At 40.4% G+C, this 288358-nt stretch overlaps 3 protein-coding genes across 6 annotated transcripts; 1 reads left to right on the forward strand and 2 right to left on the reverse strand.

Annotated features, from left to right (window-relative positions):
• Positions 1-5944: 5944 nt before the first annotated feature.
• Positions 5945-26125, reverse strand: GDAP2 (ganglioside induced differentiation associated protein 2). Of its 4 annotated transcripts, XR_014319407.1 has the most exons (15): positions 26029-26091; positions 24208-24457; positions 22943-23082; positions 18794-18947; positions 17148-17236; positions 15544-15620; positions 13294-13453; positions 11795-11945; positions 10840-10916; positions 10289-10365; positions 9597-9736; positions 8954-9008; positions 7587-7730; positions 6424-6712; positions 5945-6186 (listed from the first exon to the last, which is right to left on the reverse strand). XR_014319407.1 is itself a non-coding variant. In XM_082784091.1 (14 exons), the coding sequence occupies exons 2-14, from the start codon at positions 24381-24383 to the stop codon at positions 6665-6667; spliced, it is 1488 nt and encodes a 495-aa protein (XP_082640217.1). In that variant the 5' UTR covers positions 24384-24537; positions 26029-26125; the 3' UTR covers positions 5946-6664. The 4 variants fall into 4 exon arrangements, 3 of the variants coding, with proteins under 3 accessions (XP_082640218.1, XP_082640217.1, XP_082640216.1); XM_082784091.1 differs by having other exon boundaries at positions 5946-6712; positions 24208-24537; positions 26029-26125; XM_082784090.1 differs by having other exon boundaries at positions 5946-6712.
• On the forward strand, positions 26113-46419 carry WDR3 (WD repeat domain 3). The gene is made up of 26 exons (XM_082784071.1): positions 26113-26378; positions 26915-27124; positions 27847-27965; positions 29069-29147; positions 29505-29603; positions 30040-30150; positions 31007-31108; positions 31227-31324; positions 32259-32357; positions 32669-32899; positions 33052-33145; positions 33779-33880; positions 35798-35883; positions 36314-36449; positions 36992-37048; positions 37601-37701; positions 38001-38112; positions 38217-38351; positions 39511-39561; positions 40147-40212; positions 40887-40979; positions 41551-41598; positions 43322-43365; positions 43855-43983; positions 44946-45039; positions 45662-46419. Exons 1-26 carry the CDS (start codon positions 26208-26210, stop codon positions 45815-45817), a joined length of 2823 nt encoding a protein of 940 aa, XP_082640197.1. The 5' UTR covers positions 26113-26207; the 3' UTR covers positions 45818-46419.
• A 2465-nt stretch (positions 46420-48884) lies between these two features.
• SPAG17 (sperm associated antigen 17) lies at positions 48885-159192 on the reverse strand (the record flags this gene model as incomplete). Its single annotated transcript, XM_082751974.1, has 48 exons — positions 48885-49013; positions 51238-51366; positions 52461-52614; positions 53890-53950; positions 57484-57653; positions 58121-58272; positions 59075-59173; positions 60485-60581; positions 61215-61317; positions 62432-62485; positions 62890-62992; positions 65296-65341; positions 67766-67879; positions 70523-70705; positions 71100-71227; positions 72879-73009; positions 74043-74170; positions 75369-75545; positions 75954-76108; positions 79091-79235; positions 80147-80367; positions 83446-83575; positions 85268-85686; positions 87959-88079; positions 92568-92776; positions 96779-96892; positions 98810-98938; positions 99500-99611; positions 101177-101413; positions 102257-102351; positions 103339-103523; positions 108277-108431; positions 109907-110023; positions 110691-110779; positions 112866-113096; positions 114739-114889; positions 115499-115609; positions 115692-115829; positions 116758-116876; positions 117245-117326; positions 118007-118162; positions 121596-121777; positions 126798-126992; positions 128688-128889; positions 133604-133735; positions 151160-151219; positions 151550-151690; positions 159088-159192. The coding sequence occupies 47 exons, from the start codon at positions 159190-159192 to the stop codon at positions 51239-51241; spliced, it is 6666 nt and encodes a 2221-aa protein (XP_082608100.1). The 3' UTR covers positions 48885-49013; position 51238.
• Positions 159193-288358: the final 129166 nt, after the last annotated feature.

A 288358-nucleotide genomic window follows, 5' to 3' on the forward strand; every position in this document is an offset into this window, starting at 1 on the left:
AATCCTGCTGATGGCTTTAGCCAGACTGCAGAATGTTTCTACATATTTTGCTTTGGGGCTGTCAATTGTTGGGTTGTAAGTTTTCATTTTATTTGTGTTTAAATTCCCGGATCAGTCTGTTGAAAGCGCCTCATTGTACCGCTATAACAAAGTTAAGTTCAAAGAGATTCTCCAGTGCAAACAAACTGTTTCTGAAACAGGACAAGCAGCGTTTCCCTCTAATGTAACTATTTGATTTGGCTCTGCCCATACAGCTGTCCTACCATTACAGCACAACATGTTTGCGTTTTGGAGATCTACAATGCTCTTGTCTGTTCTCCTAGCAGAGCAGCTCCTCTGCTTAGCGGTCCTTCTTATCTCTCTGCACTCCTAAAACTTCTGAACTTCTGTAACGTTACCATCCTGCCCGTGCTGCTAACCACCAGCTGGTCTTTGCTCAGTAACTTTTTCCAGGTTCACCTTTCGTACCATGTGCAAGGCCTTCCGGAGGCATTTTGATAAGGAACCAGAGAGGCTTTCTCCTGCGAGCTCTGAATGACACCGAAAGGCATTTTTAGAAGTTACTGCTGGCTGCTGAAGAGAAAATAGGTCCATTTGCTATGAACCCACCTGCCCCAAATGGTTCCTTTGCCATTTCCCATGTTCAACCCAGCGGGCACATGGTAGCCAGCAGTCAGAGCAGCTCACTGCTCCAGTAGAAACCCACCTCAGCAAGATCCAGTGAAGAGTTTGCCATTGGATCAGCGAGCTGGAGAATCAGCAGAGCCACCAAATGCCAGGCCGGCATTTCCTTTTCTCGCAGTACGAATTCAGTCAAGGGGCCACGATGCACCTCCCCTGTTCTTGTGACAGCATTTGTTAGCCTTCAGCGAGCACAGACACCTTTGAAATGCCCTTCCTGGGCAGACAGGGTAACATCTTGCCTGTGAATAAGCAAACCTATTCAGATCATGTAAATACAGCTCCTTCTGCCAAAGTATTAGCAATGGCTAAAGCGTGTCCAAGTCGCTATGTGAGCCAACTGCTGCTATTAACCTTTTACACCGCGTAAGTTACGAGCTCCTTGTTGTGCAGACATTCTGGTGAGGATGAGAAATAGAGCTTGCGACTACTTCTTTCTAGGAAATAAACACGGTAAACCCAATGGACAACACTTAGTGTGCTCTGCAGGACGTGCACCCGGCCCCAGAACAGGACACCAGCCTCCTGATACATCTGTGCGTGCACAACCCTGTGATGGGCCACACAGCTGGTCCCAGCTGAGATGCTGAGTCCATCACCCCAGGTCTTTATTAAAGGGTCAATGATTAAATCAGTCGTTTTCCTTACTGACTACTCAACAACTGTTGTTCATTGCTTTCTGGAAAAAAAAAAAATCACCGCAAAGCCAGCAAGAGCGAAATAATCGTGCTGACAATTTCTCTTGAGCATTTGGTGTTGGTGTTCTCAGAGAGTTACAGAATGTTTCCAACGGACTGAGATTAAGCTCTTCTCTTTGTATTTTCCCACAGCTCCCTTGATGATGGGTGATCTGAAAATGATACATGCAGATAGCAGCTCAACTGCAAGCAGCAGGCAGAGATGAGTCAGGGCCACACTGACTAACGTGGCAGACACACTGCACATTCGGTGAGGATGCTGGCTTGTGTGTCTAATCCAGGTACAGCCCCTTCTCCTCTCAAACCCAGGCAGACGGTTTCTCCAAGGCCTGGCCCAGGCTACTTGTGCCACTGCTGACTTCCAGATCTCATTCCTCCAAGTGCCTCCACCCAGAAACACCAGTATTAGAGGATGCTAAACTGAGGCTTGACGCCTCAGATGGTCCTCCCTTCACAACACAGGGATAGACCTTTATTTATCTTCCTTTTCCTCCCCAACCCCAAAAAGCATAGGACAGACTCATCTGATAGACCAAGGGAACGAAGAAGAGACTCTTGCTTGCTACGTCTCTGCTAGAGTAAGATGTTCCCATGAAATGTTGGTGAAAGTGTTGAGCACACAATACGTTTCGAGTCTTGCTGCTCTTGTTCCAACCGCACTGTAATCGCAAACAGTCCTGCCTCATCTGGACGAGGAATCTGGTTTTCAAGGGAAGCACAGCTGAGAAAGGCTTCAAACAGGATCTGATTAGCCAATTAAAAACAGATGCTGTGCTGGCAGACAGGCTGCTGTGGATCATCTGATACAATCCCCTTCCCCTCGTTTTTGTACATAATGTCCTTCCAAGCACAGCCACCTCCCCCATAGCTATGTCTAAATTGCATTAGGAATCTTGGCACTTCTTCCAGTTATACATATTGTGAATGGTTTTGTCATTTAAAATATTTTACAGGGATTGTACAGTCAAGTAGCTGAATGCTCATCAGAAAGCCACCTGGTATCCAAAGGAGTCAGACTCCATCCTGTGAAAGGCCCGGGGCTGTAGCATTTTCATCTCTGCCACCCTTAACCTTTACGGAGCACTTCCACCCTTCTTCCAGAGGCAAGGACTCTGCCACCTCTGGGGCTGGAGGTGGGACACCCTCCCACCAACCCACACCCTTTGCTTCTGTTTTAAGCGTACCAGCTAGGAGGGCTCTGTATCCCAATACAGAGGCAGAAAACACCTCTCTCTCATTCGGCTTTGGAAGGAAGTATCACCTTGTAGCATGCTTGCATCTCACTGCTCCAGCTCAGAGCTGCTTTAGCTCACCCACATCCTCAGCTTAGCGCAGAGGCTGTTGGTCAGTCATTCATCCCTTTAGCTCGGGATGGATTCCTTTTCTGTGGACAACTGAAGAAAATGCAGCAGGCCAGTTGCTGTAGGAGCACAGGCTAGGATGAGTGTTTGTCTTCCTTGGCACGAGGGAATCACACATTGAGCTGTTTCAGGTAGAGAGCTTCATACCCTACTCCCCCAAGTGCAGTTGAACCACATCCCTTCTCCCAAGACCGTACGTGCTAACAGAAGCCACTAGGATCAGTTCTTCTTCAGCCAGAATCAACATATTCAGGAATGTCTGTAATATACTTAGAGGTGCAAACAAGTTTCAGATTGGGACTCTTACTTCTATTGCTTGGTCACGGATGTAATAGGAGATTCATCCCAGAGAGGCCAAGGAAAGGGGATCGCTCCTTTTGCTCTTGTTTTTCACTTTGACAAAGGAGAAGGGCTGATATCAGCTCGCTGAATAGCAGAGCCATCTAAATTAATTTCACATGGAGTGTCTGATCTCAGCAGTTGGATGCTAATCCTTCGCTGCACTGCAGCCACATAAGTGCTCAGGGACAGACTAGGGAGAAGGCCTAATTCAGCAAAAAGATGAGGTAGAGGCATATATGACAGAAAAAAACAAGGTATTAGGCTACTGGAGTGGAAGAAAAGATGCCAGAAAGACTCAGAAGCTCTGTTTTCTCTCTAAGATCTTGAAAGGAGAACGCCGGAAGAGAAGAGCTCAGCTTCAAGCATACGTGGCAAATTCACGCTGGCTCAATTGCCTGTACAAAGCTGACGTTCTTGACTTTGTCCACAGCTTTTTGCCACTTCCTACTCCCAACAGGATCTGGTTAATAAGCAAGCACAAAACACAACAGGAAGAGGAGAAGCAGCCACCAAATACTTCACCTCTCACTGCCTCGATCATTGCCTCACACTCTGGCTTGGCCAACTGACAACAGGTAAGCAGAATGACCTGTCCACGGCGAGATATCAGCATGGCAGGACCTGGCCCTGAAGACCTCGAATCACAGCATCAGCAATGATGTTTTCAGAAGAGGTGTAGCTAATAATAAATGAGTGGCCGAAGTGCTGCGTATGAGCTTTAGTGACAAGAACTGTGTCAGTCTAATGTTAGCATCACACAGGGAGTTACAGCGACCCTCACGTAATTACTCTAATACACTTCCCTGTGGAGACTCCCTTTCTGAGCCTGCAGGTGGTGTGAAATGGTTTAAGCAAGGCATAAAGCTTTCAGCAGAAGTTTTAATTCTGCAGTGACCACACGGGGTAAGGTTTTTAGAACAGACTCACTGTTAAGACATACTGAAACTGCTTCCCTGGGCCTCTCTAGGATGCATACATTGGATCCACCCTTAATTATGGGATGACAGCGTTTATCTCAGCCTAAAACAAAAACAATTCTGTTGGTTTATGCAAATTTTTGCATATAAAAATAAAATACCTTGCTACAAATGGATATACTGACCACTTCCGTGATTTGATCTTTTTTTCCCCCCATGACAATGTTACTTCTAACAGTCTGCAGCAGAAAGAAATTGGTAGGTTGCCACAACTCAAGACTCCCTGGAAAAATGCAGGATCTTTGCAGCACAATGCAGGTCTGTCTTGCCACTCAGATTTGCAAGACTGCGGTAAAAAAAAATAAAATAATTAAAGCAAGGTCTTTCAAGGGAAAAATATACACAGTAAGATGCACAGTGCCAAGATCATCTTTTTTTTTTTTTTCTTTGCAAACACTCTGGAGGCAGATTTGCACTTCATTGTGCCAAATAATTTCTTAAAATGACTGGACTCGGGTCTGAAAAACGTGCAGACTGAGTCCTAAGAAAAACGGTTCAGGTTTTATGACTCTGAGCCATCTGTGAGCTATAGGGACAGGCACCAGCTCAAAGCCGATGAAGCCGAGTTCTGTTTTCACAATATGCTCCAAATCACCTTTAATCTGCCAATTAAGTGGGCACTAGCTATTTTGCAACAGCCCTGGTGAAAATGCCATGGGTGTGAAAAACAGCAGATGGTTAATGGGGGCGGAAAGCTACACAAATCGTTAGAGGAGCATGGAAAATTCATTGCTGCCTATAAAACAGTCCGTAGACAGGGGCAGCTGTAAACAGCTAGGTGAAAAGAGGAGGTAGGAACACATAGTAGCTGCTCCATGTAGACTGCTGCTATTTCCTTGTCTTAAAAAACACCAGAAAAGTGCTGAAGGAAGCAGATGTGAACCGACCACAAGGTGCAAGGCTCCTAAGCATTAACACCAAAGTGGTTTTCCATTGTGCTAGAGTTTCCAGCTTTTAGCAGCACACCTTGGATCTGATAGTGGAATCACATAAAGACCCTGGAGGCCACTTAAAGAGCAATACCACTTTTAAAGTTGTATATGCATGATTGTTCGACCCCAGCCAAGATATCTTCATCTGTAACCGACATACCAACATGCTGAGGATATGTGCAGTACAAACACGACATGAAGCCAAAAGGAGGCCAAGGTAGGAGAGAAAGGAAACTCGGTATGGGCCATCTTTCACCATACTAACAAAAGAAAGCCATAACCCTGAGTTTCAGTCATGAATTGTGACATGCGATTAGATGATCAAGGAGGATTTTGCCCTGTTTATCCTAACAGTTTACAGTGGTTTTAAGTAGGAGAGAGACCTGCTTCCAGTCAATGTGGTGGGCATGAGTAACCGCCTTCTATGATCTCATGATGACTTTCACTCACCCTTAAAAAAGTAGTTACTGCAAAGGTGGCAGAAAAAAAGGAAGATTGAGGGTTGGTAAAGAGAGAGTATCAGAGATGTGTCAGGATAGAAGAGCAGCTAGAATGAAAACATGAAAAACAAAATATCATTTTCATACTCAGTACTTTTGTGATGTCCTTCCTACCAGGGATGCCATCATCCCTGATGACGTTTTACAAGGGAGCTTTCTCCCTCTTCTCTCAGTATTCTGTTGTCAGGCTGAAAGATTGAACCTCCACGTCTGTAAGTATCACTGTTGAGCTCTTGCATGTACACTTCCTGTCAAAAACAACAGGTGCCATACAGAATATTGTGCCATACAGCACACCAGGAAATAAAAGGGACACCGAGATGCCTAAAACACCTTTGGTTGCCACCCTTGGTTGGGGCTGGAGCCACTTCAACCTCCCCACCACTTCTGACAGACAACATTTGCTTATCATAGAAACATGTCTGTCCATTTCAAAGCGTAACAACTACAGAAAAGGATAAAGAAACTTTAAATGCTTTTCAACTTTATTCTTACTGGGAGGGTAGTGGCATCCTGACATGTCACATCATCCAATGAAAACTGGCAGGGACTGTATCAGGCTCCTGTATCACCCAGCATTTATCATATTAAGTGTTGCAGTAATCTTTGCTTGGCTGTAGTGCTTTCTTCAGCCTGCAGACGTGGTATTCCCAATTCCAGGTACTTTTGCTGGGGCAAGACCAGAGTAATCAGCGCTAACAGAAAGGGAAAGTAACCAGATGTGAAGCACTGTGACCATATGGTGAGCAACATGTCAGGCTGGTACTGCACAGCGTTTGTACAACCCAGTCAAAAACAGGTATTGCAAATGGATGTGGAAAATTATAATAGTTAAAAATATGATCAAGTGCTTTGGGTACACTTCCCTGAAAAGAGAACATCTGTTCAGGAATAAACGTAACTGCTTCAAAAAAGAAGAAAATAAAATGTACCTAGTGATCCTGAACTCAACTTCTCCATTGGATAAATATATTTGAAATAGTTGTACAGTTCACAGTGGCATAAAGTTCTCTGATTGCTTGAGTGCTTGAAAATATCTCATCAGTAAAAAAATACCAGAGCTGGGGGAGGAAAACCCTCTCTCTGAATTCTGTACATGGGCAAATGCACAGGTTTTGGCAGACATCAGGTCAGTGGATCCATGGGAAACCAGCAGCATTGCAGGACTGCAGATCACAAGTCAGGGGATGGAGGATAAGAGGAATAGTAAGGCCCATTTTCCTGCAATGAGAACAGAATAAATAGTTGAACGAAAGCCTCCTCCAACACACCTTGGTAGAATGGATGATAATACAGATGTAAACAGGTGCTCCTAACTGCTTTTTCCATGAATACAGTGACCACCACAATTCAACCAGAACAGGATTGTACTGGTAATCAGTTTTAAACTGGTTTTAAACACAAAATACAGGTTAAAATTCATACAAAACTGCAATGCAAGGAAACTGCAAATGCTAGGATAGCCAGTCATTCCCTTCAAGACAAAGTTATCTATGCAGCCCTGCAGCTGTGCCTGCTATTTTGTAGTTAAGAGGACATCCTCATTAGGTTGATTTGAATGGTGCAAGCCATATGCATTCCACCATTTGTACAGAGACCTGAGAGGAGGATGAACCCACACAATGAATGGCAAGGCATCCTACTACAGTTCCATTTTCCATTGTTTATTTTTTATTTTATTTTTTTTTTCCCTTGACACATGGGACAGGAAAACAGAAGACAGCTTTTTTTGCAGTAGGTGTAAAGTATACAGCACATATATGACATGAATTTTATCTTCTGCACAGGCTCTTAGCATGTTATGTTACAGTTCTTGGCTGAAGAAAGCTAGTCTGCCTCCTACACACGTAGGAGGCTGCACTATTGAGAATAGAGTCTACTTCTTGACCCTTCCTAGGACAAATAGTGAAAAAAAAAATCTAAGAAAATCGTTAATCACTGAAGAAAATAGGCTTTCCAGGAACCCTCTCTTTATTCTACACATTCTTAATATAGAGAGGTCAACCCCTTTGCAGGTTTTGCAGAGCAGAACGGGAGATACACAGTAACTACACTTGGGAACACAGACAGACAGGTGCCACATGAAATCACTTACCCTGGCGTCATACTCAAGGACAAAAGGGGGAAGATCAATCTGTTCTGGGGGTATGGCTGTGAATAACTGCTGAAGGCTTTCCACATAGTGGATTTTGTCCTTTAGCCCTGAGACTGTAAAGGTTGTGAAAAACCATGCCGAGACCTGAAAATAAACCCCAACAAAAACTAATTGAGATGGTGCTGTTTCAAAACCTTCAGGTTGAACAAAATATTCCAAATCTGGCTTGAATTACACTTGAAGCATTGATACCATTGCAATAACACAAGGTGGTCAGGAAGTATACACCAATGAGGGCTAGCAAGCTTTAGAGCTTTAAAGCTAATGCTATCTGACTCCATGCTAGCTCCTTCTCCTCCCCAGCTGCCAGCTTAAGGTCCTCTCTTTCTACTGTAGAATAGTGACAGCTATTCTACTTTTGTCTTAAAAAAAATACAATCTATGTAGCAACATGTTTTCACTTCAGGTTCGGGTTTAGCATTTTCAGAATATGATCTATCTGACTCTATATCTGACAGAAGCAATTTCAACTTATTCTACAAGATTTTACTGGAAGTATGTGTACCTCTGTGTCTGGATGTAAATGGGATAAGGATTTTTTTTTTTTTGCAAAGGCCAGTAAAACACCGTCTTCTGAAAGTTGTTAAATACTGCTGTTTAGATTGACGCTGCAAACTTTTGCTTTTAAACCTGCATTGTCCAAACTTGAGCACTATATTACTTATTCTATCAGCCTAGATAAGAAATGAAGGGAAAAGGAAAAAAAAAACAAAAAACTCCAGGAAGCAGAGGCTGCTGTTCTGCAGGTCACAAATGCTCATACTGAGGGGAGAGGAGAGGGGTCAAGGGCCTATGGTAGGTGGCATGCAGGTCACTGAATTTTTCCAAACTTCAGGTAAAATTCAGTTGGGTTTCTGCTAATAGAAGCTGAACTTCTGGAAAATAAAAATCAAGTAAAATACCTTTTGCTAACAATCTATATATTAACATGGTAGCTAGGAGGGAAAGAATTAATTTTATTTCCAGCTTCAGATATTAATATCGTTGCACAGAAGTTATTGAATGCACACAGAAACCTGGCTGAAAAGTTGTTGCTACTGGATGAAGAAATTCTTGAGACATTCCAAGCTGGGAGACCATACAGAAGAGTAACAGTGGTCAGGAAAAGAGCATCAATCTCAACTCCATATAATCAGAGACAAGGACAACTTAGTCATCCTCCAGAGGAGGAGACTGAGTCCGATGCAGTATTGCTCTGAAAGTTCTGGAAAGTAAAGCTCTGGATGAGCATGGCAGTGAGAAAGAAAGACTAAATGTTTATCTGCCAACACCCAAAGTATTTTTTTCTTTTCTACTATATACCTCACCTTCGAACGAAATGTTGGGTGGACAAAATACAGTGCCTTCAAATTCCTCTTGTACCTGATTTAAAGAAAGAAAAAAACGTCTTAAAATTGACTTCTAATCAAGCTTACCTAGACAACAGAACTGTCAAAATATAGATCATTTTGTTTAAGTGCCTGCGATGCAATTTTACAAAGCTAGATCTCATAAGGGGGCCTTTGGGAAAGCTGGGAAAGGACTATCAGGGAGTGTAGTAATAGGACAAGGGGGAATTGTTTTAAACTAAAACAGGACACATTTAGATTAGATATTTGGAAGAAATTATTTCCTATGAGGGTGGTGAGGCACTGGAACAGGTTGCCCAGAGAAGCTTCCATCCCTGGACATTTTCAAAGGCCAGGTTGGATGGAGCTTGGAGCAACCTGAACTAGTGCTAGGTGTCCCTGTCCATGGCAGGGGGGATGGAACTGGATGAGATTTAAGGTCCCTTCCAACCCAAACCATTCTATGATTCTGTGAGTAGGAAAGATGACAGATATCCCTTCTTTTTGCCTTTGTTACTTACTTAGGTCTTTGTCCTAGTACAATGAATAAATGGAAAACTGGATAAAAGGAATGACAAACACTTGCACAGCACACAGGGGTTCTTCCCCTATTGACACTCACTTGGCATCAACAACATCATAGAGTTTCTTCAAGAAATTAGAGTCTAGTTGATTGTAATCATTTGTGAGCGTATGGAAATACACTAGGACATATTCCTTCACTGCAATATGATCCATAACGTGGATGAAATACAGAAGAGCCTGAGATGGAAAGAAGTGAAATTTATATACGCAAGGAACTCTTTCACAGTTGCATTATATTTTAATATGCTTTCTTTAATTCATTCAAATATCAGGAATCATGAAGCTGGGTGGCATTCCGTTTCAGCTACAAAAGCAAGGTGAACACTCCAACTCTTGAACTTGACTGTAATCACTTGGATGTCTTTTTTTGTCTAACTGACTTCACAGAGAAAGGTTTGCTGTTTGCATGAAAAACTCATTTAACTTGCTACATTTCACTTTCCATATCTTCTAGTTACAGAAGCAGAGCAAGTCTTACTTTCTGAGAAGAAAACCAACAATTTTCTCTGAAAACAGTCCACTTCCTCCTCCAGAAAAGCCACCCCAAGACATACAAAGCATGCGGGGGAATATGTTTTGATCTGTCTATGAAAATATTTTTTATTTAGTCTCTTAAGTCTTCTACAGATAATACTTTTAGAATTAACAGTGACGTACTCTTATAATTGGGCTTTCACAACCTGAACATTCACATTCAACCTACACAACTCTAGTATTGCAAAGTCTTACCTTTTCCATGTCTATCAATGTTACAGGGATATTCCTTCCAACCACTACCATCACTGTGCGACCAAAGTTATCCACACCTACAAGAGAAAGAAAAATAAGACTCAGAACAGTCATGCCAGGTTTCAGAGCTGGTCCTTTTTAAACCAGGGAGAACCAGCCACAACTCAGAACCTCCCTACTGCTGTTGCTAAACTAACCACAGAACATTACTTTTTCTTTGTTTAAACTGCCATTCACACTAAGTTCATTCTTCCTCTGAGGCTACTACTGGTTGCATTCTACAGGCAAATTCAGAATATGTATATATCCTCAGACTGTTAAAGAGGAGCTGTTGGGGAGCTTACCACACAGTCTTTCAAAGTCAGTCAAGAAAGAACCTGAAAATACCAGATTTACTACAGAGGTGCTGCCTAGTTCCTGGCCAGGTTTCTAACTAGATGACATGATGTATTGTACTCAAATTCCACAGAAAATATCGTATTTTTATTTTGTATTTTTACTTTAAGACGGGGTCATCGCCATAGCGAGAGTCATCAGTGCCCTAAACTTACCTGTCTGGTACAAGGCTTTAAGGGAAGCAATATCAGAGAGGTCTTCAGCTCTTGCTTGACATAGCCAGCGATTATAACTAGAAAGTGAAAAACATCTGGTCAGATCTAATCCCCTTTGGGCATTAGAAGCCTAAAGAAGGATAAAACTAGCACTTTGTCACTGATCTCTCTTTAATGTGGGTTTCTGATCAACAGAGCTACTTTCAAATTGATGAAGAAGTATTAAAATAAACATTCAAGCGACTTCCCTAGTGATTTTTACTGGGGCACTGAATATGCACCACCTAGTAACTATCGGTGGCATTGCATTTGGGCTGAAAACATCTCAAAGATTTTTCCACTGAAACACCTCCATGTCAGCATTTAAAAAACAAGAGATTTCTTAAAAAAGTCCATAGGTTGAACCTTACTACTCAGCAACCAGCATCACATACGTATTTTATTTCTTAAATGGTGAAGAATTGAGTGCCTCATCTGAGTAAAGAGGGCAAATAACACATCTTAAAGATTCCCTAGCATCAGATTGGCTTCTTGCAAAGTGGTTATGCACATTAAGGCTAATGGCAAAAAAGAAAGAAAAAAAAAGAGGGAAGAAGCGTCACCATCCTTTTTTTTTTTTTTTTTTTTAAATCTTTCTAAAAAACTACCTGCTAGTTGCCCAGAGCCTCAGGAGCAAGCAGGCAGTACTAAAAGCCAGTGTGATCCCACCACAGAAAGTGATGATTAAACAGTGACACCTTGTGGCAAAGGCATAAACCAGCTGGCCCGATGCACTGGGCGTGCTAGAGGATTCATCAATTGCTTCCCTTCTATTGCTCATTCCCTTCAGGCTAGAGAAGCCACCACTGAGATTCAGGGGGACATCAGACCTTATGGATAACTAAGTCATCGTGAGAGCCGGTCCTCTGAACAGCTAGCTAACCCAAAACATTCACACAGGCAAGGAAATTCTCACTTCCTCTGATGCTGTTTTTGCAGTGCTGCCTCTGACAACTGTCCCTGAAGGATGAGGCGTCTCTGTTTGTCAACGTCTCCCTCCATGCGGGCAAAAGCATGGGAACCAATGAAAGACAAGTCTGCCTCCAACCCCTCTTCATCTGAAGCATCTGCAGTAGAAACAAAGGTAGCATAAAACGTTCAAGCTGCGTACGAAACAGCAGTGCTGCTGCTGAACTGCTAAATATCTCTGTGAGCCAACTCATTCATCACGCTACACACACAAAAACCACAGTGTACCATGATTATAGCATGCAACTGAGAAATACACACTCTCTTAAAGCATTGTTTTGTCTGGAAAATAACTGGGTAAGTCCTAGTTATCACCTTGTAACACACAGAAAATGGTTAATTCTCCCAGGGGGATTGCACAATAAGGTCTAGAGAGAGTGACTTGGGGCTTCCAGTTGTCCTAGTTGTTTTAAGAGGAAAAGTTAGCATGCGGAGGGACACGTGCTGCAGTTTTATTCAGCTTAGAGGCTGTGCTGTAGAAAGGGCTCACTTCTTCCTTTTACATTGACTCTGCTGAAACAGATGCTGTAGAAGAGTGATAACCTGAGTTTGGGTATCTACTACACGGCTGTGCAATGGGGTATGAGAGCACAGGCTTACTTGCTGGCAACCATAACAGAATGCTTCACTGAACTTTATATCATAAAGGAATATTGTTAGGGCTTCTAGTACTGCCTCCCTGGGCAATTTGGATGATAGGAACTGAATTTTCCAACTTCAGTATGACATGCTATAGCAACAATGGAACAGGAGTGCAGGATTCCACTCTACCCATTTGCTCCTATCTATGCCCATTTACACGCTGTATTGTTTTGCCATCCACCTCTCACCATTTCAACCCTGAAATTTAGGCAACCTCTTTATAATCTGTCTTCTTTCACTGAGCTTTTGACAGCCATTTCCCAAACGCTGACCTCTGGATTGATCTAGCTCCTCTACTTTTTAGGGGAGTTTCTGCTAATTTTCATTAAGCACCTACCAGTTTGATGCATGTACTGGATCAACAGAATCTGGCCTGGCTAGAAACAGCATTTTAATATGTCACCTAAAACAGTCCAGTAACAATAATGACTTTTTCAGCCAAGGGCTGGTATGATTCTGAACGGGAAAAGAAGCTCCTAACCAGCTCAGGAGAAAATTTGCAAAGGGAAAGGACTCCATCACCCCTCCCCCCCAAAAAATAAAAAGACAGAACGACAGCTTTACCACATCCTCTAACCACTCTCCACTTCGAGACAGAAAGCAGAAGTTACTGCTGTCGAACACACAAAGCTAATGAGGCAACTTGACAATTCTTTTCATTACAGCCTGCCTTCCCCCACCACCTCACCCCAGATACCTCTTTGTTCACCGTGTATTTTTTTTCTGTTTTTTTTTTTTTTTTTTTTTTTTTTTTGCTTACTTTCACAAAGAGAGCCTTATTCCAAAATTGAGTTAAGAACTCACCATCTGGAACACCTGGCTTCTCAGTAATTCTGATCTGCCGCTCGGGTACTACAGGCTCCCCTTCCGCATTACCAATATCTGCAGGGAGGTAAGGCAAGGATTGTATCTCTTCTTCCAATGATCTTGGAAAATACAGAGGCAGCAACTTCTGGTAAGTGGCCTATAAATAAGAAAAATGCGTGAAGGTCTATCACGCATCCTTGCTCTTCAGATACGTAACACCTACCCTTGTAGCAGGTATCTTCTCTGAGGTTTGGAGGCAACGTGCTACTTTCCTTGATGGCTTACATTGGGCTGCTATTTGGCAATAAATGCAGATAGCCTTTATCAAGGTCAATTTTTTTATTTTGGTGCCACATTGGCAAGTAACCCAGAGAAGATTCTGCTTTAAATTTCATGAACTCAGGTGGACTGAAGATGCTTCAGCATCATGATGAAGTTACAATACATGTAGATGACAGACTTCAGCAAAGGTTGCTTAGATGAAAATGGATCACTACACAGATCACCTCGAGTGATCTGACTGGAAAAAAGAATAAACAAGAAACAACCAAGAGAAACCCTCCTCACATGTAGGAAAACAGTGAAACTCTTTACTAAACATTGTAATACTTCACCACTTGTTCCCTCCAGCAGACGAGTAGTTTTAGAAACCCTATTAAGTGATTTCGTTTTGTCATCCAGATGTGACAGAATCTGAACAGTGTGGGTATTCTGCACAGGAGCAGCTATTATTAAGTCCAACATCTAAGAGATGTTGTCCTAGTTTTGGCTAGGATAAAATAATTTTTCTTCCTAGCAGCTGGTATGGTGCCATGTTTCGGATTTAGGATGAGAACAGCGTTGATACCACACTGATGTTTTAATTGTTGCAGAACAGTGCTTGCACTGAGTCGAGGACTTTTCAGCTCCTCCTACTGCCCTGCCAGTGAGGAGGCTGGGGGTGCACAAGGGGCTGGGAGGGGGCAGAACCAGGACAGCTGACCCCAAATGGCCAAAGGGATATCCCTTAGCACGGGGCATTGTGCTCAACAATAAAACTGAGAGGAGTTGGCTGGGGGAGTAGGGCTGCTGCTCGGGGTCTGGCTGGGCATTGATCAGCTAGTGTTGAGCAACTGCGTTGTGCATTGCTTGGCTTTGGGTATTTTTATCATCATTTTCTCTTCCTTTTCTGTAAGCTGTCCGCATCTCAACCCATGAGATTTTACCTTTCTCCCCTCCATCCCTCCTATGACCCCATGCCACTGGTGGCAGGGGAGGAGTGAGTGAATGGCTGTGTGGCACTTAGTTGCCTGCTGGATTAAGCCACAACAGTCCTTTACATGGGTCATGTGTACACCTTGAGCACAGTGTTCAGTGCCATTAATCAGCAACTGTTAAACTGGTACAGTGTTCATAACAATTGTGTTTTAACATGCTCTGGGCAGATCTGTCATTATCTCAACCCTCTGTGCCCCATATTGGGTGCCAAAAGGACTGTTGTGCTTTTACCTGACAGGCAGTTAAGCACCACACAGATGTCTGCTCACTCCCCCTCAGTGGAACAGGGGAGAGAATCAGGAAAAAAATAATAATAAAAGAAGTGAAAAATCAAGGGTTGAGATAAAGACAGTGCAACTGAAAAGTCCTTGACTCAGTGCAAGCACTGCTCTGCGACAACTAGAATACAGGTGCATTATCAGCATTATTCCCACCCTAAATCCAAAACACAGAAACCATAACAGCTACTAGGAAGAAAAATAACTCTATTCCAGCCAAAACCAGGACTGAAACTGTTAGCACTTATCTGAAAACAGATCATTAAACATCAAGCTTGTTACTTCAGCAATGTTTAAGGTCTTTATATGTGAATGGAAATCAGGGCAATCTTTTAAAAGCAGAAGACCAAACCTTGTATAAAGAGCAAGTCTTGCGTGAAAAAGTCCTGTCTATCTGGTAGAATGCATCCAGCACAACTGCATGCTCTAACCTCTAATACTGACTCCTGTTTACGGCTCAGGAACATGGAAGCCAGAAATGGAAAGGCTGTAAACAAATCTGTGGTGACTGCTCAAAGCGTGCTGGGAAAAAGCACTGGAAAAGATACTGTGCTGATAAGAGACAGAAATAAGCTGTGCAACTGAAAGTCTAAGTGAGACAGGATGATTTGTTAGGGAGAATGTGAGTCCCAGTCTACAGTGCAGGGGTTAATACTGCTGCTGAGATCAAACATGTCCATGAATTTTGATGGAAGAAACATCAAAGAGATACCTCTTCGAGCTCAGAGACTGCAAACACAACCTTCTCCAGAGTCTCCCCGTGAATCTCCAGGAACCTTCGAACTGTGCCTGCAAGAAAGAAGAGTAAATGTAAGTTAGCAAAATAGGAGAAGAAATTTACACATGGCTACAAGCACAGAAATCAACTGAGTGCAGAACAGAGAAAGACATCTCTCTCCTTGCACCAAACAGCTCCACAGGCAGTACACAAGCATGGATTAAGTGGTGGTTTAACATGATATGGGTTTTTGGGCATATTGGAAATTCCATCTCCATTCTCTCCTGCTTCTCTCTTTACAGATGGGTAAAAAATGAAAAAGTCTCTCTGGGATTTTAGCTTACTAGGCACACCTCAATTTATAGAATGTGATCTTAGTGCCCTGTGAAAAAAAATCAAGCCAAAGCCCTCCTTTACCAAGTCTCTGCAAGTTGTCAAAAATGGACTATTCCTAGAACAAGTCGCAAGCCACACAAAAACTCAGGGGTCAGCTATGCAAAAGCAGCATATAGAAATCATAAATGTAAGTAATGAGAGAATTTATTCCCTCTACTAATTCTTGGACTTACATTGCAGCTAAAGGCCCTCATCTGTAATCTTGACAGATGCCAGGATCTTCAAGTGCTTTTCTATCAACATTACTAAGGGAGAAAATGTCCTAACAAATACATTGGCCTAGCAACATTTTTATCAGGTAGCATATAGCCCTACACAGACAACAACAAAGCAATAAAGGAAAGAAGTAACAACGGGTCGGTAGAAAAAAATCTCTTCAAAAACTTCCTGTACAGAAATTCACGTGTAACCGGGTTGATCCACAACACTACTTTACAGGACAAACACAGTTCTGCAGTTCCACAGCAAGCATTTTTCTGAACCTGTGTAAGCAGATATTTTCACAAGTCTTAACTCAGGCAGATGGCAGAGAAACCAGAGAAACAGACAAATCGGTTTCTTCAAGTGCCAGCACCTCTGCTAAGCAAAGGGTGAGATTTCTTTAGTCAGCTTGCACAGCAAGAGGAAAAGCCTGCAACAACATCCCTATTGTGTGGGAGTACCATACAGGGAAGTCCAGGGAATGGATGGTGGTGGAAAGCAGACACAAAGAACAGGACAATGGGAATGAAAAGTTAAAAGAGGAAAAGGAAAAAAAAACAAACAAGGCAAATACACTTTACGTTTGGCTATGCTGACAACACTGAAATAGCAGCTGAAATTCACCCTGTTGCTTGAGGTCCATCTACAGTCATTCACAATTAAGGCCTCATCCTTGTTATTCTGAACACTTTTCTAATATCAGCAAACTCTCACCTCACTCTTCAGCATCTTTTTCCAGGTCATTAAAAAAAGTATCAAACACTAGGTTCCAACACAGCATCCAACCCATGGATGCTTCCTGATGACCTCTTGGAGAAAGGTCTTTTGTTTTTATCCTCCATTTCACATTTATCCATGCAAAGCCTGCTTCTTTATGGCCTCCTGCAACACATTACAGCCCCCTAAAAAAAACTTTCCCCGTATCAATAGCAGTCTGCCAGAGGTAAGCAATCTGTTGCATATTGCCATCCAGTTTACTTCACTTTCCAACATAAACTTACGCAGTGCTATGTGGGTTGCATCCTCCAAGGGGTAGCATCTTTTCAGAGAGTTAATGACACAAAATCCTACAGAGCACATTGCCTGTTCCCTGAAATCCAGAAACAGAGAAGTAAATGAACACAAACATAACTTGAAATCAGGTGGGAGCAAACTTTTGCCAGTACAGTAGGTAACACCAGTACTTTTCTCCTGTTTCTGTGGAGCAGCAATCCTCTTTCAGGTTTGTGCAGAAGGATGCTTTCCTGGCAAGATGCATTAATAAGCAGGGAACGAAAGAACCAGTCATGATTCCATGTTGTTTTTCTTTCTTGTGTTTGTTCTCAGGTTTCTCTTTCTACCTCAACTACCTCATTTCTGCAATTTCTCATATCCTGAATGAAGTTCTTACCTCCAGCTCCCTGTAATCCTTTCAAAATACTTTTCTTCCTGTATAGGAATGACAACAAGGGAAAGGAGGGGAAGAAAAGGTGCTCTTTATTGTAAGTATTATGTTCCTTCACTTGTTCTGCCATTTGTTTTGTCAGTGGTCCAGACACGGACTGAAATGGCTTACTTGATCCTACATACGATTAGACAACCACTGGCAAGGAATGATATATAGCTAAACAGCAAGAAGAGAAGCATGCCACATTATTAGAAAAGTAAAGTAAAGGTGGTGCCAATAGTCAGAGGAGTTTGAACAAGCTCAGAGCTTGTAATTTCAGACAGTCATTCCACAGGTGTCAAAAATCACTCTAGAGAGCAGGAGGACTAAAAGCCACTCAGAAATCAGCAAGCAGAATTATCAACATTTTTTTCATTATTAGAGGTTTCAAACCAGACCTGGCTTTGCTTGCTACATCTGAGGCAGAAAAAACAAACAAACAAAAAACCACCCAAGAACTGGTATATACTAGAAGACTTAACTATAACCTGGATTGTGAAACAGTTACTACTGCACTACACCACAGAAATCAGACTTGAAAGAATTATCTTCCCTACCCTGTGTACTTGTGAAGTAAATTTTCTGACATTGTTCTGGTTCAACTATTTTTTGCCAACTACTATTACAACAGCCCTCATGGGAGAACAGAATTCAGGAAAGAACACAGAAAAACAGAAACCATAAAGATAAAAAAAAATGTTAGCTAAGAGGAAGTAGAAGACACTACGGATGAAAGAGGAAAAACTACAGACCCATCTGCAGTAACTGTTGATTTAGAAATAACCTTGCACCCTGACTCAGAATTGTGGCTACTGTATGAGGGCTGAGAGGTCAAATACATGAACTGATGCAGCAGTCTGATCTGACTGGGTATGTCCACGTGGCTGCACAGAGACACCTGAAACTGCTGCTTGACCAAGCTCTTTTAAAGATTTTTGCAGCATGGAGTCTGGCAGAATTATTAACGATGCTTCTGAGCATGTCTGAATGCTGCACAGCTCTAGCTACGCTGTTCCAGGACTTGAACCCGCTCAGCTCTCTCACCATATTTTATTTAAACTGCAACACAGGTCAGAAGATGTGAGGTATACCGTAAACACAGCACCACTCTTATGTTCTGATCCAAATCCAATAGATGTGAGATGATATTCACGGCCATTTGGCCTCCTGTAGGAGAAGGGATGTGCCATGCAAGCCTTACGTAAGGCGCTGGCTGCTTACTTTGCGAGCTGCAGGACGTTGCGGTAACAGCTGTACAGAGAACTCTCAGCTGCTGTGCGATACCGGCTCTTGTATTTGGGTCCCACTGTGTGAATGATGAAGCGTGCAGCCAAATTAAATCCTTTGGTGAGTTTAGCCTCCCCTGTCCTGCACCCTGGAAAAAAAACAACACAATAAACACCAGGATTTGCACAAATGCCATAGGGTCAAAAGTATTCAAGCCCTCGACTTCCTCCTGAGTCAGGTAATTTGGCTTCATCCGTAAAAGTCAGCATTTTGGGTATCAAATATTAAGGATAGCACCTTCTCTCTCACAGCAACTGCTTAATACCACCTAGTCATGTTGAAGAGGTGAAGGCCGTGCTAATTCCTCTCAGTTTTAAAAGCTACACGTATGAAGGCAAACCACAAATTGTTAGAAATGCTGCCTTAATTGCAGTGCTTACTATGTTACAGACAGAGCCAAAGGGAGAAACGTGTTAACAACATGCAGAACACCGATACACCAATATGCTATACAACCACCAATAAAAAGTCCTTCTGAATTTATCAGCTTGGCTTTGGGAAACTGCTTTTTGGATAAAAGGTCTGCAAAGCTCCTTATCAAACTCACCAATTGCTGGCAAACGTATATGAAATGGGAAGACCGAGCACATGTTTCATCTACACTCCCTGAGCCAAGTAACATTCATTGCTTTGCAAATTTCTTGGTGTCCATAAGGCGTAAGGATGATTTTCAAGGAGATCATACCTTTCTTGACAGACCAGATGTCTAGTCCGAAGGCAATGAAGTTTGCACACCACATTTAATTGTTCCATTCCCAGCACCCTCCAGTTACATACTCTAGGATTATTTACTGCATAGTCTTTAACTCGCTTTGATTAGCACTGCTCTTTGGCTATCCCCTGCAAGTTCCTCCTGTTTAATTTCTGCGTTTCTTTGCAAGTTTTTTGCATTCTGTTAGAACCCTCTGTGACATCTGTAAGCTCTCTACTGCCTGCCCTTTTTCAATATATTTTGGATTTAAAAAAAGAAATATCCAGCAACAGCTGTTGTATTTGAAGTCTGTTTCCTCCAGGTACCTTTCCTGGAGGAAAAAAGTCTGCTAACTCTCCCCTTCTTCACCTAAATCACTTCACAAGAAATGAACTCCACTGCAGTTCTGAACAGCTGAAGAAGTACTTTCAGTCTCTCTCTTTCCCAGCCCTCAAGGAGGAATATTTCTCATCTTCTTCCCTCTGCTTATGCAGCTGCAGAGAGCCACCTAAGCTTTCTAATCTAGCTGAAAACTAATCTTTTCACCAGATCAGCTTGCAACCTGATCTTATAGGTTGCTAATGCCCATGAAAAGAAATTCTGCGTGAACAAGTGGCTGGGCCCACCCTGCTGGCAGCAGCACTGCTGCAGCTTGGTTCAAGTCGATTATGAAGCTTCACACTGAATAGAAATGTTCACTTTCTCTCCTACTCCACTGAATTTGTTGTGGTGCTCAGACAGGCTGCTTCACAGCATACATGAAAGCATGTGTTAAGGCAGGAAATATTCCAGGTTGAGAATCTTACTCAAGACTTCAGGCATGCCTTTTTAACGGCGTCAACATATTGCCTTTAAGCCAACACCTTGTAAACTTCTTGATCCCATAAATCACGTTATTTTCTATAGAAGTCGACCTTCTTTATTCTGAAATAAGCAGAAAGAACACAACGGCATACTAAAACTGAGCATAGACTTTGAACTATTGCACATCCTCTAAAATGCCTCAACTGCAAAGAACATATCTAGGTAAGCTGAAGATAGGAAAATCAGAAGCTAAAGCCCAAACATTTAATATATCAGATATCAAGCTATTATTTTCTCCTATGAAGACAGGCTGAGAGCTGGGCTTGTTCACCCCAGAGAAGAGAAGGCTCCCTGGAGACTTTATGGCAGCCTTCCAGTACCTAAAGCGGGCCTACAGGAATGCTGGAAAGGGACTCCTTGTCAGGGGGTGTAGTGATAGGACAATGGGGAATGGCTTTAAACTAGAAGAGGGTAGATTTAGATTAGATATAAGGAAGAAATTCTTTACGGTGAGTTTGATGAGGCCCTGGAACCAGTTGCCCAGAGAAGCTGTGGATGCCCCATCCCTGGAGGTGTTCAAGGCTGGGTTGGATGGGGCTTGGAGCAACCTGGATTAGAGGAAAGTTTCCCTGCTCATGGCAGGGGGGTTGGAACTGGATGAGCTTTAATGTTTCTTACAAGTCAAACCATTCTGTGATTCTGTGATTTGAATGGATCAAGGAGGAAGACTAAAGTCACACAAACTCAGAAGAGCAAGCAAAGGCCTGTAACAAAAATTGTCCGAAGTATTTTCTCTTGTGGAAAAGAATTAAGAGAGTTTGACTGAGGTATAACTGTGAGCTCTGTAGGGAAACTAATACATTCAGACAACCAGATGCAGAATCAGTAATTTCTAACCACACGTGCATCACACTTTGTACTTCCCAATGCTTTCTGTGTACAGATCTCTACAAAATTTGCTAAACTAAATTAAGCAGTAAGAATTATTCCCATTTTAAGACACAGAGTCAGGTGGTCTAGTACAGTGACTTGTACAAGGTCAAGGTCTGTGGCAGAAATGGAACTGAAGTTGAGGTCTTATTATTTTAATCTGGTGATAAAAAATCCCTCCCTTTACTCCCTGTAGTATTTCTGTGTTAATCAAAACTACACTGTTCCCAGGAGCACAGACGTTAGCTGAGCCTTAAAGAAAGCACAATTCTTCTAAAGATCAGCATGTCACATGCTTTAGGATCATGTTTTTTCTTTCAGTCTATGAAACACGGAAATATATGGAGCAGTAGAAGTAACTTGACTGAAAAATCAGCACTCCACACGATCTACAGGTTTAGACCCAAGATCATACATTTTTAATTCTCACCAAGAACTTTCTCCCACATGAAGAAAAATTAAAAATTAAATTGGAAAGAGCACAAAAAGGGGGCTGAGGTGACAGAAGTACGATAAACCAGTTTCTTAACTAGGCTTTGTTTCTGCTACTGTGAAACTCATTAATAGTGCACAAAAGCTGAAGCTGTAACCCAGTTTCTTCCCCCACACAACATGCCACTAGAGCATCAGAGAAGTATTGATTTCTGACAGGGTCTTGTCACAAGACTAAAGGGAAACTATCACAAGGAGTCACGCATCTGCAGATTACATCAAAGACATCAGTGTCACCACAGGGGTGGAGGATGTAAACTGCACATAGCTCAGGATGGCAAAAGAGAATTTAAGAAGCTCAGCCCAACTTTTACAGAGAACTTCCTACAGAGCTGACAGATCTTGAACGTTAAGGATTCAAAATGTCCCTCTTCCCACCCCACAATGCACTGAAAGAACTCCTCGGTTTATTTTTAGAGAAGTGAGTATACGTACCAGGGTCCTAACTATTCCATAACATCTGCTGTATTTTAACAGTTGTTTCTATTCTAAGGATGCACATGGACTTTTCCCTCTACTACGCAATGGTTAGCCTTCCTCCTGTCTTACTTCCAGCTTACTCACAAAAGGCAAGCTGAATGAGTTGAATAGGATTTCGTAAAACTAAGCATGCCTATTCTACTGCAGTTCAAGCTACTGAAAGCCTGCATTGGAAATATAATGCTCCTTCTATCAATTTTGTTACAGCATGATACAGGAGATAGAGCTGTTACCAAAGAGGGTGATTAGTACTACTCAGGAATCAGTTCTCAAAATTCAGCTTCAGGGTGATCAGGTCTCAAAATTCAGCTCAGTACCATGTGGGAAATCTTAATTTTAACTGCAAGCTGTATCAGACTTTTGTATGACCTTGGATAACTATAAACTCGTGCTTCCTCACACAAAATAAAAAAGACACTTATTTTCATCTAACAGGCATTAAGAATAAAGCTGAATGTTTAGAAGTCTCGTTATCAGCAATATAACAGGCTAACAAAGAATCCAGCTAATGCAAACCTCACCAAAAGCGGAGGAAATGTACGTCAATCTAGCCTCCCCTCTTTATTTCACCTTAACACCAGACATGGGAGAGAAAAAAAGAAAAAGCTACATCTTGATTTTGGCTCATGCTTTGTACTATGCAAGGACAGCAGATTTCAATATGAAAAATGTCTCCAGCTACTTACCCTTGAGCTTCTGGAGTTCATCCCTCAGGTCAGGCCCAGCATGCATGAAAACACTTTCAGATACTGGATTCTTATCGGTGAGAGACTCATTACTGGTATTTACTATGGCTGTGCAGTTCAGTAATGCTACGTCTCCTTTCCTGAGGAAACAAGGAAAGTTTATTGCAGGTTAAACATCAGATTAAGCAGGATATTCTCAAATAAATGCTGACAAGTGAGGAAATGATGGATTAAAGCATTAACAATATCCCAGTTCCCACATAGTGTAGTGTACCCTGACGTGCTCACCGTGCAGAATCATCCTATGTCTCCAACTGATAGAGACAGATTGCTTGCAGCCCCTCATTTCCTTGAAAACTCTCAGCCTCAAGTCATTTAGAGGTGCACGTAGATAATGCAGTGTTTTCATTTTATATAGGGTGGTTTAGTTAGCAGAACATGTGAAGCAGCACAGTATAACACATTAAAAAAATATGTATTCTCTCATATCTTAGTGATAAGATGATACTGCAGGCATACCATCCAGGGCACCTTACTGCTGCTGCTGCTATTCCTCAGACCATCAAAGATCTCAAGCAACACTGTGGCCAGTCAAATTTTCATTACTTTTGTTCTGGAATTGTGAACCCACAATTTGATCGTGTTCAGTCTGCTGCTCGAGGATCAGACACGCAGCAGATAAACACAGCAGAGATACATGCGAGAAGATGGAACAGCAGAACTCTGACCTGCTTTTTGTCACAGCAGCTGTCATTAGGGATTTTGGAATCAAACAGCATAGGAAGGGAAATAACAATTCCCAAGCACAGGGAGAGATTCAAGTGACAGTTCAAATCACTCACATTTATTTTACCCAAACACAGCTCACAGGAGATGTTTAACCTTTTACTTTTCTTTTTTTTTTTCATCATGTTCAGCAAAACCATGAACAATCCTATTTCCCACACATATGAACCAGGAAAGATGTTCAGGCTGATCCCTTAATTAGCCCTCCCAGTAAATCTGTTGATTCTAGGACTCTATAACAGCATTTCATCATTCTAAATCCTCCTCTCTTCATACTGATTAACAGAGTTACTCACCTAGAGAGTAGGTTTGAGTATCTGAGATACAGGCAAGAAAAACTGATGGAGTAAGTTCACCTCAGCACACTGTACTTATCAATAGATTTTGGTAGAAAAACATGGAGTGGTTGTTTGAGGCAGTCAGATCCTGCAGGAAATGGAGAGGTGATGACAAAGGCACTGGAACCACGTTGAACTTACCATAATATTATTTTTTCGTTGATGTCCTTCCTGTATGGAAAGGGTGATCTAACATCGACTTGAGCTTTTTCAACCGGGTTTGGGTGAGAATCCAGCTGCTTAGCCTCATAGACATCAGTCCAGCCTGGCAGAGTATCGATATCCACAAATTTGGAAGGTGCACCCAAGGGATCCATGGAATGGAAAGAACGGCTTCTTTTTTTCCTTGTTAACTTGTCACACTCCAGTTCTCAATGGAGTCTTCTGGGTGCTTTAAAGGAAGAAAATCAAACCAGGTCACAGCTGTTTACAGAACGTAATTCCCATGGAGCCATCAGACCTTTCACAAGGCTACAATGCAATCACAGGCAACAGAAAAACAGATTTATTTCCAACTCAACCTCTTTCTCCAGTTTTGTCATCTCTATGACAAAGGACAATGAAAATGCTCATAGAATAGTGGTAGTAGGACAAGTTTTCTCCTATAGTGCAAGAAAAAAACACCTTCCCTATTAACTTGGTCCAACTGACTTGTGGGCTTTTATTTTGAAAGTGCTGAAAGCAAGCTCCCAAGCGCAGAAAGGACCTTAGCCTTTCTGAAAAGCAGTATTTCTTTCCATAAAGGAAAAGCAAGTTTGCAGTAGGGTGCCTACGATCTATTCCTTCAGATATTTTGACCTAGCCCTGGGTCATGCTTAAAAACAAACAATGCAAAAGAAAACAAGCGTCTGTTCTCCCCCCAAAAAAAGCCCCTATCCCAGTGGTACAACTTCGTTGTACACCTGTATCGCAGCACCATGCACTGAACTGCAAGTCCAATGAGTTCTGTAGCACTGCAAATAAGGCCCTGTTTTTACAGTCGTGCACTTCCAAAACCTTTTCTCCCAAATGGATTTAGGCGGAAAAAACAAGCAGAGGTAAACCTGAATGCTTGCCAACGAACTTCAAACCCTGAAGAAGCGGACTGAACTCTGACATCCAAGCTGTTTTATCAAAAGGCCAAAATAGCACTGGTGTTCGATCAAAATTTGAGCTTCCCAAAGCGTGCATTTCACTTGCCAGTACAGACCAGCACGTAGGCTACATTTTCACCCCCTAACACTGAACCATGCTGGGGAATTAAACTGGCACCAATAGGCTCACATACATAACTTCGTTTTGCTACATGCACGCTTATTTTAACCTTTTTTACAGCTTTGTCAATAACGGTTTTGACAAAACAATATTACACAAATGGTAATTTCAAAACCTGAGGTATATTTGCTAGCTAGGAAACAAACCAACCCCGCCAAAAACCCCAGCTGATGGTCAATCAAGGCAGACGCTATGACAACGCTGGCCATAAGAGCATATAAATAAGATTTTTGGCCTGATGACTGGGAAAAAGGAGATGAACAAAAACCGGTAGGATTCGTTAGGCCGGCTAATGATTCTGCACTAGATCAGAGCCCACCCCGTGAGGTGCAGACAAAGGTAGGGGCCTCGGCAGGGCGGCGAGAAGAAGAGGCAGCAGGGAAGGAGGCGCACCACAGCTCCTCCTGGAATATTTCCACCCAAATTTTGTAGCCTGGGGACGGAGGCGGCGTTCCGGCACGGCTCAGAGGGCTGACATACTGCAGAGCCAGCCGAGGAGCCCAGCATGGGGGCGGACATTTTACACAGCCCCGTGTCCCCCCCCACAGGGGCTGCAGCCCCGCACCCCCGGGACGCGGGCACAGCACCCCACAGGGGCGGCTCTCCCTCCCTCCCTCCCTGGACACGTTTCAGCACACTTCTGGCCGCAAGAAGCCATCCACCACCCCTACACACATCCAAAACCCCTCTCCCCACGCCCCCACTCACAGGCCCGAGGGTCCCGCTGGGCGCCGCTGCGGCGGCATCACCCCGGAACGGGGCGGGCATCACCACCACCCCTTTCACCACCCTTTCCGTTTCCTTCAGCTCCGCCCCGGCGGCTTCCCGGCCCTCCGTGACGAGCCTCCGCTTCCCTCGGCAACGTGCCGGTGCGGTGTAGGGTCGCCATGGGGCTGAGCCGGCAGTACCTGCGCTATGTGCCCGCCGCCCTCTTCGGGCTGCTGGGCAGCGCCGGCGGCAACGCCGCCATGGTGGCGCTGGGCGGCGAGCGGGGCCGCGGCGTGGCGGTGGCCGCCTGCGAGCATGTTTTCGTGTGGGACCTGAGGAAAGGGGAGAAGGTGAGGTGGAAAAGCTCTTCTGGGATGCTTCCAGCCGAAGAAGTTTGGGTTAGGGTGCCTGCAGGCAGCCCCGCAGCTCTGGGGTAAAGCCCCTCGCTCTGTGGGGGTTAAAACGCAGGGGTTAGGAATTGGGGTTTTTGGGCGCCGGTGCCTGTTTGATTGGGAGGAATTACTACTTGTTACCTTGTGCCTTGTAAAATAGGGTTAATTATACTCTATTCAGCACAGAAAGCTGAAAAATGAACTTCAGAACGTGCACAAACGCTTAGTTGGAAGTGCAGTAGGAGCGCAAAATACGCTCAGGTTTCCAGGCCCTGTTCCTGTTTGATTGTGAGGGATTACTTCCAGCTCCTGCATGCCTTGTAAAATGGGGTTAATTACGCTCCATTCAGCACAGAAACATGAAAAATGAATTTATAAAGATGCAGAAGCACTTTGTTGGAAGATCAGTAGGCACACAAAATACATTCTGCTAAGTGCGTGGCTCTGGCATATCATTTACCATCACTTTTTGTTTTCTGTCCTAAAAATTGCAGGTTCTTATCTTGAAGGGTCTCAAGCAGGAGGCCAGGTACCTCTGCCCCTCTCCAGACGGGTTGCACCTGGCTGTTGGCTATGAGGACGGCTCGATCCGTATTTTCAACCTCCTGAATGGGGAAGCAAACGTCACTTTCAATGGACACAAGGCTGCGGTTACGGCCATGCAGTACGACCAGCTTGGTGGCCGGCTGGTATCTGGCTCAAAGGTGAGGCTTGAACATCTGGGGGGCTTTCCTTTCACAGTAGGGAGAAGGAGAGACTCTGTGGAGAAGGTTGACCTGAGCTAAAATGTTTGGTATTTTAGGTGGGTTGTGTGCCCTGAGGAGTTTGAGGAGATAGGGCTGCAAGACGGTAATAGGGTTGGGGAGCCCAGGGCTGGGAGAATGCTGAGGGGCAGCAGAGAGGTAGTAGCAGAACTGTTGAAGGTGAAGAAGTTTGTGAGGTCCAAAAATAACAAAAGTGACTCAAGCCAGGAGAGAGGTGTGTTTATTGGTCTGAATGCACATCATTTGCATCAATCATCCTTAACATTCAGGGTGAGAAAGTGTGCTCTTGGGTAGTCCTTTCAGTCATAGAATGGTTTGGGTTGGAAGGGACCTTAAGCTCATTCAGTTCAAAACCCCCTGCAATGGGCAGGGACACCTCCATCTAGACCAGGTTGCCCAAAGCCTCAGCCACCCTGGCCTTGAACACTTCCAGGAATGAGGCATCCACAGCTTCTCTGGGCAACCTGTTCCAGTGCCTCACCACCCCCACAGTAACAAATTTCTTCCTTATACCTAATCTAAATCTGCCCTTTTTTAGTTTAAAGCCATTACTTCTTGTCCTAACGCTACGCTCCCTAATAAAGACGTAGACAGATCATAGAAGAGGTAGACGTTTTGCAGAGACAAATGCTGGTCCCTTGGAGACACTCTCTCTGTTCCAGGATACAGATGTCATTGTGTGGGATGTCATCAACGAGAGCGGTCTGTACCGGCTGAAAGGACACAAGGACGCTGTCACTCAAGTCCTTTTCTTGAAGGAGAAGAACCTGCTGGTCACCAGGTGAGTCCCATCCATACATACGAGACCTATAGGATGTTGTGATGGAGTAATGAGGTCTCAAACCTGCTAGCATCTTAAAATATGGTTTTGTCATGTCCACACATTTTTTATAAATCTGTTGTCTGAATTCCAAATGTGGTAAGCAGAAGGGAAATAGCTCTTCTGAAAAGTAACATTCGTGAAAGGCTTTAACTTACAGGTAAATAAAGCAACTTACATTTATTGTAACAATGAGTAGTAATATGTTTATTATGTACGTAACTATTTTTGCTACTTATCTTGAGGAATTAAGTAGACTTACCTTCTGTATGTGTAATTCATGCAGCAGTGTGACAGAAAGATTGCTTCCTAGTAGGTAGTAATGAAATGAATTAATTAAAAGATGATAGAGGGCTTGTTTCTTAGTTATTTAACACCTGCATGTTGACTGTATCCCTTCAATAATAATTGTTTTACAGAAGATACTCTCACTATAATGTTTTTCTTTACTAATGTCATCTAATAGGTTAATAGAAAAGGGCACTCAAATCAGTTCAGTATGAAATTGTAACAAGTTTCTCTTTTTTTTTTTTTTCCTATTTCAAGTAGAAAATAATATATTTTGTTAGTTTGGTAGATGATGCCTCTTTCCTAGTGCAATTTCACGTCTTTGCAGGTCAGTTTTAGAAATGCTTCTTAATTCTCTCAGTAGCTACATTGATACAGAGAATCTCTCATATTTTTGGTTTGAAAGGCACATTTAGAATTTGATCAGCACTTTGCACTTATTGGTCTCACCCTAAAGAATATTGTTCTTGCCCTAAATAAGCTAAAAAATGGGCTGCATGACACTGGGGCTTGCAGCTGAATCTGGAGAAGGAAATACTTTCATGAATTCCTAGGTACCTTTTTGCAGCATCTTTGTGTTGCTGCACTCTTGTCCTTGCATAGCTTGTGAAATTCAGTGTGTTCCTACTCTGAGCAGCTGATCTGTGACACGTTGCAGCACGTTTTAGATTTTATGATGTCGTATTAGATCTAGATTGTATTTCTTCAGCTTTCATGGTATTACATGAGCTCTAGCAATCTTTCCTCACGTGTTGAGGTTTTCTGTTTTGTTCTAGTGGCAAAGACACGTTGGTGAAATGGTGGGACCTGGACACCCAGCACTGCTTCAAAACTCTGGTTGGACACCGCACTGAGGTAAAGAAAATGAATGTGCAGAGAGACGTAGAGATGGAGGGGCTTTGGATTGGTTTTGGATTGGGTTTTGGATTGGCTCGCCTTATGCTTTTTCTGTTTTCAGGGGTTGTAAACTAGAACTCTGATGTATTCTTGGTTGTTATTAAGCTTTAGGGATGAGCAAATGAGAGGCTTTCAAACTTTCTAGGAACTGACATCAACATACAGTGGGTGACAATTCCAATACCTGGAGGAAATTCCAGTTAGCTCCAATTTCTTCTTGGTTCCCATTTAAATAAATCAATTAAAGATGCTCTGCTATTGCTATGATACTCAAAGGAGTCATAAACCAATTCCTCAATTTGTGCCTTTGGACAGGTTTGGGGGATGGCTTTGATATCAGAAGAGAAACGTCTGATCACTGGGACTGCTGACAGTGAGCTGAGAGTGTGGGATATCAGTTACATCCAAGAAGAGGTAAGATATTCCCTTGGTAACCCCCCAGTCTTGCCCATCCATCTGCTTGTCTTTGGACTAAAATGGGTCTAGAACATATTAAATCCAACTGCTGTTCTGGGAAACAGAGCCAAAGCAGCATCTTTGCTGTCTGAGGGGTCCAGAAGCTGCTCTTGGGACAGACTTTTTGATGTTTTCTGTATTTTGAGCTTGCACATGAAGCTGCAGAACATTCAGAACAAACTTCCTAGAGCATGCCAGATCTTCTAGCTGGAGAAGACAATTTTGTGGGATAAGCAGGGGAGGACATGGTGCCTACAGGCATGCTGTAGTTTGTTATTGTTGCTGTGTACACTAACTGTTCCTTCAGGGACGTGAAGTGCAAGTGAAACAGGAACCAGAACACCTTAGGTCTTGTGGTTGAAGTTATTCCTTATGGATTTTTGTCCACGAACAGGTAAAAGACCCCGATGAGCCAGAATCCAAGAAAAGCAAAGGGTCTTCACCTGTAGCAGAAAAAAACACTGAAGAGGACGAGACCCTAGAGTTAGATGAGAGCCCTGAAGAGGTAAGCTCACTTTTCCATGCTGGCTGTGGGATGGTGTTCATCAGCAGAAGTGTTTGTGCCAGAGCATGCACATGTTGCTTCTCTCTCTGTTTGGGAGAAAAGGGGGGTCAGGAAGTGTTTAATGTTTGGCAGAGCTCTTTCATTAAGCGACACGGGGATGATGTAGTTACTAGCTGTTTGGCAGCTGGGGAGTTCAGTGCTGATGCTCACTGTTGCAGGTCAGCAAAGAAGCACGGGGGTCAGGGTGGCACCGTGTGGTGTGAGACTGGATTGTGCAAAGCCATTCCCACTTGTGTTGCTGGTGGAGGCTTCACCCAGTCTGTTTTTTCTGGGAAAAGTTTCTGGGATCTTTTTCTGACTTCAGACTGTAGTTATGGTAGATAACTGACCTTGTTCAAGATCTTTCCCAACTTCCTTTCAGAGGATTTCCCTCCCTTTAATCATTGGTTTTAGAGTCTCTGTTCTCTATCTGCTCTGCCTCTTGTGACAGAGGAGCTGAACTCTCCTGCCTTTACAGCATAGAAATTCAGCTTTTTTTCTTAAATGGCTACGATTTGCCAAGGGAATTAAGTTATTTTTCCACTGGGACTGTCAGTGGTATGTTTCTTGCATTTTAGATGTAAAGAAAGGAGATAAGCAGCTGTGTAAGCTATATATTGTTTTGTTCCTAGATTATCCTTGCTATTTGTTCTACCAGGACCCTGTAGGTTCATTTTCCCCCTCTTCTCCTGAATTCCCTTCTGAGAAGGTTTCTCAGTTTGCTTGAGAAGATCACTTGACCTTCCAGACCCAAGTTTCTTTTTTTTTTTTTTTTTTTTTTTTTTTTTTTTTTTTTTTTTTTTTTTTTTTCCTGTAGCGCCTCCTGAAGTGCAGTAAAGTTGGATCCATCATGCGGGAAGGGAGGGACCGAGTAGTTACTCTTGCCACAGACAGAACGGGCAAGATTTTGGCCTGCCATGTAAGTAATGGGGGGGCTCTGCTGTTGAGTTGCAGAAGAGGCTCATGGAGACCTTGGATAACATTTGTAAGTGCCAGCCAAGGCTTTGCATGCCTCTGACTGCTTGCTCTGTCTCTAGGGAACTGATTCTGTTCTGGAAGTGTTCTCCATCCTTTCTCAAGAGGAAGTCCAAAAGAAACTGGAAAAGAAAATGAAGAAGGCGAAGAAAAAAGCCAAGTAAGAACTTATGAGGATGCTCTCTGTGTCCAGAAAACTGTTAGCCCCTCAAGCAGCATGACACAGGGGTTGAACCCCAAGCTGCTGGTCGTTCTGACCATGCTAGCTGCGGTATTTTGCAGGCACTGTTCTCGTGAATCCTTGGCACATGTCTAAGCAGCTTACTTGCTCCCGGAGACTAAGGAATTTCCTTAGAACATGAGAAACATTCCTTCTGAGTACTTTGCCTGCAGAAAGAGCTAATGTGTAGAAGGGAATGGGCAGAAAATGTTTTGTTTTTTTCCCCGGAGCTTCTCACTTCTACCTGACGTTCACATTTACACTGCTGTATCAAATAAAGTCTCTGGTAGGACATACTGGAATGAGAGTTTCATCTGACAAGTCAGAGTGACTCTAATACCTCATCTCCTGTTTTACAGCAGGCAGAGATAGAGGTCAGAGCTTTATTAATGGGTACTTTGTGTTAAATGGCTCTCTGGGTACCCTGGTACTTAATGGATGCCTCACAATAGCCCACAGGGAGAGGTCTGGCTCCAGGGTAGAAACTGAAGCATAGGGCAGATAAATCTGGAGTCACTTTGGCAATGAATGAGGACTTCTGGCGAGTGGTAGGAGATGAGCAGAAGCTGATCTTCCCATCAGGCACAATGCTGTCGTCTGTTTTGTATCCACCATTCTAATGTGCCTTGTTCCAATGCTTTGGCTCCTCCTTCCAGAGGAGGTTGCCTTCCTTGAGATAATTTGTTTCTGCAGTAGCTTGTCTACCAGCATGAACTTAACCATCTAACCTTATTCATAAAAAGGGTTAGCACCGTTGGGTAACAAGGCAGTTGTTTTCAGCAGGCTACATGGTTTCCTTATTCTCTGACCCTGTCTTAATTTGTGTTGGCTGTGCTGAGTTATTTGCCTCCCCTCCGTTATCTGACATTCGCAGGAAAAAGTCTGAGGAAGAGGAGCCTGAAGGGGATGTGGAGCTGAGCCTGCAGGAGGAGATCCAGCGGGTCACTAACATCAAAGCTTCTGCTAAAATCAAGTAAGTGGAAATCCTGTTGTGCAGGCTGAGCTCTGGTTATGCAGCTGCTTGGGAAGAGCTCTGCACAGCTCATTATGGGGGAGGTGGAAGAAGTTCCCCCCTCGATGTCTGCTCAACTTGGAGCTGAGCAGAAGCTTACCATGATCTGCCAGTCTATTCTTGTTGACCTCTGTGGCTTAACATGCCCTTGCTTGTAGCATGCACTCTGCCTATGCTCCCCTTTTTCAGTTGTTCTTAACACTTGATCCCTACTACATTTTGTCTTATGGCCCCTGTGCACAGTTCTGATTTTTTTTTGTCTGATCAAACAGGTCGTTTGACATGATTCTCTCTCCAAAAGGAGAGCTGAAGGTTGTGTTGCTGCTCCAGAACAACATCATTGAGTCATACCTGCTGAACCTGTCGGCGCAAGTCCCGCAGGCTGTCCGTGCATCCAAGATAAGCATTGGAGGCCACCGCAGCGACGTTAGGACGTTGGCTTTCAGCTCTGACAACATTGCCATTCTCTCAGCATCTGCAGAGTCCGTAAAGATTTGGAACAGGTATGCCCTGCAGTTGGGTCAGCCCCCTCTGCCCTGTGCACGTCAGTCTCTCAGAACTCAGAGATGCTGTGTTCAAGGAGTCTCTTGAGCGTGTCTCCCTTGGGCCAGATTTTGTGTGATAAGAGGTTTTTGGACTCTGCTTTTGTCCACAGGTCAACCTTGCAGTGCATCCGGACGATGGACTGTGAGTACGCGCTCTGCTCGTTCTTTGTCCCCGGAGATCGGCAGGTCATCGTTGGCACCAAGGTAACTAGTGTCCCTTCTGCGCTCCTGACTGCCCAGGCCCAGGAGTATGTTCTGAAAACGTCATTAAGGCAGCCTTACCGAAAATGCATTGCATTTCCTGACCTGGAACGCTCCCTTTTAGGTGCAAAATCCTCAGTGCCAGTGCCTGTTCTATTCCCAGAGTCTTTATCTAGCTCCTATGACTTGAGCTGGACATGGACAGCTGGGGAGGGCTTTGGGAAGTCCCAGATGGGGACGAGGAGTTTGACCATCTGTGTGTGGCAGCCATCTAATGAAGCTGGCTGTTCAGGAGACAGATGACAGGTGTGCTCTCCTCTGAGGAGTTACTGAAACCTTAACAGCTGAGCCCACAAATGGAGCAAGAGCTCCTTTGCTGTCAGCAGGGCCCTGCCCTGGCTCCTCACATGGATTGCATAACCAGGGAGTGTTTCCTCTGAGCTCTCCTCTACCTTTGGAGCTTTCTTTCTCCATTAATGCGTGGCTGCTTTGTCACTGCTGGAGTCTCACCCATTTTTGCCATTTCTGGGAGACCACTCTAGCACCTAAGGCTCAGGTCTGTTTGCAGATCTGTTTAGTGCTCCATAAGCTGTTCCTGGGGCTGTTTTGTCCTTTTCATTGTCTCTTTCTCCCCAGACAGGGAAGCTGCAGCTGTATGACCTGGCTTCTGGGAGTCTGATGGAGACACTTAATGCTCACGATGGGGCTGTGTGGTCCATTGCCCTTTCACCAGACCAGGTATCTCAGCCACTCTTCGAAGCATCATATGTTGCACATGTTTTTGTGTAGCTCCTTCCTACAGTGCTGTGTTTGTGCTACTGGTGGGAGCGTGGGACCCCCCCTAATCATGGGAGGTGGAGGATGCAGCTGGTAGCATCAAGGAACTCAGGCTGTGGAGATGTGCACAATGTGATGAAATATCTCTCTGTGCTCGCGTGGCACATCACAGGGAGTCTTTGGGCTGGCTGGGGCCATCCTCCTTGTCTCATCTGGCTTCTTCACTGTTGGGAACTCACACTTCCCCACACGTTGTGAGTGCAGCAGTGTGTGTCTTGTGGGTGCGTTCCAGCTATGGAGAACTTCAGCCACCTGTAAGCTGCTGCAGTGGCCGATTATCCTCCTTGTTAAATTTTCTGCTGCTTTGTAATTCCATCTTGCTGAGCTTTAACTCCCAGCTGCTGGACTTGCTGCTACCTTTGCTGTATTAAAGATCCTGTGTTGTACTTCTGCTGAGTGACCATATCACCTCCCCATCTATCTGATGTTGCTTAGGCCAGACTTCTGCTTTCCATTCCTGCAGGCTGTGTTTTCCAGGCTCTTATAATCATTCTCGTGGTACCTTTTACATTACTGCAGTCTTTTTTTTTGCTGGTGGCAGGGGGGTTGGACCAGATGGCCTCCAGAGGGCTCTGCCAACCTCAACCATGCTGTGATTCTGTGAACTACAGCTGTAATCTTAAGGAAAAAAGGATGATTTTCATCACACTAATTTTCCCTAAGATTGTTTTAATTGAGACTCGGTTTACTTTGGTTGATGAAACTACAATCACCTACCTGTCACTTTTATTGCCCATGCTCACAATTAATAGGCCTGCCTGTTTCTCTGCCTGAATTCTGGTGTTATAGTAGTTTCTTCCTGGATCTCCCATCATATTTCCAAAGTTATTGAGAATGTACATTGACAGTCTAGACAGTACCTAATTCTGCTCTGTAAAAGCCTTAGATTTGGGGAATCTGAAACTGTTGATTTATAAATATCTGACGTGGGTAGCTGCTTTTTGACAGTCTTGTAAATTTTTGGAGCAGTGTTTCATCAGTCTTGTGATGTGATTATGGTACATGGCTTTTCGCTAAGTATAACAGATGAGAATTGTTTGCTGAACCCATACACTTTCTGAGCCGTGATGCATAATAGTTATTGTAGCCCTCTCTAGAAATGGTCAGTGCTCCTGAAATTACACGTTTATGTTCCCATTTTACATTCACACGCTCACTCAGTTTGTCCTAGCTATCCTGGCTTAAGAAATCTGCTTGTCTCTCTTCATTCCTTGTACTGTTCTTCCTCTCTTGTCAGAATTCGAGTTCATGTTGGTTTCTGTCAGCTTTCTTCATTTTCTGAAGTGGTTGTGTTGTGCTAGAAGCTATGGTGTTGCTTTCAGTGGAATCAAAACCATAGCAAGTAACATGCCTGGGATTCATTTACTCTGCAGATTAAAACATACGGGGCAGTTTTTACCCTTGTTCTTCACATAGAAGTGTTCATTCAACCCTTTAGAAGGATGTACTTGTGGTTTGATGGTGAGGTGTTTGTGATCCAGAAACAACGAGAGCATCAGCTTGCCCACACATAAAATGTGCACTTCATTACCTACAGCTGAGATGACTACTACAGTCTCAACGTTTCAGTCCACGTCCAGATTTACATTTGCAGCCTTAGACCTGCCTGCCAGAGCTTTTGAAATTGTTGTTGCTGAGCCAATAAGTAACGTTAGCTCCAACCAGAGCAAATGTTCCTCATGGTGTCCTCTTAATCATTAATGCTGTGGGAATGTGGGGCATTTCACAAACCTCCTTGTGCTTTGACAGCTCCTTGTCTGAAGAATTCCTGTGTTATGGTGGAACTGATTTCACATTGCCTTTGCTCTTCCCCTGCAGCGTGGCTTTGTGACAGGAGGCGCTGATAAATGCGTCAAGTTCTGGGAGTTTGAGCTTGTGAAGGACGAGAGCAGTGTTCAGAAAAGGTGAGAAAAGAAACCGTTCTGGGCTGCATTCAGCTGCAGTACTCATTCTTACTGATGGATGCTTCGGCTTTTGCTTTGCACCACAGAAGTTGCCGCTGACATGTGCATGGAATGCAGGGAGAAGAGCTCAGAGCGGTTTTGTGGAGGTCTGAGCCTTGCTGAGGAAGGGAACTTGTTATGTCATTGGTCCCTTGCTTGTGTGCGATTTAGCCTCTTATCACAGGATGGGTCTGCAGCTCGTGGTAAATTTAGCAGTGGAACCTGTCACCCTGCGGTGCTGTACTCATTTCCAATCCTGTCTTCCTCAAGTCCCGATGAGAAACAAGATGCTGCATGTTAGGATTAACTTCTGTGGAGGTTGTATTCATGCCTCTCCTCGGTTTGTTCCTTTGGGATAACAACTCTGTTTTTTCTCTCTCCGTGTTGCCAGGCTGTCCATGAAGCAGGTGCGCATCTTGCAGCTGGACGAAGATGTTCTGTGTGTGCGTTACAGCCCCAACCAGAAACTGCTGGCTGTCTCCTTGCTGGACTGCACCGTGAAGATTTTCTACACTGACACGCTCAAGGTGCATGGCCATATGGGCTGGGAGGCTGTGCAGGGCGGGGATGTGTTGGAAGAGAGCCCGTTTATTGCAGGGTGCTAGTAAAAATCAGAGAGAGACCACGTGTCCCACTTCAGGCACTTGCTTGCCAAGAAAACTGACAGAGCCTTGGCTTTTGCCCACACTGGGGAGAAAATAAGTTTGATCTGGAAAAGGTTGTGAACCTGCAGGTGGCAAGATTGACTCTAACCCAGCAGGCGTGATGGCACTGGAAGGGTGGAGATGGAGCAGTGTCACACGTGGCACTTAAGTAGCACAGGCAAATCCTGGGGGAGGAGAATCTTCCTCTGCAGTTTGAGGCAGCATGTGGTGGTTTTGTGATCTGTGTATTAGCACACGAATGTTAGGGAAATGGCAAAAGAAAGAGCAACAGTGACAGCTATGCGAAGGCAGGGTGGTGCTAGGAAGACTGGCATCCTGAGGCAGAGCAGAGCTAGCCAGGAGCTTGACATTTTCACGCAGCTGTTCCCAGCAGCTCTAACTAAGACATCCTCCTTCTCCTTCAGTTTTTCCTCTCTCTGTACGGACACAAGCTGCCAGTGCTGTGCATGGACATCTCCTACGTAAGTATCATTAGGGGTGTGCAGGTGGGACTGTGGTGATGCCGATGACTGTGAGAACCTCTGCTGGCAGCAGGGCTGCCGGGATAACGCTCTCACCACCTTGCTCCTGACCTAGCCAGCAGTTTCTTGATGGGGCACAGCAAGCTCCTCCTGATCTCTGCTCGCTCTCTGCTGAAGTTATGAACTTGAGTGGAGTCTGAATTCTTTGTTAGCGGGAGCACAGAGCGGGTGCTGAGGTGGAGCAGCCTCTTCGTGCCTGTTCCTTCTCGGGCTGTGTCCCGCTCTGGGATGGCCTTGAAATGAGGCCCACTGGAAGCCAAAAACGTCAAGAGTTAGCTCAGGTCTTAAATGCCAGCAGAGGTTGAGAAAAGTCTGGGTGCTGCCTGTGGGCTGTGCCAGTACCTCAAGGATGTGCCACGCTAAGGGGAGAGGAGGTGGAGGGATGGGGAGGGGATGTTTCAGGAGCCAGTGCCTTGGCACTGCTTAGTCACTGGTTCCTCACAGGGCTGCCAGCCAGCTGCCCACACCTTTCTTCCCTGCATTTCCCTGTAGGACGGGACTCTGATTGCCACCGGCTCTGCTGATAGGAATGTGAAGATTTGGGGCTTGGATTTTGGGGACTGTCACCGCTCTCTCTTTGCCCATGACGACAGGTCAGTCAAATCCCACAGCATCTCTGGGTTGTGGGCTGCTTTCTCTTCGGGGGGTTGTGATCCAGCAGTGACCTTTTGGTCCAGCATAGTGGGGAGAAGCCATCGATGGTGTTCCCCAAATGGGTGAATTTGAGCCTTTGGCTATCTTTTCCACAAGGTCTCTTGTATCAGCACCAAGCCCATGAGCTGGGATTTCCACGGGTAGTCCCAGGCAGTGGGCTAAGCACAAGGTTTGGAATACTCTGCTGTATACACATGTATTTTGAGATTCCTTTCTCCCCTATTTTTTCCCCTCCCAGTGTGATGTACCTCCAGTTTGTGGCCAAGTCTCACCTCTTCTTCACAGCTGGGAAGGATGGCAAGATTAAACAGTGGGATGCAGATAAATTTGAGCATATCCAGACGCTGGAGGTAGGAAGCTTTGGAGGCTGTTGAAGTGTTTGTTTGGGCAGCACTTTCCTCAGGGGTGGGAGCTGTGTGGTGCTCATGTCTTGCCTCCTTTCTCTGCTCTGCAGGGGCATCACCAGGAGGTGTGGTGTTTGGCCCTCAGTCCCAACGGAGACTACGTGGTGTCAGCATCCCACGACAAATCCCTGCGCCTCTGGGAAAGGACGAGGGAGCCACTTGTTTTGGAAGAGGAGAGGGAGATGGTGAGAGTTGTCTTTTTCCTGCCAAAAATGACTTCCAGACCCGTTTTCTCCCCAGCAGGCAGATTCCTCGCTTTTCACTGCGGAAGGGTCCGGCACCATGTTTGGCAGACTTGCTTCTCGCTCACCACAGCCTGGCGCTGAGGTGCCGAGGTTGATTGCCATCTTCTGCACGCTTGGACTGGTGCCTTGAGCTGTCTGGAGACAGCACTGCAAATATTGCTGCTGCTCTCCTGTCTGTGCTGCATTGCAGATGCCCGGCTGACTTGCTCTCTGCTTTGCTTCCGTCCTGCTTCCCGTGTTCTCCTCTGTAGTTGCAGTTTTCTGCAGTTCTGTAGCTCAGGGATGCTCCAAGAAGCCCCTTCTCCTCCTTTTGAAGCATTTTTTCACACCTCCCTTGGGAAACTACTCTGGGACAAACTGTAACTCTGGTGTTTTGTTTTTACCCTCAGAGGAGCCTGGCTCTGTCTCCTGTTCTTAAAGCAGTTCCCAAACCACAGTGGGGGGAGGATGTAGCAGCGTGTGCAGAAGCAGGAGTGGTCGAGAAACCCCCAGGAAATGTTTTTTATCCCAGCCTGTTTTCAGAGAGCTGAGGTGACCCCTAGGCAGCGTCCCGATGCCCAGCAGCTGGTGTGCTGGGAAAGCTGATGGTAACAGGAGAGACAGAGTTCCTTTTCCAGATGGGAGAGGTGTCTTTTGGGGCAAATTTGAGTAACAAGGTGGCTGTGAATACACCAATAATGTATTACACACTGATGGAGCCCTATAAATGTTGGAGATGGTGGGCAGGAGACTTCTTGCAGGCTAGGACAGTCCTGGAACATGCCTAGGATTATTTCTTCTGTGCTTCATGCCACGTGCCGTTCAGTCTGGTGCTGAATTGCTGTTGTCTTTGTCTCGGCCTGATGGGGCTGTCTGGGCTGCTTGTTCCAGCACCCAGATTGCAGAGCCTGATTTCTTTCTGCCTGGGAGATGCCAGAGCTCTCTGTGGGGAGGGGACCGGTGACAAGTGGGTGTTTTGCTCTGGTGTTGTTGATCTCTGCTGATGAGTTTCTGCACTGGGCTGCGAGAAGCTGCAGGCTCTGTTGCTCCACCAGCCTGGAGGGGACTCGTTCCCTTGCGTGCTGCCTGTGTTAATGCATCATGTCCTCCTTCCCTGCAGCAACGAGAAGCTGAGTATGAAGAAAGCGTGGCAAAGGAAGATCAGCCTGTGGTGAGTCGTGCCATCTGAGCGTGTGTCAGTCTGACTGCGCAGAGCTCCTTCTTAAGTCTGTATTTCTGTAAGAGACACACAAGAGGTGTCAGAGAAGACTGGTGATTTTATGGCTTCAAGGAGGTGTGTGGGAGAAGGCGCTGCTGAAGCTGTGGTGTTAGAATTGACTCTGGTGCTTGCTACAGACAACTTCAGGAGCGTGCGTGGAGCTCGCCAAACTGGATGTGAAATATCTTCACTGTTCACATCTCCAGAAGCTCCTTAGCAAGATTATGCTGCCTTCTGGCAGCTGCTTCCAGGTCCAGGATGGACGGGGAAGCCTGATCCCTCCTGCGCAGGTTCTGGGGTTGTGTTGCTGGTGGTTTTGACGCTGGGCGGGTCACTTGGCCTCGTTTAGTGAGCTCACTGTTAACTCAATGCCTCTGTTCCTGTGCAAGAGCTGTGCACTTGGGAAGTTTGTAGACTTGGGAAATCCTCAGACAAATGACAAGGTTAGGGAATGGCCCTGATTAGACGCAGGGGGTGTCTGTGTGTATCATCTGCCCGGCTGCCGCAGGAGGGAACTGCAAACTCCGTGTTTTGTAGGTGGCTGGAGAGACACAAGGAGAGACGGGGCTAGCAGGGAAGAAGACCATCGAAACCATCAAAGCGGTAAGATTGCGCGGATCCCCCAGCAGTGCCTCGTGCCTTATCGATCTCCCAAAGAACAGGGCTGTCACGGGGGCAGGACACGAGTTTGAAGAGGAGAAATCTCTGCTGTTGTGTAACTGCAGCAGCTCAGGAGCTGATCTGTGAGATACAAAGGTGCAGGTGCAGAATTGCTTCTGCCTGCAAGAGCAGTCTGTCTTGCTCTGTGGCCCACAGAGAGGGATGTGACCTCTTCAAGACTCTGGAGGGGTCACCCATGAGGAATGAGGTGTACCAGGAGGCGTGGGGGTGGGTGATTTCATGGCCACAGATTTGAACACTCTGATGCTCTTGTAAAGACAGAGAAAATCCTTAGTCTGAATAGTCAAAATGGCCCGACCCTGGCTTGTCCCTCAACGGGGTAGCGTTTGCTGGGTCTCTCCAACACTGAACTACACAGTTTGACATCAAGGCAGTAATCGAGGCTGCACCCTGGGGGAATGTGGATGGTGTTTGACTCCTTCAGGACACGACTGCTGTGCTCAGAGTAGCAGCGTGGTCTGGAACAGGCGTTCCCTTTCTGAGAAAGATGTCCTCCAAGTCAGCCCCACTGCATCCCCCTGTGTTTGTCCCCTTGGACGTGAGCTTTGCTTTGCCTCGTGTGCTGTGACTGACGGTGCCGTTCCCGTGCTGCGCAGGCTGAGCGGATCATGGAGGCTATCGAGCTGTACAGAGAAGAGATGGTGAAACTGAAGGAGCACAAGGCCATATGCAAAGCTGCAGGAAAAGAGGTAAAAGGCAGAGGGAAGTCCCAGTCCCAGGGTGTGTGGGTGTAACTTTCCAGCTTTGGCATCTCGGTGGAAAGGCTCAGCATGCAGATAAAATCAGGACAGCTGGGAACAGGAGAGATTTGCTGAAGTCTTTCAGGGAAGAGGGTGGCATTGTGCCCTGGAGCACAGGTAGTGGTGTGTTCTTTCCAAGGATTTTTGTATTTAAAGTCATATTAGGCTGTAGGTTTTGTCTCTGGGAGGCTATGCTGCTGCAAATCCATCCCATCACTTAGCTTGTTCTTTGCCTTCATCTCAACGCTTCCTGCTAAATAAATGGCTGCCATGTAAGTGGGTAAAAGTGAAGCAGCAATAAGCAGTGGAAGAAAATTCGTATCTATTTGAGTTTGTAATGCATGTCTGAGAATAGGTTGTCTTCCAGCTACAAATGAGGCCTTCAGTGAGGAGGGTGGAAGTGTGGGAATTGCACAAAGACATTTGAGAAAAGCTGTATTCTACTGTGGGCTAGTTTTCTCTGGGAATATGCATTTGTAGACACACACCTGCCTCATTCTAACCCGTTCTGTGTCTCCAGGTTCCCTATCCTGTCAATCCCATTCTCCGTGCCTACGGAAACATTACAGTAAGTGGAGCGCCCGGGCCACAGGCTGCGTGCCATCCTCAACGGGAACGAGGCTGTTTGGTTTTCTGTCTGAGCCAAAGCACTGGGTTGCTGTGGGGTGGGAAGACTTTTTTGGTTCAACTTGAAATGAAAACGCAGCACTTCTGCTTTGTGTGCAAAGTAAACAGATTATTATTTTTTTGGTATGTATATAATAAAAGTAAAGCACCCGAGCATAACCCTGATGGTAGCCTTGACCTTACCATGCACAGGTTGAGCCAGTCATTATAATACTCTCCAAGATGCGTTTTCTCTGCTATTTCAAATCTTTCCTGAGCCAGCACATCTTCCTGCTGGCAGGAGGGTGCAGTTGCTGTGCTATAGCACGTTCTGGTGGAGCTGTGCTGTCTGATATAAAATACCTGAGCATCCCCTGGAATTGGTAATTGAAAACCTGTGCCACTGTGCTGCCCTGGCCACGTGTCATCTGCAAGCACTTCACCAGAACCATTCTCCCCCTTACTCTGTAAATACAGGCACTTTTAAGTGCGAGTTAAATAGGTTGAATAGGGGTGAATGAAATCCCGTGGCTTAGTAAGTAGCAATTGATTTGATTCACCTTCATGGTACAGAAAAGGTCCTGGAAGAGTGCCTGAGTGCTAGGTTGCTGGGTAAAAACATTGTCAAGTTAGGACCTGTCTTGTTATGTGGCGAGCTGACCATGATGAGCATTTACTGTGTCAAACCATGAACAAAAATACCTTCTGTGTTGACAGTCTGTTATCCTCTTTCCTGGGAGAGACTTTGATTGTGGAACACCTGTCCCAGCATCTCTGCTGTGTTGCTCTGACTTGAGAAGCAGGAGCTAGAAGCACGTGGATGCTTTCTGACCTAAATCAGCTGGGCAGGGCAGCACCTAGCAAGGCAGGGCTGTGTTTTAGCCACCCAGGTTTATTTTTACAGTATTGGTGCAGCTTTTACTGATTCCGTTTCTTTTTGTAAAGAATTTACATTGAGAGAATTTCATGTGGTAGTTAAGTGCTCAGGTAATGCAGGGCTAGAGGTGGTGCCTTTACCTGCTTTTTAAATACCCTTGTGAAGATCCTTGTTTTCTCATTCTCCCCTTTTTTGAAGTGTGCCATGTCGAGTGAAACTGCCTTTTGTCTTTCTTCTAAACCACCTTATCAGAGCCATTCTGTTCCTTCCTCTGTGATCATAGCTGTAGTTAATCTTAAGGTTCATAGACTGAACAGAAGTGAATTCAACCCTATGACTTGGTATGTAGGCACTTCTCTTGGGCACTTGGCAGCTCTGCTCTGCGTGTGCCAAACCTAAAGCAGATAAACAGGAGTAGCAGGAATCACTAAGTCTTTGGGAGATGAGTTTGCGTAAGGTTTTGTATGTGTAATTTGTCTGTTTCACCAAGCCTTTATTTAGCTAGTTGATAGCTGGTTTTACTTAGCTGGCAGATAGTTTAGCTACTGGAATATAAATTAGTTTTCTTAAAGTATTCTTCACCAGGTTAATGTATCCTGAGAAGGTTGGGTTTATGTTTTGTGGAGGGAGAACTTCTAGACTGGCAGCTGACTGGTGCTGCAGGGGCGTTCTTTGTTATATTCATAGTGATTTGTTCATCTCACAAGATGTGACTGCATTTTTTTTAACTGGGTGAAATGGACCGTAAGGCACGTTTGTGTCAGAATGTTTCTTGATGTGCAGAGCTGGTGTCTTTCCTCTGTTACAGCCTTCCGAGTACGTGCTTGAAGTTTTCAAGAAGGTCAAGTCAAGGTGAGTTGTGAGTCTTATTGCTGAACACGTTTGAGTTCGATTGGGTTTCTGGGTCCAGGGTTGTTTGTGTCTTGGGATGGACCTTGTGGGCTAGAGTGGGCAGCGCTGTAAAGCAGGGAGGTTACTGTCTCTGACAGTCTTTTTTGAGCATGTGTGGAACTGGGAAATGGAAGTTGTTCTTCCGTGGGGAGTGTTGGATGAAGCTTGTGCATGTGGGTGGGCTGCCAGGAGATGCACGTGTACGTGAAGAGCAGCCTGGGGATGCTGAGGAGGGAAGGCTGCGTGCCTGCTCTATGCCAGAAGGTGTCTGCTAGCCCTGGATCTGGTCTGTGCAGATGCACTGTGCTTTGTGGGCAGGCATGGACCAGCAGTGGGGAACACTTCGTACAGCTCTTGTGCCAGAACCTTCCTGTATGGAAGTGTTTCTTGCTTGTTTGTAGCAGTGCAGTGGCTGAGACTACTCTTTCCATCCCTTTGCTTCTTCCTCAGTGAGCTGGAGGAGTCTCTCCTGGTGCTGCCCTTCTCCTACGTCCCTGACCTGCTCAGGCTCTTCAATGAATACATTCGCTTGGGTGCGGAAGTTGAACTCCTGTGCCGTGCTCTCCTCTTCCTGCTCAAGTGAGTCTTGCATCTGCCCAGACAGGTCTGCTGGTCTTAGTCCAGCTGCCATTGCTGTCCAAATCTGGAACCCCAGGAAGCCCTAACAAGGCTTTGGTCATGGTCCTTTGGGCTCCTCTTGACCTCACTTTGTGCCAGTTCATGTGAACAGAGAGGTGCTCCTTGCTCCTGTGCTGTGAGCCAGCACAGAAATACGCCCTTTCTGGAGCACCTCTCCTGCAAAGAAAGGCTGAGAGAGCTGGGGATGCTCAGCCTGACAAGAGAAGGCTCCAGGAAGGCCTCATTGTGACCTTTCAATACGTAAAGGGGCCTTACAAAAGAGATGGAGGAGGACTCTCTACTTGGATAGATAATGATAGGACAAGGGGGAATGGTCTTAAACTAAAGAGGATAGATTTAGGCTAGGCATTAGGAGATTCTTCACTGTAAGTGTAGTGAGGCACTGGCACAGGCTGCCCAGAGAAGCTGTGGATGCCCCATTCCTGGAGGTGTTCAAGGCCAGGCTGGATGGGACCTTGGCCAACCTGGTCTAGTGGGTGGCATCCCTGCCTATGGATTCAGATGCCTATGGATGCGGAGTGCTGACGTGCCCACGTTGATGTGGGTTGCTGATCCTGCCTCAGGGGTATGGAAGAGTCTACATCAAGGTTGAAATGGCACCCACCAGCTGCTGGCACAGAGTCGTTGTCCACATGTGCACCCATGTCCTCAGGTGGTGCCCCAGAGACCTTTCCCTTGAACCATTCATATGTTGAAAAGAAGCTTCAGAAAGCAGCTTCTTCCAGATAAATCTGTCCATGACTATTACACAAATATGGTCTAGGGAAGCATAAATAATAATAATAATAAAAAAAATTCCTATATCCAGAAAATATATAGAGGTTTGGGAGGGGGCCTAAATGATCTTTTTAAGACCAATGCTGCATCTGCACATCAGATCTCTCTGCCTGCTTTATTCCCAGGATACATTTTGGTCAGATAACGAGCAACCAGATGCTGGTGACAGTGATAGAAAACCTGAAGAAAACCACCATCTCCAGAGTCAGTGAGGCCCGGGTGAGTGTTGCAGCCTCTCCTTTTCCAGGATCTGGAATAAGAGGGTTGGCTGATGGCTGGGAGCATGTGGTATCTGGTGGGAAAGCTGGTTGGAGGTGTTGAGCCCATTTGATACTCTTCCTGTGCAAATTTGCTGGATTTTCTTTATGTTCTAACTGGTGGGAGAATATCCAGTGATGTGTGTGCTCTCCCTTTCCCCTCCCCTTCACTTATTCTGGGTTTGCTTTGATACATGTATTTGGGGTTTGGCTCTCTACTAGAGGTAAATGAACTCTTAACTTCACTTTGGCTTTCTGTGGGCTACTAATCTCAAATACAGACTGCTGGTGTCTTTCCAAAGACAACTTCAGATGATTGTCAACAACTTGTCTTCCAGAGAATAGTGGGTTATAGCTCTTATTAACAAATAATGGGGAACGAAGTGTAGGTCTGATTGTTCTCCTGTTCAGTTGAAATTTAGATGTAAATAATGCTGCCTTATTTACATCTGGGGGATTGTCTTGCTTTAATCAGCTCTCAGTCAAGGGTGGCCAGAGTGTCATCTGTTCCAGGAAGCAGGACCCTCTGCCCCCTAACAAGCTTGAGATATGCTGAGCAGCGCGTTTCTTGTCTGTCTCCGCAGGATGTGCTGGGATTTAACATGGCAGGGCTCCAGCATCTGAAGAGGGAGATTGAGGCCAAGGATGAGGTCATGTTTTTTGCTGATGCTACTGACCGTTTTGAGGAGAAGAAGAGGAAGAGGAAGAAGAAAGAAAAGATGATTCTTGCAGTGGTTTAGCACTTGCTGCCTGAGATCCAGAACACATCGATGGGGCTGTGTAACCTCAGTGCTGGCCATGGAACTTTCTTGCGGCTGAACATCTCTGATGTCCAGTGACTGGGATGAAGTCTGTCCCCTCTGGGGACAATGCCAACACAGAAAGGTTGTCTCTGCCTAGTGAGATGAACTCTCTGTGTTTGTTTGAACCACTTCTGGGGTGGCTGTGACAGGTGCATGCCTTTCCTCTTGCAGAATGCCAGTTAGAAATGGAGTTGATTTCTTCCGCAGAAGAGATCAGCTCACTGGCAGTATGTTACTGGATGTGGTGAGTCAGCACCTGGACTAACAGCGAGACCACGCCCCATCCTTGGAAGGCAGCTGGCAAGATTTTGTGCTGTTTTGACACCTGCTGGTGACTTGTGGAAGTGCTCAACAGCTGTGTGCAAGGCTCTGAGACTTCAGGGGTGTGACAACTTGGTCTGCAGCCACTCACTTTTTAGTGGAACGGGGAGAAAACTGTGCTCTGTTCAAGACATGGTTATATATGCTTTATAAGACAACTTTGTTCATGGAGTTCTGTCCTGATATTTTTATAGTAAAGCCTCAACTGCTTCACCATGTTTTATCAATTCTCAAAGGATTTATTTTTTTCCACAGAATAAAATCTGTGGGAGCAAACGGAAGGGCTGCCGTCAAGTATTGTGCTCTTCTACAGAGCTGGCAGATGGAGGATGAGAAGTGTGTGTTGTTTATATTGTTCTTGCTCCCAGTTGTTAGAAATTGCACAGAATTGTTGCAGTGTTGTACTTGTCCTGTATCAGATAAAATAATTTATTTTCACAGCGGGGGGCAGAGTAAAGTGGGCAGGTCTCTTAGTGGGCTGTTGGTCAGTTACTAGTTTTTAGCATATATTATTATTATTTTTTTCCCCAGTAATCATGGGTTTTGTTAATGTGGTGGGAGCTGGTTCTGGATCCTTCACTGAAAGGATCTGTTTGGCTTACAGGTCTGACTCAGGCACTCAGACTTCTTTTTAACTTGAACTTCATCTGAATTTCTAATTGCATCCCAGTTGTTGCTGACTCTGCTATCTTTGACTTATGTACAATTGCTAGTAACAGAACATAAGGTAAACAGCTCTGTGAGTTAATCTTTTAGCAGCACTTCAGGTGCTCAGAGAATAACTGCTGTTAGTAAGTAACTCTCTTGGGGGGGGGCTGATGGTTCACTTGTTTCTTCAGAGCAGGTAATTTAAATTTAGAGCACAGCTTCCTACTCCAGTTCCAGGAGAGAGGTCTCAGACTCTGTGGAAATAGCAATCTTCATACAGCTCTGCCAGGTGTTTCTGAGAGCCTCTATAATTTTATATTTATGTAGGTCTACGTGAAACACGAGATCAAACAGCTCCGTTCAAACATCTCCATCCTGCCTGTTCTATTCCTTTACTTTTAAAGGAGACCTTTAAGAGAGAGGGAGAGGAAGCTCTGTGCAACAGTAGGATGATGAACTCTGTTGGTTATAATATTTGAAGTCTTGTATCCTTGTCAACTGCTGCTGAAAAAGGCTGGTGCAGCAGGAAAACAAAGGATGAGAAGTGTTACGAATGGAGGGGTGGCTTGTGACACTACAGTGCACCTTCAGCAGTGATGACTGAGGAGAGAGGTACCAGAAGGGGGAGGCTGACTCTGTGCTTCAGTGTGATGTGCTCTGTCTTTAACCTTTATGCCAGGGAGATAAATATTTGGGAGCCTCAGCAATGAGCTGCTGTTTGATGGTCCTCTGGGAGCCCTGTGAGAGGAGTCCTGGCTACAGGTGATGAGAAGCATGTACGTCATGGTGCAGAAGAGTGATGTGGGATGCACTCTGATCTTGTCATGGTGGTGACAGGTGACTCCTTTGAGGTAAGTTGGAGGAGGTGGAATTCCTTCACCTTCATCTCTGTTTGCTGTCACTGGGATTCAGGAAGAATCCTGGAAGAAAAGGTGTTTGAGGTGCTGGGAAGTCCCCTCCATAGATCCTAATATGGGATTCCCCTTGAACTTTCCCTCCATTTTTTTGATTTGTATCTTGTGACCGGTCTGTACCTGCAAGTGGTCTACCAGAGGTCTGGTAGACTGGGATACCTCAGCTACCTGTTCCTTTGGTGAAATCCCCTGGAATTACAAACTTGAGCAGGAAATCACTTGCAAATGCAGGGTCAAATTATAATTGGAATACGTATGCCACAAACTCTTGTGGATGGGTGAGTTTGAAACTGACACTTAATGTTTCATGCTGGTGAAAGGTCTTGTTCAATCCCCAGTTGTGAGATTCTCAGTCACTGTGAAGTGTTGAGAGAACAAGTCATCTGTGTTATCAAGGAAAATTCCCCATCTGTCAGTCTCATAGTGAAAAAGGATGAAGCACAGGAAAACAATTCATTGGAAATAAATTCATAAAAAGAAAGCAGAACTGCACTGGGATGTGTGAATAAGGTATCTCTTAAAGACACTAAGATGTCTCTTTTAGTCACTACTACGTAAGTAGGAACAAAAATGGGAAAATGCTACCTCTGTGTTTTCATCTTCCATGATGGGAAAAAATGAACATTTGAAGATAATCATGGCTGACAGTGAACAAGAGGATATGGAGAGAATTCCTCTGTCAAGTGCGCAACTTTGTGTACTTGTAAACCCCACCTGTTGTCTGAAGCTAATTAAAGGTAGGTGAATGGTCTGTGCACAGAAAGCTAAGCTCTGATTGTGAAAGCAAGGAGAAATGTTGGAATTAGAAGACCAGAGCAGATCAGCAGCTCCTGCTACAGCTTCTTTCTCAGAGTCACTGTTTACTTCAGTGAAACCTGCTGCTCAGTACTTAAAAAATGTCAGGTGCTTCAGCATGGGCTGTAGAAACATAATTGCTTTTAAAAACAAAATAAACCTTTTAAAAACAAAATAAACCTGTCAGGATGCACTCAGCACTCTTCTGAAGTGCAGATTATGAAGTATTGGGACTGAAATGTAAGAATCATTCTACTGTTCACATTTCAGACAGAAGGCAGTGCAACTTTCAGACTACCCTTCCATTAATAGGGGACTGAAAAAAATTTTATTTGTGTTATTTTTTAATTAAATAAACGAAAAAGTCTACATTGGGAATATTTCCATAACATTAGACTAAAATTCAGGTAACACACTATTGCCGATTTTTTACATCATTCTTCCAGGGCTCTGACCTGTAGTGAAAGAGGAGAGAAAGTTAACATGAGAAGAAGTAAAAGAAAAACAAAAAACCCTACTTTTGTACAGTTATTGAAACACAGTAATAACGTCAGACTGCCTTCAGTAGAACTGGTCTATGCTGTTGCTGTTGGAGGGCAATAACTTGAAAAAGTGTTCTTGCGTAGGCTTAAGCTGGATTAAGGATTTGTTTTTTATTCCATAAATTGCGTGGAATAAAAATGACCAGGGATTCAGGCTGGCAGTCTACTTGGAAATACTGAAGGCATTCACCGGCAGCTTCCTATGCAGTATTTCATATTGAGTATATTAAAAGAATCCTCGTGAAATCCTTTAAATATGAGAAATAACTAAGAAAATATAATAAATTACTAAATTTGAGCAGCTTATGCTGCTTCAGTGATTTTTGCTTCTTGGCCTCTGCTAGGAGGTATGGCTAATTCGTGATCAGTTCTAGTATTGCTGGGAAGTTTTGAGGTCTCATAGGAGAGAATCATATTGGCTCTGGTGATAATCACCTGGGAAATATGATGGAAATTAAAAAAGTTATGTGCCTCTGCAAAGAAAGACTTAACTACATCTATTCTGGGTGACTGAATAGGACTATTTAACGGAGTACAAGACTTAACCTAGGAGTGTCAGTGTTCTGTGACTCCAACCAATCAATTTTTTGACATGTTATAGCTGGACATGGTTTTGAGTTCAGTTTTTTTTGGGGGGGGAAGAATGTTCAAAGAGGCATTTGGTTCAGTTGCTTGGGTACCATGGTGTAGCAAATAATTGATAATTCAGTAGGAATTATCAATCAACTCACACAAAGACTTTCTTAGAACAGGAAGGAGATCTGGCTATGGCAACAGAGGTTACTGTGATGTTAATTTCTCTCCACCTGGAAATTTTAATGGGAGATGGCACTGATCAGAATTTTCAGGGCTTAGGCTTGGCAGGAAAAGGTGTATACCTGGTGTACAGAGATGATCCAACAGCTGTATTTTAGTGCAGGACTGCAGTGGGCTGAGTTGGGACAGGGAGGTGTCTCGCTGAAATATGAACTGACTGGGTTGAGTGTTCTCTTCCATTTCAAAGCAGAGTGAGAGAGGTTTGTCTAAATTGCCTTCGCTGATGAACTACAGCTTGTAAGCTGCTAAGATGGAAGACATTACATTCACTGCTTTTCCTAGACTACAGCGGTCTGTTACTCTGGGAGTAAAATTCCACACTGAAAGGATAAGAAGATACTTAAACAGGAAAGAAAGCTATGTTTGAAGTACTTTGGGCAGTCTTAGAGCAGATGCAGCAGTCAGAGGTGCATGTCTCTGAAGTTTCTTTTGAGAACTGACCGATGCGGTCTTTCTTTCCTCTAGAGAGGAAATGAGATACAGCTGGGATTTCTTTCCTGACTTGTTAGATAACATGACAGACTTACAGATGTTGAAGTTGAAAGAAAAAGTTGATGTCAGTGTTAAAGATATGAGACAAATGGGAACTCTAAGCAAAGCAGAGAAGAAACATCCATAGAAATCCTGTTTATGAACCGTCACCAGTGGTTGTATTGTAGAGCACCTGAGTTGATGTGGGTTAGATGAAACACCAGCCTAATGTTAAACATGTTGGTTGGTGGTTTGAGGAGAAATTCCCCAATAAGGCTGTGTTGTTGGCAGGGAAGACGTCTGCTCTCTGTATACTGAGTCTGATTCTTTAAGGGTACAGAAACACGCTGTATGAAATGTGTGCAGAGGGTTGTGTGTGCTGGAGGATGTCACATTATGTCTGTGTAGAGCTGCTGTCCCTTATTAGGCTTGCTGTCAGTGTCAAAGGGTCAGCAGTAAGACTTGGTTTTAGAAAGCGAAGGGTTTTAAAAAGAGGCTGATTTATTAGGGCTTAACTGCAATAAATCTAGCCTCCTGCTGCCAGGAGGCTCAATGAGTTGTTTAATGTGGAGGCAGTTAAGTGAAGGACACAACTAGGGAGGCTCTGCTGTGAGTAGTACCTCCACTGAGCAGAACAGCTGCATTAATCCGTAAATCTCTTGCAGAGAGTTTTTTTGTTAATGATGCCATCCAGTGCTTCCCTTTTCTCATGTCATGTCGTGTGTGGTGTGTGCATGACAGCTTTGCTGTCAGTACCACGAGGTTTGTTGATGATGTGGCTAAGAAGCCCAGAGGAGGTACAACTGCTGTGATTTAATTCACAGCTGGGACCACTGCATGCAGTACTTACGTTAGCTAGAAAGTTTTCTGGGTAGTGTGATCCGGAACCGCGGCTTAGGCTTTGTAGAAACTGGCCGGACTGCTGCTGCCATCCCACCCTGGGGGTATCCTTGTGGGCGGCACTCATAGATGTCAGTGGCTAACACAGGTGGGATATTGCATTAAGGATCTGTATGTTTCTGTAAATTTCTGTACGATTATATAACTGAAAGAATATGGGTGGAGGCTGGAAGGAATTCTGGAAATGAGGCTGTGAAACAAGTTGAATCTGAACTACTGACCTCAGCTCAGAGATCAAAGGGCAAGTAAAATAGTGGGGAAGGGTGCTTGTTTTGGAGGTCTGTAAGTGTGTGACAGTTTCTGCTCCACTCCCACTCACCCAGTCCTGTTTTTGCTGCTGTGCCACCAATCCTGTCTAGCTCAGTTCCACAATAATGGACAAAGAAGACGTCTTCGTATCACAACAAAGTAAATTTGCAGAGTTTCAGTGTAACTTCCAGAGCATATAAAGCCTCAGTGCAGTTGCCATTACCCTAGTACTCTGGTCAGCCTCAAAGGATCCTGAATTCTTCCTTTCTTTGGTAAGGGTGTCCCTTACTAAGACTGAAAGTTTCTGTCATGATGACTGTTTGGGTGCATCTTACCTTACTATTTATTTTAAAGCTTTCAAGAAGACCTCTCCTCTCAGGAGAGGTCTGGAGCACAAGGGAAAGAAAAATAATAGTTCTTGACTTCGTTACTTTTTTTTTTTTACTCTACCTCTGTCCTCAAACAACTAAAAGTCTATTGAGCACCCACTGGGCTCTTTTCAGGCAGCATTCATGCAGTTCTGTGCTCCTGTATTTGCTGACATGGGTATTGTCTCGTTTATCTGTTTAGTATGTGAGACTGTACCATCAGATGCTTCCATACATTCAAAACTGTTGTAAAAAATCTCTATCAGTGAGAGGTGAGAGAGTTCTTACGCTTTATGTTTATTACTTAAAAGCCTCATCTTTCTGGTCATACTATTTTTCCTTTCTCTGCTTTTCAAAACCTTGTTCCTTTATCTAAATTGCTTTTTGGGCCAGAATCCTAAATTCTTCACTTGTTATGCTTTGGAAAATACCCATCTGGTGTTTCCAAAAAGGACACTACAGCTTGCACTGGAAATGATGCTTAAAGCTCTTGGCAGGTGGACAGTCCTCAAGGTGGATGCTAGTTGTTCATGCGGAGGGTGAGAGGTAAGACAACAAAGGATATTTGCTCTCACGGGCAGGAGAATGGTCTCTGTTTCTGTTAATATTTCAATATCATGGGAAATTTCTTCACAACCGTCAGTACCTTCCCCTCCAATTACCATGGCGAAAATTTCTATCTCCAGTTCAACCTGCAGTCCTGCTGCCACCTAGGAGAGACAGAGGATTGCTCACAGGTAAGGTGCATGTTTCATTCATAGCCCCCTCCAGCAATGCTTACAGTTGGTTCATGTTCTGTGTTTTCTGATGAAATCAAAGACTTCTGTGTCTTTGAGTCATCTTCAGTTGTGCCCAGCACAAATGCTTGTGCTTGCCAGTTACTGAGTATCTGCTTCACTAAAAAGGTCTGCACAAAACAGTGGTTCTTCACATTGCAGATTGAAAGGAAATTGTCATGTGTTCTTTTTACCTCTTTGCATTTTTTTCCCCTTAAATCTTCTTTTAGATTTCAGAGGGAAAAGGGGAATTGAGGGCAGCTGAGAGAGAATGAAAAAGCGCATAGAGATGAGGGAGAAAGGGGAGATGACAAATGAATGGATGTGTGGAGGGGAAAAGAGAATGGAAATTCTTTTAGCCCTCTTAAGTGTCAGATTGTGGCAGGGGCTCCGGACTAGAAAATTTAACTTGTATTCTAGCACTGACTCCTTGCAAAAGGTGTTGCTTCTTTATTCCATGCCTGTAAAAGCATGGACAAGGATATTGATGGGTATTTACCAGGGTGCTGTTTGGATACTGGCCCAAGTATCTGAACAGGATTTGTTCACATATAACATGCAAGTGAAGAGAGAGACTAAAGTAAAGCAGAAAGTAAGAAAGCTTTTTACTTAATGGGACAATTCCACATGCTGCGGGTGCTCTGCTAGATAAAAAGAGGATAGGTGGAAGATAAGGCAGAGGGTGGTTGAATAAAAATAGATGGATAAAAAGGGGATAAGGTGGAGGATAGTTGCAAGCAAAAGAATAGCTAAGGCAACAGCTCACTAGGTTGAACTCTTACAGGTATAAGGGTGGGCATAAAGGTGCAGGCATAAGACAGAGCAGCTATAACAAATACCTTAAGCCATGAAAAAACTTGGAGGTAGAGGCAGAGTATCCAGTCTGCATCAAAAAATCCCTCTTTAACCTTGGTGCTTGACCTTCTGCTTTCCACCGAATTAAGCATGTTTATTTCTCTGCATTCTGGGGCAGGCTTTGAGACTTGGAGTCTCAGGGCAAAATAGGGCCCTTGGTAGAAGGCAACGGAGACAGCAGAAGGTAGCATCACTTCAAATAATTTTCAAGTTATTTGAATATATAACCATATGTATAACTATAACAAAATAACTGCCTGCTCTATTCCCAGACAGCTGATATGGGAGGATCTCTAGATGGCCTGAGGGCCATGTGAGTCTAGCCTAAAACAAAAGATCTTTTGTGTAACCTACAGGTCCTGGTGTGTACATCACGCTCAGTCCGGTGTGCGGAGGTGGTTGCTTCACCCGAAACCTGTCAGAATAGGAAGAGAATCAGTTTTGCTAGAATCTCTTTCAAGAAAGCAGAGTGCACAGCTGGGAAGCAGGCCATCTGCTTTTCCTGTGCTTGTGTAAATGACAGCAGAATTTTTTAGATCATCCTTCCCATCACAATGTACAACTTTGGTTACAGCAATATTCCTGGGCTTCTAGCCAAGGCTCAGGCTTCTACCAAAAAACCAAAGCAGCAGTTTAATGGGCCAAAGCAAGTCTCCAAAGAGCTCATTACTCTGCCTTGTCCTTAAAACAGGACGTGAAACATCTGCAGCCTAAGCCTGGATACACACAGGAAGCTGAACTTACATCTTTTTCACAAACACCTGTGTATTGCACACCCAGAAGTCCTTACTGATCTTTGTTTGATGTGGTTTGATGTGATTCTATTGTAAAGCACGATCCTGGTATATATTTCACGTAAATGAGCCTCTTTAATTTCATGGTACCCACTAAGGCAGTAGTTTTGTTTCATTTCTCATTGATTGTTTCATATCTGTGCAGTCCTTTTGCCACGTGCGTGCAACTTCCCTTGCTCCAGATCATTGTGATGGGACATTCCCTTGTCCCTTTGCTTAATCAACACTATGCAGATAGTTATGTTCTGTTGTGGCTCTGGCTTGTAAAAACCTAACAAACAAACTTTTTAACTTTACCCTGTGATTTTCATTTCCACCTGAACAAGTTACCAGTTCTTACAGAAGAAGGTGATAAAGCAAAGGTAGTAGAAGAGGCATGCTCAGTACATGGCTCCAATTTAAGGAAAGCTCTGGCAGAATTATAAACTGGCTGTTGTAATTCATGGAGTGCTGGCTGTTAAGAGAAACTGGACTTATCTAAAGGCAACAGTGTAGACAGTTTGTAAGACATGTAAACTACAGACTCTGTCCTGGAAAATGCTTCAGCACATGGTGGCCATGGGCCATAATAGCCAACCCATCAGTGTGTACTGCTGTCATGCAGCACCTACTCACTTAGTTCACTTCTCCAAGTAGCTAGTAAAAGACTTAAAGGTTAAGCTGGATTTATCAGAATGAGGGTGGTATTTTCCATGACTGTCTCCATATAGTGCTCTTGCATGTATCTAAAGAACATAACATGCACATCTTGAGCCACATGATGTTGATATATGACCTACTGATTTATTATCAGCATGCACCATGATGCTGAAATGTGCATTAAAGAAGAAATGTCCCTTTGATACCACATCTAATTCGGTTTATTTTATTTTAGCCTCCTCCATTCTGATGGAAGGAGTTGTATAAGAGTCTCTCAGCTGGTCTTGAACAGTTTTCTAAAGTGCTCAGTTGACTGACTTAGTTGACAAGAGACCAGGAGGATTCCAGCTGGGTGTATCTCCCTTGAGTTTCTGTTTTGATGATAGTTTGCAATTCAAAGAGGAAGAACAAATATAAGAGGTAAATGCTCTATGTTTATGTTACTCTGGCTCTGTGGCACCATAGTAAAGAGATGCTGTGACTGCTAAGATAGTGTCACTGTGACACTTAATCTTGATTGTCTTTTCAAAGACATCAGACTGCATGCAGAAAAGCAAAGTTTGACAGGTGCTTGCTCATGTGAAGAATGCTCCGAAGAAATTACATACAATATTAGAAGGTACAGCCATCAGGGATGTGACACTTGCACACCCAAGACTAAGGCTATTTAATGCTTTCCTTTCTATTTTCCTTAATCAGTGCTAATGTTGAATTGAAAGCTATATCATGAATGCTAAAAAGACAAATCAGGTTTTGAATGACCCAGGCTAACGTGATGGTAGGAAGTTTATTTCCCTGCCTCCAGTTAGCCTCCCTCTCCTGTGATCTGTTGGTCTAGTACAAAAAAAGGCCCATACAACAGGAATGGTCCAAGTCTGGCTTACTCCGTGATTCAGAGAGAGTAGTCTATAACTGTCCATTAGGACAACTGGCTGAGATAGGCCTGAGTCATGGAATCATTAAGGTTGGAAAAGACCTCCATGATCCTCTGGCCCAACCATAAACAGCAGCAGCCTTCAGTTAACTGCTGAATCATAGAATTGCTTGGGTTGGAAAGGACTTCGAAGATCACCTGGCTCCAACCCCTCTGCCACGGGCAGGGACACCTTCCACTAGGCCAGGTTGCTCCAAGCCCCATCCAACATGGCCTTGACCACTTCAAGGGATGGGGCATACACAGCTTCCCTGGGGAACCTGTTCCAGTCCCTCATCACCCTCTGAGTAAATAATTTCTTCCTTACATCTAATCTAAATCTACCCTCTTTTAGATTAAAGCTATTACCCCTTGTCCCATCATTACACTCCCTGATAGAGAGTATAAACGGAATACTGCCAGTTTCAGGGTGTAATGGAGGATAGGTGGGATTAAGAAAGTGACATTGGCATACTTTGGCAAGAACAGCTATCTCAGAACAGATGAATTTATAAAGAAAATAGTCTCAGGTTTTAGCTTTGGGGATTTGGAGCCATCTGAAATGGAAAAAAAAATCTCACTACTGCGATTCTTGAAACTAGCCAGTGGGATTCTACCCATTCAACTGAAGCTATGCTGATGTGACAAATCCTAGCTGGAAGCTCAAAAACTGTAGTACTCAAAGACAATTATTGCAGGCTCTTCCTTGTGCTAAAAAGCAAGGTGCATATAGCACAGCTAAGACAAGTACAGTTGAGCGAGCTGAGGGGAAGGAACATGGTTGGCCCTCTTTTCTGTCACGTGTGTGGCAGCTGGGAGGACAGGGGTTATAAGCACACTTGCCTGAATGCTGATCAAGTAAAAACTCTGGAACAGTGCTTATGCAAGAGTGATTAAATTAAACATATGTGCAGTCACCCCAAGGGGGAAGTCTATCACAGTAAGAAAGCAGTCATAAGCATTTTCTTACTGTATTTGTATATCTTCTAAACCGCAGCTGGGTAAATCTGATAACTTCCTGTACTTTGTCAGGCAGTGCTGACTGCACTGCTGGACTGCAGACCTAGAAATGGATTTATCCTCACCATGCTGGAACATAATGCAGTGCTATCTTCTCTCACTCACTGATAGGGGCGATACTGAGTGAAGGAAACGTGCACAAATAAATGCTTTATATCATCCTTATCCGCTGAATCTGTTTCTCAATGCAGCTCAAGACATGGCTGCCTGAATACAAATCAGACCATTTAGATTGTCAGACAGGCAGCATTCAGCAGCAACTCCAGCAAAGCCAAACATAATACCAGTCCCTAAACCTCAGAACTTCAGTAAGAACCAGTATATCATCTGCTATGGGCTAGGCCTATGCATATAGGACCTGCTGTTCATTACTGATTTGCACCTTCCTAATAACAATAATATGCAAATAACGCTGAAGTATTTCTAATATTACCTTGTCTCAACCCACTCAGTCATTATCAATGATTCTAAATATAAAAATAATATTTGTTGTTTTATATTTCTCATATGAAAAGGTTGACAGTTAACAAGTGGTGCAAATTATGACAGTTGTAAAACAAGTTACTAAGAATTTGAACTAACCTTGAAAAGTTTATACCAACGTTCTTCAGAATCACAGTGGTTGCATAGGTGCAGCCTTCCTTTAGTACTCCAAACGTCACTCTTGGTGGAATGAGATGGAAGCCACAATGATTCCATTTTGTTGTTGCAAGAGAAGATATGTTGACCTTTCCTGCGGCAGGATCTTCTATCTTTGTAAACAGAATTAAAGTATTAGACAACAGAGAAAGTTGGTGGCCAACAACTTGGGTTCAGAGCTACTAAACCTAACTTAACCTACATTTAACCTCTGCCCGCTCATGCTGAAAAATTACAAAAAGGCACCCTAACTGAAGAAGCAAAGCTAAGTACTTCTAATAGTGTCTGCAAATTTATAGTGCTTTGAGTTTTTGGACGTACCAGGAAGCCACTGAGCTATCTCAGGGGAACTGAGCATACTCTTTTGGCAACCAGTGCTTTCATGTGGGTGCCTGTGGTCCCTAGTAGCTGAGGAGAAAGCTACTTTTAGAATGGCTAGTAAATTTATGTGTAAAATGTAAGCTCTATTGTTTCAGTAGACAGATTCAAAACATTGTCCAGTATTGCTCCAGAATGAAGATTTTATGCAAAACACATGACTGAGAGAATATTAGTATTAACAAAAAAGATGCTATTTTACCTTTTTATGTGGTATGGAGTTTGGTTTTCTTCCCTGGAGTGATGATGGTAATTTCACTTTCTCTTTTCTTGGCTGTCCTGCAACATTCACCAGCAGACTCTGAACTTTAAGTTGAAAGGGTATCTCTTGTGACCCTTCAGCCTTGCTTAGATCTAGAAAGAAAATATTTCCAAAAGCACAAAAAACTAAGCACCAAATTCCAAGTACATTTAAAAAAATGCTAGCAAGTAATTAAAATTTAATAATAGTTTGGAAGCATCACAGTGGAAACATGCAGTGAAAATACAAACACCTATGGAAGTGATTAAAAACAGAAGAGGAAGTACAAAAACCCCAAGCACTGAAACTGAATTTGAGGACATTACTATTCCAAAGGCATGCCTAGACTGCACAATGAACACCCAGGTTGGTCAAGCCAAATCTGTATGTCCACATAGCAACAAATTCTAGTCTAGGTCCCAAAGCAGTACAAGTCTGTAAGCACAACTAGCTAGTAATCCCTGTCTCTTAGCAGGATTTATTATCTTGAATACAACAATTCATTCATGTGTGTTACCTGTATACTTCTGATTCCGGAGCTAAGATGGTCTACCACGTCATCAGCCAAGCCCCTGCCCTGTCATCTTTGAACTGTGCTCCGTTGTATAACACAGACAGAGTGAGCACAGCAATGGCCAATGGAAATGTTTTAGGGGAGGAATTATAGCTTGCTTGTGTCTGCAGTTCTGCCATCCCCACCATACCCATATTATTATAGCAGTCTGCTAGGATAACGGAGGGAGTTTCTCCCATTATTTTTGTAGTGTTCTTCCTTTCTGCCAGTTGTGTTCAAATGCACTTTCAGAATGCTGAACAGAAATAGTTGTATTTAAATTTCTACTGTACATACTTTGTCAAGTTATAAGACAACAGAAATTAACCTACTCCAAACACCACTCTGGAAGGCAGCCTTACCTGTTGTGCTGCTGGAACCTTTTCTATGCTTTGAAGGAGTCTTCAGCAGAAGACCAGGAGAAGGTGAAGAATCACTTGTGCTGTTAAGACACTCAGATACTGAAGGAAAAAATAATGGGATACTGTGACAAGTGTTTTTCACAATCATCATTGTTTTAATAAACACGTGAAAAAAAATCCCAATGTATTTGGCACTTTAATTTAGACAATCTTTGAAAACTGTTTACATGACCGTGAGGGGGCTACAAAAATTCTGCATGTAACATTTTGCTCCACAAGGCAACAAAGATCATTTAAAAATGTGTATCTTATGATACTTTATTTCTTGTTCTCTGGCTAACTGAGAAATAAGTCAGGAAAGTCTAATGAACAATCCAGCACAGGCCTTCTGGTAACTGCAAAAGGAGGAAATACGGGAACTAGCAGGGGTCTGATAAAACTCCATGGAGGACTGCTTTCCTAACATGATTCTTTCCTGTGTACAACTTTTTATCTCACTACATCATCTTAGTACTTGCTAGAGATGCCTTTCAAACAGAACTGAAGTATTCTTCTCAATGCTGTGAAGCTTAAACCTCAGATGATCTACTCTTATACTGCTTACCCTCAGTCACTGCTTCCTCTGCCTTCATGTGCTTCCCCCTGTATTTTTCTAAACTATACTACCCTGCATGTTTCCTATTGCACATCCTTTCTGCTCCAGTCCCCAAGTTTCTGCTCTTCCCCTTTAATTTCACTATTTGTACCATTGCTCAGCTTTTTCCTGCACTCATACTAGTCTGTTTCCAAACTTGGCCACCCATTTCTTGCTCATCCACTTCTGACTATTGTTTATTTCACTTAAGGTTTTCGTGAGCAATTTTTATCCATCAACCCCCACATTCATAGCACAATTCTTCAACTTTGCATCCAAAGCCTATGGTACTTTTATATTCAGTGGTGCCTGTCTGTAAAGGCTTCTTCAATGCATGAAACATTGAAGTCTCAGACTGCATCAGTATCAGTGGATCAAACAGGAACATTCCCAGATATTTAAACGTGTTAATCTATATGGTTAAATTGCTGAACACTAGAATGATATTGACTGTGCTATTGAGCAGTCCCCCCAGAAATACTGTTGGGTAAATGAGTTTTGGCTAAGGAAAAGATCATCTTTTTTGAGGAGACTGAATTTACTAGCATAGACAGCTTTGTCCATACTGATGTATCTCAGTGTCAGGGAATGCTGCTGTGTTTCATGTATAAGAATAGATATGGTTATTGTGGTCCAAGCACTTCATGTATCAAAATGCCGGAATACATATGGGCAGATAATTTATTCTTAAATTTAACTGCAGTATGGAATGAGACAACTGAATAATACAAGAAAGAAGATATTAAAATGTTACCAGACAGTAGAGCTCAAATTACCTGTCCTGGGGTTTTTGATTGTCTCTAAAAGGAGATTTTCACTTTCTACTTTTGGAACTGGAGGAAGCTCCTTAGACAGTGCTTCCACATCAGGAAACTAGAGAAAAGGAAGAAAGGGAGCTTAGGTATTCTAACCAGAAACACTAAAAAACAAAACAACAAAAATAGCATCCTTCTCCTCTCCCCCTACTCCCCCCCCCCCAAAAAAAAAAAAAAAAAAAAAAAAAAAAAAAGCAATGGAAATAAATAAGGAGAACCTAAGTAGTAAGAATAGTACTTATAAGTATACCATGGATTCCAAAGTATGTTTTTGAAGATACTTTATACTCAGAGCATTGATCAGGTGAGAATACAACAGGAAAGTTCCCAAGGCCACCTCCAGTTAACATGGGTGGTTTAATCTTACTGATTTCTTTTCCAGTTAACAGAGAGAGGTTTCAAGGGGTGAATGAAAAGACCCAAGGTTCAGCATCTGTTCTGAATCAGACTGTCTCCAGACTTTAAATAAGGAATCTACATAGTTTGGACTCAGTAAATATACACCATCTCCAAGATATGTTTCCTTTGACAAGGGCATATAATTCCCAGTATTAATTCTGCCACAACTGTCCTCTGTAACAGTTTATTGAGATAATTTGAGGCTGAGATGTAAAACCGTAACTGTCTTTGTGGGATGATGACAGAAGCTACCTGGCCTCACATAAACATATCTAGTCTTCAGTTCCTTTACCTGTTTTGAGAGAAATGCCTTGCCCCATTCTGATTCAAAATATGGAGGAATTATTTTGTTTCTTATTGCCATTAAGGTTTCCTTTTCTTCATCAAGTTCTTTCCTAAGAAATTTTTGTCATTGTTAGTAATGAAAAGAAAGAAAAAAGCATTATAACCGAGTTCACCCTGTTTTTCAGTATTATGTCTGAAACACTGTGAAATAGAAGAGTGGCAAGTGGCATTTTGTTTTCTGGTTAATCACATTGAACAATATTCTTGCAGTTTTCTCAGTAGTAACTGAGAAGAGGCTAGTCTGGCATGCAGAGACAAAGTCCTCTGCAGATACTGATTTATGGAGGGGCTGATCAAAATGCGTATAAATTGTGGGTTCACTGCTCCAAAGAGTTCCTCCTCCAAACATGCTCCAGTTCTCTAAATCTTGTGGAACGTGTCCAAGACTGCCAGTATATTGCCTTTTGAACCTTCCAACAAATATCTAAACCTGAGGATTGGTGTTTCGAATGCATTATGATTGCAAAAAAAAATTTAAATTTATAAAACAAAATTAATCAAATTTCCTCATTTTATAACAGAAAAACTTGATGTCTCTGTGGATACTCAGAAAAAGCTGTTCAAACCTCTGAAGGTAAAACTCACATGAATAAAGACCACTTATGTTTTCAGCTTGAGTTAGTCCACTATTACACAACTATTGTTTCAATGACTTGCAGAAATCCTCACCCTTTTAATCTTATTGAGAGTTTTGACGCTGATTTTAGAGCCAGAACTGCACATGATATTCTTCAGTGCTGGCTATACAGATATATATATATATATATTCTTTAAATTGTATGCAAAATAGTGGAAAATGTTATATTAAAGTATAAATTTGAAATTATATACATTAAAAAAAATTTATCTCATGCAAGTCAGTTAGAAAGTAATTAAGAAATAATAGGGAAGAACGTTGTTTTCAATTGCTATTTAACCTCTCACAAAATCAAGAAAGATCATAATCCTAGTTCATCACCATTTCAGGTTGTTCTGTATAATCTGAGATACAGTGAATGACCTAAATAGCTGTCAAAATATTTTAAGTTCATTGTGAATGAATGTGTGAAAACATTGCTGTGTTTCTCATTGTGAATGAATGGTGAAAACAATAACAATCTTTCCAAATGTAGACATAAGTTGGCTCTTAAAACAATTAACTTTCTGTCCTACTAATACTCATACCTGTACTCCTGTAGTTTGCTTTGCCATTTGGATGCTGATGTTTGTCCATTTTTGCTGAATGATCAGCAAGGAAAAAAAGAAGTGAAAATGAGAAAACTAGCATAATGTTTTATAAGCACAAACACATTTATAAGATAACCCTGGAAAGAAATGCTCTTTATGAAGTATATTAATTTTAACTAAGGACTCATGACTTAGATTTGTATATTTTGCAGCAAAATTGTTTGCACAACTCCTAATTTTTATTGTATTATTCAACCGAAGTAACCCACAAAATCCTTTTCCGACAAACTTTCAAACATTTTTCAGATAAAGAAAAAGAGGCATAGAGGGACAAAATAATCATAGGAAAAGCTATTGTGATATGTATCTAGAGATCTAGGTCCTGGTTCTTAATGACAGTCAGCTTGGTTCCATCCTTCATGTTATTTACATCAGCTTTTACTGGTCTGTCCTACCTGAAACTCTGCTCCTGTTCCTCTGTTTGCTTAGTGACTGTCTTCTCTGTGTGATGCTGGTATTGGGAAGCGACTGCATGTTCATATAGCTCAGTTATGTTAGCTGCAGAGTATAGAATATTACTTAATATAAGTGTTATCCTAAACATTTGTAACTGTTATGAATAACATGTAAAAGGATATATTTTTAATGCTTCTTTCTAACATTTAATGAAAACCTATGGTTTAAAAGCAGTGAAGATAAAATTAGTCCTTATTATTTACATCCCTGTACTTTTAATCAAATTAAAGATTTATTGCCAGGATAATACTGCAGAGCCAGTTGAAGAGAAACCTGGATTCTTCTGTCTTATACAGTCAATAAGCAATTTTATGAGAAAGGCCAATTACAGATTCTTTATTAGTGTGGAATAAGAGGCAAAATTCAGTTCAATGTAGAAAAAAAACAGAAGCATATTAAGCTCAAACCTCCACACTGTATTTCCTGAAATATATTTATGTTCTTTCAAGACACAAATCAAATACCTGTGAATAGGAAAAGTTGCTCGCATTCAGTCACTTTGAGTGGAAACCAACATGCCAGGTCTCTGTCTCCAGGTGAAGAAAATAATGTGGGCTTTCAGGTACCTTTATTATTTTCAGCAGTCTTACGTTGTACTTAATTGTATCTGCCTTCACAGTCACAAGCAATATTCTCACGGAAGGAACTACTGCTTCAACATGTACAACGCAGAAAAGCCAAACTTTCCATATTTAAGACTCAGAAAAATTTGGGGGCTTTAACAAAGAATTTCCCTGTCTACTTACATCTTCTATAAAATGTGCTGCTTACTTCAAGCTTTGCACCTAGACTGTGAATTCAAAGAAATTTTATTGGTTCAAACAAAATTTTTGTGGCAAAACTTAGGATATATGAGTATTTGAGAGATATGATCCTATTTGATCACGACAACATCTGTTAGTGTTTTAGGAATTATGTAATAGCAATTTAAAAAAGAAAAAAAAGGTCACCTTTTTAACAATAAAATAACTTGTATTTTCCTTCTATTTTTTTCTTTCTATTTTTGCCTCTTTTAAAGATCTTCTCTTTATCTTCCTTGTTAATAATGGTATATTAGAAGCATGTTTTGATTATATTTTTAAAATCAGAAAACTGTAGCAAGCCTTTGCAGCAGTTTCCATTTACATTGCATATTGTGCTTTGATATTTTTTTAACAAACAGAAATACTCTTAGCAAGGCAGTGTGCCCTGGCAGCCAAAAAAGCCAACTGTACCCTGAGGTGCATCAAGCACAGCACTGCTAGCCAACTGAGGGAAGGGACTGTCCTGCTATACTCTGTGCTGGTGCAGCCTCACCTTCAGTACTTAGGGCAGTTTTGGTGTCACAGTATAAGAATTATATAAAGCTATGAGAGAGTGTCCAAAGGAGGTCAACAGACATGGTGAACGGTCTAGAGGGGAAGATGTATGAGGAGTGGCTGAAATCACTTTGTTCAGCCCAGAGAAGAGCAGACTGAGGGGAGACCTCATGGCAGTCTACAGCTTCCTCATGAAGGGCAGTGGAGGGCCAGGCGCTGAGATCTGCTCTCTGGGGACAGTACCAGGACCAGAGGGAATGGCATGACACCGCGACAAGGATTGGATATTAGGAAAGTACCCAATCAATATTAGGAAAAGGCTCCTCACTGACATGAGGGTACTAGAGCAGGCTCCTCAGGGCAGTGGTCATGGCACCAAGACTACTGGAGTTCAAGAAGTGCTTGGTCAATGCTCTTAGTCATATGTTTAATTTTTAGGTAGTCCATTGTGGAGTCAAGAATTGGACTCAATAATCTTGTGGGCCCCTTCTAACTCAGAAAATTCAGGATATTCTATGATTCTAGTACATTTGCCCTTCTTTTCCCTCAGACAAGGCTGACGGAACCAAAACATGACTGTTTGAGACATGATTTTCAAATGTAATTAACAACCAGGATGTACCCAGTTGCTTTGAAAAACATATCTGAAATATTGATATATGTATAAAGTTAACCAAGTAGAGCTGTGTCATAGTTCTTATACCTGAGAAAACGGCGTACACACAGAAATGTGGATCAAAGTGACACATGCACATACCTAAACACAGGAAGTGTTTTTTTTAGAGGTACTGAATCATCGATGCTAACAAGCTCTAACCACCTGTGAATATCACAGAATCATAGAATGGCTTGGGTTGGAAGGGACCTTAAAGATCATCTAGTTCCAACCCCTAAGCAAATCATGCTCAAAATGAAAGAGATGGAAGCATGTACGTAGCATACAGATTAATTCACTTTTGTGTTACTTCTTTCAAAATACTACTACTGTACTTTAATATTTACTATGGCATTCAATGGTTTTAAAAGATTCAATTCAATTGTTATTACCTCTGGCACTGAGATCTTCAGATGACTTCTCCCATATAGGGAAGGACTGAAATGAAGAACAAATAACTGTGACAAGGCGAGAAACAGATCTCACAATAGCATCCTCTTCAAAGGATTTCTAATCCAAACAAGTGTTACTCTGTTACCTGAGAATGTGACTACAGGAATGAAGGTATTTCAGTGTGTTAGAAAACAAGAGCTGGGACAAAATGAAACGAGGAACTACTTCCCTGGTCTAAACAGGTACTTTTTTCTTTCTTAATGATGCACTTGACAGGTGGCTTCATATTTTACATGGTTGCTGTTTATTAAACCAATTAAGCCAGTTCATATTCAAACTCAAAATCTTCTGCAAAGGATTTGAACCAGATTTAAAACTCATGGACACAAGAAATCAAATCAATAGGAATTGTATTCAGAAATTTGCAGGTTTCATTAATGAGGAACTCTCCTGAGGTTGGTTGATAGTAAAGTGTTTGAGCGGTGCGAGATACTTTTACTCAGACATTTCCTTTATTTTCATACTGGCCCTGAAACAGTTAAGTGGAAGCCAGGGTTCTTATGACCATGCTATCTAGGTTGTAACAGCGAAGGAACAGTGGAGACTTGGGAGGAGGGACTCTAAGCCTAAAACAATGTTCATTTGCTAGAATATATTTGCTTTTGAAAGGTGGATACATCATTTGGTAGTGAATATTTACAATAAAATGACTAAATCAAATGCCAGTATTTTAAATTCAGTATGTTTGAAGTCACTATATGCTTATTATTTGACTAAATGGAAATAAAAAACATTTCCTAAATGAGACTAAAAAAGAAAACACTTTAGTAACTATTAAAAATAGCATATGAGTTAACACAGAATAACAAATTTTAAAGAAAGCTGTAGGAAATAAATGATTTAAAGAACTGAAATAGAACAAACTGACCACTACATCTATGATCATTCTTAACATAAGATGTAAACAGTGTCTCTTTTATTCATTCTAATGCCCACCCACTTCTGCTGCGTGAACTTTTCTAGTTTATTTTCACCACACATCTCCCACTCACCTCACCATTTCCTGACTCCTACTCCAAGTCCCTCTTCTCCTTTTTCCCACCTTTCCTATTCCTCTCCCTTTTCTTCTCACAGTCTAATTTGCTGTGCAAAGTAACAGAGCATATGTGCCCAAAATACAGGCAGAGGCAAGTAATAATCACAGAATCACACAGAATCACAGAATTTTCTAGGTTGGAAGAGACCTCAAGGTCATCGAGTCCAACCTCTGACCTAACGCTAACAGTCCCCACTAAACCATATCCCTAACCTCTACATCTAAACGTCTTTTGAAGACTTCCAGGGATGGTGACTCCACCACTTCCCTGGGCAGCCTGTTCCAGTGCCTCACAACCCTTTCAGTGAAGAAGTTCTTCCTAACATCTAACCTAAAACTCCCCTGGCTCAACTTAAGCCCATTCCCCCTCGTCCTGTCACCAGGCACGTGGGAGAACAGGCCAACCCCCACCTCGCTACAGCCTCCCTTGAGGTACCCATAGAGAGCGATAAGGTCGCCCCTGAGCCTCCTCTTCTCCAGGCTGAACAAGCCCAGCTCCCTCAGCCGCTCCTCGTAGGACTTCTTCTCCAGGCCCCTCACCAGCTTCGTCGCCCTTCTCTGAACCCGCTCAAGCATCTCCATGTCCTTCTTGTAGTGAGGGGCCCAAAACTGAACACAGTACTCGAGGTGCGGCCTCACCAGAGCTGAGTACAGGGGGACGATCACCTCCCTAGCCCTGCTGGTCACACTGTTCCTGATACAAGCCAGGATGCTGTTGGCCTTCTTGGCCACCTGAGCACACTGCTGGCTCATATTCAGCCGACTATCCACCATCACTCCCAGGTCCTTCTCTGCCTGGCAGCTCTCCAACCATTCCTCTCCCAGCCTGTAGCTCTGCTTGGGGTTATTGCGCCCCAGGTGCAGGACCCGGCACTTGGCCTTGTTGAACTTCATGCAGTTGACCTCAGCCCATCGGTGCAGCCTATCCAGATAATGATCCAGTTTGTTTTTGGATTACCCCAAAAGCAGGTTTTAACTCTTGGTATGGAGGTTGCAGTGACTGAAAAGGCAAGTTTCTTAGCTGGAGTGACAACAGCCTGGAAACATTCTCATCCTAAATCTGGGAGACACAAGTACTTCAGTCATTTTTGGCCTTTGTGTTTGGGAATGTATCATTCTGAAGAGGCTAAACTCATAAGCTGTTTTCGGCATTGCTTAACCAGAATGGCAGTAGTGATGTTCAGTAGTCCAGATGAATGCTCAGTGTGGCCTGCTTCACCATTAAACTACAGCAGAGGTGGCATTGTGCTATCCAAACATTTGCTATTCTATTAATAGATTAAGATGTGTTTTAAGGATGACACTTGCAACACAATACAACATATTTGTTGGAAAGAAGCACTTTAAAATTATATATACATATTTTTTCTCACCGTAACCAGATCAAGGAGATTTGCAGCATTCTCTTTTTCATCTTCTGTTCTTGGTTCTTTTACATTCATCTCTTCCAGCTCACTTTCCTGTTTTAAAATGTTTTCTATGTATTCCTTGTGGAACAATGGAAAAAGAACAAGAAAGAGGCAGATGTATGCTTTGCAGAAGTAGACTTAATGGACACATATATAGAGAAAAAGGTTTGTAGAAGCAATGGATGCATGTGCTTCTCAGTGTCATAAAGACCCTTTCTGTGTCAGTGTGTGACTGGTTATCTAGAGAAATAGTTATGGAGAAATAGTTACAAAAACCTAAGAGGTCTAAGAGAGGTGTATGTGCCAAGAAGGCAATAGGTAACATCTTGCCAAAGTCTAATCAACGCTCATGACTAGCAATACTGTTGAATCTGCAAGAACTGATAAACTGATGGCACCATGCATCTGCTGAATCTCTAGCAGGCCACAAGCACACATTAGCATCCACAATAAGTTGTGTGACTTGGAGCATATCCAAGAGGGTGGTGATGAGCTACCTAGAATCCTCTGGTGCAGTACTGTGACCCCTTGCTTCTCAGTATGCAGTCAGGGATGGCCTCCCAGCTGCTGTACCAGCAAGGAAATTATGAATGAGCACGCAGGTGTCTGAGTAAACTATTACAGAATCACAGAATCACAGAATTTCTAGGTTGGAAGAGACCTCAAGATCATCGAGTCCAACCTCTGACCTAACGCTAACAGTTCCCACTAAACCATATCCTTAAGCTCTACATCTAAACGCCTTTTAAAGACTTCCAGGGATGGTGACTCCACCACTTCCCTGGGCAGCCTGTTCCAATGCCTCACAACCCTTTCGGTAAAGAAGTTCTTCCTAAGATCCAACCTAAAACTCCCCTGGCGCAACTTTAGCCCATTCCCCCTCGTCCTGTCACCAGGCATGTGGGAGAACAGACCAACCCCCACCTCATTACAGCCTCCTTTGAGAAAATATCTGCTATTAATAATAATGATTTGATTATATTATTAAGATCTGCTTAATGAATAAAAGGTGATCTAACAAACACTGGTTGTGGTCTCTCTCCTTTCCATTTGTTCTCTATTAGGGAAAAGGAAATGTACAACATCATGGTTGAAAAATTAGCTTCAGAAAATGTTTGAAACTCTGCTTTTACAGACAAGTTTACTTTGTCAAAATCACAGAATGCTAAAGAAAAGGACATTTCTTTGTCCACATTTCTTTATGCTTTAGAGGATTAGTTGGAGGGAAAAAAGGGTCCTTACAGAGGGTGGTGCTAACACACCACCCTGCTAGAAAGCTACATGCAATACTGAGTTTTATGAATGGAGAAGTTTGGCAGAAGTAATCTGGTTCCAGTTCATTTTCATTCCTTCATGCCTCTCCAAGTGGATGGTGGAAGGAAGAGTAACTTGTTCTTTAGATACTGACTTGGTTCTGCTAAAGTGAGTATTTGGCTAAAAATTTAAGATACTTGTTTCTGGAGAAATATATTAATTAGACATTGATATATAAGCAATGAGGATTTTTCCTTTTCAGATTAATACAGTTATTTACAAATGTCACCTCAGTGCCAATAATTGCAGTTCTTCCTTCCTGACATAACACAGTGTTCTTTCTCTAAAAGCCAAAACAGATCTGGTTGATCGAGAGACTTAAGTTAGGATTTTGGTCTGGAACTTTTTTCTTTAGAGTGTTTCCATTGAAAAATCAGCATGCAAATTAAAGAATCATTTTACTGTATGAATAGACTGTAAAAGGATAAAATTTAATTCTGATAGATTGGTATGTTTCAAACCATGCCAGGGCTGAACAGCTGTCAATGATATTCTATTATTTTATAATGTGAAAAAACAGTCTGACAAGTTACAATGTGCTACTACCTTCACAGATTTTACATGCCAATAATTTTGAAATTCAGTCTGCAAATCCATCACCAAAATATGTTAAATAATTAAGTAATGGAACATGTGTAAATTTGTTACTCTTTACTTGGCAAACAATGTGTTTTTAACTCCAAAATCTGTTTTAAGAGCATTTTCACAGTGTGAATTAAATAAATCAGTGGTTTATACCACAACAGAGAAGTGAAGTATGGAACTGCCGGTAAGGATCAACAGTGGAATTTTCAGATCCTATCTCAGAATGCTTAAACAGGAGGTGCAACCTTTACCTTTTTATGAACCCACCACTAATGAGAGATGGACAGGCACTTTATCAAAAGGCTACACAGCTATTTGCTAGACATGAACCGTGATGGAATTCAGACTTGAACTTAAGAAATATTCTGTACTGATCCATGAAAACTAACTGATAACAAAGACTACTGTTTCAGTGACTTACTTAGTCACTAAGCTAACTAGATTTATGGTGGGTTAGAAATATTTGTACAACATTATAGATATACATTTTCAAGACTTTGTGCAGGAAAATAAACCCTAAGCAAAGTAAAAGTAACAGATATCAATACTGACAGAAAAGACACTATTTGTTAGTCTACTGTCTATGATGTGCACTGGACTGAACCCCATGTGTTTGCACAGAAGTCGGTTCCAAAAGGGATGGGAGAGGAGAGTTGAGCTGCTTCAGAAATACATTCTTCTTAGAGTACCTGTCTATGTATGAAATGCTGGATGTTTTTCAAAATTATTAGAACTCGTCTCAGATGTGTATAAATTCATGTCACCTGATTTATCTGTTCTCTGTTGCTCATCGTAAGAATGAAGCAAATATGACTGTACTACCTTGAGAGAAAGCTGTAGCTTTTCTCTTAGTTCATCACTGAGTGGCTGATACTGGAACAGCTGACGGATTTGCAGTTTATTAGGACATTTTCGCACAGGTACTGGCAAGCATGTCTGCTTTTTGGATCCAATGTCGAGACCCTTCCAAACATACGTTCTGACTGGAGGATCTGTGATCTTCGTCTGAACATAGGCAAGATCAAGGAAAAAGAGCAAGAGGCTATTTATATTACTGGCTAAATACAGATATTAGTAATGCCTATCTTGGCTGAAAAGCACATACTCTGTTTATAACATCATAGATCCAGATATTCAAGTCTGTAGATCATTAGGCACAAGTTATCTATCCTATGACCTCTTCATCTGGAAAAATGAACTCTCCTTAAAACTGCTGTAGTACTTCATTGAGTATAAAAGAAACACAAGTTGACTAGATTTTCCCTGACACTGCCTACCTTTTGCTTTGTTTGCTTAATAAACTGAACTTAATGTCACATTGTTTAGAGTTCCACTTCCCCCTCTGTACCAAACATCTGATATTGCTTAAATAGCAAAAGGCAGTTTTGAAAAATTATACCTCATGAGGAGAAAATGTATTCCAAGTACTTGTCTGAAGATTTGGAGGAACAATACTCTCTGGTTCTTTCTTCATTACCCAGGGGGAGGCTTCAAGCAAAGGGCGGAGGACAGTAATACTTAAAACACCTGGTTCAAAGGCATATTTTGGTAAGAATCAATTTGAATCCAAAAATGATGGACAAATGTTTCAGACCTCCAGAAAAAATATACTTTCATAAGCATAAAGAAACTTATTATCAGGTGTAAAACTCAATGTGAAAATATGATACACATGGCTATAGATAATATTGGATCGCTTGAGGTGATTGTAGAATAGCTGACAGCTTTGGATTACTCAGACCATCTTTAACAACTGACTGCCTACACTACTTGCTTTGAGTCTTGGGTAACAGCTCAGTAGTACAGTGTGTACAATATCCCAAACAAAGAAGAACAGACCATTCTCCAGGTTTACTGAATACTAATCTCAAAAGATGTACATCATATTCAGAATAAACATAATTTTTTACTGTGATTTATACGTAACAATCTGGTCACTGGATGGATTCCATCAGAGATAAATTAACATCTCTTTTTAGTGTTCTGATTAATTTTGAAGTTTTTCAAAATATTTTTTCTTACCCAAACCCAAAGTCTACTTAATCTAATCTTATCTACCCCATTGTTGGACTTCTGATATTGCCACTGAGGTACTTTGTTACAATGATTCAAAATTGTAAAGCTTCATTATCAGTTCAAATGGTGTGGGAATCAGTTCAAATGGTGGAAAGGCAGAGTATGAAGTCTGGAAGAGCATCCTATAACAGCTGGATCCAAAGAAAACCTCGAACCTGGAACTCTTCCTCTATCTTTCTCTTAACCTGTGATTGGAATACTTTCATGAAAGTCATTTTCCTTGGAGGTAATATTGAACTGCCACCATTACAAATGACTGCTGGTTGCAAGCAGGTTTTCTTGGCTGGGATTTTCACTGGTATGCATCTTCTCCATCTTCCTGAGATTTCCACTTCCCCTGTCTTTTTTTGGGCCTCTCAGTGCCCTTTCTCTTTTCTTTTTCCCATGACAAAATTATTCCAGTCAGTTTATACAGTGGGGAGGAACTGGTCATTACTATCATCACCAACATCTAGGGGAACCATATATTTCTGTCTTTTTCAAGATATGTTTAATATAAGAATCTACCTGTTATGCCCTGGTATATTTATAGAAACACAGTATCTCTAACTAACTTCACAATAACAAACAGACATTTCAGGTTGTAAATTCTTGCGTTGCTGTAATGGGATGGTTGGTACCACATACCAACCCTGTATTGGCTTCTCCTATTTCAGTCATATTTTTCCAGTTTCTCAATAACATATATTTATTCTTTCCAACAGCTAGACTAATGGTCAACAACAGAACATCACTGTCTTCATAGATAAACCAACTATATCATTAAATGAAAATTGCAATATATTTAATATTTTTGATGGAAACACACAGAGAATTATGCATTTGGTAAATGCTTTTGTGTGCTTATCTGAGAGTGGAAAAAGATATGCCAGCTGTTCCTCCACTGATCCCTTCAAAATGTCATTCATTTAATTCTGTTTCCCAGAGTTTTTGCACAAGCTCCTTCCCTTTGCTTCACTGCCAGAAGTTTGGATGCCTGTCTATGTGGGGAAAAACTTTTTCAAATTTCCTCTCCAAATAAGAATTTTGACACTTCTGATACCACCTTTGTATTTTTTTTTTCTGTTACTAGATTATCAGAAAAGAAATTAAGTTTTCCTACCTGGATGTTCTTGCACAGGTTCCCTCAAGACTACAGCAGCTGGATCACTGGAAGCCTCAGCGAGATACTCTTCTACATCCTTGCGCCGCAGGAGTTCAGTTCCAGAACCATCCGTGTGGATGACAAAGAACCTGGAGAGCCAGCCACACAACTCCGATTGTATTGAGCATAGGAGGCAAAGTATTGGCACTGGGGGAGGTTGCAGGGGTGGCCTCTGTGAGGAGAGGCTGGGGCTGCCCCATGCTGGACACAGATGGTTCCATCTGGCTGCAACGGCCCCAGCTTCCAGGCACATCTGAGCCCAGAAGCCAACCTGGACCCTCTTCTGGGAAAGCATATTTAAGACAGGGTCGAATGCTGTGCAGGTAGTGAGGAGTCAGGAAAAAAGTGTGGGAAACAACCTTGCAGACACTAGTGTCAGAGAAGGAGAGAGAGAAGGTGCTGCAGGTGACAGAGCAGAAGTTCCCCCGTAGCCCATGGAGGAGACCATGGTGGAGCAGGTGGATATTCCCTTAAGGAACTGCAGCCTGTGGACAGCCCACACTGGAGCAGACTTGTCCTGAAAGACTGCAGCATATGGAGAGGACCCACACTGTAGCAGGGGAGAAGTGTGAGGAAGAAGAAGAGGCAGAGAGGAACTGTTATGGACTGACCACCACCCTCCATTCCCCATACACCTGTACCACTCATGGTGCGTGAAGGAGTGGAAGTGGAGGAGTCATGTTGAGCTGGGGAAAAATAAGGGGTTGGGTTGGAAAGTGTTTTAGTTTGTCTTTGTTTCTCACCATCCAGTTCTATTTTAACTGGCAATAAATGATGTTATTCTTCCCTAAGCTGAATCTGTTTTGCCCATGACAGTAACTGTTACGCAATTTGTATTTATCCCACATGCTTTTCCATTTTATTTTCAGCCCTTGTCCTGTCAAGCAGGGAAAACGAGCAAGCAGCTGAGTGGGTGTCTGTCAGCTAGCCAATGCCAACGCACCACGCCAATCAAATCCAATGGCTTTCAGACTGCATTCTTTTCAAGATGGCAAAAATTAAAAAGCACTGTGATGACAAAACAAGAAAATGGAACTTCAAGAAGTTGACATCAAATGTGTAGATACACAGTACTGAACAAAGAAAATGCCAGTCTACAAAACCTGAACTCATGCTGTTTACCTGGGGACATGCTCATCATAAATGACAGGTTTCTTATCTTCTGGGAGTACTGATACCGAACTCCTGTTCTCCTTATTGTCAGAGCCAATGCTAGGAACAACCACAGATGTGCTGCCATCAGCCATGACCTATAATTGAAATTATATAAAATTACTTGCGTTTCATGATTTATTTAAAACAGTAACTTGCTGATGGACTGTAATATGATCTATCCCAGTGAAAGAGACAAAAAAAAATATATTTCAGGTTAAGAAACCTGAAATTCACAGGAAAAAAAAAAAGTGTAAAAAGAGAAACATATTTATAAGTATTGTGTAGGTTGTGAACCTGTAGTACTCAGCCAGTGAGGAAACCTAGCAAGAAATCAAGCATCAGGTAGCAAGGGACATAGGACTATGACACACTTCTTCTGCATGCTCCTACTTGCAGGATGCATGCCATTGCAATTGTGCATAAATTAGTTAAAAAGAGACCTTGTCTTACAAAATTTTGGGGATATTTCTCACATAATGTATAATATATAATGTATATATATGTATATATATATGTAATGTATATATATGTATATATAATATATATATATATATAATGTATAATGTATAATGTATAATGCCAATGTATATCCAAGGAAGTCTCAGTGCCAAACTATGTAAGTTCAAAACCCCTCTATATCCTCTTTAGTGTACTTTATATCAGATTTATCAGAGCATGTGGTTATAAACAACACATAATTCAGAGAAATGGTAATGATTTCAATCGGATGTCACATTTAGAACCTTTAAGTAGAACCTTTAATGGGAAAACAGTATGTGGATCACAGACACTTAAATGAACTCAAAGATAAGTACTAACCTAGCTCAAAAGCATGTCTTAGGTGTGCAAGGATCACAGCACAAACAGTGTGAATTTAAAGACTGAATTTTACAACAATATTTGCCTTACCAGGCAGATTAGTGTGTTTCTATGGATCTTCTGAAAAGCCAATGCTCTCTCTCATTTTTAATCCTTGTTTGCAGAGCTTTTTTTTTTTTTTTTTTTTTTTTGATATGAGTTGATAATTAAGATAGCTTTACAGCTAGGTGAAGTAAACTGTAGACCATGTGTTTTATTTCAACCTCTCTAGAGTGGGGAAATACCAAAAAAGTGAAACCTGAGAACTGTCACGTTCTCAAGAACATTTCAGAGATCTGATTCAGGAACTGTTCCTTCTGGCTAGCTAGGCTACTTTAAAAATTAGTACTAGAAGGCTACAAACTAACTTTGAAAAATGTTTATGAGATAAAATTACCTAAAATGCAGAAACTCATTTCCTTCCATGTATTTTACCTTGAAAAGATTTCCTTCAGGATCCATCATCTCACAAATAGTGCTGGAAGTGTGTTTCATAACATATCTCCCTGTTTGTTTTCCTTCCTTCTTGCTGATAAAATTGTAAACTTCATGGGTATAAACTGCTGTGCAATCTTCATCAATGAAAAGGGAACCTGTCTTGATGGGTAAAACCTATCACAGGAAAAAAGTGATGAGTTTCAGTCCTCAAAGGTGAAATGTTCAGCTTAGATATAGCATAAAAATAAAGAACAGGTGCAAATCAAGAAGAGAGCTCTCAGATCATTACTACTGAATTATACAGTTTTGAGGGAATGGAGGGAGAGGAAGAAGGAAGATGAAAGAGTAAGCTGATGCTAGTCTTTGTAAAATCTTTAACTTTGGAAAATAATTTAAGATTGTGAAATAAATCTACAGCTGTGAGTAACTATCTAAACATTGGCAGAGTATAAAATAGAGAGATTCATACAATTCATGAAGGCTACAGAGAAGGGAGTTAAAATAGTCAAGGTGAGAAAAGCTGATGGTGGGGAACTCTGGACACAGATAAATATCACTGTCACGAAGTATAACAACTCCCACCTGATATGTTCCCTGTGGCCTTGCTGTAACAGATGTCCCATCTCCAAAGATGGTACAACAAGAACCGTCCTCACAATTTGTTGTAACAGTAGCAAACTTGGGATTTTCTACTCGTACATGTTTCACTTTCTTTGTAATGGCTTCTGAGAGTTCATCTAAGAATTAATACAGAACAACTAGACTGGAGTAAATGAACCATAGGACAGTGTCAGGATTCAATTTGCATTTTCTCTCAAAAGGCTGATCAGTAAAAGACCGTCAAACTTTTGATAACATCCTTTATCATATAATTTTGTTGTGTAAACATTATGCAACCTTTGAATTTTTGAACTCTCTACTGAATATAGGAAGATTCATAGAATCATAGAATGGTAGGGGTTGGAAGGGACATTAAAGATCATCCAATTCTAACTTCCCCGCCATCAGCAGGGACATCTTTCACTAGACGAGGTTGCTCCAAGCCCCATCCAGCCTGGTCTTAAACATTTCCACAGAAGGGGCATCCACAACTTCTCTGGGCAACCTGTTCCAGTGCCTCATGACATTCACAATAAAGAATTTCTAACCTAATGTCTAATCTAAATCTGCCCTCTTTTAATTTAAAGCCACGACTCCTTGTCCCATCATTATACTCCCTGACAAAAAGTCCCTCCTCAGATTTCTTGTAGGCCCTCTTTTAGGTACTGGAAGACTACTATAATGTCTCACTGGAGCCTTCTCTTCTTGAGGCTGAACAACCCCAACTCCCTCAGCCTGTCTTCATCGGAGAGGGACTCCAGCCCTTTCATCATCCTCATGGCCCTACTCTGGCCATGTCCTAAGAGGTCCATGTCCTTGTTCTGTAGGCCCCAGAGCTGAACATGGTAGTCTGGGTAGTCATCACTCCAGCTGCTCATTCACTTGGAGGGTAGTAACCAAACCCCTGTTTGTGGCACCAGTCCTGTAACCATCTTTTTATTTGCCAGATTTAACCGGCTTTTTCAATCCCCTTCCCTTTAACTGGCAGAACTGCTGAAAAAACCTACCTCTGCTCCTGAGTCCTTTACTGCTGCTCCCAGTGCTCTGTAATCCCTTTTGATACTTCACAGGCTGCTCCTGGCTGCATCAGTGGCATCCAGTTTAACACCATCACTGGTGTTAAACAGCAGCAGCAAACAGTCCTTAGGCTTGACATTCTCTTGGTGATATCCCTGATATGAGCACCTGGTAAGCAGCAGACTACTCTCAAGAGCGGATCAGGTCAGCAGATGGGTGCCTCTGTACCACTCAGAAGAGAGTCTCCTGCTACTATCACTTGTCACCTTTTCCTAGTTGGACTAATTGATATGAAGGGAGCAAACCAATCTGTCTTACTCAGCTCCACCCTCCCTGCAATGGGTCTTTTCTTTTCAGTCAGCAGAGGGGTGAAGCAGTTCCGTAAGGGCACCTCAGGCTTTGGGGGAAGACTCTCCTGTTGGTCCCTGTTGTTGCCAACTTCCACTCTGCTGTGTTATTGCCCCCCCTCCCTTCTGTGAGTGGCAGTGAGGGAATTTCAGGCTGTTTGGTTCTTTGCAGTCTACGCTAGGATCCAGCTGTCTAACTCCTCCTCAGCCTCCTAGATGCTACACAGCCTTGTCATTGCCTCCTGCAGCTCAGCCACCTGGTGCAGGTCATCCTCCTAGGCACAACTTTTGCAGGCAGGTCTGCCACCTGTCCCTGCCCCAAGGAAAGATCCAGGCACTTCAGTAGTCAGAGGTCTGCACTGCTGTCTCACCCCTCAGTAGCTCTGTCTGGGTAGAGGCACTAGCCACCACTGGGGTAGATGGTGCAGCCAGTGCCACAGCCTTTGCCCACCGTTCTGCGTTGAGAATCAGGTAGGGTGAGTGCCCGTGGACTGTGCAGATCCAGGTGCAGGGTTAAGGTGTACTTGTCACCTCCCTCTTTGGCCAGTGGGATGGCCCTTCCTCAAAGGGATGCCCTCCCACCCAAACTGCCATGCCAACTGCCACACCATGCCCTTTTTGCCCACCCTGTTTGCCGTGCTCCCTAGGGGCTGCTTATGTGGTGGCTGCCATTACTACTGGTTGTGCCCACACCTCGTCAGCTGCTTGTGTGAGTTGCTGGCCCCTGGTGGGTCTCTGTGCTCCCCTGGGGCTTCCCCAGCTCAGGAGACCCCCCTGTACACCACCATCCCTGACTCTGCTGTGAAACCCACCCGCACCAGAGCTGATCACCTCAGCGAGTCCATTCATCTAAGGATGGCCAGGTGACTACATTCTAATTTATCAGGTATGTAACTAAACATAATGATCTGGATATTTGTAACAAACAAGTTGGATCACTGAAGTACTTAACGCCTGTGATACATGCTCTAGGATGCGAAGGAATTCCTGTTCAGCAGCACAAGTGATAGAAAGCAAATCGACCTGGTGTGTTAATTTGGCCACTGCTTTCCCATTGAATAGACAGGTCACTGTTTTAATTTTTAAAATTCCACACTGTTAACTGAATAATTATCTTTCCCTGTGCAACCAGAACTTCCTACTTTGTTTGAACAGTTTGTCGGCTTGAGACCAACACAGTCAATATACACTTCATATTAATTACAGAAGACAGAACTTGTCCAGCAACTGAAGGAAGCATACAGAATACACTGCCAGCCAGAAGAAACATGGATGACCATTAGCCTCATTTGTTTCAGGCAAATGTATCTACATGGGGCATTTTCCAAGGCCATATTCAATGAAATTTTGAATATCTCCAAGGTTGTGAAGTCCACGGTTTGTCTGAGGATTGTAAGGATGCCCCAGTCCTTATACATATATTCAGTTAAGATTCAAATCAACTTACATGCTATATCAGGATAGGTGTAGGGAGGGCAATGAAAATAACAGAACTCTCAGGCACTGTGTTCACATGGTGAGGTGGGTCACACAAATATGTAAGTGGAAAGAAGGAAATTTACTTCTTTGCTGCAGTGTAAATTTTACAATGAATGCTGATGGAAAAAAAAAAAAAAAAAGACCAGAAAGGCAAACCTAGCCTACACTGCATCATTGGATTTGTTATCTAAGCTACTAGCATGAGCCTTCATAAGTATATTTTGACAATTATGAAACAAGATAAAGCAGAGATAAGTGCACCCCTTTTGATTTTACCTGTTTCCTCACTATCCTCAGGCACAAAAAGTTCTTTGCAGTCTTGATAAAAAGTTGTGATCCTAGTACCATCGGCATGATCTACTACTCTGCTACCATCCAGCTTCTCAACGATTATCACTTCATCATCTCGTACAGTCATAACCTGAAAGAATGAAGGAATATGGACATATATTAGCACTGAGATACCTCTAACAGCAACAACAGTAATACAAGATGATATGTATTGAAACTCTGAACAAGCTGGACTAATACAACTTTATCTAGTTCAGACACCGAGGATTTACATTTCCTTCAAAATCTGCAGCTTTTGTATTAGTAACAGTGTAATAAAATCTTTATGATGTATTGAAAGAACAGTCAAATCAAGCAAATCAATAGATGGTTAAGGACTGGTGCTACAGACAGGGGCTTAATTACTACTCTCTATGTCAATGAGCAGCTGGACTGATGACTACCTGAAGTACGGTGTTCATCTCTGGGGCTCCCAGCACAAGAAGGACGTATTAGAACATGACCAGAGGATGGCCATGAGGATGACGAAAGGGCTGGAGCCCCTCTTCTATGAAGACAGGCTGAGGGAGTTGGGGTTGTTCAGCCTCAAGAAGACAAGGCTCCAGTGAGACATTATAGCGGCCTTCCAGTACCTATGGATGGCCTACAAGAAAGCTTAGGTGGGACTTTTTGTCAGGGAGTGATGGGACAAGAAGTCATGGCTTTAAACTAAAAGAGGGCTGACTTAGATTAGATATTAGGTTAGAAATTCTTTACTGTGAGTGTCGTGAGGCACTGGAACAGTTTGCCCAGAGAAGATATGGATGTCCCCTCCGTGGAAGTGTTCAAAGCCAGGTTGGATGGGACATGGAGCAACCTGGCCTAGTGGAGGTGTCCCTGCCCAAAGCAGGGGGGTTGGGACTAGATGATCTTTGATGTCCCTTCCAACCCAAACCGTTCTATGGTTCTATGATTCCATGATTCTATGAACATATGCTACAACAGATGATGGCATCCCTGTCTCTTAAGAGTGCTATAATAACACACAAAAAATAGTAGTACTGTTCCATCAGCTGGGTCAGTTGCCTGATAGACTAAGATTGGCTCCAGATCCATTCGTTTTGCTCCTTCAGTGCCCACTTGAATGCCTAATGGGGTTGTTGTTATCCAGGTTCCTGCCTGATTCTCCTTAGGTTGGTCAGAATCAACTAGACCCTGAACGGTATTTTCAGATACTTCATCCTTGTTTGGGTGTGATGCACCATTTCTGTCACTTCCTTTTCCTGCAGAAACAAAAATGTCTGTATTAGACTTTGCGTTCTCTAAGGCAAAAGACAAAATCTATCAACTGAAGAATTTCTGTGAGTATTGTCTTTGACAGAATTGAAAGAATGATTTACCAGACTAGACAGAAATTACAAGAGCTGTTACTCAAAGTAATGCTCTTTAATATATTCATTAATGACATATAAAAACAAATAGCATGCTAATGATATCTGATTATGACATGACTTTGGAATGCACTATCAAAGCAGAACAGAATCTGAATGGCTTATAGGAGAAAAAAACATGCCAAACTATCCGATGAGCTTGAGGACTCAAGTAGTATAAATTTGTTAAACCTAATAGAAAGAAGTTTATGAAAAAAGGACTAATAAAAATGATTTCTGCTTCAGACAAGTTTGCAGCAGTTAAGTAAGATAAAGTCCTGGATATACCATCCATATAGAATGAGTGTAAGTTATCACTGTGAAAGAAGAGTGACAAAAAAGGCAAATTCAAACCTACGGCACATCAGAAGAAAAGAGATGCAGATTACATTGTGAAAGGTAATGGAGAAATCAAGAATATTACAGAGAATTCTGGTCTCCCATATACAAGAAAAGGAACTAGACAAAGTGTAGGCAAAACACAACAGCATGGTCTGGACAGGACTCTAGAAGTTTACAGCATACAAATCCTAGCAAACAAAATGCAAAAAAGATACAAATATTCACTGTAAGTTTGGCAAGACTAAGTAGTAGAGAGGAAAGGTGGGGGGGGGAAAGTGATTATAAAAAAGGGATAAGTAATAAAATATATACACTGGCCACAGATACTGAGACCAAAAATTAGGAGATGATTTGTCAGAGTAGTTCTCTGACAAATCTCTATCCTTGCAGATATCCTAAGGAATATTCTAAGAACAGGTAACTGGACATGATGAATCAGAAAATCTCTTTTTGAAAGACTTTAGCAGCAATTTTTATTCACATGCTTCCAATAAATTATAAGTAAATGTTATGACAGTTCATAATTATTCTTTGTACTATGTAGCACTGACAGTGATCTGGGACCACACTGAGGTATGAAGCAAGTTGAGGGAGTTTGCAGAAGCACTCACCAAGCAACTTTCCATCATTCATCATCAGTCCTAGCTATCAGGGGATGTCCCAGTTGACTGGTGGCTAGCAAATGTGATGTCTGTCTACAAGAAAGGTGGGAAGGAGGATCTGAGAATCTACAGATCTGTCAGTCTGGATTCGGTGCCAGGGAAGTTCATGGAGCAGATTATCTTGAGTTCCATCACAAGGCACTTACAGGGCAACCAGGTGATCAGGCCCAGTCAGCATGGATTTATGGAAGTCAGGTCCTATTTGACAAGCCTGATCTTCTCTGACAAGGTGATGCACTCAGTGGGTGAGGGAAAGGCTGTGGATGTGGTCTACCTAGACTTCTGTAAGGCTTTTGACACCATTTCCTACAGCTTTCTCCTGGAGAAACTGGCTGCTCATGGCCTGGATGGGTGTACTCTTCGTTGGGTTAAAAAGTGGATGGGTGGCTGTGCCCAAAGAGTCATAGTGAATGGAGTTAAATCCAGCTGAAGGCTTGTCACTAGTGGTGTCCCTCGGACCTCAGTAATGAGGCCTGTTCTCTTCAATATCTTTATCAATGATCTGGATGAGGGGATCAAGTGCACCCTCAGTAAGTCTGCAGACAACACCAGGTTAGGTGTGAGTGTCGATCTGCTTGAGGGCAGAAAGGCTCTACAAACAGATCTGGATAGGCTGGACTGATGGGCCGGGGCCAACTGTATGAAGTTCAACAAGGCCAAGTGCTGGGTCCTGCACGTGGGGTGCAACAACCCCAAGCAGCGCTACAGGCTGGGAGATGAGTGGCTGGAAAGCTGCCTGGCAGAAAGGGCCCTGGGGGTATTGGTTAATAGCTGTCTGAATATAAGCCAGCAGTGTGCTCAAGTGTCCATGAAGGCCAACAGCATCCTGGCTTGTATCAGAAATAGTATGGACAGCAGGACTAGGAAAATGATTGTCCCTCTGTACTTGACTCTGGTGAGGCCGCACCTCGAACGCTCTGTTCAGTTTTGGGCCCCTCACTACAAGAAGGACACTGAGGTGCTTGAGGGTGTCCAAAGAAGGGCAGTGGAGCTGGTGAAGGGTTTAGAGCATAAGCTGTATGAAGAGTGTCTGAGGGAGCTGGGGTTGTTTAGAATGGAGAAAAGGAAGCTCAGGGGAGATCTTATCATGCTCTACAATTACTTTAAAGGAGGCTATAGCAAAGTGGGGATTGGTCTCTTCTCCCACACACCGAGTGATAAGAAAAGAAGACCTCAAGTTGTGCAAGGAGAGGTTTAGGTTGGATATTATGAAAAAAATCTTCACTGAAAGGGTTGCAAAGTATTTGAACAGGCTGCTCAGGGAACTAGTTGAGTCACCATGCCTGCAGGTCTTCAAAAAAAACATAGATGTATAACAGTGATGTGGTTTAATGGTAGACTTTTAAGTACTAGGTTAAAGGTTGGACTAGATGATCTTAGAGGTCTTTTCCAGCCTAAATGATTCTATGATTCTATGATAAGCAAACATTTATTTGTTTCTTTCTCTGCCAAACACAGTAACATGAGAATACCGTAGCAGACCACAAATCCATACAATCAGTTGATTATGACCAAGATTAGGTGCCTTGAAATACATGCAATGAGAAAGAAAAATGTTGTAAGTCCTCTGTGAAAAGAACATTTCTCAACACCAGGACTAAAAAGCGTGTAATACGTACGTAAGGATTTGACACTACTGTAGTTGCAAGGATTTCTTTGAAATGACTGTTAAGTCACTCTTCTAGCTAGGTAGTTCTTATATACCCTTTAACTTCTTAGAGTTCTTGCAGTTTAGAAGAAAAAGAAAACTGGAGCAGGAGAGAAATGATCTGCTGTGAAGATAACAAATTAGCAGTGTACAGCAGCTGAGTACAGATAAAAATTCATTTTTACACTGGCAGAATTTTCAGACTAAAGAAAAATGCCCTTTATTTAGTATTATCAGCCCTGCTATCTTTAAATCTGTCTGAAACACTCAAAATGTTACCTTTCTTAGTGCTAGTCTCTGGTAAAGGCTCTGATTCTGGTAACAGTTCCGTGTTATCTGGAATTGCAGGTGGTGGAAGGACAGGGCCAGAATCAGGACTCCTACTCACTGTGCCATCAGCAAACAGAATCTACAAAAACCAAAGACATATTAGAAGCTAAAATAATTTCAAACAGTAATAAAGAATCTCAAAAGTATGTGTCACTAATATAATAGTCACTAGAATAGAGACTAGAATATTGGGTTACTATAATAGTGGGTGATAGAACTAAAAAAGTAAGACTGCCAGAATAAATACAAAAAATAAAGAAGCTATCTTAAAAAGAAAGGACTACTAATTACTATAACTCACATATATAATCAATGGGGATTATATTTAGAAACAAATAGGCATTATAAAAGCAAAGGTTATCCTTTGACTGCTTAAGTGGTCAAAGGTTGATGTTTTATGAATACCACTCTTTCTAGAAATGGTAATGCATCTGTATCACCACACTGATCTGGGATTCAGTTATTCCACATGTCTAGGATTGCTGTTATTTTTTTTATCCATCAAGGCAGCTAATAAAAAGTAGTCACAGTTATGTATCTTATAGCTGGTTTCTGAGTAACCATAGCTTGGTTATCTTATCATAGTTGGTTACTGTCCAAAATGCTTAACTCTTGATATGCATATTCCTTGTGTGGCAGATCAAGCCTAGAATTACCCATATAATCTCTGAATTAATTTACAAATACAGCACAGATATTTGGGGGAGAAGATGGTACAATGTGGAAAACAAATGGACAACATATAGTCACATCTCTAGAGTCACAGTTACTGTAAGACAATTAAATATTTTTTCATTTTTGAGTGCTTGTCTATATGCATTCCATTTTTGATGACTCATGGATATTAAGTTAATGTAAAGAAGGTGGCAATTAATCTGCATATACAGGTGTTATGTTACAATCTTGCTAGGCACATGACCTATTTTCTTCTGTCAGGAGATTGTATCTTGAGAATAAACAAACAGCAGCCATCTCCTTGTATATTTCTGAAATGCATATGTTTCTCAGAAATGCTGGGTTAATGGTTTAAGATCTAATGTAATGAATGAATCTAATGCATTTGTACTAGGATTTGTTGTCTACTTAGACTGTAAAAAAATTGAGGAAATAATAAGGAATAATTTTGATAGTTTCTGAGTACAATCAGACAACTCTTTTCATCTGATTGCTTACTATACAGAATTTTAGACTTTGAAAAGATAATTGTTTGTAGATTGATTACAGTATTTGCAAAAGTGGTATCTAACTTACAGCACCTAAAAATTTGGTCCAAACTACTATGTGTAAACAAACAAGGAATATAGAAATATAGGAACATAGAGTCTTTTTGATGAGAATTTAGGATACCTGAAGGTGTCTGCAGGACTGAAGATCAGGTCTTTTTTGGATCCTGTATCACCATTAAGATTACTTAAAAAACATATGGATGTTTTTGTGTTGCCAAAATACCCAAAGACTAACTAACTAATCCACACTTTAGATGTTTAATTCAAGGAATGCAGTTCTCAAAACTTTATCCAGCTGTTTTCTAAACTCAAAGTTGTCTAAATGTTCATGTGCCTAAAATTTTCATTGTTAAAGCTCCACATGCACCCTAAGTTCTGATTCTGAACAAAGCCAAGAACATTTTAATCTTGACATAGCTGCAAAGCTCAGTTGTTACTTAACTCCTGCATCTATAAACTGAATACTTCTCTATGTCAGCTGACAAGCACAAGTTCAACAGTAATCACATACACAGGCTGCTTCCAATTAATTCAACTGAACATACCCAGGTAGATCCATCCATCATGTACTTTACGACAGTTCCTTGTCTAGTGATGACTCTTGACACCTCTTGTTCTATATGACTTGCCACTGTTGTATATAGTTGAGAGTTCTTTATCTTTTGGGGATAACTTTGCCTAACAAGAATTTCCAGAGCAGGCTGTTTCACCTTTTTTCTTTCGGTGTCTTCTTGCTTTACTTCACCTTCTGTAACCTCATGTTCCTTCTCTCCACTTTCCATAACCTCCTCCTCCACTGCTTCATTTGCTTCGTTTACAGCTTTCTCAACCTCCTCTTCCTTGGCTTCATCTGATTTAGTTTCACCTTTCTCAGGCTCTTCTTCCTTGGTTTCATCTGCTTTGGTCTCACCTTTCTCAGGCTCCTCTTCCTTGGCTTCATCTGCTTTGGTCTCACCTTTCAAATCTGAAAGCATATTCACAGTTACTTAATACTGTGCAACACGCACTCAAACAGTGTAAAAACCCCAGCACCATGTTGTCTACAGGAGGTATTCAACTTAAGCTATTAAAAGTAACTCTCCTCAGTTTCCTCTGCAATCCATGGAGTTAGGGACAGTTTCTATCAGAGAACAATTTAAAGCAGTTATCTAATTAGAAATTCCTGTGGAGGTGTCTGTCTTTTCCACATGAAAACAAGAGAAATTTGAAGAAGGATTTACTACGGATGCTGAACTTTTAGAAGACTGACATTTGGTGAGAGGAATCTTCTAACTTCCCCTAGCAGAGAAAAAGTAACTGAGTTTCACCAAATTTAAGACTAAATGGAAATGAACTTAGATATTTTGTCTACTTGAACAAATAAAGTTTTTAGATTAAATTATGGCAGTGTGTTCACTGTGCTAATGAGTATAATAGGCAGTTGTGTCAAGATACTACATGTATGTGTCCATAACTGTTCTGTTCACCTTAACTATTTAGTATTTGAACTTATGTTCCTTGCCAAATTGTATGTGTGAAAACCATCTGCATCCTCTTTACTGTACTTTATATCAGATTGATCAGAGCACATTTACCCTAAACTGCCAAAATATTTTGATATGAAGAGGGAAGGGATATCTGATAAGAAAAATGAGGGAATATTTTACTATTAATTCAGGCTTGTATGGCAAAAAAATAAAAATAAAAAATCAAGGTATTTCTCAACCATGTGATTATAAACCTGTGCTGTATCTTGGTGGACAATATAGCATTTCTAATGCTATTTAATAAAAACAACTTTTTTTTTTCTTCTTAATTTATATACACTGGACTTGCTACTTGGCTAGTTTCTAAGAGGTATGGATGATATTTACTGTTGTTTTATTGGTTGCCAGGAAAATGAACGATTCTGCTGTTTTTTATGCAATAGCTCACATACAGGATATGTTGGAATTACTGATAGCAAGATTTGGCATGTGTGATAAATCCTGGATATATAGGAACCTCTGAAATTGTTCTGGTCTATTTTCACCTACTCAGTTGCTCTAACACATCCTGGGCTGCATGGATCTATTCTACATAGGCATTAAATGACATCTGGATGTGGCCATTTTAAAAACTGACCAGGTGACAAAAGAAAACTAAAACGCATATGTCTGCTTCAAAACCCAAAACTTAAAAAAAAAAAGAGAATTACAACAGTTTATGGTATGCAGAGATGAACCTCATGCTGATTTTCAAAAATGCAAGGAAATTGAAGCATTGCAGAAGAATATGTCTGGCACAAAAACTTACAGGCATATCTATATACCTGATCATTCTTTGAAAGGAAATTCAAAGATAAGTGCACAAAGGGTTGTTACAAACACCCTGTCTGTACATTCTGGGTGACATAAAGCAAAGGACTTACTTGAAGTGGTTCCTTTTTCAACATGATTATATCTTTTAGAAAAGCAACTAAACCCAATTATAAAATATCCAGTAGAAGACAGTATATCACAGCATGGGTTAGTTTTGTTAGTCACTCTTAGCATTAAAAAATAAGTGTATCTTAAATCTAGTATAAAAGCGCTATTCTTGAGTTTCAAGTCTCTAAAATTTGTAATACATTTCTATACTGTGTTTACAAGCTCTGTATTGCTGTCACCAAAATTCTGATTTCTTTGTACTTCCACACTGGCACCAGTCACTCATTTAATCTTTATTTTGGTAATCAAATAAAGTTCTCTTGACATGAGCTCACAGTAAGATAAACCTTCTGATCCATTAATCATTCTTGTTACTCTGTCCTGAATATTCCAAACTATGAAAAACTTGCCTTGTAGACTTAACAACAATACATAATATTCCAAAGAAACACAGATATAGGTAACTTAATCTAACCGTTATCACTTAAGATTCCTCTGTATATATGTATTCAGGAATTGAAATTGCTCCTTTTCGCCTGTATTCCTATACATATGCATATTCAACAGATTATTCAACATGACTCCCACAGTATTTTTAGGGTTCCTGCTTCTCTTCCCCCCAGTCTAAATCCTTGCACTTTTAGTGCAAATAATGAAAAATAGTGCAAATAGTGAAACACATTATTTATGTTACAATTGCTATTAAATAGCCATTATGAAAGAATCAGGAATCTGAGACGTTAATACTTCGTATTGCTACATCTACACCCATCAAGGCAGAAATAATTTCCTTCTGCAATTTAAACTTCTTTAAAAACTCCTTATTCTACAGTGGCTGAAAAAACTAACCTTCAAAAATTTCACCAAGGAAAGTTAATACTAGTCCATTGGGACAGGAGACATTCAAGCTTCGGAAAGTAAGAGCATCTGAAATGACTTGTGTTTGGGAAGCTGGTTCTTCTATTTCCACCTACAGAGTGAAACATGAATTAGTTTTATTCCATTTGAAAAGACTTCAGAAAAAATTATATTATATATACATATATCAGATTTATCAAAACATTTCAAAAAAGTACTTTCTATCAGCCATTTATAACACGTTGAGAATGTATGGATTCTGAAGGGGAAACCTTACCTGATTTTTTTTTGATTATGCTATCTTATTTCATTCCTCTTCATTAACCCTTTAAGAAAACTTTTCATAACTTTATTAATTTTGCTGAGTCATTATGCTACCTTGTGCATGGTGTCAGGAAGATATGACAATACATGGATAACATGAAGTGGAAGACCATAACAGAACAGCACTGTATAATTGTGAACAGCACCTATAATTACTAAAAGAGCATGAAAGATAAGTAGAGCAGTACTTCCAGTCTGCTGGAAATATGGTAGATGAGAAGAGGACAAGAGGAACACTTGACAATCAAAAGGTGTAATTCTCTTTGTACTGCTTTGTAGTGGAAACCATCCTGATAAACAGAAAAGATGAGGATGACTTAAGGAATGTCTGAAGACACTACAACATTTGGGAAATATACAGCAGTGGATCCTTTGATGATATCTCCTCAGAAACGTATGTGACAATGAGCTACTCTATGCCAGTCCTAAGATGAAATTATTTTTTTTGCAGACAGGTAACAGAGAGAACTAGTCCTGGTATTATCCCGTATTCTTGATTTATAGGAAAAGAAATATAGAGGAAAAATAGAAAAAAATGGCAGATATTTTGCCCTATCATTTTAGATAAAGGATACTGTATATTTTATAGCTACTTTACATATTACTGGGTAATTAAGGCTATCCTCATTACCCTAAGATCACAGGCACAGGAGTCATAAGGAAGACAATGAAGAAAAAGGTAGAAGTAAACCTCAGTTGTCATCTACTTCTCCTTTTCTAATAGTAAACAAACAAACAAACAAAAAACTCAAGTATAACTATATCAAAATATCAAGTATAACTATACAGTTTGAGAAAACCTACCTATTGTAAAAATTTCCAGGGCTAGACATTTCCTCGTTTCCCTGGGCAATCTATTCCAAGTGCTTTACCTTGTTTAGCCTTACTGAGACTTTCCTCTTGGTTAGCCTGAATCTCTCTTGCAAAAAATTAAGTTTATTTCTGATAATTCGTATAACCATTTCTGGTTATATGGGCTAACATAAGAGATGATGTTGTCCATTTAGCTCTTTAGAGCAGGCTGTTCTGTCTCTAAGCTCTGGATCAAAGAAACCCAAACCAAGTCTTTTAACCGTTCCTCACTGGTCAAGTTTTCTAGACCTCTTACTGTTCCTGGTGCTTTCCTTAGAATTCTGCAGCATGGCCAGTATTTTTCTTGCAGTGCATTATCCATAACTGGAAACAGCACTGCAACTGAGGCTTTACCAGCCCCGAATGGAAGAATAATTTCACATATTTAGCAGGCTATTCTCCTGTTTATTCTCCTCAATATGGTGTTTGCCCTTCTCACAGCAAGATGGCATTGTTGACTTACGTATAGCTTGTGATCCTTTTCAACTCCCAGATCTTTTTCTGCATAACTGTTATTGATGGAACGGTCATCCATTCTGTTGATATATTATTTATGCGCAATTGTAGAACCTAATACATTTTCTTACTGAACTGCATCCTATTTTCTGGATGATGTCCATGTGAATTTGTCAACTTCACCTCAGATCTTGTCCTCTAAAATACCTGCAGACTCACATAGCTGGTGCTGTATGCACTAGCAAATGAATATTGATTTTTTTTTAGTTTTTATTAAAACACAAAAAATTACTGAAGACATTCTAAATGAAATCATAAATAGCCTCTTGGAAGAAGAGGAGGACCTTCAAGATGTCCTCATGACAGAATTTTAATGATAAAGGAATTTATGCAGGTTTTTTTTGGTACCATACAATTGCTGTATGTTATGCTGAGTGCTGTTTGGCAAATCCCTGCACCACTTTCAATGCACATGCTTTATAAATACCTAGATAAACTTGTGAAAATTGGCTCAGTAGCATTTTTTGTGGATATGGACAGAACCCATGTTGAAACAAGAGACACAGCATCACCTCATTCACTGGGTACCACAGAGCAGCATAGCTATGTCATGTCAGAGAGTCTTCCAAGGACATTCTCAGTACCTGTCCATTCTTATCTTTATTACTACCTTTTCCTCTCATTTTCTGTTCACTGGAAGCTATTTCCTGTTTCAAATGTATCTATTGCAGTTAACCCTTCATTTCCACGTTGCCTATTCCACCACTTTGAACAGCTTTGCCTAGCTCAGTTAACATAACTATGATAAGCTGGCAACTCTTTAAGGATGTTTTTCTTAGCGTATACGAACTGTCCATCTGCCTGTGTAAGAAAGCGATCAGGGAGGGCAGAAAACCAGGATGGCTGTGCAAGGACCTGCTGGTCAAACTGAGGAGCAAGAAGGAAATGCACAGGCAGTGGAAGCAGGGACATATGGCCTGGGAAGAGTACAGGGATGCTGTTCGGATGTGCAGGGATGGGATCATGAAAGCCAAGGCACAGATGGAACTGAGCTTGGTAAGTGACGCAAAGAATAACAAGAAGGGATTCTGTAGGTATGTTGGCCAGAAAGAAAAGGCTGAGGAGAGTGTGCCCCCTCTGATAAACAAGAAGGGAGTTCTCACAGAACTCTATGAAAGATGTTCAAGATCAAATGTTATGCTCTTCTAATGCACATGGCCATGTAATTTCTGTATTACTCTGTGATAAGTATTCCATAACAGAAATTCAGAATCTGTTTTTGAAATGCCATCCATCCTTTCCAAAGGCCTGTCCTGTGACAGAAATAACTTCAGCCATAGACAAAAACAGCTTCCTCAAGTTGCTGGTCCCTGGCTAATGATCAGCTGGAAAGACCAAATTGCAAAGAAGGCTTTTGCAAAACTCTCCACTAATTAGGCTAACTGCTGGGTGTTGTGCTTGGGTCATAACAACCCCATGGAGCTGAACATGCTTGTGGAAGAGCAGCTATAAAGGTGCCCAGCAGAAAAGAACCTGAGGTTTTGGCAGACAATTAGCTGAAAATGAGACAGCAGTGTACCCACGTGGCCCAGAAAGCCAATAGTATCCTGGCCTAAATCAGAAATATTGTGAACAGTGGGACTAGGGAAGTAATTGCTCCTCTGTACTTGGCACTGGTGAGACCGCACCTTGAGTAGTACTATGTTCAGTTTTGGACCCCTTACTACAAGAATGGTACTGAGTTGCTGAAATGCATTCAGAGAAAAGCAAAAAAGCTGGTGAAGGTGTTGCAGGAAGCACGGCCGAAAGCATGACAGACACCAGTAGAGTCAGATCATGCTCCATTTTATTGCCCGAATAGCCTAACTTTTATAGAGAACTTAACAGGGGTGGACAGTGTTTCACACAAGATTATTGGTCAAAAGCACTCAGACAAACAGCTACAAGAAAACAACCCCACCTGCAAGAAAACAACCCCCTTGTGATTAGCAGTCACATAGACCTTGTCCTTGAGGCCAGCTACTGGTAACAATATTTTCCTGAATTCCTCAATTGGGCGATGTGGGAACACTGTCATGGGAACTTCTCATAGTTGCCCTGGTAGCTTGGTTTGCTCAGCTACAGCAAGCCATGGGATTTTTGCTGTTTCAAGAAATCCCTCAACAGTGAAGGGACTAGAAAACAAGACATATGAGGAATGGCCAAGGGAACCAGGGTTGTTTAGAGAAAGGGAGGCTCAGGGGAGACCTCGTTGTTTTCTGACAACTACATGAAAGGAGGTTGTCGTGGGGTGGGTATCAGTCTCTTTTCTTAGATGACAAGTAATAGGATATGAGAAAATAGTCTCAAGTTGCCTGAGGGGAGGGTTAGATTGGGTATCAGGAAGAATTTATTCACTGAAAGAGTGGTTAGGCATTGGAACAGGCTGCTTAGGGAAGTGGTGGAGTCACCATTAAGACATGTGTGAACACGGTGTTTGGGGACACGGTTTAGCGGTAGACTTGGTAACGTTATGTTGATGGTTGGACTTGATGATATTAAGGGTCTAAATGATTCTATGACTCCAATTTGGTTCGGTAAAGACTTTCCAGTACAGGTTGTGGAAAGCACAGAGAAGCTTTCTTATTTGGTTAAACTAAAAATTAATTTCTAGAGCAGTTCTAGTCAGTGAGAATGTAACAGGCTTAACTGTAAAGCCAAAGTCAATAAAACGTGGATTATGGAAGACTCACTGTTCTACATCATGGAGTCTTAAAGGATACCTTCATTAACGACTGCCAATATTTATACCCAGGAGCAATTGGAAGAGTAAAACATATCCTTAAAAGCACCATAAATTATTAGGAATTTGTTAAGGCACATCGCAAAGCCCTCTGAGACGAATATATTTGTCTATTACATAAGCTTCTGTATTTAAATTTTGGTTCATTTCTTTTCTGTGTTAGTTGGATAATGTCTGCTCTCTCACCTTTCCTTCTTCTTGTTTTACGTGGGTGTCTGGTGGTGGAGAGCTTACTCTGCTATGGTTTGCTTTTGTAGATGGCAGAGATTTTCCTGGTTTTTGTTTGACTGACTTATCTTTTTTTCCTGAAGCTGATGTAGTAGAAGGAAGAACAGTCGGAGTATGAACAGAAGGGATGTTCAGAACTGTTGCTAAGACAGGATCTGTTTCATCATCTAAAAAAGGGAAAAGAAATATGTTAATGCAATTAAGTTTCATAAATGTAGTTTATTACATTCTATTTTTGATATTTTGCACACTAAATTTTACCTTTGAAATAATAAACTCAGTGGAATAAGACAGAAGGACTGAATATATGAAATTATTTGGAAAATCTCTCCACAGATGGAATATTGTCAATCTAAAAGAAATCTTGAAACTTGTTTCCAATAGCTTGTCATTGGTCTCAAAAATAGAAAATACAGCTTTGTTTTTCTCTTTTACCTCCAGAATACTTATATATGTGGAGACATTTTGAGTCTAGCATCTAGGATAAGGTCACTGTTATTATGCTTTATCACAGGCTGATGGAGCATGGACTGACTCCAGCAGTTTTGGACTCCATAGCTCTATTTTGCTAAAATGATTCAGAAAGATTCTGTTGCTGAGTCTTTCTCAATTCTTAAGTCAGTCATTAGGGCAGCCTGCTAAGCATGCTGACAGGAAGTACTCATGTTGCCTTCCAAAACACTGACTTGAAAATAATATTAATATAAAATAAGATTTTCTGTAACACATTTTTTGTTTCAATGAACAAATATTTCTCCTTAATCTGAAAAACCCAGTCAGATGTAACCCTAATCCTTTTTTTTTTTTTGACACATTTTTTTAATCACCTCCTCTTGCGTGAGAAGGCAGCTTAAGTCCCAAGACTACAATTCATGGAATAGCACCTTGTTTTCCATCCAGATAATTCAGGCAATTGAATTCCTGTCTGTTTTGGAAAATTTGTTACCCCAGATGGAGCTATTTATTATCCATATCTTAACCACATTCATAGAGATAAAGGACTGAAAATGCCAATAAGCAAAACATGATCCTCAGAAAACAGCTTTTTTTTTTTTTTTTTTTTTAAATAAATAAATAAATAAATAAATACAGCAAGCTTGATTTGCTTAGTAGTTTCTGAAAGTATGAAGTTTAATGACAAGTCAGTGAAGTTTAATGACAAGTCAGTCATTGCAAGAGTGTCTTTAGGAAGACTTTCAAAAATCCATTTTATAAACTCCTTTTGATTAAATTACTTTTTAATTTTGCTTCTTCCAATGTTTTCTAATTTGAAAACTAATAAATTAGGCAAAGAAAAGTTAACTAACTCATTGACAAACTGCAAGCCAAATTGCATTCAGACAAAGGGGAAAGAAATGCTTACAGAAGTGTGCTAATAAAACCATTCCAGTATGAACTCACTGCATTTTCTGTAATGCAAATGAAGTGTTAATATATCTTCAGCTGAAGAACATAAAATTTAGGCTCAACTGCTACCGTATTTATGGTTTCCAGAAAGGTTTTGGCTTAGATGCTTTTTGCATCTAAGATAAGAAAATGCAGAGCCCACATCAAAAATAAAATTCTAAACTACTAGAAAGGCTGTCTGTGTGTTCTGGAACATCTGTCTTATAAATGATTCTGGATTTATGGGAACAGCAAAGGTGACACAAAAATTAACAATCATCTAGAAACTATTATCAGGTGATAAAGTCATAATTAGAAGCCCTTGGAAAACAAGCCTTCCACCTCAGGTTTTAAGCTAAGCCTCAGTTTTTGTGATGGTGCCAGCATTAGGGAAATGCACCAGTATCTCAATACATTCATGACCTTTAGCTGATAGGAAAATTTAGATCAGCATAAGGATTTTTGAAGTCCTCATTTTCATTAGCTGATACGTGGCTGACACACACATCTGATGCTTTGTTAGGTGGCTCTGTTTTCAGGTGCTGAAATTTATGCTGTGTGACTTTTATGGTTCACTGGAAGTCTGAGGAAAGACGAACAAATCTGTTTTATTTGTAACATGCCAGAAATAAGTTCTCAAATAATTATATGAAATTGGAAAGTTTAAAATTCTCCATGGCAGCCATTGTGATGCACATTTATTAGACAGCATGACCGTTTAATAAAAAAGCAGTAGTACTGACCTACAGATGGCTAATGAGCAGAAACAGCTGACCAATAAGCTTTGGACAAAAGTAATTCTCTACCAAGAAGCAGGATAGGTGACATGAAGGACTCAGGCAACTGACCTTTAAAATCATCTGTGAACATGATATATCCTTTCAGGTTTGTCTAAATACCCATGTGAACACCGCAAATTAGGTATAAGCAAGCTCTTACATTTAGTGAGGGCACTGTCAAGCATGATAGGTGGAGCATGATCAATTTCAGATGACACTTTCCAGAGTGCTGAATTTAGGAATAAAAGCTGTTATAGGCTCTCAGCCCCTAAGGAAATTTCACCTACTCTTTTACTATGGTTGCCCTGAAAAATACGAATGCATTGTCTGAGGGTAACAAAGACAGAATAGGTTGTTGTAACTGAGGGAAAGTGTCTTTAGAAGTCTTGAGAATGATGGGAAATTCCAGAAGACTGTCAGAGCAAGGAAGGTTTCTTTCCTGCTGAAAACAAAATCAGATCTCCAGCACTCGGAGATGTGCTCTCAGGATTTCATCCAGGCACAAAGACAGATGCAAAGGTTATATAATATCCTGATGTGAAAGTCCCACAAGTGCTCAAGCAGTACATCACAAAGTGATGAGAAGCTTACTCCTAAGTCAAAAGTTAGATTTTGCTCATGCTAGAGAAAACAATTCAGAACTTAAAAGTTTGTTTAACTTAAACATCATTAAAATTCAACCAAGAAATAAAAAAGATGCATAAAGCTGACAAACAATCTGGGGATTTTTGACATCTTAACTTCAAAAAAGGAATATGGTAGATATAAAATGAGAAAAACAAGAAGAACAGAGAGAATTATAGAGGTTCCAGAAAATGATTCAGTAACGCAATTTAACCAATCCATGGGGAGAAACTATAGATTATGTGGCATACCATTCTACATTAGGGATGGATAGTGTATATGAATAGCCTAAGCCAGAGTTTTTCTGGTTAGAATTTTTTTGAGCACTTATAATACAAATGCCCACAGGGGAACGTAGGCATAAGCAAATGATTGTAGAAAAACTGCAAACCGTCATAGCATACCAGCCAGTCAGAAGTGATGCAGTAAAGCTCAACATGGCAAGGATTATTCTAGTGTAGAACAGGTTGCTTATGGTATATGTGAAAAAAAACTGAACATCACCAGCTGACAAGTAGGTGTTTAGACACATCTCATGCCAAAATACATGAGTTTTCATAGTCAACTACATTGTGGATGCTATCTTTGCTCAAGTTTAAGAATTTCTTTTTTAGTAATTAATTTCAAAAATGTATTTGAATAATCAAAACTGAGTGTATAGTTGAATGGTTTACTATGGTACACACAAAGATGCATTCAATTAAATGTTTTGATATTTTAAGAGCTGAAAAATGCTGGGATCATTTTCTGATCAGAGGAGGGTTTCACTTTTATTCATATGATGGTTTCAGTGGCCTTTCAAATGTAATGGAAACAAAAAGCTCTTGGTAAAAGCAGACGCTATTTTCACTGTGGTTTTTTGAAGCAATTGCTTCCAGTTGGTGAATGTGTTTATTGAAAGGCTGAGAGAAATCCCTCATTATGACTGCACAACTGTAGCCTAGAGTCCAACTCCTAACATAAAATGAAAGTTCCATAATCACCTATATGAGTTAACAAAAATATTATTTCTTGGAAAACCAAGAAGACTCCTCAGCAAATCACATTTTCTTTGGCTCAAATTAACTGGCTGATTTTGCTGGACTACTTAATAACAATACTTTCAAGTTTCTCATTGCACTGCTCTATTTTCACAGTAAGTAAAAAATGCATGGAGACCTCCCTCCATTTTGAAATCTGAATCACAGAATATTCTTGACAATGTAATCTCATCTCAAGCCTTGCTGAAAATTCCCCACCATGTAGTAACAGCTGCTAAGAAAGGCAAAATTGCATGCAACAAATTATTGAATAAGGGGTGTATGGAAAGAAAAAAAAAAAAAGAAGAAAAATAATTCCCCCTATGGTTCTCAAATATCCTCTTCTATTTGCTTACTTTACCTGCTGTCTTCCCTGTAGGTCCATAACAGCTCAGGGACAGCTGGATTCCATTTTCTAAGGTGGCTGAAAAAGATCCAAACTTGTTCACAGCTTTCTTTTGATTCTTCATTTTTCCTTTAAAAAAAAATAATTTTACAGATAGCAACACATACAAGAACCACCTGACCTGCAAACCAATGACTGGTGCGAACAGTGGCACCTTAAGGTGGATGACTAACCCATAAAATAAATAAATACAGGATGGAAAATGCTTTATAAGGGTGATACCTGTGGTGCATTGCCTGTCATTCCACTCATACAGTAGTGTATGAAAGTCAGTTTTGTATAATGTACCTGTGGCCTTCCATTTACAAATAGCATTCTAATTAGCTATGTCTGTAAGAACAGGTTTAATAGCAACATGGAGTGAAAAGTCTTTTTTAATTTAAACAGCGGAAGAACCAAGTTCTAGAGTCAGGTTTCCTGTTTCTCTCCCGTACTGGCTGACAAGAATGTTAAACTGCTCATTTCTATCACATGGGGGACTGCTGTTTACACAGAAATGAAGCCTCCCACTGGTGCCAAATGACTACAAGTTGCTTCAGATGTTAACACATTGTGATTGAAAGTACCATCTGACAGACCCCGGAATGACACAGGACCACTTTCAGAAGGGCAGACAAGAAATATCTCATCTGTGGAAGGGATGCAAATTTTCTATTCATCCAACCTACTACTTTGTCAATGGTGGCAGCTGCTGCCAAATAGAGGAGCAGGAACAGGATGCTTTCTAACACTGAAGGATAAAAGAACTAACACATCTACTGAAAGTTATACTTTTCCAACACTCTTCAGCTCTGCATGAGCAATCCCACAGTGCTTTTAGCAAATATATACACATATTGTTACAAAACACTTTCCTTCCTGGAACCACCCTCGGCTGGGTTCAGAAAGGATTTGGATTCAATACTCGTATCAGTTAGCAACATGGCAACCAGCAACAGATACTGCTGAACTGCAGAAAGGATGTTTCCACACCAAACGTTTTGAGGAGGCAATAATTCTACAGCCATATGATCTGCAAAAGGAGATCCAGTTCAAAGGGGAAACTCTTCCCTTTCCAGGGAAATTTATTCTGGGCATAGTATACAAAATTCAGTTTGCATTCTCTTAGGCTTTCCCACGCCACATTAAGATCAGGAGTCTACTACTAAAGAAGAGAATTCTTCTCTTACGGAATAGTGGATCTGTTCAGTGATTTCCCTGCCTCAGAGAGTGCTTTGCACCTGTTGTCCTGCACTGTGCTTACTTCTATACCATTATAAGTTCTCTACATGATGCTTAAGTCAGAAAACTGCATTATTATTTAGTCCTGTTTTTTTTTTTTTTTAATGACTGGGTCCTCCTCCGATCTCAGATACAAAGAGCTGTCTCCCCACGTAAGTTAATATTCCACACAACACAGTCCACAAGGGTGAGGACAGAGGCAGAAGTGCCCAGTCTTTGCCATCTCCTGACTCAGAGGGTACAAAGACCAAAGACTCTTTCAACTCCAACTTGTTGGAGCTGTTCTTGATCTGCAAGTTTCCAAGATTCCCCAACAGATTATTTCAATTGTCTGTCTACTGAAAAAAATATTTCTACATCTTCTTTGGACTTCTGATCTGGACAGTGAATTGTAAAAGAGATGGTACTGGCCAGAAAAATGCACATTCACTCTTTTTTTCTTTCTTTTTTTTTTTTTTTTTTTTTTTTTTTTTTTTTTTTTATGAATGTTACTAATAGCTAAGCATTTCACTTACACCTTATGGCGGAAAACAAACCCTTACATTCACAGAGATTCTGATGTATTTGTAATTTTGAATGATGCCTAATAACATAAATTCCTGCCCACGTTCTTCATTTGAAATTATGCATCTATTTGGAGCAACACTGATCTTATTCACCCTCTGTAATTAGGAATTTATTTCATGTTAGCTGATAAGGTTTGCATCCAACTACTAAATACGTCAAACTATTAATTCTTTATATCAGTGATGTCAAACCACTAACCTGATGTAATTTTATGTTCATCATTATTTTCTTGCACTTCAATTTCTGTTAAGTTTTTCTTGGGATCTGTGATATGAATGAAGAAATTGTGGTTGTCCTTTATCACTTTCAACTTCACCAAGGTTAGACCTGCAAAGCAACGGAATACTATTATTTCTCCCACCAGGCTTCAGAACTGACCTCTGTTCCCAAAAAGCTTGCACATGCAACTACAAGGTACACGAAAAAGAAAATTGCTCAGAACTGGATTCAATTGCTTACTATTGGCAAAGATGACAAAATTAAAGTTATCTGAGTTTAGATTGTCTGACTAAAAATTCAGAAGACTTCCTGACAATGAGATCTGAAAGGCTGCAAAATAAACCTGTTACTTAGAAATGCTGCATTTGACTGCACAAATTATTGGGACACACATTCTTGGAATATCTTGCACTGGTTGCCATTGAAGATATAAATATGAACAGATTTTTCATTTCTAATTTTTGATACTTTATCTATCAATTGCTAACCTACTATAGCAAAATGTAAACTTTAGCAGTAATAGAGTCTAATATGGAATTATATGGTATGCTCACTATGTCTTTAACAGAATTTCTACCGCTGAGATGTCAAAAAGCATGTATGGATAAAGAAACTATGTCATCAGTTATTAACAGAGTTAAAGGAAAGCATAAAGAGCAGAAGACTCACCTTTTACAAACTCTATCTTCTCTACTTGAATCTGTCCTCCATCAGATGGGAAAAGATAGTGATTGATTCCCGATACTTGAATGAGACTCTCCCCCATGTTGTAGCCAAGAAACTGGAAAAACAAATTTTAGACTATGGGTAAATGAGAAAGGCAGAAGTTGTGAAAGAGGTAAATGAAGGACAGATCATTACAACAGTATTTTTCTGAACATTTTTTTTTAGGCATTTAACTACTGTTATTATTACTTTAGCAAAAATATTGCATGTTATTTGTATATCCAAATAGTACCTTGGTTACTAACTGAAGTAACTTGTTCTACAAGAGTGCAGAATCTGGTCATTCAGTGGTATGGAGCCACCAGTGGAAATGAAGAGCAGCAGTCTGGTGGCTTAACATTTAATGAGAGGGAAAGAAAAATTCTGGACAAGTGCAAAGAGACAAAGTCCAATGCCATGAGATTTGTACATCATGAACAGGACAGGTAAAGATTCAGATTTTCAGCTTCTAAGATTTTGGATTTCAGACACTGTAAACCTGATTCTTAGATTGCTCTGCCTTCTAACCAACCACAAATTGGCAAAACGTAGTTAAGCATGCTCAGGCAAGTTCAGACTAGGAAGTTACATATCTCTGAGTTTGAAGCTCATACTCAAGCAAGTTTAGACTAAAATATATTGACACAAGCAAGTCACTTCATTTGCAGTGCACAACCATTGTCTACATCTGTAAAATGGGATTTTGTGTCACAAAGGAACTCTATTGTACCTTATTTACATTCCTTAATTTGAAAGAGATGTGGATAATGAAAGTAGAAGCTGGGTACAGAAGTACTTCCATGAATATGGATCTCCTGTTTTCATAGCTTTATCCCCAGAAAACTTCAAGGAGAAGTAGGATATTATCCATAACTGTCATTTCCTGGTACTGAAATAATGAATAGCTTTTGGGACATCTAGTCTAGTATCTATGAAGATTTGCTTTGCAAGTCTATAGTTTCATGGTGTGTAGTGAGAAGGAAATGACAGGATGATGGTCTTGGATGCAAGTCTTAATGTAAAAAAGCAAATATAAATCAGTGCAAACTGCCTAAAAATTGTTTGGATACAATAGTGAAGAGTTCCCCTGGTAAGGAATATCCCTCTGTTAGTGTAACAGGCAGAACATCTTGCATTAACTCACTCCAAGAACATGAAATTCGAAAGAGGAAATGGAAGAAACAGTGAATTCCTTTCACTTGATTTCCAATGTGGACAGCCAAAACTTCAGTTAGGTCTAGCAATGCCCAAGTAAGTGAATCGTAACAGGTCTCTATTGTTCCTTTTTTCTACCCTCTCCCATGAAAGCCACATCTTCAGGCAAAATTCATTCCATGAATATATTGTCCATGGTCACAAAACCATGATCAACTTATCTTTGTGTTACCTTTTGCCATATATATTAAAAAACATCCAAGTTAATTAAATAGTCTTGTGTAGGATAGTCATAAATGTCAGAAACTGCTTTTCAAAACTTTTAGGAAATGATCCGCTGCTAAAATGATGGAATTAAACAGGATGTCATTAGGCTTAATTTGCGCCGAACTCTAGTTTCACAACAGATAATAGCTTTACTGTAATCTTGACTATATATAAATAGCTGACACTCTCCTAATGTGGTGCAACAATATGATTCCTTACCTTATACACTTTCTCAGGATGTGTTTCTGGGATGCTGGGATCCTCCTCAGGTTCAGGGGCTTTTGCTGTCTCATCTTCAAGTTTCTCTTTGGAAGATTTCTTATTGGAACCTTCACTTTCTACACATATTGCTGTCTCCTGTCTTTTCTTTTTACCACTCAAATTTTCTTTTTTTGCTTTTTTTTCTTCCTTAATTCGTTCTTCCTCTTGTAATCGATTCTGTTCCTCCTTCCAAGCCTAAATTAAATTTTAGAGTTCAAATTACTGTGGTTCTCTTTCTATTTCACAGTATTTCATACATGCATGCTGAAAAGAGTATCGGTAAACAAACTCAAAAGAACATTGGTTCTTTTGGTCTTCTAAATTACTCACATTTTTCAAACTTGTCTATAGTTTTACAATATTACATACTCTATTTTGCATAAAATAACTGACTCATTCAAGTCACAGGATCAGTCATTCTTGACATTAGGAGACATATAGAACTACTATTTGTATCTTACACATTCAGTCATAAGTGAATTATTTGTTTTGTTGTTCACTTGTCCACAATGCTTATGACCACATCAGAACACATCACTGCATTAATTTATTCCCAAAGTGTAACTGTGAGATAAACTGATCTCATTCTTTTACAGAAAGAAGAATGAGGTATCAAGACCAGAATTACCAATTTGTATCAGAAAGACAACATGAGATATCTGACATTTTCCAGTATACTAAAGCACTGAAATCACTGTGGAAGAAACAGTAAGCATTCACAAGTATAAGATAGGCATTAGCCTAACTTGAGCTATACCTGCTCAAGTTGTGTATCCAGGAATTGGCTAACACCATTTCATATCTACATTCCAGTGTTAGTACTTGAAGTGCAGAGCACTACACATTGTAAGAAAGATGAGATATAGTAAAATAAAAATAAAAAAAATCAGGGGAGTACATTAGTTAAGCTAGATCTGTGTAGTGTAATGGATAGGGCCAAGTCTATATAAGTCTAAAGCTTATAAGAACAAAAGCTTATCTTTCTGGCAAATCAGTGTTATGTAACCCATTTCAGAAACATACATATTTTTGCCTCACCTTAAGAGAGCCTTCTCTAATAAAAGGATTTTTTTCATTGCTGGATTGAGATTCTGGAATAGTCTCCATTATGCTCTCAGGTCTTGATGTGCTGTCTGTGAGACAAGAAAGGGGAATAAGTACAGTCATAAATATGTAAAAATTGAATAATTAAAAAAAAAAGAATGGAAAAATAAATAAAAAGTAGTGTGAGTACATAAATATACATATTAGTAAATAGTAAAATACGTATGTATAAAAGTAGACTAAAGCAAATGTTAAATTATTTAACTATGAAAAAAATTAACTCTATCCTAGCCAAAAGCAGGACACATAGCTAGATGGGTACAAGTTATGATATAAAAGTTGAAAGCGTCCTTTTGGTTTCCAAACTATTTACAGAAGCATTAAGTAGGTTAAGAAATTACAATCCTATTTTTGGAAATGGTAATTTTTAGTTCTAGAAGGTTTCAAGTATATTCTCAAAGCAGGTGAATAAAGCAAAGACTAAATAACAAATCATTGTTAATTCAATTTAAATACACAAATAGAGAATTTGGACAAGAGTTCTCTTTTGTGAAAATGTATTTTCAGATTCTGTTGCCTGCTCAAAATTTATTGTATAAATGGCTTACAATTTTCACTATCCAAAATGTTGCTTGTAACTAAAGTTTGCTCTCCAGGCTAGTAAATTCCAGTTTCCAGTTTTAGCTTCTAGTTCACAGCTTCTCACATGCTGCCCTTTTAAAAATGATTTTTTCTGAACAGTGATGCCAACTTCAACTACTGATCATCTTTACATATGGTCAGTCATCTAAACAGAGATTCATATTTGTTTGTAATCCTTAGAGTAACTCTATTAAATAACTACAAGTACTGTAAATGTATATTTACATTAAGAGCCTCAGTTTGCAGAATGAAGGATGATGCAGAATATTTAAACACGTGAATTTAATTAATTTTGAAACATGTTTTTGTCTATATAGATGACAAGACAAGGTTAACTTATGAAAAATATATGGGATTCTACTCTGAATAGCTTTGAGTCTCAATACTTAATTTTGAAGAATAAATTTTCTACAATAAAACAGAAAGATACCCACTTGTGGCGCTCTTAGGGAAGCCATTTTTTTTGACAGCACATTCAGAAAATTCAGAAGGTCCTTCTGCAGTGCCTTCTGCCAGTTTAAGAGCCTCTACTTCCCTAGCTATCTTCTCTTCTTGGTATTTGACTTCTTCTTCTTTCACCCAGTCTTCAATCGAGTTGGCTACCAGCTCAAGATAGTTCCTGAAAAGCACAATATTTATCTATTTCCACTCATATGATTTCAGGTCAAACAAAATCACTTGGCTTCTCAGTTTCTTATACAAATATTATTCAGTAACTGTTGAGAGAAGGATTGTGTTTGACAGGGTTTCTTTCATTTTTCTTTTTTCTTTTTAAAAGAAGGTATTTTTGCTTGGATGATATTAATCTCTTTTATGTTTGGGATTTTGTTTCTCTTTTCTGCAAAGAGATACTAGAAACTTGTTTTCTAAAGAATGCCTGCCATCAGTGAAAACCCATAAATCGGAAAACATGTAGACATTCAGTTTAAGAAATGTTGAGACCAATTCTGCTCTTCACTATTCAGTCAATATTGAACAGTCACTTGGATGACTTATTTTCTTAGTAGCTCTTGATTTATATTGTCTTTTAGCATACACTTCATTTGTTTTTTTCATCAACTAAGGAGGTGCTATTCTATTTAATTTATAGCTCTTCTCTATCAGTATGACTGGAAAGGCATTTGGAAATTGTCACCTAAAACCAGATTAGTGAATCAATGCACTGTAGCCTGGCATAAATTAAGAATATTGATAATTAACAGCTGAAGTCAGCACTGAATGATAAACTGATCCAGAGTTTGCAGCTGGCATCTGTATTTGCATTATCTCATCTTCCAGTGGTATCTGAAACAACTACTAAAATAGTTCATTGTGGACAACTGCTTAGAAGGTAGGATGAAGGCTGAAAGTCATATATGCAGTTGCCACTCTTTATTTGGAGGGTTACCATAATTCTTCAATGTAAGACTCTTCACCTGTGCAAAAGTAAAAGGGGCTAGTATAGAGTGCATGAGATTCAGTTGTTGCACCTTCATGTTTTTCATTTATAAATTCAATATGATTCAACTGTGTTCAAATGCTCTGTATGCATCTTCAGTTTTTGTTTGTGAACATGTAGGCAGCACAAGCAATTCTTGACCTCATGACAGTTTCAAATTTCTTACTGTAGCATTACACTTTAAGGTCACAAGATTTAATAAGTATGCTATCTACATAGGCTGGAGATGTACACAGTTTGTATACACCTTAAAGATACCCTAGCCTCTCCTACCTCCTGCAACGTGTGTGGAGCCTGCTTTGAGGTACTTGCATGGAGAAACTGTTTATCAAGTATTCAGTAAGGACAAGACAACTCTGTATATGAAGAAAAGTGAATGAGGTAGAAAAACAAAGATGTTGAAAACAAAAGGCAAAAGTAGTCTGGATCTACAGTTGCCAGTACTGGAATAACTTGAAGATGAATATATGTTATAAATAAAAATGAGATTATTCGCATGGAAAATATTCTAGGGCAATGAAACAGTCATTCAAAGTCAAAAATACACATTCTATTAATATGTATTCTGATGTCACTACTGCCAATGTCTGAGTCAGAATCATTTCTCAGAAAGGATTATTTTTTCCAGTAACTTGTGTAATGTGTTTACTATGAAACAGTAAACAAGTGTCATTAAGATTGAATTTGAGAAAAAGAATAGTTATGATAATGTTGGAAGTCAATTGGCTTCCTGATAGAGTGGTCAGTTCTATCCAAAATCAAAATGTCTTGTACATATGTACCATTGTAGGCATACGCACCTATGCCTTTGGACCCTGTTTGTAAGTAGCATCCACTGGATTTCACAGGTAGCCTCCTACTGCCTACCCTTTGAAAGGCACAATTCCTACACTTTTGGATGTTCTACATGATGAACTACAGGACTTGATGTCCATAGAGAAGAAGGAAACATTAACTGGAATCTCCAGGAGCAAAACCAACTCTAAATCAAGTTGCTGCAACATAAGAAGTTTAATTTCTGTCTTGCAAGAGAATTTTCCGTAACAGGACCCACTTGTATCAAACTTGTAGTCATTTCTCAAGTAAGCAGGTAACAGGAGTATATTCTGGACAGCAGCTATGAAAAAAAACCCTATGAAGTGGGAATCTGGTCTGTAAGACGTCACAATAAAAAAGCATCAAGTAAACAAACACCATAACAAAGAGATAGTCAAGTACCCTTCCTGTGGTGAAAGCGTGACTCTTAAATATAACCCCAAATTTAGAATAATAGTAATTTTAATAAAATGTAAATTTATGAATAGTTATTAAACTCATCAGGAGCCAACAGTTAAGTCTAAGTATAATGCATAATTATTAATATAATTATTAACACAAGCAGTACATTCATATAAATTATAGAATATAAATTAATATAATATTAATATAATTAATATAATGTAATACTTAGTATAATTAAATTATAAATATAAATTAAAAATACTTTTATAATATAAGCATAAAGGTAAAATATCACTATCACCGAAACTACATTAATAAGTAGGGTTTATGTACGTGTGTGTGGCAACTCAAGATCTGAAAGCTAATGCAGGCAACAGCATGAAGCACTTCAGGTATTTAAAGGCTGTCTTTCACAGAAGTGTTATGTTGCTTGGATACATACACTAACAAATATTTATGATACTTTGTCTAGAAATCTGAAATGATCTTTAGAAAAAAGTTGAATAAGGTCAGAAAACGTGCTCATTATTTTGCAGAGAAAAGGCAGGTATAGATGCCACATAACTGGATCAAATGAGAGCCTATAGCTCCTCACAGATACTAAGTAAGATAGAGAGCACTCATGGTGAATATTTCTCCAAAAGAACAGTAAAACCAAACCTTCTGGTTAGCTCTTACGCCAGTTTCTTTAGAAATGCCTTTCTGCTTTGAAACAGAATGCTGTGAAGTGTCAGTGAACAAAGCTGGCATGCCCCATGGAGAAGCTATATTTAATGTCTAAGCCTTGTTTTCAGTATATCTGGAAGAATAATAATAAGAAAATATATAGCTAGAAAAGCCTCAACAGAATTATAATTCATCTGCCAGAGAGCATGCGTCATTCCTTCTTTGGATGCAAAATCATTTAATTTTTGTTTTGCAGGATTCAAGAGCTCTTCCCATCTTGCAACTAGCCTTGAATTGACTATTTCAATGCCCTTTCAACATGAGCTGCCAAATTGTTTTAGGACCCCACAGATGAAGAGTTATTTTTTCAAGGATAATTGCTTCCTGAGGAGGTCTTGGTCATCATTATCTGCTTCTACGGATAACACAACAGTAGGTCATTAGGATGAGGTTATTCATGTAAACACCAAGTAACGTTAGATATATTAGGGAATGTAACCTGGTCTCCAGTGTCATTTCAGAAAAGCATGGGTCTCTGATGGTCTCAGATCTGCTCACCCTGTGCAGACATCTCAGACACAGGCAGCTAAACTGGCATCAGGTGTTTATGTTTAGGAACTTGAACCAGAGCATAGGGTATAGGAAAGATATCTAAAGAAGGGTAGGAATAGTTGGTAAAGTAAACAGGTCAAGGATCCACCAATATTATTTTGTGCAATGGACTTCATTTGGCACTACTGACTATCTGTCTGTGTCTATCTGAATGTAGGACCTGCATTTACTTTAACATACGATCTTTCATTATCTTTGGGGTACATTGCAACTGTTAAATACATGGGAGAAAAAAAAAAAAAAAAAAAAAAAAAAAAAGACTGTCCAGACAGACCAGACATTTACTGGATTTAATGGAACAACCACAAAACAGCCATCATTTTCTCCAAGAAAATTCCAGTTTCTGCTGGTAAATCTCTCCTGACTCGGGTCTCAGTCACTGCTAATCACTACAGCCTCATTTCATAGCAAATAATTTAAGTGCAAATGACTAGAAAGCTGAGACTGACACACAGAGTTCCTTGACTGAGAGCAAATATATGAAACATGATACAAAATATGTTTTGAGGAAGACATATTTTGCCTATTTAGCATTCAAGCCTATTAAAATATATAGGTATGCACAAAAATTTATGTTAAGATTCCAGTATTCTGGTAAATAGGACACCTCACTCAGAAAGCGATGCTTGCTGACAGATTTGTGAAAAAAAGCTTGTCCACTGGATAAGTTGCTTGTAACTCTAGTTGCTAAATCAAATCTAATTAAATCACAATGTACCACTGTGATGAAGTTAAAGCTAGCTCAGATAACTCTCCATGACATCATTGCCTTTATACAAATCAGTACATGGACACATGTGGACACATACTCTACCTGTGATCAATAAGTTGGAATAGCAGTTGGATATACATCATCGTGTATCCTGCTGCTTCAGTGCAAAAATGCATTCCAAAATAAACAAGTCCACTGGCAAAAGCTCAAATAATAGCACACCAAGCACTTTCATAATTCTTACTGGTGAGCAGATAGTGGCAAAAAATTAAGAAGAATGTGATATTATTAGAAAAAAAAATCTAATATTGACAAAGGGCCTCTAGCTTTTCTTGAAAGTTTTTCCATGACAATACATAATTTATGTAAACATAGTTGAAAAAAAAAAGATAAATATTTAGACAGTTTCCTTTTTGACATCCTCCACCTCAGCATCATTTTCTTGATGTGCATATCCACAATATGACTTTGTGTGTATGTATTATCATATTTTTATAGTATGTGATAAGCCGTTACATACGCAGTTACTGCATGGTTCTCCTCTGAATAGCTTTGTCTCATCAGAATTACTTTGATATAGTACTGCTCTCCACCTGCATGACTTGCTTTATTATAAATATAGTTACATCATGGTATCTTTTCATTACAAAGCTTTGTTCCAAGTATGGCCATGCAGACTTTAATTGAAAATGACTGTGAATGAGATAAGAATAATAAAATTACCTGAATCCAACATTAGAGTGTAATGCAACATCCCAAGTCTCTTGGCACGAACGATACTGATTCATAGGATTGTGAAGAACCATTAGTAAAGAGTTATCTTGGGTATGATAAAAGCAATCAATACATCTGTACTCTTGGGTTGCAGTATACAGAACCTGAAAAGCAAAGAAACAAAGGTACATCCTCCCTATATACAGTAGTATGTGCAGATGGTACACAGCAAAGCTTTTAGCTGGTACTTCTGAGGTACACTGGAACTTCTCTCTTCCTTCAGGATGTACACAAAGCATTTGGATTCTAGCAATTTGAAGTGTTCGGGTATGTGGAAACTGAACTCCTTTACTATCCGTATTGAGAATAGGTACTCGGTATCCTCCACTTCTGAGACTGACCATGAATGAAAAATATCAGCTAAAGAATAAAATTATTGTTTATATCTATTTAAGATTTAAAAACAAGTGTTTAGATAGATAATGAATAACAGCAGAACAATTGTGTAGCAGGTAGAGAAAAACAAACTAACTTCTGTTAAGTTAGTTTGGTATCCAATTTGCTAAGTTATGACCTGTACATTTTTGAGATTTACTGTGTCCTTTATTATTCCACTCTGTTCTGGACAGTCCATCACTTTCAGTGTTTACATTGTCTGCAGGCTGTAACTTATTTTTTAGTTACAGCCAGAAGAAAGTTTTCTTTCAAACCATCATTTTTACAGAAATATTGAACTGAAGTAAAACTGAAGTAATACTATAACAAGAAGTATGATTTAAATATGAAAATCTCATTACCAGCTGGTTGTAAGAATTGTGCTTAGATGTGACATTTAGTATAGGAAATAAAGAAATATTATTAACAAAATATTGTTGTTTTCTGTTGCAGTTATTTTGTATCAGTATATTTTGGCTAGATTCATTAATTATTGACAGTTCAGTTAGTATTAGCTATTTACCTTGCATAAGAAGGAATTCCTGAAATCTGTGACCAGACATGCAGTGATGCCAAAGTGGTGCTGAAACAGCAGCCTTTCCTCAACGCTTGTATAGCATGTGTGAGGATCAAAAACGAATTGAAGGATGTGAAGCTCAAGGCAGCTCAGAGCTTACATCTCTCCCAAGAGAATGCCTATCACCTTATGCCATCTATACCTGAACTTATCTTTCATATTTGTTTTTCTGTCTCACCGCAAGAAGAATTTTGGCCTTTAGCTTGCAAGATTTCTATAAATGAACCTTGTAGCCCTGAGATGGTGAAGCATGATTATGACAAAATTTTCTATTTGCCCATAAAACATATGCTGAATATGTACTTGCAAAGTATGCTGCTACATACAGTGGACTAATGAATCCCATAACTGTCATGGAGGAACCCCTCTAAGGGTAAGATCATTTTTTTTTCCATCATGCATTGAGTTAAAAGACTCATATGAAAAAGAACAGCTGCAGTGCCGCCAAACCACAAAATAAAAAACAAGTACAAACTTCAGTTTCTTGTTTGAAATTTAAAGCAGCTGAAGAACAATTTGTTTTGGTGAAAATGTATCAGGGATAAAACCGAACCAATTCCACTACTAATTCTTTGTGAAGCATTCTGAGGCATGACTGTATCTATAATGCTGTCAGTTCACAGATACCTGAAGAAGAACACGGGGTTGAAAATACTCGGCAAAACTCCAGTCTGTCAGACAACGCTTCTGAATCTTTTTTATTTCTTCTAAGTTTGCTTCTAGGCCATTATTTTCCAGACTCACCTCAAAATACAGCAAAACAAAATAATGAATATCAACATTTCAGTGTCAATTGTATCAAGTTAACTGTGATCTGTTGTCTTAGTAGACAGCATCCCATGTTGCATCACAGTTAATTGCATAATGCTGCACATGTGTAGAGCCGTATGGCAATATTTAATAAAAAACACAATTGCTCCCAAAGGTTTGTGCTTTTGTTTTTTCTTTATGGCAAACATAAGTCAACTATTTTTATTATTAGGTTATATGTTTTTGAGTGCTGTAAGTAATTATGAATATTTAGACAGGTCCTATGAAGTAATCTTAAAATTGCTATATTTATCCAGGGCTGTATGGCAGGCAGGTGTTTTTAAAGAAGCCAAACTACACAGTCTATTAGTTTGACAGTTTGGCAATTTCTCTCAAACTCTCATCCAAGTATTTGACCCCTGGTATTCAATGAAACCAGTGTTGCCATTAGTAGCTTCACCAAGCCCCATCACCTTAGAATTCAAAGAAAGTGATTGCACAGTACTTAAAAGTTATGTCACTATTTTCTAAACATCACAAAATTGACATTCTCATGCAGCATTGCAAAGGAATCTACATCAACATTTCCCAGCATTGAACAACATTTTCTGTTGTTTCATACTATAGAGCACAGTTTAGTCCGCTCATCAATCACACTTGCCAGATCAGAAGAAAAAAAATCCATTTCTTTGTTCAAAACAGGATCAGCCAGACAATCTCTTCCATCCTTATCATCTGTTTCTGCATGTCCTGAAAATTGAAAGCAGAATTTTAAAATTGCTCCAGAAATTCCAGCCCTTAACACTAAGATCAGAGTTCTGCAATTTCTTTCAGCCTCCTCAATGAGACTGTCATCAAGTTGAAGCTTTCTTTTCTGACACTAGTAAGCTAAATATATGATACACCTCTCCCACACTTTGAAATCCATGTACAACAAGTGGCAAACTGTTCAGTGAAAAAAAAAAAAAGAACTCTTTGTAAGTTCCACTCAAATTTTCCTCTTGATCTGTCCTGTGATGGCCTTGCATGGTCAAAAAGATTAAAAATACTCTAAGTGTCCTCAAGATTCTAACAAGAAGAACCATTTTTCTGCTTACTACCTGAGAAACTATAGGTATTCCTTTGCACAGATTAAATAAATAAGAGGTAAAATACATTACTTTGATATTACAATTTTTGAAAAATGTGTTTTTTAAACTTTTCAGAATCATTGGATTTACAGAGTTCTATTAGCTACTGACAGATTACATCTGTCAAGGATCTAACTAGTAATTCTGATGACTGATAAACTATCAGTATTACAATGGGCACCTGATATGAATAGATATTTTTAAGGAGATTTTTACTTCTATATTCTCATTCTGTCTCTTTCTGAAATAATTTCATTTCAATAGAATTCTTTATGCCCTGGGTTAGGGCACAAGTCACTAATATTTGATCGAAATTCATACATACAAGAAAAAATCTATTCCTGAGAGAAAATACTCCTGGAAGTATTTGTTCATAAATGGTTCATGAACAGCTCAGCTTCCAGACTGGTTCTCTACATTTATCTAAATGTATCTTTAGGCTATGATTCTCTGGGAAATTACATCTGTTTACTGACTGCCTTTAGAAGACTAAAGAAATCCAAGAGCAATTTTCTCTTCTTGGTATCTGTCTTTGTGCAGCAGAAGTGTTGAAATGTTGACAGCTGTGTTTGCAACTACAATATTTAGTGTTGTGTTTAGCAAAAAAAGAAAATAAACACCAAAAAATGTTCTCAAACTTCAGAAAAGAGGCAGATAAGAAGGATTCATTTTGTCTGCTCCAACATTGTAAGGAAAGGATCCCATCTAAGCTGATTGCTTAAATAACCTTTCTCTTTCCCCTGGTCACGAAAAGGGCCTAGATAATTAGCCTTGGCTAGATGCTTACTTTTACACAGATTAAGTTAGGCTAGGTATAACATTCATTCTGTATATACAGTTTTTGTAAAATTTCTCTTTTGCAGAACTCTCAGGTTCATTTTTTCCTGTATCTTTGCTGCAAAAGGAAGTTTTAACAAAAACCTGAACATACACTTCATTTTAAATAAGTTGCAAGCTCTACTAGCTTGGAACTTGGAACTGTCAGTTCTCCCATATGTTAGCCTTATTTGCTGGTCTTACTTTCTTTGACACAAAATAAATATGGTTCTTCTTCTAAATTGGGCCTAAAATTTTGAATATAAAAACTCCATGCTGAATTTACTTGCATGTGAAAGAAGAGGAACTCCTGGAAGATAAAAATGCAGTAAAAGATATGTATATGTGTAATTACCAAGAATAACACTTTTTTTTTTTTTTTACCTTTCAGCTTTTTATATCATCTTCTAGAGTAAGGTATATATATTTTCCACTCCTCTTACTTGTTCACTGGTAATCATCTAATTAACCTTATATATCATTTTGATTTTACTTTGTTGATGCTACTAAGGTAGTAAAAATTCAGCTGCCATTATAACTTATAAGAACTTGCATTCAGAGAGGTATTAAAGCATGTTTTCAGTTATTTTGTCTCTAAAATGTATTTGATGTCACAAGCAATTAAACAGTTTTACAGTACATATTTTTCTACACATACCATTTCAAAGAGTTGCTTAAATCATCTGTTTAATGTTGTCATACAAAAATATCTAGTTTTTGTCTTTATGCAGTATTCCTATGTCGATAGTCAATGTGCACACTATGCAATATTTAATATTTGGTGATTTGTACAAGGAAGAAAAATCACTGCCTTGTAACAGCAAACGATATGGTAAAATAAATAGCAGATTTAAATTCTTCAGGAGTAACATAAATAGAGAGGTTTTTACCAGAGCCTCTTGGTGATTTCTCATTAAGCTTCGTTTCCATAAGGAAGAGTTGTCTCAGCTGTCTTGCAAACCTGGCTGGGTTATCCCAGGGGATATAAGACACTTCAGAATCACCTCCAACCATAGATCCAGAGCTCTCCAGGAGACCAGAGTCACTCAGCCCAGTCAGCCTCAGGCTTTCAAAAGTAAACACTCTGAAGGCTCTTTCTACTTCAGCCCAACTCAGAAGTTCTATAAAAGAATTACAATCATTAACTGAAAATGTTCTTATGGCTCAGCAGAAGATAAATAGAAGACTATGCAAGCATATTGTTCTTGGCAACTCTGCAAAAGCCAAGAACAATTTCCTTAATGGTATTGGATCAAATTATGTCAGCTACTTTTTACACTGCATTCAAAGTTGAATGTTTCCAAATTGCAAAATGATATGCCTAACTATTAATCCATCTTAAATGAAGTGCTTCCTACATCTGAATACGTACTGGCTCATTAACTTTATACAAATTATGTTGATTTTAAAGTACCGAGTAAGCTTTACCAAACCAGTTAACAACTAGTTATTTTCAGCTTTAGCTCATGAAAAGGCTTCTATTATCATTATATATATATATATATATATATATTTTTTTTTTAATCTGTAGCTTTTCAAACAAAGAACCGAGTGATTTTTTTTCCTCTTCAGACAACATGTTACACAAAATTTGCATAGAAGCATGCAAGGTGCAAAGGCAATAACAAATGCTATTTATGGTTATTTGCATTGGTGTCCATACACATTGATAATTATGACAGGAACTGAACTTTAAGACAGGTAGTTCTGTCCCCAAATCATATGCAGTGTATCTTCAATTTGAAACATTTTCTCTTTGGTGGAGTTAAACATTGAATATCTTGAAAATGTTGGCTATCTTGAGCGAAGTTAACAGTTGGGAGAATTTGGTAGTATAGTATGGTCCAGTGAAGACCATCAAATTTGATATCCACCAGCTGGCAAACTACAGCAATACGGAATACCTTAATAGGTAAGACACACCTTCTAAAAAAAAAACAACATACTGACAACTAGAAACAATGCAGCTAGTGTAAACTAAACCAACACATGGGATTTTGGGAATGAATAGCTGGGAAAGTAACTTCAAATATGATGACATAACTGTAATGAAAGAGATTTGAATGTTTATATTTCTTAGTAGTCATAGAGTAAACTTTCAAAACTGCCTAAGGGTATTTATGCAGTCTTTGGGATTGTTTCACAGTGTACATCACAGTGGTATGCACATTATAAGAAAAAGTTACAGCATAAGTGATTATAGTTGAAGTAGTGAAGGTATTCTGCTGATTTGATATGGATTATTGTAGAAGTCATTTCATTATTAAGTCCAGCAGGTTACGGAGAATACATTTTTAAAACCAGTTATTGTTCAATAAAAATTTTCTGAGATACATGTGCTCTTCCTCCACAAGAATGTTGGTAAATAAACATGCAGTTCATGTCATTGTCTCCCAAAATGCATTCTGTATCCTAAGATCAAAATAGCAATTTGTACAATTTTTTTTTTTCTTTCTCAGATGTAACTGTTTCTCTCTTATTAAACATGAATAAGTAATAAGAGAGTTCTGAGATGCTTCCAGCTCTTAGTTATACAATAATTACTACACATATTGCCTTGCCCAAGAACCATGAAACCGAGGTCTAAAGTTAGCCTAACTTGTATGGTAGGCCAAGGCATGATCAAGAATACAAAAAATGGGAAGTTCTTCAAATGTTTTAGGTAGCTGACAAAACTCATGCCCAAATTCCATCTATTCAACAGAATCATCAGCCAGAAGAAAAAAGATTAAATTATATCAATGAAAAAGAAAATCGGTTCACCACTAGTGAAATAATGCATGAGCTCATGAACACTGGCCAAGCGTTTAGTGTTGTTTACAGTCGAAGGAAGGGTGAAATGGATAAGTTCCCTAAGAGGCAATTTATCCATCATTTCATGTTCAATCTTTTCTGGATTTAAGTTGTCTTGGACCTGGAACAAAAAAACAAAGTACAAAAGTTAAAGTAAACTTTAACACTAGTGTATTTCTAAAAATTGTTAGAATAAATATGTCCTTTTATAGAAAAAAAAACGTTAACTGTGCTTAAGTCAGTTGGATATATACTTAAATTTTGAGCATGTGCTCACAGTGCGTTATTGAATCATGGTGTCAGATATTATGGACAGGAAAAAGAACATGCAGAAGAGAAGAACTGACAGAAGACATAAAAACAGATAGATGTTAGAAGATATTTGTCTGTGTTAGATAGTCTCAAAAATTCTGGAATACTAGAGTAAATCAACAGAGTTCTGTATCTCTCATCTACACCAAAAGCTAAACATTCTTGTTATTAATGCAAACACTGAAATCAATATAACAGTAATATAATGCTCTGTGTTTCTGACGTGTCCTCTGTCAGCAGCAGTAACCCATTGCTTCTTAAGCAGACTAAAAAAGTATTAGTGTGTCTATCTCAGTAGGAAAAATCTAGGCTATGCGGTTCTCCTTTGTAAAAAACACCACTCTACCCTTTCTAGTGCATTGAGTACTTGCTGTCTGTGGACTTTAGAACTGATTATATATGATTGTTAGCACTATACCTTCAGCAGGTGCAATCGCTGAGCCAGAGTATCACGGTAATTAAATAAGAGAGGATACTTGGGGGTTACAGTTTCTTCACCGTACTTAGGAGAAAAGTAGTCATAGAGATTCTGTTAAAAAAGAAAGATGCATTAAACACCAATAATAATATTTAATTGTCATTTTAGGTAACAAATAAAAGACAACACAAACCTTTTTTTCACTCTCAGAAAGTGGAAGAGAAGGAAGGACAGAGGCTATATGATCTGCAATGGTATGATGTAGCCCATCTGCCCGGCGCTCTGGCACCACCAGACTAGGTGGTGTAAGGTCTTCTTCACTTGCAATAACCTAGTAAACATGATATATGATAGCTTTCACTACAGTATGAGTGCTGCATAACATCCTGAAAACTAGCAAACAGATATAAGAGATGAGATATAAGAGATAGAGATAAGCTACATATAAGCTAAACACACATCCGTATGTTTTGTAAAGAAAGAAAATCAAGAAAATCTCTTTTTTTTTTTTTTTTTTTTTTACAAATACCAAAAATGCAATTCTGCATGTTAGTTTCTGCCCCGAACAGACTATAGAAAACAGAACTAAATGTGTTCTTTTATTACTCACTTTTCGAAGGATGAGAATAAAAATATATCCGACTTGAAATGTTAAGAAATGTAATGATGAACAGAGATTTTGACTACATTTCAGATGTTGGACCTTATCTTGAAGTTTTTTGCCTCAGTCTATTTTTTAAGTAAATAAACTAATTGAACTGAAATATTATTTTGAAAAGAAGGAAGATTTCAAATAATATTACAGAGCTTTACTAACTCGTAAATTGTGTCTGAACTCAACAGAAATCAGACCTGTCTAGCGTTAGCAGAGATACACACCAATTCTAGTGTTAGGTTTGCCATAAGACCTTTGTACTGAATAAACCAGTAAACGTTTAGTATTGCTGTTGCAAGATGTGAATAACTGTTACTGACAGCTACAAAATGACAATCTTTTGCTCATTTGATTATATTGGATCTGTAGTATTGGAAATACGATTTTGGGATAATACTGTACGTACAGAGTAAGTATGCACAATATGAAAGGAAAACAAGGAATCCACTTATGAGTTAAGATTCCTTTATATTAAAAGGTCAGTACCTCTATGCATAGTCTCTTAGCTCCGTATGAAAGAGATGGATTTACTAATCTTTGATCAGTTCATTATAACAGGTCATAGCTGAATTAACCACAGGAATTAAAAAAATAATATTCCCACCTGTTCCAGCATGCAGCTCAGCATTAAGGGCACAGAAAAGTATTCCTCAGGAATCTGATTCAGCAAGTCATTGTAATATCTCATATCGACAGAAGCAGCCAAAACCGGAAATTCTTCCTCTGTTGTAAAAACAACAACAAAAAAATGTATTAGGATGGATTTATTAAAAAATTACAATTTGTGTTACTGACCAATTCAACTCTTAAACAATTTTTCTAAAAAAGACTGATAAAGTCCAGGCCTGTATATCTCTCATATCCAAGTGTGATTAGGAACAGTTAGAAAAAATGGTTCTCTGAAGAACTTATTTATCACCATTGCAGTTTCCACAGACTTTCACGTTTTCACTAAGAAACTACTCTCACAACATCAAATCAGATTTGGCTTACTGAACAAACAATTTCAGAGATTTGTGCTGTCAGATGAAGGAACAGTAAGATTAACAGTGAACAGCTACAGAGCAAGTGCTTTAATTCTTTAATCATACCCTGTGACAAAATTACTGTTGGCAGATTTTCTTCTGCTTGCCCTTTTTTCTTTGAAGGTGTACCCTGTGGTGTTGGTTGTATCTAAAAGAACAAAAATAAAGACAAAAAAATCAGAAACAAAGGAGGATTGCCCAATGTAAATAGGTGGGAAAAAATAATTTCCTTTATCTTTTGCTATTTACCCTCTATCAGATGCTAAACATTTAAATGGTTCTTACTAGGGGAGTCAAATCCTATCTGACTCTGAAAGGAACAAGCAATGTTGTTTTATGAATGCTTTAAATGAACATTCAGTAGCACTGCTATGGATGGAGTAATCCCCAGCACAATCCAATTTTTTCCCCAGCACTAGTACACATCCTACAAGCTTCTTTCTTGTGCCCACTTAAGCTTTTGTCCACCACGAACAAAGTAAAGGAACTGATCTGGGACAGAACTAATCATCTTTTTTGGATAGTTCACTGATCTGTAACAAGACACAGTACCTCTGCAAGCACAGTGATTTTTCTAGGCACATGAAGGTGTCACCAGAAGTTATTTAAGCCATTTTTACACCCATGACACTTTGCTTTGCCTTTTTTTTTTTTTCTCCAAGTTTTGAAGTTTTAAATGATGAAGACAAAAATCCCGATTTCATTCACAAAAAATGTGGAGTGATAGTCCAAGCTGATTTTTTTTAGTGCAGAATTAAAGGCAGATAATTCTATCCTATAGCTAATTATTTTCTACAAAAAGTGTGGTAAAGCAAAAAGGATCCTTGCCTCAGTTGCAGGTGGTTGTGTTGATTTGCTCTCTGATAATTCAGGCACATTAATAAACTTGGTGTTTTCCAAGTAGTTACAATGTTGTCTTCTCCAATCCAGGGAGTCATACATTAAACAAGCAATACTTTCAAACAGCGCAGTGCCAAGTGCAAGCTACAACAGAAAATAAGATAAAAAGGATGAAGTTTGCATGCAAAAGTGTTATGTAATTTAAGACACAGAAGTCCTTAGTTCTCTAACCAGCAGATACACAACTGTTTATAAATTTTCCAAGGGTATTTTTGTTTACTAATTCAAAATGTTTTATAAAGTAAGTCTAAGAAAACAAGGCATCCTCATCTTTATATGCCTAAATGCTGCCATATCACAGTATGGACTGAGTGTTATCTAGCTGCTTCAGTTGTATACAGCTTAACTAAATCTTAACAGTAACCATTCAAGGTCTGTTGTCTTGCAATTGAAATGTAGGTTATTTTTTGGATGGGAAGGAAAAGGCAACGGAACATAAAATACTTTTCTATCATCTGTGTATGTTTCTACTGGTGATCAACCTGCAGCATATGTGCAATGTCAGCCATTCTCCTGCCCTAGAAGGATAAAAAAAATATAAATAATCCAACTAATCAATGTCATCTCATAATACTTTCTCTCTTTCTTTCTATTTCTATATTAAAACAAAGAAGGCCTCAAGAACAAAAGAAATTCCATAGCTGCGCAAACAAAGGAATGTCATCATATCACCCAAACATCCAAAGGGAGAAAACTGTATCTACTGAAATCTGACATAGGAAGAGACAAGTTTACAGAGGTGGTGTACTGTGGTTTTCACCAGGGTTTTGGAGGAATAAAAAAGTTAACACCAACTGCTATTTTAAAATTGAAATGCTTTTGTACTGATACCAAACCCTGTTTCAGACCACGTGCCACACTCAGGTTTAAGTGGCTTTAGTGGCCATATTCTTCTCTCTACAGCCTAAACATGTAATGATGGTGTCTAGTAAAATATCAGATGTCTCAATTTTAAGTATCCTAAAATGAAGCACGGTGAAGAAAAACAACTGTCATTAAGTTCTTAACTCACACTAAAAGCATTAAGTGACCCTTAAGAAGTATCAAGCATTTGCTTTCTCTAAATCTGGCTCTCCTTATGGCACTTCAAAACACGCACCCAAATCACTGATCAGATATGGAATACTTATTTCAGTTTTCATAACTTTTGAAGCTTTGAGGAGGTGTTTGGGAGAAGAGCCGTATTTGTGAAAACAGAATTTTCAGAGTTAATATTTGTGCACCTTTGTTCTTCTAATTCAATGCTCTTTTGCAAAACTTTCCATTCATATATTACAAGAAATCACTGGAGCATATGAAAATTTCAATTTCAAAGTCTTGCAGTCTTTTAAACAAAACAAGAATGAAGTGTGACCAGCAGGTCAAGGGAGGAGATTCTCCCCCTTTACTGCTCTTGTGAGACCCCACCCAGACAATTATTTCCAGCTCTGGAGCCACCAAGATAAGAAGGACACAGACCCGTTGGAGCAAGTCCATAAGAGAGCCACAAGGATGGTCAGAGGGCTGGAGCACCTCTCCTATGAAGACAGGCTATGAGAATTGGGGATGTTAAGTTTAGAGAAGAGAAGGCTCCAGACAGACTTTATAGTGGCCTTCCAGTACTTAAAGAGGGCCTACAGAATGCTGGAGAGGAACTCTTTATCATGGAGTGTAGTGATAGACAATGGGTAATGACTTTAAACTAAGAGAGTTTTGACTTAGATTCAGTATTAGGAAGAAATTCTTCACTGTAAGAGTGGTGAGGCACTGGAACAGGTTGCCCAGAGAAGCTGTGGATGCCCCATTGCTGGAAGTGTTCAAAGCCAGGTTGGATGGTGTTTTGGGCACCCTGGTCTAGCGGAAGGTGTTCCTGCCCATGGCAGTGGGGTTGGGACTGGATGGTCTTTAAGGTTCCTTCCAGATCAAGCCATTCTATGATTATATGATTCTAATTTTTAGAGTTAAAAATAGTGCAACCTGGCACTGCTTAATGGGACAGATACAAAGGTTAGTATAATTAGTTTTATGAATTTACTTCCTTGCTTTCTCCTCATCTCAGAACAGAATCAGATTCTTGTTGAAAGTTCTGAGTCTAGCCACCAGTGACTCTTGAACAAAGGAAAACATTTTTGAAAGCATTTTCCATTATAAATATCTAAAATATTTTAAAAGGACATGACCATCTGTATATAACAATATCATTTTTTGCAACAATGCCTAACAGTTTGTCAAATAAGTTCTCCTTCTGTATCTCTTGATCTTTCCAGATGCAGCAAGATAGGACTCAAAGACTTGCCTGGAAGCCCACCAGAACAGATTTACTCTATCCACCTATGATTTCATGACTTGCATTCTTCCCATCTGCTTCTTTAAAGACTTACAAATGTTCCTACTTCTTTAGAGCTCTGCTGAATTCTGATACAGAAGAATGTGAAATTACAACTATAATCTGCTGGAACAATTTCAGTGACAGATAATTATTCTTTTATTTCAGTAAAGATATGTGCTTGCAGGATATTTATGGGCTGCAACAGGCCCCTGTTATTACTGGGAAGATAGACAGGATTAAAGAACTTCTTTCTCAAAATTGGCTTCATATTTTAAGATTAGATCAAGAATATAATGGTGAATAATGTTGTAAGTAGCAAGTCTACACATTTCCACAACTGAGGCATTTTTAGTGAATGCCTTGGAAACCACTATGGATTTAGCCCAATTCAGTTCTGATCCCTTCAGGATCAAGGGTACTTCCTAGCTCACCAAATTGTTTATATACAGGATTTAATGTACTATAAAAAAGTGTTAGGAAAATGTAGTTTGTCCTTTAACCCTAATAATATAGACCACAAATACAGCAGGATAAATCATGGAATGTTGCTTTAGCGTGTTCTATTTTTCACTGCCACCACTGAGGATTGGAAGAAGCAGGACCTTTTTACCTTGTCATACTTGAGATCCTAGTTTGGAAAAAATTTCTAACAGTTTACTTTGCCTTCCAATGCTCCTGACTCAGCAGGCTATAAAGAGTAACACATCAGAGACATGTTTTGGGTAGGACAACAAGAAGCAGTACAAGGAGCACTAAAACAACAGCTTATGAACAAAAAGCACTCTTGTATTCATTTTCATTAGTTCTTGTGACTTTTCTGATATACAGTAAGTAGACCTGCTGTCAGGAAGACAACAACATTTTTTTAATTTTATTTAGCACTGACATCTGACTCTCTAATGAGATTCAAACTGGACCTTTGTGAAGCCAAAGAATAAATTTAATGCTTCAAACTTGTTTTCAACTCTGCTGCTGTGGCCTACAGCATTAAGAAACTCCAGGGTAGGTACTTTTATTCAAAGGATTCCTCATGAATACATGCTGAATACGCTTGTTTGATATATACAAAATATTTTTTGTTGAAGATAACAAATACACTATTTTCTGTTTTATAGAAAAGTAAGCAAAAATTCCTTCCAGTTCTAAATTGGTGCTAAATGTTACAAAACTCAAAGCATGCCACATGTTGTGAAAGCATTATCTACTGACCAGCATTTCTTTGTCAGCCCAGTCAGAGGGAAAGGCATTCTCCTTAACCAAGTGATGAAGTCTGGCAACATCAAAGAGACGTGATCCATGCTTTCCACTGTTCAGAACTGGCTCTAGGTATTTCCAAAACATTTCCAGATCTTTGACAGCTTCATCTTTCTTTCTTTTCTCTGCTTCAACACCTAAAATTTTAAATTATTAGATAAATCAGAGTACACTATCTCCATTCTACAGAAAGCACACATTGTATAATAGTCTTCTATAAGTACTGCTAGAATATTCCCATTCTCGTGGTCTCAGAAAAAATCTGACACCAAACTCTGGGTTTAAAAAACTCCAGGAAGATAAAGCCTAAGTATGACTAACATGGCATTTCTTTTAGAAAAACAAACACACAGAAATAAAGCAAAAGAAAAACCTCACCAAAATAACAACAATTAATGTTTGAAACCTAGGAAATATAAAAATATTTGTACTGTTCCAAAGCTGCCAGCACAAATTTAGACCAAACAGTTCATTAAATATAGGATAAGCAAGCTTTACTATCAACATTTTGTTAAAGTGGAAAGTGGGGTTAAAAGAAGTTTAAGGTATAGCATGACTATGAATAGTGAGTCTAGAAGTTGTATAGCTCTCATTTTTATTGCGTGGTGATGATCAGTTTTCAAAGGTGCTCCAGGTACAGAGAAAAAAATTCTCTCTCTTAATGTCAAACTTACAATCACACTCTGAACCCAAGATCAATCATACTTATTATAGCCTAATTTAAGAGACATAAGAACATTAAACCTGCAATGACTTGCTTTCATTTGGACATGTGGGTGCTCAGCACTTCTAAAACCTAAGCATTGAGGCCAAATACCACACCTGTATTTTTCCAGTGGCCCTATGGATTTAAACCAAAACAACCCTGTGAGGCTATGAACTCTTCAAAAAATGCTGACCTTCTTAAAGAACTCGAAGATATATATTCCTTGTGCAGCAGCCATCAGAAGTGATGGCCAATTAACTTATAAAATGGCCCTATCATGATTTTGAAGGTATGTACCATAAGTGACTCCAAGCACTGGGTAGAAGATCATGGAACTCTCTGCCAAAAGATTTTGTAGATATAAGAAATTTTCAGGAGTTCGAGGAAAACTGGCAAGTCCTTAAAGAATAAACAAAATAAATACATTGAGGTTTACTACAAAGACAGGATACATCAGGAAAATCTCTTGACTTGAAAATAAGTGGATGCTAAGTGAGGTGCACATGGAGAAGTTTCATATGTGCTTTTCCTATTATGCTTCTTCTTTTCTTATTACTTCTATTCCTTTCCTTTCTCTTTTCATATTCCTCTCATCTTCCTCAGGCATCAGTTCATGACCACTTCTGGAGATAGAATACTGGCCCAGATGGTCCTTTGATTTAAACTGTTCCATGCTCCTAACAGCTCATCTCAGTCATAGGACCATCTTTCTTCTTCCTTCTTTTTTCATCTGCTCATGAAAGATAAACTCTAATTCAGTGGTAATGTTCTCCTAACACACTCAGCTTTGAGTGTATGTCATGGCAGTATAACAGTACTTAGACTGCTCAGTCATGGGTCATCCACTTCACGTTGTTGAATGGAAGTTGAGTGGCACTGTACTAACTATTGCAGCCAAAAATTTCAGTTTTACAACAGAAGAATAATTATGTTTTACTAACTCTACCCCATAGTTTAATAATAAAACACATAAGTGTATGACACTTAGGTTTCCCCTTGCACAGAAACATCTGGCTCTCTAGCATCAATCGTTAGATGCTCTATCCTTGAATATCACCTCTCTTCTTCATTCTTGTGCCTATAGTACTAAGATCTTTTCTTCCTCAAGTATATTTTCATCATGTAAACCCTCTCAGAATAAAGTTTCCATGAGTAACCCCAAAAGAAGATGCAGGAGTTGGGAGAAACTGTCAATGCAGAAGAAATGTGGCACAACCCCACAGAATAACTGAATTCTCACTTCTATTACTAAAGAATTTGAAATTAAGATGGTATTCAGTGGTACTCTACATAATTTTGGAACAACAGCAATCTGTTATAATCATGTAACAGTGGAATAATAGCATCTAGTATATAATAATACATTGCATAGTGATTTTGAACCATCGCTGTGGAAACAGAAGTCCTAGAATCACTAGGATGTGTCAGGTCACAGATTTCCAGCAGAAACAGAAAAACAAATTCCATTTTGTGAGGCTGAGTGATTGGTCTAAGTTCTGAATATTAACTCTCAGAAAAGAGGAGATAATAGTAGAGCTACTAGAGTGATTAGAAGAACAAAAACCTAACCATATGAAAGGTACTAGTAGTGCTTGACTTGGTAACATCACAAAATGAAAGCCAATAAGGCATGTAGACACCTGAGAAGGAAAAGAACATGAAAGCTATGGTGCCTAATCCATGGTTTAGGAGTACTAATGCCATGAACAACAGAAACGTTATAACACAATGGGATTTACAGGTCATGTCTTCCTTTCTAGAAGTACATCTTTGTACATTACTGAAATGATCAGTCATGATCTATTTCAAAAGCCATTCAACTAGGAAATACTGTAACCTCTGCTCCAAGGCACAATTAACTATATCACTGGTGACAAATGTTTGCCTAATATAACCTTAAAAGCCTCAATATTCCTACTCCATCTGCTTTAGTACTTCACCAACCTCTCCTGTAGAAAGTTTCTTCCTGCTATATTGTATTTTTTTTTGTAGTTTATACTCTTTATTTTCTATCCTAGCCTTTTATAAACTTGAAAACTTTTACCACATCCCCCTTTATGCCCTTTATCCTTAAGTTTAAAAAGATAAGGTCGACAACTTATTTTTTTATTTTCCTCATAGGTCAAGTTTTACAGATTTCTAATAATTTTCTTTGTGATCATTTGGAATTTTCTGATTGACACACATTATGAAATTTTAGCTCACTGTTGAGCTGTATGATAGAATTATTTCAGGTATTTTTTTAGGACATATTCTCATTTATAATCTGGAGATTTTTTTTAGTGGCATAGTGATACTGATGACATGTTCATTTACAAAGTCAGCATGATAGCTTGTCTCACAATGTGTCTTTTAGTTAGGTGCTTCCTAGATTGTATTTGTACACAAATTATTCTTGCATAAATATACTATACTATAGTTGTCCACATTAAACATAATATGCTTTTTTCCAAATTGTTATTCTCTATTCTATCAAGAACATTTTGCATTTGAATCACACCCCCTTTTTTGATTATTGATGATAATATTTTATAATACTAGAACTCTAATTCATAAATTCTCTTGACTCCACTCCATGCATCCTTCTATTTTATAAGCCTTTAATAGCTACTCTACAAAAGCTAAGGTTTTCCAAGGAGGTTGCACCTACTATACATAAACTTTCCTCTAGACCTATCTTGCTTACTGTGGGCCATGAGAAATAACATTAGTAAAATTCAAATATACAACACTAACTATTCCTCTGCTTAAAAGGTCAGTACTTAATTTTGTAAGGAAATTAAACTTATGATTTATTCTTGAGCAACATATAGAATCATAGAATCATTCAGGTTAGAAAAGACCTCCAAGATCACCTGGTCCAACCGTCCCCCTACCACCAATATTACCAACCCACTAAACCATGTCCCTAAATACTACATCTAATCTTTCCTTAAACACCCCAAGGGATGGTGACTTCACCACCTCCCTGGGAAACCAATTCCAGTGCTTAGCCACTCTTTCTGAGAATAAATTTCTCCTGATTTCCAACCTGAACTTCCCCAGCTCTATTTGAGGACGTTCCCTCTTGTTCTGTCGCTAGTTATCTGTGAGAATTTGCCAGCCCCCAACTCTCCACATCTTTCTTTCATGTAGTTGCAGAGAACAATAAGATCTGCCTTGAGCCTCCTCTTTTCCAGAATAAACAAGCCCAGTTCCCTCAGCTGCTCCTCATGAGACTTGTGTTCCAGGCCCTTCCCCAGTTTTGTAGCCCTTCTTGGGACATGCTCCAGGGCCTTGATGTCTTTCTTGTAATGAGGGACCCAAAACTGAACACAGTACACAAGGTAAGGCCTTACCAGAGCTGAGTACAGGGTTATACTAGCTGTTACTCCTATATTCATTTCTCTTAACCAGTTGTAAATTCTTTGTTCCAGTATTTTCCCAGAAACAGAAATTAAGCAGATTTCAGTGCCCTGGCTATTTGTATTCCTTTCCCTCTTCCTCCCAGCTCTTTTTCCACTATCTCACTTGTTCTTTATGAGTCTCAAGTATAAATGAGAATGGCAGGCAGATCTTTAAACTGAATGCAATTTAAGTTAAGCTGAATCAGCTGATTTGAAAACTCTATCTTACTTCAGTACTACTCATCTATTTTGCCTATTCTTTTGCAGTCTGAAGTCTAATCTTTCTGTTACCAGCATTAATTGTAGCTAGTTGTAACCATCACTTGTCTGCAACGGTATCTGTAGTGAAAACTGATTAACCCTCCACAACACCCATGCCAAGTACAAAAAGCCCCTCAAAACATTAACTACTGCCAGACTTCTCAGGACTACATCTGACAGTTCTTCCTCTATGTTGAGCAGTAAAAAAAAAAAACAACTTTTTTTTTTTTTTTTCCAACTGCTTCCGTTGACCTACTGGCTCTGTTAATACAGCTGAGTATGGTTAGCCATCACTGATGACTCACATTTAGCTTGCTGTCCACCAGAACCCCACATCCTTTTCAACAGAGGTGCTACTCAGCTGTCCTCAGGCTATATGACTGCAGGGTGTTATTCTGTAACACATTCTTTTCTGGCTGGGCACACAGTCACAACCTGTGGAGTTCTCTTGAAATTACCAAATGTACAAATTTTCTTAGAAAGCGACCTTCCTGGCTAATGACACATATGGGTGTGCATTTGATAAAATGTTCCTTGGTGGCTGCTGCACAGAACTGTGGCTGCAACACTGCCTGCTTAGTCAGTCCTTTCCACTGGCCAGCTAAGGCAAACTTTTGCTTTAGCAAACCGTTTGGTTTGGTGACCAAACCAATGGCAACAGCATTTTTGCACCAGGAAATAAGGCTGCTCACAGGTAGTATACATATACACAAGGCACAGAGGAGAAAAGCACAACAGGAACGGTCTACTTGAATACAAAACAGTACTCTTTCTACACAAATTTTGTTCTTATGACCAAATTACCTTCAGGTGAAAGTAAAGATTCTTCTTGAAGTTTAGTTGCTTCCAAATATGTCTGTAATGGATCATAATTCTCAGAAGAAATCCTGATTACACTTGAAACATTAACTCCAAGCTCAGACATCACGGGCAGTAGCTGAGGGTTGTGGAAACCCAAGATTATAAAGTAATAGTGGGCACCATCATCTGGTTCATCATCTGTTCAAAACACATTAAAACAGACTGGAGTAAGGAATTCAAGAGCTAAACAAAATTTTTTTTTTTTTTTCCTTGCATATATAGTGATACTGCAAATTAAGGTCACAGATGCAAACTATTACAAACAATTAACAAAAATGCAGCATTCAGAAGAAACCAGTAGGTAGCTTCTAATATTCCTACAGTCTCTGGGGTGTTTGTTTTTTTATTCCTCTATCATCTTTGCAAGCACAAAGTAACTAGACAAATTCTCCTTTGAGATAATCTGCAATCACTGTTTTCTAAATACCCTTGGGACTAATGAGATGATCTCAGTTAATAAAATTTAATGGCAACGCTAGCAGTTCGTAACATAAAACTATTAAGCATACTAAACAAAGACACTTTTCATGGTGCTTAGCTTTTGGAGGCAATTATTATTTTTCCTACTTTTTCTTATCATTAGCTGTGACTAACAAGGCAGCAAAGTATGGATATGGGGTAAAAAAAATATTTTATACAGGTACCTGATGTTTTCTGCCCACTCCTCAGACACCCCTCAGATTGGAATCAAAAACGTTGGATCTGGTAAAATTGTTTCTATAGGGCCTAGCAGAACCACATTAATAGCTACTCAAATCCATTCTGTACAGTACATTCTATACTCACATAAGTAAGATAAAATGAGGTCTCTACATTACTTTAGCTTTGATTCTTACAGGCATAGAAATTTCTTCAAACACTTCTAAGTCCCTGAAAAATCTTAAAATTATCAAAATGATATTTTTGCCATGCCTTATCCACGAAAATGAGCTAATGCACAGAAAGCCACTGTTCTGTTCCTGTGCAATTTCTTCAGCTTCAGATTCAGATTTGTTCTAAACATCTAGATCAATGCTTTTTAAATGCTTGAGGAGTATCATTGATCTCAAAAGAGATATGGACAAAGTCTGATGAAATAGGAAGGAATGCCTGCAGGGGTTCAACTGGGGAATACCGGCTACGCATTCAAGACCAGCAAGTGCTTCTCTAGTGGGAGAAATCCTGTTTTTTCTGATGTAGTTAAAGCTCACTGTGGTCCAAATTAAATATAACTATGATCTAATGAGGAGAGGTATGCACATTCTCCCATTTTTTTTTTTTTTTTTTGTTCCAGTGACATTTGTAACCACGGGTGCTATGTATTGAGAATAAAGATTTTCTCAGCACTGTTTAGTATATTATTCCTTACCTTGTATAGCTCACTTCTGGACTAGCTTTCTTCAGGTCTTAGCACTACCCACATGTTTTTACAGTAAATGAATTCATATTGCCCTTTATACAGAACCTGGCTTCACCTCTAAACAACAGTGGACAGCTCAGTTTTACTTTATTAATACAAGGAGAAAGATGCCTTTGGATACTGACGCATGCACTTAGTTATTCTGAAATCTTTGTGTAAGGATATGTAATATTTATTTAGCTACTTTAGTCTTACACATGCTAAAACATCTTTGATGTTAATGTGCTACACATCTCATCTCTATTTTATTTCTTGGACTATACAATATATCTTACTTCTAAGCAAAGTATAGCGCCCTCTTCAAATGCAAGGTGGCAATGCTTTCATATTGCCAAATACATCTTTCAACATGAAACAAAAAACATACCGAATGTGAAGCTAGGTTTGATAATTCTTGCAAGTTTATCAGGAGCATATCTGCATTCTTTACATACCAATGTATTTGTACTCCTCTTCCTCTTCTCCTCGTCGCTTCAGTTGGGTGTTCTTTTTAACAGTAGCTGGCACTGCAGAGGCTACGTCTGTCTTTCTTCCTTTCCTTTCTTTCTCAGCTGCCTTGGCACTAGGGGGTTTCTCCTTCTTGCCAGGAGGTTTACCTTTCTCTTTTCCTCCATCTTTTTCCTTTTTTAGCTCTTCTTCTGCCTGACAAGATGAAGAAACTAAGTTTTCATTGTAGCCTTTGTGAAGAACAAAGGACAGATTGCTATAAAATTATAGTGGATAAATGAATAACTTGAATACTTCTGAGTACTTTTCCCTCTCAGAGTTATAAAATTGTGTTAAAGATGTCTTAAACAGTGCTTTTTCCTTCTTGAGCACACCATTCAGTTTATTATATTCTTACTAAATCATAGTGTTAAGACTTGACATTAAAGAGAAACTATGAGGGGAAGGTATATATTATACCTACAGAATTGATTAAATGAATACTGGTGGAAAGACAAGAACCAATGACCTTCATCAACTACCACTACAGTACTTGCATCAGCCAGAAACCTTCCCTAGACTGAAGGAAAATAAGACTAAAAATTCAATTTCTGTTAAGTCTTCAGCATCTCTGTTAACACTCTTGAGTATGGCATAAAACAGTACCAGCATTATTTTGTCTTTGATGTAAATATCTGTCTACTATAAACTACAACCAAGAGCCTTGTGCTCATTTCACACAGGATATTACTCAGCCATTCTCGTTATTTCCAAGCAAACCCCCTATGTTAAGTTCTACTTGGTAATTTAAGAGTAAAGAATGAAAAAAGATGGTGATAGTGTCCCAAAGCCTCACATTATAAATCCAAGAATCTCACAACAAGTCTAAAATTAAAATAATTCAAAATATATTAAGGCAAAGAGAAATGCTGTAAGAACAAGAATCTTTATGTTTTCCCAGCAGCATGACTATGCACTAACCACATGAGAATAGTGTTTTTTTTTTTTTTTTTTTTTTTGTTTTTTTGTAAAGCTAAAGTAAATACATTGAAAAGATATTATCTTAACTTACTGCTAGCATTCTGCAGGTGTCACTTTAAAGGCTATTAAATAAATAAATAAGAATAATCAAATAATAATAACAAAAAAGTTCTCCATGCAAATGAGATAGAGTCATCTGACCTACACAGTTGTTTTCCTTACACCCAGCTGGAAAAGCAGACTTTCCAGCTGTAGAAATTGTGTTTAGCTCAAATTCAAAACCAAAGCTGAAAATCATTTCCTTCCTTCCCTTCTTCATGCATTCCCTTTCTGTACCATTTAGAAATACCTTCAACAGATTCTTAAAACTGTTTGTGCTGTGTTACTGAGGACTTTGAACAGTATTAATGATTTGGTTTCAGATTTATTCAACTTTGGACTTTTCAAGCAAAAGATTTTGATAGTATCAATTTGAATTCTAAGTTGATGAACACATCAAAACAGATGATGCAATCATCAGGCCACAGTGTTTACAATCAGTTTTGTTGATTGCACCTGAGTCATTTAATGTAATTAAGCCTCCAATCAGCAGAGATGTATCTGAATTTGTTAAGATTCCAAGAAAGAGCACTACTTGTCCTTAGAATTTCAGGAACTAAAAGCCTCTCCTTTTGAGGACTCTTTCCTTTTTGATGTCACATTTCTTGTTCCCTACTAGCTGCAGATTTCTGTGGAGTTTTGTCTTCCATCTGTCATTTTAAACTTTGTATTACATAATTACATAAATCTTACTACCTCACACGCTTTTCTAATTACGCAGAAGTGTCTTTGAATAATTCAAATGGATACACTTGGCAGTTAATGACAAGCTTCTGCTCCTATTGAAAAACAGAAATTTCATAATGGAATTATGGTTTATTTCTGCATATTCAGATTCTGCTTTTCTTCTGCCATTCCATTTATTGGTGTTTACTCCAAAGAAAAATGGACAGTTATGTTAGTTTTCTGAGAATTAATCTGCCAGTGACATCCTGGTTTCAACACCTGAGCCATCAGTGGAACTTGTACTGTACAAGCTAGTTGGAAAGGAGTGAAATTTTATGGCAGGCAATTTAGAGTTAAAATTCTAAATTAAACACCAATTTTTGCCCATTCTGTACTGCAGAGTATCTTTATAGTGAAGAGGCCTCCCAGCTGACTGAGACCTCCCAAACTGACAAGTCTGTCCTTCAGCTGCTTCTCTCATATTTGTCTGTCACACTTTGATAGATAAAATCCAGTGGAGCAGACAACTGTCCAGATTGCTTGGCTAAAACCAAGAAGAAACTGTAAAGTCCAGAGATTCTTCTACCTTCAAATCCAACTATCCTCAGATTCTCCAGGGAAATAAGTTCATACATAGAAGAGTAACCTTGCCAAAACAAAGCCTAAGGCTCCATTTTAATATTCAAGGGACTAATATTTAAACTTCAATTTTTTGTTTTACAGTTTACTTTCCAGCACTGATTAATATCTAAGAGAAAAGTCATTTATCCTCCATATGTTATGAAAAATTTGCATTTTAGCTTTACCCTTTGAATTCTTCTTCATGTTGAGATTTTTTAAATTTGTTTTTCTCAGATTCTTTACACATTTTTTTGGCTCACATCATCTGTTTTATGAGGAAAGACTAAGCAAGCTGGGCCTGGTTAGCCTAGAAAAGAGGAGAATCTTATCAACCTTTACAAATACCTGAGTGGACAATGTAAAGAGGATGGGGCCAAATTCTTCTCAGTGGTGACCAGTGATAGGACAAGGGGTAATGGGTATAAATTAAACCACAGGAGGTTTCATTGCCATATGAGGAAGAACTTCTTTACGGTTCTGGTGACAGAGCACTAGAACAGGCTGCCCAGAGAGGTTGTGGAGTCTCCTTTGGAGATACTCAAAACCTGCCTGGATATGATCCTGGTAACATGCTCTAGGTGACCCTGCTTGAGCCAGGAGGTTGGACCAGATGATCTCTGAAGGTCCCTTCCAAAATCACAGAACTATTCTGTGGTTTTGTGATTATCATTTATAAAAGTTTTGCAGTTGACTTCAATGAGACCAGTACACTAAATCATCAACTAGCATTTAATGTTCTTGAGTGTGTGCTATACTTACTCCGCTACTTATTCCCACAAATATAATTGTTCATAAAAAAGCATTTACAAATTTTTCAATTACACATAATCCTTGAAACCATTTTTTTCTTTAACTTTGTACAAGTACAGACTGCTTAGATCTCCATATCATCTCATTTTACAGGTTTTATATCATGCCTTGTAATACCTGTAATTTTTGATCAACAGAGTAACTTTTTGCAGCAAGTATTTGACTTTCTGTTAATAAAGGTCTTCAGTTTAATGATTATTTGGTGGAAAAGAACTCTAACAAAAAATAATTGTTCAGTAAGTTTTTGAAATGTAGCACTGACAACTTTTTAACTTTTTATAATTACAGCAATTAGAAAGTAATTAGGGTTCTGATATCACAGAATCGCCTAGGTTGGAAGAGACCTCCAAGACCACCTAGTCCAACCTCTGACCTAACGCTAACAAGTCAAATATGATTGTGATTCTGTGCAATCTTGCTGAAATTCCTCCTAGAACACAGAAGTAATCTGACCAAGGCAGTCTGGGAGCTAGAAGTAATGATTTTGGAGAATATGTGGAAGTGAGGGGTTTTTTGATCATCCTTGCGGCCCTCCTCTGGGCTTGCTCTAATAGGTCCATGTCCTTCTTATGCTGTGGGCCCCAGAGCTGGAGACAGTACTCCAGGTGGAGTCTCACAAGAGCAGAGAGGGAGAATCACCTACCTCGACCTGCTGGCTACACTTCTCTTGATGCAGCCCAGGATATGGTTGGCGTTCTGGACTGCAAACACAGATTGCTGGCTCTGGTTGAGCTTTTCACCCACCAGTACCCCCAAGTCCTTCTCTGCAGGGTTTCTCTCAACCCACTCATCAGGTCTGGATGTTGCACTTGGCCTTGTTGAACTTCATGAGGTTTGCAGGAGCCCACCTATCAAGCCTGTCAAGGTCCCTCAGGATGGCAACCCTTCCCTCCAGCTGGTGGAATGCACCACTCAGCTTGGTGTTACGCGCAAACTTGCTGAGCGTGCTCTGAATTCCACTGTCTGTATCACCAACAAAGATATTAAATAATACTGATAACAATACTGATCCCTGAAGGACACCTCTTATCCCTGCTCTCCACTTGGATCTTGAGCCATTGTCCCCAAACATAGTGAGAAATGAAGCATCAATGGATTTAAATTTGAATAGGGTTGATGAAGTTAGAAACCTTTTACAAATATCTATGTTGCAAAGATACTTGAACAGTAATACCGATTGCTGTAGAAAGGTGAAAGCACAGCAGTGCAAGGTTTTCAAGAACAGGTTCAATAAACATTTACCAAGAATAGTTTATGTATATTTCATCCTGACTTAATACCAGAGGATGGAACAAATAATTTCTCCAAATTTCTTCCAGAGAAGTGATTCATGATAGTAATTTCTTCACAATGCTACTCTGCACATACCCCTGATACCTCTCAAGTAATATAACTTCTCCTACCTTAACTTCAGCAGAGATATATTGAGCTGAAGCAAGTTTCTACCACTATTTTCTAGTGGTTCTATGCTTCAGCTAAGACATTACTACTTTTTACTGAAGTGAAGAGTTCACAGGCAATACTTTTTCTTTTCTATTTTTTTCCCTGTCTCACCTGCATTTGAGTAATTGGGAGCTTCTTCCCGAAAATCTAATTAACTTAAAATATAAATTTCTATTTACATTTATCTTCAATTACGGATGCAGGGAATGAAGCATAAGTAGAAAGCTGAATTTATGCAAATAGCTCTTGAATAGAAGTGGCTTCATAAAGTTAATTAAGCATCCTCTCTGGCCTACTGTACTACCTTCTTTTCAGCTTCCCTTCTCTGAAGGTCTTTCTGTTTAAGACAAAGCAGTTGAAATTTCAATAGCTTTCCAGTTAGTGTTACAGGAATCTCTTCTCCGCTGTCAAGAATGGCTTTGGCTGCTTCTACTACCTGCAGAGAAGAAAACAAAAACAGCTATTACTTGTATGGTTTTAATACTGCATTTGACATAGTTTGCATGCAGAAAAGATGGGGTGTTATTCACATTGAACAATATGTGGCTCAGAATGGCCACATGTTCTGAAAAACAACAAATCAGTAAGATGCATTGCTATTCTTTGGTCCAAATGCTGTAAGTATGAGATAAAACTAGAAGAGAGAAAACTATGCAAGTGTGAACAGATGCACAGTTTTTACTGTAAACTGCATATATATATTTATATATTTTATTTATATATATATATTGGTTTTAAACAGGCAACATTAAGCAACTACTTATTATAAGCTAATAAAAAAAAACATTTAGCAGGTACAAAATCGGTAGGAATACTTTGGAGTACTACTTTACAAAGTGACTAGTGTCTGAGGCACCAGCCTTGAATGAAAGATACAAACTTCTTGAAGGGAATTTGAGAGGGTCTGTCTTGGTGAAAATACACCCCTCCCTGTGTAATGCTGATTCTGTTGGTATGCAGCCTAATTGGGGTGAAATAAGGCTATTGAGTTTTCTTAGGGTGATGACAGCAGCGGGAACATACAGCTGCATTGTCCAGATGTGTGGCATTGACAGGCTGTTTTATGACTATGTTTTTTACAGCTTGTTTCCACTAAATTTCGTACAACACAGTAACATCTGGGCCGTTTTCCTTGGAGCCTCATAACCACTTTATTTACTGCGAAAAAAATAAAATAACATAAAAATACCATAAAAAGTTGTTATATGTTTCTTTCACTTGTGTTGTCTCTGTAATAAAGTTCACCTATGTAGGAAGCGCTGTTGAGGAATAATATAACCATAATATTTTCCTACTTTTGTTTTTAAGCAACCATCAGCTTTATTTATAACCATGGGCTGAATTAGGTGTTACTCAAATGTTCTGACATGTTTCTCTTTTCCCTTCTTGGAGCAATTACAGTTGGGCACATATGGTGTCAATTTTGCTTGCTAACATTCAGACAATGAAGGTGCACACTGCATCTCACTGAACTGTGTCTTGTCTAATGCAAACACCACCATTAGCTTTGAGCTTTCATAGTGTCTTGCCCAGCTTAGAAATTTTCACTTATCCAGTAAAACCTGGGTAAGTAAATATAGCCACTACACATGCTTCTCTGAATTATCAATGCCAGAATGGAATCCAGAATATTATAAGCCAAATTAGTATTTCATGTACATGGGAACAAAACACGGGAAAAAAAAAAAATGTTAAATTTTAGATTTTTCTGGGTCACATAAGAGGGAGACAAAGCAAACAAAATATTTGTATTTATAACACCCCATCTCCAAACAATCCTGTTCCTCCAACACTAATAAATCTGATATCTCCTTAACATACAATACTTAAGAAAATACATCATGATTAAGATGAGTTTTCCTTTACATCTTTTGTATTCTGAGTAATACTACTGGTCACTATCTCAAGCCAAACATAGAAGGCTTCTGGAAAGAATCCCAGTAACTACAGAGTCATGGCAGAAAATCAATGGCACATTAAGGACGGACTTAAAAAATCCCACAGACTGTACGCACCCTAAAATCTACTAGCCATTCCAACAAAGAAGAGTCACCCAGAGCTAGCTACAGAAAATCTGAGCTCTGAAAGAGATTTTGGTAGAAATATCATAGTTATTTCCCTTAGAGAAAAAAAAAACAAAACACTCATATCACTCTTTTGCAGAAATGGTGTTAACAGCCTATGGAAAGAGATGCTTCCCAAATGCCTAATCTAGATGAGATGCACATTTCTTGACGCACAATAGAGGGGAAATGGAGAGATTCTGGAAGGATTTCTGAAAAGTATATATAGTAACCCAGAGCTTGGTGGCAGTTGCTGATTTATTATTCATGGAAGAAGGAAGGAATGCTTAGATTCTTACAACCCATTCCTCCTGAGAAATTCAAAGTGCTTTACCAGTTAAATGCAATGCATTGTGATTATTCCTACTTTGTAGATAGAGAATACAGAAATTAAGGGACTTGTCCCAGGTCTATAGTAAACTGGACAACTCAGTGAGTGGAGAAGGACATTTATTTTTTATTTATTTTTTTTAATGTGAGGTGTCAGAGAAGTATAAACCAAACCCTGTGTAGCAGGAATACATTCTAATACTGGGGAGAGAGTTCAGACAAAAATAAAATGAGCACCCTACATTTGGCAATACCATGAAAACAGTTTTTCACACAGCAATGTAAAGTCTGCTTCATGCATAAGCAAATAATGATAATAAAAAAATCCTTCATCACTGCTTGTTTAAAGATAGAACATAGATCAATTCATGCAGAGCAGATAAAAGAATTTATTACACTCATGCAAGTTTTCTTCATTTGTGGCCCTGTGAATTATGCAGGCACCTGGCATAAACAGCTAAAAATCCACAGAGCCTCAATAAAAAAAAAAAAAAAGCTGAAGACAAAGACTTGGTAGGAGTACAGAAGGAATTTTTTGGGATACTACGAGGTGGATTCATTTCAGATTGGCTATACTTTATCCTGCCAATGATGACCTTTTCCTTATGTGAGAAACCATGGAAACTTGGACAGACAAACTCAGTTAGGTAGGGCCTCTTTTCCTTTAAAGGAATAGGAAACTTAGCATTCCTCACACAGCAGGGGTCACATTTGTGAAGTGCAGAAAGGCTGCAGTGATGCAGTATTTGATCTCATATGGTGGCAGTATGAACCATGCAGAGCCTTAGCTGCCTGGTGCAAAGGGCATGTATTTCAAGCCATTCAAAAACTGCATGAGTGCTTGTAGGTGATACTATACCACTGGCATATGCTGATGTCATTTAGATTGGAGACAGGTTTTAAAAGTTTAGAAAACCTTTAAAGCCACTCTTCATAGTATCTTTCTTTGAAATGCCTCCTTTTCTTTATACAGAACCATTCTGTGGCTGCTAAATAATAATGAGAAAAGCATTTGAAGTGATAAATTGAATTACCAACTTTCACAATATTATCATTAATTGGAAGTGGCTAGCATCACTTGCTATGAACAGTGGTCAGCCCTAGTAATTCTGTATCCATGATAAGCTTTGTAAAACTCCATCTTCCCTCCTGTACTTGAAACTGTATAAATTCAAGATGCACATACATAATGGTTCCTAGAAGAACTCCTTAGTAAGACATATTCCTTCATAGCTAACATAGATCAAGTCAGTTTGAAACAGGTAAGCTATCATTAACAGAAGAGCCATCAGTCAAGAGGTTATATGGACTACTTACCAATGAAGTTAATACTTACTTTTCAAATATAATTTGTTAAGCAAGCTAATAAAAGCCAAATCTTAAACCAATCTGCCATCAGTGTTGTGAATCCCTCACAAGAAGCTTTCAAGACAGACTATGGAATGAAAGCTGCATGTCATACTGAAAAATTACTTCTGGCCAAAGAAGACTTCTGTATGCATAGTGTTAAATATTTTTGAATCTGGTGATGCCATTTCATTGACTAGAGCATATATCATTTCAAAAGAATACCAGGAAGGCCCTGAGCGGACTGAAACAACTTCTTTCAGATCACACCTGCAGTTTGTTGAAAGGTAATTTAGTTTGTATTGTCTGACCATTCCCCTCATTTCACTTGTGCCTCTCAGAACCTCTTCCCAAATATGATGTCAAAAGATCACTTGTATAATCATCATCCTCCACTGCTGAATTAAGCTCTCGCAATTCAAACCGAGCTAAATCAGTAAATCAACTGCATATCTGAAAAGAGCTTCATACAGAGCTTATGTATCCACAAGGTAGACTGCAAAACTTAAGCCAAAGCAGAATATCATCTTCATTAATCAATAAAGACTCTACCAACATGTATTTCAGAAAATTTAAAAAAATTATAAAAGTAGATTTGATGTTTCCCTTCTTCCCCTCAGTGTCCATATTTTTCTTATGCTGTGGACCCCAGAGCTGAAGGCAGTGCTCCAGGTGGAGTCTCACAAGAGCAGAGCAGAGGGGGAGAATCACCTCCCTCGACCTGCTGGCCATGCTTCTTTTGATGAAGCCCAGGATATGGTTGGTTTCCTGGGCTGCAAGTGCACATTGCTGGCTCTTGTTGAGCTTTTCACCCACCAGTAAGTATCCCCGAGTCCTTCTTTGCAGGACCTTCTTAAATGGTTTAATCTCAGCAATGCAGAAGGAGAACTTCCTAAGACATTTATGTATAAAGTATGCATCTTACTGTTAGAAGTACTCAAATAATGTTTTAAGGGAAACATAAATAGTTGAATAACTCATTTAAGTAAAAAATAGAAAACATATTACATATAAATTATGATGATTTTTAACCTTGGCTTTATTAAGTATCTCATACAACAGCTCTAACCATCTGTGGCATATACCTCCTATGCCTTCCTGACCTGCTACCAAACCCACCTTCTTTAAGGGAAAATATGAAACGAATGTCCAGTTATTCAAAAGAACAGTCATTAGTGTTGCTATCTCAGGAAACAGGAATATCATGCAAAGGTAAGATTCTCTCATGTGGCTCTTTAGATACCTGTTCGTTTTTAACACCCTAACTGGGGAGACAAAATTGAAATGGTGATTCAAGTGATTCCTGAAGAACTTCTAAAGACCCCAGAGCTTTAAAATGAGAAGATACGCCAGTCTGCTGTGATCTGTTCCCAGAAGAAAAGATATATTGCTATGATGAAATCTTGAAACATTTACATTTCAGTAGTATAAATGTGCCCAGCTTGTCTTTTCATTGTGGAGCAGAATATTTTGTGCTTCTGAGAAGTAAATTCTTTCCAGTAATCCCAGCCAATTGGATTTGCACAATGAACATTACTGAGCTAAAGTCACGCTTCTCTGATATTACATCTGGCTACAGAGAGAAACCAGTAAGAGGTGGAACAAAAAGATTTAAGAAGTGAAGCTGTCTCATCAACGCTTGTGCTGGCAGAACCTGCCCAGCTACACATTGCCAGAATTTTGTTACGAACCCTCAGAACCTGTGGGACAGGAGGGCCCAATGACCTCATGGGCTTGGCACCGCTCCTCGGCAGGACCTTTCCACTTACGCCCATGTTTGCATCAGACAGGCCTTGGGCATGTTTTTTTCCTTTGGTGATAAAGGATTCTGTAGTTAATTATTCTACTTGAGAAACATGTCCTACACTCCACAGCCCATAATTAACCACTTATAATCACCTGAAACTTTGAAGGCAACAAAACAGATATCAGTATTTTCTTTTCCAGAGGGTTCCTCTACCAGTTTAAGAATGACATTGTTACAGACATACTTGCTTAACATAGAGATTGCAACAAAACTTGCATGGAAAACAAAAAAAAAAATACACCAAGTTGCACATATGCAGGAAATCTTGTAATGCAGAAAGCAAAAACAAGGTGTCACCATCGTTCTAAGCGAGTTTAAAGTCTAAGATTTAAATAGATGAATTTCAAATTGGATCAAGTTTCTTTCCTAGACCATAAATTGTCAGCAATTTGGGGTTTTATAAACAGCCTCAGGCCGGATAATTACAATTAACAGTAATAAAATAATAATACAGGCAGAAGGTGTTGCCTGAAGAATACTAGAGCTAGGATTATGAAGAGTCATTATTCTGAAATGGAAATAAAATATGTTCAATTGTCTCATCTAAACAATAGAGGCAGATTTCTCAGTTTCTATGAAACACAAAATTAGAAGACACAGATTTTTTTTCTGCAGGAGCTCAAGATTTTTTACCCGAGTTGTAGCATTTATAAATCCTGGAACTTCCTAATGTGACATAGTGTCCTTAGATGGGCCCCTGGAAAGGGATGCAGAACTACAGAAGCTTTAGAAATTGATTATAAGCAACGAGAATTTCTAGGAGCAACCAGTTTATAGCAACAGCAGTACAGTCTCAAGGAACAAACAAATCCCAAGCCGAAGGCACGTAATTTGATAACATAATGTAGTACACACGCAGCTCTTGAGAAAATAGTTGACAATGACATCCTGCTCCCCTGGGTATTAGCACTAGTGAGGCAACTGTCTGCCAAAGCAATGTAGCGAGCTCTGAGAAGTCCACCAGTGAAAGGCATTACGAAGTATCCAGCTCTTAAGGTAGGCACAAGAGGTAGAAGGAAGCTTGTGTAGCTGAAAGCACTAGTTCTAGTAAAATTTTCAAGGTATCTGTGGTCATTTAACAACTGATAGGCAGCTAAGTTCCACTCTTCTGCCCTCTCACTCTCCCTTCTCAGAAGTATGTGGGGAGATGATACGGTGAAGAAAGGAAAACTCAGCAGTTTAATTAAAGGAAAATAAAAAGTAAGCAAAGGCTGTGCAGAAGCAAACAGAGAAAATAATTACTATCTACGTCCCATCAGGAAGCAATGCTCAGCCTCGTCTTGGGAAGCAGGGCTTCAACAAATTCACATAGTAGTTGCTCAGGAAGACAGATGCTTTCATAATGAGAGACCCTCCCCCTCCTTTCACTTCCCCAGTTTTTATTGCTGAGTGTGACGGTGTATGGTATGGGATATCCGTTTGGTTAGTTTAGGTCAGCTACCCTGGCTGTGTCCCCTCCCCACCTCTCTCTTCTGCCTTCTGGCCTGTAAGGGGGTGAGAGCTGGAGAGACAGCCCTGACACAGTGCCAGCACTGCTCAGCAATACACAAAACATTGGTGTGATAGCAATACTGTTCTAGCTACAAGTGCAGATCAAAGCACTATATGGGTTGCCCTGTGGAAAGTTACTACCAACCCAGCCAGAGCCAGTAGAGTATCAAAAATCCTGGAATATTTAAAAATTATCTAGGAGGGATATGGATAACCCCAAAATTTGAAGTTCATCTGGAGATGCCAAAGATTTGTGTCTTGGGGTAGGATAGTCTCTGTTTGGAATAGCTCAGCACAGCCATAAACTGTCCCTATTCAGTTGTCAGCAGAGCAAACTGAATGGTTTGTACAGGTCTCCTGTGAGATAAAGAGAGGGAAATCTAACCTCAGCTGATATGCAGACATTGGTCAACTTCCATAAGAATCATTCATATTGATATTCACAAGTTGAGACCAATCTGATTTATGAACCTTGCAAAACAGGTGTTTTTCTTTCCCCCTTAACTTCCTTTTAAGTAAACTGACCTAGATTCTTGGACGCAGGAGGAAGAGTAGTTAAACTCTCCTAAGAAGACAAAACAATAAACAGCTCTAAGGTAAATATACTTCATGCAGTAGGCTCATTTACAAAACAAGTTATGTTCCATACAATTATTTACCTGGTAGGTGTTTGGTACTACAGACATGAAAAGCAAGGAATAGATGGTGCCCACAGCAGGATTTAAATGTTCCCTACCCTTCCCTGGAGCCAGTACTCTCTAAAAGGCATTCTCATTTAATGACAGTCATTAGCCATTTTGTGAGCATCTGCATACCCATAGAGAGTGAAGGCCAAGCGCTCCTGCAATAAAATTCTCTTAACTGAGTTCCACACAATTGCACTTGACAAAGGCTGACTAGAGAACGGTTCCATTCTATTACAACATTTAAGACTGCAGTGTTTGTTTTGCTCTGTACTGGAACTGGAAAAAATATGAAATCTTTCTATCCTTTTGACCATTCAGCAAGGCTGCCAAAGTTCTTTTTTACTGTCAAACCCACTCAAGAAAACAATGACACCTGACAAGTTTTGGCCCCTAAACTGTTCCACTTTACAACCACTTTTCCAATTAATTTTTGTTCTAGAGTGGAAAGAAAACAAAATTTTGCTAACTTTTACTACAAAATAGAATTCTATTGACACATCATTCGACTGGAAAGACTGCATCTTAGAATGACTATCTCTACTTTTGAGAGAGCCTACTCTTGATCCCGACCATTCTGACGGTGCTTTGTAAAAATCTATATGCTTCCACAAAAACTATTCACATTTAATTATATGTTTCCACAAGAAATCAAAAGGCTTCCCTAAAAATACTCTTAAGTAGCATTATTTCTGAAACTTGTTTCTTCAGTGACACATATTCTGGCTACTAACCACTCTTTGATCTCCTCCAGATGCCACTGCACAACTCATAACAGCTTGTACCTTCTTGGGTAAAAATATTCCTAGCCACAAGCACTACGTCTGCAGCATTAAGAATTTTGTTTCTACATCAGATTATTAACCTCATGTAAAATTCTAGTGAAAAACATTGCGTATATAAATCTTATGCAGCAAGAATGAAGCACGAGAAATATATACCATTACAAAGTTGTTCTAGGTCATTAGGTTGTGAAAATACTTATGGTAATAGAGTAGAAGAAACTGTACAGCTAAAATGGAGATGTGGAATCATGAATGCAATTAGAGACAGGAAGCTAATGGGTGACATGAGAGTTTTTATGGGAGGGATCACTACAGAGGATTATAAGAATTCTTATAAGAGCAGGGGCCAATGGGCCAGATATGTTGATTTTCATTTCTGTTCTTTCAAAAGCAAGATCTGTGTGAGATTTAATGCTACTTCATTCAGGACAGCATTGTAAGAGTGTACTGGGTCTGGCTGGAATGTTAACTTTCCCGGCAGCAGCCCATTCAGTGCCGTACTCTGTACTTGTAGCTGGAACAGCAGTGTTATCACACCAGTGTTGTGTCTACTGCTGAGCAGCAGTGGCACAGCATTGGGCCTTTCTCTAACCCTCCTAGGGGGTGGGCAAAAAAGTGAGGAGAGAAACATCACTAGGGCAGCTGACCTAAACCAATCAAAGGGATATTCCATACCATGTGGTGTCACACTCAGCAATAAAAGGTGGAAACAGGAAGAAGAGGGGAGGGGTGGGCTCTCGTTGAGAAGACGTCGGTCCTCCTCTCGAACACCGGCTGCGTGCGTTGAGGCCTTGCTTCAAGGACGTGGTCAATCATGGCTCATTTGTGGGAAGTAGAGAGTAATTTCTTTCCTCTGCACTTCCATATAGCTTTCATTTATTTTGTTTGTTTGTTTTCCTCCCTTTTTCCCCTTTCCCTTTTATTTCCCCTTAGTTAAATTGTTTAGTTCATGGTAGTCTTTATTTAATTATTATAATTATTTCCCTTTAATTAAATTATCCTTATCTCAACCCGTGAGTTGTTCTTTGCTTTACTTCTCCCCCTCCTTATCTAAAGGAGGGGGAGTGAGGGAGCGGTTGTGGGGTTTAGCTGCCCAGCACAGTAAAACCACCACAAAGAGAGATTCATATCACTTTTTTGCTGAAGATATAGTATCATTAGCTATATCACTTAAAAAAAAACAAACAAAACAAAACATACACACAAAACAACACAATAAAACCAAACCTTTTGCTTTTTCTATGCTAGAAATTTACTGTAATATCCTTAAGGCAACATAAATGCATACCCTTGTCCTTTTTCTTTTTTTTTTTTTTTTCATGAAAGTACTGTTAGAGACAGATGGCAGAATCCCCCTCCCCCCCCCCAAAAAAAAAAAAAAAACAGAAAAAAAAAAGGACACAATCAGAAAGATAACAGAAAGGCATGAATTACTTAGGACCAACTGAAGAGCGGACATAAAAAATATTCAGAATTCCTTAATGAAATTCATGCCATTGAGGTGAGGACTTATTAGAATAACATAGGTTTGAATACTTACGTGCCTGCACAAACACACATGTATGTGTATGTATAAACTTTCATACTACATTAATAGCACCTATACCGAAGAACTACATACTGAGTTCCAATATAAAGTGGACCTTCTCTTTACATTGTGATACCACCAAAAAAACACTTCAAATAGTCTTACCAGCAACAACCTTTACTTCACAAATCTACATTCTACATAATTCCAGAAAACAAGCAAACAAACAATTCACAGAAATGCTTGAAGTAAGACTGCTTTAAATTCCTTGTTTTCTGCCAGAATTCATTCACTTTACTTCAGCTTGTTCATTGCTATGTTTCACTACCCTACATGAAGTCTTAATATTTTAGGTAATGTATTTTGTGTTGGAAGTGACAGGAGAAGAATATGTTTCACTTACACCTAGAAAACCCAAGGATCCTTCTGACCCTGCTACAGCTTATTATTAATGCAAAAAGTGCTGTGAACATTACACAATTTCCCAAGGACTCTGAGAGCACAAACTGAGGAAGAAAAAAAAAAAAGTAAATTAAGAAAAAAAAAAAAACACCCTATAAATAATTTTAAAACAATGCAAGATTCTGTTTCTAATCCATAACCTTTTAGTCCTCAAAAATGAGCTGTACAAAACATGAACTAATTAAGATTTACGTGCAAACAGTCAACCGAACTGCGTTTTGATGGCAAAGTGCACATACTATGCTTAGCAGTAGAAGGATTTAATTTGGACTGTCTCTTTGGTTTGCTTTTTGAAATTGCACAACTAGGTTGATATTTCTATATCCCTGTCAGTACGGGTTGGCTGTTCTGGATCTTCAATCAGACAATAAAACTGGCACTTTTTCTGCTTTTGCCAGTCCTGAAGTTTGAAGTATCTGAGTTGATACTTCTTCCCTGCAAACAAAGAAGGTAGAATAGAAATGAGGTTTTGAATGATAATCAATTGCTGTGCATATCTAGAAGCAAGCCAACAGGAGAATGAAATAATTTCCGTGTTCAGCCAAATATGACAATCTGTAGTCAACATTCTATACTTTCTTCTATTTAAATCTTAACAGTTCCTGCATGTGACATGCGAGCTAATGATTATGATGGAGAAAAATGATTTTCTGGGTTGCAGAATCAGAGACAATTCAGTGTAATCAGATGGGTAACAAGATCTTGGACAGCCTGATTTAGAAGTCCTCGCTATTTCACATTTAAGGAAGAAAGGAGTTAGTCATGAAAGATACACAGAGAGACAGAAGAAGTCAGAGGAAAAAACTGGGCAATTTCTTTATGGGGAACATGAAAAGGGGGCACGGTTATAGAGATATAAGGGTGAGCTAGCTGTGAATAGCAGAAAAGATACAACCAAGAGACTCTCCACATAACTGAACTGCTTCTAGCCATAATTAAGTCTTCTTTATGAAAACTGTGGAATATAATTTAATGATCATGCTCATAAAAAAAAATGGTTTGCATGATATGATTGTGGCTTATCCTAGTCTTAAGAAAATGAACAGTGCTGAACAAAGATGAATCTTGTTGAGAATTTTACAATGAAAAGAATGACATGAACATTTCATAAGTGGTAGGCAGACAGTGGAGTTTTATACAATCTTCCCACACTCAAAATGTGAGAAATTACTCTAAGATCAGAGTCTACTCTAGGTCTATAAAGTTGGTATGCAGAACGTGCATTTCAACTTTAAAATATTTTGCAAGATACCTCACAAATTACAGGCAACTTCAGAAAAATTAGAAAGATACTGTAACAGAAAAGTTTTGAGTATTTCACTGTACCAAATGGAAAGATGCAAAGCAGAGGATTCTTAAGTGAACATCTGCCAAAGCACACACTACAACAACCAACTTTGGTTCCATGAAACTTGGACCACCTTCCAAAATGGTTATTATCAATTTAATTTTGTTCTTTTTGAAGAAAAGATCTTTTCACAAACAGAATAGCTTTCCCTGGTAAGGCTGCAGTTCTAGTTGAAACATTAACAATGATATAGTGAAAAACAGAATTCCCTCTGTATTATTTGACCATTGGTTTAGAAATAAGCATTCTTCAGTTAAGAAAGCAGTGACAAAGACTGAAACTCATTAACTGACAGACCTAAAAATGCAGAGATAAACAAGGAAGCACCATCAAACAGGTGAGTTTCTTATTGGGTCTGAAACATACAAGATGTTTAAACTTCTCTATTAAAAAACTAAGTGATTTGGGAGAAGACACAAAATCTTCAATTACTCCATTTCCAGAAGACACAATAGCCATAGAAGTAATAAAGAATGTAGCATAAAACTCATTCATACAAAGCAATTTGGCTAACTTAGTCAGCATAGTGTGAGAAAGCAATATGATTTATTTTGTTAAATTACAAGATATGTATCTTAGAACAAAGTAAACAGACCAAATTTAAAGGATGGAGAACCTGAGAAGTGGTAACTTTGGGAAGGACTTACTGGTCAACAGTGAACAACTCAGTCGAAAATTCACTCTCAAAAGTGAATTCACACTCAAAGCAAGGCATTAGCCAAGGTAACTTAGTCAATCTTCAGACTTGCATACAATGAGCCATCAAATAGAGTATGTGCATTACATTACATTTGTATTTGATGCATATTCAACAAAACCACTAAGTTCCTTCTGGTGTCCACAATTAAATAGTGAATTGTAAATGTTTCTTAAAGAAGACTCACAGAATTGAAAAATATGAAGAAGTCTATTACACATTGCTAAAGAAAGAGAAAGAAATTAGGAGCAATCTGAACACAATCTCAAAGTTTTTACACTGAGAAGATTAATTGCAACATTTTCTTTGATCTAGTAAATATGGCCATATATTGAAACATGCATTTACACTGAAACTATAGGTAAATCTTATCAGGAAAGGTCCTTGCTGTAAAGAAATTAAGCTGTAACATATTCTCAGTCATTTGTTATCATTTAGAAAAAAACATCCGATCATGATTTTAGAAGTTTCAAGGCTGATTATTTTTTGGAAAAAACACCACTGTGACCTGTGGCACAGGTCACGATAATCTCTTCTACCAATCATATCTATCAATTTACTAATTTCACACAACATAAAAAAAAATTGATGATAGCTGCATTAATAAGAAATCCAACTCTTGGCCTACAGTGTTGACTTTTTTTTTCTTGTCAGTAGCCTTTCTTACTGAAAAAGAAGTTATTAACTTCTGAAGGTAGCTATTGAGAATTAAACTTAGTTATTAAGAATTGAAACAACTTATTTAACCATCTTCTCCTACCACCTCCTGCAACTAACAGGATTTGTTGCTATCACAGACTTTACTTCACTTGTTTAATGGACTCTTCCCACAGGTTTTGCCCATCTTTTCTACTTCAAACATGCTTGCAGAAAAGTTTTTAAAATTCACTTTTCCATAGCATACTAAACAGAGTCTAGCAGAAGATGAAGTTACTCTTGGCTTAAGTTGTTGTTGATGTTGTTTAAATTTTATTAGTTCTACCATGCCTGAGGGATTTTCTGTCTTGCATTCACCTATACCTTTCCTCAAGGAATAACAAGTCTAGCGAGGACTTCTGGAGTGCAGTGAACACTGTTCATGCTGTGTCCATCGCCAAAATGCAGCAGACATCAGTCGAGTTTGCTGTCTACCCAGTGATTAACAGCTGAGAAACTTTTATTTACAGCTGATTTAATCTGTTCCAGTGGCACGGAATTCCAGCATGCAAATGCAAGCACATTCTTTCCCAATTGCAAGATCCTGCATCTGGGCCAGGCCAATCCCAAATACAGGCTGGGCAGAGAATGAACTGAGAGCAGCCCTGAGGAGAAGGACCTGGGGGTGTAGGTTGGTGAGAAGCTCAACATGAGCTAGCAATGTGCACCTGCAGTCCAGAAAGCAAACTTTATCCTGGGCTGCATCAAAAGAAGTGTGGCCAGCAGGTTGAGGGAGGTGATTCTCCCCCTCTTTCTGTTCTAGTGAGACCCAACTTGGAGTACTGCCTTCACCTCTGGGACCCCCAGCATAAGAAGGACATGAAGGTATTAGAACAGGTCCAGAGGAGGGCCACAAAGATCATCAAGGGGCTGGAGCACCTCTCTTCTGAAGACAGGCTGAGAGAGATGGAGATGCTCAGCCGGGAGAAGAGAAGGCTCTGGGGAGACATTATAGCAGCCTTCCACTACCTAAAGGGGGCCTACAGGAAAGCTGGGGAGGGACTCTTTGTCAGGGAGTGTAATGATGGGACAAGGAGTCATGGCTTTAAACTAAAAGAGGGTAGGTTTAGATTAGATATAAGGAAGAAATTCTTTCTTATGAGGGTGGTGAAGCACTGGAACAGGTTGCCCAGAGAAGTTGTGGATGCCCCATCCCTGGAACTGTTTAAGGCCATATTAGATGGGCCTTTGAGCAACCTGGTCTGGTGGGAGGTGTCCCTGCCCATGTCAGCGGATTTGGAACTAGATGATCTCTAAGGTCCCTTACAAACCAAACCATTCTATGATTCTACAAATGGGTCAGGATTTGTGTTTGTCCCCTGATTTGATAGTATTTCTCCGTTTGACAACTAACAATTCTCCTGCAAGAAAGCAGAATTAATATATTATTTTTTTCACATGTAGCGTAATAAAGATTAATATTTTTAATTGCAATCAACCTTTTTGGTTACGCAGGATTCACAGTCTGGCTTGTCCTGGAGATGAGTTGGAGCAGTGTACAAAAGGATGCTGTTGTTACAAGACTTCGATTTTGCTGGCTTCATAAGCACAGGCACACATTCTAAAGATTGCATTCTGAGATTCACATCCAAAAAAAACTGCTCTGGTCTCTACCCCTTGTGCCTATTTCATCTTTCCATGACCCTTTGTCTCAAGCATCTCAGCTTGCCTGAGAGAACCACAAAATTGTTCCACGTCTCTCTCCCTTCCATGCCCCTCTCCCTCATGGCCACATCCATTACTTGATTGTTTATTTGCAGCAAACCTGGCTATCTACTTCCAGTCTTCTCACATGAAGGGGAAGCATGAGGTTCCATCTTGTTTCACAGTCTTTTCTCACCATGGTACTGCTCCACAGCTCAGCTTATTCCCTTCCGAGTATGTGACAAGAATCCTTCTCAAAATTTCCTGAGTAACGTCAAGGCAACTTTCCTAACCCAGTATCAATGAGTTCAACAAAACTGGAAAAGAAACTGCTGCAAGGAAAAAAAATCTTTCCATCTACACAGCCCCTGAACTTGATCTCAACAGAATTTTCCACAAAAACAAAACAAAACAAAACATTTTGATGAATAAACTAGTGTGGAAAATTTAGGCTTGAATAAATTTTCGAAGTTCAAACTATGGTAACTGACAAACTGTTTCATATTTAGTAGTAATGAAGCACCTTAATTACACATAACATGAGCAACTCTAATAGAAAATGGACACAAAAAACAGGTACATAAACAATAGAATATATGTGTATATATGTATATAAATATACATACACATGTATATATATTAAAACAAGGTATATGTATATATATATAAAATAATAATATAATATGCATATATTCTCTTTTGCCCAGAGAAGTTGTGGATGCCCCATGCCCGGAGGTGTTCAAGGACAGGTTGGATGGGGCCTTGGGCAACCTGGTCTAGTGGGTGGCATCCCTGCCTGTGGCAGGGGGGTTGGAACTAGGTGATCTTTAAAGTCCCTTCCAATCCAAGCCATTCTATGATTCTGTGATATATAATACACATAATTTATTCAAACATACTGCAGCCTTAGGTCTTGTCTGTTAGAAAAACTGTACATGATAAATCAACCTGATTCACTATTAAATTTGTTGCTGCTTTTCAGGAAACTTAACATTTTCCTTTGCAAATACAAGAAAAAAAAATCATTTTCATGGCATCTTTATGAGAAACTTAACATGTTTTAATTAAGTGTTGGAATTAGCACAAAATTACAGATCAGGACTCCTACTCTTCATCAAGTCACTTAAGAGACAGAGAAACAGTTAGACACCAAATTGTCCCAGATATGGAAATCTTTTAACTACATGTTCATAAACCCTGCCATTATCCTCTTCTATTTGTACAATAAGAGTGATGTGAAATTGACCACAGTAAGACGTTAAAAGCCCTGAATGAAAATAATTTAGAATAGACAAAAGGCATTACTTTAATATAATACATAACTAGCCTGCAATATACTTTGTTAATGTTTCCTGACTTACAGCGGACAGCGCAGACTGCTGCACTTAAATTTATTAAAATACCCTACGTTTGAGTAAATGCAACATGCAAGACCAATAGCATGGGTAATAATGTTACCATTAATACCGTTAATTACCACATTGCTATCGATGACATCAGTCCCAAATTCATACACATGTATACTTCATATGTTCAAAGATCATTATAGGTTCTATAATTAATATTTACTGTCTCACTAGAAACAAATATGCGCTTGTGGAAATCCCAGTGTGTCAAGTCCCAAAACAGAGAACTGTATGCAGAAAGGACAAAAATGTTCCTCTTGGAAGAACATTTCCCAGCTTTATGTTCTGTGCTAGCCTCGTGCTTGTTTATCCTTACTGCAGCGAAAGTTTTGAATGCACAAACTGCACGTGGACTTTAAATGAACACTCAGGAGCAAGTTTCTACCCAGAGAGGCAGAATCTTAATGCTTGTAGCAACATGATCAATCTTTTAATTTGCTACAGCCAGAACGGAAACTGAGTCCAAGCAAAAGGTCAGAACAGGCATTTTATATTCTCTGTTAAAGGAGAGGAGGAAAAAAAATGTCTTTGAGGAGTAAAGTAAGTAGCTAATGAGACACAGCACTGACAGCTGGAATTTAATAAGTATCCCCTTCACAAGGAAAATTGCTCTTAGTAATTAAATACAGGTATCACGCAAAGCTTCTGCTTAGAACCAGACTTCAAAATCTTTCTGTCAGTAGGACTGAAGGGGTTTTACATCCCAGGTAATATAAGGGTGAGTTTGCCTGGGAGGCTAGTCCTAAATGAAGAGGGTTAATTGCGTAAAATTCACAGTCATGTCAGTGGTAAATAATTCCAAAGGGACTTGTTCAGATAGTAGTCTGGCAATACTGAAAAACAGACTGCAACTAAAAAGACCTGTTATAAAGTCCGCCAAAACCTGAGACATATTAAAAGTTTATTAGTCATTTCAGAACTAAAATGCTAACACAATCTTTTTAGAGGGATCCAAAATTCTTTATTTTCCAGGTCTGTAGGGCCATAAAACTTTACCTGAGAAAATTTTAAACAATCTTCTAATTAATCACAGAATTTTATAACCTCTCACAAGCTGTACGTAAAACATTAACAAGGTAGGGAGAAGGAAGTCCTATTTGTACTATGCATGATTCTCAGTCCAGCTGACATACCCCACTAGATGAACCACGTTAGAATTTAACATCAGTCTGAGATTATAATGGATACTAACACATGGAGATGGTATTTCATGTATGGGACTGCATGCCTGTAAATGAAGGAAGGTACAAGTCTCTAAACTACTGTGAACATCTGGGAGGGCAGAGTCTAATTATATTTCTGTAATTTGTAACAACGCCATCAAAATATGACCATGTAACATATTCTCAACTTAATACAACTCAGATCCATAGAAAGACATCTTGATTCTTACATAATTAGTAGTCCAATGGAACTGTGTTGGTATCAGGAGAAGAAAGAATTTTAAGTATCTACATGGGTCAGTGCTTTTACCAGGTAGAATTGCATTTACTCTGGTATACATAACATAATTACACAGCTGTAATTACTGCAGTGTAAAAGAGCTCTGACTCTGAAATACGTCTCAACCTACCTCATAGAACATAGGCACATCCTTAACCTTTTTTCCCTTCTGATTTCCAGATTCTGCGATCTGTAAGGAAATAAGGTATTATATTGTGAGTAGATTTTAAATTTAAACAAATTATTTTACTCGTTATTCTCTTTCACTAAACACTACAGTCACACTCTAAATTGGTAAGGAATCATCTTAAAGTACCCATGTATCTTAGGGAGAGAGCTTTGATGACCAGCATCTTGAAGAAAAGTCTGCAGAAAACCCCACTGTTTGCAAGGGGCAGACTAGCTTATGCACTAAGCTTATCTTCTTCCATTTTCTCATGAATTAGTGTAATTATTAAACCTTCCTCAGAGAATTTAAATAGGGTTTAGTTTGTTATTAAAAGTTGATGTCTTGGAATACCTGTCTGAAGATATCTTCACGTGTCACCACGCTGAAGAGCTTCCGTTGTGGCACCTGCACAGCAAGAGACAAGGCAGTCGTGTGGATTTCATCCTCAATTTTGGTCCCAACCACAAAAGCGATGCTAGGCTTCCAGTTATCCTATTTACAAAATAAAATATTTAATGCATTAGAACACAAGCACACAAAATGCTTCTCTGCAGTTTTAAGGAGTAAGCCTGCCGAGATGATTACTCTCTTTAAGACATGTTCAACATTAAAATATGAATCACACTGAAATAAATGATACAATCCCAAAAAGCACGTACAGCTTTGTCCCAATTCCTTCTTCCATCAGGTGGCAGCATTATGCTGTGGAAAACACAAATGCCTAGAAACACTCCAAAAACCTCCGCACAGGCAAAGGCCGCATTAGCATCACACAAAGATAAAATCACTTTAAAACGTTATTTGGAGATTTCACATTTTGGTAAACAAAAAAGAAATAGAGTTTTAAATGTATGTGTTTATACTGTTGTCATTCTTTGCTCTAGAAAAAATAAACAACTTTCAGCCCAGAACTATTTTCTAATTTCTAATTGTAGCATGGTTTGTACTATGTTTCAGGAGGTTATATTTACTCATGCTATCATTCTTACATGCTTTCAGTAAGTGTTCTGAAACATGAAAAAAATTGTATCAGTGGCAAGTTATATTTCATGACAATATCAACAAATAAAAAACACTAGCAGCTTGCAAACATCTGCAGGAAAATACACATGCATTTTTAAGAAGAAAAGTTTGTTTTCAGCATAAAAGAAACGCACAGCAAGAGAAGATTGTAGCAAGTTACTTATGGATATACATCCACAAAAGCTTTAAAATGATGTAATTTAAGCAACTGGTTAATCTTCTTCTCCACCTACTTCTTTTACTCTAACCTGCCAGAATCCCTCTAGGAAAATGAGCTGTTGTCTCCAGCACATCTACATCTCTCTCTAGTCTTCTTCATCAGCATCAGTGACACCTTAAGCACTTCTAGGGGTTGTGCTTTCCACTTTTCAGGATGCATCATTTTTATTTTTTTTATTAAGTTCAATGTTTGCATGTGTAAACTGCAAGGATGTCAATAAAACTTAACAAAGGTCAACATGGAAAGAGAATCAGTAAGACCCAGGTGGTCCCAGGGCATTGTCACACAGTAACCAGGACCAGCTTAAGCAGACTCACATGCCAATCAGTACACATCATGGCAGGGAAAGATTTTAAAGACAAATTTAAGAAAGGTTGGTAGCTTTAGGACTTTGATGGAAATAATTTCATATGCATATATCATGTACAGTGTATATGCGCATGCTTGCAGAAAAGAGGAATACAGCTTGAGTTTATGGTAAAGTGAGGGAAAGGACCCTTCAAAAAAAAGTTAGATGGAAGTGGTGAGAGGAGATATTTATCTTTTTCCTGTTGTAAAACACCCTTCCTCATTTGTTCTTTTTCATATCTGGAAAAAAAGAAAATCCTACCCTAAATGTTTGCAATTTGACTAACTGATGACTTTAGATGGGAGAAAGTGACAGGTGACGTGATATAAGTTTCAAACTAGTAAATGCTTGCAATGTTTTATCATACTCTTCAAGTAACAAAACATAACGTTGCTTAAACATGGCATAACATGATTATACAAAAGTGCCCCTCTTTTTAACCACATAGCTGCTGGTGGAAAGTATTCTGAAAGAGCTTGGTATTTCACCATCAAAACATGTGTACAGGAGCTGCAGTTAATCTGAATTCAAGTTAAAGTTGTCATCGTATAGCTGCCAAGAGTTTGACTCAAAACTTACTATTCTTTGAACAATGCATGTGGATGTCCGTACTTGTGTGCAAATGTACTAATTTTTAGGCTTTCGGAATTGCAAAACGTCGAGATCAAAAGGCCCCCGTGTGGTGGCATCCTGGTGTTCCCATAGCTCGTGAGAAAAGCTACATCCATATGCTGAGTGAATTAATGGAGCAAGTGGTATCACCAGAATGTCCTCTTCAGTGTGAGCCACCAGAAGAGAAGCATGGGGCCCTGCAAGTGTCACAGACACACAGTGACAGCACAGAAAGTGCACCATACTCAGGAATTAGGGTTTAGATTTGTGGTGAGGCATGGTACAGCAGCAACAGAGCCTGTTCCTACAACTTCCTCCAGTTCTTTCGATATGTGAAGAAATCTCCATCAGAGTCCTAAAACCTCTACCTTATGACTTCTTTAGTTCCTCCTTAGAACATGCTGGTGTCTCTGTGCCCACAAATTACACCTGCTTAGGACTGGTTAACTTCCTGCAACAATGATGTCTGTGAAACCTGTCTTCTTCAGAGAACTGTCTCTTCTTGACCTCTCCATCCCTTTCTCACAATGGTTGCTAGCTCATTTCTCCTTCCATTTCCACTCCCTGCTCCTTGTCAGAGTGCCATAATTTCTCCGAATCCTTCACACATCCTTTACTTGCAACCCTAGCATCATCTTTTCCTCAGTTCTTTGTCCAGCTAGTTCCTAAGGTTCATCATCTGACCCCATTTCCACCTTTCTCAACCCTTATATTCCTTGTTAAATTCCTAGCACCTGTAATATCTTCCCAGGCACTTTCAGAGTTCTGTCTGAGTAATGAGACTTTCTCTTTTGCAACACTGCTGCATTCCCAGGGAAGGCACCAGAAGCAATGGAGTGAATTTTCCAGGTTTCCACTGTGGTGGCCACCTTCACAGCACCCCGTAACAACAAAGCAAAACATCAGGGTAAATCCTGCTTGTGAAAAATTGATTTTTCAAAACACTTAGGATCTATCCAACTAAGGTTCTTGGGATTCAGCAAAAGATATGCCCTTGACACCAGCATGGCACCTCTTTTTCCTTCTGCTAATTCTCTGCTTCAAATAGACAACCTGCTAGAACTTCTCCACACAACAGCTATGAGAGTACTTATAGCATTGGCCAAATGCTGGCTAATACCTAATCAACATCTAAAAGACAACTGGTAGTGAAAATCCACCTAACAATTCTGAAGAAGTATATGCAACACGATACAAGGTCTTTTGTGTAAAACTTTAAACAGCATTAAGCAATATTATCCTATCCCTCTATGAATCAAATATATATGCCTTTTATGCAAGAGGTACAATACCTGGAAATTGGAGCTAGATAAATGCCAGAAATAGCTACACACACTTTTGCAGGGAATAATGATCTAGAATTCCCAGTCCCTAACAGCATGTCATCCATTCCTTCACTGACTGTTTTTGAAGCTCATTTTTCAGAAAAGCTGAACATTCAGATCAGTAACTGGACTCAATGAGGACAGAGAACATGCAGCATTAGTATATAGTTTAAGGTGTTTAAGTGACTGCTTTTTTTTTCTGACATTAAAATCTATTATTTTTGCAACATCGTCCTTATGTTATCAATAGTGTAACAGTATCCTTAATGTACAAGGCACTGAAAGGATAGAGAAGAAACAGACCCTGCTTCAACAGCTCACCACCTAAAATCACAACATAAAAATGAGAAGGAAAAGTAGTAAAATGTATATGGTTACTTTAAAAACATTTTCTCCCTCAATATACAACTGTTCCTCTACTTAGTTTAATTCTTTCAAATGTTTTTGTAGAAGTGAGACCTAAGAAAGGATCTGAAGGGGGATAGATTAGTGACCCTAAGGCTACCTTAAATGAGGTTCCCAGCTTAAAGAACAGGACAGAGAAAACCATGCAAGTAACTAGAGGAAAAGCATGGAAACAGTCTGGGGAGGCTGCCACTGGGAGAGCAGCAGAAGCACTACCTACTCGGAGCCTCAAGCCTCAACTGTGCTCTTCTGTAACCCGATTTTTTTTTTCCAAACAGTTAAAAATCAGTATACATATTATACATATCTTATTTGTCATGATACTATTAGAATAATAAAGGTATGTCAAAAAATCTCTAACTTCCATCCATGCCGAAGAAGAAAGAAGACGCAGCTCACAGAATTTTCTTTCCTTTTTAAATCTGTCTTGTACTTTCTGCTTCATTTCCTAGACACAGAAGAGCAGCTGTTCTAGAGAAGACATTTTAACAAATCAGGTATATTGACTGCGTTTGCAGTACTAGTTTCTAGATCTCTTTTGCTAGGAAAAGCATCACACAGTCACCTCATCCCCATTTCCAGGAAATCTGAGTATCTGTCATTTTTCATTGTCACTTATTCTTCTGGTATTTTATTTTTTTTCCAAGGGCCACAAGAAGTAGGCTCATTTCTTTACACCTTAGTTTCAAATATAAGTGTAATGGCTGAAGAGAAACATTTGAAAACTCAAACTCCAAACACTTCAGCATCAAAAGGCAAGAGTTCTTTAATCTCCTGATTTTTAAGTAAAGCCTTCGAAATAGTGAGATTTATTAAAGATTTATGAACACCTAGGAAAACATCCCCTCTAGCATTCTTTGCTTTCAACAATGAGGGAGCTTGTAAATCAGCAAGTCCAGCAGGCTTTACTGGAAAAGGTTGCTCATCAGCCATTTTGCAGCCCTCATGTAGTGACTGGGTAGAGCACCAGCATTAAGAGATCTCCAAGTCCACTTTCTTTACCTCTTGACTGACACATGACCACATTGCTCCTGGCTTCTGGTTTTAGGGGCCTGAACTCTTGCTGCATTATCCCTGCAGGTTACAGAGTATCACAATTCAACTGAAAATCTAATTCCTCTCCAAAGAGGAAGCAGTATGAATAGTAATCAAAGCGGAGTCATCCAGTTCAGAACATTTTAAATGGTTTTATACAAGGTTTGCTTTCAGTTCAAACTTCAAGCCCTAAAATGCACATAAAGTGGCAGAAACAGCACATATGGGAAAACAGAACAGAATGTGGCTTCCAGTTGCCATGCTTAATTACAGTTGCTAATAAGGACATATAATAGATAACAATTACTTCAATTGTCAGGGCTGTATTTGCCCAGAATTTCACTTAGCAAGTATATTTAGTGACTTAAAGCACACAAAGGTTCAAACTAAGCATTTTAGTTTAATTTTGTAATTTAATTTTGCAGTGAACCCAATCAAAATACCTTTATAAATATATGAAGAAAAACACATCTTGCAGCTGTATGTTCTTCTGCACAGCATGTTAGACACAAAAGGTGCATATAAACTATAATGTGAGGCTCTCCAAAATCCGTATTTCCTCTGTACATGTTTTTATGTTGTCTGTTTGCCAGTTTTCACAGTGTGTTTAAGTAAAAGCCATTATTTGGTTAGTAAATACCATTTAAATCATATTTTAGTTAGCATACCCTTCCATAAAATGTTAACACCACTGGTAAAATGACTCCTTTTCATAGATCAGACTAATAAAATATGGTAAGTCATAAACACACATTAAAATGGGAAATTTCATTGCTCAGCCTATCTGGTACAACATAAAACCAGTTCTAGTAAATTCCCTTTGACTCCACTAATAGGAAAAAATATTATCTAAACTGATAAAAGTAAAAGATTTTAAAATTCATTAAACATGATTTACCAGGAGAGAAATGTCTTTAATTGATAGGAGTTCCTGTCATCTCCCAAATAAAATCAGATTCATACGGTATATCACACACAATGTAAGAAATAATTTTGTACAGTGCGGCTGGTGACATGTATAATTAAAGTAGCTCAACACTCTGTGTTACAGGCTGCTTTCAGTTTATGTATTCAAGCTTAAATTATGTATGCTATATATTTACTGAGGAGGGCGGAGGAAGAAGATAATGTGGTTAGACTATTTGCATAATGAGGTTTGATTTGAAAGATCATTTTTATCCTTTAATAAAAAACCCTGTAAGATTAAGTACTTAAGAAATGCAGTTTTCTCCATGTTCAAGAGGAAGGAACAAAAATTTGGCAGCCTAGACATACTGTTGCAAAGGTGTGCTTTTACACAGCATGTTTATTTATATTAAGCATTCCCATGTTTGACCATACTTGATGAACCAGAGATCTGCAGGCATTTAACAGCTTTGCACCATGTATACCCCTAACCAAGACTATTGGAGCTGAACACGAATTTTCCTGCAGTAACAATTTTTAGCAGTTGCCCAGCATCACAGAAGCCTGAGCTCAAACTGACCCCGAGGCTCTGCCTGCTAGCAGCATGACAGAGAAAGTGGAATTAGTTTAACTGGAACATAAAACAGACGGACAATACCAGAATTAAGAAGCCAAAGAACCTTAATTAAGCCCCGCTGGGTATAGACATTATGATAATCTTTAATTAGGCGATCACAAACTTTTTTTCCTACAATATTCTTGCCCCATTCAGTGAACATATTCAACATTTTCTTTCCATCTGCCTCAATGTGTGGTCCTGAATAATCCTAATTCTGGCATTTCCTATATTTCGAGCATTTATTTCTTACCTTTTAAAAAACTTCAATATAATGGTTTGCATTTAACAAATGTAATAAGTTACATACAGAAGCAGTGGAGTAAACAAAGCATTTTGTTCAGCGAGTTCACTGGACAATATCCACAGCCTTCATAAACACCACCATAAAAACAAAATATCACTAATTGGCACCTTGCTAGCAAGCCCAGGAAAAAGGCCAGGCACTGAGTAGGTGTTGGAGATCGGACCTGCACTCAGCCCCATGCTTCAGGGAGGTTCTCCTAGGGCAGGGGAGGGATTTTCTAGCAAGAAAGGGCTCGAGCGCTTTTGAATTGTACTGAAAAAGGATGTTCTGGGGGAAAAACGGGAAACAACAGCCTTAGCTGAGCAGCACTTACTTCAAGTTGTGATTTTGTCCGGCTAAACTTGTACGATATTGTGACTACCAAACAAAAAAATAAATGCAAGGGAGTACTTAAGAGACTTTTGGACATCTGTGGCATTTTTGGAAAGCTGATCAGTCAATTGAAAAACTGCCTCCTGAATATGGAAATCTTGATAATTACTAGAACTAGTGCAATAAAAACAAGCAAACAAACAAACAAAAAACAGAACAGGAAAAAATATCCTTGGTTTTCAAGTAAGGCACATCAGGGACCCAACAAACAAGGGAGCCATGGAAGTCATTTGTCTCACTTACAGAAGTGGTGCTAGGTAAACACATGCTAGATAAATATTATTGTTTGGGAAACTGCTACGCTATTTTGAAATCAAATTCTTTCTCCCGAGTCAGGATTTATTAGAGTTACATTGCTTACACAGAACCTGGAAACCCAAATACGCCTTCAGATCCTCACACGCTGTTAAAAAGAAGAAGGGGGAGAAAAAAAAAAAAAAAAAAAAAAAAAAAAAGCTGCACACACCGAGGCAGGAAAATTACAGCCTCGCATTTTCAACGCTGGAGTTAATGCTGTGTCAGCACCTCCATCAAACCCCGTTGTTCAGCAGTTTATAAAAAAAGCTCGCTCCCAGCCCCAACTTGGCACCCACCCCGCCGAGGGGAGGGCAGCGGCTGCTCCCTGGGGGGGGGGGGCACCGGGGTGGGGTGAGAGCCCCTCCAAACCACCCCCTCGCCCCGCCGGGGCTGCCCCGGGTCCCCCTCGGTGCCTCCTTCACCTCCTCCAGGGCGGCGGCCACCAGCGCTGCCTCCCAGCTCTTCGCCGCCGGCCCCGAGGAGGCGGCGGCGGCGGCAGCGGCGGCCTTGGGCCGCTTGGGGCCCATGGCGGTGCCGGCAGCGGGCTCAAGCCTCACGCGTCGCCCTGGCGACCGGCACCCGCCCGCCCTGCGGCCGGGCAGCGGCTCGGGGCCTCGGGGGTTGCCGTGTTGGGAACGGGGCTGTGGTGGGTTGGGGACACGGCAGCGGTGCTGGAGGCTGCAGGTGTGGGCGGCGAGGCAGCCCCCCAGCCCCACATCGCACCCCCGGCGCTGCCAGATGTGCCTGCGCCGGGAGCAGGAGGGGAGAGAGGGAGGCACGGTTGGGAGAAAGCAGGAGGGCTGCCAAGATAAAGAATTCATTACAGAGGAGTCATGTCGTGATCTCACACTGGAGACGAGTGAAATATTCTGTGTGATTTAACATTTGGTGAAAATACCCCAAACCACATGGTGCCCTTCCCCCACCCGGTTGTACCGACCAGCGCTGCTCGGAGCCTCCAAATCTTTTATTTTAACTTCGCAGGAGTCTTTCAGCCACGCTGTGCAGCCCGTTACTGCTTTAGTCTGAATTTTATTCTAGGAGGATACTGACCTCATGTATGTGCTTTATAAAAACACCTTTAATTACACGCTTTTAGTGGAGAAATAGGAATTCAGGTTTATAAGGAACATAAGATACAAGTCTTGTATCATCCTTCATTTGCAGAAGTGTATCTTGCCCGGGTTTGTAGACAATGATGTAGTTTACAACATGGGAAAGCTGCACAGTAGATTTGCCAACATCCATAAACATTTTCCCCCACCCCATTTCTTGGCTGATGTCCATTTTTCTCGTTTTGAAGTTTTCTTTTGTTGTCCAGGAAAGAAAAAAAAAAAAAATCAGACTGCAATTGTTCACAGAAACAGGGATTGTGACATTTCCATCATACCCTTGTTCTTCATTAAGGTCTTGGATATGCAGACTGTGCCTGCTGAGGTGTATTGAGAGCGTATGGGGAAGGAGGATCAGGCTAGGAACAGCTGTTAATACAGCAGGACAGGACAGAGGTATGGGGCAGAAGGCACAGATAAAGTTGCCAAATGCATTTACTGTTAACTGTCCTGCTTTTTTATGGCTCAGTTTTCAGGGTTGGATGTGAGAATCAGGATGACCGACTGGTGGGTTCTGCACCCAGCTCCTGATGGTACGGCTGGAAATACACACCACCATGATGTCAGTGAGAGATGAGGACTGCTTAAAAGCACTGCCTGCTGTGCCCACACCTGGATCTGTAAGCTCAGGGTTGTTGGAAGGCTAAAAGACAAAAAAGTCACAAACAGCTCAGAGAACATGAACAATAGCTGTGAGAATCATGAACTGGCCTGGTTTTATCTATTGTGTGTTTGCTTGGATGAATAAGGATTAGTTAAAGGAAATTGTTTTGTTTTGCTGCCTATCGTCTTACTAAACACATCTAACTAACTTGCTGTTTATTGTTGTTGGATGCTGTAGCAAATAGCGAGTCAAGCTGAAGCAGGACAGCTGATCACTGGGAGCTTAAAATGACCTCCACCACTCTCCCGAACAAAGGAGAGAAGGAAATTATATTTATTCCTTGTTACAAAGGGCCCCAGTGTATTGTTCTAAAATAGGTTCTCCACTAATGAAGTCAGCTAAAGATGTCTCCTGTTTGGCTGCTTGTCCCTGTCCATTCAGTTGTGCTGCCAAAGATGCTTGTAGGCCAAGCTATAAACCAGATCATTGAAACCCTCTTGGTTAAATCCTCCAACAGACAAAAACAACAAATCAAAAATATTGGGCAACTATGGCTTTTGTTCCCTCCAAGTCATGCAGACTGCAAAACGCCCAGTTGTCGCCAAGCCATCTGAAAACCTCCAGCTTCCTTCTGATAACTGAGATGAAGTTACTGAAATCTTAAATCTTGTATTAGCAAAACTGAATGTAATTCAACTATACTTATAAACCAAGAATGAAAGTAATATGCAAAATAAGGATCCAGAGTGACTTTATGTGGTTTAGTATACTTGCTAAAAAGGAATGCACAGATGTAAAAGTGCCATTTCTACATAGAGAAATTGGTTCTGCCATTAGAGCAAGAGTTAATGGGCAAATCTGTAATGACTTTTTGTATGACAGGAATATTGATGATGAAATTTTCAGTGGCAACCTTAAAATTTTCAAGTCACTTTTTCATTTTCTGTCTTATTAAAAAAATATGAATACATGAACAAATGACAGTGGAGTAACCAAAGCTGTGACTTTAAAATAAACTTGCAATTCTAAATAATGCTGTGTGTAAATACAAGGCAACTTGCATTTTCCTGGGAGAGGGGTTAACTACTCCCTATATTCTCAATTTGTACAACAGGGTAAGAAAATGTGCAGGTTAATGCTGCAGTGTAGCTAGACACAGTAACATTCCTGTGCCCACGTATTTAATAATAATATAGAAGAGATCTTTCCTTCTAGTAATATAGAAGAGAGGTAGGTATAGTACTTACATCCTTCAGGAGGAAGAAACACTATTTGCCTTTTACTGTAGTGTGATTTAAAGAACATTTGCTCATACTTGCTCTCCAGTAAAGGGTGAAGAGAGAAAAGATACTACTAGTTGTAAAAATCATGTCTTCTCTACTTGATATTTCCTGAAAGACTACAATTGACCAAAGAACTAGTAGAGGTTTTGGATCTTAAATAATTAAAGCCTGACCAGCTGAGAGGGGAATTAATTTTAATCATGCATGTTTCTTTTTTTTTTTTTTCTTTTTTTTTTTTTTCTTTTTTATATATATGTATGTTTTTAAGTGATTATTTTAAATGCTTGACAAATATTTTGAAAAAATGATCTTCTCAGTAAGAACCATCAACTTCTCTCCTTCAGCTGACAAGTCAGCAAAGAGTGTTCTTTGCTCAGGTTGTTAAGAACACGCTTAATTACTTTATATTGCTTTCATAGGATTTAAATGTTTAAATGTTTCTTAAACAGCGAGGCTTCCTGAATTATAGCTTCAGAAAGCTGTTTCCGTTTTGGAAAACTTTCCAGAAGGCTGTCTAGAACAGCTAACATGGCCTTCAGCACTGCTAAGGAAAACAGTCCTTCATATTCCTTCATATTCCTTACATTTCTAAAAGAAGAAAGGTATTTTTTTTTTTCTTGAGAATACTTCGTTTTTTTTTTTGTTTTTTTTTTTTTTCCCTTGGAAATGAAGAGGGAGAAGACCATAAAACTCATGTCACTTTCCTTTTCAGTTTCATAGGGCTGTAGCACCCAGGCTGGGAACTGTTTTTCTTGAAGTCTGCAACCCCCCAGGACACAACCATCTCACAAGTTACACAGATTTGGCAGCCATTGCATGTGTTTCCCCAGCGTCCCTGAAATTCCACATATCAAGTTGGATGTAGGAGGTCTTTGCCTACAGTTGCTGCTCTGGCCACCAAATGCTTCCTTGCAATTTGTTTCTCAGTTTCTAAATTTGTTTATGCAGTTTGCATAAAGCTTCCCACATGAACTACATTGGCCTTGTGGACGTAGACCAAGTAATACGTTTTGGCGTCAGGACCTATAAAGCTTATTTCTACATCAGTGAATTATCAGTGCAGTTTAGTTAACAATGTGCCCTGAAAGGAACAAAAGTTGAGCATAAGTATATTAGCACAGTCCCCTTCTGAGTGTGGCAAGGCAGGCTTATAATATCACTGGCAACAAAAGTCACTAATTTCTTAATGGATCTGTTCTAACCATGATGAAACAATAAAATAAACCCTGTAAAATAAACAATAAACAATAAAACCTTCCTCTGACTGTAACAGGCCTTCATAATACAATCATCTAGCATGTAGGAGGTTCTAGAAGATGCTGAACTGTAAGATCATGCAGGAGTGGTTAGAGAGAAAGGAGGCACTTAAATGTAGAAACAGTACAATTCAGCCCGGAGTCAAATCTACTGGCCAAGTGGCAAGGTCTCTGCTCTGAATCAAAGCCACTGCATGTGCTTATCAATAGACATAACCTGTAAATATGCTGCTTAAGCCTGTCCATCTAATAATGTGGCCAAAATCAAAGGAAGCTGTTTATGTTCTCCTCTCCCCCAGGCTCTAGCATTTGGTGTTGGTGGCCAGCCATTGTTTTTTCTTCACTCATATTTTCCGTCAAGCTGAGTTACAAATGTATGTAGCCTCTGTTGTTTATCAATAATATAACATGCAGAACAAATCAAACTTCCTTTATATATACAAATAAGCTTACATTTAAGAGCCTTCACCAACTTTGTTTTACTGAAAAGAAAAACCAAAAAAAAAAAAACAACACACCACCAACAAACCAAACCTTACAAGGCCCTGCATTTAATTTCAGAAAAGATGCTTTCATAGCCTAGTCTCTCCCACGTGTATGCATGTGCAAGGAGAATGCTTTTTCCTCTCTGTAGCCAATGATATAGGGATTCCTGGCAAAGCTCAAAATGAAATCCATTATCATCTGTCAGTAAAATGACTTCCAAATTCCAGCTGGATGCTGTGCAAGTCTCTTTAAAGAAAGACTCCCCCTGCATTTGGTATTGTAGTTCCACTGTCTCTCGGTAACTGGATTTTGGAATCAATTCATTGTTGCCAGTCACTAAAAAAAGTCCAATTTCTGATATCTCAGGCCTTATTCTTGCATCTTCCAAAACAAATCATGAGGTTTTTATTTTTCTCCTTGAAGAAGTAAATTCAAGGAAAACATTTGCCCACCCTTGGCAAAAGCCAAAGTCCCCGTGCCCTCTACAACCCTATCCTTCTGCACGTTCAAATCCTTTATCATTGCGTACTTCCTTCTGGCATAAAAGCAGTATTTTCCCTAAGGTTAGAGAGTCCTCCATTCTGATCTGCTTCTGTAGCACTCCTACCACTGTCAAGAAAGGGAATCTTACACAGTAGTGCTGAGCACAAACCGCTAACCTTTCTCAACAGCCAAACAAAGCAAAGTCTAAATAAATGGAATTTGAAACATTATACTCTTACTGGTGCAAAAATAAAACTGTTTCTAATCCACTGAAAACAAACATTAACACCATGGAGGGTAAACAGACCTAAGATCCATGCCAGAGCTTGCGCTGAAAGTATTGATAATAAGTGGTGGAAAGACATGGTGGGTTTGTTTGTTTATTGTTTTAAAGGAGAAGACATTAGTTCTAACAATCTATGCAGTCTGAACTAGAATTGCAGTAATTAAATAGCTAGGATCATAATTCTTTGACTTTGATGTCCTAATTCTGTGAATTCATATTTGGATGATTTTTAACTGTGAATTTTCTGAGAGTAATGTCCAACTGTAAAATAATTAAATTACAGCAGTGTGATTTATTCTGAAACTGTTCCTTCAGTTTTAATTCCCCCTCCTTTCTTTCCAACCCTTTTCCCTGAGCATATGCATGCCCCTAGTTCAATGATTAGATTTTGGAAAGAAATACACAAAATAATATCTATTTCCTGCCCTATTTTGGCACTTTTCTCTCTGTGTCACACTTGTGCCTAAAATCTGCTTTATAGAACAGTAATGATTAAACTTGCCAGTCCTATGACTGTATTCCAAAATACTATTGTGCCTTGATTTATCATCCACTAAATCCTTTACTCTTCCTTAAACCTGAAGTGTACCAATATTCTTCTTACCTCAGACCACAACTGCATCCTGTACTTCTCTTTTTCCTTCCTGCACCATTTCTGCTTCACAAGTTTTCCTCATTCTGCATCTCCAAAAATCAAGCAGTATCCTGATCCCCTGAAATTTCCCCCTGCTTCCAGCCCAGACCTCTGCCTGTGTCAGCAGACTGTGGCACCACCAAAACTCAAACCCAGCACCTTTCAGCAAAGGCAGGAACCTCACTTTGATGTTCAAAGCACCATCACCTCTCTCCTGCCAATCCTTGGTTCTAGATATGTCTGGTCTGTGTGATCTGTTACCCATCTGCCGAGCACCTTAGTGCAAGAGATCTTGGCACAGTGCTGCAACAGAAGTATTTATGTAGGTGTGGTTGTCTTCCTCATCACCTGCCCTGGCATGCCTCCTCCCTAGCACATTCTTAAGTGACTGATCACCACCATTTCCTGGCTGATATGAAATAAAATAATATGAAAGACATGGACCTGTTAGAGGGGTTTCAGAGGAGGGCCTGAGGACAATCAGTGGTTTGGAGCACCTCTCCTACAAAGACAGAATGAGAGAGCTGGGAACGTTCAGCTCCAGGGAGACCCTCTAGTGTCCTTCCAGTGCTTAAAGGTGGCCAGAAGGAATGCTGGGGAGGGACTCTTTGTCACAGAGTGTAGTGATAGGACAAGGGATAATGGTTTTAAAGCAAAAGAGGGTAGATTTAGATTAGACATTAGGGAGAAATCATTTATTATTGGGGTGGTGAAATGGGTTGCCTAGAGAGTTGTGAATGCCCAATGCCTGGAAGTGTTCAAGGCTAGATTGGATGGGGCTTTGGGCAACCTGTTCTAGTGAAAGACATTCCTGCCCAAGGCAGGAGTGTTGGAACTACCTTTAAGGTCCCTTCCAGACCACTGTTTCTACGAATCTGTTTGAAATAAAAGACTATGGGAAGGCTAGGTGCTGCTGTACATAGTGAGTTGGCAATCTAGAATTTGGCCAGCCATCCTATAGGAAACCAAATAATATGGGCATCCTGAGGGCATCAGAATCTAGCTCTGAACCTGTGTAGTGCCCCTTACAAGTGCTGTAGCCCCAGGTATTACTCAGAAAAACTCAGTGAAAAACAGGTGTCAGAGATGAGCAAGTTAAGAGCATCTGCATGCCAGGGCCTCACCTTACAGCCCTCCAGCTGAGTTAAGTGAAAGATGAAAATTATTATGGAAGGTGGTTTACCTTTGTGGAATTACCTGTAATAGAATATTATTCTTTACCTTCACTGGATGAACGCAGTGCAGTTTTGCAAAGTAACCCCCAAAAGACAATTTCCTGCACTCCTCCAAGTCTTCTTATCTATCCTATGTGCAAGATTTTAGTGAGTCTCAACAGTAGGGGAAGCAGAAAGAATTTGTTCTTTGTTTCTGTAAATGACAGCAAAAGCAACGTTCTGTCAGAATTTCTGTATTTCTTTTAGCTATTTGAAGGAGAGCAGATTTAGTTAAGTATTCTCAGAAAACTAATTCTTTATTCAAAGAGTGAATTATGTAATTTTAAGGAAACTAAGTAACAAAATATTGTTAAACACTGAAATAGTATACCTTCCCTGAAAGCCTCTCAGATGCCTTTAAATGACTGATTTAATGTAAAAGCTCCACTCACTACTGACAGGTATTTTCTAATAAATAACAGTTTCAAAGAACAAACAGTAACACCTTATCATTAACATAATGCAGCTTCTGCCATGGCCACCTACATATATTCAGAAAGCTTTAAACAAATAGAACACAGCAGGACTTTACAGAGATCAAGTCAAAAAAAGGATTTCTAATTAGCACTTTTCTTAGTGAACAAATAGTATAAACATTAATTCCCATCAGCCAAATTAATAAATTCACACTAACATCAGTTAGAATGTAAAATGAGGCCTTTTCCCATCTCTCTTGATCTCATTACAGCAGGCAAAGCAAAACATTTACTGTGCTAGGGATGCAAAATGCTAAGGGCTGTCAGTTGAGCAGGTACAATATTTAGCTAAAACCTGGCCAGATTCCCAACATAATGACCCACCTGAGCCAGTGTTCATGACATCTGTGGTGTTTATTTTGTACCTAGTGATTTCTGAGAGAGGGACTAGTCAGCATTTGAGAATAATGTGGAGAGATTTGACATAACCAGCTGAGCTCAGCAGTTTGGCCCAATGTGCCGGCTGTGGTGTCTAAACTCTAAATCTGTCCAGCGCTGATGTATTCTGAGTACATGCAAATCTACACAAACATCCGAAAGTCATTTTGACTGCCTGTCATCAGTAACTACAAAGTAAGACTGTGAGTAAAATGAAACAAAGCAGAATTTCTTAGCTTTCTTTAAAATGTATGTTAAATGCCAACAAAAAGTTTTTTTTGGTGAATGTATCTTCTTCCATTTGCCTTGAATTATCTTTGCTTTTCTTCATCATCCCACAAAATCCTACAAAAACTAAGCAATAGCATCTTAAAGAAAGCCATGATGAATTAGTTACTTTTAACTGCAAACTCCTGTCAGTAAACCTTGAGTGCCATTACTACCAGCATGCATCAATGAAGTACAACTTGTCTGGTTTCCTCTTATACAAAAGTCTAACATTCGCAAGATTTATATGAATATATATATATATATATATGATTTTGCAACCCAACTATTGCTTTCCAGGACAGAAAATTAATGAAATGGTATTGAAAGTCTGTCTTCTGGTCTAATGATGTTTAGACAGCATTAGAAAAAGACAGAGCTATGCCACCAAGAAGTGTGAGAGTTTGTGTGTAATAAAAGGCTATGCTGAAAAAGAACTACTTCTAGAGCTGTTTTCATTATATTTTTTCAGAGGTGATAGAATTTGATTTCAGCAATCATAATTTAGCTTTTGCACAAAAGCTTCAACCAACACTTTAAGTTGTTTTTTAGAGCTCAGTTCATGGGATTCCAAGCTGGTGCAAATATATTACTGTTATTTGGGGGCAGTAAGCTAGCTGTGGGAACAGTTGATCAGTTTAGGAGCTATGAAAATATTGACTACTAAAGCTCAACGCTTACCTCATTCAGACCTTGCCATCAGAGTTTGAGTAATTCTAGATGTTTCGAATAGCAGGCTGAGGCCCAGATCCATAGGCAGTTAGCTCCCCAGGTACCTTTGAAGATCTAAGTTGATGCACATGGCTCACGCACCTTCTGCCACACATCCTGGATCACTAGAGGTATAATCACATCCAATCAGAGGTCTGTCTAACGGGGCAAAACAGGGCAGACTGAACTGTTCTACCCTTCCCTTCTGTCCAGAACGAGGGCATCAGCATTACACAGCAGATATGATTGGCGGCACTTCTCATCCAATCCTTCTAATGGATTTAAATAAAGCATTAGGAAGTTCATCTACCACACATAAGAGGGTGCTGTTTAAATCAGAGACTTGGAGATTTTTACTGCTAAGCACTGTAGAAAGTGCTATCATTTTTACTTTTCAGAAACATGAGAAAATGATAAAAAGCTTTATACTGCCATAAACCAAATTCTTGCCTAAATCTTCATAAGAAAGGACTATTGAAGATGCCGCTTGGCTTTGGGAGGCACTCCTCAAGGCTGCATTTATGCCATCATTGATTATTTCATCAACTAGCCAGGAACAGTGTGGTTTTCTGAAAGAATGAGTACATTCCTATTCCGGATTTTATCTATGTATGGGATTTGAAGGCATGGAGAAAACAAAGGAGGGATGGAGCTCGAAATGAGAAGCCCGAGGCACACTATATCACTGCTGCTACACACAGACAGCAGCCCATGCAGCTGGAAGTGTGTGAAGGGTGAGAAGACCAAGTACTAAAAGGCAGGCACTTGAGGCTATGAGGAAATAATTCCAGTTCTGCCCATGTAAATATGGTGGGGCATGGTACTAGTGGAGCATGGCAATATTACCGTTAGGGACTGTCCTATGCTTATAATGTCTTATTAAACTGAGGTACCTTGAGCTGCCTTAACCCATTTGTTTGCCCATCCTCCAATGTTGGGCTCTATACCTCCACTTATGTATTTGGAATTTAAAGAATTGTCAAAGGAAGGAAACATTATGCACAGACTTTCATCTATTTGTTTTTCTCAGGTCAGTGGGGAAATACAACGTTTTAATTGAGTTTTGAAAGGCTGCTGACCTAGAGGGAAGCCCTGGAAATCATTTGCATTAGAGTTTTTAAAAGAACAGCTAATTAGTCTGATAAAGATTGAGTTGGGACTGTCTTGCCCAGCTGCTTGCTGGGATTTTTATGAGGATTTGATGATAGGTACTTCAAAAAGCCTGTTTTATTTTTTAATTTTTTTTTTTTTTTCCTAGAAAGCATAGGACACTTCTGTACAATAGTATGTATAAAACATATTTGGAAGAAAGAGAGATATAATAAGATGACACAAAGCTTGTTTTAGCATTACATATGCATATTTTCAGGATGTTATTTATTTATTTATTTATTTGTAAAGCTGGAGCTACAAAACTCAGGCTAATTCCTTTAAGGCAGCTTTCCTCACACTATCAAGTAGAAAGACTGTTCTCCTTTATGTTAGTAGATACTTGTTACTCTCCATCTACAAGAAGAAAAATGTTGAAAAGCAATCATAATTATTGTAATATTCTGTCAAATCTGGTGAAAGAATTGTTACCTTGAGATGGGGTTTGTGGTAATGTTGGCTACCTTGATTACTGGCTAGGTGGCAGTAGAGTTTATTTATGTATTAATACACGGTGTGCTATTTTCTAAACCAGTTTTAAATTAAGCTCACTGTACTGGTGAGAGAGTTCCTGTTGTCACACATTCTGCTCATCCCTATCTTACTGCTGCTGCCCACTATCCTACATCCAGTGAGAAGTAATTTTCATAACCACAGCTTACTCTTTGTTTGCTTCTTTCATTTTCATAGGATATGAAACCAAATCCCAGTAGTTTGGGCCTTTCAAGAATAAAGTTGTAATAAGCATTACAGAAATCAAACAGTTGCCTACTTCTCCTGGACAAAGCTTGCTTTCTTCCGTTTCCCCAGGAGACTCCCAGATCATGTATTTCTAGCGTCTACTTTAGTTGCTTTCTAGAATAGCAGATCTGGGCAGGATTTGGGCTGCATTTTGCTGGCATAGTTATATGGGCTCATGGTATGATAATTAATTCTCTTCATGGTGACAGTGGTGAGCAGGCAATAATCCTGGGAGTAGAAGCAGCTGTGCCAGCACCAGGGCTCTTATGTCCACTCAGGGACTATTGTTCAAGGTGGTGGTTTAACTTATCGAGAAGAAGGTCTACTCAGGGGCATTCAGGATGGTGCTTTAACTTATCTGTCAGGTCTCCTGTCCTTTCTGGATAGTCACACTGGCAAATCAGCTGTAACTGGGAGGAGATGTCCAGCTTACAAAACAGAGCATATAGGAGAAGCTCATCTTTGTGATTCCCAATAATGTCAAGAAAACTGGTGGTCTGGAGGCCACGTGAAGTGGCAGACATCAAGGCAGAACACCTGCAGACCAAGGTTGTGCAACCGCTGCAATGTAGCACCAGCCTCCACCTTGATGGACATTAAGAGAATAACGGTAACTGTCTTTGGTTTACATGGTGTGGGCTTGGTAGCAGGTGGGTTGCAGGGGTGGCCTCTATGAGAAGAGTCCAGGAGCTGCCTCATGTCAGATCAGAGCCAGTTCCAGCCAGTTCCGAAAAGGACACACTGCTGGTCAGGGCCAAGCCAATAAGCGATATTGTCTGCACCTCTGTGAGAGCATATTTAAGCAAAGGAAAAAAAAAACAGCAGTGCAACAGCAGCTGGGAGAGAGAGGAGTGAGAAACAGTCCTGCAGCCACCGAGGTCAGTGAAGAAGGAGGGAGATGGTGCTTCAGGCGCCGGAGAAGCAGTTCCCCTGTGGCCTGTGGAGAGGTCCCTGGTGGAGCAGGCTGTCCCCCTGCAGCCCATGGGTCCCACATGGAGCAGATCTCCACACTGCAGCCCGTGGAGGAGCTCCCGGTGGAGCAGGTGGATGTGGCCTGGAGGAGGCTGCAGCCCATGGAGAGCCCCCACAGGATCATGCCCCGGGCTGGAGCTGCAGCCCGTGGAGAGGAGCCCACGCAGGAGCAGGGGGGCTGGGGAGAGCTGCCACCCACCCGTGGAGGACCCGTGTTGGAACAGTTTGCTACTGGGGGATAGACCCCATGGTATAGACCCATATTGGAGCAGTTCTTGAAGAGATGCTGACTGTGGGAAGCCCCCAAAGATCAATTCGGGAAGGATGGCATCCCGTGGGAGGGACCCCATGTTGGAGCAGAAGAGAGTAACTGTAAAGGAGTGGCAGAGATGAAGTGTTAGGGACTGTCTATAGCCTCCATTGCTTGTTCTCCTGCTCCACCCAGAGAGGAGAACATAGAATAGAGTGGGTGGGGGGGAAGGTATTTTTAGTTTGCTTTTAGTCTCTCCCTGTTTTAGTGCTCTAGTAATAGGCAATAAATTACATTAATCTCCTTATGTATAGCCTGTTTTGCCTGTAATGATAATTGATGAGTGATCTCCTTGTCCTTACCTCAGCCCTTGAGCCCTTTTCATTGTATTTTGTCCCCTTATTCCTCTGAGGAGGGAGAGTGAGAGAATGGTTGTGGTGGAGTTGAGTTGTATAGCAGGGTAAAACCACAGCAGTAACACAACCCAGCCTAGGCCAAGCATCTTCTGGAGAATCAGGAAATGTGCTGATCCTACCATCAAGCCAGAGATAACCAGAGTATTTTTGAGCCATACTGATTATGGTTTTGGACCTCTAAACAGGAATTTGTGCATCTTGACAAGAATACACAACTCCTGTCTCCTCCAGATGAGGAAACTGTGCTGCAGGCTGCAGCTGCCTTCAGCCTTGCTGCTCCTCCTGACCACCTGTTGGTAGTAGCACTCTCACACGCAGCCTCAAACCCTGGGAGATTAGACCTATTCATATCTGAAATGGCTGAGAAAAGAGTGGATGAAGGCAAAACTGTTAAAATGGCTCAGCCCCCTCCATGCTGCTCCACCATGGACTCCCGGCCCTGCTGAGCAGCTGCCCCTCCCACCCCAAAACCCCTTGGAGCAGCTGCTGTCCGTCTGGTTGCCCTGGCCTCCTTGTCAGCTGTTTGATGTCACACATCAATCTTCCATCTTTCCTGTAAATCTCTGATGATCGAGTTTCGCATTTCCAGGACCCTGGCTGCAAAGCCCCTTTCACTGGTATAATTAGTAATTAGAGGAAAAATGTTAGCAAACTCCTCTGGCATAAACAGACACTCAATCCCCATCTGTCAGGTCAGGAAATTCACATTAGGGTGAAGGACCAATACAGATTTTTCTATCATCTGAGATAAGTGACCGCACACGCTCTGCACTACTTAATTAAGTCGCCCACATGACAATGAGCTGGATCTATTTTTAAGTGACTCTTTCAATTATAAACTCTTTTCAGTGTTTTGAAAGTCATCGTGTCTTTACCACTAGGAACCCCCATTGACTTTAAAGAAATGAGTTCTCTCAACGGTGCTCTGCAGTCCTTGCTGAGGAGAAGCGGGGATCATTCATGACTTGTGTTCAAGTGCTTTGTTTTCCACAGAGCTACATTGCAGAGATGACCCCATTCAATAAATGCTCAGGCATGATAGATAAGGCAGACAGAGACTGGGACCATTTTAGTATAGCAGACAATGTGTGGTAATATGCAGTGGGTGAAGGTGAAGACAGACTAGTTCAGCCTGGAAACAAGGCCCCACATATTTAATGTGGAATGCAGCTAATGGCTGGAGACAATTAGCAAGCCTTATGACAAACGGTCCTTCTCTGGAAAGCTTCCAGACAAGATTGGATGTTTTTTCCTCCTGTAACAAATGCTATAGTTTAAAGATAAGCTAATTTAGGAAAGTCCTATGCCTTGTGTTATGCTGGAGGCCAACACAGATGTGCAGAATAGCTTCTTCTGGATTTATCATCCACAATGGGAGTGAAAAATGCCAGCCAGGCCCTACTTAAGCCATAACTGGGGCTCCATGCATTGTTTCCTACAGCACTTCCTCTGACCTTATGGAGCTCATTTTAAGAACTATTTTTTCCCCTTCTGCAAGGGAGAAAATTCATACATGACTGAGGATCAAGCCTTCCATAATTACCTGAGGGAAAGCTAGGGGCTGTATAGCTGGGGAAAAACTCAACAGAAGTTAAGCTCAGAAATCCTTTTCTGGGATTTCTGTTTCATTTATAGGTTTTTGGTGCAACCAAAACAAAGATAAACAAGTCGGGTCCCTGGCTGTATTCCACTCCTAGAGTTAAGCAGCCTTTAAATACAAAACCAAAACCCCAGCAACCACAAACAAGGCAATTCTTATGTGACTGAAGTTTCATATTGTTCTGTAACCCAGTCCTGCCCAGTTTCTCCAAAAGGAAAGTGATCTCTTTCAAAACTTAAGAGGCAAATTACACATAGTGGCACACAGTTATTTCAGGGATGGGCAGAAAAGCTAGGCTTGCTTAAGCCACACGCAGATAAGGAGCCATTACTAAATGGACGTTAAAAAATGTGATCTGATTCTTCAAACAGTATTTAGCATTTAAGTCCTCAGGTCAGTGTTCATCTCAGAGCTTGAGAGCGACAGGGTGAACCACGGCTGCCGGAGCAGGGAAAGGAGAAGTTTCCAGAGCAAGAGAGAATCCCCAAAGGTTATATGAGATGTTTCTTGACATTTTCTTTGCAGGATGTGTAGCTGAAGAAGGGCTCAGACAAATTTTTTTAAATGTTGGATCCATTTCCAGACACACTGAATATTGTGTCTCAGGGTACTAAAAATCAAGCTTGACATTGAGTTCACTGTTAGATACAAAATGGAAACTAATATAACATCACAGGAGAGATTGTAAGAAAAATAAAGTTAAATTCTTACAGTAGCATAACCTCATACTTTTGACATGATGCATACCTCACTATGCTGACCTTATTTTCAACAACTTAGAAGTCTTTGACCTTAACAGCTTAATAGTATTCTCTTAAAATATTTTTTTCAGAGTTTATGTTCCTAGGGCTCAAAGAGGAAAGGTGAACTTGAAGAAAAATAAACCAGTTATGTAGGCTGACATCCTTAACTCCACAACTGATAACTTAAGATCACTTTCAGCAGCCCCTGTCACTTGAGCTAGCTGGAATAACTGGTAATGGCAGAAGTTTGTTATTTGGTAGATGAGTGAGCATTAGAAAGGGATGAAGTCATTCTATTCATACTATCACATACTGTTGGCTTTTGGAGAGACTCCATGGCAGGGGAAATCTGGACTCTGCTCCAATGGGGACTGTGATCAAAGGTGATCCCCTCTGCCTGCACCAAAAAAGCCATGTTCCTTTTGCCCCACCTCTATTCTCTGGTCCTTGCTGCAGCTCTCTCTTTTCGCTATCCTTAGACACGTGTAGTTCATTCCCTTCTCCCCATCCCTGCTTTGCTCAGCTTGTCACTGATTCCCTTCCCTGATGTGTGTCACCAACATTGCCTGGTTCCCTTACCAAACTGTTTCTTGTGCCACTCTGAATTTACACTAATTTCTCCCCACCTGTGGCTCTCAAACTCTCTGTCTCCTCACACCACACCAGGTTCTCAGGCTCTTCATCCAGTCTTGGCCTTCACTCTCTTTTCTTCCTTCCATATTTGCTGCTCCCTCTCTAGCCTCTGGGTTTCTCTAGTCCAGCTCCTTTAACTGGACAGAGCCCCCACTAGCTCTGATCTCTTTCCTGCCACACCTCTTCATCCAACAGGTTTGCAATACAAACTGTTGCTTCAGCCTTCTCTTGAAACTGCGTATTCCCTCCTCAGATGCCTCCTCCTCAATGTAGCCTCCACTTTTCCTCAGATTCCTGTCCTGAACATTATCTGCACAGCTCAAGTTTGCAGTTTCTATACTAAAGTTAATTTCCTGCTCAGTATATCAATTTGTTTTTATTTCTTCCCTCTCCGGTCCACATCCAGTTCCATTCAGTATGTCCTCTTCACCAGGTTTTCTGAGTTGCACATTATAGCAATCCTGAGAGAATCTCTCCTACCACTGTTCATTCCAGGAGCAGTGTCTATCAGTAACATCCTACTTGACTTCTTATGCATGCAGAGCATTCACAAAATCCTTGGTGACTTCAGCTGCACAGCTCTGATCTGTGCATGTCAAAATGAAATCTTTCCAACTTGGCTGAGCTCTGGTAGCTTTCACAAGGAAGGAAAAAGGAACACTCCTGATTCAAATGGTATTCCCATTTCCAAAAACAAAAACAAAACCAAAAACTTCATAATTCTTTTTTTTTTTCAATTATTATTTTTTGTTGTTGTTGATTTTTTCCAAACAAGTGTTTTATCATGCGTATCACATGATCAGGGCAGACTAGGGACAGAGAAGGGAAGGAGAAGCCAAAGTGAGTGGAGACCAAGAAAAGAAGAAATCTATAACAAAGGTGTCGATATCTTTCTTTATCAGCATTTGCAGTAAGTCATTGACAACATAGTTATGGCCTGGTATTCTCTTCAACCCTCTGCTTGCCTAGTTTCCTCCTCCATGTAATCCCTTCCTCAATTCCTTGTCCCCACCATTTTAATTCTTCAGTTCTGCATCTTTTTCATCTCTTACTCTATCTCTTTATACTCTTTTCACATCTCATTGTAGTTTTCTTTCTTAGTATACCTCTTAAGTATCTCCTAAATCTCTTCTCTTGGTGCTTTTTCCCCCAAGTCATATTTTTCTTCCCCCTCAATCTCCTTCTTGGAATAACTTTTGCTATGAGAAAAAAAAAAAAAAAAAAAAAAAAAGCCATAAGAACAATAGCTGTAAGGCCAGATGTCTGAACATCAGCATTCATTTGTACTCTTATTTTTGGTCATACGCAAAATGTGCCCAGCTGTTGCACTAAGCCCTTTAAACAATTGTCCTGGTTTCAGTTAGAACAGAATTAATTTTCTTCCTAGTAGCAACAAATCCCTGCTCTGCCTACACTGAATATATTCATGCATAGAACCCCATCTGGAATTGCTCGTCCCTTCTCAGGTCCTCTTATACTACCTTATAATTGTGTGTCTGATTGAAGAAAGGATTTTCTAAAGATTATTTTGAGAAAATATGAGCAAATCCCATTATCTTAGTTGGAAATCTCTTCATGTGACACTATATTTTCTTTTGTGAAAGCAGAACATGTTTCCCCTTTGTTATTTTCAGTCCTCTCGATCTGTCCTTCCTCTCCCTTGCCACATCTCCATGCCTCCATGTATCACTGCTGTCTTGCTGTCCTGGCTTGTCTATATTTGAAAGCCCCAGGCTGCTTAGTGATAACACCTGTCCAACAAGTTAAAGAGGGTGCAGATCTTATGGGGACTGTGAAGGGAGGCAGAGGCTGCTCTCTCAATTCAGCATGAGACTGAGGGTTAATAGAAGGAAAATATTGATGTTTTATTAAATTACTCCTATAGGTCAGATCATGTAACATGTCCAAGATCTAAACAATGATCCTGTTCTGGAGGAATGTGAGGTTCAGACTGATGAGATAAACCATTTGCTGGAATATCTCTCTGACTTCACTAAATTGCTTCCCTTATTTAATTACAAATTAATTGAAAACACTCCTTGCCTAGCAGAACAATACTTAGAACCTGATTTGTTGATAGTATCCTAATCCTCCTTAATATTCCCATTGACTCTCCCACGATTATGTCATCAATTTTACACTTTTTAGACTCTGGCAAAACCTTTTATGCAGGACCTATTAACAGAAATAAGAGAAATAGCTGCAGACCTAGGGTACACAAAGTCTTACTAATCCTAACCATCATGATGCTGACATAAATAATAAAGTGGCACATTTGCAAATCCTGTAAATTTGGTAGCAGTCACTAACAGAGCTCAGAAGAGATGGATGTACCTCTGTCAGTAGAGAGAGGAGACCAGCAGTTGGACAAGCAGCAGGTGAAATCTGTACAGGAAGAGGACAGATGATGGAATTGTTCACATTTAAAGCACCTAGCATATAATGTGTCCTCTGCCTGTTGCATTTCTAATCTTTAATCAGTACATGTTACTAACCTTGCTGCACTTTTCAGTGCTTATCATGCTCTTTCTCTTGATATTCCAATGGAGCCAGAGCTTGTTTGAAGCAGACAGCTCCACTCTGTGGTAGGAAAAACATGGTCTACAAAGAGAAAAAGAGTTTACTTTAAGTCCCCAAGAACAAAGGTGCTAACTTTTCAGATGAGCCATTGGCTTCTCAGTTTTGGATGATACCTATTTGCCTGCTGTGAAAGGCTTTGTAAAGATAGTAGAAATACAAATACTGAACAGCAGTGATAAAGTGCTTAGCAATATCAAATTCTTATAAAATATCTGTCAGCCAGCATCACTAAGTATTCTTACTGCAGATAGCTCAACACTATAAATATGAACCATGGTCCACTTTCCTTCTCCCACATAGAAGTTCCTTCTTTCCCTTCTATCCTATAGCTGCCTCTTTTCCGGAAACACTAATATATAAACACTTTATATTGTGTAGCAAAAAGGCTGACAGATCTGTGTAATTTTGGACTCCAGGATGGGAAAAGGACAAATAAGATCTGGAGATTCGTGGTCTGGATTTGTCAAAATACCTTCACTAGCATCAGTGGAGACAGGATGCAGGGAGGAGGGAATCTTTTGTGCAGTTTGGTCCTGGCTATTCTGGGTCACAAACAACAAAATTGTAGTGTAATAAGCAGATGACAAAAATCTCAGGGCCCTGGGGGCGTGCAGTCTCAGGAAAATACTCTTTAAGAAGGCATAATATATATGTACAGGATGGGGGACAAGAGGCTGGAGAACAGACCCACAGAAAGGGATCTGGCGTTTTGGTCAATGGCAAGTTGAATATGAGTCAACAGTGTGCCCTGGCAGCCAAAAGGGCCAAATGTACCCTGGGGTGCATCAAGCACAACATGGCCAGGTGACTGAGGGAAGTGATTGTCCCATTCTACTCCGTGCTAGTGTAGCCTCACCTTGAGTACTGTGTGCAGTTTTTGGCATCTCAGTATAGGAAAGATGTAGAATTATCAGAGGGTGTCCAAAGGAGAGCTATGAAAATAGTAAAAGGTCTAAGAGGGGAAGATGTATGAGGAACTGCTGAGGTCCCCTGGTTTGCTCAGCCCAGAGCAGAGCAGGCTGAGGGGAGGCCTCATGGCGGCCTGCAGCTCCCTCACGAGGGGAGCGGAGGGGCAGGCGCTGAGCTCTGCTCTCTGGGGACAGCGACAGGACCTGAGGGAACGGCATGGAGCTGGGACAGGGGAGGGTCAGGAGATTTAGGTTAGGAAAAGGGTTAGAGGGTGTAGTGGGTTTACGTGGCAAGGTTTTGGTAGCAGGGAGCCATAGGGGTGGTTTCTGTGAGAAAGATCTAGAAGCTGCCCCATGTTTGGGAAGGGCCCCATTGTTTTCCAGATCCGAGCCAATAAGCGATGTTGTTTTGCGCCTCTGTGAGAGCATATTTAAGACAGGGAAAAAACGCTGCGCCACACAGCAGCCGGGAGAGTCAAGGGAGTGGGAGAACAGCCTTGCACCAAGGTCAGTGTAGAAGGAGGGGGAGAGGTGCTCCAGGCGCCGGAGCAGAAGTCCCCTGCGGCCTGTGGTGAGGACCATGGTGAAGCAGGATGTCCCCCTGCAGCCCATGGAGTACCACGGTGGAGCAGGGTTCCACGCTGCAGCCCGTGGAGGAGACCACGGTGGAGCAGGTGGCCCTGCACCGACGGAGGCTGCCGCCTGTGGAAGGCCCCTGCCGGAGCAGATTCCGGGCCGGACCTGTAGCCCGTGGAGAGGAGACCACGCAGGAGCAGGTGATCTGGCAGGAGCTGCTGCCCGTAGGGGAGCCAGGTTGGAGCAGTTTTCTCCTGAGGGATGGACCCCGTGGTACGGACCCATATCTGGAGCAGTTCTGGAAGAGCTGCTGCCTGTGGGAAGCCCACGCCGGATCAGTTCATCAAGGACTGCATCCCGTGGGTGGGACCCCACAGCACAGGGGACGAGAGTGACCGAGAAGGAGCGGCAGAGAAGAAGTGCTGTAGACTGACCATAACCCCCATTCCCCGTTCCCCTGCGCCGCTCGGGGGGAGGAGGTGGAAAAGGGTGGATGGGGGGGGAAGGTGCTTTTGTTTTTTTTTTCCTTTGTTTTCTCACTTCTCTCGCTTGTTAGTTGTAGGCAATAAATCTTACTATCTCCTTATGCCGAGTCTGTTTTGCCCGTTACAATAATTATTGCGTGATTTTCTCGTCCTTATCTCAATCCTTGAGCCCTTTTCACATATTTTCTCCCCATTCCTCTTTGAGGAGGGGGAGTGAGAGAGCGGCTGTGGTGGAGCTCGGCTGCCCACTCGAGCGGAACCACGACAGAGGGTGATCGGGTACTGGAACAGACTCCCCAGGGAAGTGGTCATGGCACCAAGCCTGCCAGAGTTCAAGGTTCAAGAAGCATTTGTACAATGCTCTCAGACATATGGTCTGTTTTTTTTTTTTTTTTTTTTTTTTTTTTTTTTTTTTTTTTTTTTGGGGTGGTCTTATGAGAAGCCAAGAGTTGGACTGGATCCTTGTAGGTCCCTTCCAACTCAGGATATTCTATGATTGTTTGATTCTGTAATTCAGAAAAGCCCCTGTGCTTTAGACAGGGAAGGTTGAGACTACATGCTGAGAGGTTTTCAGGTAACTGGGGCCCTTCTCATGGAGGAACTGGAAGGTATTGCCCAAAGCTCTGCATTTGGCTGGGATATTTAGGAATTATCTTAAGGAAGCAGCTCCATTTTTAATCAGCTAGCGCTTGTTTCAAGCTGGGAGTTTCCATCCTAGATAGAGGTGAGTGTTCTGGTAGTGGGTCCAGGACCTGTCTTGCTCCACACGTGAGCACACAGAACTTCACTAGCCCAAGGAAGCAAAGGGCTTGAGCAGCTAATCAGAAGCAACTATTGAATGAGTGAAAAAAGGATGGGGTTGCTGCTAGTCCCACCCTTCCATGCTATCAATGGGGCCTTCTTTCTCTGGGATGGAGGCCAGCAGCAAGGGTGATAATAGTGGGGAGGTGTGCTCCCTCTGCAGTTGGGCTGTCTCAGTTACCTGCTCTGTAATTCCAACAAGCCTGTGTCCCCATATGCTGTGCTATTAACAGCATCATACCATTTGCATTTTCCCCCCATCTTCCAGAGAACTTCTAATAGTGCCTTTTCCTGAAGAAGATTGCTCATTGCAACTCAGTTTGATTCAGCTCCCCCTGAAACTCTGTGGGCTATGTATCCAAGAAATAAGGACCAAGAGTCGGGGATTGCAAAAAATGTCTGAGCATGTTGAGTTAATCAATTAGCAGAAGCACTAATGTGTCTGGATACAGTGAACAAAAGGCTGCATCAATGAATATAACTAATGTCCTCAAAGATTTCAAGATAAAGGAAAATACAGTCTTGGGTGTTTTCAGTGTCTCTGGGGATTTCAAGATAAGGAAAACCCAGCAGAGCTTCTAACCAGTGGCTATGGATCAATGGAAAAAGTGCAGCAAGAAATGGCCCAGGACTTTCAAAGATCCTCTGAACCTGTAATGGCTAGATATCTATAACATCACACATGTTTTCCTAAAAGTCAATTTACAACTTGCCTGAATTCACTCCTCCTAGGGCTAAAGTAGTCCCTTTATTACCATTTTGACATGGTTGGAGTCACTTTAACAGAAATCAGAAAGATTAATTTATCTTTAATTACAGTGGGAGGTGGGGATGGGAGGGAGCAAGAGACGCAAAAGTCATAAATTACTTAGGGCAAAGAGGGAGGAAAATGCTCACAAACTGCTGACAAGATTAATATGCAGTTGATGGGAAGCGCTTTCACACCAGGGTGCCAACAAATAAACACAATTCAAAAATATCGTCCCCGCTGTAGTGGATAAGGGTGGATTCCCAGTGACAGAGAGGGAGAGGGAGGGAGGGAGAGACATTTAGGGAGGGCAGGAGACCTGTTTGCCCTGTGAAGCTTCGTGCCCAAAATTCCTCCAGTGGAATCTGATAGCTGGGGGCTAGCCAGGCCAGAGGGTTAGTGCTTTCTGCATTAAAAAAAAAAAAAAAAAAAGAAAGAAAGTGGGGGGGAGGGGGGGGGGAGGAGGAGAAGGAGCTTTGGGCAGGGAGGTTGAGGACTGTGTGTGAAAACCTGAAGATCAAGGCTGCGCACAGCTGTTCTGGGGCTGGGAACTTCCACCTGCTGTGAGTGCTGAGCTAACTTCATGAACACTGCAAGATTTCCAAATGCTGGAGACAAACAAAACAGTATAGTCCTGTCTGTGCACAGAGCTCAGTGGGAGGTTGTCCCAGACATAAGTAACACAAAAAATGTCTTACTAATGCAGGTTTCCTCAAAAGAGAGAAAAAAGGTGTGTGTGTGGTGGCTGAGCAAGAGGGTACGCGCTTCTACAAGCTGAACAACATGCTGCCAGATGACCACTTCACAATCAGTTTAGAAGAAATGTAGAACCTGATAGTTTTTTCTTTTCCTTTAAACTTTTCCAACCTTTCTGCTTCCTCTGTCTCTCATCTCCCTTTCATGCTAACATATTCGAATACTGAGATAAATACTGCTCTCCTGCTGTCAATCACCCCTTTGAAAATGCAACTAAGATAATATTTCAGCTAAGCTGGGTTGTAATAGCCATGCCTGGCAATTGAACAGCTCTGGATTATAGGCCAATATATATATCAGCAGAGGAGGTTTAATGAAATTTTTTCTCTAATGAAATCTTATCTTTAAGACTTCACATCCTTTCAGAGACACGTGACAGTAAGAGCCCGTTATCTGTAGTATGACTGACAAGTTGTCACTGTGACTGCACTGCAAACAAAATGGCAAAAAAACATTGCTGAATTTGATGGGAATGCCACCAGTTATTTGGAAAAGGACATCCTTGTGCTTGCCTTCCCTGTGGTTAAAAGTATAGGCTTCATCTTGTTCTGCAGCTCTTCACTACTGTGGTCCTACAAAGCAGGTCCAGCTGTGCCACCCCTGTACCCCCACCCCAAACCTGCTTCCATTCAATGTCTGGTGCAGGTTTTGCACCCACAAATGACATGCCATCCTTGTGTGTAACAGTAACTATGAATGATGATAACTGGAGATAACTCTTGACTGTTTGAAACAGAGTGTTTAAACTGAGTTTTCCAAAGGGAAGAGGAGCTGGAACAGCTTCATCGCACTTCACTCCACCTGTGTCTCTACTGGATGAGGAGGGATGGTTGAACTTCTCCAGCTGATTCAATTGGTCTTCTGACCTTTCTGCTCCCACAGGAGCATGACGGCTCTGTCTGTGTAACAGCTAATGCCTCTCCGTTGACCTCCAGGGTCAAGGACATTGTGCTGATCTGGGGATGACAGTAATAGTTCTGTTGACAGATGCATTTCACCAGCTGTACAGCCGCTTAGTGGGACTTGAAGTTAACCCTTCCTGTGCCACCTGACACCAATGGCTCAAATCTAACTTGCATAAGAAAGATTGTCTACAGCCTCTTTTCTCTCCACAAAGTATAAATCTCTCCAAAATAAATTGCCTCATTGTTTCATGGAAGAAATATGCAGGTTCTAAATACCAGGCTCTCCTTTCACCCTCTCCTTCTTGTTGAAGTCTGTTTAGCTTTATGCTTCTAACCTTTTCTGTCCATTTGCTCTCAAATACCTGCTTCATAGTTAAAGTGCTTATTTAGACCATGAAGTCTCCTTGTTCCTGCTCCCTGCCACTATGACCAAGTCATCTTCCAATGGCAAGGCTGTCGGATTCTGAACTGATGATCCTGGCTGATTGTTGTTGATGGACCCCTTGCCTGCTTTTATTCCAGTCTCTCAAATTTCTCCCCTGGTGGTACCCAGTCCATATATTGAATGAATTCACTGTTTGCATTAGTTTTGATCTGAGCAAAGACTTATTTTTGCTCTTCTTCTCTTCAGCTCTGGCCCAATGCTCTTATTCACCCACTCAGCTGCTCTTATGGCACATGTTCTGTCATGCACTGCTTCTTACAGTTCTCTCTCTGAGTTTCTTTCTTTTCATTTCCATTTGTCCATTTCCACACTTGTCCCTCAGTTCTTTTATAGGATCTTAATGGGGTCTTCTTCCCTGACAACATCTCTAGCATCTTTGCTTGCACCTACACTTCTTTGTTTACCTTTGGTATGTTTTTTTCCCTCTTCTTCTGTTATCTCACTATTGCCACAAATAAGTGTCTCTCCAGCTCTGTTCTCTGAGTCTCCCTTAGGATTTGTGCAGTTCGCTCAGGGAAGGAAGGCTTTCCACAAGTCCTCCTCACCCATGAAGCAGTGGCAGCAGAAGTTGTATCCATGATGACTTACCACTTATGGGAGACCCATCTAAATATGAAACACTGCTGGAGGCTGCATAGAGACCACAGGTCAGGCTCAGCTTCCTCATCTCTCAGCTTCAAGGAAGACTTCTGAGACTGCCATGATGGCTACGCCTGAGCCCAGACCTATTTGCCCCACATCCACCCCATCTGTGTACATGAACAAGAAGATTGGAAATTGTCCCCTTAGAAAAGGGCTCATGTCTTTGGATCTACAAGTCTAACAATCCCAGATTGAAATGATGTAGGTAGAAAGTATGCTTTTTGTGTTTTAAGATTGGCCTATAAAAATCAAAATAGATGTCAATTCTGCATCTGGAAAAACACAGTCTGGTGCTTTCTGGCAATTCTTGGCCCTTGGACCTTTTCCCTTTCCCCTCTCTCTGTCCTATATTTTAAAGTTTGAATGTTCTGACAGAATTAAAATCTCCTCCTTGGATCCTACAAATGTGCTTGGAATCCAGTTCAGTGTAACAAGATATAAAATGGTGAAAAAATGTACAGTTGAGGAAAGAGAGAAAAAGGTAAAATGTGTATGGTTCTGCACATTTGCAATACATATGGAATCAGGCCAAAAAGTTCTTTTGCTTTTACTTATACCACTAACATTTTAGTTCCATTTTATACATAAATTTTCATTTTATTTTTATGTTCCTGCAAACTCCTTTTTTTTTTTTTTTTTTTTTTTTTCTTTATGCTTGATTTTTCACTGACTTTACAGATCTGCTCTGACAGCTTAGAATTCTTTACAAAATAAAATGGCACGTCTTTGTCCAGATCATAATACATATATATTGCTACGATCTGGAAAAAGATCATATGCCAACAACCACCAACACAACCACCATCAGCACACACTACTCTTCCTGTACTAATTATAAGAACAATCCACAATATAATTTCCCACTGAGTCTGCAACATGGCTTAACACCCATTCTGAGGAGCCTGAACTAGCAAAATAGTATGGAATACTTCAGGCTCCCTCTCCGCCCCTCAACTTAATAAAATTAAGGATAATTGATATATTTCCAAAGCTAGTCTCTAGGCCTACTATTGCATACAACCTTCCTCTTCCCCGGATTTAACAAAATAATGCATCTCTCTCCATTGCCCTCTCTCAGCCACAGTCAAAGTCAAGTTTGAAAGAAATGTCAAAAAGTGACAAGAAATTTTGAGAAACTTGTATTCATATGTATTTGGCTTATGCAGAATATGCATTTTCAGTGAGCAGTGGTGAAGTGGTAACCTTTTCAAACTGGAAGTTTTGCATTTCATCCTAAGAGTGGCAAAGCTGAACAAACACTCCTGTTTCACGAGGCAGCAAAATTCTGCATCCTGGCCCTGGTCTGGGTCAGGTTTCTGCTTCTCATGGTCAGAAGCCTCCCTCTATCGACCAACAATTTCACTGTTCAAGAGAAGGAAGCTCTTGTTAGAATCAAGAGGAGGAGCCAATCTACCAGGTATCTGGGACTACTTGCAAAATGGCTTTGAAAATGCAGTCAAAAACAAACATTGTAATAAATTTGACTGTGCACTTTTGAATTGTTTCTACATTGTCTTTATTGTCTTCTTACTACTGAAGAAGGTACAGCAGGGCTAGGAGATGATATTTTTTTTTTTTGTATTTTTTTTTTTTTTAATAGGGAATCAGTTGTCTTCCAATCATTGTGTCTCTGTTCCTACCCATACAGAAAAACTCAATGACTTTGGCCTACATATTTCTCACCTGAAGGGCCTATGAATAAGGGCTATGGAGAACTGAATTGGCCAGGTCTAGCATTGAGGGAGGAATGAACAGTCTTGTTTGTAAAAACACAGTTGTCATTTAAAGTCACTCACATGTACTAGGATAGATTTGCTGACCTGGTATTGTATGGTTATTCAGGAAATACACTCAATGTACACTAATATGTATCGTCATTGTGATGCCTACACAAATAAAATGAAAAAAAAAAACAACCCTCAATCAAGTAAACTTCATAAATGTACATTATCTTTCAAACAAGGTTATTAGGGGAAAACGGGAATTTGCAGGATTGTATTTCTTTAAAAACTCCAGTGTACTAGGAAACAGAGAAGCAAATGCAAGCCAGAAGCTAAGAAGGACACTTTCTCAAAGGTGCCTTGACTTGAGTCATCATGAAAATAGAACAGATTCTCATCCCATGTAAATCAAGACAGTGCCATTAACTTCAGTGGTATGAAGATAAGGTACAAGTGGATGCCTGACTTGTCTGGGAGGAACTCCGTCAAAGTTCTGGGCTTTGTCATGTGTATTGACATGATGATTTATTATTAAAACTTAGGGGTGCTCTGGAGAACTGGATGAAGTACACTGCGTTGCTATTTTGAGTTGCTTAGGAAAGCTGCAATGTGCATCCAGAGACTTACTTTAACAGGGCTGCTCAGAAAGAGCAACTGGGGAGCATGAATTAAGAAAATGTAGAGAGTGAGCAAGCTGAGGAAAAGAGGCGTTTTTGAACGTATTTCTAGACTTGCAAGACTACAGCTGTGGGAATAATTAAAAGGCACACTTTTTGGATAATTTATTTTTGAAACTCTGCAAAATTTGTCAAATCATTTATTTGATGAGCATTGTTTAACCAGCTGTACAGGGAGCCACACTGGAGTGCTGTAATGAGTGCTTTGGAATGCGACCAGCATTAATGTGCCTGTGATAGCTGGATATTTCTTTTACCCTGCTCACTTCTGTGGTTTGCCTGTAACTATGGTCCTGCTTGATTACTGTTATGATGTGAGCTTTGAATTCTCTCTCTCCTTTGGCCTTTCCCTCTTGGCAGCTCCAGTAGAGCAGAGCCCTGATTAGAACCACAGTGTGTCATTTGATCTTCAGATGGCTATAAAAGGTCTGTGCAAGTGACCATCTTGCTTCTGTCCCAAACGGATGATCATGCATACCACACATTGCCACGCTCCTGGCATGACTTCAGCAAAACTGGCAAGTGTTCCTTCCAGAGCTAAAACATAACCCAAGGTACAGGAGCAATTCCATTAAATGCCCCTTTAAACCGTCAAAGTTAGCAGGAACTTTAAAACAGAGCAGACTTTAAAGTGATGAGGGAGAAGTACCGTTCCCCTGCTTGAAACTGCAGCTGGGTTTGTTACAATCAGGTGTGATATGAAGTCAGCATTTTCCTTGATGACTTTTTCCTTCGCCATTGTTGCAATCTGGCACTGCAGACTGGAGCCTCACTCCAGGTTTTTAAAGGGAACTGTTATTTTCCTCAAGGATTTTATTCCTTGTCTCTTGCTAAATGGATTTTGTTATTTTTGTAATTTCTCAAAAATAGGTGAATTTGACAAGATCCAGATATTTGGAACCAAGATGTAGAGTTCAGATAATAACCGTTTTACTGCAGGAAAAACAGAGGTTTAAATACTCGTGCTATTAAGTAAAGTCTACAGTCATGTGCTGCCTCCTTTCGTTCATGGGATATTTCAGAATATTGATGCCCTTTTTTCAGACACTTGCTCTATTCAGGTGCTGGTGGCCTTTCCATGAGAAATGGAAAGAGATATCTGGGCTATGGAAACACCCGTAACAGCGATTTTTGTGTCTCAGTACTTAAATGGACTTTGTTCACAAAACACACACTCTTGAACACTATCAAGCGCTGGAGACATAATTGTTTCTTCAGTCTATTCTGCATTTCATGAAAGACAATATTTCAAAAATTGACTCTGATCGGAGATGGAAACAGAGCGTGAATTTTTCTGCTGCTTGTACAGCTGTTGTCTTCAGACACTGATGCTATCACAGGCTGAAATCCATAATGCAGAAAATCTTCATATGATTAAATGTCTACTATTTTGCGAAGTACAAGTATCATCTGAAGATGCCTGGCACAGGAACCACACTATTCATTACTCCATTATTTGTATTCATTATTTTAATAGTGTTCAAATGGTGGATGGCAAGCCAGAAGCCTGAAGTTTCATTCCCAGTTCTAAGATCCACTCACTGTGAATACTTTGGACTCAGTCAGTTGTGGTTATGTGTCCCAGTAGGAAAGAAATATTGCTTTGCTCTTCTGTGGTACTGTTCTTTAGGATATCTCAATATACTTCACATTAGCTGTCGTAAGTCTGATCTTAAATTGGAAAATTGTAATAGCAAAAAGTTTGAGACTTTGAACTAGCCCATTTGAGAATTTTTCCCCAAATGTTATTTTTGTGAAATCAATTACTTTTACAAAAGATAGTTCTTTAAAAATATAATGGAACCAAAATATGAAATATGCAGTTTGGAAGATATTATCTCATAATTGGTTTTGGCAGTTTTGATAGATCAGCTGATGTGACTACTTTTCAAGTCAAGATTTTTCATTTTCTTCTTTAAAAAATCACAGGAAAATTTGTTCAAAAAGGTGATCAGCTAAGTAAAAGAGACATAATTTAAAAGGTGCTATACAGAAAACTCATTCGGCACTGATATAAACTGACCGGTTAATTTTATATGCAGATAATCTAGTTACATTATCATTAACATTAACACTTCCATGTGTCAGTATAGTTTATAAATATCAAGAGGCTATTCTTACTGTCAGTGAATTATTTAGATTTTTTTTAGGTACATTTTATTCTTATATTGCAAGAACCCTCCCTCAGCTCAGTCCAAGCATTTGTGCAGAAATTAAATGCTAAGTACTGGAATGTCCACACATACACAAAACCGAATTCCTTTTTTATTAGTGTTTGATTGCACTTATATTACACAAAGTCATATCCAAGAGTTCTGCCAGATGTCAGGGAACAAAAAGGCACACACTGCAAGGTGAGCAAAGGGCTAAGACATCTGTGTTGCAAAGCCAAAGGACAACCACAGAAATATCTTGGCAATGTCCTTCACCTGAGGTGATCAGATGTCTCTCCTGGGATGTAAATCCAGCAGTACAGCAAGCACAAGGGCTTCATTTGATGAAGTATGCTGAATCTCTGCTGAGAAGGCCAAAGACACTGCCTTTATCTGGCATTTCTGCCTCATTCCTTTTCTTAGCAGAAGAAAACCATCTTAGCAGAAGGGGAAGGACTGGAGGTACCTCTACGCTGAGATGGTGCATTTCAAATACTGGTGTTTCAGCTTGACTAAAAAGCTTCAAAGCCAGGTTATGATGGTTGGTGGGAACAGATATGATGACTGCTCTTCCACTTCAGAAAAATTCAGCAGAACCCATCAGTTGCTTACAAGCAATCAGTTAACATCAGAAGAAATTGCAATGGACTCTGTAGGGCACTAAAAAGTTATCCGCATTGCACAATATTCTGGGAGATCACAATATTTCAACATTAATTTTTGTTCCCAGATCAAAACACAAAAATTTAAACATCAAAAATTCTTGCAACACAATAGAGACAGAATGATTCAGAAATACTTACTATTTATTTATTTAATTGACATATTGACCAAGGAAAAACTTTTACGCATGTCCTCAAATTGATGTAGTTGGTTTGCTGAAGTGGCATGTTTGTTTTTTTTTTGGTGAAATATATACCCATATTATGCTGAATACACTAGAGCACATGTTGTCTGGGGAGTTCCTCAGTTAATGCCTCTCTGTCTTGCATCCCTGACTGCAAATCTGTGGCTGAATGGCAACTGTCAATCAGAACCCATCATGATGATGAATTTTTCTTCAGGAACTGTGTGACATGAAGAGGAGGGTAGCTCATGAAGAACTTGATTCACAGGACAGAAAATTGCAACTTTGAAGAAGCAATGATCTGAGAGGGAAATGAAATTCAAAAATTTAGTAAACTGAGGTAGCAAAAAACATGTAAGTATCAAGGCTCCAAAGTGGTCATCCTTGCATGACTATCTGATAAAGAAGCAGTTCTCAAACTTCTTCCATTGTCCAGGGACATGCAAAGAAAACGGGATCAGCACAATAGATTTCATCCAATATATATCACTATCATCATTGTATTTACTATCTCAGAGACCTCTGTAATGGGACAAAGATATCTCTATGAAAAGCATTATGCGAAGAATACAAAATAACCCCCTTCCAGATAAGATTATGATGAATTCAAGAGTAATGATCTGAGGCTGGATGGGCCATTTCAGGAGTAGATTTACTGAGGTGCAGCCCCCCTTGCTATCATCACCCATACCGCATAACTTGGGAGAAACGCATTACTAATGCAGCTCCTTGCACCTCATTCGGATAGGACCTGTAACTGCCACAACCAATGTAAATGCAGAGATTATCTGTTCTGGCACAGATATGATGGGAATCCAAGGAGGATTATGAAGATAGGAGTGGAAGAAGCTGCTGCTGGAAGAGCAAAGTTTGTTCCATGGGGAGAAACATATTTTTTGTAATTTTTGTTCAGTCAAAAAAAAAAAGTTAAAAGAACATGTTGCATTATGTTTATATCGTGAGAAACTAAGTTGTTTTTTTTGCAGTAGAGAACTAATTTTCTGTATCCAAAGGTAGCTGAGTAGTCATAACAAGGAGAAATGCTAAATAGGTAAGTTGACAGTAGAAGGCATCACCATTCCAAAATAAGGTAGAAGCTTGAGAAACACACACAGAGCACAGGGAGGTCAGGCATCATGTCTCACAAATCTGTATGGATGAAAGGACAGCCTGTTCCCCTCTGTATTTAGCTGGGGTTTCATATGGTCTAATGGTTTCTTCTCAAAGTGTGTGACAGTGCTACAGATCAGCTGTGTGATGGCGAAGACATGGCGAAGACACTGTCTGCTAGGAAAGCCTTCCATCAACAGGAGAAAGCATCACTTGAAGTGGCTGGAGAAGGACGGGGTTGTGAGCTGGATTAAGGTTTCTGTTAGTTTCTTCTTTGCTATCCTCTTTTCCAAAGCCTTACAGCCCTTCCTTCCATCAAGTGACAAGGAGTGAGCTGATCACATGGCTGAATGATATCCCCCCCTTATGCGAGCGCATGTGTGCCCCTCACATGATGTGGGATACTGGCATTTTTGGCATGTGGTGGCTCCACCTCTGATCATATGACAGGGAAAGAGGAAAGGGAGGGCAGTTCTCCCATATGAGGCTATGTAGCTGTCCCCATGCTTCCTCTATTTAGAACTTCACTTTAGTTATCTGATAGGGAATGGAGAGTAGAGCAAGACAGCAAGGAAAGCTCCTGAAGAACATACTGTGGAGAAAGATCCTCTGGGGGGACAGGGCAAGAGGCTATTTATTTATCCAGATTTTGAAAACTTATTTATCCAATGGTCAAGAACCCAATGTAAATACAGAAAGTGTGAACTAAACCCCAGCAAACTATTCTTTGTTTCTTTTGAAACATAGTCTCTTGGTTTTCTCAGAACGTGTAAGAGAACTGGCACTCCTTGTATCAGAAGCTGAGAGCAAAACCAGGTCCTTGGATGCTTGCAGTGTTTCCACTGTGAACAAAAATTCTTCTTGATACAGTAGGCCTTACTAAAACTGTTTCCACCTTAGCTTGCTTGAGGCATCATTTTACCAGTCTGCTGTCTAAAGAAAGGAACAATCTCTAGTTCACAAAGACACTTGCACATCAGATTTCTATTTTGATTACTTGTGTCACAGGATCTGATTTACTGCTGGACAGAGGCTTGACTGAGATCAGCACAGATCAGTTGAGCGTTGTCCTGGTGAGCATCATCCCTCAACACTTACGCAAGCCTTTAGGACAAGTGTGACCTGCTTAGCATGACAGTGAGTCATCAACATTGGCTCAAATAGGCTCCCCATACCTTTGAGATGGATGATGAAGATCCAATTGCAGGCCAGTTGAAAACTTAACTACAGCAGGGCCAGTAAAGCAACTCAGTTGAAGCTGAAATGAATTAATCAGTGAAGCATCCGAGGACTCTATCAGGGAGCATACACAAGTGTTCACTGCTGTATCAATTTTCCACCCAGACACATTTATTTAAGTCGTGACTACCTGTCAGAAGGAAATAGTATTAACATTCCCTAAGGCATTGATTATCTGGTAAAGTTTTGGTTATTCTGCAATAGAATTCTTTCTTTCTTTCTTTCTTTCTTTCTTTCTTTCTTTCTTTCTTTCTTTCTTTCTTTCTTTCTTTCTTTCTTTCTTTCTTTCTTTCTTTCTTTCTTTCTTTCTTTCTTTCTTTCTTTTCTTTCTTTCTTTCTTTCTTTCTTTCTTTCTTTTTCCTTCCTTCCTTCCTTCCTTCCTTCCTTCCTTCCTTCCTTCCTTCCTTCCTTCCTTCCTTCCTTCCTTCCTTCCTTCCTTCCTTCCTTCCTTCCTTTTTTTTCCTTTTATTTTTTTATATATTTTTTTTTAATTTTTCCCCTACAGTACAGCCCTTAATGGAACTATACGATACTTTGATTTTACACAAGGCTATGTACCAGGAGTGCAATACTAATGAAAAGGCTACACCCAGTACAGCATCTGGTATTCAAAATCAGGAGGTGGGAGGAAGGATACCAGGCATTTATGCTTATCTCTGAGTCAGTATGATGTAATTCCAAGAAAACGGTGCCCCTGACTTTTTCTATGAAAGCATGCAAAAAAATGCCTCTTTATTATGCATTTGTTGTATATTTTCTTGCTAGTCTTCACCCTGCCATTCTATCTACAGGTCATCATTTCTCCAAAAGAATATGGATGTCTTACTACAATCCTTTCCCTCAGCATTCTCACAAAATTATTCTGATTTCACTTATACTACTGTGTGCCAGGAATGTGAAAATACTCTGTCCCCCTTCATAGAAATGTCAGAATATCCTACTTGAATTCAGTTTACGTTATGCATATAGAATTAATTGCATTCAAACACCCCAAAATGTAGAACTCTTTCCTACTTCATCTGATGGCAATAGAAATATGAAGGAAGCGTATGGTAGAGGATGAAAATGTACTGGAATGATCTTACAAAAACATTGCACTGTTATTCAAACAGAGAACCTCTGTCTCTCCTTTGGAAGCCTGGTCTTAAGGTGAGAAAAAAAATCTGGCGTTTTACAGGGAAAATTCTTCAAATTACTTTTATATCACTTATAAGTTTCATGATATTTGAAGTACCAAAAGGGGGCCCAGTTATACAACATTTGAATAGAGATGTGTAAACCTGAACACTTTTCATTATCTATTATGAGAACTACTTACACAAGTAACAGATAGGTCTAGGACCAGTGTATATTACTGTGATCATCTGGATCAAGGCCATTTGGAAACTGGTAGACCAAGTTGGTTGCGTGTTTAGCAGCTTCCTCAGAATTTAACTAAATCTGAACTTGACGCTGTAATACAGTGAAGGAAGATGTTCCTCAAAATTCCTGTGAGGTAAGGGATTTAGTTCTGTTATTGAATTATCAAAGTGACTTTTGGATCCAAAGACATCTGAGATGCATAAACAGAAAAGAATCGTACCATAAGAAAACTCATGAGGTTGGATGGTGAAACTTATTTAAGTTTCTATGTGGTATAATGGGAAAGTTTTCTTTGGCCATCACTGATCCTTCAAGATTTTCTTGACTTGAAGGGCTTCTTTATAGGAACATTTGGGTTCACTGTAGCAATTTCACCATGAGCTCTCTAGCAATATTTGCAAAGCTGGTTGTCTCCATGGTTCCAAAATGAGTCCTGTAAAAGAGTGTTGAGCTTGTCCTGTATCAGAGCCTCCCATGTGTGACTGATCCCCTTCTGCTAGCTCACACACCAGACCTCATTTCATGGCTTTTCCTCATCTTTCATGGTTTAGTCACATCACAATATTCCTTTACTTGCATGGCAAAAATAACATCTGCAGGAGCTTTCCAATGTCCTGTGATTGAAAATAAGATACAGCAGGGATTCTGTGTGGGTCTAAAATGCATGTGAGGATAACAAAATAGAGTGCCTTCTCACAGCTTTCACAGCAGGTCATTTTGATTGACGTATTTGTAGAGGCTACAGGGTGGATTGTAGATTCAGCTGGCATGTCAAACCAGATGGGAGAAATTCACTGAGTATACAATGAAATGAAGAGTGCACTTCTGCTGCTTTCTTGTCTTTTAACAGATTGATGGGAAAGTAAAATATTACTCCATTATATCGTTTTCTTTCTCAGGGACATCTCTATTCCTCTTATCACCTTCCTCTCCTTTCACCATTCCCTGCGTTTTCTTTATTTAATCTATTTGTGTATCACTTCAGCTTCTCTTGTCTTCTGGCTTTTCAACATGACTAACACTTTCTCTTTCTTGCCCTTCTGTGCTCCATATTCATTGCTCTTATTCTATGACCATAGCTGTTCCCAGTACAGGAAGAATAGACAATGCGTGATGGACATGGCTTGACAGCACATGCAGGAGAAGGGGCTAGTGAAATTTTCTATCCCAGTGTGGAATGAAAAACACAAGATCAGGTCATGGAATGAGTGAATCTTTTGGCGTCAGAGGTTTGGCTGATTTCTCTTGCTATTTTGAGAGCTTGAAGAACTAGATGATGTTGATAGGGCTTTTTTTCTTGTAATTTTACCCAATTTCTTTTCTTTTTGGTGATTCAGTTAAGGAACCTAAACATGTTTTCTTAGCTCAAAGGAAGCTTTTGTAAGTGTCAGAGACAAAAGACGTGCCCCACATGCTTGGCTGGTACAAGTAGTTGCCCTATATTATAGCTTTCAAAACAGCAAAACCTTTCATTAAGGTTATGTTTGGACTTTTATTATAATCTCCTGTTTCAGTGCTTGGTCTTAGCTCCGGAGGTAAAATTTTTTAGAAAGTTTGACCACAATCCCGTTGTATGTTTCTTAGCTATGCAAGTGAAAGAAATTTCCCATTCTGTGATGTGTTTAGATGCCTTGTGTTTAAGAAATACAGCAGAAATAAAATATAAAGAGGAATTTTGAAATGTGAAACTAATCCTAAATCATTCTAAAATAATTCCCCACAGCAAAAGCAATTATTGTGTTTTAAAACTCAGCCTTCTACCTAGTTGGTGCACTTCTTTTCTCCAACAGCACGGTCAATATAAAGAAGGCAGCTAAGGGAAGCAGTAAAAATATTCTCTTTTTACAGAGCTATAGAAGTCTTCTCCATGAGGCACCAACATTGTTGCAAGCCTTTTAGCATATCCAGAACACTTTGCTTTTGAACTCAAATGCCCCTAAATGTAGTAGTGCAGTCCTTTGAGACATACTTCAGAGTCTGACCCTGGACCAGTAAAAGTAAAGGTGTGCATAAATACAGGAGAACACACCACCTACAAGCCATTAAATACACACACACACACACACACACAAAGAAATAAAGGGGAAAAAAAAAAAGTATGTTCAAAAAACCCTGAACATCAGGGCCAGGGTTGTTCAAAATATACAGAGATTTTCTTGGCTGCAGACTAAACAGAAGGACCTTGTTTACATTATTTTTGGCAGGGTGGCAGGTGTATGGTAGAGCTGACTGCAGATCTCCTGGGAGAAATAAAGTGCACAAAGGCCTTCTTTGCCTCTGGGAAGCCTAAATGGCCAGCCTTGGATCAGGAAGGAGTTAAAGAGGCTGGCTCCTCTGGGCTGCCGAAATGCACTTGCTACTGGTCTTGAACTGCCCTCCAACACATCCAGTGTACCAGTTGGTACGCTTGGGACTTCCCACTGTCACCAACTGATGATAGATAGCACAGCAGCCATTGCTCTTTGTTCTGAAAATGATTTAGATGTACACAGCCACCTCACTGTACCTGCCCACTGATGTAGGCAGAAGCGGAGTCTGGTTTTCAGGGTAACAAATTTGGACATAAACACCATCAACTCAAACTGACTGCCTAAATACTTGTGTCCCCAAATCTAATGACTGTCCCAATGCTGGTTTGTGCTAACAACTTCCCTTGCAGAGCAGTTTCAAAACTTGGCAGGGTTTTGCAGAGTTCACAAGCTCCACAGGAGGGAGTCTTTACCTATATTTAAATATTACACCTACCTACTGGAGGTATTTGTCACCTACTGCAAAGATCAGGAACAATACACTTCTTCTGCAAAAGAGTGAAGGATCAAATGGGGTTACCTGCTCCTCACTGAAAGCTGTCCAAGACTTGTGACTCAGGTCTGAAAAGCTCTGGAAAGTTTGTGAAAAAAGTCATGCACACACACATGCACACAAACACAGAGTAACTTTACTGATTTTTTTTTTTAAATTTTTATTTATATCTTTTTTCAGTGAAGTGGCAAGATCAGTTTTCTGCTAGAAATTGGAAAGTTATTGCTGTCCCTTTTTTCTCCCCATGACTTTATGAAAGGAATTTAACTTTACCATATTGTAAATAAAAGAGAGTAAGTAGAAATGTGACCCAAAGTATGGCTAAAAGAAAGGATTCCAGTAAATAAAAAAGAACTGTAACAGGAGAAGAAAGCTCCTAGCCATGGACAGCCCAGGGTATTTCTGAGAAGAAGACAAGCATAGGAAAATATCTAACATCACAATATAGAAAATAGAAAAGCATTTGTTCATGGCAACATTTGGCAGCATAGCCCTGACCCAAGCTGGGAGTCTGAGCGGTGATAACCTCTTTAGATGAGGCTGGGGTATATGCAGCAACAGGCAACTCTGATGGAAGGATGCACAGCTTCTTCATCTACCCAGCAGAGCAGTAACACTGAGGCATTCCTAATCATAGATGAGATAGAATTAAGAACAGAGTTATGAAGCTTAAATTAGAGAGCATAGTTTTGCTGTGTGATGAAAAGGTGAAAGACACAAGTTAAGACTTAAGCCAGAAAGGCTATTGCAAACAAGGGTCCTGGAGTGCAGGAACACAGAATGACAACTGCATCCTGCAGTGCAGCTCAGGAAGGAAATAGAGGGTAGGTTTGAAGGACTTTTAAAGCAGCCAACAGAGACTGATTGAGAGCCTCCAAGTAGGTTCGGCTGGGGAACGGGTCCAGAGAAAACAGGGAGCTTATGGAACTTTCATATCTGCCACATTTAAAATGTAATGTTCCTGGTAAAGAACACTTTGATGCTACTGCCTCCAGAAGATTTGAGAAAAGTTATAAACCTGCTTGTTTTGAGAGCAAAGTTCAAGTCCCATTTCTTCATTTGATTTTTTTCTTGTGTGCATTTATTGACACAAAATTAATGGAAAATTCATTTGTATGCACATTCTTGCTGTGGAACAAAGGACAGCAATAACCTTAATGTCTCATAAATTCATTAGTCAATGCAAAGATTTTTTTTTTAAAGGGGACTTGTAAAGTGTTTTTCCATTTCTAGTTCCTCTAAATCTTGATTTTCTTTACAGATGATCCAAAGTTCCTTTTCTACTTGGCAAATATATATGGTATATAAAACTACTTCATTCCTATTTTAAGTGCAATTAACAATGGAGCTTTCCATACAGAGAAGCTATAGTGGCTTGACAGTGCAAGACAGGTTTCTCAGACTCTATTTGGAATAGAATAAAACACGGAAAGCTCAGAATAAAACATGGAAAGCTCAGATGCACAGTCTGGTGATCACTGAAATAATCAAGCATAGCTTCTATCTCATCTGCCTTCTGACAGCCAAGATCTTGCTTCCCCAGGCATCCTATTGCATGCTCTGATAACTAAGCAGAACAGAAATGGTATTTCTCTCTCCTCTTTCCTCTCTCATTTCTCCACCTGCAGCTACTCTTCTGGTAGGCAATTCTCCTTCAGCAGAGTGCTCTCTATCAGATCAGGTTTTGCTGGATGCCCCTGAGAGTAGTGTAACCCCTGCCCTATGGTGATGGATTGAATAAAGCCTCTAATCGTTAAGTGAAAGTTACACCAGACATTGTATGGAGTGAAAGGAGGGGGCACAGTTTTCTGCCTCAAGGGCTTGGCAGATTTCACAACAAAACAGCTGGCTGTGAGACATGGGTGCTGATGGAATACATTAATTACTGTCGTCAAGGTTTTAGACACACTTGTGTGCTGCTGGTAATACCAGCATGCAGGATTATCAGAGAAATTGCCTGTTAAAAAAAAAAAAAAAGTGGAGAAAGAGAGAAAGAATATTGGAAAGAAGGTCATCTGGTTCAGGTCCATTCTGCATTTGCATGGGCAATCTGGTCCACATGGACAAGTGCATTCCTTGGCCTCCCCATGGTTTCCACAGCAGATGCATAGAGTTTTTCTGAACATGCTGAAATCACTCAAGGCCTTTTCTGTCTCTATCATTATAAGTATTTTTACAATAGCAGGAGTCTACTGGATGATTCATAGTGACATAAATTAGAGCCAGCCTTCCCTAACAGACTTACATACAGCTTAATGGCAACTTGGCTGTGGTCCATAAAATCAACAAACAGTGGGGAAGGTACTTGTGGACTTTGTTGCATAATGAAGAGATCATAAATTGAATTTGGCTTGCTGTTGGCTCCTTCTAGTAAAATCTGACATGTCTATTTGTTACACTGTACAAAGATTCCAGAAACATTACCAGGCTAAGTCACAAGGTAGTCAATATTGGCATTCAGTTTACCCCTTATAAATCAACAATCATTACTAGCTCACAGTGATGTTCACTTGAGCCTGGTTCTGTTCAGCTGCTCACAATGTCTGACTATCTCACTGTCTACCATGCATGTTTTCTCTCCCTTGAGGCTGGTCAGAAGGGCCCAAAGATATGGCCCCCAGTGCACAGTCTGGAATAGATGGGAATCAGTGTTCAAAAACAGCTCCAAGAGCACTCTAGCTAAGTCAGTACTATTGACCAAGCTAGTATTTCCTGCTTCTTGGCAGCATAATAATGATCTTTGGGAAGTGTTGCTTTGAGATAGTTATGCTGTTTCATATGTCTGTGGGGCTTGTTTGATGTGTCACCTTCACTTATCTTGGAGGTTTTGTCTCCATTTACATTGTCTTTTTTTTTTTTTTTTTTTTTTTTTTTTTTTTTTTTTTCCCAAGCAGAAGAATGAACTGTTTTTTCTGGCCAAGTGGTGCAAGTTGGCCTTTATCTATTACCATTCCAGGCCCAGAGCTTCTGAATGGGACTATTTGCTCAAAAAAGATTTCACAGCAGCACTGTAGGAGGGATAGTAGATGGCATTCATATCCCGACACATTGCCCCAGTCATCAGGACAGGGTCACTGGTCCAATTATACGCAACTTGGTTTTGCTACTGACTTGGCATATGTAGGCAGATAGTGAGTACACACTGCTGTGATGATGTGGTCTATGCATATGAAAAACAAATTTGGCATCAAAGCATAAGAACTCTTGACACTTGGGCTCTTTTGGACCAAAACTGAAATACACTTAGAAGTGGTCACAACCATTCCCTCTCTTGCCCTCTCAGACAACTTTGCTGTTGGCTTCTTCAGGATAACTGGGCTGTGCTGTCTGAGGGTCTGAAAGCTCCTCTTGGATGCAAGCAGGTTGTCTCTCCTTGGGGAAGGACAAGCTCTTTGCCAGGGATTGCTCTCACAGGCAGTGTTTCTCTGCACTTCTCTTCATCACTCACTGCCTCTAAGCACATCAGTGTTGGGTGCTGAAGTAGCGAGGAGATGGTAGGTGTAGCTGTATACAGCGTTCCTTAGACCTTGAGTCACTCTCGCTGGCACATCAGACCTAGAGATAAAGCTGAAGGCTATGGGTCTATTTGCGGGCAGCTTGTTTTGCAGCTGTGAGCCACTGTCCTGTCATGTCGTGCAATGAGTTTCCCAAATCAGGCTACCTGAGGATCAAATTCTTGAGTATTGCTGACAAGCTGAGTTGCAGTTGGTTCAGTAGTCAAAGGAGGTTCCAGGCTCCCTTCTCTAGTGTGATGGAGCTTCATAATCCTGCCTCATTTCTACTGGGATCTTGAAATAATATGGGAAAGCTATTTTTATACACAATCTATACAGAAGGAAACTGAGGCAAGGTTACATTTGCAAAGTCACTGAATCAGCCAAAGGAAGAACTGGGAATAAATGTCACAAATCCCTGGCGTTCAGTTCAGTACTCTGTTAAACACCATGCTTTAAGTTTAGAGGTTGGTGAAGAATCTCAATATTTTGGTGCAATTCACTGGTGCTCAGTGAGGCTGAAGGGAGCTGTTCACTTTGTAGTTCAGGGCAAGGGCAGTTCTGTGGCTCTGTGGATGAGTTCGTTGCTAAGCAGAGCTGCCTTCTTCCAGGCCCCACCTGCCTCTTCATGTGCACGAGGGTAGAGGTCAGGCCACAACACTCCAACCAGTCATTAACAGAAAAAGCAATTGACCTCTTTTTTTTTTTTTGCTTGCGTTAACTTTTGCTGATCTCCCGTCCTGAAGTGTTTATTTTGAAAAAGATTCTGTCATTGCTACTGCACCAAGGAGACAGAATAATGCCATTAGTATTGTTTGTTTTGGTTGGAAGAAAAGCACTCTGAACCTCTAACAAATATCCTCTTGTTAGCAATTGGAAACACATAATTAGGACAGACTTTCCAGTTATTTTAATGAGATTTCAGTTTCCTCTCTCTCTCTCTCTCTGTCGCTCTCTTTCCCATTTTTAATGAGATACCAATTTCCTCCCTTCTCATTTGCAGATGCCTTTCCAATAAAACAGACAGCTTTGATTTTCATCTTAGTGTGCATTCTTAGCCTTAATTTATTCGTCTACATAAGTTGCCCACCTCACTCTCCATGTGCTAAACGGCTGTTAATCGCTGAAAAATTAACAAGGTGTTTAACGCCAAAAAAAAAAAAAAAAAAAAAAAAAGGCTAAAAAAGTCTTTTTCTTGTTAGGTGGAAAGACTTGTATTTTTCTCACATGCCCAAAGCTCAACTATTTCTAAGCACCAAGGACAACACAGGACAGCTTTTTGCAGCTATACCCCATCCTTTCTTCCTCTACTGTTCTGCAACTACTACTTTATCTTCTCCCAAGCCTCTCCCCCCTCATTCTCCCATATAATCCAGAAAGAAATTCTGCACTTTTCCTTTGTGCAGTTAACTCTAGGCCAGTTTATTTTAATTGCAGAAATGCTGTCAGTCTGTGGGCAGCCAGGAAGATTTGTAGGTGTTGAAGGCATGAAGAGAGGGACTTTTCTCAGTGTAGCTGATTCAGTACAGCCAATTCCTCCCTAGAGGTTTTAGGAGATGCAGCCTTGGCAAGTTTGGTCAGTAAACTGTTTATTTATGAAAGGTTATTTTTATTTCACTTAAATAGCTCTTTAAGACTTGCAGAAATCCTGAAACTTAGCATGGAGTAGAGATTAACTTGTGGCAAAGAATCTGGGCTTTGTGTTTTACTCAGCCTGGCTACCAGAAGAGGTTTCTGTAGGTTTGATATGTCATGTCTATTACCTGAGATGTGCCATCACAGAGTGCTAACTCACTTATTTTTTGGAGAACTGATTATGTTTTCGTGTTTGGATTCTGTCTCATGACCAAGAAAGATGGTAGGGCAGACGTTGCAGTCAGCAGTGGGTAGTGGGCTGTGTGCAGATCCTGATGATGAATGATGCTGAAAACACTGCTCCACAGAAGATGGTCCTGTTGAGTTGTCCCAGAACATTTTCCCTCACTTATTCTATTACGTAGGGAGAAACAGTTTATCTCATTGTGTAGTCTCAGTTTTTCTCTGATGTACTGTGACATCAGAGAAACTTCAACTCTCTTTGCTTTCAAACAAGTAATACGTTGTAACTCTCCTCTTCTGGCTGATGTGCACCTCCCCTCTCAAATAAAAGTCACTGTACAATGCAAAAGATTAACAAGGTCATATTCTGAAACCTTCGAAAGTTCTTTGTATAAGATGGTGCAAAATGGCCTAATGGCTTTCTGATCTCAGTTCTATGAATTTATACCAATGTTCCAATGACTTCTCCTTAAAATGTGAATCAGTCTGGGAGATGAGCTACCAACTATCTACACATTGACCAATTCCCAGAACAGACAGTACTTTGAATTTGAACTTAAAGTCTGCAAGTCTTTAATCCTAAGGGCCATATCTGAATGACCCCAAATTACAGACAATGATTAGTCCTCATCTGATTTACCAAAGTCATATGTAAACCATATGCTGCCTGGCACACTGAATTTCTTGGAGAGTTTAGTCATAGATGATAGACATTGTGTTGTTTCTCCAAGACCTGTACAAATCTACTTAGCTCTAGCAGCAAAAATATGTTGGCAAACATCCAGGCAGAGGCAGGTGTATTTGTGCGTAGAGCTCCAGCTGTTTGGTGGTGCCAAGGAGAAGTAACTACCTGTAAGTTCTCTGACCAAGGTGAGAAAGAGCAGCAGAATGGAGGAGCCTGCAAGAGGAACATTGCTCCACTAGGAGCTACCTAATGAACCTGAAGCTGTGGTATCAAATTATTGTCATGTTTCATGCCAGGGTGCCTAACGTCTGCTTGTGTCCAAAAGACCCTTTGTGAACAGCGGACTGATTATTCAAGCCCCCTATTGAGACATAGCTGTTCTGCTGGCTTAGTTAAAGTTTTATCAAGTTCCTCACTTGTATTCGTGCTGTTAGGCTCAAAAGAGGGTGCTAATAGTTGGGAAGGATGGATGGGGGAGGCAGCTGTGTAGCTACATGGCCATTAATGCACAGTGTGATCCAAGCAAGCACAGACTGCAGGTGGTGCTGCTGGGGAAACACAGACACATATGGTGAATCTGCACCTGTTTTTACTGGTATAACTTAGTCCTTTACTGGAGAAGGATAATCTATACCAGGATAAGCATAAAGTGTGACTATACCCACAGCTGAGGCTATAATTCAAAGGTAAAAATAAAGTCAAGCCTCTAACCAAAACAGATTGAACTGGTACAGAAATGTATACTCAACAAGGTCAAATCCGTAAATCGCAGTGGAAGATTATTATTATTGTCAATATTTTTTAGGTGCATAGGATGAATTCCCTTCTGTTCAGTGTGTGAAAAGGCTTCTGGGAGGAATCATTAAAAGTCAATCATTATTCAGAGTGGTCATTATTCTGAAACAGGCCTATATGTTTCTATAGTAACAAATTCATTTAATAACAATAGCTTTCTGGAGAAAACTGCTGGCCTCTATTCCTTGCTGTCCTTGCGCATATATTCCTCAGAGCCATCGCTTCCAGTTCCATATATATATGTATATAATGGCCTCTGTATCATAGATAAACTTGATCTTCTGGGCTTCTGGGTGAAAAATATCACAAGTACAGAATGGAAAAAGTGGTAGTAATTACTCACTTGAAACTCATTTTCCTTTGTTTGGCTTTTTTTTTTTTTTTTTCTTTCTTGGAGAAAGAGGAAGCATAAAGATTAAGATATGGGGAGAGGGAGATCTCTGTCAAACATTACAAGGGACATTACCTGGGTAGTTCTGAGTAATCTTGAGACCTCAGTTGCCTTGAAGTCTGGAATACCGTAGTCAGAGAGTTTTAAACGCTCCCAGTGAGTATAGGCTACATGAAAACAAAGGGATTAGTCAAGCATAGCTGAAAACAGAACATTATTTAATAGCAAAAGCTGTAACATGAGTAGGTGGTACAGAGTTCAGGTCACTAAAATTCAGAATTAAAATTGTATCTATAAGAATAATGCACAACTGAAGCATGTAACTCAGGGATATCAGAAGTGTGCTGCCACTGGAATGGAGACTTCATTGTCTTTTTATAAAGGACACTTTGATTCTACCACAAACTAATGGCTGAAATAAAGCAATCACTTGACAAAATTTTTTGTATTATGTTATGTAGAATTCAGACTAAATCATCACAATGTTCCCTTCTAGACTCTATAAATTCATGTGAGCCATCTATATGTAATTCCAGTATGAAAACACCTAAAAAGGTAGAATATTACAGTTTGAATAACAAGATAAATACGAAGAAACCAAAACATAGGTGCACCACTAAGAAAAAAAAATGTTTTGGTGACATTTATTAACTGTGGAACTCTGTCTGCAAGAAATGGTGAGAGATAGTTCTTGAGACATTTGAAACAGTCCTGTGTTTAAAAGTACAAAATTGCTAAATATTTCAAAAGGACTGTGCCTTCATTGGTCCCTACATACTATGAAAACAATGGGCTTTTCCACTTCTACTCCCATGATTTTTATGACAATGTACAAGATCTGAAGAAGATTAATGCAGAACTAACTCAGAGAAAAATTACTGCTGATGGCGGAATGTCCATGGGTATGTTCACGTTTTGGATCACTGTAGTGAACAATTGCTAAGGGCTTGTTTTTTCAATCCTTCGTCATCTCAGTTTGCCACAGTAAGTCAGTGAATGCTGGTGATCACAAATTTCTTGACCAGTGTGGAAAGATGGATAAATTGACTCCTCAGCAGATCAACAGGTCCCCATTTGAGCCTGCCAGGCAGAAGGCTTTCAGCTGAGGCCCTGACAACATCTAACTAACAATTGTTTGGATCCAGGAATTATCTGGCTAGTTTAATTGAGGCCATCACTCAAGACATTCAAAAGATAGACTTTGAAATTTGTACTTAGCATATTTTGCAGGAGATGATAATTTCTATGTCAAAATACACTATAAGCATGGCTAGTACATTGATGTAGGGACAGTGGATGGTGGGGTAAGATAAGAGAGTAATTGGTAATGGTCTGCTGGAATTATACCTCATATCTTGTATTACAGAGGCTTGCTGGACAGGCCCAAAACTGTAAAAGGCAGAGAAATATAATTTCTTGAAAGAGGGCTGCAGCTTTCTGTTTTTCCAGCAGTGATCCCCAGCTGGCTGTGTTACTTTAAGTTGCCCTTCTGCACTAGTATTGGAAAGGCCCAGGCTCTTCATTAACAGTTAATTAAGCCACAGTGGCCCTTCCTTCCCATCAGGGGTTGCCTTCATTTGCAGATTTAGTTAAAGGGATTCTGTCAAGTTGTTTAAGCTCATAAGGTGACTGATCTTTACAGCTGCATATTCCAGCAGGAAATGCTCAGAACCCACCCCCAGGGCTCTGACTGTCTCTCTAAACTAAAACCCATCCTTCAAAAAGCACAGAACTGTTATTTTTTTCAGGTCACATTTTATAGCCCTGGTAGTGAGTCAGGATATGATGGATGCTTATAGGCTGCACCCTTGTGCTCTGAGTGCAGGCACAAGTCCATATTTACATGTGTGTCATAGACAGGCTGAGCGTATTTGTACTTCTCTTGTAAGCACGATTAAAAAGTTAGAATTGGATGGGACAATCTGAAAAATAACCCTGAAAATGGATGCAAGAGATGCAATAGACAATTTTACTACTGGGAGAGCAAGTGGCTTCTTAGACAGATAGGTGCAGACGTCACTCAGGTTGGGGTGAGAAGCACAAAGGTTCAGGAGATGTGTCAGTCTGGTGGGGTATCCACTGAGCATGCTGACTACAGTGGAGCAGCAGGCAGGAATCACTCTCTTCCAGTTAATGCTGACAAGAGAAATGGCCAAATAGCTGCCTCTTCTGCGGAAGTTTGTACTGGTTATGCCTCTGTATACTCGACTGTATAAAAATATGAAAAGAAAAAAATAAAAGAATATTATAGAGAAGTTAAGACATCCCAGGATTAAAGCTGACCACCCAGGCTTACCTCACTCAGCCTTTCTTGGAATCATGCTATGGTGTTAGCTTTTTTTAACTTAATTGTATTCTTTTTTTTTTTTTTTTTTTTTTCCTAGACAACCTGCTTCCCAGATAACCCTGCTTAGTAGGGTCTAGATCAGGGATATGTTGTAAGAAGGTACAAGCTGGGCCTCAATTCTTGTAGATGGTGGAAGCTAGATGAGAGAATTCATGCTTTCCTGGGTCAAGCAGTTGAATGCTGCTCAAAATGGGAAAAGTGGTGTGGGGAGACAAGATAAATGAAGCCCTGTGGTAGTAAAACCAGGAGATTGTCTCAAGTTTGGGGCCAGGATTGATGCCTTTGTACTTTTCTGAAATTCTGATAAGTGGTTTCTACTTTCTTCCCTGTGCTAGTAGAAGCTTCTTTCTTCTTCTGTGCAACACAATCAGCACAGCAAATTATTTTTTTCCAGCTTTAGCCAATATTCTCCCAGTGTCTGAGCAAACATTTTAAATCATTAGCTGTTTTAAATCATGTGCAGTTTTAAGCCTGTAATTCATCACAACACTCTCTTCCAGCACTTTCTACAGAACAGCATAGAAGACTGCTGGTGGTTCTCTGAGCTTATCATGGAAATAGTGGCTTCTTGGGAGGGAATTAGTGCATGGATGGTCTTCAGTACTGGCCAGTTAATGTCCTTATTCTCCTGTGGGGGAGAAGATAGCCACATCCACCACACACAAATTGCAATGCAATCAAAAACTGCAAAAGGCAGTATTGAGTGTCCACAGGACATCTTCCTGCTACCATGTCAACCTTCCCTGACATTTTTAGATTACCTTCTTGTTGGTCCAGTTGGCCTTTGACTCTATTTAGGTTGCACCTTTTACATTGATCTGAGAGGACAGACAATTTTTCTAAGAATCACACTTTTAGTGTATGCACCACAAAGTTTCTAGGTTGACTCTGCTGCAAACCCATCTGATGTCATCAGTTATCCTAACCCCGAGCAATCCAGCAGCATAGCACTGTTGTTTTCCTGGCAGTGTGACAGCAGATTAGCTCAGAATGGCCCAGAAAAAATATTTAATAACATAACAGTGGCCAATATGCAATTCTGGACATTTCTTCTTTAGTCTATAAATCAAACAAATAATTTATCAACCCCCCCTAGCCTTAATATTATTTTTGCGTATAGGTAGTATACACGTATAGGAAAGCTTCTAAGAGGCTTAGCATTGTCCTGATGGCTTGCATGAAGTAATGGCTGTTGACCAAGAAGGACACACATGCTATCATATGACAACATGACAAGCTTGAAAGAATTTTTCCTCATTATAAAATAGCATACATCATACAAAACCTGTGAATGTTATTTCAAGAGAGAGAGGGAAGTGAACTTACTAAAGCTGATACAGTGTGTCACTGAAAATATATAAAAGACCTACACTCTCCCTTATGTTTGAGGTGTTGCAATGAATAGCCTATTGTCTTATATGGTGACATGTAATATCTCTTTCCCAGTAGAAATGACTATAGGTTTAAAGACAGTGTAATTGCTGGTTTTCCAACAACTGTAAGACATCCTGATACACACAGTTCCTGAAATGTGCAGGTATTTCACTGTAAATGATAACATCTCATGTTCACAACTTGTTTTCTGCGTGGGACTCTCTCTTAACCATCCAGAAACTTTCATGCAGATCAATACCACTTAGAGTTAAGAGACCTACTAACATCTTGTGATTTTTGTCAGATGTGATATTAGAAACTCAGGAGGTCATACAACACAGAACTAATCCTTAGCATCAGGACTTCTGGGCTGACATAAAGGGTTTGGATGTAGGCCATCATTGCAGTAGGTAGCCCTGCACTGGTGTATGGTTTCTCCTCCTTCCTATCCCAAGGTGCCCTCCTCAACCTCAGAGGGAGACCTGCTACAGTGGTACAGTGATTTACAAAAAAACAGCAAGGATGGACCTTTTCAGAACTGTTTTCTTTAGTGTAAATTGTGGCAAAAATAACTTTTTTTTTTTTTTTTTTTTTTTTTCCCCCTGTATGGAATGTATATCCAAGTGATTCAATATTTTGTACTTGAATTTAATTTCCTCTTTTGGGCCAAATGGCTTACCACATCATCAGCACATTTGTTCTCTGTACACATAGTATTTTGAGATGGAAGCATATCTAGGGAAACTGTTAGAGGCTGAAATTCTCTTTGAATCAATTTTTCCTTGTTTGTTCAGCTGCATACTTTTAGGAGATTTAAATTCACAGAATCACAGAATCACAGAATTGTCTAGGTTGGGAGAGACCTCAAGATCATCGAGTCCAACCTCTAACCTAACACTAACAAGTCCTCCACTAAACCACATCACTAAGTTCAACATCTAAACATATTTTAAAGACCTCCAGGGATTTAAAGACCTCCAGGGATTCCTCCCATCCTTCTGTTCATATCAATCAGTGTTTGGAAAAAAATGTGTTGGAAATTATGAGTGATAGGTAAAAGGTAGCAAAAAACAGATCTCATACCTGGTGACATCCATTTTTGAATACTTCTTAAAGAGTATGAATACTGGGACAGCCCAATAGCTTTGGTTCATAGACATTAAAATGAGATAATGAATGACCTAATCACTGGACCACAATTCTCTCATGACTTCATCCTCCTTCTTGACTTCTGACTTCAATAATTTAGTACCATCTAATGATTTGCCAAAAGTTCATTACAGACTGACATGACATCTCTATTCATTCTCCAGATTTACTAGAAATTAATCCTTTATTCAAAATTATTCTGCCATGTGGGTGTGTGTGCATGTACTTAGCTGGCTGATCTCAGTGATTCTTTTTGAACTAAATGAAACTGTAAGGCATTGAAAAGAAAGAGTGTCTGTCAGGTTTTACTGCTTTTAAATGATTGTTCTTCAAGAGGCAGGATGCATCTGAAAATATTTGTTGCTTTCTTAGTCTATTTAATTAAAAGCAAATCAGTTGTATTTGCCTATAAACATTTTTTCCAAATTCTTATTTCCAGAAACACATTACTACAAGGAACAATTGGAGATTTTCAACAGAGCAAAAAAGGATTATATATGCTGCCACTTTTTAAATAAGATCTGTAACTGAACAGACTGCCTTATGCAAACATGAATACTACAAATAAGCACCCTGTAGCCTGTCTAGAGAGAGCTGCTGTGAGTCTGACTGTAAAGGGATTTTTTTATTTCCCCAGGCAGAAAGAGATGAGGCACTCTGAGGTGAAAAGATATTTCCTGTTTTATTATTCCCTCTTTATTCTGAAAACGTTACTTCTTTCACAGTATTTTATGTTTTCAAGTTTATTTATGTCCCTGCAAATGTTGTTTGACAGTAGCTGAGGCTAGGCAATCTGTAATCACATAAAATCTCACATTTGGTTTTGCCTGTTTCTGTGAATTTGTGTTGTACAAGTGTGACTTTATTTAACCATCTCTGTATATGTTTCTTATTTGCAAAATGGCTTATTCACACTTTTGACAATACAATCCTTTGTGTTTATTCTAAGCTGTACTCCCACTGATCTTTACAGCAGAATCAATTGTTTTTAGATGGGAACATTTGTTCAAAAATGTGTGAACTGAAATGTATCAATGTATGTGTTGCATATACGTCTGTGTGATCTTCATGTTACTACCAGCTTTATTCACTTTAGCAATTGACTTAATTGTAACAGTCTCTCTCTATATATACTAATTTTGTAAAGTTACTGAGCAAAACTTAATGTTAAATCAAGTTTTGATCTGGGCACTTACCTTTAGTGTAGTAGCTGAAAAAATCTTAAGAAACATCACACCCTGAGTCCTCTGAGTAAGCTCTGGATTTGAAAATTAATATAGAGCCTTGCATAATTTTAGAGGACTACAGGCCAGGAGTCTGTGGACCTGAGAACAAACATACAACAGAAAAAAAACAACAAACAAGCCAACCCAAGCTGAATCAAACCAAACCAACCAACCAACCAACCAACCAAAAAAAAAACACACAACAGAAGCAGTTCAAATTAGCATGTAATAAGGAGGTAACCTCTCTTCTTTGTAGAATACTGCTAAGATTACTTTTTAAAGTACTGTTTTTGCTTTCCATGTTGACTCAAAGCATGAAGTTGGAATATTGAAGAAGGCATGAAGAATAGAGAGAAAGAAAGTCTGGAAAAAGTCTGGAAAGTTGGAAAGCATACCTTAAAATGAGAGACTAAAAGAGCTCATGAAAGGGAACATTAATGGGTAAACTAATAATCAGTAGATGTCTACAAAAGGAGATATATATCATTCTGAGGCCCTTTAATATAGCTGATGAGGCTGTAATTAGATGTGCCATCTGAAAACTGAGGTTAGAAAAATGCAAATTAGAAAAAACTTACTGCTTATTAGCCATGAGTACTCTTAATTACCAGACCGGTTTGTGAAGGAAAAACCTAAATTTGTAACATGCTGCAGACTTGAAATTGAGAATGTATGTGTATTTTAAAGTTGCTTTCTAGCTCAGTTCTGAAATGTTGGGCAAGTCCCTCATGAAGGCCTTCTCTAGGTTAAGGAAATGGTAATTGCTCACTCACTTCCATAAAGTACATTACATCAGTAAGGAAACATATCTCTGAGTTAATATGTGTTTTGCATTTCAACAAATTCAATGGCAATTGTCCTCCTGGTATTAAAATCCATGAATTATCACAACAACCAAAGCGACAGGTCCATAGTTAAGTTTGAATTGCATTCTAAGAAATTCTTTCCAATTTTTTTTATGGATCACAACTATACACCTGTTTCCACTGGGTGAATTTTTAGAAGAAATCAGCATTCATTCTGTGGAGCAGGGAAGAGATAAAGGTTTTTAAACATGTTTATTGCAATTTTTCATCACAGCCTTCTATGGACTTGATCTGAGATAAGATGTGAGAAAAATAGCTGATGTGGCTTTCGGTGCTACAGCGAAATTCTGTTTTGACTGCTTGACTGAAGCATCTTTGAGATTTATACTGGCCACATGTCACATCTTGATGGTGTATGCTACGCATGGACATGGCCCATCACTGGTTTGTTCCCAGCCACCTTCAAAGCCAGTTCAGATTTCTGTATTTACCAATGAGGACTTGATCCTATAGCCTTCCTCTCTGCTGAGTTGCCTTGGCTAATGGCATAGGGAAAGACATGAGGAAGCAAGAATGATAGGCTCAAGGTCTAGTTCTTAATTTCCATGGTCTAATGAGCAACTGCAAGAGATGTGCCCTGTGTGGTTTTGGTCCCTTTTAAAGGCCATGTTACATTCTCAGGATGATTTTGGTTCACAAATGCCCAGAAAGCAGGCACTCTGTGTTTTCCTATCCTGCTGTCACAGTCCTATGCTATTGTGGTAACAGCACCTGAATGTGTTAATGGGCTTCTTAATATATCTTCTGAAAACATCATTGTAACACAGCTGAAATGAAGTATGGAAAAAATTTGACTACTTATTGCCCCTTTACAATGCTTTCAGTCTACAATGTGTACAAACTGGTGCTCCTGAAGCAGTGCAAGAAGAGCTGCTGGAGGAGGCTCACTTGCATGAGTTTTCTCTCTGCAGTTGTCCTCATAGGCTGAACCCCAAAGTCTGCAGTGCCTTTCCTTTCCTCTCTTCCTTACTACTTGCTTGGCTGTTTGGAGCTGCCACCACCACGATTAACAGGAGCAATGAATAGATGCAGTCAAGGTGGAAAGGGTGCTGGCAAGTCTCATTGTTTCTCACAGGAGAAGGCTCTGCTGGGTGGAGTGGAGGAAGAAGGAAGCAGATCACATAATTTTTGTCACAACAGGGAACTGACTGGTAAGGTCTGATAAAAGGAAAGCAAGGCACTTTGTTTACCTGATGCTCCCTCTTACCATCATAGCAGATTTGGTTGTATCATTTACAATTTAATCACGTTCCAAACACTTATGCAAACTCTGCAGAAGTCCAGCTGTCCTGGGGCTGCCAGCTCCAGGGCAGGCTGAATGCCTGTATAGTCCCATGGTCCAGGGAGCTCTGACTTGTGTCTGTGGTGTTGACTGCCCTTGCATGGGTATTTATTGTTCCAACCAAAGTGAGAGAGGATCCAATGGGAAATCCCTGGCACCTGCTTTTTCCCTTTTTTCCACCCATCTTATCTTTGCTGTAAAACTGTGAATCTGAGTCAGACAGATTTCTCTGACACCTTTAATTTATTTGGTCTAGTGCTAGAAATATGTTTCTTCGTACATATGCAGAATGGTTACAGAGCTGCTTGCTCTCCTGAAGCTCAAGTGCTGTTCTCAAGAGACACTTAGGTATGATCAAGACCCTCTTACCCCATCCTGCAGCATATCTAGCACTTGCTGATTGCCTATCTTGGAAAATTATCCTCTTCGATGAAGAAGCAGGAACACATGAATGCTTCCTCCATTGTCCTTCCTTTTGTTTAGTTCTTTCCCACCCCCCAGATGTTTCAGATTCTGTAGTTCACACATAGCCAAATAACACTCTTGATTCTACACAGCAGGAAAGAACGGGATTTTGAAAATGGACACGTAACGGTTCCTTAGGTCTGCTGCTTATCAAATATTTTCTGGCAGCTCACCTAATCACTGATCCTTCTCTCAGATTGTCTCTCTGAACCAATTGAAGCCTGATGTTTGGTACTCACCTCTCCTACCATTTGATAGAATTCTAAACACTCTTTGGTGAAAATAATTTGCTTTGGTAATACCAACTATGGTATGGACTTTGCAAATAACACCCAGCCCTATTAATCAAACATGCAATATAAATGAACTCCTACAGTTCACTCATCAGTAAGCATCTTCCACTCACCCCTACACGATGTAAAAGCCAGGAATTTATTTATTTATTTATTTATTTTTCCAGACATATTTGTCACTCTGTGCTCCTTTAATGAAAAAGCCTTATAGGGAAGTCACAGTGTGACTGCCTTTCTTTATATTTCAGACAAGTACAGGGCCAGATTTGTAAAGTCAGTTAGATACCTAAATAGCATTGTATCTGTAGCCCATAATCTCCTGACCCTAGCCATGGTGATGAAAGATTTTCCATTTGTCTCCACTCTTAGAAGGTTTTTAGAGTATTTCACTAAGCGTATTTTTTCTACTAGTTATCTTTATTCCCCTGTTGTTCATATTATTCAAATATAGCACATTCATACTATTGCAGTTTAAAGCTGAGATCTTTCTCTGATAAACTAAAAAAGTTTCTGCTTGTTAGCTTTCCACTTTGCCTGGGTACCTCTTTGATTTCACAGATTATATTTCTTTTGAAGCTTTTCAAATGTTTGGTAACACAACGGTTAAACTCCCTTACATATACTATAGTTTAAAAAATTTAAATTTAGGAGATCTGGTTAAGGGTTTTTTTCTCTTTTCAGTGTCTCCTTGCTCCTACACTGACAGCAAAGATTATCCTCCTTTTCTCATTGGAGCATGCTGAGAAGCACCGCGAGTCCTTACATTCCCAGGCAAGCTTGAGACCACCGGCAGACAAGTGTTAGTTTTCCTTCCTTCCTTATCCAGTGACACCAAAGTCATTCTTCATCCTCTCAAGGCATTTGACTGGCATTGCCTACACTTCTGGTACGTGTTGTGACTCTGTGTAATATCATTGATACTGCAGTGTTCAGTATTTTTTTTTGTCATACCTTCATGACTTTCAGTATTGCCACCTGGAATCAGAGTGAAAATTTTTATATAAATGGTCCCAATATGGAATTATTTATTATCCTGTCTCTTTTGTCTTTATTTAGAATAAAATGAAACACAAGAAGGATAATCTGTTTGCATATTTAGCATTGTGTAATGCTCCCATAAAGCTTTCATTGGCAAATTTATGGTGTAATGTAGATTTTTTAAAATCAGAAACCTGTAAAATTGCTTGACAAGGAATTTTTTGTTTGGCTAAGAAGGCTCATTTTTTCATGCCTTTAAAATGTGTGGAATTTTGTGTCTAGTTTGTGGGTGCTTTGATAAGGTGCAAATATAACTCTTGTAACTGAAGTGTACCACCTTGCCCTCAGCTGTTTTGGTGGTGTAGGAGTTTGGACAGTGTGTTTCCATCCAGCCAGTTGGCCAGGCTAAATTCCTCTTGTTTCTCACTGATAAGTGAAATGTTTTTTTTTTTTCTTCTGCTGTTGTGTCTTGCTTGTGTGTTAGAGGTAGACAGGTTTATCTGTGCCGCAAAGGAAAAAGTCCATACACTACCATACTTAATAAAGTTTTATCTATTTGACACCTGTGACTTTTCTGTCAGGAATAGATTTCTCCCAAGAAAAAAGTTTAATCTAAGACAGTTCTTGTTCAGATATTATACCTCTGGGACTGCATTCTAGCCATCATTTTACTTGTCTCTTCGTTCCTTTTTTTTTTTTCTTTTTCCTATTACTCTTCTCACTGCACCTGGCTTTGTTACTGCTGAAGCTCTAAACACCAAAAATTCTCACTTGTGCCTTTCCAGGGCCTTTTGGGCATTTGTCTGGCCAGGAATGGTGCAGTGAGTAACTTCTATGACTTTGACAGAATTTTAACAATTTTAACTGCTGAGTCAGTGTCACCATTTGATTGGTTGTGTGATGAAGATGATGTCTTCCTTTTCATGGCTAATTGCCACAAACTTTCTGAAAGAAAACTGAAGTCTTATACTTTTTGAGTAGGCCATGCTTGCTGAAATACATCTCTGTTTGGTCTCTAATAGCTATTGTTGCAACGCCTGGCAGTCCATTTAGCTGCCAGAAGTCTCAATAATAATTAGAAGTAGTGATGTATTTTATATGGGTGTAACCCCCCCCCCCCCCCGGAAAATAAATAAATAAATAAATAGATAGATAGATAGATAAATAAATAAATAAATAAATTTCTGCTTTTGCCCAGTGCTCAGGAGCTTTTTTTATTTTTTATTTATTTTTTTCCAGTTGACATGTGTTTCCTTACACTGACTGCAGTTCCTCAACAGATCTCTGAGAGCTTCAGTAGTATTCATCCAGTGGTACTGAACAGTGGTTCTGCATTTGTGGTTGACTTGCTTCTGTTCCTGAAAGCTGTGCTTTCAGCCATGCTGACCTTTTCATAGCACATTTCCCCCCCAAAAAAAAAAAAAAAAAAAAAAAAAAGATTTCCAAAGCTATATCTGTCCCAGACTGTGTCTTTCCACATAGTGGATGCCTCTGTGTCTAACAATGTGCTCATACAGAACCTGGTTTGCTGTCTCCTCATGGCACTGTCTGCTGTGTGCATACCCTAAAATTCTCTATGTTTTCGTATTGTAGTGACCCCTCCTGGAGATCCACCAACTGTCACACTATTGTGGCCACTTCATTTCTCCTGTGGAGATTTTTCCAGCCATTAGACTAGAATTCAGCACATGGAAATACTGAATTACGTATAACTCCAGTTTTACTTAATCTTAGTAGGTTTGAATTTTGAAAATCTAATGGTAATGCTGGCTCATCTTGTTTAGCTGCCACAATCCCTGGTTTCTTTTGTGGGTAAATACCTAAAGGGTCTTGTTTTCTTACTCATAAGTGCATGGCAATTGTCATTATTTGACATTCAACAGCTATAAAGGCTGTAGTTAAACCAATTGCCTGCTTAACTGTGTTTAGGGCACTTAATCTCCACTGGAGAATTTGGGGATTTTCTCAAGTTCTCCTAACACCTCTGTGTGTGTGCAAATGCCCATTACAGGCAAAGCCTACTGCATCAGCCCCGTGTTGTCTCAGCTCCTTGCAAACTCCCTCCAGATGTCAGCGCAGCCTCCTGCTCCATAAAACTAATCAGAGCCTACAGCAAGCCACGTCCCACCGCACAGACCCCAACTGTTGCTTTTTGTGTTTTAATGGCCAATCCCCTCCCTCTCCGTGCCTCTGGTGTGCTGCCCGGCACAGGTAACAAATGCTTTGCCACTGACCTGTACGGGTGTGAAGGCCCCTGGGTTCAATTAAAAGCAGCAAAAGGCAGTAAATAAACCGCATGGACCAGGGCATTAAATTGCTTGGCTCAGGGAAGAATCAGATGCCGAGGAGGTTTGGGTTGGAGGTGGGCCGCATGCACTTGCACCCATGCTGCAATTTAATACCCCTGCTGCAAGTTAATGACAATTGCAATCAGGCAGGATGATGTCCCCTTTCTTCCTTCCACTCCTGCTTTTTTTACATTCCCAGTGCTCTCCCCAATAAATTAAAACCTTCCCCCCCTCCTCCTTTTCCTATTTTGTTTTACTGCCTTCATGCTGTTCCCCTTTATTTCCAGTATTTTATTTCAAGGAGGCAGTTTGAAGTGCTCTCAGCCCATCTGCTGGCTTGGGTTAGAATGAGGGCTGGAACGAGACAAGGGGGTTTGGAAGCCACGAACTATTTATAGTGTATTTGTTCTTTCACATTGGCACTAAACTTTGTTTATAGAATCACCTGCAGTAGAAGCTGAGCCAGGGGACCACAGCTCACTTGATCTAAAATTGGCTTTATTTCGTGGGTTTCTTAACGGAGTCCACATGTGTGTGCCTGCTTCCCGCCAATGTGTGTTTGATGCTTGTACACATGTAGAAAGCACAAACACAAAGTGCCCACGAGCGTGCGTGTGAAGTGCCCGGAGAGTGCCTGGTCGACACACTTTTGCAGATGATGCACGTACCTGGAAGAAGAAGGGAATTGTGTGTATGCATTACCACTGTCTAGAAAGTAAAGGTTCCCAAGAGAAATCTTGAATGAAGATTTTTCATTGCAATTTCTCCAGTCGGTTTTCATTTTCTCCAAGTAGTATTTTTGTCTTGGGTTGGCCTGTTGAAACACAATGCTCATTTTTGTTTTCCTTCTGCGTTAAATGTTTTTTCTTCTTTTCAAAACAAAACAACAATTTAGATTGAAACCCAAGGAAATCTGTCATTTAAAATTGCTATTTTGACATAAAAGCATTTCATTTATTTTTCTAACCAAAAATTGACATTTTAATTTGAACTAAAACAAAATTTTTCATTTACTTTCAAAGTATCAATTACATATTAAAATATTTTCATTTCATCTCCTCAGAAAGTCAGACTATTCCATGCTTCCAAAACTGCAGGTATGTGGGTTTGCAATATTTGTGTGTGCATAATTGTGGTAGTGTGACCGTATTGTGCAGGATGCATGTTGAGTATTTGCAGGTGTTATATACATTTTGCAGAATGTACCCTCATCTGTATGGTTTGGATATCCACATTTGCACAGTGGCAGTAAGATACGCACACATATGTTGAGTTTATGCCAGTAATATCTCCATGTATTTATGTTTTTAGGTTTTGCTTCTGAATGTGTTTTTAATGTGTATGAGCTTGTTGCAGTGCTGCCAACAGTGTTAAAAATAATGGAGCAAGACAAAGTAAGTCATAAGATTGGGGAAAATAATAGATTTTTGTTTCTTTTTTCCTCATTCTCTCTCTCTTTCTCTCTCTCTCTCTTTTTTTTTTTTTTTTTTTTTTTTTCTTAGCTTGTCAGATTCATGTTTTCAATCTGATCTTTACAACTTTGATGACAGAAGAGCAACGTTTTCATTGTAAAAGTAGATTTCTGATTCTACAGTGATCATTTGGCTATAAGAGCTGAGGTTTGAATAAAGACATGGAGAAAACAGCAGGACATATATTAAATTCTGGGAGCTGGTTAAAAGGGTCCTTGTTTCTGTTTGCAGGGTAGGTATCAGGGTACGTGTTTCTATTAGCAATATTTTCTACTCATATTTTGTACTTGCATTCATCTGTAGTAGAATAACTAAATGTTTATGTGCTTCTACGATGCTGTTGTGCAGAATGTATATTTTAGCCACAAAAAAAACTTTAGTTTCTAGTCTAAATCAACTATTTAATAACATCCTAGAAAGTAAAGAGAAACTTTGAAGTAAACAACTTACACTGTCCTAAGATTCATCTCCTCTAGATGAGGAGGCTCTTTGAACGAGATATCTATTTAGAATAGTCATCTAAAATTTAGGTTTTCTGACTGCATGCATTCAGAATCTGTGCGTTTTTACTTGTGATTTATATATATGTAGCAGTCCATATGTCAGTTTTGTTTGTACATGCAATATATATGTAGATACTTGTGAAACCTCTGTATTGTCATGTTTATTCAACATTCTGTCATTTATAAGGTAAAAAGATTTTTATTTTTTTAAATGTATTTCATCTATTGAGCTGGTATAAAATAAGAACCTCAAATGCCAGAATTTTCTATTAGATAACTATATTGAGTTTTGCTTAGTGGTGCATTTACAGGTATCCTGTGAGTTTGAGTATGTATATGAATATACTATATTTGATGAGAGTGCAGGCAGTCAACACTATGAATACTTTCTGTGACCAGAATAAAAGGTATGTAACTCTAGTACACACTCTAGTTACATACCTAGACACATTCTAGTTTGTAAATATTCATGTTGGCATTTGAGGGGTCAGATCCCAAGTGAGTGAGTACTGCTGTAGCTCCACTGACTTCAGTTGACTCTTGACTCCTGCCATGATGGTTTGTGGCCTGGAAAACATGCTTACTATGAGAGATTAGAAGGGATCTATTTGTTTCACTTGTAAAAGAGCTTAAGAAATGATTCAATCATGTTCTATAATTACTGTTGTGAGGAGAAGGTGTCTGATATTACAGGGGTATTCAGTCTAGTAGACAAAGGTATTTAACAAGGTTTGAGAGCTGAACAATTCAAATCTAATATAAGACTTTTTTTAAAAAAATATTATTTATTTTTTAATACTTGACCTTTGGGACACATAAGTAGTAGATAATGTAAATCCTGCATCACTCTGACCATTTAAAATAAGATTGTATAGTTCCCTAGAGCAAGTGCTGTGGATTGGCTTTGAACTGTGAGGTCATGAGCTGTATTACTGGGGGGAGGATTCATAGCATGTGCCAGGCCAGTAAGAGCCAAAATGATCAGGCCACGATTATCAGATGCAAGAGTCTAGTAAGAACCAAGTGGTCTCAATGGTTGGTCGAAGATTATCAGATCAAGATCATCGGATTACATCAAAAGATGAACTGTCCATTGCTCTTCTGTGTGCACACATATGAGGCCTGTAATGATTTTATTTTATTTTGGATTGTGATGTGCACTTGCTGCTGGAAGCCTGTGGGATACTTCTCAGGCTACTCCCATCCATGTTGTGAGCCTCAGCCGATGGGAGGAGGGAAGCAGAGATTTATATAGCGCGTGTGGGAATCCCCCACAGGGCCCCTCTGGTGAACTTTGACTCCTAGGCCTGCTGCCAAGCATTAACTACAATACTTGCACTTGTTTTTGACAACAGCACGCAGGTTGTATTTCACCAATTGCTATTTTGGTTTCAAAGTTATGGTAGAAATTTCTTTGGATACTGGCCTGGTATAAGCGGAGTGGGAGATTTACTCTTATTGTGTAATGTCACCTTTCATTTGGTGCTTGGAATGAAAATTATGGAGTGTCACTCACTCTTTTTATTAAATTTCAAGGGTATGCACCTCTTGTGTGGGAAGTGTAACTCTGTCCACTTTTGCCTAGAGTGGTAGCCTCAGCTATTGGGCAGCTTTTAAAATGTGAACAGATTTTTTTTTTTTTCTCTTCTTTTTGTCATTTAGTCTGGACCAGCAGCAGCAGTGCCATGCTCCAAACTGCTGCCTGTGATGATAGATGAGTTTGGCCTTGAAAGCACAGAGAGATACTGGACACAGCACAACACAGATGTTGCAATGCAGCCAAATTAAGCTGTAGTGGGAATGTGCAAGTTGGGCCTTAGTCAGAATATCTCATGCCTCCCTGCCTCACTGAAAAGCAACAGCAAAATATTAGCAGCTGACTTGGTGGGATATACACTTGCCCAAAATATTCTGCTGCTGGCTGCAAATGAACCAGCATCTGATCTGCTGTGTGACTTTGCCCAGGATTTCACAGCTGTGGGGTGGAGAGGTAACGGCAAAGGAAGGCTCCAAAAGAAGTTTTGATGTCTGCAATCTTCCTATCAAAGGTCTCCATAAATCACAGCACAGGAGATAGTCTAGAGATTTTAGGTCATGCTTATTCCTTGGACCCAGGTCAGTACCCTACGGGAAACAAACATCAACATTACACACTACGGGAAACACTCCTGGGAGCTTCTGCGATAAAGTGTAATCAATTAGTAGGTGGAGGTTGTAACAGCAGTTATGAATTAAATTGCTGGTCTACACAAACAGCAAGATCAACAGGCTAACACTATTCTTTAAGTTGATATATCAATAAAACGGAATAAGGAAGCATTCAGAGATCGTTCCCACACCCAAAACAAAAGAAAACAAAACAAACAAACAAAAAAAACAGTTTCTGGGTGAAGGTACTTGTACAACATTTTCAGCTTAATAGAGGGAAAGAGGAAAAATGGTTAAAAAAAAAAGTGATGGAAAAGAGTGGAATCTGTACACAGGGAAAATAGCATCAGGAAAAATTTTGGTAAAATGATTTCATGTTGCAGGATGATAAATGTGAAATGTAGTGAAGGTGGCAAGCAGATAAGGGAAGAAGGGATTAATATTTATTTTTTTTATTTTATCAGGCTCTTTATAAACTTGAGATCCTAATCCATGGATTCTTGGTCTTAACGTAACAGGGTAACCTAGAAGAAAACATGTCTTGCAATATTTCTTAAAAATCATGTTATTTTTTCCTCTGGCTGATTATAAAGGGAAGGGAAGATCAAATCCTGACATTTCCCCTGCTAGAGGAGCCCAGTCCCAGAGATGTCAGATAGAAGCTCCTGTTAAGATATAACTAAATTGCAGCAGGAGGATAGAGGGGATCTAAAAATTGCCTGAAAATTAATTCTTCCTTGTGACTAGCAAGAGGTACAGACTGTAGACAAATATAGTTTCAGGAGGGTGAAAGTTAAAACTAGATCCAATTGCCAAACACAAAACTCTGCAAGAGATTGTGTAAATAGAAAAATACAGATGAGAATGTGCTAGCAGATATATATTCTTTTTTTTTTTTTTTTTTTTTTTTTTAATATATATATATATAACTTGTCAGTTGCACGGCTTTGCCTCTCAGCGTATGTGAAAACAAAACTGAAGGGGAATTAATTCTTATATACTTCTAACATTACTATGGATATTCCTCATTTTGGAATTCCTCCAAATTTAGTGTGTGTATGTGGGGGGGAGGTTGGGGAGAAATAGATATGTTTTCTGTTTGTACAATAAAAAAGTATATCTGCGACAGGCATCGGAACGGACAATTTCCACTTTCACACTGCAGAAAAACAGTAGTTCTGAATGCACCCTTTTTTCTTTTTCTTCTTTTTTTTTTTTTTTTTTTTTTTCTTTCACTACACAAATGTATGTGTGGACTGAAGCTGTAAGAAAAACATCAGAACTATTTCACACAAAAGCACGAAATTCAGAATTATTTCTCCTTCCTATGAATAAAGGTAGAATATTTTTCAGCGTTTTCTTTTTATATTTTTTTCCAGATACAGTTTTATTTTTACTATTTTATTTTTTATTATTTTTGTTTTATTTTGGTCACTGAGAGCAAACAACATTGAGAATGTTAGTGTTTATATTTCAACTTAGAAAAGTGAGTGTCAGAAGAAAAAAATTGAAACTGAAACTGCTAACGTGAAACTTCAAGAGCTTTTAAAAAGAGCAGCAGAGTTGTAGGAGCTTTTCCCCTGTAACTTTCCCAGTGCTGCGAACAATTTCAAAAGAAATAACTATATAAAAGGGAAAAAACTGAATGAAATAAACAAAAACCAAGCTCAAAATATCATCCAGTCTATTGTAATTCACATTCCAGTATTTTGAAATATTTGCCTTGGTGGAGACAAAAAACTCTTTTTAAAAGACATTTTTGAAGTTCTGCTTTTAAGACATTTTTTTTTGAGCAATGCAAATTTCGAATGGATTTTTTTTATCAGCAAGGATTTATTGTTCTGTTTACAAATGTTTCAATGCGAAGGTTTAAAGGCAAAGACTATTTTATTCCAAAATTTGTTTTTTAAAACTGATCCTTGCTTAGACTCCACAAAGCAGATGGAATGCATGAAAACATATTTTGATTGCTTGGTAAAGGTTTTTTCACAGGGCCACACGGCACCTCTGACCACGCAGCAGTGCGATGTTGTCTGACGTGACGGTGCTCTCGTACAGTCTCTGGTCTCTCTGAGCCTGCTCGGGTGTTTTTCTTCTTTCTTCACGTTGTTCTTTCTCACTCTCCATGCCGAGTTTTTCCCTTTGGTCTTTCTTCTTGTGAGGCGGGTATAAAAAGCTCAGTGAACACAAACTTCCATAATAACACTCCGAGGGCAAATTACGTCCTTGCTCCCCTAGGCAGATCGGAGTTGCCTGGAATATAGGAAAACAGTGCCGATTTAGGCTCTAACAGTAATTTTTATTGCTGCTATTTAGGAAATGGTTCCGGAGCCTCTTTTTGGCAGCCCTCTGCTACATCCATCAGCAAGGCAGCACAACCCTACATGAGCACTAAGCACAAATTCTTACACCCTGCTGGGGACTCAGGACAAGCCTCCCGCAAATAGCTTTCCATTTCCATCCTGAATTCAGCATTAGCCAATTTAGAGGCAATATATGGATCCAGGAATAGGTTGTCATGTACAGTATGCACAAGACAGCTCTTCCCTAACCTCATCTAATTGGCAATAGGAGTCCTTGTCGTTAAGCACAGGGCAGGGGAAGCGTTAATGCCATTTTCATCTGTGCAGGCTTTCAGGGGGAGGTAAGGTAATTGGTGAGGTTCAGGTGCATTCCTTCTGAAGACATGGCATCCCTGTATCCCTGGTGCCACAAAGTGTATTCCCCAGGAGGATTTCTTATTTTCCAGAGTGCTATGCTTGTGGAGAAGAATGAGAAAATCAATGTTCTTAGCTCAGACTAATCGTGTCTTTGAGAGTTGTAGAAAATAGAATATCTTTTACATTTTTTATGCTTGAATTTAATCAATAGATGATCCTTGTGAAATAATAGTCAGGAAAGTGTACATTCCAGGTGGATCAAACATCTCATTTTGATATCTTTTTAAAATATTAAATCAAAATATGCATGACAAAGATAAACATTACAACAAGTAATTTCAAGGTCACAGCCCACAGCTTCATTTGGAGAGACCTTGTCGTTTTGACAGTGTCAGACCATCTCTTCCAGCTTTACCTCTGAAATAAAACCTCTGTGAAACCACTGAAGACCTGTGAACCAACTCTTCTTCAATGAAATTGATTCCCTGATGACAAGCAGCTCTGCTAGACGTCTCCAACAAGCAACAGTGCAATTTGACCGTAGTTCTGGTACCCAGACCATCACAAAGTGCTGACTAGGCTTTTGAGAGGGGCCCCGGGACTGCAGAAAGCAGATTCCAGCTGTTCCAGTACGGTTTCTATGTACTTAGCTGAAGAGGTTTTGTTTTCTCTCAGCTGGCAGAGCTCCTGCCCACAGGTCGCAGAGAGCATGGGGTTGTCTCCTGTGGCAGCACCAGGGACCCGCTCCCTGGCTCTGACCATGGGCTGGGAGGTGCAATGGTCAGCCCCAGCTCTGCTCCATGGCTCTTCTCCTCATCTCTATGACACTGGCCGCAGTGCTGGACATTTGTCAGCTACCGCTACTGCTCCCTCAGCATCCTGCGCTGCACGACCTGCCCCCAGTCACCCCAATCTCCCTATCCTTGCCCCACAAGCTTTCTCTTCGCCAGCCCCGCGGAAAGCTCCTCGCCGCTTCGGGTTCAGTTCAGTGGAGACTGTCTCACCACAAACACCTCATTTGTGCCTTTTCATTCTCCGGGTAATTTGGGATTGATGCAGCCTTGTGGTTCAAGGAAAATCCAGGTCCAGCCGGAGCGCTCACTCAGACAGTGGCGCAGACGGCCGGGCGGCAGGGCGGTCTTCATCCTCCAGTGTTTTTCTGTGATCGTTTACAGGCAGTGAGAGCTGCATTTCTCCCCCATGTGTTTTGTTTGCACCGAGCTTTTTCATTTCTCAGGCTGTGAACTGAAATGACTGGGTAGTTCATCTTGCCACTGGTAAAGTCATGCAGCTGGCCCACCCTACTGCCTGGAGTCTCTTCAGGGCTCTGTGCAGTGCAGCTGATATAGCAATAAATGAAAAGCCACCACAGGTACCAAGCTGTTGCTGTTAGAGGTATGAGCCATAAAACTGTCCCTGCTAATGCAGAGAAACAAGCAAGAGTGCTAGAGCTGATGATGCAAGCTGGAGCTGCCATGGGTGATAGCTCCAATCTTGTCAGTGTTGCAATACTGAAGTCTGCACAGCCAGTTGTGATGATGATAATAACAACAGCAGCTGCTGTTGTGAGAGGTAACATGCTGGAAAAACGCTGTGGTGCTGCAACTGTAGGATGCTGTGGTGCCTTGTCACAGGGAAAATCAATACTATATGATAAGAAAACAGTGAATCCACAGCTGGTGTCTTTGCAGTGTGGGACCTCTGAGACCAATGGGCAATGTGGGGCTAAAGTTATTTCTCCACACTCTTAACATGGAAGTATCAGAGACAAGTTACCACCAAGTACCTTGTCCCTAGTCAGTTTGCCTCCAGAAATCCCTCCCATGTAAGCCCAGGCCTGGCAGGCAATGATGACTTTAGCATATTAGCTTCTTAGTCTTCTCCCTACATTCTTTGCCTCATTTTAAATGAATTAAAAATAAAAATAAAAATCACAGTGTGAGACTTCAGCCGGAACAAGTGGATGGTTTAGCTAGGCCATCAGCCATTTGTATTAATACCACAGGTGATGAGAGCACTCAGTGCCATAGCGAAGACAAAATAGATGGGTGTTTTCCCTGGTGCTGGCTAACAAATCATTTTCCTTTGACTCCTCATTAAAATCTCATATTAGATATGCTTAAAGAGACATATGAATGGTCAGGTAAATAAGGCACAATTGCCGTTGCTTGGAATGGAAGCTATCTAATTATCAGTACTCCCATGAGGGACTATGGTTGCACTGGGATGTGCAACAGGTGCACATGACCCTGCTGTAGGTGTCCTTTAAGCAAGTCTGTCCCAGCCTGGGGCACAGTTTCCACACTGCCTTTACAAGCAGGCAGTGAGCCAGCCCTGCTCCATCCTGACAGTACAGGTTCTGTCTTGCCCTTTTTCTCATCCCCTTTGCTCTGTTATCTTTATCTATTTATTTATTTGCCTGGTTCCTGTGTAGATGCACAATTACATGAGGTAGCACAAGCAGGGGTGTAGGACAGAGGAAAGTGTTTGTTTCTGGTGATAGGGGCAATGTATGTCCTCCCAAAGTGTCAGCAGCAGGTAGATCATGCTAAGCCTAACCCACAGCAGGTGAGGAAGGTGTTTGTGGGGTCTGCTTCCTCCTCTACACTATAAACATCTTCCCACTCCTGTGATGGTCTGATTCCACAGGGGTGTAGGGAGTTCAAGCAGTGTAATACCAACTTCAGTGCTGGCTGAGTTAGGTGAATCAGACTCCAATAGGATCAGGTACACACAAGGATTAGGGTAGGGGACAAAATGTCAGTACTGGTGCAACTGGTGAACTGAACCGCGACCCAAGAGCTGCCTTTCCATAGCAGCTGTACAGACCAACTTGTCCAGAGCATGAATTTGTTGACTAAATCTCTGATCTCCTGTAATTTGTACGGGAAATCATTCTTTTGAATAAGCACTTTTTCTGCTCACTGTTTTTCACAGCTTCTTGTATTGCCTATCTCCAATTCTGCTGGCTCTAGAAGAATTGAATGCAGTATTCCCTTTCAATGCTATGTCTCTGCAGAGACAAAAATGGCTGCTGAGGATGCCTTAGGTGGAGTTGCTATGTTTTGAGTAGGAGGAACAGAGAAGACGATTCCTGACATCTTTTTCAGCGTTAATTTTTCTGGAATTTTCTAGTTGGTTGGTAAAATGATGATCTGAGAACAGAAGACCTTGATTCTATCCTGGCATTTGATATCTGTGATTCTACAAATAGTTTTCATTTGTGGGAAGTGACTTACTGACTTTGGTGCATTGTTTAACCTAAAGTATATGGCAGAAAGAATTCAAACAAACATCCTACTTAAAGTATTGCTTTAAACCGCCAAAAAAGGTATATTCTAATCCTGAAAAATTATCAAAAGTAGCTGAAGTAACATGTAAGTGGAAAAAAATAGTTCTCATTTTAAAGAAAATTGTTCCTTTATGTACTTTTTTCCTTAAGTGACACACATGATATAGTACACGTTGTTGCATTGCACAATGTACCTTCCAAGTTAGTGGCAGTACTACTTCTCTGCTGTTAAGAGATCATCCAGTTGCTCCAGTGTGGAACAGTCTTGCTGCCATACAAGATGAAAAAAGTCTGTTTGACTGTTTCTAATTGTGTGCTATGGTTATAGCACACAGGTGAAGGGGTTGCAGGAGGGAGAATCAAGGGAGCAAGTGTGGGACTTGGTGCTGACCCTAACCTGCTCTGTAACCAGCAAAATATCCTGAATAGCAACAATTCCTGCATGTTGACTGTCCTGCTGGTCTACGATGGCCATTTATAATTATGTCAAGGTAGACATGGAACTGGAGGCAAGGCCTTCCTCTGAAGCTGCTTCAAGGATGAAGGAAACAGACAAATCCCTGCTTTTGATTAGGATTTCTAGGGACACATCAGAGTTCGATGTTGGTATTCATTTAATGATTTCAGCATAGTTAAATTGGTAGAGATCCCCAACTGTGAATACAAATATCCCAGTACAAGCAAGTCATACTGCTACTTATTGTCCTTGTATGAGATATGCAGACTATCAGTGGTGCAAGGCATTGGTGACCCTCTGTATTCATTATGGACTATAGCTTGGTTGTGATAGAATCTGCTTGTTGAAGGAGAGGAGAGTGGCAGGAGGCAGTATGCTGTACTGGACCTTATTGTTCCTGCTAGAGAAATCAGCCAGCCCACATGCACAGGGCCAGTTATATGAGGGCAGAGAGATGGGGAAGCTACAAGGTAACTGAGGAATAGCCATCCTGTAGATTACTGAATTATATTATTCCTGTAGATTCTGCTGGTACTTGGCAGCTGGTAAATGATCAAGAGTGTATGCTGCTGATATAAATCAAAATAGAAAAGATCCCCAGGACTCCACTACAATATGCTGTGTGTTCCTATGGGAATCTGTCCCAGCATTGCTTTCATTTGAGCCCTCCTTTGTTTATTTTGCAAAACAGAAAAAATATTCTGAAGGACTTTTGGCTCTTCCAAGTCCTGCTTTGGATATTCCAGCTTCCAACGAAAATCAGACACCCTCTGGCTCCAGACTAGTAACTCCCCACTGTTTTCCCTAACCACTAAGAGGTCTAGCATGTACAATTTTGAACTGAGTATCTAAACACAAAGAAATTTAAAATACTCTGACAGACTACGAGTTGTGCTTTTTTAATCACAGTTATAACGTTTATATCCCATTATTCATTAGAGGTGTAGAAATTTCCATTTAAGCTTTGAAGAAAAGAGTTAAAAATGAATAAATGTAATGGGTCCCCACATTGCGTGTAAGACATTTGATGTCAACTGGCAAGAAAAATTAAGATGAAGTACTTTTTTAGTGTGGTAACTATTGTCATTATAGGCCAAAAAACAAATGAGACATTGAATTGCTATCAAGAATAAAAATCTGGGTGAGTAAAATAGCTCTCCTACTGACCTCCAAAGTCACATAGGTTAAAATGATACCAATAGACAACACCTTCACAGAGAACATCTGATTTGCTTGATAAAAAAAGAACAGGATTAGAGGCTTAGGAACAAAAACAAAAACACAAAACAAAACAAAACAAAAAAATGTGATCAGTGCCTTGATTTCTCAGGTAAACACCTGCCTGTCACTAGATGAGTTATGAGCCTGACTATCTGACTCATTTGTACATCTGTCACAAGCCTGCCCACCCATGTTAGGGTGTAGAGCGTCTTAGTACTGCTTTTCAGGACTGAAATTTATAAAAGAGGACAGATATCTCAGAGGAAAGGACAGCGAACAACAGCAAATATTGAGGAGCCAAGCAGTCTCCCTTTCATCATCTATCAGGGTGTTTTGGGGTCAGCCTCCTTTCACCCAAGGGAAAGAGGAGCTTTCAGAGAAGAGGAAGTGTCCTAGCCATTTTAGGGTGGTGGTGGTGGCCAACCATTCTTCTGTGATATTTTTAATATTCCAGGATGAAGATATCCCACAGATGACTGAATTCAGAGGTAACTTTTCTTTCATCTGTCCAGAACCCAATCAGACTTAAGCTTTCTTATGAATTTGATCCTTTCTGACACCTCTTTCAATGTAAAATCCCTCAAGCTTCTAGTTAGGCCCAGACACATCCATCCAGTGTCTCCACACAGAATACTCCATGTTGGCAATTCACATCACTGCTATAGAAGAATCCCTTTCTCTTCCAAATTAAAATTTTATTTGTGGTAGCTGCATTTCTTTATGCACAGCTAATCAACAATTTAAATTCAGGTTGATGAAAGCTTCCTTTCTCTGTTCTTTCTCTGTTCTTGAGGATCACCATTCTGCTCATCACTCACAGTCTGTATGGTCATAGCCTGGGAGCTCAAAGACTCATGAATCCCATCCAGACCATATAGTTTGCACAGTGTGACTGGGACATGACCTTCCATGTGCACGGCTAAATCTCTTGTCCAAGTTCTCTTAGTTTACATTTTGTGTTTGTAGCTTTCCTCTGTGGTTGTTACCTTCCATTTGCAACCTTTCCTTGTTCTTCTGTACCTCCTGCATCAAATGCAAAGAGTTTTTTTTTTTTTTTTTTTTTTTTTTAGCAGGCTGGGGTCATTTCTTGTATTTTCTATCACCTCTCATTCACCAAGAAGATACTTTGGCCTGCCTATGATGCCATACCATAGTGACTGCTTGCTACATTTTCAGACCTGGGGACCACTCTTTCTCCTTTTCTGCCCCTCTTTCCTAGAGCAGTTCCCTGTAAACATACACATAAACTGTTCCACCAACCTCTTTCAGGCTTGGCTGGCTGGAAAAATTATGATGGAAGTGTTTTCGTGGTTGCTGGCATGTGCCGGTTTGCTGCAAATGGATGGTTGTGCAAGTCCCATGAGGGGCTAGCCTGCCAGCAGAGTGTCCCCACTGGGGGCTCCATCCTCTCTCACCAAAAATTGCAACATTTCCGGTTTTTGTTCTGGCTGGAGTGTCACCAAGTGCTGAGATGCAAATTCCTCCGCAAATAAAATGCCCCTCTTGGCTCTGTTCTCTTTCCAATTGTTTTCTTTCCAGTAATGCCTACAGTGACAATGGTTAGGTCACAGCCCATTGCACTGACCAGTGTTGTCTCTCTGTGTCTGTGTGCTCATTCATCCATCTGTAGATGCCCAATGTGTTTTGTCTTATAACTTTGAGGGGCGGATCTATGTTTTCCTTTTGTCCTTAGACCTGTGGGACTCTGGTTTAAGACCGGGCATCTTATGCCCTATGGTAAAATAAGAAAGAAACAATAAGTTTTGCTTCAGTAGGAGGACAAATGCTAAGTTCTTGCTCAGGCAGCATCTCATTATCTATAGTGCAGCTAAACTCTCCTTGAGCAGAAATACAGAAAGAACTTGGTTCAGGAGAAAATAAAGAAAATACACACTATTCTCAGTGTTCAGTCTAATAGAAAATGCAATATCTTCATAATGGCATAAGAAAGAGACTATTCATAGCACTTTGTAAGTAGCAGTTAAGCAGAAAGATGGTCTGCTTGTAGGGAGTAAGTGGAAAAGAAACTATAATTTCAGTCACGTTTTGTGCAAGAGGTATACCAGGGCTACATGTCCTAATGTATCTCCCACGCAGCCACTTGGTGGATCAGTTTACACTAATATTCTCTGTTCTTAGGAATAGGAAATGGTAGTTATAGGTTATCTCTATGCTAAAAAAAAATAAAATGAGTTCATTTGGGGCAGTGTAGGAGAGTGAGATACCTACTGTTGTTCACAATACCTATGGGAAATACTCACTAGCCTGCACCATCCCTTCGTTCAGTGCCTTGGCTTTCTCCATGAGGGTCTAACTGGCTTGGGGAAACTGTGTCCGGGAGCATGCTAGAAGTCAACATTACAGATGATTGTTGAGTAGTTCTTGAGCCTGCGTTACAGCCCTTTTTAGTTTATGAGTAGAGATTTAGCTATATATATAATAAATATAAAAATGGAGGATGCAAAAGAAAACTTCAAATTCACAGGCAGCAGTGTGCATAAAAAAAAACAAACAACAGATATGTAAGAGCTTGGAGTAATGATTCATGCTTATCTTTGTTAAGAACCTGTGGAAGGACGAGTGGAAGTTGTACAGTTTGAGCAGTGAGATCTCTAAGAGACACTTCAAGTACCTCATTTGCACATTTTTGTTCTGGAACAGCTAAGATTAAAAGGTTTGTGGAAGTGCAGGTCTGAGAAAGCTATTCCACAATTTTGGAGCCCAGGAGTTATTCATTAAGAGATGTCAAGAATCAGAAACTTCAGTGTCTTGAGTATGCAGATGATCTCCCTTACTGCTTACTCTCAAAGTCCTGCATTTATTCCACATATCCCTGAAACAGACAATGCAGTACAGATTCAGTGACTGACATGTTTAATACAGGTCAGTAAATTCATTCTTATATGTTGAGCAGTACCATAGCAAAGCATTCGCTTTCAGTGATTGCAAGTAGAAAGAAACTCAAGAAGTTAGATTTAATACAAGTTTACCAGAAGGTGGAGCTGGATAGTAAATATAAACAATAACTTGCAATTAATACATTCCAGGGATTATTGCAGTACCGAAGAATGAATGCGGTTGATGTGCCAGTAGTTTCTGTCCGCTGCAATTCAGATACTACAGCTATGCTGAAGCTGGCATCTGTAACCTAGACGGTACTATAATGATCAGAGTAACCACAAAAATGTTCTTGCATAATATAGTAGTAATACAAAGAAGACTGCAAAAGTATAGTTTGAAAATAAAGAAAATGAAATGCTAATTTTAGCTCCAATAGTCCAAAGAGTTTAAGCATATGTGTGTCTTTGGACCTGTAACATAGTTATTCTGCCATGTGCATGCACGTTACCCTTCTTCAGGAATCTTTAACCTGCACTGAATGCAAGGGATACTAAAAACAAACAAACAAACAAACAAACAAACAAAAAACAATCCAGCAAATGAACTTGCAACCAAAATCAAACCCAGGACTTTTTTATCTATTAGAAGGGTACATTTAATTAGTATCACTCTTCTGTGAGCCATTATTTTTTTCTAGGTTACAATGGAAATATATAAAATCATAATTTCTCTTCCCCATCCCTCTCCTGGTTAACCTCTGCATATTCTAGTATTAACTGGGAAAACTCGGAGCACCAAAAAAAACTAGTAGATCAAAGGCAGTGTTATTCGCTGTTAAGGTTTTAGTACATATGTCCTGGCATTAACTGTAACCTTAGTTTTGGAAATTCTTTGCATTTCCATATTGTGAATGGTACAAACTGAATGTATACAAGTAGAGAGTACAACTAAGGTTGAAGGGGAAAGTAACCTTCAGACAGAAAACCACATAGATAAATATCAATAGCACTCTTAGAGTGACCATGGGATGCCTCTAAAATCACAGTATATTCCATATGCCATATCCCCACTCCTTGGAGGTTCTCATGTTTCCATAAAAATACTTTTTTGGGCAGATGAGGCAGACATTTTACTTTTTTTTTTTTTTTCTTTCTTCTGATTCATGCAAAATCCCCTCGAAAAAACACCCTTCACTTTGTGGCAGGGCAGAAGACTGCCTTAGCTGGTCCAAGACTTTATTAAGTCTTATAAAGTGTCCTTGACTGCAGCCCATTTATCAGAGTCTGAAGCTGAGACTGAGGTGATGTCAAAACCCCAGATTCCTTGTGAAGTTGAAAGTCCTTGACAGAAAGCTTCTTCTGCCTGCCTGACCTGCCAGTCTTTTGCGATTTTTTGGTATCATACTCAGCCTGGTAGTGGTCAGCTGGCACATCTGACACAGAAACCTTTGCTATCTCCCCAGTACAACAAAATCTAAAAGCAAAGGATTACAAGTAATCCAGCTGCCATACTGTCTGTGAATCCATCATCTCAGGGAAGGCCTGGGCTAGAAACAGACTGGTAAATGGAAAGTCTCATCTGGCAGTGGTATTCATAACCAATGGTCAATCCACCAAGCATACAGTGGCTCTCCAGCTGATCCAATGGCTTCTGCAGGGTTTGGTGGTAGAGATGAGACCTCAGACTTCTTCCATATCATGTGACTTCTAGCTGTAAAGGTCAGGAACAAATGTACTGAAGTATTGGTTTTGTTGGCGAAGCATAATTTGAGAAGACTCAAGGGACAGGTGCATTCTCTGGCTTCCTCTTTCTGTAAAGATTTCATTAACCATCCGTTGCTGCCTGGTAGTGCTGGGCATCAGAGCAGTGCGATGCACCTCTTCCTTGATGATGTTCGCAGTGATGATGATTAATTTGCCAAAAGAGTCCCCCAAAATAACAGATAAATGTCAAGATCAACTAGAGAAGCAATCCAAAGCAAGGAGGTCTACAGATGTCCTATGATATCTACTCTTTTTCAGCCCATCTGCAGATCATGATGGAAGCTAGTTTTGGTCAGGAGTTATCTAACAAGCAGCAGGGAAGGCACTGGGTTCAGGGTTCACTTTCAATCCATTTCAACTGCTGAGAATCTCAGAATTACGGACTGGGAAAACCTGGTAAAGACTTGTTTGAAGAGCTTGTTCATCAAAATGATTTCACATAGGCAGAAAGAATGTAATAAACATTTTCAATTAAAGAAATAATAAATAGAGAGATCCGGTGTGTTGTATCAGAAATGAAATAAGCCTAGTATGATTAATGCCACTCTGGTAAAACCATCCCAAATATGCATCCAAAATAAGAAGGCAGGGGGTTTAAGTCTTCAGTTGAGGTACCTGAATTAATTTAAATATGATTGTATCTCACATGCTTGGTCTTAATTGTCTCCTCCTGAAAATTCAATACCTGCATTCATGCTCCTGGTCTCCAGGGATTCCAGAGCACCACACTGTCCCCACTGAAAGGAAATGAAAAATCGGCTGATGTTAACCAGACCCCTTCAGCAACTTTACCCATTTAAGTGCTGTATCCTGCAGAGTGATTAATGATTTTTTTCCTTTTACATCTAACAGCAAAGAAAGAAGGAAAGAAAGAACGTGTACTGTTGTTCACCTTCTAGCCAATGGACTACAAAGGCATAGTTTGCCAGGATATGTACTCTCCTATTCTGTTTGCTTGTGTGATTTGTTTTATTTACATGTCTGACATTGCCTCTTCCTTGTATATGTTTGGAGCCTGCAGCATCTTATCAGCAAACAGTTTGGATTCTTATATATTGCTAGAATTTTGCTTTCTTTGGGCCCTTTTAAAACTGCAACCTGAACCTGTTCACCAGCCTTTTATTAACATGTGTTTTATGGTACAGGTGTAATAATTAATCCAAATGGTTAGCAGATGTGGCTGTCTATCTCTGGGCATGTCAGTTTCTGCACACCACCCCTTAATCAAGCAGTGCCCAAGCAATGCCAAAGTAAATGAAAGAAAATAAATTCCAATGAGATATTTATGAGGGCCACCTGGACAGGGAAATACCTTGGCCTTTGCCTGTCCCCTGCTCCAGGTGGCTACAAAAGTTTGAAGTTTCTCACTAAATACAGGTCAAATCAATCTTGCAGGGAGCTGAAAATGAAAAGCTGTGCTTGGCTCCCTCATTTAATGATAATGAAATTTTGTACATGTGTTCTAAGGAAGCCTGCCCACTTCACCTTATTTATATGAAATTTCCCTTCTTTTTACTGGTGCCAGCACCTGCGGGACTTCACATAATTCATGTTGCTGGTTCCTGGATCTTCTTCTTCTTCATGTTGTCAGCTGCCTTCTGGGTGTTGCTTTGCAAATCATGAAGGGAAACACCAGATTTCTACAAGCCTGTCATTTCCACATCTCTTTTTTTCCAATTATTTATAATGTTCACATGGGTAATTTCTGGCAGATTTTCAACAAGTTCATCTTCTGCTGGGATGAAAGGCTGTGCCTGTGAAGGTGTGGTTGTTCCAGCCTGCCACAGAAGAAACCTATCCCTGGTAAAAGCTACAACCTCAGACTGTCTACAGCATCATGGCACCTCCCAAGAAGCTTCCAGCATCTGTGTCGTCACATCCAGCTGCACCTCCCAGGGGAACGACCACCCTGAGGACACAGTAGATTGAAACCTGTGCATTCCCTGGGGTGAGCATGATTTCTTCCAAGAAGGGGTTGGAAGAATGAAGCTTCTGAAGAATGGGAATCAAAGTTTGGCGACATTCACAGCCACTGAACTCTCAGTGAATGAAAAATATTCAATACTGGATGAATGCTGTGCATGACAGGAGAAATCAGCTGCCATTCTTATAGCTGTAAATCCATCTTAACCACATGAAAAATATGTGGGTATCAGTGTAAGTAGTTCTGTCCTTAACACTGCTTAGTGCATAACCACCTGAATGCCAGGATAGTTAGGAAAAACAGTGTGCCAAAAATAATATTTTATTCCCTGTGATATACAAATAAATTTAAACTGATAACAGGTGTGTACATTGGTTGTTTTGTTGTTTTTTAAATGTAAGCTCATCTCCTAACCAAACAAAGATAGGAAAAAACTTTTCCTTATATTGTTGTTTATGTATTTGGCATATTTTGCCTGATAATTGATGCCTGTATATTGACTGCTACTACAGATGAAAAAGTAAAACAGATGGACCATTGGATTCAAATGATTGTGTAGATATAGTTGAAATTTTTATTGAAAACTGTCATGCAAACACAAGGGGAATCAAAATCCTTTTTGATTTGAACTATTAATGCTTAAATTTCCCCACTATTCAGTCATGCTAGAGAGAAATTACTGAACAAAACCAAATATATGATTCATGATTAGATCCGTGAGACCTATTAGCTATCAGCTTTCCATTTACCAGTCTGAAATTCCATGCCAAGAAGTGTCACAGTCTGCTTAGAACAGCAGTGGGGCCAACCTCAACCAAATGGTAGCAGCAGCTAAAAAAAACTCATGAACTATGCTGATTTCATAACATATCTCCCCCTATTTTTATTCCCTTTGTGCAAGGTCTGAATGGATTGGAATGAATTGCCATTGATAACATGGAGGTGTATAGTAGCCCTTTGAATATAAAGTCTTCTCTTTTCTTCTTAAATGTGCACAGAAGTACATTAAATGGATTCTTCTTCCATAATTTTAACTTGCTTATTTGCAATGTGAAAACAGCATAAAGTAAACACCTGGGAAGTTTCAAGTGTCAAAGTTCAGATGTTGTTCAGTTATGAAGCACAAAAATAACATTTTCTTAGAACAAATGCATTAAAAAAAAAAAAAAGTTCAGAAAATTTATACATTGTGTAACTTGAAAACTGACATTTTTCTTGTGGCTTCCAAAAATATCTACTTCTGCACCGAGACTAATGCCCGTTACAGTTCAGCCAATACATTTCAGCCCAAACAAGGTCAAAGCAGGTGGTTTAAGATTAAGGTCCCACATCAAATTAACTGTGATACTTGATATCTGGTAAATATTATCCAGGGCAAGTTGAATAAGAGATGCTGTTATACACAACAGATTGGAGTAAATAAAAAATGTGAGACAAACAAAACCTCAACACTCTGTAATGAAGTATTCCCTCCACAGCCAGCCTCAAGGGAAGAAAAAGAAAAGGAAGACCAGCGGTCAGAAATAAATACTTTAGATATGAAGGAAGCATGTGTCTGGCAGCTTCAGACATACACATGAAAAGTAGACTGTTGGAACCAAAGGGTTTCTCCATATGTTGAACTCTGAGTCTCCCATTTCTTCCAGAAATGATTAGCTAAGGATATTTTCCACTTTTCAGTCAAAGAGAAGAGAAGAGGAAATACATCAGGGAGATGTTAGATGTACCACTGGGAAATGTACATCTTCTTATCTCTCTCTACATGTATCTCTTACAATCTTTCCTTTCCACCTTCCCAAGACCCTGGCCTTCTAAGTCAAGTTTCTAGGGGATTATAGTTTCCTGAGGCTTCCTGTTGGTCATTTATAATTACTGGCATGAGACTGGCTTATTATTTTTTTCCCCCTCCAGTTCTGCAGAATATCTTCAGGAATCTGAGATTTATTTAAAAGCTGCGTCGGTGGCTCAGAAAACTCCTTAGCCAATTCTATTAAAACTCTTGGCTGCAACGAATATTTCTTCTTTGGTATCCTAAGAACAAAGCTTATTTTTTGGAGGTAAGAGATGGCACAAAAGTAGTGTTTGTAGCTCAGAGTCTAACTATTCTGTATCAATGGTAGGAGAAACGTAAGTTAACCACTTAACCAAAATGAAGATCTTAATTTCATTCACAAACCTGTTGGTTCTATCTATCTCCCTTGCTGTTGCACATCTGAGGAAAGAAGGGCTGCTAAAGATGTACTTGAACTCTCTGTGGGTTGCTGTGTGCTCATATTTCCACCCATTAAGTTAATTTCTAGCCTTTGCCGTTTTAGCTCTCCATTCATTCACATATGTGCACATCAGAGATACATACAGAGGAATGGTTGTCTGTCTGGTCACTGCACTCCCTCAAAATGCTGTTAGTTAAATGCCAGTACAGATGTCCCAGATTACTGAAGCTTTGTGCTCTGCACAGAAAATGGAAACTGTGCAAAAAGCCCTCCTTAGCCAAGTGATCACAGTAAAGAGCCTTACAGACAAAAGGGAGAATTTTGGACTTCAAGAATAGGGCTGTGAACTCCAGAAGTCCTTAAAATACAGAATACGTACATATACATGTAAAAGCTTTCTGCCAGCAGTGGTTATAAAGTGAAAGTAGAGTGACTGAAATAATCAGATGCCTCTCTGAAACTGGTAAGCAAAATAGTGGTGGCTGAATCATCATCAACAATTAGTATGTTCAAAGTGGATTTATGTAAAACCAATCTTGACCAAGTAGCTTCAGATATTTGGGAGCTCAAGTCCTAAATGCAATTCATAAGTGTATGTCCATAAAATAGCTTTCAGTATGGAATTCTAGTAGATGTCACTATGTATTTTCATTACAAATCCGGCATAATAAAAATTAATGTGGCATAAATTACATGTTTTAAAAATCAATTGATAAATTGGAAAGTAACACTATAAATCTGGAATCTCTATTAAAAAAGTGTGTTTTATGTGGGGCCCTGCATTGGTCAGTTTTCAGAATTAAACAACTCAGTATTAGCATCAATGAGCAGGATAAAGATATGCAGTTATCTCTGACGTAGATAAGAGTGAGTATGACAGAAAGATTATAAAGTGAAAAAGGGAAAAAAAAAAAAAAAGAACATAAAACAGTGATGCAAACCAGATTGCCTGGTAAAACAGATGCAAGCAACACATTAGGAAATAATGGCATTTGTTTGGAAAAAAGAACCTGGGTCATACTTAGAGAATATATGACTCGATTGTATATTGTATAATGGCTCTGGAGAGAGTGTGGGACCAAAGCGAGTATGCTGTCAAATAGGAGTTCCTCAAGGAACTCCAGAAGCATTTTTAGGGTTGAATAGACAGGAGAATAGTGGATAAATAGTGAATACCGGCCTGGTGTTTGGTGATGATGAGGCCATAACTGCTATATTCACTGGCGTCCACAATGCAAGCTGGATAGTGAACAGCAGGAAAAGGCTCATACAAGAATCAAGAGGGTAAATAAAAGGCTGGAAAACTTATACTAGAGCAAAGACTCAGAAAGATCTCAGAAGGCTGAAAAAATGAATGTACACATCTACCTACATTGAGATTATTTATTTATTTATTTATTTAGTCTAGTAGAGGAAGGCATCCCAAGATCCAATGTCTGGAAATAAAAACATGGTACCTTCAGACCAAAAATAAGCCACATATGTTTTTACTAGAGGACAGCTAATCATCAAAGAACAGATCTGGTGGATCTATGCAGGGTTCTCTATCAGTGGTAATCTGAAAATTAAGATTGACTGTTTCTCTTAAAGATGTGCCTTCTTTCCAAAAGGAAGTAACTCAGGGAAGAAATAGTCTGGCCTATGCTATCCTGGAGGTCAGGATAGATATGCAGGCTGCTCCCCTCTGGCTTTATAAGTCATGAATCAGTTCCTTAATTCTTTTATGGGGAGGTCTATGCTTTTGGGGTTTGTTTTTCCTTTTGAATTGAAATTAGACATTATTGCATTTGTAGCATTAATTCTCCCAGACAACCAATAAATCAGACACATATTTTGTTTGGGATGTTTAGTTCACTTTAGCCACAAAAAGGCTAAGGAGGAACTTGGACTGGAACATATGTATTACAAAGGGAGGAAGAGATAGCTTTATGGGCTGTGATGAGATGACCTCATCCAACATTGGCTTTTTTAGATGTCAAAACCCTAATTGTTTGGGATTGTTTTTCTCTATTTGTTGTTTTCTTTTAATTGAGGCTAAACTTACAAACAGAGGGAAAAGTCATGAGGGAGCCAAAGCAGGACAAACAGTTGTTTTCTTCCCAGAATTAGCCCAAGATTTTAACTTGAAGTGGGTTTAATCTCAAGACTCCAGCCTCCCTGTAGCCACATGTTGAATCAATTGAAAAGCAACCAACAGGTAAATATCTCTAGCACGGCACTGCTAATAATGTAGCAGACCTTTAGCAGAAGAGGAAACCCTTTTGACCTCTCTTGTGAAAGCTTTTCTGTGGCCTCAGGTTTAGTTGATTTTTTTTGTTAAACTGTCATTACAAATGCAAGAAGCAGACACCTGCAAGAAGTTGATAACTTTACATACATCAACAAGGGGGAAAAGCAGAGGCAAATAGATTTTATTTGGCTTTAACAGAACACCAGGGAGAAATACAGAGAGAGACTGACTGACACGGGCTTCAGTAGAAACCTGTCAGCTCGTAATGTGAGAAAGTGCTTGTAAATGTACAAAAAGCCTGTGGCCCTTTCCAAAACTAGGACACTTCGCCTGAAATATTCTACTTTTTTTCCCATTGTTTTCTATCCTCCTGTGTTGAGGTCTAACCACAGAACAAGTCACCACTGACCTGCACTGCCGTTCTCTATATCCATCTGGAATATGTCAAATGTTGGCAGGCTGCCCCTATGCAAAACCCTGACAGGGAAAAGAGGTAACCAGTATGTATTTTTAAAACAAATAAATTATCTTGTGCACTATGATCCTATCTGATTTTGCATCCTAAAAAGACATAGGCTAGGGTCACCCCATACATAGGAAACTTCCAAGAAACCATGAGTATCACAAGCTGAGATGATAATATGCTCCTCTTAAAGTGAAGGATCAATGCAGTAGGGCTACTGGAGACATCTTCTCTAAATTCAGGCATAAACCAAATCACCTGCCTAATTCTTGGCAAATAATTTTCATGAATGATGTCAGATTTTTAACAATTAAAGAAATTATGAATAATTTTGTTTCCATTATTTGAAAATGTCTAGTCCTAAACAAGTAAGACCATGGAAGACTTTACATAGGTATTATTTAAAATTAAAATACTAAGCTCAATTTTTAGTCAATTTTTACTCTGATAATTCTACATCATTTTCTAATTTTACTCCTGGATTGGGAATTTTTTACTCTTTTCCCTATGCTGTTGTAAAGAGATACAGTGTTTCATAAAATACAATAGTGAAGCATGTCCTTCAGAAAATGCAGGTAGCAACTGTTCTGATGTGTATATTGTCATTCTATTTGTGCATAGAATAAAATGTAGGTGGTTGCTGCTGTGTGTTCATTATATTCATTATAGTGCATATCTTCTGTAACTCTTCTGCTTTCCTTGAAATTATTTGTTTTACACATTTGAAAGTTATCATATTTTAGTGTTTTTAAATGCTAACATGTTATTTATGTTTTTATACTGTCATAGAATCATATAATCACTAAGGTTAGAAAAGACTTTCAAGATCATCTGGTCCAACCATCCCCCTACTGCCAATGCCACCCACTAAACCGTGTCCCTAAGCACCATGTCCAATCTTTCCTTGAACACCCCCAGGCATGGTGACTTCAGCAGCTTCCTGGGCAACCTGTTTAAAATAATGAAAAATAGTATCAACAGTATTCCTAAATGTGCCATTCAGTCTTTTTACCCTAGGTCTTGGCTTCTATTAGTCCTGCACGGGAAAGAAAAAAGCTAGGGAGAGATATATGAGCCTGTTGTTGAATTGGATAGGAGAATGGTAAAAGCACAAGAACATTAGAATGAATTAGGACCCTATGAGCCAAATATACTTCACAGATACTCTGTATCTGGAGGAAATTCTTAGGAAAAAATACAGAGATCTTAGCATTTCTATACAGTTACACACATTAAAAATTGTCTCTTTTAAAGAGGGTGAGGTAATATTCTCATGTATTATTCTAATACCTGTTTTTAAAGAAATTAGAAAACCCTTGAGTCTGTGAGAAAGCACTTTGAGATTCATGGGACCATGGTGGGCTTTGTGCCTTAAATATTTCCCTCCCTCCTTCCACGCCCCCCTTTCTTCCTTCTTTCCACCTTCTCCCCTCTTCCCCCCAAATAAAAAAAAAAGGTAGTGGAAATTGTCATTATTCTAGCAAAGGCAGTGATGTTATGACAATTTAAAACAGCTGAGATTTTGCTTCACAGTGTTTTAACTTCAGGGCAGGTGATGCGATGCATTGTACCTGGTTATTATGACTATTGGTCTGTTTCTATGAAGAAAAGAAACTCCAAGGTTTAACTTAGAGTTTAATACATGGGTTCATTACATTGAGTTACATTTGTTCTCTAAATGACACCATTCTTCCCCTTAGGGAATTAGTTCACGTTTGAAATCTGTATCTGAATAGCAATTTGATGTATTTTTATTATTATTATTTTGTATTATTTTCCTTTGCTCAGCACTACATAAAATCATGAACATGGTAGATAAGTTGAACTGAGAACTGTTACACTAAAAACTGCAAAGGCACTAGATGAAACAAATAACAGACAGGCTTAAAACAGATAAAGTACTTTTTTACACAATGGATGTAAACTTCTGGCATTTGTTGTCACAGGCAGTTGCAGAGACAGAGAATTATTGATTTAGGCAAATCTGTGGATAGCAGGTACATCAAATGGACCAAAATGGTTACTAATGGATGTACTCTCTAGCATCCTTAATGCAATGGTTGTGGATCCTGAGTACCACAGGTTTGTATGCTACCTCAAAACTACATTTCTTGTTGCCGCTGCTGGAGACAGATACAGGGTGAGATGGACCACTGCTCTCATGAATGGCACTTTTTATGTTTACAGAAATTTTCTCCGTCCAGTCTGTGGTCTGCATTTATTTAATCCAATCTTTAACATAAAAAACTGACATTTCTCCTTGGCTTTTCTTTGGTGTTACTGTGAATAGTTCAATACTCTGTGTTTCCATTGAAAAGTGAGGGGATCCTTCCCTTTCCATCCATCTTCTCTTGGGAGTGGAGAAGGCATAAAGAAGTCAGATAAAGGGCTTCCAAAGATGCCCACTGGCCATGGAAGTTCAGCTTTGGATGCATGTTTTTCATAATGCTGAAAAACATTTCTGCTCACTTTGTGTGTTCAAATCACAGCTTGCCACATGCCTCTACTTTTGATTGAAGAAGTCCTCCTATTCTTCATCTAAACCTGCTGGGCTTCAGCAAAAGAAATGCAGGAAGAGAAAGCAGACAGCATCTTCCATTCCTGCTCTAGCAGATGTTACCTGAGCGGCCTCTGGCAGCAGGGAGAAGCAGCTGCACCAGCAGCTAATTGCCGGCTCTGCAAACCCAGGTTCAGGTGTACCAGCAGACCCATTCATTTCTGAGAAACAGCCAGCATGTTGCTGGCTAGCATAGAAATGGTAAATTGCTCAGATGGGAGGTGTTGGAAACTGCAGGAGGATCCTGAGAGAAGGTAGAGCAGTATTACTTTCTGCCAGGGGAGGGTGGTTAGTCCAAGCAGTGCAGCCAAGGGCCTAAGAATAAGTCAGACCCAAGCAGAGAAGAGCAGCACAGGCTCAGCTGCTGCTTTTAGAGTTCTCTGAGGCATTCTGCTGCTATGTGGTTGTGTTGGCATACATATCTTTGTTTTTGTAATGGAGGAATCTATTCATTTTGGATTTCATTTTATTTTGTTCAGAATTAAATTTTGAATGTGATTTGTTATTTTCTCTTCTATTTCTATTCTATTTCAAGTTTTCTATTTGCTATCCGGCATGTCAAAGCTGTGAGGTAGGCCAGAGAAGAAGGATCATAAGTAGCTTCATACTGCCCTTTTATGTTCATGGAGAGACATTTGCTCTTTTTCACTGTTGTCATCCTCATAATTGAAAGCCAAGGCTGAAAGTCTAACAGACTGGAGGATAATATTACAAACCTGAGATTTTTTTTTTTTTTTAATGGCTTTGCACCTTTTTGTTTGGCAGATGGTGGGAACAGATCAACTTTCCCCCAATTCTGAAAGGTGATTATCCCCTTTCCTCTTTAAGAGAAGCAAAACCTATTACATTTTCTTGGATAACCCAACCATGGGGTCGAATGTTCCTACAAGGCTCTCCTTTGCCACACACCCTTTTGCTCAACAGGCTAAATATCAGTTCTTCACCCCCAGCATAACACACTGAGTAAAATCCATGATTTCAAGGCCAGGATCTTTTGCATTGGTAAGGAAGTTACTGATACGCACCTTCTGTGCATGGAAAGAACGAGGGCAGGGGGAGGCTTTGGGGCTGTACAGTATGCTGCTTGGAGGGCTTTGGCAGCCCTCACTTTCTCTTTTAACAATATGAATTAGTAGTTGCTATTAGCATAAAATCACCAGTTAAAACACTCTCAGCTCATTTTTTAACAGTGGAGCTAATTGCCCTTAAGTGCCTGAGCTCCAGCAAAACGAAATGGCACCTTTGTGCAGAAACCCCCAGTGTTTCCCCTGTACATCCATAACGACCTCTAAAATAAGCCGTTACAATCCTGACATGGTACCAGCCTGACACCTTGGGCTGGGATTTAATTTTGAGTTATGGCAGCGTTAGGAAAACATATGATGTGGCCGTTTGTTTGCAGAAAGAAGGGGGAAAAAATCATAAAACCCTCTTTTTTTATGAGCTGTCGCTTGATTCGTTCCTGGAGCCCCAAGTAGCGAGCGTCTAAATCAATGCACACAGCTGTTCTTGCTTCTCGGAGCCCAGCAGGTGTACTACCCAATGTGCCTGCCATCTCCCCCCACTCACATAACAAATAATAACGTCTTACACACACCAGCCATCTATCACAGTTACGGCCGGCCCCGGTGAGGCCGCTGTTCTCAGGGTAGCATGGAGATTTTTTTTTCTTTTTTTTTTTTTTCTTTTTTTATCCCATGCCTTTTTACTGTAGAAACACGCTGCCCATGGATTATTAGTCACACTTTCTGGACTCCTTTAATTGAATAACCTTTGGCTTTTGTGGCAAAGGAAAAAAAAGAAAGAAAGAAAGAAAAAAACAAACCCACACACCACAGTGTTTATTTGTGTTAAAAAACAATAGGCATATTGTGACTGGCGAAATCAATTAGTCTTCCTCTGCAGTAAGGGCCCACATCTGGTGTGATTTAAGTTAATGTAAGGGAAGGGCCGCAGAGGCCCGAAGACCCTGAGTTCTCATTTCAACAGGTGACAGAGAAGGCATAAAAGGCTAATATATACTACAAGTGTGGAGGAAAGGCTATAAATACTGGGAAGGTTTACTTAGGAGGTAAAACAAAGCTAAGCAATAATGCAAAATAAATACCTTCCTGAGATAGCCTGTCACCTGGCATGAGTAGAGGCAGCAGGAGGGGAGGACAGCCTGGGAGGTGCAGGAGGCTGGTGAGGCTGTAGGATAGCAAGAAATAAAATGGTCACTCATAGCTATTTTTGCTGTTTGGATTTGCACGCCTGCCTTCCACAGAGTAGTTGGAAGTGGGAAAAAAAAAACACGCTGGCTTTTCCTACACGCAAATCATCAACCCCTATGTCTGTGTCCAATGGGAATGTAGGTGATCCAAGCCAGCCTGAACTCCACCTCCTTCCTCTGGGGTTTTCCTGCTCGTTTTTCCTCCCTTGTGGTACAGTGACTGGGCACATTTCAAAAATGGCCCTGTGTGTACCAAGAGTTGGTTTTACTTCTCTGAGAGGTAAGGAGGGGCAGGTGAGGCAGACTTTTTTGGCAAACGGATTTTGCAGAGTTCTGGTAGGATCAATAACCCATTGGAATGATGAAGCCTGTTTTCAGGAGCCTCATGTTTGCCTGGCAAGAAAGGAGGGCAGAGAACATGGGGAGCCCTGATGCTGAGGGGCGGCTCTTCCCAGCACTATCATGCTCTGTATGCCATAAAACAGCACAACGGGTCAGCTGGTTTGGATGTATAAGGGGAGATTTGCTTTCAACAAAAAGATGCTGTTACTATAGCTGTTGTTCCTGACCTTTTGATGTCCCCTTATTAGCAGCTACTCCAAAGGGGGAAATATGTGTGTTGTGTGGTCCCTGATTATAGAACCCTACTTTGCAAATGCGTCCCCAGTCTGATTCACTGTTCCTTTGCTGTAGGATTCCCAGGGGATATGTTTTGCTTTGCTAACTCCAGTGATTTGTCCCACTGAGAAGTGTGATAATTTCATTAGACTTTTTTTTTTTTCCAAACCTGTGAAGAAGTTAGCCTGCAGATAGTCCCCATTGCCTTCCTTGTAGATACTGCAGGCAGGTACTGTGACTTGAAATAATATCACAACGATAATAAAGTGTTGTTTTCTGTTTTTTATTTTTATTTATTTATTTATTTATTTTAAATCAGTTTCCAACAGCTGGTTGCCAGTTGCCCTCTGACACAGACACATAAAAGGGAAGTAGTGAGTCCTGTACCAGCAGGGATCACTGGAAGAAATGCAGCCTTCATAAATCAAGACGGCACTGTTACATAGCTTTAGTACAATGAAGTGCATATGTGCAAGGGTGACTGAAGAGGGACCCAACTCACCAGCTGGGAGCAAACAAACCTGGCTCTTAGCTCCTGCCACCATGGCATGCAGTGGGGAGGACCCTAGACATGCTTGTTCTAGGATCTTTGATAAGAAGCTGGCAAGGCTTTGGATGGAGTGAGAGTCCTCCTTGCAGTACTCAATCTGAGGGGCATGTTCTCAGCTTGTGTTTTGCCCAGTTATTAAGTCCACAGCAGTGGAGTTCCTACTTTCTGCAGAGAAGACCAGATCACTACTTGATATATCTTCATGGTGGGTTGAGAAATATCTAATTTGCTTCAGTATATCCCTTTATTTCATATGTATCCATTTAAGCCACCTTTATCAAAGCTACTTTCTCCCTGTCGTTTTGGAAGGCTTAGAGGGACTAATAGTGGCATATCATTACTGCAGCTGAATCAAGCCAGACTTGTTTCTTTAATCTGTCTTTTGTTTCATTAGCATTAAATTTAGAGGGTACCAACCCTGGACATAATGCTGCATAACGCTGGCCACAGATTTTCAGCAGTAACTCTTGTACAATGCTATACTGTTCTGAAGCTAGAGACCAGAAAGCTTCTTCCAGGAGCAGGGAATCACACAGATCTGGGCTGGGCAGGTCTGTAGGCATGGGATTTCCTATAGTTCAGCTGTCCAGCTTCTGCATTCCTCACCTGTTCCCTGAGTTTTAAGAGCCCCTGGCAAAGGTGCAGGCTGGGAATATGCCACAGGAGGAAATGACTCAGGTTTTTCCTGGGTGACATCTTTGCTGAGAATCATTGGATTTTTCCACATCAACCTCTCAGTGAGACAGAAGTCTTCATCGTGAGGTTCACGGTGGGCAGAACACAGGTCTGGCTGCCATGAGGTGGAGGGGCCACATGGAGTAGGCAGCTACCACCAGTTCACTTCATACTCAGGAGAGGGGACCATGCGAGGCAGTACATGAGCAGGTTGAACTGTTTTGGTGATCTATCACCTCTAACTGTGCCAAGAAATGCAGCATTAACTTAAAAGTTTTGGGAGCTGACAATCTTGTGCACCCCATGCTTGTTCCAAAGGTTAAATATTGCACGTTCCCCCCAGTTTAGACTGAAATTGCAGTCACTGGATTTTGTTTTGTTTGCTGGACTAAATATCAGGTATCTCCTACGCACACATTGTGTTTGAAGCCCTTGAGTGATTAATTCCTCCCTGTCAGGGAGATGGGTAGAGTTTAGCAGAGGTTAACAGGTTTTTAAGTGTATGGATCAGTTAATAATAAACTCTTGAGTGGTCCAGTAGATGCAATTAGTAGGGATGATATAATGGAGTTTATCAGAATGTTGTTATGGAGACCTCAGTTTGGGACATGTTCTTAAAGTTTCTCAGAGTCAGCAGTTGTTTATAAACAGCATTTAAAAAGTATGTGGAGGCTAATATTTTTTTAATCACAAATGTATTATATTTAATATTGTTGTGGGTTGACCACACATCCAACATAAGCACCCACACAGCTGCTCTCTCATTCCCTGCACCTCAGAGGGAAGGGAATAGGAAGAACAAAAATGAGAAAATCCATGAGTTGAGATTAAATACAGTGTAATACATGAAAGAAAGAAGAAAAAAATCCATGTGATGCAAAAGCAGCCACTCACCACCTGCCAGTCTACAAGCATCAACTACATCAGAATATAACAACCCTCCAACACTTCTTCATTTATCCCAGTTTTTATTTGCTGAACATGATGTTATATGATAAGGAATATCCATTCTGGCCACCTGTCCTGGCTCTGTCCCCTCCCAACCTCTTGCCCACCCACAGCCTACTTGCTGGGGTGGTGCAGAGTGAGATGCAGAGAAAGCCTTAACAGGGTTGAGCAATAGCCAGAGTTCTAGTGTGTTATCAACAGTTTTAGGTACAAATTCAAAACAAAGCACAATAGAAGCTGCTATAAAGAAAGTTAAGCCCATCCCAGTGAGACCCAGTACAAATATGAAGTTACATCTTCAAGAAAGAAATTAGTCTATGTCTGTGCCAGAAGTTCACTGAAGTCTAGTGATCACAGAAGAAATGATACAGACTGGAAATGATGAGAGTGAAAATGAATCAGTGGGAAGCTGAGGTAATATGTCAAATTGGGACCATTCTTCTAAAATCAATATACAGCCAAATTCAGTGTTACAGATAGAAATAGAAGCTATGCTTTGAAAGAAAGACTGTACCCTGAAACACTGAGCAAGTTAAAAATTTTAGCAAACATTCAGCGTGATTTCCCCATCTGGTGCCACCAGCAGAGAGAACTAAAACCATCGTTAGGTAGTGTGAAACTATCTGGAGGAGAGGAAGCATTACACCCTTGTAGAGTACTGGTGGAAACAGAATGGTGAGAATTCATTCAGTTCTAGGTTCTCAATTTTTAAATATTTTCATAATTGACAAGGGAATAGAGGAGGGACATAACTATTGTTTGGGTGCTCTTAAAACTTTGTTTAGAAAAAACAGAGCAATTTTGAAACTTCATTGCTCTTTTCCCTGAATAGAATATTCAGAGTTGACTATTACTCTGTGTAAAACACTTGCATGGTAAGCAAGCACTAAAAGGTGTAGGGTTTTCAGGAAGCCATGATAAATAGTGATGACGCTAGCTAAAGCCAGACAAATCCCAATTGAAAATACATGCATTTTGATAACGAAGGTAATAAAGATAGTCATTATCAGTTACTAGAAACAATGCTGTGAGTCTCTGTCTCATCTTCTCTTTAGCCATACATGCTAATGAGCAGTACCTGGGGGTGAATTACAAAGCCTTGGGATAACCAAGAGGTCTGATTAGATGTCTGAGTATTCTTTAGCTCTCTGTGGTTGTGAATTGAGTCATCTCTTAACTTTATTTTGGAGAAAATACATTGATTTTGGAGAAAATACACTGATTACAGTAAGACATACTGTCCAGACCTCTAATTGCTGTTGCTACTTCTTTCTTGAGTTCTATAACATTAGTGAGTCCAGTCAGATTGGTTATATTAGTACAGAAACCATGTAGATGCTCTTAGGTTTTCCATCAGTTCTTCTGAAGTGGGGGCACCGGGAACTGCACTCTTTCCTGCATAATGCAGTGGTTTATTTTAGTTGCATCAAGTCTTGCAGCCCAGCTCCTTTTGTCAAATAAATACTTCCTGCAGATACATTAGGTGCTGATTTAACATACTCATCAACTTTAATTTTCTGTCCAGTTATGCAGGTTTACTAGCGTTTTGGATTAACTCAATGTCACAGGTTTTTTTTTTTTTTTTTTTTTTTTTCCCCTTCTGAAATCGATGTCATCCTTTAAAAATCAAAAATTTCACTCACTGGGAAAGCTCTCAAAAATCTGAAATCATTGGGCTGTGTATTTTCTCCTCATGACTTACAGCTCCTAAAGATTTTCTCTTATTTGTTTCATACTCAGGCATATTTATGGTTTCATTTTTTCCCCAAAGTTACAGATTGTGGATTCCTGTTTATTTCCTTTGCCATCTCTGTATTGTCTCCCTTTCATGATGAGATGAACTGTGATTAATTTCTTTGTGCAAGCATATGAAGCAGAGTTTAAGTAGGTGCTAAGTACTTTCAAACAAAATCTGTAACAAATGCCTGTGTGCCTATGTGCCCTGGGTTAAGCAGTCGAAGAAAAGAAAAGCTGGCATAATACTAGATGATGGAAAATGAGTGGAAAGGTTGGACAGACCATGGGACTGGATCATGGGTGGGAAGGGGTGGGGTCACTCGCATGTTTGCAGATGTTTTTTTTCCAGTTCAGCCAGCTGTAACGTATAAACTGCTGAATTATGTTTCGTACTGTTTCATGACTTTTTTTTAGTGTTGATTTTTTTGTCTTAGAGCTATACTTGTGAACAAATACAAAATATTTTTTCTAAATCATTTGAAATAAAAAAAAAGAAGAAAACAAATACTAAATAGCCCTCTTAACTAGTTAGAAAAAAAGAGAAGTCACTGAAGTTAATTTTGAAAAACAGCTTTCTTCACAAAAACACAGGTAGCAAATATACTTCAATAAGCTATCCTTGTGATCTTTGCCTTTTGGTTGGACATAAAATAGCACTACTTTAAAAACTAAATCCAGGTAAGGGAATGAGCAATGATCCCATACATTTTTTTTTGTCAGCTTATGTGACAGAGATGAATGTGAAGCTGTGTTGACTCTGAGAATAATCACACTTCACGGAGGACGGAGCGTAGATGTGAGGGTAAATCTAGCAGATGCATTTTACAATTTTTAGGGGGGAGCGAACTCGAGCTACAGACATTCTTTTACTGTGACTGTTTTCCCACCTTCCCAAAAGATGCCAACAGCTGTGGTGTGGAAGCTCCCTGCATAAAGCTGCCTGTGCTGGGAGTGCTTAGCTGTAAGTACCATGCTGTGACCTCAGGCTTGGCACAGGCATGAGCCTACAGGGTCGCAGAGCATAGGCTTCAGTTCTTTTTCTGTTGTACCTTCTCCAGCACAGGAGGGATACAGCGTGGTTAAAGCAGAAGCTGGTAGAGCACCTCCACCACAATGCTATTGCCAGCTGAACTGTGTAATATTGCACGAGGCTGAGCAGGCTGTTTACCTTCACTTGCTGCCACCCATGGCACATGAGGCTATTCCCTCCAAAACTGCTCGAGTCAGTTTAGCAATGTTCCAGTGATGGACTAAGTGCAAGCATAGTCAAAGTGTTTTGCAGACATTAATCATCCAACCATGATTTGTAGCACTTAAGATGGAATATGACCATAACAAATGGTCCCATTTACTTATCTATAAATTACCCATGGCTATTCCCTGTCTTTCTGCATCACGGTGACAATGTGCAGTTAATTGATTCACGTCACTAGAGAACCCTGAGATCGTGCACTGAAAGATGTTACCAAAGCAAGTGGCAGGAAACAGCAGTGGCGGTGTGGCAGGGCAGCCACACTCACCTTGCACTGTGTTGAGGGTGTAAGTGAGGCATTTCCTTCACAGGCTTTCCCCTGCTCAGTGTGTGGAGAGTGTGGGCACCCCCTGAAAGCAGGCTTTGTGCTGCGTGACATAAATGCTGGAGAGTGCTCTACGTGTATTGGGATGCTCAATACAGCTGACTTGTGGGCAAAATGATATAACCCACACCTCTCTGTCACGTTGGGGTAAATCCCAGGGTGCACCTCTCCGGACAAGCGTATCCTGTCGCAAAATGTTGAGCAATCAATGTCAATAAATAACAAGTTGAAAACAGCAAGGTGGCGTAAAACTGCACAGCCCTGCTTGGGAAGGTAGGGCAGCTGATTAAGTGTTATTTCCTGATCTGTAAATCATCAATTCCAAACCTCTTTGTGTGTCGTCTATAAAATATTGGCTGTGGGCCTTTTGTTATAAAAAGGTAACTAATTTTTATAGCAGCCCCGTAAATAGTAATTAACGTGCCACAAACCAAACAACATCCTGCTGTAAAAAACGGGGAAATGCTGTGCCTATTTTTAAGAGATCTGCATTTTTGCCTGGGTAGGGATGGATATTTGTCACCCATGTTTGCGTGGGTAGATGCATACTTGCCTCTGTGTTGGAAAGCTCTGGTCACTTGCTTGTGTCCTGCCTTAGGAGTAGCCCTGGGATGACCTAGAAAGGACCAGACGTCTGAAGCCCACAGCCTCCTCTCAGTGCCTGGTGTATCAGAGGAGGCAGAAAGAAATGATGAAGCAGATGATTACAGTGTATGGCATTTTTCTGTCCAGCCTCTATTACTTAATGTTTGGCTTATGCCCTGAAACATGAGAAGGACTTAGATCTCTTCTCAAAGCATTTTTTTCCAAGTCTGTCTAATAAAACTGTGTATGTTCCCATTATCCATATAAATCCCTAATCCCTTTCTGAACAGCAACAAACTGTTGACCTCAGTAATACAGTGAATCCCACAGGTTCCAAATTTGTGCTTAGAAAAAAAAAAAGAAAACCAACTAACTCCTGACCTTCAACCCTCCACTTCCTCAGCTTTAAACTAATAATCTTTTGTGTGTAGTCAGTGGACATTTCCACTGGGAGAAGGTTCCCTAGGGAGAGGGTAGATGGGCATGTCAAATTTATGGGATGTGTTATACACCTCATATGGGAGGGAGTGGGGCTGGGAGGAGAGAGAGGTCTACAGCCTGGCTGGACCTATGCTACATGACCTCGAGTAGGTATGCAGCTTCAGGAGGTGTTAATGGCCTACAGCAGCAGCAGCCCTCCTTCTTTTGCCCCCCACTGCCTTCCTTTAGGAAATTTGCACCTGGCCACATAAATGCTGAGAACAGAGACCTTTAGGTGCTGCCACTGGCAACTACATCTTTGTATCAGAGTGACTGGTGCTGCAGACAGAGCAGACACTGCAGCTTTTCCTGCTTTATGCTGGCCCTCTTCAAGAGGGAAAAGGGGAAGATGCCCGTATGATGGCTTCTTGATGTGCATGCAGATAGTGGCTGAACTCACTGGTGATACACTTCAGAATTATGTCTGAATCAAACGTATCTGTTCTGTAATTCAGGCACTGGAAGGGCCCTGTAAATTAGGGGGCATTACAAGCTTGCACTCTTGTATGTTGCCTTATCTGTTGTATTTCATTCAGTGAAGATAAAAAAGGAGAAAAGAGATTTAAAATAATTACGCGATCTTTCTCATTTTTGGCTGTATCCCTCTGGGTAAGAAAGGCTCCAGGCAAAGCAGAGCTGTATCCCACCACCGTTGCTCTACATCTGTGATGGATTCCATTCAGCCAGCACTCCTGTCTGTGCCTTCCAGCTCCTTTGTGTTACCAGTAGTCTTTGTTGGTCTCATGCAGCTTCTTCTCTCTTCACATGATCCTTAACAAGCACTATTTATCTCCTGCTCTGCCCTGTCTTTTGATACCCATGTACAGGCATACTATCATTCATGGTCCATGCATACAAATGCAGTATTTCCTCTATAAATCTTTATGTTGACATCAGCAAGAAGTGTGGGACAAGAGGAGCACATCAGTAGATCAAAAAATCTTGTGCTAAGGCTGCTGCATCAGTGCTGTACATGTTCCAGGGGTTGGCTTTGTACTGGAGCTGCTGCAGTCAGCCAGACCGAGTGTCCCTTCTACTCATGTGGCTTGTAGCTGTCGGAAGGGAAGTCATCCCGTAAACATCTTCTTCAAAGGTTTTGGGCCCCTCAGTGAGCCTTGCCTGGAAACCTCATGCTGTCTTTTTGGCAACCCCACAGAGATGATGATTGCACACCCTCTTTCCTGCCGCTGTTGCCCACAGGATCGCGTGTAGGTAAGCAAACCCTACTTCTGTTCCTGGTCCTGTTGCTGCCTGGTGGCTCTTCCTGTCTTATTTCTGTTCCTGTTCCCTTGTGAGTCACATTGTGAGGCTTACCCACTGGCAAGGGGCACACATATCCTCATGAATGTCCTGTTGCCAGAGGAGAAAGCCATGGACAATGACTTTCTGGAAGTCTTAGCTTTTGCATCAGCTTTACCTTGTTTGATTGAAGACTCATGTCCCAGGAGAGGGGCTCTGATGGGAGCAGGCAGCATTTTTTCTCAGTACATAGGCAGACAGCAATGGGTGCAGATGTGGTGAGTGAGTGTGGAAAAACAAATTTTAAAAAGAGTAGCAGAAGAAACATAGGTTTCAGCAAGGCAGGGAATCACAAGTGAAAGTAAACCAGGTAAAGGAGGGAAAGGATGCTGAGGAATGAGAGGCAAGATCGTGATGCTCCCGTGACAGAGGAGCACTTGTTTTGTAAGTGTTTGCATTCTTTCTGTCTTCCTCCATGCCACGCTTGTGTTCAAGAGTACCCCTTGTGCTCACTCTTACTTACACAAATATTACCTTCACTGTCATCTTGTGTCAGTCTCGGCATCTATGGGAGAGGTTGTGTTGCAGACACCCAGACAACAAACATGGTGCAGGCTGATTTCTCTCCTACAGGGATGCTGCAGCTGCTCAGAAACTTTGCTCTGAGTTACTTAACATGTTCCTGCTATTGTAGTAATTGGTGTTTATGGCTTCAGAAGGCAACAGCAAAAAAGTATGATTTTATATATTTAAAATATCTTTATGCAAGAGGCTGTGTATTGCTACAGGATGTCATATCTTTTTGATTATTTTGTAGGGCCCAGGCTATTGTAACTCAAATCATTAGTCTGTAAACCCAATTTTTAAGGTAGAAAACAGTATAATGTTCTCAATTAAAATATGATAAAAACACAGGGTGATTTCACACACACACACACACACACACACACACACACACAAAAAGTATGGGACCACTGCTCAACAAACACTGAATTACTACTGAAGTTAACAGGCAGCATAAAAAATGCAATATAAAAATCTTAATAGGCAGAAAATGTACTTTGGCTACTAAGACCCAGAGTTCCCTGTATACTGCTATTGATTACAGTGGGGGAAGGAGTCGGATTACTGAGTTCTTATCAGAAAGTTAGTCCAAATGACAAGATAATGTCTCTTTGTAGCTCTCCAGCCTGATTTATCCACTCCTGACAGAGTTCTGTGAACGGAGCCTGGTGAAGAAATATGAACTTGTTAAACCTTGCTGAAAGGTTTTGAGAAAGGCTGCGATCTCCAATGAGCAGCATGTGCATCTCCCAGAGCAGGCTGCCTGCTGGGGCCATTCATCACCAGCCACGGGGAGGGGTCTGGCAGGGAACAATTGATCGGGCTTTGCCACTGAAGAGACAGTTTCCCTTTGCAACATATGGAAGACAGATTACACTGGCCTGTCCTCAAGTGAGTGGAGTTCAGATGGAAGGAGTACACAGGTGAGAGAGGGACATCTAGTAATTAATATTATTTGAAACCCATTTTCTATTTCCAGTAGGCAGACCTGGGCTGCCTCTGCTTGAACTTCAGTCATCCTCTACCCGTACACCCATGTGTCCTAACCCCCAGGGTCTTTCCTCTTGCTTGACCCATAGCAGAAACCGATGAGAAAGGTTGGCTCTCCCCACCACACCTCCACTTTTCTGTCTATCCCTAGCAGGTTTGTCAAAGTGACAATTTTGGACAGCAGTTTGTCAGGATGTCACAAGAAAAGATTTGGGTACACCACAGTGACGATAGTGGGAAAATACTTCTCCTGCTGCAGATCTTATCCTTCACCTTTATTGTCCCTTTTTCTAGACTACATAAACCAGCTCAAATCAAGCTTAACAAAGCTCTGAGAGTTCAGGTTTTCATGAGAAACACAATGCTATAATCAAGGCAGCTGAAGAAAGGGCAACAAGAATTTCAGTTAAAATGAACTCATCTTGGAGAAGTAAAGCAAGTTGCAAAGGTACGAAGTAATAAAAAAAATAATTACAATGGCAAAGTAGAGAAATAAAAAGAAGAAAAAAAAAGAAAAGAAGAAAAAAGAGAGAAAAAGAAGAGAAAGAAAGAAAGAGAAAGAGAAGGAGAAAGGAAAGAAAAAAAAAAAGAAAAAAAAAGAAAAAGAAAAGAAAAAGAAAAAAAAGAAAAAAAAGAAAAAGAAAAAGAAAAAGAGAAAGAAGAAAAAGAAGAAGAAAAAGAAAAAAAAGAAAAAGAAAAAGAAAAAGAAAAAGAAAAAGAAAAAGAAAAAGAAAAAGAAAAAGAAAAAGAAAAAGAAAAAGAAAAAGAAAAAGAAAAAGAAAAAGAAAAAAGAAAAAGAAAAAGAAAAAATTGGAAAGGAATAAAAAACGCAACCTATATCAATAAGGTCCTTAAAGGAAAGTCAAAGCGTGTAATAAATGCTTCTTAAGAACATTGGCTTTCTTAGGGACATTTTCACCAGGTTTTGCAAAAGAGACAGCGTTGGACTGACGAGGACTGTATGGAAGATAAAAAGATACAGCAAAGGTATGTGTCTGAGCAAAATCAGCAGAAGAAAAATTAATCAAATATATGTTTTGTAGGATTTCTGTGCAGAAAAGTGATGTTAACATGCAGTGCCACCAGCCTTCCTCGTGCAGGGTGATGCTTGGCCTGCAGCCCCTTCAGTGTGACATTCAGGTGAAAGATTTGTGTCTTCTTCAGACTAAGGGTGAACAGGAATCCCATGTGAGTGGGAATGCAGATTAAGGGATGTATGAGACCACAGAAAGGTTCATCTAGGGCAGGAGTGAAAGTAAGTTGGAGTTAGAAAAGCAGACGTGTAAGAATATCTTGCTTTTCTCTCTAAATTTTGCTTTAACTGTAGAGAGGAAGAGAGGCAGACAAAAGGGTCAGGGAAATTTCTTAGAGAACCCAGTGAGAGAGTAAATGAAAGAAGAAACATTCCTCTTACTGTAGAACAATTCCCTATTCGGTGGGAGAAGAGACTGGTCCTTTAGAGTCCAGATGTTTTTCAGTGATTACATGTCAAAATAAAGATGCTGTGCTAGAGCTCTGTAGAATGCCATACTCAAGAGGTAGAAAATGCCACAGGTTAATATATCTGCAAAGTATCAGGTGCATTAAAGTCTCAGAAAATTAAGGTAAATTGACAGAGCTAATTGCAGGGAAAGGAAGAGTTCAGCTCAGAGATATAGTAACAATTAAAAAGCAAACAAACAAAAAATATACAGAAAAGATTTCTTTGTGGTGCCCCAGTATTGCACAGGATCATCCCTCCCATCCTCTGGCACCACTCTCCTCCCCATTGGCCAGCACTCCCTGATGAGAAGTCCCGAGCCATGACCGCCTCTTTCAGTCCAGCACACAGAGACTCTACATCGTCTTTGTTCACATCATCCTCATTATTACTGACGTGGTGTGCTGAGTCTCCAATAATTCATGGATGCTTTGTGTGGGAGGTACAAAAACAGTAGCCTAGAGTCCACTTCTGGTAAACTTCTCCAGAGACTTAATTTCAAAAGTTATTCTCTTTTCCACAAATTACCAAGATATATCTGTCAGGGCCCTTAATGCACTTACAGGCCTTAAAGGCCTATTTGTCCAGGGTCAGTTGGGAGCTCTAACCACACGCAGTGCCTATGGGCCCTGGACTTCAACTCAGGAACCTAAGGACCTATGTTGTAGTCTCCTTTCCAGTCCTGTCTCTGCCCCCCTTCTCCAGCCAATCCTCACTCAACTCCCCAGATTGACCCTAGAGATGATCCATCACTTTGCCTTGGTTGTGGCTGTCATTAGAAATGGCTATTGGCTCTCTGGAGCTGCCTTTCTTCTCCAGATCCCACAGGTAACAGCACTTGGCTCTCCTCTTGTCTTGCCTTGTGGGACAGCCACACTCTTGCTGCTTCCTAATAATGTCACTTCTTTATGTGACCTTAATGTGAATTTGCAGGGGCAAATGCCTGTCTCTACAGGCATATATATGTCTCTCTTGTCATCGCGTAGTGACTTTAGGAAAATGAAGAGAGAGAAGTGAAATGTTTATGGCAGAAGGAAACGTGTTGTTAAAGATGATGTCCCTGTAAAACTGCAGAAGGGCTGACACTGCTCAAGGGCTATACTCTACCTGCTTCCTTGGATCACAAAGTATTCACTGAAGAAAGGTTGCATGAGAGAGAAATTAAACTTTTATTTTGTTTTGTTTTGTTTTGTTTTGTTTTGTTTATTTTATTTTATTTTATTTTATTTTATTTTATTTTATTTTATTTTATTTTATTTTATTTTATTTTATTTTATTAATTTTATTTATTTTATTTTATTATTTTCCCCAAGGTTTGGTTTTACACTAGGCTTTGATTCTTTGAGGCTCAATCTGACAGACTTTCATAAGGGGTAATAAACATCTGTAAATCTAGGCAGGAATGCCAAGACCATTTATTTTAAGATTAGCAAAAAAATACAAAATCAGAGAAGGAAAGTCTGAGTGCACTGAGGAGGGCATCTTCTATGAGACATGATTTAATAGCAGAGTGGGTAGTACTGGAGGACAGTTGGGCTAGATGATCTTCTAGGTCCTTTCCAACCTTGTGTTTCTATCTTGTATTTTAGGGATGAGCAGACACTGGGGAAATGTGGGAACATACTGAGGAACAAGAGGAGTGGGGCCTCTTGTCTCTGGGTGGCCACAACGTTACAAGAAAAGAAGGCTGTGTAATTACATCTTGTAACAGGCTTTTTGTATTTGATTTTTTGTCCTGTAAGTTGAGCACACAGGCCCTTAAGCATCTGCATTGGCTGTGCTTGTCCCCCAGCAAGGGCATACGACAAATATCCTGGTGCTGGCTTTTCTCACAGACAAGAAATAGATGCTGGGAGTGGGAGATTTGCAGTTTCTGTGAGAGTCACAAGGGATTAGAAATGACTTGCTTAGTGGAGTGAGGCTCATGATTTGGGATTAACCAATATGTCACATATCCCCAGCTGAAATGGAGAACACTTGGCATGAGTAGGGGGGCCTGTTCATAAGACTTAGGCAGCATGTCATTAGTTAGGAACCAAAACTACGGACCTAAAACATATCTTTAATGACGTTGTTTTTAGTAAGAAGAAGTTTATGGGAGACTAGGCCAGAAAAAAGGGAGATTGCTGTGGTTGCAATTCAGTTATTTATACAGATATATTACAAGGGACAGAGGCCTGAAAAGAAACAGAAAGTGGCTACAGAAGATGGAAGATAAGGCAGAGCTTTGCTAATTTCCTTCCTTCCCTCCTTCCTTCCTTCCTTCCTTCCTTCCTTCCTTCCTTCCTTCCTTCCTTCCTTCCTTCCTTCCTTCCTTCCTTCCTTCCTCTTCCTTTTCATTCTTTTCATTCTTCTCTTTTGTTTTCTTGTTCAGCTACAGTGCTTCTTTATACATAAAAAGATGTGATGCCACAAGTCAATATCAAACTAATTTTCAAATTTGATTTTTGTGGCTATCATATCTCATGAGCTTAAGCAGTGATGCTTAAAATTTTGATAAATCATAATATATTAGACATTAATCACTCCTGCTCTGTATACACATCTTAACCTTCCATTGCCCTTAAAACTATGCAACTTTATTGGTTTTTTATCTCAGCATCTGACAGATATATGGATATAACTATAGTACACAATCTTTCCTTTACTTATGTGTGTGTGTAACTGTATTACAGACTTCATATCATGGAGTTCATTGACATAAATAGAAAACCACTCACATTTATCTAAATGATCCGCTAGTTGAATTTTAAGGTCATCATCCAACTTAATTCTTTAACTTTGTCCCTTCTGTTTAGCGAGCATTTTTTATTCAAACATTTTAACTTTGTTTTCATAGGCTTAAAATTATAGCTTGGCATAAGAGATGCTTGTTCCTCCTGTGAAGTCACCATCAGGTAACAGTTTTTGATGTTGTGCAATACAGTCTGCTTACAGTACAATTGTTGTCACTGGAAACTCCTGTAATGCAGTGCCCAGGAATGTATGTCATTTCAAAAGGAAAGGATCCTTTTTTCCCACCCTTTCATTTGACAGCAAATTTTTACGATGCCTTTCAAAATGTCACTTAACATTAAATATTCAAAAAAATCTAATTTCAGAATTTAGAAGATGTAATGGTTTTCAATTTTGTTTCACCAACATGCTAGATCACATAATAAGTACTGTAAACATACAGTATTCTGTATACATTCCTTACAGTTTTACTCTTTCAGCTTTTAAATAACATCCCACTATATGTATCAAGCCTGGCTTTGAGGATCAGTGCCCATAAAACACAGAGACAGTATTGCATAGAGTTGTAAAGCCATGTTTGCCGTAAAGTAGATGAGGAACAGTTATGGTTTCTATTCCCAGAGCCTGTATATAAAGAAGCTATGCATTTTTGTATTACAACAGGGATAAGCCTCTGATTAAAAAAACAAAACAAAACAAAACAACAACAACAAAAAAAACACTGCAATTGATCACCCTAGTGTGATGCCAAACACCTGCTGGTTCCAGTGGTTTGCCATCAACAGTTTCATTCTTTTCCTTCTTCACTTTTATTCTTCTTTGCTCTAACCCCACCTAGAAATCTGTTTTCCTCCCCACCTTTCTCGTCTCACCTCCCTACAGACTATGCATCTCCAAGTCTGTAGTGATCCTTTCTTACTTGCCTGGTCTCTTTGGCCTGCCCCCCGGCTTCTCATTCACCCTGTTTCAGGTCCATCAGTGAATGTTCATTCTGCTAATTTTCCTTCCCCAGTCTCTGCCCACAACTACTTCGCAGCCCAGGCAGCTGCAGGTCTCTTCAGTGCATCACAACTACTCTAAGGGCAACAGATACTGACTGGCCAGCTTTCAGCTGATGTACTTGGCTGCTTTTAGACAAGGCAGTCTGTGGAGTAGACAAGCTTTCAAAACCCTAGCTTGTGTTTTACGTCTGATATTAAATACTTGTCACAGTTTGATTGGTACTTTTACCTGTCTGAAACTCAGCAGAAAGTCATCTTGGATGTGTCCTCAGCATGTGGAAAATGCCCAAAGCCCCAGGGAACAAAAAGGAATAAGAGAGCTTTAAGTGCTGCTGCTTGAAACCAGGAGCTGATCCCTGACAGCCCTCTGTATCTCTGTCGTGGTTCCGCTCGAGTGGGCAGCCGAGCTCCACCACAGCCGCTCTCTCACTCCCCCTCCTCAAAGAGGAATGGGGAGAAAATATGTGAAAAGGGCTCAAGGATTGAGATAAGGACGAGAAAATCACGCAATAATTATTGTAACGGGCAAAGCAGACTCGGCATAAGGAGATAGTAAGATTTATTGCCTACAACTAACAAGCGAGAGAAGTGAGAAAACAAAGGAAAAAAAAAACCAAAAGCACCTTCCCCCCCCATCCACCCTCTTCCACCTCCTCCCCCCGAGCGGCGCAGGGGAACGGGGAATGGGGGTTATGGTCAGTCTACAGCACTTCTTCTCTGCCGCTCCTTCTCGGTCACTCTCGTCCCCTGTGCTGTGGGGTCCCACCCACGGGATGCAGTCCTTGATGAACTGATCCGGCGTGGGCTTCCCACAGGCAGCAGCTCTTCCAGAACTGCTCCAGATATGGGTCCGTACCACGGGGTCCATCCCTCAGGAGAAAACTGCTCCAACCTGGCTCCCCTACGGGCAGCAGCTCCTGCCAGATCACCTGCTCCTGCGTGGTCTCCTCTCCACGGGCTACAGGTCCGGCCCGGAATCTGCTCCGGCAGGGGTCTTCCACAGGCGGCAGCCTCCGTCGGTGCAGGGCCACCTGCTCCACCGTGGTCTCCTCCACGGGCTGCAGCGTGGAACCCTGCTCCACCGTGGTACTCCATGGGCTGCAGGGGGACATCCTGCTTCACCATGGTCCTCACCACAGGCCGCAGGGGACTTCTGCTCCGGCGCCTGGAGCACCTCTCCCCCTCCTTCTACACTGACCTTGGTGCAAGGCTGTTCTCCCACTCCCTTGACTCTCCCGGCTGCTGTGTGGCGCAGCGTTTTTTCCCTGTCTTAAATATGCTCTCACAGAGGCGCAAAACAACATCGCTTATTGGCTCGGATCTGGAAAACAATGGGGCCCTTCCCAAACATGGGGCAGCTTCTAGATCTTTCTCACAGAAACCACCCCTATGGCTCCCTGCTACCAAAACCTTGCCACGTAAACCCACTACAATCTCCCACCTATATCCCAGTGCTGCAGGTGGTTGAGCACTGGCACAGGTTGCCCAGAGAGGTTGTGGAGTCTCTCTCCTTAGAGAAGCCACCTGGACATGATCCTGAGCAACCTGCTCTGGGTGGCTCTCCTTAAACAGGGGGGTTGGACCAGATGACCTGCAGAGGTCCCTGCCAACCTCAGTCAACCATTGTGTGTTTCTGGAGTTCTGTGATCTGTGCGCACCTGTGTGCAAACCCTTTTGTGGGGTCACAACAGAGCCAAAAGCATATGGAAAAGACATGATGGTGAGGAGATAGGAAGGGACAGTGGTTGGAAAATGATTTCCCTTCCATCTCTCCCATTATGCAGAGGTTTGTATATGATGCAAAGAGTTTCTGGGCTTTCCTGGGTTGCTCAAGTTTCACATATCCCAGGAGAGCCCAAGGCTCTGCTGAGTTCAGTTCTTCATTGAGAAAGGAGAAATACGAGGAGTCATGTCCTCTACCTGTCCATATGTGGCAGTGGAGTGATGTGCTGTACGTAAAAAGTTCATATATCATAGAAACATGACAGGGGTTGGGAGGAACCTTAAAGATCATCTAATTCCAATCTGCCTGCCATGGTCATGGATGCCGCCTGCTAGATCAAGTTGCCCAGGGCCCCATCCAACCAAATTACAGAAACCCGTGAGCAGGATTGAAAAGGTTAATGCTAGTGATATTTAAGCTGTTATCTACAGGCATTGGAGAGCTTATGTGCACCCAAACTGAAACCAAAATAGCATCTTGGGTTTAAATCTGAACTTACCAGTAAATCTTGGCATGACAATGCTGTGCTTTTACCTTCAGTGGCCTTTTCCTGCCCAGCATGTGGACAGCCTCCACTAAATTTGTACTCTGGAGCTGATACAGTGTTTTGTCTATCTTCTGTCCTGCCATTGATTTAACCAAATCAGATTAATGTGTAACTGAGCCCCCAAAATATTCAGGTACACAATTGGGCTACAGGTATGATTTATAGGGCTAGTCTTTTTTTAGTTCCAGTCTATGTATAGATGAATACTGAATTAACACTTGCTGAGATGAGCGGTATGGTTCATGCCTCTTAGAGCTATTGTTCCAGTTAGCATGCAGATAAAATTACATCTGTTCACGGCAGAGCTTGAAAAACTGTAAATGAAAAGGAGGTCTTCTCTGTACTAACACATGAATGCTGTGAATGTTCTCTTGTGTATAAACAGACTTCAAGAAAAAACAAACAAACAAACAAACAAACAACAACAACAACAACAAAACAGGAAAGAGAATGGTTCAATTTAAAGAACAAAAATGCCCAAGGGTTGTTAAAGGTAAATGGCAGAATGATAAACTTTGAACAGCCTCACTTCCAGGCCACAACCAAAACTGGTATCATGCAGGAAGGCTGAAAAGATATGGGGTGGTAGTGGACAGAGAAACTCTGTTAATGAGGGGGGATCAAGTAAAAAAATGTGGAAAGATAGACTTCCTCTGCAGCATCTGCAAGATGAACAGAAGAAGATGGTGCGACAGGTGTGACACCTCTGTTTTAAAAACCTCCTCCTTTACAGGTCTCATTTCTTAAAGTAAACTGTTTAAAGTTGGTTTTAACATGACTGTGGCCTCACTATGTTTGAAAAACAGTCTTCTAAATATATCTATAGTGATAGGTGAGACTCCTGCCTAGAAAATTAAGTATTTTGATGTTTCATACTTGGATGAAGGACTGAGAGATGATGGATCCAAAAGGAGACCAACCCTATGAATGGGACAGTTATAACTATACTGTTTTCAACAAACAGATCAAGCCATAACTTTTTTTTTTTTTTTTTTTATGAAAGTTAAAGCTGATTCTGGCAAAAAGTGGTACCTTTTTCAGAGAGATATGCCATAATACTGCTACCTGCAAGTCTCATCTCACCCCAATTTGTTTTCTGTATTTATATATATATCAGGTAAAGTTTGTGTGATCTACTCCTCTCATGTTTCTTCTGCCTTCTGATAGCTATGTATTTTTCCTGTGATTTGTGTCCCAACCTTTGCAGTCCCAACCTGTAGTCTTTTACTACTGATTTGAGGCCAAAGCACAGAAATGCAGATGATTTTGGTGTAGATTTATTGAGTGTGTGCTGGGAGATAATTTGAGTGCATGAAAACTGCTTTATGGAATGATCCTCTGGTATTCAATGAGGAGTGCTTCGAGCAAGACCAGAGACTGAAGCAATATTGTCAGAGGTGATGTATCTGGAAAAGAGCTGCTTATGAAAATAGCATTTGCATTAAACCTATAGCAAGACACTTAGGGTGAAGGAATAAACTGTACTTTTAATGGTCATCAGTTCTCAGAGAATAATTTCTGGTGTTACTTGGACTCTGACTGGTCCTTCCAGGTATGCAGCAATACTGTGAAATTTCATTTGCCATTCTGCTTTCTCAGCCCAGGGAGAAGGGAACTGCACTCTATTAAAGGATTTTTTTTTTCTCTCTTTTACAAGGTTGTTTGTTATCTCGGAATGCAGGCCTGCACTGGAGCGTGTAATTACAACACCATGTCCTGGGTTAGAAAGAACTCAGACACTAAATTGTCCATGTCATCACCTGAATTTGACCATGAAATATAGCACAGAGGGACTGGGAAGGCAGTCTGTAAAGAGGTGAGGGCTGAATGGGCATTTTGGTGCATTGGGCAAATCCAATCTGCTCAATCCATTGCTGCAGTCCCACCGTGGCCATTTAATATTATTACCTGCTCCTTGCCCTTGAAATTGTGCTTCCACCTCTCTTTCCATGAGGTGTGTCTGAGTGGAGGAGGTCAGGGTTAGAAAAGAGTGTAATAAAATGTGACTCATTTTACATGGGTGATCAGAGTCCTATTAAGTTGCAAAGGAGTTAATTTTTTCAAGAATGTATTTTTACTTTTTTTTCATCATTCATTTTCTTCTGTGTGCAGACACCAGAAAATAGAGGTCAACTCTACTGATCATGGTGTTCAGGGATACCCCCAAAGCTAGAATAAAACCACTTACACTCCTGTTTGTTGAAATTCTTCATTTTATTCACTTGAGCATCTTACTGTTATTCCAGGTTTGGAGGTTAAGGTTTTTCCTGTGCTTCCACTATGTGCTAGAGCAGAAAAATTGTCAAGTCACTTATTTCCAGGAGCAGGAATCAGTTCTTGAAGAGACCTTCTCTGTGCTCAAGAAAGAAAGGCTGTGTGAAGCAGCTGTGTCAGTTTGGTGACTGGTTTGTGTTTGGAGAGAGAAGACACCTGTTTTTCTCTTCCCTACTTATAGGTAGCACTTGTTAGAGTGCAAACACAAGAAAAGTTTGCAGAAAGATATGCCTAAAAGCCGCAAGACATGCAGGAAAGGCTCTGTGCTTCTTTGGGCATAGGGACCAATAGAGAGGCAGAATGGCAACGATGATGGATGAAAAAGAAGAGCAGGACAGTGACAGAAAACAGTAGTGGCAGAACATAAAGATTGCCGCTACCTCTATTACTCCCTTCGTAGTTATTTGCAAGAACTTCATAAAAGAAAGTTTTGGTATATGCAAGTGTGTTTTTGTATGTGTGAAATAAAATCCCGTAAATTTTACCAAATCATTTTTTGTTGTTAATTCCACATTTCAACAACAGAAAAATTAACAAATTTCAAAAGGCTGTAGTGGGGACTGTTAGCGTTAGGTCAGAGGTTGGACTCGATGATCTTGAGGTCTCTTCCAACCTAGAAAATTCTGTGATTCTGTGATTCTGTGATTTCTGGTGGCATTCTCACACACATTGCCCAAGCATTCTCTCTCCTCTGGATTCCCCATAATATTCACCACATTCACTTTACAGAAGGAACATTGGTATTAATCAGTGATTTTTTTAACCCTTGAAAAGACTCTGGTTCACAGTTATATTTATTTCCTTTCTATACTTTCATGATTAACTATTGGCTTTGGAATAAAAGAAAATCTCAGGATTACATGCTCAGTGGATCATTGATAACTGTGTCAATGTATTTATACACCACAACACTCTCTGAAGGGACAATATATGTTGCCTGATTAAACATCATTAATTAAGCATTAAATATCAAATTAAAAAATGCTAGTGTGGATGCTGCATATTTCCATATTTATTTGGCTGTTTACAAATTTTGATCATAGAATCATTTAATCACAGAACAGCTTGGGTTGGAAGGGACCTTAAAGATCACCTGGTTCCAACCCCCTGCCATGGACAGGGATACCACCCACTAGATCAGGTTGCTCAGGGCCTCATCCAACCTGGCCTTCAACACCTCCAGAGACAGGTCATCCACAGCTTCTCTGGGAAACCTGTTCCAGTGCCTCACCACCCTCTGAGTGAAGAATCTCCTCTTTATATCAAAGCAAAATTTCCTCTTTTAGTTTAAAACCATTCCCCCTTGTCCTGTCATTATCTGACTGAGCAAAATGTTGCTCTCCATCTTTTTCATAAACCCTCTTTAAATATTGAAAAGCTGCAGTGATGTCTCCCTGGAGCCATCAGGGAGACAGACTTCTCTTCAGGCTGAACATCCCCAGCTCTCCCAGACTTTCTTCATAGCTTATATGACAGCCTACTTTTACACTCCAAGTCTATGAAATTGAACCAGTGTCTGCAGCATCACCAAGGTAAGCATGTAGGGCCTTTATAAGTTGAAGCTGTTGCCAAGGTTCAGGATTACTTTGTGGCCGTTTAATAATAATAACATGTTTCGCTACATGATTGTCCAAGGTGGTTCTGCATCTTTCTGAATGCATCAGATCTGCTTCCCTCTGAGTTTCTTGTGTGCAACCAGTAAAACCCTCTCAAGTTAGAAATACATCTGGTGGCCTAAGTTATCTTGCTGCAAACAGTAAGCTGTGAATAACACTGGCCAGGCTGGTAAGACACTAGCTTGGTGGTAACATTAGTATCTGTGGGACTTCTATGTGAAGAAGAAAAATAGATTAAAATGCAGCTAGGAATTGTCTTCTGCAATCTACTTTTTGAACATATACAGCTTTGTAAAGATGTGTATTGTAGCAGCCAAATTTTTGCAGTGAACTTTGTTGTTAAAACCCAGATTATGGTTTGTTTTTATCTATGGTGCATAAATGTGTGGTTTCTCCTGACATTCATGAGTCATTTTTGTTGAATTCATGCAGTAAAAATGAGTGGTGAAAATATCATGCTGCTATGCTCTCACCTCAGAGGAATGCTACAAAAAAAAAAAAAAAATCCTGCTTCTTGCAACACACCTTCCATAAGGTAAATAAATGAAGGAGTATGTGTTATGGTACAGTCTAGTCTAACTGCTCTTAGGGACAAATTCTTTACTGTCTTTAGCATCAATAAAAGTAATTCTCTAATCCCCCAGCTCTTTCTTGGCCTCTTTTGAAAGCTGGACAAGGTAACATGTGAGAGGTTTTCTAGTCTTCAGAAGCAATTGCTATACCTCTGCATCAATTCTACAGCCGTACCAATGTCTGTGCAATTTTATGCTTGCAGTGATTTACTGCAGTGCAGTTTCTCAGATTGCTCTGTAACTTCTCTTGCAGACCACATTTCTTATGGTTATACTCATTTACCATAAAGGACCCTTGCAATAAGAATTTCCCCATTGTCTTCTATTATAAGGTCATGCAGAGACCTCATTAAAGTTCTTTGCTGCTCCTCCGCTTCCTGGAAATTGCTCTAACACCATCATCTTTGCTTCACAGAAGCCAGGCCTTCTTTTTTTTTTTTTTTTTTCTAATGCATCCAGCATATTTTCATTTTATCTTAGTATCTCCAGGTATCTATTCTTGATATCAGTTTTCCCCGTTTTATTTCCATTTTCTTTCCAACTGTATGGTGTGATTTGTTCTATGTCACGATAGAATTTTTAAGTAAATTTTCAAGTCCTCACTTTAGTTCATACTTTCCCCTACTCACTCATCCTTCTCATGGAGCTTATTCTCCCACTAGCACCCACAGAAGTGAGCTGCAAATATTCCACAATAGATTAGGTCCCACTTACAGAAGTAAATCTGCCAAAACGTACATCAGTGGGAGTTAGACATCTGACTGACTGCACGTTAGAGAGCTATGAGACCAAGTTCTGCTGACTTTTAGTGAGACTTACATAAGATTTTCAGATGTAAACAGGTATCCACTGATATTTAAAATATTACACCTCTTGACTTCATGGCAATTCAGTTGCTGAATGTGACAGGCTATTGTTGAAACTCTCGATGTCTTCCTTTCTGGACCTGTACACACTTCAAAGCCTCAGAAAACCAGTCTGGAGGTACTCTTGAAAATGGAAAGTATTTTTCCAAGACTGAGGCACTTTTGAAACTGTCAGTGAAAACTTTTATTTTCCCTTAGCCTGCATCAGTTCAATTTCTCACATAATTCTAAAGACAACGATTTTAATGTTTAGTATTCCTCCTCCCTGATCCAACCAGGAAACAGCAGGATCACCCTGGAGCCTTTCCAGGACCAAGTCTCCCATTCTTCTTTCCTCTGCTTGTTGAAAAGAAGCTAATTTTGTTTGCTAAATTATCATTTGCTGTGTATGTGACTTGCATGTGAAGTTCAGCTGAGCAATGTAACCAGATTATTACATCATTACAGTCTTTCTCGAATAAATTTGAGAACAGCCAACAGGCAGTTTATACAAAAAGAGTGGAAGAAAGACTTGAGATAATGTTCTTTGTCATGGCAGGTGTTAATGAGGATTTCACCAGGGTGCAGTTGATCTTTTCCTTATTTTTTATGCAGTGATAGAAGTTAAACTGTTCATGTAGAATAACCTCTCAAGAGGCATCTGTGTGGATTTGGAGATAAACATTTACAGGGGTGTTCAGTCTTTTCTAAGAAATGTAGATAGCCCTATTCTTTCAGGATGTATTGAAAAATATCTCTTGGTCATTTTTGCAGTGTCCCAAGTAACTAATGCTGATGACTGTGTTACTACTACCACTGAATGTGTGGAGCAATGTAGGCTGTGTAAAACAGTCACTCAGACAAAGCTCTGATAGCTCCACTGGTAAAGTTTGAAGGGTTTATCAAAAGTTCTAAGTTTGCAGATTAGTAAAATGATGACACAAAATTGCATATAAGAAACTTATACTTGCTTCTTATTTCATTAGTATCTGTGTGAATTTTCTAACTGCAGAGAGAAAGAGCTTTCTAAGTCCTACACAATGAAATAGAAAAAGAAGAAAAAGGGTGCCAACACACCTGCTCTGCTGGGAATCTTCTGACTCCCTCTTGGATGTTGTATGAAAAACTGAAAGGTACTCTGCATCCAGTGCTGAAACAAAAACTCTAATTGTGTTTTTCTGGTTAACAAGGTGACAGCTATTATAAGAAAAGGACTGTATGCCTTTGTTGTGCAAAAGGTCTGTCTGGAGGAGTTGTAACTCTCTAGCTGCCCCAAAAAACATCTTTCTCAATGCAGCACTCTAACATTGCCAGAAGCCCCAGTAAAAAATTAAGCAGTTCAAAGTTTTGCTACTCTGCTTGCAGTAGCCAAACCTGAAATGCTGAGTCCCTGAAGGGAGGAGCTGGTTGGCAGAAGCTCATGCACAGGCACCATTGGCCAGTTTTGCATCATTGATCTTGTAGAGCACTCCAGTGGCACGGTACTCTGGAGAATGGCCACCAGGTGATGGTGCCTTGCCAGGGAGCTGGCTCAGAGCAGAGCATCAGGAAAATATGCAGATGTGAGGTAGAAGTGTAAGATCTGGCTGATACCCTTTGACCCTCACTCACATGAGAAGGCTTTGTTAAATTTCTGGGACCTTAAGGGCTACATAAACTGAAGTGTCTTAGCAAACTGCATGCTTTTTGCTAGTGGTCACAGTACAGAGTGTAGTTAGAGTTCTCAATGCAGAATAATTCAGACACTGTCATTTTAATTAAGAAGGTCTCACTTGCCCTTTCTGTCTAGCATTCATGGGGATGTTATGTACTGAAATAGGTTCTGCATTCTGGGATCTTTGTTGTGGTTACTTTTAATTTCTACATTGGCTGAGTCCTGCAAACTCATTTCCAATTCCTTCTAGAGAAGGTTTCTTAAGAAATCAGGCTATGGAAATATCAGTCTCACTGTTCTCTGTTTTCACAGAGAATTACATGGTCTGTATGCATTCCTTCACTTTCCAGTCTGTATTACCAGAACTGTCTTAAAACACCCGGAACCAAAGGAGTTTTATAGGCACTGGGGAAATTTTCAAAATTATTTTAATTTCATCTGTTCTTTGCAGCAAATAATTATTTGATTTTGAGAGTGGTTACCAGTGTATTAATTCTCATTGCAATGTTTTCATTTGTTCACTTTTCCATAGAAAAAATGTTTTAAAACGTTTTTTTTTTCCCTTCTAAAAATATCCCAACACGTGGCCCTACTGATTAATCAACACTGTCAGCACAAAACCTCTTTTCCTGCCCACACAAAAATGAAACAGCAACTGGCCACAAAAAATGGAGAAAATTGCAGTAATTAAGGATAAAACAGGGTAAGAGAATTCTGATAGATGTGGAAGGGAGGTACAGCAACTGGGATTCAAAACTATTTTAAGAAAAATTAGTACAGTAATCAGAAACAAACCAAGGCTGTCCTAAGCAATCAAAAAAACCTTGGGTGCAGTACTTACTCATTTCAGTACTTACTCATGTGCAGAAAGCACCACATGTATGCTTGGCACCACATCTTCCAAGCACTTGCTGTGGGGTGTATTTCAAATAGAGACATTCTGCTCAGGGCCATTATAAATCATGTGACACGTACCAAAGACTTAGCAGAGAAGACTGTGATGCTGACTACAGATCAAACCAAAAATATCTGGAGCAAGGAAAAAACAACAACAACAACAAACAAACAAACAAAAAAACACCACTACCACCAAAAAAAAACAACTTACTAAATTGAAATGCAAAAACTGGTTATGTCCTTTAGGGTATCCTCAACAACAACCTCCTCCTCCCCCCCCCCCCAAAAAAAAAAAAAAAAGTTAGCAGGGAAACCAGTTCATCCATTACTTTCATAAACACAGTATTGGAATGTTCAATGCCTGCCAGGTTGGCCAGTCAAGCATGCCACTATGCTCAAATGAACTGTAGAGTGAAAAGATAATTAAAGGAAAAAAAGAAAGGAAATATTGAACTTAAAAATAAATATCAAGTGGAAAAAAGTTTAAAGGAATAAAATGAAAAAAAAAAAAAAACAAAACACTAAAAGTGAGGCAGTATAGCTTTCTTATATAGGGGAGCATTAACTGAATTTAAAATAAAAGGTTGCCCAACATTTTCAGCTTGAAAATACCTAGCTTTCCATTAAAACAACTTTTCTTATCTGGTGATTTCCATACTTGCTGGTTGTTCCATCTGTTAGCCTGAAGTTTGTCCTGTTGTGATCTCCTCACTGCATGCAGCTTTCTATGTGGTTTGATGTAACAAGCCATTGCAGTTGCAATGGTCAGGAAAGGGGAATAAAATATTGACAGGGTACAACAGTATAGTATTTGACTATCCCTGTTTTTTCTGACATTGCTTTTGAGAGGTGTTATGTGCTCGTGAGGATTACTAACTGCTCTCCAAATTGTGCACTAATTTTTTTTACAGATTTGCTAACATTCTTTAGGCAGCAGGCACTGCAGTCCTGTCCTCCAAGCAAGATGTTTTCCCTAGGATGGGAAACTTTATTTTTACAACTTTCCTAAATGCACACTGAAACAATGAGGCCTTCCCTAGAGAAAATGCTTGACTTTGGTAGTCTACTGCCATGAAAAATTTGTCTCAGCTGCTCACAGCCAGGTTGACTTCTGACTCTCCTGAATGTCAGAAGGAAACACAGTTCAAAACTTTATTGCTGCTGCTGCTGCCAGAAGACAATACAGTATTTTCAAAGAACTCCTGTAACAAATCCATAGAGTACTTTGAATTCGTCTAGTTTGTAATATACAGAACCATAAGGAAAAAACTACCTCCTCATTCTGTCTCTTCCAAGGAGGACATTAAAGTGACAGATTTAAAGGACATTTACAACTCCATTGAGCCAGAAGGACTTGATTGCATTTTTCCACATAGGAAGGAGGTGTTGGGTATGTGTGTGTTCTCAAATGATATGTAGCTGCTGCCTTCCTTTCCAGATGGCCTGTGATGTCATTGCTAAAGATCTTGAAATTTGTTTCATGAGGAAAATCATTTCATGGCCCTCTAACAGGCTTTAAAATGGTCTTTGCATAAATGTAAGACCAAGGAGACAGTAGAGCAAATGGAAGGTGACAGAAAGGGACAAAGATGAGGCTATTCACATCCCTGAATCGGTAAGGCAGGGACAAATGCTTTCTGCTTGGTAAGCACAATTAGCTTATCTGTATCATGATTCTTAAAATTTTTATCTAGTGGTTGATTACTATTGGACCAGTTCCAAAGAAGGAATCCTCTCTTTTGTTTTTGAGATTAGTCACATTTCTTAATGAACATGGGACCAGAAACACTGAAGATGAAATGTGTCACTTGGGAGAATGTGGTTTGCACCTGGAGGATGTCAGAAGTGCACATAGTCCTGCTGCTCAAGGAAAGAAGAAGGGGCCTTAACAGGTTTGTAGTTCTCTGCTCATCATCCCACAGAGGTGAGCTCTATCTGTAAACACTAGATACAGACAGTGAAAGATATGGCAGATACGGCACCTGTTTCTGGAAGCAGGCTGGACAACTCATCTGGAAGAGTGAAACAGCTAGCAGAGTGCTCCTGTGGTTCTGCATGAGCTAAAGGAACAGGCTTTCTTTAAGACAGTCTCCTGGAAGAAGGAAAAGTGGGACATCTATCAGCTGTTTATAGAGCAACGGGAGAAACCTTGGCAGTGTCTGATATTCCTGTAACATGGATGAAGAGAAAACTCCATCATGTGGGGCTCTGACTCCAAACCCACCCCATAGAGCTGAACTTGCTGCTTCTGAAACAAGCAATGCCCGCAGAAGGTACACCAGGATGCAGTAAATACACATCCTGCCTTGCTTCTCTCCTTGCCCTTCACATCCACTTGGGCAGTAAGGACTCTGAGGAGAACCTTTTCAGCTTTCTGTCAGCCTGGTGACTGCCATATACCCTTCACAGCACAGAAATGCCAGGGGTGTTGGACAGAGATCTGGATTATACATTTTATCAGCAGGGTTTCATTTTTGTTCCTTAAAGTCATCTGAAAAATAAAATAATTTAGCATGCAGATACAAGGGACTTAATGTTTTCCCATGAAACCTGCCCATCATCTGATGAGTACAACACCCTCAGCACAGCTAATGAGCCCAGGTAGACTGAAACTGTATCCTGAACTGAGGTTTGAGTTTTGTGAAATCCTGGTACGATTTTCAATAGGATTTTTTGCTATGTATGTCTGGAACAGGAACAGAGGCACTGACTTGTGCCAATAAATTTTTGCATGAAAATATTTTTAATTGAAAAGTAACTCTTGTTTTTAGTGTTGATGATGCAAATGTCCTACATATATTCAGTTATAATCTAGATTTTACTCACAGCTGCACAGAAATTGATAGGATAATTGCACAAACTGAAACCTATTGTGTCTACGAGAAAAATGCATCTGATGAAAAAATCATTTTCTCATGAGAATCTAACAGGTGAAAGAAAGCATTAAAGAATATGCTACAGACATGCAGTTCTAGACAAGATGTGTGAGGCTTTACTGAGAGCATGGGAGTTAAATTTATAAACTCCCAAAGTAATAAGCAAAGCTGTCAAACAAACAAACAAACAAAAATAAAATGGCAAGAGTTTTCAGTGAAAAGAAGGAAAAAAAAGTACCCTGAATGGTGCAAAATTGACATTATTATTATTATTATTATTTGTGCAACAGAACTTTGGAATATAAATAAATGGAATTGCATAAGACAGCATTTAATAAAACAGATTCAACACATGATAAAAGCATGTGGGAATGACAGTGAGAAGTGAACAGAAGTTACTGCAGTGTTATGTATCAACAGTGGCAAAGAGAAGGACTGTCTGGAAGAAAAATTTCTTTATATAAAATCAAAAGAAGTGAATGTCAGTATTAGAAGGAAAGGAAGGATTATCCAGTATGTGAAGATGCTGAATCAAAAGGGCCATTGCCTGTGCCTGCTAATGCAAAATTCTTCAGTGAATATAGTCACAATATTTGTCTTCAAAGTATTTGTCGTCAGAAAGTATCAGGCATAAGACATTCCACTGTTCTCTACAGGAGACTCCAGAATATCAGAGAGTTCACAAATCTTATTTTTGTTTTGGGCAAGGAAAATCAGGACTTAAACTTCAGGCTTCAGGGCTCAGGTCTGTCATCCCCTAAGTTTAGAACATTGTCTTCTAAGCCAAGAATATAGGTTTCTTCAACTGTGATAGTTGTCTGGACTCCCTTCTTAGTCCAAGCAAGAAAAAGATTTTTCTGTTCTTATCATTCATCTTGTCCAAAATAGGTCATGAACTTCTCCAGAGAGATGCCTGTTTCTTGATGTAGACTCTGAAGGGAGTTGCTTGTAACCAGCTCATGTGGAAAGATATGTATTGTATTATTTGAGATGGATAAAGTTTGATGAAATGAATCCTATTCCAGCTTTCTACTCAGAGACTGAAACTGAGAAGAGCAGAGAAACACTTCCAAACCAAGCCCAAGATCTTTTACTGATGCCTGTTCCTCAAATAAAGAAATAAAATTTAGGAATGGTGACCTCATTAGACCTATTCATTGATAGGGTTGCTTAAACAAGCTTATAAGGAAACTGCTGGATGGGTCCATGGAATAGATTCACAACTCTGAGCATGTATGGTAATATCACATAAACATCTGTGCTCCCGTTTCTCCACATTGTTATCCTCCTGGTATGTTTCTATGGGTGCTTTAAAAAGCTGACTGGAGTCAGCATCATCCAAGATGGAAACACACTGCAGTGGAGCATCAGTTGAGAAGGAAGTTCTTGGAGCTGATTTCTGCTGTGAAGTTTTTCATGATTATGACTTTATCTGCTATGTTTCACACTGGTCAGAAAGTCTCACTGAACACTTTCACACAAGAGCTGGGACAGGCATTCCTCTTTAAATTCCAGTTTTAAAGAATCTCGAAGTATCAACAGCAAAACTGTGGACTTCATGACAGAAAAAAAAGCCATCTGACTCTTGGCATTTTACCAATGATTTCCATGGCTAAGAAAATCCACCTGACATACCTGCAAAACCAAGTACAAGATAATCATGCAACTTTTTTGCCTTAAAAGTGAATTTGTTTTGTACATTGAACAAAAAATGTTGCAGACCTTGTTCATTTATTTTCTTCTTAATGTTATGCAATGTGATTCTGCTTGAGCAGTATATTCAATAAATGCTTGACCATTTATATGAAATCTTTAATACATCACCCTTAAAGTCTTAACAGGCATCTTTGATATAAACTTTAATGTGGTCTCAGAATGTAAGATGTTCTATTTCTTATATTACAAAGACAAAATGTGTCTTTAAATCAAGGTAAAAGTGTAAGCACAAAACATGTATGAAATACATCGATGCTGCACCAATACTGAGAATTTTTGTTTTGTTTTGAACTCATACGAAGTGAAGGACCACTTCACTGCTCTCTGGCAATGTTTCTAACACCAGAATACACTATTCAAAGACAGGGTGATGTTTTCTGCTATGGGTGGCTGGAAAAGAAGGAAAAAAAACAGCACCTAAAATCCCATTCTGTCATAAGTTTGGATGCAGTTGGTGATGAGGTGCTGGTAAGGAATTGCTCAAATGAGTCTGTTTCAAATTAGAAAAACTTTGCTCCTCAGGAGGTCCTATAGGAGTGGAAAGGAAGAATTGCAGATGGGCTCAGTGTGGTCATCCCTGTGTAGATAGTGAATGAGAAACCTGCATGGTTGTATATGTGGAAAGAAAAACACTTAAGACTGTGATGAAAGGCCAGAAGAAAAAGGAAAGTGTTATAATTCAAAATAATATAAAAGACAGAAGTAGATCATCTTTTCTTCTAGGGAGACAAGTTACTATATCACTTCCCTCAAATCACAGCAGGAATGATGGATTAGTTGGAAGGGAAAATTGGTGCCTGAGGCATTTTTGACTTCAGTGCTTTAAGTTGTCCATAATCCTTTGTAGCCTTCACCCAAACATGAAACCCTGTAATGATCATAGGGAATTACTAAGGGCAAGAAATGCTCTCCATAGTTATTTCCTGAAATCCAAGCCTGAAAGAAAGTACCGGTTTTCAGGTGCATGCCAGACCTTCTGTATTCATTGCACCTTCAAAAGGGGGATGCCTCTGGGCTGGACCCATGCCCAGCTAAAGAGGCAGTCTTCATTTTAAACTGCAAGTGAGCCTGGTGAGATGAAGGTTTTATTTTGGGTTCTGTGAAAAATGTTTTGTGTTCGTTTTACTATCTCCTTGGTTGAACAAACCTTAAAGTAAGCCTGAACTAACTTCTACTTCTAAGCTGAGCATACAGAAGTTACTTTGCCTGTGGCTTTACCAGGATGGTGAAAGAATCATTCAGGCCAGTAAATCCTGCTTCCCATTATTTTAGAAAACTACATTTTCTTGCATAATGTAATACAACTGCATTTTAAAACTATTTAGGCATCTGAGAACATCATTCCTGTTCCAGAGCTTTTCCCTTCCCTTCCCTTCCCTTCCCTTCCCTTCCCTTCCCTTCCCTTCCCTTCCCTTCCCTTCCCTTCCCTTCCCTTCCCTTCCCTTCCCTTCCCTTCCCTTCCCTTCCCTTCCCTTCCCTTCCCTTCCCTTCCCTTCCCTTCCCTTCCCTTCCCTTCCCTTCCCTTCCCTTCCCTTCCCTTCCCTTCCCTTCCCTTCCCTTCCCTTCCCTTCCCTTCCCTTCCCTTCCCTTCCCTTCCCCTGCCTTTCTCCTTCCCCTTCCCTTTCCCCTTCCCCTACTGACAGAAACCTTCTAAGACAGGTTTTGACCTTGTTTTCCAGCTTTGGCCAAAATAAGTTTCCCTCTCATATCCTATATTGTGTGACACATTGCACATACTAAGGTAAAAATGATCCCAAGTTTGAGCTTTGATCCCTGATAGGATTTGGCTCTGTCCAGACCCTTTCGGTTCTCCAGCCACTTACTATTTCTTGAGTTGAGGCAGGGTCAGACTGATGGCTGACGTGGAGAGAAGGCAGAACTGGAGAGCAGAGGCAGAACTGGAGAGTAGAGACAGAACTATCTACTAAGACAAGGGAGTCCAGGTTGCAACATGTGATTACAGACTGCACTGCTTTTGCTGCATACAGGATGTACGAAGTCAGGCAATGAAGACAGAAACAAAGGTGAGGGAAGGGTCCTGTAACCTTTTGCAAGCAGCATGCTGCAGTGCACCTACACCTGTCTTGTTCAGCTCTACACACACACACACACTTACATGGAAAAAATAGGAAAGCAAAACTCTCCCATTTTCATAATTGCCAAGAAAAACTCACAGATAGGATCTGACCATGTCCGAGTAGGATATGCCCATAGAGGTCAGCAGCCATCATGCTTGGAAAGGTAAACTACTACTCTTAGTCCAGCAAAATGATACCCTACATTAAATATGATTATTTAAACGTCATGATAGTCAGTGGGGTCATTATTCATTTGACAAAGATGGAGAGTCAGAGAATGTCACAGTTTACTGTGCCATTAATTGGTGACCTTTGGGAGATGCTGCATCTTAGGTTTCTCTCCTTAGTCAAAAAGGAGCCAAGGTCAAGATCCCTTGGGCAGTCTGTGAAAGCTGAGCTGATGGGATCACAGAGAGCACATATCACACTCTAAATCTCTATAAAATCTGCTATGAGCTGCTCTTGTTTAGATGAACACTTGGGATTTATTTCAATAGGTGGAGTTCAGAAGAACACCACATCCTCTTCTCTACTTGGTTCTTGGAACACCAACAGGGATGATCTAAGTTGTGTGGCAAATGGAAGACGTAATCTGGCTAACAGCTACCAAGGCTGAACCTGGCTGAATGTGACTTCCACTGTGCCTTCAGGTTCATGGACAGGGTGGATTAAAGCATCAGAAGAAACTGCAAGCTGGTCTGTCTCAGGTCAAGGAAGAAATTAGCAATGAGCCATGGAAGGATATGCTTTCTGGGGCATGTAATTGAAGATCACATGGCAAGAAATTGTGCAAACTTGCAATCATTTCTGGAATATATCCCTTAATTTAGCTTTTTACATGCTTTTTGAAGGATAAAGTTCAGGGTTTTAGATAATAAAACACTGTTTTATGAATAAATAGTTGTAAGAAAAAGGGTCAGGAGAACATACTAGAGCAGGGGGCCGATGACAATAGCTTTTCTTTGCTACTTCTAACATCCTTTCACTACAGTATAGTGGATGAAATTCCCATATTCATGATTTCTTACATGAACTTTCTTTCTCTTCATTTTCATTCTGAATACCATCACATTTTCAGCAGCAGAAAAGTGAGCTGGCAGTAATTCTCAGTTCATTTTTTATTGTAAAAATTAAATTGGGTATGATGAGCTTTTGTAAAAGAAAGCGAGAACTGAAAATATCCAGAAAGTCACAAACTACCGCCAAAAAGACATTTGGGAAGGGGTGAGGCTGTTTAAACTTACATTCTTCCCACTCTGGGCCAGCTGTGTTTCTCTTCTTCTCTCATACCCATCTTGTAAGCAGATGGAGTATTTTTAAGTGTTAATATAATGGAAAATAAGCCAAACTAGATTCTTAAAACAGCTCCTAATTTAGTGCAGTTTAGCTTAAAACAGCCTGGTTCTGCTAAGTAACTGCTGAGTAGTATAGCCAGACCAGGTGAGGAAAAAACTAATTTGGCTTTTTTTCACTTTCAGGGTATTGTGGTGATGAATACTGAAGGTAGAGCTAGGACAGAAAAAAAAAAAAAAAAAAAGAGAAAGAGAGAAAAAAAGATAATGAGTCTCTTCACCTGCGTCTTGCATTTTAGCTTTAAATACTTGCTAATGGAAGTTGCACAGAAGATGCACTGGATGAAAAAAAGAATGAAACAATACAACAAACAAACAACAACAACAAAAAGACAAAAGGAGGATACACTTGGACTTACAAGTTCACTGATGAGTTCTTTAGTATCTTTCCCCCACTCCTTGCATGGATGAAGATACAGAAGATGAAGGTTTGCTGAGATCAGTGCTTCACCCTCTTCCTGAAGACAAGTAAAGCACCACATGGTCATGGTTCTGTATGGGGTGGTAGAGGGCTTTTGTGCCTGGATTGGTACACTTCCATGACAGAAATCTGAGATGGTGATAAGCAGAAACCTGTCTATGATACTGACGGGACTTATACCTTGTCATCAAACTCCCATGAATACACTCTGAGCCAGATAGGAAAATTATCCCTCTGTCAATCTATCTGTATTTGCTGCTAAGGACACTGTGAGTTGTGCTAGGGCATTCACACTGGCAGATGAGCCAGACAAAAGCAGAGCAATGTTTGTCCAAGAGCATCCATTTAAGCACTAATTAGGTAAAGTACCCTGATTCCCTGCTCATTCAGCTGTAAATCAGAAGTAATTTCATTTCAAACATTACCCAATAAGACAGAAGATAGTTTAGGAATGTTTATGTATTTGTTGCTAATCACATGGAAAAAAACAACACAGAAGTCAAACCATGTCAGCCCTGCACAGTTCTGCTCCACAGACACCTGATGGGCTCCAGGCACTCTATAGATCACTTGCAAAGTAAAACAGTGTCTATACATCTGCACTAAATACAGAAAATATACAGGAAACACTGCCAAAGGTGAATGCCAATTGCCTTAAAGAGACTTAAAGTTGGGATCCCAGGTCTGGAAGTACTACTTCCCTACCATGATTTAAGCACTGCATTCTGAAAAGTATAAACAGGAACTTTCAATCTCCCTGATTCTGATATATTATTATTATTTTTTTTTTTTCCAAAAGGGGACTTTTGAGTGCAATGTAATGCCAACAGTTCTATATAATCCTCCCTGTACACACTGAAAAGAAGTGAAGGTATCTGCTGTTCAAGCACCAAGGTGAGAACATAGCAGACACCGGTGTGCAATGCTGGTGACAGAAGGGGAATTGTGGGTGTGGAATTTCCTCCACTTCCCATGTTTGTCACCATTCTTTCTAGAACACGAGTTTTACATGCTCAACTTAAGTGAAAAGGAATTGGCAATTGATGCCCAAACAGCCTTGCTGGGGTCTTAGGTCCCTCACACAGATTGTTCCTGCCAACCCCTGCCTCAATTTCTAATGCTGTCCCCAAGACTGAAGTTGCACTGAGGCAATGCCCTGAGGGGTCGAGAAGGGATTTGAGGATTTCTGTGGCTTCACTTGTGGCAGAAACTTGAAGGTCTCCTCCAAGGAAGACTCCTCCTTGAAGGACCTCCTCCACCACTTCCTAATCCTCCACCACCTCCTTGTTCATCTATGCCTCATCCACCTCCAACACCGCTTCCTCCTTCTCCTCCTCCTCTTCCACTGCCTCCTCCTTCTTGGCAGAAACTTCCTGGCCAAATGGCTCAGTGTGCTCCTGGCTAGGGCATGGTGGTAGCAATGATGGTGAGCCCAGCCATGTCAAGACCAGTTGCAAGGGACCAGGTGAGCAAAGGTGGCTTCTCTGGGGGAATCTGGTTGTGAGCGCTGCTCACCGCTCATAGTTCTAGTTCAATTTGACACCCATCAGGACCATGTCTCCGTGGCCCTGAAAGGCAGCAGCTGCGGGTCCCAGCATCTTCCTGACCCTCTGTGATGCATTGCCTGTCCCCTGCCTGGCTGGCTAGTGACTGTTAGCTGCTTTGCAACTAGCTTGTCATCAATAGAGGGTGTGTCTTCTCCCTATATAAGGGCCAAAGGGTAGCAGTGGGAGGAAGGGTGTAGGAGATAGGAGATGGCAGATAGTACTGCAACTGGCAGTGACAGAATAAGAGAAGGTAGCGGTGGTTGAGGAAGAGGAGGCAGTGGACAAGGAGGATACAGTGTTGGAGGAGGAGGTGGAGGAGGTGGAGGAGGCAGTGGCGGAGGTGGAGGAGGCAATGGAGGTGGAGGCGGTGGTGAGGTGGAGGCGGTGGTGGAGGTGGAGGAGGCGGTGGAGGTGGAGGAGGCAGTGGAGGTGGAGGAGTTGTGTCCTGGTTTCAGTTAGAACAGAGTTAGTTTTCTTCCTAGTAGCTGGTGGAATGCTGTGTTTTGGCTTAGGATGAGAAGAGTGCTGATAACACCCCGATGTTTTAATTGTTGCAGAGCAGTGCTTATACCAAGCCAAGGACATCTCAGCCTTTCGCTCTGTCCTGACAACAGGCAGGCTGGGGTGCAGTAACAGCTGGGAGGGGACAGACCCAGGACAGGTGACCCAAACTAGCCAAAGGGGTATTCCATACCATCTGACATCATGCTAAACAATATATAGGGGTGGCTAGCTGGGGGGAGGGGACCGGACCGCTCGGGGTTAGGCTGGGCATCGGTCAGCGGGTGGTGAGCAATTGCATTGTGCATCACTTGTTTGTACATATTATTATTACTTTCCTATTATCACCATTGTATTATTATTATTATTATTGTTATTATTATCTTGTTATTATTATTTTCCTGTCTTATTAAACTGTCTTTATCTCTACTCACGGGCTTCACTTTCCATTTCTCTCCCCCATCCCAGAGAGGGAGGGGGGAGGGTGAGCGAAAGGCTACGTGGTATTTAGCTGCCGGCCGGGTTAAACCACGACAAGTTGTTATAGGACAAGGGAGGTAGTGGATGCGGAGTCGGAGGCGGTGGACAAGGATGAGGAGGCAGTGAAAAGGATGAGGACGTTTTGGACGAGAAAGGGAGGCGGTCGAGTTGGAGGAGGAGGTGGTGGAAGAGTAGGTGGTGGAGGATTCATAGAATTAATATTGTTGGAGGAGACCTTCATGTTTCTGCCACAAGTGAAGCCACAGAAATCCTCAAATCCCTCCGCTACCCCTCAGGGCATTGCCTCAGTGCAACTTCAGTCTTGGGGACAGCATTAGAAATTGAGGCAGGGGTTGGCAGGAGCAATCTGTGTGAGGGACCTAAGACCCCAGCAAGGCTGTTTGGGCATCAATTGCCAATTCCTTTTCACCTAAGATGAGCATGTAAAACTTGTGTTCTAGAAAGAATGGTGACAAACATGGGAAGTGGAAGAATTTCCACACCCACAATTCTCCTTCTGTCGCTAGCATTGCACACCGGTGTCTTCTGTGTTCTCCCTCAGTGCTTGAACAGCAGATACCCTCATTCCTTTCAGTGCATACAGGGAGGATTATTAAGACCAAACGGCACAACATTGCACTCAGAAGTCCTCCTTCTCACACACACACAAAAACAAAGAGTGAGGGAGATTGCAAGCACCTGTTTTTTCCACGTCTTCCACCTCCTCCTCCTCCTCTACTGCCTCCAACGTCCTCTTTGTCACATAAAAACACAAAGAGGGAGGGAGATTGCTAGGACCTGTATTCTTCCACCGCCTCCTCCTCCTCTACCGCCTCTTTCTCCTCTACCACCTCCTCCTGTTCCAATGCCGCCTCCATCTCCATCACCACTTCCTCCTTCTGATCCACTGTCTCCTCCTCTGTGGCAGAAACTACCTGGCCAAATGGCTCAGTGTGCTCCTGGCTAGGGCATGGTGGTAGCAATGATGGTGAGCCCAGCAAAGTAAGGAGCCATTGCCAGGGAACAAGTGTGCAAAGGTGGCTTCTCTGGGGGAGTCAGGTTGTGAGCACTGCTCACCGCTCATAGTTCTAGTTCCATTTGACACCCATCAGGACCATGTCTCCGTGGCCCTGTAAGGCAGCAGCTGCTTTCCTTTTCACTTCAGATGAGCATGTAAAACTCGTGTTCTAGAAAGAATGGTGACAAACATGGGAAGTGGAGGAAATTCCACACCCACAGTTCTCCCTGTTACCAGCATTGCACACTGGTGTCTGCTGTGATCCCACCTTTGCACATGAACAGCAGATATAACCTCACTCCTTTCAGTGCATGCAGGGAGGTCTATAAAGACTGAACAGCATAACATTGCACTCAGAAGTCCTCCTTCTCACACAGAAAAAACAAAGAGTGAGGGAGATTGCAAGGATCTGTTTTTTAATGCCTCTTCCACCTCCTCCTTCACCTCTTCTACCTCCTACTCCTCCTCTACCACCTCCAAAGTCTTCTTTGTCACACAAAAACACAAAGAGGGAGAGAGAGTGCTAGGACCTGTATTCTTCCACTGCCTCCTCCTTCTCCACCAGCTCTTCATCTTTGCAGAATCTTCCTGGCCAAAAGGCTCAGCATGCCCTTGGCTAGGGCATTGGGGTAGCAATGATGGTGAGGCCAGCGATGTTAGGAGCAGTTTCCAAGGATCAGGTGTGCAAAGGTGTGCAACTGTTATAGCAGGAATCGTAATGAGGATTTTCCCATGCCTTTCTTCACTTTATATTAAGCTCATCCATGGCTTGCTTTCATGTTCTAGATCATCTGTCATTCCCCTAGAACAAGGAATCAAATTTTCTGAAGACTGCATTGAGTTATGTACTAGAAATTAAAATCTTGAAGTCTAACATCTTAAAGAGTTTAATTATGAGAATGCATTTCCTAAAATGAGAGCAAGGCTGATTGCTAGTCACCTTGTGGCAAATATTCTGCCCAAGTAAGTCTTGCAAGCTGCTGCCGTTTCAATTTTCATACCAGTCTGAGACAGAACACCATGCAGCTTTGATCTAACATATAGATCCATGGACCTTTTGTGCTTGAAAGAAGAGAATAAATCTGTGGCCTTAGAGTACACATCAGAATTCAGAAAGCCAAGGAGTAGAACAAGATGGCAGTTTGAGAAAAAAGGAAGGGAGTGCAAAGATAAGGAAAGGAGTCAGAAAAGGAAAAACAGAAGTATTTTAGAACATCATTCAAGGGATATAAGTCAAGAAGTAAGAAAATGGATAAAAGGAGAAGCGTGAAGAAGGTGGGAAAGACACAAAGTGATGTAAACAAGGCTCAGTAAAAGGAACAATAAAAAACAGAATGTAGAGAGAGGAAGGGAGTCATAAATGGAAAAGAGGTAGTGGCTACAACAAGGTAGTAGACATAACAGTATGTTTTACATGAGGCTGCATAGCCAGGCAGAAGAGCTGCACAGATTGCAGACACGCAACCCACACTGAATAAACCATATGCTCCAAAGTTCAAACACAAACTCACCCACAGTCAGCCATATGCACGCCTCCACATGCACATTTTCCAGAAAAATGACACTCAAGGCTCACAGTTCAGTCTAAGATTTTTAAGCCATAAAGAAAAATATGAGTACGCATTCATTACATTGACACTATCTGGGCTAAAGAGGAAAAGCTATTAAATCTTCGATGAGGTCTTTTGTTTCTCTTCTCCCTAAAAGTATATTAAGACTTGTAGCATGGACTGTCTCTGCCATAATGGAAATTATGTATTATGTAGTGCTAGACCTTGCCACTTGATGTGCAAGTATGTGAAGCAGCAGATGCTGCAGATGGGCAGGGGAAGGGAAGTTGTAGCCTCTTCAGGCCTCATCTCCAGCTCAGCCTCTACCATTCTAACAAAACCAAACAAAGAACCTTTGAAACACATCTTAATCATTTTTCTTCTCTTGTTAGAAGTTCAGCTTTCCTTAGCATGTTCAGTGTGTAGCTTCAGGAGATGGTGACTGTAGGTTACATGATTAAAGATTTATCTTCAAAAACACAGAGGCATACAGCAGGAGAACCCCAACATCCTGATCAGGGAAAGGAGGACCCTGGTCTGGTTCCTGACATGGTTGTCACAGGAAGGATCAGCCCTATTACCTGGTGCTGAAATCCATCAGTATTATAGATTCATAGAATCATAGAATGATTTGAGTTGGAAAGGACCTTTAAGTGCATCTAGTTCCAATCCCTCTGCCATTGGCTGGGACATCTTCCACTAGATCAGGTTGCCCAAAGCCCCAGCTTGCCCTTGAACACTTCCAGATGAGTTATTATGAAAAGCTGTCTGGGGCACCTTTTAGACCAAAGGGGTCATGGCCTATACTGGCATGGTACTCATTATGGGATACTGGAAAGAACGTTTTGGGATGGTACAAGACAGGTTTATTAATTGGATTATTAGGGGAAGGACCAGTGGTTGGGAAAAGAAGGAATAGAAGGGGGTTGGAGAGGAATAAATGTGGGTAAATAGAGGGAAAATGGGGGTGCACGTAAACCAGCTGCTGGTCAGTATATTTGTCTAGACATGCCATGTGTCTGATGAGTGCAGTCTATCCTGTTTTCCTTCCTGTTAAGCTCTATTTCCATCTATTTTTATGGTGAGGGGATGGCCAAGCCTGCGTGTGTGTGTGTATAGAGGGCTAAGTACCAGCAACAGGAGTAGGGGCCATGCATCTTAGGGGCCCATGCGTCTGCGGTATCAGCATCTGGAAAGGCTGGAGCATGTGCATGCTGTCTGGGTACATAAGTCAGTGTGTAATTGCCTGTGACTATCAATCTGGACAAGTGGACAGGTTGGACAAGTGGCTTTTTAGCCATGTACATGCATTAAAGCAAACATAAAGCTGGGCCAGATACTAGAGAGACCAGGGACTGGGAGCTGGCTAGTGGAGGGACCACTATGGGGTCTGGAATTTGGCTACAGGTGAGGTCATGAGTCTGGACCAGCTACCAGAGACACTTGTTCACATGTATGTGTCTCTGCATGAGGCAACTGGGACACCAGGGGGTCCAGAGCCAGCTACTGGGTAGACTGAACATCTAATGCCAGTTACTGAATGGCTCCACATACTGTGGGTGTGGGTGTGGGTGTGGGTATGGGTGTGAGAGAGAGAGAGAAAGAGAAGGGATCTAAGTAGCAGTATCTGCAGAGGCAATACAGGCCTTTTGTTCATCTGTGCAGATGCCAACTGGAAAACCTGGGATGCAGAGTTCAGCAACCGGATTGTGGCTAAGAATATCTAAGACCAGCTGCTGGTGGGATCCATATTATATATGTGTTATGTATTTTTCACTAACTGGCTTTTATCCTGACCAGTTGTAAAGGGGAACAAGATGAAGCTTTTGGTGCCATTTTTTATTTGTGTGGGTGCTGTGCTTTATGCCTGTGTTAATCCATGTATAAGTTTATAAGTATAATATGCACACATGCCCGGTGGACATAAATGCATGCCTGGTGGACATATATGCTCAGCCTCAGTAGTGGCAGAACCTGAGGACATGGAGGTGCATCAGTTTTGCCACTATCAGATCTGGCAGCTCCTAGATGTTGATGGCACTTAACCGACTACAGAGGTTTTCTGTAGACGCTGTGAGTGTAGGACAGAGATATAAGAAATGTACCATGCTTGAATGAGATCTCTTTTGTACCACATCTACTCCCATGGTGACAGACTCTTGTTAACTTCTGGCATTCCCCACTTTGCAATGACCATGTTTTCCCTAGCTGTCCATACATCAGTTGCCTCTACTGTCTTTTTGACAGACACACACCAAAGATGTGTTTTGAAGCATCTTGTTGAGAAGGATATTAACTCAGCATTGGATCTCTGTACATGGCATGTAGTCCTTCCTAGAGTGCATCATTCCTTCTTCTGCACTGGTACAAACTCGGTGTGTTGCATGGGGCACAGGAGGTGGACAAGTACGTTCTTGATCCAAGATCATGCCATTGCGCTTATCTCCAGCTGAGGCATACTGGGACCTTCAGGGGCCTGGGATGAGGCTTAGGAGGCTGCTGAGATTCATTCTCTAGGACTAGAACTGAAGGTAGTGGCTCTGTTAAGCAGTGATAATTTCATGGTTACTGAAGGAATTAAGGCTGATGAAGTTTTTACAGTCCAAATCCTGGGTTTCACCTTATTTAAGAAATAGACCTTTCTCTCTTTTATTGTGAAGTTCGTTCCCATAGGGTCAAACTGCTTCCTACCTTGGACACCTAGATAGCTTTCTCTGTTGATAGCACTGGAGCCTGCAAATGACTCGCCAAACTGTCAGTCATAACCCTGTCTGTAGGAAGACTTGCCTTCATCAAAAGATCATCAAAACAGATGGAAAGCTATACTTGCTATATTGCTGCTTTGAGGCTTTCGAAGTGGAGGCCTTCAGGTCATCAGAGCAATCCCAGCCATGACTCAAGCTGCATCTGCACACTCACTGAGTACAATACTTATTGCTTAACAGCTACCATTAGGAGCTCTGTGTATAACTTCACTGGTCACTATGAAAGATAAGTGGGAATTAGTTCCTTTCTGTGTTACTTTGCAGAACACGAGGAAGGGCAAGGTGATGGTGTCCTTTAATAATACTCAAAGAATAAGAAGTTCTTCATCCGCATATAACATATACATATGTGCAGCCAGAAGGTGGACATTTCTGGTTCATCGAGAACAGATGGTTCTCGAACTTATTGAGGCGCACCTGGGGGACAAAGCAGTCATTGGTCCCAGCCAGCATGGGTTTGTGAAGGGTAGGTCCTGCCTAACTAACCTGATTTCCTTTTATGATAAGATCACCCGTATGGTGGACCAAGGGAAACCAGCTGATGCGATTTTTTTGGACTTCAGCAAGGCTTTTGACACGGTTCCCCATAGGATCCTACTGGACAAAACGTCCACCATACAGCTAAATAAAAACATCATACGATGGGTGAGCAATTGGCTAACGGGCAGGGCCCAAAGGGTTATGGTAAATGGAGCTGCGTCAGGCTGGCGGGCGGTCACCAGTGGGGTCCCTCAAGGCTCCATTTTAGGGCCGGTACTTTTCAATATTTTTATAAACGATCTGGATGTAGGAATAGAAGGTATTTTGAGCAAGTTTGCTGATGACACCAAACTTGGAGGAGTTGTGGACTCGAATGAGGGTGGAAAGGCCTTGCAGAGGGATCTGGATAGGTTGGAGAGCTGGGCGATCACCAACCGCATGAAGTTCAATAAGAGCAAGTGCCGGGTCCTGCACCTGGGACGGGGAAACCCTGGCTGCACGTACAGACTGGGCGATGAGACGCTGTGTTGGGTCTGTCTGAGCTGGAGTCACCTTTTCCCTGCAGCAGCCCACACAGTGCTGTACTCTGCACTCGTAGCTGGAACAGCACTGATATCACTCCAGTGTTGTGTCTATTGCTGCATAGTGCTGGCACAGCATCAGGACTCCTTCCAAGCCCCCAAGAGCCAGCAGACTGGGGGTGGGCAAGTGATGGGGAGGGGACATTGCTGGGGCAGCTGACCTAAACCAACCAAAGGGATATTCCATAACACCTGATGTCACACTCAGCAATAAAAGGGGGGGCTCTCGTGGGCGAGGGGGCTGTTCCTCCTGAACAACCACTACGTGTTTGGGGCCCTGCTTCCCAGGACGTGGCCGAACACCGCTCGCTGATGGGAAGTAGAGAATAATTTTTCCTCTCTCTGTGCTTCTGCGCGGACTGATTGCTTCTTTTGTCTCTGTTTTTTTTCCTCCCATTCCCTTTCCCTTTAATTAAACCTTTCTTATCTCAAACCTCGAGTTCTCTGTGTTGTATTTTCTCCCCCTTCCTCTTTGAGGAGAGGGGGAGTGAGAGAGCGGTTGTGGTGGAGCTCGGCTGCCCACCTGAGTAAAACCACCACAGACGCTGGAGAGCAGCCTAGAAGAGAGGGATCTGGGGGTCGTGGTAGACAGCAAGTTGAATATGAGCCAGCAGTGTGCCCTGGCAGCCAGGAGGGCCAACCGTGTCCTGGGGTGCATCAAGCACGGCATCGCTAGTAGGTCAAGGGAGGTGATTGTCCCGCTCTACTCTGCGCTGGTGCGGCCTCACCTCGACTACTGTGTGCAGTTCTGGGCACCACAGTATAAAAAGGACATGAAACTGTTGGAAAGTGTCCAGAGGAGGGCTACAAAGATGGTGAAAGGCCTGGAGGGGAAGACGTACGAAGAACGGCTGAGGTCACTGGGCCTGTTCAGCCTGGAGAAGAGGAGGCTGAGGGGAGACCTCATCACAGTCTACAACTTCCTCGTAAGGGGGTGTCGAGAGGCAGGAGACCTTTTCTCCATTAACACTAGTGACAGGACCCGCGGGAACGGGGTTAAGCTGAGGCAGGGGAAATTTAGGCTGGACGTCAGGAGGGGGTTCTTCACAGAGAGGGTGGTTGCACACTGGAACAGGCTCCCCAGGGAAGTGGTCACTGCACCGAGCCTGTCTGAATTTAAGAAGAGATTGGACTGTGCACTTAGGCACATGGTCTGAACTTTTGGGTAGACCTGTGCGGTGTCAAGAGTTGGACTTGATGATCCTTAAGGGTCCCTTCCAACTCAGGATATTCTATGATTCTATGATTTGTGTAGATAACACATCTTGAAGAATGTCACCTGTACATAAGCCCACATTTTGTTCAGGATATATCAGAAAAGTTATAAACAGAAAGTTAAAATATTTCAAATATATTGTGCAGCAGGGAGGCATGCAATTAGCATATAATTTTCCAAAAAAAATAGATTCAATGAGGGAGAAAAAAATAAGTTTGGGTTGTTTTAATTCAATGTAAGGAGTACAAGTTCTGAATAAACAACTTTTTCAAGAGGCCATTTCAGTGTAAAGAAACTTTTTTTGAGCTATTAACCTTAATTTTTTAAATTTATCTGTAATAGGAATAAGGACTCTGGAAGATCTCTTTCAGTATATGTGCAGGCTTATCTACTTGAGAGACTGAAAAAGACCTCTCTGTTCTGGCACAGAAGGACAATGAAATGCTGGTACGTGGACCACTTCTACACTCAGAAATTTCATCAGTTAATTTAAGTTAGAGAACAACTGAAAAAGGCTGAAAAGTAACTTTTTTGTTTGTTTGTTTAATTTGCTTTAATTCTTCACTGATTACACTAACACTATTCAAAGGCTCCACACATTTAGCTATAGAAGTTTCTAAGCTGATCTGTTGAATCTGTATGAGCTCTGTGTGCAGAGATAGCTATAAAAAGAGAAAAGACAGAATCAGCTAGACTGCTGATTCTGTTCAATGTAAAAAAGAAGATGAGCGAGACTTTTAATTTCCAGCTTTATAAACAGCGCCGACAGGAAACAGTGCATTTTATTTATATGAGTGTGTTAATTTTGGTTCAGAAGTTAATAGCATAAATCCCTTTGTGGGACCTGTCATACATTGAAACTAAATCATCCCCTGCGGTGTAATAGGAAAGGGGGACTATGGACTCAGGAGAGCCATTTCCCTGTCATTAGCAAATTTCATCCTTATGTCTGGATACCCAGTACACTGTCCACAGCACGACTGAATCTTTTTTGCTAGCTTCAGGGAATGTTGTTGCCTTTGAAGAGCACAATAATTTAGCAATTTAAAATTCTGTTTTAAAAACTCCTTCGAGAGGACAATCTGAGAATATTTCCATTCCCCTGTGTTTGCAAACCATTCTGCCATTAAGGTACCTGAGTTTTGTTTGTGTCTCACCACTAGTCCACTATACAGCCTGCACTGACTTTCTCTTCCTTGGATTCTCATCTGCAAACTGAGGATATCTACTAAAGTGCTTTCAGAGCCTAGGATGAACAATATTAATGGATGATGAGGGATAGTGGCAGTGCACTTTTTTAGGGACTTCTGAACACTGCAGGGAGAAGTGCTGAAGTTTGTTTCTCTATAAACTCTCCCTCTGTCTCTCTTTCCAGATGGCTGGGCTGGGATTGCCAATTAAAAATAAAGAGAACATTAGGGAAATGAAAGACAAGAAAAGTAAGATATACGGAACAGCAATTAGAAAAGAGACAGCTAAAATAGGTTCATGATGTCAAAGATTCCTTCATGTTTGTGGAATGTGTGTAAGGTGAGGCTTTTCTACTGTAAAGCCAATTTTGTATTAATAAATGGCCCCCCACATTCTTTCATCCTGAAGATAATGTGATGAAATGAGTAGATCTGAAGTAGTCTGGGAACAGCTGAGCAATTACAGCTGGGTCTGCTGTGAGCAGAGGAAGCAAGAAAAGGTCAGCCTATTTATGAAACTTGTGTGTTGCTGGTTCGCACAGAGTTAAGTGCTTGAGCTTCTATTTGTGCCTTTGGAAATCTCCCACAAAACCTCCCAGGAGGCATGTTTGCGAGAAATTTGCATCAGCTTAGAGTAAACTGGTTTAAAACAACAATGAATTGAAACTATTATAAACTCTTGTGTGACTATTTCACTGTTCACCAAAGTGCATGGCCATACGGAATTTAATCCACAGGTCTCTCCCTACATGAAGG

The sequence above is a fragment of the Aythya marila genome, assembly GCF_965140915.1.
Source record: "Aythya marila genome assembly, chromosome: 1".
Classification (NCBI taxonomy): domain Eukaryota; kingdom Metazoa; phylum Chordata; class Aves; order Anseriformes; family Anatidae; genus Aythya; species Aythya marila.

Excerpts from the sequence above, each read along its gene's own strand:
- WDR3 (XM_082784071.1), top strand. The coding sequence starts at position 26,208 with ATGGGGCTGAGCCGGCAGTACCTGCGCTATGTGCCCGCCGCCCTCTTC. Across the intron at positions 38,352-39,510 it reads TGGAAGAGGAGAGGGAGATG|CAACGAGAAGCTGAGTATGA; the intron begins GTGAGAGTTGTC and ends CCTTCCCTGCAG. Across the intron at positions 41,599-43,321 it reads GTGCCTACGGAAACATTACA|CCTTCCGAGTACGTGCTTGA; the intron begins GTAAGTGGAGCG and ends CCTCTGTTACAG.
- GDAP2 (XM_082784091.1), bottom strand. The coding sequence starts at position 24,383 with ATGGATCCCTTGGGTGCACCTTCCAAATTTGTGGATATCGATACTCTG. Across the intron at positions 11,946-13,293 it reads GAAGCCAGGTGTTCCAGATG|ATGCTTCAGATGAAGAGGGG; the intron begins GTGAGTTCTTAA and ends TTTCTACTGCAG. Across the intron at positions 6,713-7,586 it reads TCCTTGAGTATGACGCCAGG|GAAAATGGGCCTTACTATTC; the intron begins GTAAGTGATTTC and ends TTCTCATTGCAG.